At 35.0% G+C, this 288358-nt stretch overlaps 8 protein-coding genes across 11 annotated transcripts; 4 read left to right on the forward strand and 4 right to left on the reverse strand.

Annotated features, from left to right (window-relative positions):
* Nucleotides 1-19078: 19078 nt before the first annotated feature.
* LOC129004182 (deoxynucleoside triphosphate triphosphohydrolase SAMHD1-like) lies at nucleotides 19079-41843 on the reverse strand. Its single transcript, XM_054432643.1, has 11 exons — nucleotides 41697-41843; nucleotides 35342-35383; nucleotides 34518-34686; nucleotides 33442-33628; nucleotides 32626-32805; nucleotides 31799-31921; nucleotides 30622-30761; nucleotides 27295-27351; nucleotides 26235-26436; nucleotides 22612-22829; nucleotides 19079-21794 (listed from the first exon to the last, which is right to left on the reverse strand). The coding sequence occupies exons 1-11, from the start codon at nucleotides 41722-41724 to the stop codon at nucleotides 21671-21673; spliced, it is 1470 nt and encodes a 489-aa protein (XP_054288618.1). The 5' UTR covers nucleotides 41725-41843; the 3' UTR covers nucleotides 19079-21670.
* Nucleotides 41844-42845: 1002 nt separating this feature from the next.
* Nucleotides 42846-50128, forward strand: LOC129002843 (COP9 signalosome complex subunit 7b-like). Its single transcript, XM_054430935.1, has 6 exons — nucleotides 42846-42925; nucleotides 45041-45246; nucleotides 46240-46404; nucleotides 47548-47635; nucleotides 48769-48989; nucleotides 49865-50128. Exons 2-6 carry the CDS (start codon nucleotides 45064-45066, stop codon nucleotides 50039-50041), a joined length of 834 nt encoding a protein of 277 aa, XP_054286910.1. The 5' UTR covers nucleotides 42846-42925; nucleotides 45041-45063; the 3' UTR covers nucleotides 50042-50128.
* A 6823-nt stretch (nucleotides 50129-56951) lies between these two features.
* On the reverse strand, nucleotides 56952-70793 carry LOC129003214 (protein FAM117B-like). The gene is made up of 9 exons (XM_054431501.1): nucleotides 70378-70793; nucleotides 65199-65326; nucleotides 64722-64813; nucleotides 63606-63834; nucleotides 61909-62023; nucleotides 60818-60898; nucleotides 60107-60233; nucleotides 59154-59323; nucleotides 56952-57819 (listed from the first exon to the last, which is right to left on the reverse strand). Exons 1-8 carry the CDS (start codon nucleotides 70601-70603, stop codon nucleotides 59161-59163), a joined length of 1161 nt encoding a protein of 386 aa, XP_054287476.1. The 5' UTR covers nucleotides 70604-70793; the 3' UTR covers nucleotides 56952-57819; nucleotides 59154-59160.
* A 9892-nt stretch (nucleotides 70794-80685) lies between these two features.
* LOC129004359 (tripartite motif-containing protein 3-like) lies at nucleotides 80686-104156 on the reverse strand. Of its 2 annotated transcripts, none has more exons than XM_054432927.1 (11): nucleotides 103722-104156; nucleotides 93922-94033; nucleotides 91148-91407; nucleotides 90179-90346; nucleotides 88670-88885; nucleotides 85822-86062; nucleotides 84962-85160; nucleotides 84486-84651; nucleotides 83285-83617; nucleotides 81936-82086; nucleotides 80686-81331 (listed from the first exon to the last, which is right to left on the reverse strand). In XM_054432927.1, the coding sequence occupies exons 2-11, from the start codon at nucleotides 94010-94012 to the stop codon at nucleotides 81093-81095; spliced, it is 2064 nt and encodes a 687-aa protein (XP_054288902.1). In that variant the 5' UTR covers nucleotides 94013-94033; nucleotides 103722-104156; the 3' UTR covers nucleotides 80686-81092. The 2 variants fall into 2 exon arrangements, with proteins under 2 accessions (XP_054288902.1, XP_054288901.1); XM_054432926.1 differs by having other exon boundaries at nucleotides 84962-85193.
* Nucleotides 104157-113759: 9603 nt separating this feature from the next.
* On the forward strand, nucleotides 113760-115751 carry LOC129003510 (alpha-crystallin A chain-like). The gene is made up of 3 exons (XM_054431806.1): nucleotides 113760-113873; nucleotides 114560-114721; nucleotides 115428-115751. Exons 1-3 carry the CDS (start codon nucleotides 113760-113762, stop codon nucleotides 115749-115751), a joined length of 600 nt encoding a protein of 199 aa, XP_054287781.1.
* Nucleotides 115752-131277: 15526 nt separating this feature from the next.
* On the reverse strand, nucleotides 131278-141542 carry LOC129004122 (soluble lamin-associated protein of 75 kDa-like). The gene is made up of 7 exons (XM_054432557.1): nucleotides 141454-141542; nucleotides 139591-139679; nucleotides 138544-138632; nucleotides 137089-137257; nucleotides 135943-136122; nucleotides 134483-134609; nucleotides 131278-131377 (listed from the first exon to the last, which is right to left on the reverse strand). The coding sequence occupies exons 1-7, from the start codon at nucleotides 141468-141470 to the stop codon at nucleotides 131350-131352; spliced, it is 699 nt and encodes a 232-aa protein (XP_054288532.1). The 5' UTR covers nucleotides 141471-141542; the 3' UTR covers nucleotides 131278-131349.
* A 1959-nt stretch (nucleotides 141543-143501) lies between these two features.
* Nucleotides 143502-193127, forward strand: LOC129003165 (bumetanide-sensitive sodium-(potassium)-chloride cotransporter-like). 3 transcript variants are annotated; one of them, XM_054431426.1, is made up of 21 exons: nucleotides 143502-143636; nucleotides 150136-150372; nucleotides 163681-163773; nucleotides 165208-165283; nucleotides 167861-167956; nucleotides 170696-170949; nucleotides 171330-171444; nucleotides 171813-171952; nucleotides 172398-172619; nucleotides 173208-173315; nucleotides 174420-174543; nucleotides 176306-176427; nucleotides 176906-177041; nucleotides 177851-178062; nucleotides 179493-179740; nucleotides 180290-180450; nucleotides 183486-183749; nucleotides 185989-186103; nucleotides 186964-187115; nucleotides 187588-187705; nucleotides 192957-193127. In XM_054431426.1, exons 1-21 carry the CDS (start codon nucleotides 143520-143522, stop codon nucleotides 193090-193092), a joined length of 3246 nt encoding a protein of 1081 aa, XP_054287401.1. In that variant the 5' UTR covers nucleotides 143502-143519; the 3' UTR covers nucleotides 193093-193127. The 3 variants fall into 3 exon arrangements, with proteins under 3 accessions (XP_054287401.1, XP_054287402.1, XP_054287403.1); XM_054431427.1 differs by lacking the exon at nucleotides 167861-167956 and adding an exon at nucleotides 168445-168540; XM_054431428.1 differs by lacking the exon at nucleotides 167861-167956 and adding an exon at nucleotides 168445-168540 and having other exon boundaries at nucleotides 180290-180438.
* Nucleotides 193128-218648: 25521 nt separating this feature from the next.
* On the forward strand, nucleotides 218649-264391 carry LOC129003511 (RNA-binding protein MEX3B-like). The gene is made up of 3 exons (XM_054431807.1): nucleotides 218649-218653; nucleotides 219672-220138; nucleotides 258029-264391. Exons 1-3 carry the CDS (start codon nucleotides 218649-218651, stop codon nucleotides 259015-259017), a joined length of 1461 nt encoding a protein of 486 aa, XP_054287782.1. The 3' UTR covers nucleotides 259018-264391.
* The last annotated feature ends 23967 nt before the right edge of the window (nucleotides 264392-288358 follow it).

The raw sequence follows: 288358 nt of genomic DNA on the forward strand, positions 1-288358 counted from the left end.
GAAATACATTAAATCAGCTCGAGTGAAAACACAACAATATTGAAAGAAGCTACTGATTCTTTTTTCAAAGTTAATTTTTGGTGATTGTGTTGTGAGTTTGTGTTATTTAATAGTTTTGTGAGTTAAATTATATATCTGTAATAACCTCTAAAATAGTACTAAAAACGGATTGTTACTTTAGGTGTTTGTAGGATATCAGTAGTTTTTGCGGTTTTAAGACCAGTAAAAACACAATAGAAGGCAATTAAAACCGGAAGTACGTTCTTAGTGAACATTCTGCTCCAGAAGGAAATCTTGACATTTTCGTCTGGAGTGTTTTCTGTTCTAATCAGAAATAACAATTATCCAGACACAATAGTCAGTGAATAGAGAGTTAAGTTGTATTGCATCACATCATGGTGAGCATTATCGTTCTACACTTGTGTCATTGTTCTCAATTGTTTTCAGAATAATCGTAACACCTAAACACGTGTCTGGGGAAAGTAGGTCATACAACTGTAGTTAGTAGGATTACAAAAAAACACCAACATAAGAATTATTGGCAACTTAAAAATAAAACCAACGACTTACACTGCACGAAATTATTCGTAAAATAGGTAGGTTATTTCCATGAGGTTTACTTTCACTTCTCTTTGTAAAAGATCTTTGTGGACATCAGAGTTACAGACATTTATTTGTTTACCACAAGTGTACTATTTTACCAGAATGAACATCAATATAAAATAATTTTGAAACATACTTATGCAAACAGTCCTTTTAAAACACCACGTGAAATTTGGCAACGTTGTCAACATTCAGCTTAGATTTTTAGTGCACTCCATTAGTAGTGCATTGTTAAAGATATGTAAGTAGCATTAATTAATTTAATTAATGATTAATTAATTAATTTTAATTTCTAGGGTTTCCACTAAAGAAATCTTTGGACAAGTTAAACATGAACAAGATTGTAGATTAGACAAACGATGTAATACGAGTTCATAAAATATGCTACATTAATATATGAATGTCACAAATATAATTATATAAAATTGTTTTTAAATATATAACATATATTGAAATTAGAAAGAATGTGATTTTAAAATCATATGAATTGTAATAAAAATCAATTGCAATGTCTCTGCTATATTTAATCTAATTAGACCTTAACGATGAATTATCAACCATATATTGGAATGTAGGTCTTTTTTAACAAAACGCATTGCAACATACCTTGAGTCTTAACAGGGTTTTCATCAACATGCAGTGTTCATCAGTCGTCCTGTCAGTTTGATTCACGATATGTGCCTGCTTTTATTTCATCTTTTGTTATTTCTGAGACTTGTTTTCACTCTGTATAACTGCAACACATAGAGATATAGTTTTAGTAATAGATAACTATGTTATAATGTTCAATATAGTTACGTATCAAAAGACCGGTATGGATCATAAACATAAACAAAACAAAACCCCCACCACAGCAAACCTGCAGACGAGGCGAATTTCCATCTGCTTCATTAAATTTACACTAAAATATCTCCTTAAAAACATCACATTAATTCCCCTTTAAATAGCATTAGTTTAACGATTACTTAGGTTTGTTGCAACAGGGAGGGTAAAAAGTTTTTTTGTAAAATGTTAATAGTTTAGTATGAATTAAATTCATTTTCCAAATTGGATCAAAAAATGTTCATAAGCAAGCAAACTACAACAGTTTACCTATTCTCCAGAAGAATAACATGAGAGTTTTAAATTTGCTTTTTTTTAATTTTCTCCGTAACTATTAGACTTATAACAACGCTTCAATATACTCAATATTTTTTGAGCTCTACAAAATTGTTTGGAAAGAAATTGCAAAATTTTATGTTTTAGGCTCAAAAATGGGGAAAAAACCAATTTTTACAACAAAAAAACTCATAAGCCCCTTTTCCCATAGTCCAATCATGCTGGTTTGCGAACTTGTTCGAATTACACGTTTACACGTTTATACAAAAATGTTTTAAAGTCGGATCATTTCTGCTCGAGTTATCATGGCTAACGGACACATATATATGTATACATAAATATATATAAATTGAAACGGGTGGTGTTTTTGGCTTCTAGAGACCTCAAAACGAAAAAATTAAATTGGTCCCGGGTCCAGGTCTTACCATGAGTACTATGGTACAGTAATAGCTTATGACGAAATTCTTATATGGGAAATTTGCTAAAACAAATTATGTTACTGGATCAAAAATAATTTAAACGTTACATTGCTTAAATGAAACTGTCTAAACCATTTTTATGCTAATTAGTATAGAATTCGGGCCAGCAACGTCAAGACCGCATAAAATGCCTTCTGGGCCGTGACAGACAGACAGAAATGAAATAAGACTTGTTTCGTCTTCTTTAATGTATAAAACGTAAAAATACCAAAAATATATCATTCTGAGCAATATACAGACAAAACTAATTTTATTTATATAAACAAGATTGCTTTAGCTTATATTGAGTTAACTGCAAACCAATTATTTAAAATGTTTATCCTTCCCAACAATATTTTTTTATTCACACGATTAATCCGTTCTCCAGGCATTATCGCTGCGGCATTAATGGATGTAGAAGCTTCTAGCTTATCAGTGGTGCCACTCTACGGTGTCATCGATAAAATATCCCACTTGCAGTCAGTGATGCACATTATACGCATCACTGCAGAATTCGATCATTGAAGTGTTAAATATTGATGTATGAATGATTGAGGTTATGAAATACGATTATTATGTCACAAATATGACTAATTAAAATTTCAATCGGAATTACAAATACATTTTGATCCAATACATAGCGTTTTGTTCTTTCTAAGCCAATTTCATAACTACTGTGGTTGGCTACAGGAAAGTTACGAAAATCTACCCTAAGTTTTATAATGCAGATTGAAAGGACTGATTGATGGAGTGTCGAATAGGGGTTGCATGTTGTATACGTTATTCACAAGTTTAATATCCCCAAGTATTTTATATTGAAACGCGACAACAATTTTCATAGCCTTAGGCGACCTTAAATTTTAATGTTTTTTGTTTTTGTATGTATTCCAAATTTAAGTTTAAATATTTGCTATGTATGCATTGTGTATTCGCAAGTGATGACTCTGCCAATGGTGTTTCGTGTTTTTAAAGACCCGATTATGAGATTATAATCCCAAAATGTATACATAACTACTAAAAACACAGGGATTGCTTAAATGTCCACTTGCATAGTTCAATTTATGGACAGTAAATATATACGTTTGGAGTCAACAAAAAAATCTATGAACTTGAAGTATACATATATATCTGCAGTCTGTAAATATTTACACCTCCTCTATTGTATTCCGAAACAAATAAGCTTAGAAATTATATGTAGTATTATGTTTAGACACTGTGATTAGCAACTACTTTGTAAAAGAAATTTTCGTATTATATAACAAGAAAATTACATAAACAACATTTCATATGACATGCAGTTTCGTGTTATACAGTACTAAAATTTTTACATTTACACTATTTACAATCTACAGTTTGGTTTCAAAAATGTTGTCTACAGTTCATTTTAAATAATCGCATTTTATCTTTCTAATGCCGAATTCGCCATGGGCAAAGAAACTAGTATCTTCATAAGCCCCAGTATAGTGTACAGTTTAACATTTTTCTTGTTCTTCGATAATTTTAATAATACTTTCAAACTATAACGTTTCACGATGGACTAACTGCTTTGCGAGTAAACCCATGACTGCAACCGAAAACATATTTTTCCAAACGAATCACAAAAATAAACATTTGCCGAATTGTGATTGAACCAACCAAAACAGTTTTCGACTGACAAAAAGCCTCCGTTGACAAATGTGATGTTGGTGCAGGTGGTGATTCTTCTTGAATATTAACTTGTCGTGATCTTTTTATAAACTTATTGGTTCAAAAGAAAACACAGTATTTGAACGATAAAAATATTCCGTAGATAGCGAGGCCCTTCCTTGAATATTTTAATATAGTGTGTTAAATAAAATTGAAGTCTAATAGTAGGGTGCATTTAATTATTTCACAAATTGTGCACTGTTTTTTCTTCATAGTTTTACTGAAAAAACTTGTTTTTTTAGCCTCGATTTTCATTTTTACTAACTACAAAGGTTAAAGTTCCTTAAGATTTAATTTTGAAAAAAAAGCGTTTAGAAAGTCTTTCAAATATTTACGTTTAACTAGTACTTTAAAAAACAAGGCTATTTTCCATAAAACAAACTTTCTACTGAAAAAATTATTTACTAATCTAAAAAAACTAATCCATACCCGTTTTACAAATCTCAACTTGTAAGCTTAAGGTTTTAGTGGGTTGTTTTATCAGATAAAAACAAATTTCAACGGATTAAATAGGGGTATAACTTAGTAATACAATCAGTTTTCGTAACCGATTATTAATTTTAACTCATACATAGCGTGTTAAATATGTTTACAAAATTAAATTAAAATGTCCCCAGTATTCGACTAAGAGTGACTTGAATTTTGGGACAAAAACCAAAACGTTTAACGTGATGAAACCCAAGGACCCAAGTAGTTGAACGTGAGCTCCAAACTAGCCTACCCCCAAGCATCGCATGATCTAGACGTGACTTCAGTGTAATGTAATACATTTTCATTAGTGTTGATTTGATTCATTAACCTTTCTTTTTAAGTGACCCCAAAATCTATATATGGTGCATAATACTGTGAACCTATTCTTTTTTCTATTACAAAATTATTAGTTTCAAGTCGCAACTTACCTCATGTGTCAATATTGTCTAATTAACCAGTATTGCTGAATTTCCATGTTGTTTCTCAATGTCTAACTCTTGAGAAACTTGTTAAGGAGTTTTAAGAAACAAGACATTCCGATGTGAAGATGAGCTCCATTTTCGCAGCAAGGAACACCTGTAAATGACTTATACTGCAACGGTTCAGGCAGCAATCAGGTGAAATAAAGCTTTTCGCTACACTACTGTGAATAACCAGTTTTGTTACATGTTGATCACCTGCAAAATTTCATCATTACATTGTTCACTATGCAAAAAGAATGTTTACTACGCAAAAGTAATGTTGGATTTTGCCGACATAAACAAGCATTTTGTTATTGTTTCATAAACTGTTTCAATTTGCAACAACTAAATCTGTACAATCAATGTGAATGTATTTATTTTACTTTATTTAATTTACAATCTGTTGAAGTTGAGCAAAGAGCAAATGATATAAATAATAATAAAACATTAACTTGATTGACCACTGTCAACACTAGCTAACAAAGAGAATTATAGCCGAATCTGAATGGGAGTCCAATATCGTATGTCACTTCAGTCTGTAAATGGTGTTGTGATTGTCCAATAAATTAAGTGCAAGATGATATGAATGATTTTCCAATTTTATAATGTATTTTTCACTAGATTTTGTATTTTCTTCTTTGACTGTTCGAATTTTAAGATCGTTATGAAGTGTTCTGTTGGTAACGAGTTTGGAATATGAGACCTAACCTAAAAATTTCATTATTTTTAAAAATGTTGTTTGTTAACTGTAATGTAAACATCCAAAACTCGAGTCGATAAATTATTTCAACATGTGGCCTCAAATATATGTAATTACTCATTTTCTACTCTTGTTATGAAACTATTTTGTTAGTTATTGCAATTCATGGGCCAATCCGTAATTTTTATAAACATACGGGATCAGAAACGTAGCTTTCATGATATATAACATCACCATAAGACACGTGTAAAAATATAATTTAACACAATACATGTGGTAAGAATCGTCTTGGTCATATCTTACGCAACTGCAAACTACACAAGTCCAATCTAGAAGAGTGGTTGTATTAGATTACAGGCTATGATTGTGTCTCTAGATGACTTTACCTTTATTGTCTATAAACAATTATCTCTAATTTTACATTTCCTATCAGGTTTTATATTTTGTTCTTTGTTACAGCATTGCTTACTTTGCGTTAATACTGCAAGTTAAATAACCTAAAGTATTTAACCTACGACCGTTTTTTAACTAGCCTTTCAAATACAATTCATAGAATTGAAATATTCACTTTTACAGTATTGTTTGTTTCTTTACAGTACAAGTTTGGACCAATGAGGTTCAAGGATTGAGAGAGAATAAGTAAAATTTCAATGCTTTGAACATCAACGTATCAGCTGTTAATGCCAATTTTATTTATTATACAATGATTGGTTGGGACAATGAGTCGTTGCATCACAATCGGCAATGAGAGGTTAAACGAAAACATAACCTCTCTAGAACTTGGACGTTATGGGTAGTGATTGTTAAAAATTGAAAACAGTAGTAGGTAAAGTATTGGCCTTTAAGACACTCATGGAAGTTTTAAAGGCACTCGCCAAGGCTCGTACCTTAAATTTTTACTTGTGTGTTGCGTAAACTACTTATATCATATTTAGATGTTTGTTTTCCATCCGGTTAAAGTGTGTGTACGCTTTCTCTTTGTTATAACACCAGAATTATGGGAGTAGGGGGTTTCCACTGAAGGTGGAAATTTATTGTGTTAATAATGATACATGTAAAAAATTATTTACAGGTATATAATAAAAATAACAAGTAAATGCATGACATTTTAAAGCTGACATTTGCATGCTTAACATATAGTTTAATTGTAAGCAAAATTTTTAAAATTCAAATACTGCACTGATGTTAAAAATTTAAATCTATTGTTGGGCATATATCCTAATTTAATCATAATCACAAAATTCATACAAGGGACAAAATTACTACGTAAATTTTGTGGATTGTACTAGGATAGGCACTGTAACATGACGATTGCAATGCATGTTTTTCATGTTAAAAGCAAATAAAGACATTTCATTTCAGGATTGAGTTAGCGGTAACGAGCATAATTTGAATAGTGGACTATATTTATGATGTTGAATAAATTGAACAGTAAAATTACAGATATGAAACATACCTCAAACGAAAAATTACAACGCTCTCCGATCAAGGTACTTAATCTATGGTTTATCAAGAGGACTTCAGTTTAAAAATTGCTTTCTCATAGTAAAATTCGCTGGTCAGAGATTTATTGGTAGGAGAGCATAATTTTAATGTTTGGATTTATTCCATATGAATTGTTTCTCACAATTAAATCTTCCACATTTAATTAATCAATGATTACGAAATGTTTTCAATGAAAACGCAAAACACTATACAGGCCCAGTTAAGGAAAATCGTCCTTAAATAAACTGAACTTTATTTTAATTTAAAATTACAGATTACTCGGTCTTTAACCAAACTTATTAATTAGCACCTTTTGATTGACTGGTCGAACTTAAAATGTGAAATTAATTTGCCTTTCAAAGTTAATTTTCTTTTGGAGTGATTACGAGTTCTTATAAACTACTAGTAAAGTTTAGTAACAGACAAGTATAAAGAAGTTAGAATGAAACTTTGATAAACCTTAAGGTACGGTACCTCAAATCAGGTGTTAGTTTTAAGCTTCGTCTTGTTTTGAAGTTTGTGATAAGTTTGGACAACTTTTTGGAACACTCTGTGCCCCTCATTTAAGATTCACTTTGAACTAACTATTCAAGAATTTATTAAAGAGATTCGTATTTTATACATTACTTGTCTTTCTTCTATTTTTCTCAATCTAAACTATTGTATTATCTAGCATTTAAATCAAGCTTATAAAATTCGTATGATATTGTCCTTTCTTACTGATGAATATATTATTTTATACTAACATACTTTTATAAGGTACTTTTATAAATCTTCACCAAAAAATAACATTTAATGCAAAGGCCTACATTTTGAAACTTCAAGATAAGTGTTATTTTTCCTACAGTTACCTAACAATGTACATGTCCTCTCACTGATTTGAGAAAGCAAAGTGACCAATTCGCTCATCAGTGAGACAATGTTAACAATGTGTTGGAAAGATCACTCCAGATTTGCAACGTGAATGCAATTTTTCTTTACCAATTTATTTGTTTTATGGTAACTGTAGAAAAAAATATAATGTGCAACTCGAGTGCAAAGTGCAATCTAACTATTTAACATTAATTAATCAATTTATTTGACGTTGTTTTGTCATATAAATTAATTGATTACAGTGAATATTTTCAAGTTTAAATTAACTAACTTATGGCAAGTGTATAGGGATGGGGTATATAACTGAAATGGGGAGCACTGTTGACAATGTTAACACGCAGCTTCTGTTGAGGCGTGTGTCGCTTTTGTTCCGCGGTTGAAGGCGTCACTTCTTCACGTCACTTTTGTTCCGGGAGTCATCTGGTAGATTTCGGGACCGACCGAAACATTGCTTTTGTTCCGCGGACATCTCTCTTGTTCCGCGAGAGAGGGGGCTGCACTCTCCCTCCCCCAAATCCTCTGTTTCGCTCTCCTTCTATTTTTTTCTTTCATAGGTTAGGTTAAGTTAAATTATTGATATTTTTCAAATGAGAAAATGATATTTTAACGAGTTTTAAAGCCCGCATGAAAGAAAGAATTAGGATGAAGACGAAAGAGATGATTTGGGGAAGGGAGACTACCCCTTTCTCGCGAAACAAGAGAGATGTCCGAGGAACAAAAGCGATGTTTCAGTCGTCTAAAGCTGCTGACCCCTGGAACAAAAGTGATGTGAAGAAATTAGCCTTCAACCGCGGAACAAAAGTGATACAGCCCTTATTGAGTAGGCCTATCCATAGATTAAAGATTAAACCGACTATTTAGTAGATAGTGGGTCTACCATCCTTAATCCATGGTAATCGTAGGTATCGTAGTCGTTCGCTCTCTATCTTCACCTATTTATTAACCGTGAATATTGTCATACCCTAGTCTAAAGTAAAAATTAACTATATTATTGCAAGTATAGGAGGATATGGTGTATAAAAAGCCTCAGTGAAAAAATCCTTTTTTGCAAATTTATCATGTAATTGTTTAACTTGAGAGATCTGAATCATTTGTCTTTTTAGTAAAATTAGTAAATCTAGGTTAGATTTTTAAATTTTCACTGTTTTAATACTGCTATATTTGAATGAATGATAATGAATGCAACAGAAGTGAACTAATTAAAAACGGCACGGAGAAAAACGGAAAAACGTCGAAGCGAGAAGGATCCAATTAATGTCTTTAAACAGCTCTCCCTATTGTTTATTACACAACAAAGATTGTGACTTAGGTAAGTATTAAAAAATATTTGTTTACAACTGACTACTCGGAAATTTAATCGATATAAATCAAATCAATTACGTCACGATAACAATAGCAGTTTGAGTAAAACTATTTTACAAAATATATTTAAGTTTATTGATCGCCTATTGAATTGTAAAGGTCTGTAAAAAATACGGAAAGTAAATAAAACCCTAACTTATCCCTAGGCGTTTATTCGCCTATTGGGTCTGATGATGATTAGAGTGTCCAATCGAAATCGATCACCACTTACCACCTTTTTTGTATATTTACCGTCTTGTGAGTAACAGTATAAGCGTAAATATATGTTTTAAGTGTTATAAGACGTTTCTTTTATTTACTTTCCGTAAATTTAATAACACGTACAATGCTGATAAAGAAGTTATTTTGTAAAAAATAATACAGCTTCAATAATAATAATTTGTAATATTACATTCTTTTATAGTGTTATTAAATATGCGATTACTACTATGGATTTTTACTCAATACTGTGAAGAAATTAATATACAAAGCTTTACAATGATTAAATTATTAGCAAATAAATTCAGTTTTTAATGGTAGGCCTAATTGAAAAATTAAAAATCCATAGAATGTAAATATGAATTTCCAAAATTAAAATCATCTAAATTTTAGTTAGCTGAAGATAGGTTGTCAATGGTCAAGATTTGAACTAGGCCCATATTGATTAACTTAGTATTTCAGGAGGAACATTGAACAACTGATAGTTTAAAGTTTTGTTTGAATTTCAATTATTTTACATAGTAAGTACTGTATGTAGAATTTGCTTACTGGTATTTTTACTTGCATTGCACCAAAGGGATTATGTTCTAACCTTTTTCGCGTTTGTATCAATAGTACTCATATTAAAAATGGATAGCATTACGTAAAAATATATTCAACCTTACCTCCTGTTTTATAAGCCGTATGACGTGACAACAAATTCTACTAAATGTTCATAATTTTGTATTGATTTTCTATTTTTTAAAGAGCTTTGAAAAGTAACATATTCTTATTCTGAGTCTTAACATGACCATATAAAAAGAAACTCTGGTATTTATATACCGTACATGGTTACATATCAAACAGAAATGTGATGTATAATTTTAGCGAATTTCCCATATAGGGAATAAGCTATTTTATAATGCAAATCTAGTTGTCAAAACTACGATTAATAACGGGTTTGTTATTTTAACGGGACAGGGTGTATACTATTTTATTTAAGTGAAATTCCAGGTTTTTTCCAGGTTTTTTCCTGGTTTTTCAAAGTTTTTCCAGGTTCCCGCGTATTTGTTTGGTTCCACTTAAACTATAATCAATTTAAGACTTGCAGCTTAAGTATACAATATAAACTTACATCAAATTTGTTTCAAAGTCCAGTGAGCTAGTGTTGAAAAAGTAATAATCCTTATTATAGTAATCATTTTCATTATCATCATTACTTAAGGCCACGGAAACATCTTCTCTCTCGATAGCAGCAAAATCCTGAATATTATCTTCATTTTTTATGAACACATTATCAACGGCGGCAAAATCCTGAATATTTCCTGCGGTCGTGTGGTCGCTTCCCACAGTGACGTAAACGTCATCACAGTCTTACGTTATCATAGAAAAATCCTGGACATCTCCCTCGGTATGTATACATTATCGCCGTCTCTCGCGATCGCGGAAACGTAATCACCGTCATCCACGATCGCGGCGAAATCACGAAAATCTTCCGCGGCCGTGTGGACACCATCATTGACTCCCGCGGTCACGTAAACGTCATCGTCATCGACCGCGATCACGGCAAAATAACGAAAATGTTCAGAGGCCGTGTAGACACCATCATTGACTGACGCGGTCACGGGAACGTCATCGTCGTCGTCCACGATCTCGGAAAAATAATGAATATTTCCCGTCGCAGTGTAAACATCATCGTTGATCTCGCGGTCGCGGAAACGTCATCGTCGTCTTTCGCGGTCACGACAAATCACGAAAATCTTCCGCGACAGTGTAGACATCATCAATGCCTCTCGCAGTTATGGAAACGTCATCACCGTCGTCCGCGATCTCGGCAAAATCATAAACATCTGCGGCCGTGTAGACATAATCATCGTCGTCTCTCGCGGTCACGGGAACGTCATCGTCGTTTCCCGCGGTCACGGAAACGTCATCGTCGTCGGCCGCAATCACGGCAAAATCATGAGCATATCACGCGGCCATATAGAAATCATCATCGTCGTCTTTCGTGGTCACGGCAAATCACGAAAATCTTCCGCGGCCGTGTAGACATCATCATTTCCTCTCGCAGATATGGAAACGTCATCGCCGTCGTCCGCGATCTCGGCAAAATCATAAACATCTGCGGCCGTGTAGACATAATCACGTCGTCTCCCGCGGTCACGGAAACGTAATCGTCGTTGTCCGCGATCTCGGCAAAATCATGAATATTTCCCGCGGCAGTGTATATATCATCATCGTCTCCCGCGGTCACGGAAACGTCATCGTCGTCTCCCGCGGTCACGGAAACGTCATCGTCGTCTCCCGCGGTCACGAAAACGTCATCGTCGTCTCCCGCGGTCACGGAAACGTCATCGTCGTCTCCCGCTGTCACGGAAACGTCATCGTCGTCTGCCGCGGTCACGTAAACGTCATCGTCGTCTCCCGCGGTCACGAAAACGTCATCGTCGTCTCCCGCGGTCACGGAAACGTCATCGTCGTCTCCCGCGGTCACGGAAACGTCATCGTCGTCTGCCGCGGTCACGGAAACGTCATCGTCGTCGGCCGCTATCGCGGCAAAATCATGAGCATTTCACGCGGCCGTGTAGAAATCATCATCGTCATATTTCGCGGTCACGGCAAATCATGAAAATCTTCCACGGCCGTGTAGACATCATCATTGACTCCAGCGGTTAGGGAAACGTAATCGTCGAAGTACGCGATCGCTGTAAAATCATGAATATTTATCGCAGCCATCTAAACATCATCGTCGTCTCCCGCGGTCACGGAAACGTCATCGTCGTCGCCCGCAGTCGACGCAAGACGCATTTTACGACTACAATCTTCTACCGGGGCTAAAATAAAAATCCCGGAATCGGTCCAAAAATCCCGGCTTTTTCCCGGTTTTTTCCAGGTCCCTTCAAATTCAAGGTTATTTCCCGGTTCTCCCGGTTTTCCCGGTTGGTATACACCCTGCGGGAACAAAATTTCCCTCCAAGTTTTAATTTGGTTTTGTTATGCATTTCCAATAGTTATTTGTGTATAGTGAGCAAAGTGTCACTTTGCTGATTGTAATCGTAGTATCTTTAGGTGTTGGTACTTATTTTCAAGAGTACACGTATAAACAGTAATAATCAGTATAAACAGATAAACAAGTAATTTTGTAACTTTCTTACTTACGAACCGAGAAGAAAACAGTTCATATGCTCGTTTAAACGTCTTTCTATATTTTCAGGAAACAGGTTTAATGAAACATATTTTGCAGTTTCTGCTACATATTTCTTCTGGTGTACACAATATATTCGCAATCACTGAGTTCATTATTCTCAAACATGCTAGGCCCACTTATTCTTTCAAATAGTTACAGGTTCTATCTTATGTTATAGATGGTGTTCAAACCAAGCGTTGAACGAATGAACATAAACTATAAACAAGAAATGACAGGTTAATCGTAGTATAATAGTCAATCAGCTGATCATAGTATTATTATCTTTAAGTGTTGCCAACCTATTTCCAAGCGTACACGGATTATGTGCATTATAAAACCACGCTTTTTTGTGTTGATGTGCGCCAAAGTACAACTGTGTGTACTAAACAGTACAAGGAAGCCAACTTCGTCGGGTATGACTGTAGGAAAAAGTATATTTACAATAGAAATGGTGTTTTAGCCAGTTGCATGATTTTAAAACGTTTTTATTAGGTCGCTTTCTTGTCCGCTACAAATTTTGCAACCGATTTTATACTAACTTTCCGATGAGCTAGGGCCTTGAAACTTGAAACATATCTCACAAATGGAAGACAATGCAATATTATACAATTTAATTTTCATATTTCCCTTGGGCTACGCCCCATGGGCTTGTTTTTATTAAATCGATTTCTTGCAAATTTTGATACTTCCCGATGAGCTAGAGACTTGAAATTTGAAACATAGCTCACAAATGGATGACATTGCAATATTATATCATTTAATTTTCATATTTCCTTTCGGGCTACGCCCCATGGGCTTGTTTTTATTAGCTCGCTTTCCTACAAATTTTGATATCAATTTTAAACGATGTTCCCGATAAGCTAGAGACTTGAAATTTGAAACATAGCCCACAAATGCATGACAATGCAATATTATATCATTTAATTTTCATATTTCCCTTGGGCTACGCCCCATGGGCTTCCAAATTTTTCATGTTTACATTTTGAAACGATGTAAATATATCAACTAATTTAAGTCAGCTGTATATACTTAAATTTGACAGTTCGAAGAGCAGAGGTTAAGAGGTACAGGTTATGCTCCCAAGAGATTCTTTATACAAACAAACATTTCAAAATAAAGATAAACAATCTGATTGCAGGTATCAAGGTGTTTGTAAATAATGTCAATTTATGTTTATTTAGTATTCTATAAAGTAAACAATAAATATTTCGAGTGAACGCATTGCAGAGAAGTACTATATTTCAGAAACATTGCGATTAAATAGATTGATATATTTATAGTTAGTAGGTAGGCCATACATGCAATCTAATACATAATTATATGCAAAGAAACTCAAATAAACCTTAGATTTCCCACATGCCTCTGTCTTAATCTGATATAGATGCTTTAAATAGATTTAACATGCACACACATTAAAACTAAAAAGTATAAAATAATTTATAAATAAAAAACTTTTTAAACAAAACGTTTTTAAACGCCCTAAAAAGTAGAAAATAATTTACAAATAATTTATAAATATGTTGAGAGAGTATAAATACTTGTACGATTTAAAACGAAAAACGTTGGGTGCATGCAATTAATTGATAATAATACATTAGTTCAGTAGGTGAAGGTAATTGTAAACTATCTATTGCATGCACCCCACGTTTTTCGTTTTGAATCGTACAAGTATTTATACACTCTCAACATATTTATAAATTATTTGTAAATTATTTTCTACTTTTTAGGGCGTTTAAAAACGTTTTGTTTAAAAAGTTTTTTATTTATAAATTATTTATTTGCATACCACATGTAGGTAAACTTATCCATCTGTATTGAAAAGAAAACGGTTACGGATATGAAAATAGGTAAGATTAACTTTTCTTTAATAATTTAACTGGTATATTAATAAATCAATAAGAAACTTGATTTTAGCAAAGGACGTTTTATGATATGTTTAAAATTATTACTGAAAATATATATGGTTTAACACTAATATAGCTTAACCTAATCTTTGAAACCACAGATTTTAAATTGTTTAGTCAAAATGTGTTAAGTACATATTTGAAATAAATATTGTAGTTGTGAACATGGGGTGGTTTTCATATTCATAGATGATAATACACCCTTGAAGTCTGAGCCTGACAGAGCATAATCAGTGCTACACATTCATTATCCTTTGCCGAGATTGTGGTTACTTATATAAAAATTTTGTTACTACTTTTTAATACTTTTTGACGAAATGGCGACCATACAAAGTAGGTATTTTAAGCAAAGTATGAATGGAGATGAGTGTAGGATGAGTGGCGCGATCTTGTAGTCTTGTTAGTGACTGAGGTCGACATATATACTAAACATATCTATAAAGTAATTTTAGTAGATGAAAATATAACTAACTGTGAATACCTTCTTTAAAGACGGTAGTTAGTATTTACTAAATTTTACAAGCCCACTTCAGTTATCTATTTAATTATTTATTTTACCTTGCGGTTAAAAGTTACGAAAATAAGGTTTGAACTTTCATTTATTGTGCTCCCAGGGAATTGAACCAGTTACATCCGTTTTTGAACCAACTACTTTACAAAAATACTTTAAAATGTTGTTTGAATAACAAGTAATTTTACACTATTAGTAATGAACAATAGTTTTACTTACATGTATAACATATAGTTAGTTGCTTCACAAACCCTTTAGAGAAGCTACATTACGTACGGTAATATAGGAGCATATTTAGTCACAGGAATAGAGGTATTGGCATTGACCTGTAAAAGTGCCAGGTCATTTAAAACATACAATGTAATTGAAAATTCAGGAAAAACTAGTTTCTATTTTAGTTTGGATATTTTATATTTTTACGTCAAACAACTCCAAAAATGTTTCTTTAATCCTTTTTCTGCTCACATGTTTTTGTTGTTGTTATTTTTGTCACCATGACTTTCGTACTAAATATACACCAATGACGCAAACAATGCACTTGACTTCCATTCATGTAGGAGGGAATTTTAGTGATAATATGGTAGATTGGCAGCCCTGACAAGCCCAGGAGCTTTTACATCCATTAACACTGTATGTGTACTGATAATGCCACAGTGAATGGATTAGTAGAGAAGAGAGGCCCTTAGTATACAGGCTCTCTTTTGGTGGTAAACAGTAAAAAAATAATTACAAATTCATCCTCATTTAGAAACTTTCCATAAATAGCGTAACAGTCGTCCATATTAAGAGGGGGGTGAGTAAAAAGATAAAATAATTTTTTAAAACCCACAGATCTTGTAGTACAATGTAATTTGAAAATTCCTTGCAAGGGCAGATCCAGAAGCAAGCTACATCGTTTTGCAGCTCTGTATCGTTTTGAGCTTTGTCCGACTTTCAGATCGTGGAGATTAAGTACCTATCCACATTGTGTTTGGACTCATCAATTTTGAAATTTCATGTAGAACTCAAATATACCAAGAAAAATTTGTTTTAACTTAAAATAAAAAAAAGTTACAGATCGGCGGGACTGTGACAGTATAGGTAAACTTTTTATCAACGGCCAGCCTGGCGAGCGGGTCTGAAGGGTGAGTCGAGTTCCGAGAAGGTTCCTAATCCGCTGGGTATCATAGCCAAACAGACGGACTACACCTGATATTAAGTTTTACAGTATCATATTAATACTTTAAACTTAATTGGTTTTCAAACAAGAATAATCATTGTTTTATCTTAATTTTAGAAAAAATTATTTTAACCAATTTTCAATGCTTACACCATCAGGTTTATGAACAAGTTTTAAACCTTTAATATGGCTTTGTTTATAATAACTTTACATAAATTATTTGTATTTAATTAAGAACAGTGAAAGGACTAAAGGACAAGGATACAAGTATTACCCAAAACCACCAAAGATGTTTTTAAAAGACTGAAAATAGGTAAACCGTTCTGAATGGTAACTAACGACCACACACTTGATGATTGTTTTGGAAGTTCTTGGTTGAATTTGAGGCAATCAATTTATTTAAAGTCAATACAATTACACGCGCCGAGTCTTATTTTCTCAAGGTAAACAAAAGCCACGGATGAGAATCTAGGGCAAGTAAACCGTTGTTTAATTTTAAATTTCCAGGGAAATCTTTGTAAATAAAAATTGGAATCAAACTGAGCTTGATTACCAAAATCAAACAAACAGATTAAGTTGAAGACAACTATCTATTCAAAAGTTGTCTAAAGGTTGTTCGAAGACACAGGAATGGTAAACAAAATTATAATTATCTAAGAAAAGGAATCCTTAGAGATATACTATGCCAATTGAACTAATTTACTTGTTAATTAGGTTAGTTTAAAACTAATGTCAATGTGAAGAATCTGTTTGGATCTAATATAACACAATAACATCACATTGACCAATCTGAAGTGGCATGAACAAATTGGCGAATTTTTATTAATTTTTTTCAAAAAATCACAACAAAAAAAGTCCAAAAAATAATTGTATCCTCATAATATGCAATTACTACTATTATTACTTGGTAAGGTAGGAGGAATAATAATAACAATACGTCGTAATGTACAGCAGTAATGATTTTGGAAAATTAAATCGAATAAGTTATATTATTTTTTAGCCATCATTAAACATTTAGCAGTTAAGTAAAAATTCAGAAATATTCAATGTAAATGATTGATATGACCTATGGCATAATAAAATTGTGTATGGCAATATAGATATATTGTTGCAAGTCTTTCCTATGTAGATGAATTGAATTATTCTAGAGATAAGAGTAAAGATTGCTGTAAAACAATTGAGTAAGACTCCTATTAAATTAAACAAGTTGTGTTTAACCGAAAAAATTAAAATCGTAAATCTTGACATCTGTTACATTTGCCATAAGAATATTCTATAACAATAGATGAAGTGATTAGCAATATTTGTTTGGAATTTAACACACTCCAAATGAAACTGAAAAATAGTAATTATGAGTTAGAAATAGCTTTTCCTGGTGTTGCAAAATTATTGGTATTTTTATGCATTTCAAACATAGTTTTAGTATCTGATTTTTGTTTGTTTGTTGGTTGTATAAACATATTTGGTTTTGTATCTTTGAGATAAAAACTATGTTAAAGAAAACCTAATAATTTAGAAACCCTGTTTTGTAATACCAACATAAATACACAGGTAAACAAAAAACAAGCTGTTAAACTTGGATTATATTATGACATTTAATGTGATGTAAAAAAGTAGCACACAAATAACGTACTAAACTACAATGCAACAATTAACACAAACAAGAATAAATTAAGTATAAATTTAAAACTAATAACAAACAAAAACAATAAATACATACCATAAAAAATATACCAGAACAAGTTTAAAAACAGAGGTTAGGCACCTTACATTACATTAGAATTGCCTAAATTTTTGTAAACTTATTCAGTATAGGTTAACAAAAACTTTTATTTAACATGGATGGAAATCTAGCACACATGTCACCTTAATTACTAAATAAAATAGTTACGTAAGGCTAGAAATGTCACATATTAACATGTAATATCTGGAATATACGTATTTGGTAGTATGTAGTATATTAATTATCCTTTGTATATTACGCAACGTATTATAACCATGTTGTATATTGTTTAAATATGCAAGAAATAAATCATTTAAAAATAAAAACAATCATAATTCAATTTTAATTCATGACCAAAACAAAACAATCAACTTTAAACAAAATTATTTTAAAATGTCATTTTATACCTTTAAACAACATTAATAAAAACAAAAACATACAATTTAATACAGCAAATATATGAACAAGGTGCCCCCAAACTCCCTACTGACCTTTTAAGGAATGTATCTTTTCTGGACCAAAGACAAACTAAAATATTCCGTATAAATTCCCAAACTAAAACATTGCTCAACCGTCATTTTTTTACATAACTATTTTTTATTTCATAACAGCTATTTGTAGTTAATTGAAATTTGGTACATAGATAGATAACGCAAAGACCTATTTAGGAAAAAATATTATTTATACACTTTCAGTTTCTAAATGGCGGATATTTAAATCTTTTAAACTTAAATAACATTAAAACTACATAGATAAACAAAACTACTGTGGTTATGTTTTATCTTTTAAAATAGTCAATGGTTTTATTTAGAAAATTTTCACGATAGGCCTATCAAATTTAAGAAATCGGTTCATAAATAAGGGGGGGAAATATTGTTTAAGATACTGTGTTTTTAACAATATTTTGTCTCATTGGGAAAATAACAACTAAAAAAGGACAACAACTAAAACAGGCAAACGATTACAGTGATGCTAACCAATGACGGCAGGTACGATTTAATACTCGGTATTTTGAAATTATGAGTTTTCTCCCTTAGATTATGAACCAATTTTCTTTTCTTAGATATGGTACTGTTAGAATCATAATAAAATTGCCTAAATAAAACATTGCAACAGTAGTTTAATTTAAAAATGTAGTATTTATCTTATTTCATAAAAAATTTTTAAATAACCGCCATTTTAAAATAAAAATTTATAAAGATTTTTTTTTTTGTTTTTGTGTTGTCCAAATTTCAAATCAGTACAACCGAGAAAAACAAAACGACAGCTGTACAAAACGAGTGTTTGATATTTTCAACGAGATATTTTAGTTCGTTTTTGGTCTTGGATAATACCTGAAATGGTCAGTAGAAAGTTCAGGGACACCCTGTAGTGAAGGCTAAAATCAAATTACACAATTTTTTGGCAGTATGCTAAGTTTAATAAGGACTTGCAAACAAAAATCTAAATTAATAAACAACTGGAAACAATAACAATATCTAAAAACAAATTCGTTTATCAATTTTATAGTAGAAACCCTATTAAAAATCAAAATTTAAACAAATTAATAAAAGACAAGGAGATACTATGGATGGTATATACCCACATACCAAATTTTGTCAAAATCGGACCACAGGTGTGGTCTGTAGCTCTATACACATCCACACACAGACATCACTTCAAAAACCACTTTTTAAGACCATTCAAAACTCAAACATTTTGTCAAAAACAATACTTTCCCCATATTCTTACTATGTATAGAGGAGAAACTAAAAATAAAAATTTCTAAAACTATCTTTAACAAATATTAAATGTATACAATTTGTCAAACATTCAAAGTTGGTATACAAATTCAGAGTGTATCATGTTCTATACATCATTTTATAATAGGATCCACTTCTTACTTAAGATAATTTTTTTTATTTATTGATTTTGTTGTGACATTGTGAACATATTAAATAAAAATATCCACAGTTTGCAAATGAAAAAAAATCAAGAATAGTCAAATCACTCTTTTATCTTTTATTAAGTAAATGCTTGAGAGCAGGTTACTGGTATTTAAGTACAGTTGATTAAGTATGTTGACAGAATTAAAATAAATTACATTTTTAACATCAGGAAGAACAAAATATATATATGCAATATTATTATTTTATTTGTGACCATTTTACAGTATTTATATTTAAATTTTTAAATGGAAAGGGTTAAAAATATATAATGTAACAGACTTTCCTATATTTTCTCACAAAGGTCGAATGCTATAATCTACCAAGTTTTCTTTTACTAGTCTTGGGTGGGGCAGTTTCTTTATTTAAGTTACATGGGAAGCCGAGCTAGTGCCGTCCTATTTTTCGCCTTGCATTTACTGTCATAACCGTCAGGTAGGCCAGAGTGCCGTTTGACTCCCCAGAGCGTAAGAGTGATTCAGGGGAAGTGGGGTGTAGTGGGCAGGATGTAATGGAGATCGGGTACAGTTTCTTAACTCGGCTACCCTAATATCGATAAAAAATATTGATTCGATTAGTAAACATTTATTCAATTTTTTCATGATCAGGTAGTTTGGTTCGGTTAGATTAGGTTATAACAGTTTCATTTAACCCCTATAACAAATTTTGCTCATCCCCCCTGGTCGATCTTTCCACCCCCATACCGGCACCATGGAACTGGTCACTGCTACTTGGCTGGCACTCGCACTGCCATGCCTCAGGCTGTAAAATGACCCTTGACAAAGTTTTTAGGCAACTGGCACTCGGCCCTGAACTCAAGTTTTAGTTTTCTTTAAATGAGTTACACCGCAACCTGACAATGCTCTTTGTCCTTAATAAGATTATCAGTGCAGGTCATTCTTGTATATAGTAATGGCTCAACTCATTGTTTTATCCAAACAAAATGATTGCAAACCATCTATAACTAGTAACCCAATGCAATGGATAAATACAAATTTAACATTCATGCTACTTGCAAGATATCAAACAGAAACAAAACACTAACATAAACCAAAAATGGTTAAAGCAACAATCACAATATTCAAACATGTACTAGAATATCTATATTTGGTACTCTCAACTAGATATCACACTACTAATTGGTAAAAAAATATCATTACTAATTATGCTAATTAGTTTAATTTATAAATATGTGTCTCACATAGTTAAATGTGTTCAATAAATAATGCTCCTTAAGAGCACACACTAAAAATATACTTTGAGAACTAAAAATACACCAAGGTTGGATTCAATTCTAAATCACATCTTGTCAGATCTTAATACGTATATTAACCTGTAATTACCAAAATATATTTTTGGACTTGCCATATAAAAACAATGATTTTCAATGATTACGAATTCCAAAAGATACTTTTCAACTAATAAATTAAGCTAAAATTATCTTTTTCTAAAAAAAAATCCAAAACCACACATTTTTGGACCTACAAAATTGTTTAAAGTCACAATTTAATCATAAAAAAATAGTAGGTATGATAAATATTTTGTTTGCATTCTAAATAATTAGATCTCCAAGCACATATAAATAAACATCTCTATAGGTAATAAGCACATTTAAAATCAACCTACATTTCTCATTTTATGAGCAGCTAGATCAGTTTTAACTTTATAGGGCCTAAAAATAAAACATTCCGAAAACAGTGTTCGAGTAGTAGGAGTAATTCAATAGGACTAGGAAGTTACAAAACAAGCAATTACTACAAAAATACCACATAAAATAAATAACTACTATCACCATGTATTAACAAATTAAATATATTTCTAAAATATGTTTACTTATTTTTATTAAATAAATAAAATTCTTTGAGGTTGTACCACCTGCATTGGTAACTAAGGTTGTGTGTTGGTGGATAGGCCTACACTTAGTATCATTGTCTTGGCGTCTGCGAGGTCTTCGTCAGTGACGTTTTCTGTCTTACAGAACACTGACAGCACAGCTGTGGGTTCTCTGGTCCTGTACAGCCCAAGACCAAGTATTAAACAAAATATATACAAAATATTTTTAATATATACATAACTGCATGGACCCTCTATAAAATGACAAAAATTGGATGAAGGGAAAAAGGGTCTGCATCTACTATTTACAATAACAGGCTCCAAATAAAGTGAGTTAAACTCAACTCAAAAAATTTGTCTGGGATCGGCTTGCCTTCAAGACGTAAATGGGAACAATGAATGATTTGACACTTCTGAATGCCTAGTCACCCTGGTCGAGAATGAGGTTAGGGACTGACTGCCAACTTCTCAGAAGCAACAATGTTTGACCAGCTTTTCTGTTGAATTACACAAAGGAGATCCATATCATAAAATCATGGGCCAAGATAGAGTCTGTTTAACATTTACTTTCCACTCAAAATGGTTGCTCTGAACACCTTGTGGCTGGATAAGCGAACAAAAAGAGCTGGGACTTTTCATGGGTGGTTCAGAAAGTAAAAAGTAGTGTTCTTTTATAATGCGGCCCTATGTGTATAATGTCTAGATCAGGGGAACAACTGTCTGTCTAGTAGAACAGACTTTTCACCTGTTTGTTGAAAGCAAATTGAGTTAATACGAAAAACATTGGACGACTTGTAAGGAAGGAGTCACCAGCCTGTGCAACAGCTGATTGGTATACTAATCATCTGCTGCTTGGAACTTGACAGCCACTAACATCAACTAGAATCATATTAGTGTCTATTGGAAAAGATAGGATAGTAAAATAGAAAAATCCAGAACTAGCACTAGATCCTCTCAACAATTAGTACATATTAATGGTAATTCTTTATACTTACAGTTGAAATGGGAACGGATCTAACAAATCCCTGATTTTCTGGTAGGCTTCTATTTTAATCGCATTGGAGTCCCTCAGTTTTGTGTAAAAGTGTACTTTGGACACAGGATCATTGTGGCAGTCTAAGTCCAGGTAAAACTCGCCAATTCCAAATTCATAATTAGGACAACTATCTGCTAGTTTCTTGATTAATTCGGCTTTCTTTTCTTTGACACAACTCTAAAAGAACATACAGGAAATAAATTAAATAAAGAGATTTTAACAATAAAGGGTTTTTGTAATACTGACCACTTAAAAAATAAACATATTCTATAGCTTTGATTTGTTTTCTATCACTCTCAAATTCTCAGATTTGGTAAATGAACTTTTAGGTCAACAAATATCAAGAACCATTTTGTTTAGTCAAAAATATGTAATAATTATATTTCCAGTTTACATCAACAAGTCTTAGCAATAGCAAGCCTTACTATTGATGTGTCGTAATCACATGTTGGTGTAGTGTATTAATAGAATAACAAAATTAAACTAGGGTTGCTTTCAGAGAGGTGAAAGCCAGTTGAGCGGAACAAACGTGATTTGATATTTGTATAAGTAACTAAATGTAAAAAAGTCAATAGATGTATTAATGCTTGTTTTATTGATTATAAAATTATAATAATTCAAATTTGTTTTTACTACATCTTGTTATTCAGACACCTCTTCCAGAAGTGCACGATGGTAGTTTTGACCAGGAAAATATTACAGTAGTTGGAATCTGTTATTAACATCCAAAAAGGGCATTAAAGTATAAAAAAGAGAAAGGAAATTTAACATTCAAATTCAACTGTAGCCTACAACAAAAACATTGGTCTTCATTTTTCACCCTTACAAATTGGTTAAAGTATTTAAGTATAAGAAAACAGTAACTATTTAAAAAACGAGTATTAAAGTATAACATCAGGAGGGGAAATTTGACATTTAAATTCAACTGTGCAACATAAACATTGGTCTTCATTTCAACCCTTGCAATCGGTTAAACTCAGCTTTCTTTGCTGAAAATAATTTATTATTGTTAATACCAAGTATTCTTGATTTGATTGTAATGTAACTGGAATGTAGGTCTTCTACCATTATTGGAACGATTTAGAGACGGCATTTTAATACTGGCCTTAATAAAAATATTGACATTGGATACAGAAGATTTTGATGAAAAAGCTGGCTATAAATTTAACATGGGGATGGAATGTCTAGTTGTATTGATAGTCAAAGATAAAACATAGGCCTACGAAAAATGTAGGGCTATTTCAACGCAAGACTCAAATGTAAAACACTTTTAAAAGACTAAAATGAACTGAATTATCAATCATGTATTTCAATGTGTAAAAACTGCAAAAAGACTAATTTATTGAAAAATAAAATAAGATGGCTGAAATGTAGGCCTAAACATAAGTAATTTAAGTAAACATCGCACTCAGCTGATTTAAGTGAAAACAGAATAATAATAAGAAGGGAAGACATGCCTTAAATATACAATGTAGATAATATAATTAGAAATTAGTAGCCTACTTCTGGGGACAGGCCTAGAAAATTATCCGTGGTTAAAAGTGTGTACTTCTATAAGCACAGGTAATTGATTATTTACTTATTATTACGGTTGTAACTGGACGTATGTATGGCAACGTGGCTTGGCAATCAAATAACAGTATTTATACGGGATAGGCTACTGTTATCAACATTTGAAATTACTGAATTGTTACGAAATTACTGTTTCACAAAATGCAGATTCCATTTTCAGCCGAGCCATTAAAATGAGGATTTGCCGAACAATTATTAATATTACAGAATAGCATTTAATGATGTACAACTTTTCACATTTCATAAATTATATTTTAGTTTTGCTATGGGCAAAGGTCCAAATCCAAATGTTCTTTTCTTTTGGTTTTTATGTAGTAATTTGCTAGAATCATATAAAGTCAATGCTAGAATACAGTAGATAATTTGTTAAGACCATATGCAAACATTTTTGAAATCGTTTCCCCGTTTAACCAACTATTCCAAAAGATAAAAATTATATTGTTTGCATTGAAGTTGATCCCAAAGAGCTTCGCTCGCTTCGCTCGCTCCGCTCAATAATTAGCCAAAATAAAAGTTGTTATTAAATTAGAACAGGAGGACTAAGACAAAAATTTAGAAAAAAAATTTAAAGTTTAACAACTTTTTTAAAATAATACAAAGAAATAACAGCTAACTAAATGATCAATCTCTAAAACAGTATGTCAACTTATTTCTGTTGGTTTGCTACTGCAATAGAGTAGAGAGTCGATTATACAGTATATAACAATTGGGGATTGGGGGGTTCGGATATCTAATTTATTCCGATAATCGGTGAATGACAGTAAAAATTAGATACATGATTTAACATTGACTGATAAGATTAAAATATATTTTTACAGGTTTACATGTCTTTTATTGGTTTTGATTCTCTCCTGCAACGTTTCAGATGATCACGCTTTGGAAAACCGACGCTCTACTGTAAATGTTTATAATACCGTTAAAATAACTTTAACAAAAAATAATAGAGAAAGGTTGAAAATAATGCTTTTGGCTATTGGTTGAACGAAATGGGAAACGCTGCAGCAGCTGATCGTAGTCGTAGTATCTTTAAGTTTTGCTAACTTATTTTCAAAATGAGTGCGGCAAAATTAAGTAAATGCAGCAATTAGTTACTTTGTGATCAGTGCAAGGCAGCCCACTTTGTCTGGTAACTGCATTTTAACCCAAAATTAAAATTTTAATTTTAAACAGTATTCATTATAACACTATTACAGGCATTTAATTTGTGTTATATATTAAATGTATAGCTACGCTACATTGTATTTTGTTAGGAGATTGCAGTCTCTTGATTTATTTAACAACAAAACTCAATCAGCACATACAGATTGAGTTGTTGTACTTGATAAATATATTATTCCTACAGTTACCAGACAAAGCGGGCTGCCTTGCACTGATCACAAAGTAACTAATTGCTGCATTTACTTACTTTTGCCGCACTCATTTTGAAAATAAGTTAGCAAAACTTAAAGATACTACGACTACGATCAGCTGGTGCAGCGTTTCCCATTTCGTTCAACGCTTGGATTTGACATAGCCTAAAAACGAGTTGTATACCGTTTGAAAGACTAATTATTTATATGCTTTATAGTAGCTGTAGGAAAAATTAATCTGTAACGAAAATGCAAAGTGCCTGACCTATAAACATTTCTCTCATGTGCAGCAAAGTTCCACTTTGCACACTAGATACACAAATAACTATTTCCTCACTAAGATGGATTATACCATGGTAGCTGATGAAAAAAAAAGAATATCCAGTTTTATCAGTTGCATATGTGTGTAAAGAAAAAAAATAGTCTTATTTATACCAGCTCACTCCATATATGAATCAATTCAACTACTTTTGGTATAATCAGCTGTAGCTTGACTTTTAACTTGGCAATGTGATGTAAAGATCAAGCTATAGTTCGGCCGCTTAGAAAGCGACCTCCTCCAGCATTGGTTTAGCATTAGCGCGCAGGTCGTTTTCTAAGCGGCCGAACTATAGTTGTTAATCTAAGTTCAAAGACACTAACTTGTAAAAATTGGACAGACCTGTCTCTCTTTCACAGTTCCACCTTGAATTTGAATGTTGATTTTCTCAACAAATTTGTAGAGTTTTCTCTGAAAAATCCTTTTAAAAGTTGTTTGAGCTGAACTCAACTTTGGATCTCTGGTGTAGAGAATGTCAAAGAAAAGGTGATCAGTCATTTCACATAAAGACTCTGGCCTTTTGTGCGCATCCTTCAGGAGTATTCTGTAAAAACACAAAGATGATCAACAAAATTTAAATTTTAGGACATTTAGTAATATTTTTACAATCATGTTTGACAAAATTTACTAAACATTACAGTTGTAAAATACCCTTTAAAAAATTATGATAGTTTTAAGCAGGACACAGCAGTAATTAATCATGGGATTTAGTTGTATGATCCTGACTTGAGAAAAAGCTGACGCTCATATACCGTTTGAAATAGGTGGTTGGGTAGACCAATGAATTCTTCGTCAAAGTCTTTTTTTGAACGTTTGGTGGAATTACTTAGCCCACTAATAACAAAGACGGATACCAACTGCAGGTTACCTCTAAGAAAAACATAACAATAACACATCCAAGTACATAACCACTAGAAACACTGAAGCCTATACGAAATAAGCTTTTTGGATTTCATACAACCCAGTTGTAAGAAACCTGTGAAATTACAATTTTATCCAACGCAGTGTGCACAGCCCCGTGTTAAACTAATCTATCTGTTAAGTTTGCTAAAACCGGTTTCTTGAAACGGGTTTCTCCAATGTGCATAAGTCGCCACCAGTGACAGCAGCGTACCAATACTTTGGTGTAGTCGATATCAGATGATCAGTGAGAGTTTTGGGGTAGGTCATTATTCTGTTTGTAATAATGTTGATAGGTTTGTGGGTCTATTATTGGGAGTTAACAATTAACTTTTGTTCAATGTATCTATCATGAATAAATTGTTTTGTAAATAGTTTCTTTAATTAGTTCTTGCAAATATTTTTTTTTTAATTTATATTATGCATTAAATTTCCTAAGAACCTGAATGTTTTAAATCAATGCGGTGGTCCAACAGATGATTATTGTTGGACAGCTACTTACTCTGAATTGTTGATCTTGTAGCCTGCTTCACCAGCTGCAACAAATCCATCGACAGTCCTGAAAATATACCTTAGTTAGTTAGTTAGATATAGATACTTCATTTTTAATAGATATTTAACATAAAATCAGATTTGACAACCAATAGAAAAACCGTGAAACAAATTTGGCCAACTAAGTTCAAGAAACGTAAATATAACCACAAAATGGAAATAGTTGGTTTTAAAATTACCTTAGACTAAGATTTAGTTTATGGCACAGATGAAGACAAATTGTATAATGAAAACTATAAATATACTATCGAGTTTATACATAGAAAAATGCTAAGTACAGTAAGACAAATTTTCATCCCTGTCGAATACACTAAAAATCTGTGTGAAACTTGCCCAAACTCCTAGCAAACTCCAGGAAGGCTTAAAAAACCCCAAGAGTAAAAAAAAAACTCTTTGGACAAATGCTAGATTTATAAATGTGTCAAATTAACCGGGTTGTGCAGATTTTCTACGTCTGATAACTTATTGCCATTCACTTCCGTTAACTAGCAATGGACTTAAATTGGAGTTGACAACCCAGGCATTGGACCACAGAAATCTAATCAAGGACATTATTCATTTAGCCTATTATTATCATTTATTTTATTATCACCTAACAGTTGCATTAATTTTTCCTCACATCCTAATCGGTCACTAACCTAATCTTCCTCTAAGGGTAGGAGCGAGCTGGTCTATTAGAGCATGGGACTTCGGTCCGAAAGATCCTGGGTTCAAATCCCGCCAAATCACCAGATTTTATCTAAGTGATAATTCCGCAACCCCTAGGTCTAGCCTGAAGTAATGTGAAAAACAATCCCGGGCTTGTGCCTAACGTCCTGGGACAACAAAAAAATCTTCACCTAGGGGTAGTGGAGTGGATAGAATAGTAATGAGGGGAACAAAGAACACAGGTGCTAGTGTTGCTCAGCAGTGACTGAAACTTTTTGGAAACTTTAATTTACGTACTTACGTACAAACTAGGGGTCTGCGGGTCAGACTTTTTTGGTTCGGGTCGGGTCGGGTCGGGCCGATAATTTTGGTCCTCGGGTTTCGGGCCAAAATCGGGTCGGGCCAAAAATTATTAATTACCGGATTTTTTTTCTTTTTTTAACTCCTATCTGTGTTTATAATATTACTTGAAAATAACATATGGAAAAAGATTGTATTTATGTATATTATTTCATGTTCATAACTTATTTACAGCTTAGGAGTTGCCTCAACTGCAAGAAAGAAGAAAATAATTTTTTTTATCAAGCCATTCTTTCCCATTTTCATATCTGTTGAAATATCTAAACAGCTATATTACAACAAGTTTGTAATGGAACTTAATATAAATGGATCATAAACAAATCAATTAACCTTATCACAAGTTTAGGGCCTGTGGACTGGCTTCAAGACTGCAAGCAAGAAGAAAATAAAAATTCTCATGTTTCCACCATGCAATGTGAATCATTCATTCCCTGCCTCCTAACCTCTTAAGTACAAAAACCTCACACTTACAATAGCATTATGAGTATATCATCATAAATAAAGAATTATGTATTATTGGCATTAGTAGGCCTACAGCTTTACATAGGAATTATTTTTTATAGGGCCTAAAATAGTAATAGACTAAGCAACATGACAAGTGGAGAACTCATTGAAGAAAAGATATTGTGTAAACTAATTTACTATAAAACTCTAAAACAATAAATAACACACATACATTGTTTATGGTATAGTTATAGTAAAGACTGTAAAAATTGCATATCATGTCATACACAGTTATCGATACACAGTTATAGGCACTGTCACGATTGTGACAGAAATTATATTTTATTTTCATATGTTATAAGGAAATAGAATTGAATGTTAATACAAATCCTGGAAAACTAGAAGAAACCGGTTTTCTTAGTTATAGGTATTGCAAGAGATTAAAATCCTAAAACAACTGATTTTAGCTAATAAATGAAAAGAATTAAAAATGCATAAACTCAAGTCAAACAATATCACAATTATTAGGTACCCGAAAAGGAACTCTTAATATATAGAAAATTATATTAAATTAAGAGAAAAGAAAGTTAAATGCTAATTTGGCAACATAAGCAGACAGCAGGGACATTATAGTGCCCTAATTAGCAACACAACTCAATGTTTTTATACTGTAAGTCAATGTTTTTGAAACTGTAGGGTCTTTTTTTCGGAAGGAAGGGTAGTAGAATGTAAACAAAAAACCATGAATCACTCTCACAGCCGGGGGCCGGGGACACTCAAGGTTACAGACCCTCCCCCACCCCTCCCCTCCCATCTTACACAACCCGAGCCAGGCCCGGGGACAATCAAGGTCATAGACCCTCCCCCTCCCCCGCCACTATTACACCACCCGGTTGTTCCAATTGCTGACAAAATACAAGTAACAAAACAAGGAAGTAGAGACAAAAAGATATATTTTCTTTATTCAAAAATATAAAACTGTTACAGATAATTTCCAAAGAAATTAATTCATGGTAGTTTGTGTCTTGTAAATATTGTATTGGATCTTAGAAATATCTTTTTTAAAACTCAATCTAACTTAAGAAAAAAATAATTTTACTGATGAAAACTTTCATAAAATTATAAAATATTTAGGCCTAACCTCTTTGTAGACTTGTTGATACCTACTTGATACTTAAAAAAAAAAATTGTGACCATAAAATGCCGAACCAGACGATCAGAAGTGTTGTTTTGTTTTGTTACTGAATGACAAAAAGGACAATAGGAAAATAAAAGAACAAGATACAGATCTGTACACTATATCAGATATTTCTTTTGTTTATAATTTATTATGTAAATAAAATACTAAAATATAATTTAAACTAGGTATGGAATAAACAATAAATAATTTAACTGGTACTCTGGATAAATAGTCTTTCTTTTGACTTCGTTTTCTTTGCACTGTTGCGTACGGCTTTTGTTTTGTCAGTTCAGTAGCCGACTGGCTCTGGCTAGTGACAGTAAGGCAATAATTGCTCTGTTGTGTCTTTGTTCTTAAACGTGAGCAAACTTAATATTTAATTATAATTTTAACATTTTAATTCCTCTGTAATAATGTATATAAGAGTGTTTCTTTGAAAATTACTTATTATAACTTTAAAAATAGCCTAATAATTATTTTTTTTGGCCCGACCCGATCTTGGCCCGAACAAATCTCTGACTTGACCCGGTCTCTCGGGCCTTCCGCTGGCCCGACCCGACCCGAAAAAATCGGGGACCCGCAGACCCCTAGTACAAACCCACATACCCCTACAGTTAAGGCTGAAGTGATCCCAATGATACTTACATGAGTTCAACGTTGAGAACTACCCGGTGTTTGTACGCAGTGTGATGGAGGGCCGAGCGTGTTCGGAACATGTCGTATAGGTTCATTATCTCTTTATCTCTGAACGCAATGTGTGTTCTACCATCGCTGGGAAGTGTCACCTACAATCATTATTAACTGATCACTATTGATGGCTAAGAATTATCATGGACATTTAGCTTTTTAACTGACCAGACATCAAACCTACACACCTTTACTTTTATTAAACGTAAAGTCTAGTCTGAAAACTCGGCAGAGGGTGAACTTTTGAATCACACTATCTTTGCTGATCTGTTCTGGGCAATCGCAAAAGCTCAGCTCAAACTACATTTGCTAATTTAGAGCTCCATCCTGTGAGCTTGCAGGATCGTCTTTTTTGTCACATTTCGACAAAATTTGATCATTCCTGCTGGAGTTAGCGTGCTAACGGACATATATTTAATATGAATTTGAACGGCTGTTATTTTGGCCTCCTTGACACATCAAAACAAAAAGTAAATCGGTATCGAGTCCAGGTCTTACCATGAGACCTATAGTAATAGGTTATACCCTATGCATAACCATCAGTAAAATAAAAATCAATATGTTTTGTCTATTTTAAAAGGTTTGAAATGTATCTCACAATTATTTACAACTATAACCTGCAGTTAAAACAAAACAAATCGCAAACAACCAATATTTATTGAAGCATATACAAACGGAACAACAAACTAACCAGAAGTGTAAAGCAATCTTGTATTGGTTGATGTGTAATCGGTTTTTATTGGGTGACCACATTTTTCTACCTCCTTCAGCTGCCTTTGGTGTGAACCACAGCCAGTTTTATTGAAATATGATTCTATAAAAAAAAGGGATTTCCATTCGAAGCTGGCATTTTTTATGCAATCTCGGCCATCTTGTTACGAGGCGCTCGGCATTCTCATTACTAGACGCTTGGCACTCAAGCAATGTCTCTGAGCGAGACGCGACAGCACACAAAGGGTTAAAGGATCGGTTGACAGAAAACTAAAATATAACTACACCAACTTTTTGAGCTTACTAAATTTTTTTTAGAGAACAATGTTTTGATTTAGATGAGCTAGAGATAAAATATTTCCATCCACCGTAACATATTTAATGAGCTAAAACCAATAGACAAATAAATAATAAATTTACTTACAACAGTGCAGAACTCCAGCAGCCTACGGTAGTTGAAGGTGATGCTAAGATTGAGATGAAGTCCGTCTCTCAAAAAGTAGTCCCACTTGTCCACATCGATTCCCGTCTCTCTGTTAGACACTATCTAGCACAAGTCATGGGTCAGATTTCACTTAAGATTCTAGAGACAGCAAAGATAAAGCTGTTAACTAAAAACTGTTGATAAACTAAAACTGACATACAACAACAGTAGAACCCCTCTTGTTTGGATGGGCTTACTGCTTGGTTAAGATTTTGATAGTCTAGATTGCCACACGCGTATGAAGACAGAATAAAATACCCAGAACTCACACTGAGCCATAAAAAATTGTGCGCTTGAATCTGCTAGTCTAAACCAGAATCTAGGTGCGCTGCTATCGCTGGGTAAAGAAAGACTAGGCCAGATGTGGTAGCAGTAGGAGAGAAGACTGACATCACTAAACCATTCCTATCAGCTGACCATAAAAGTGACATGTATAGGCTACTTAAAAATAACAAAGACACCGTTGCTCCTACATTCCAGTATAGCCACTAGCAAATTAAAAACGCCATGTTTTGTTTTTTTGCTCTGACTTTATTAATATGCAGGAATAATTTTTACACAGTTTATTCTACAAAAATACAGTTAATAACATAAACGGCAATCCAAGGGAGAGGGTATAGAGGAGACCCTTAAATTTATGGGAATTGCACTTAACCCACACTTTCACACTTATGTCCAATCTGCTAACCACTAAGTAATACACACAACTTATTTTTTTTATATATATATTCAGAAAATATTTCATATGTTTCAAAATTACAACTCACTTGATACAAAAAGTTGTCCTCAGGTCCAAGAAGAGGAGGATTACCATCTGGGGGACCCCCCATGATCAACTCCTTGATGATTCTTCGTTCAAGCTGTTTGAGGCCATGATCAGAAAATATCCCAACCAGATCATTTGATTCTACCAGTGAATCAAACATCGCCACTGAGGCTTCTTCATGCTGATACAAAAAAAATGTAGTAAATAACAAACCAATCTAATAAAGATACATTATTAAAACTGTTAACCAACCTCTAGGATTATAAAGAAAATGCTAAATGAATTTGATATTAATATGGTACAGGTAAAGAGAAATAATGTTGAACTTTAATAGTCGTCTATGTGAGAATCTGTGTTTGGATCCACAGGTTCAGTTTGTTGATAGACAAAGGTGGAATGACCGTTGAAAACGTAATTTCTTTGTACTCAGAGTATTTCCTTTTGAAAATAAATTTAGCTAAACGGCCAATCAGGTTGTATTTTATATTCTGATAGTCGCCTGTTCCAAATACCAGCTCTTCGGCAAAATATTATTCCATTTTCCAACTAGTTAGTAGTTGGAAAATGGAATAATATTTTGACAACAGAAACAATCAACGATAATATGAGGAAAATTGAAGTTGACCCATACTTGGCTCAGAGTTACTCATCTCCATTCATACTTGGCTTAAAATACCTACTATGTATAGTCGCCATTGCAATGAAAATTATTAAGTAAAAGTACCCAATTTTTAAAATTTTATTTAGTACCAACAACTATTTTTTTTAAGTCTAAAATGATCATTATGAGAACGATTGCGGCACTTTACAAACCTACCTTCCAGGGGTCGCCCCACCGTTGGGTGACTTGTTCCCACGTGTGAGAGAACGGTCCATGGCCCAGGTCATGACACAAGGCAGCCAACTGAACACACAGTGTCAACCTTTGTCTCTCCTCTGCTGTCCTACTCCTGTGCTCTCTCTCCAGCAACTTCTCCACCATCTGACCAGCTAGGTAGCAGGTGCTGCAACATCACATTCATCATCATTGTTTTAGTGTGGCAAATTGCTGTCAAACTACACACTGCTTACACCCAACTGTAATCGTTGTTAATTTTTTAGGATTACATCTGTTTTGGAGGCAATAGGCTACTTTGACTGTCTACAACTCTCTTACACTTCCTTTGCATTGCGATAATTTATTGAAATAAAACACAAAAAGATTTGTATCATTTACATTATATACTTACACACATAAAAGCTTGAACAAAAAGTGTTTTTAGTAGTTTTTCTTCAGAAGAATAACAAGGGGATATTTAATTTAGACTTTTTGGATATTTTTCTGTAACTGATAGGCATACAACAATGCTTTGTACTAAATTGTTTGATTTTATAAGCTCTACAATCTAGTTTGGAAATAAATTTTATGTTTTGGTTGTAAAAATGAGAAAACCAATTTTTACTCTCTGAAACCGTTCATACCACCTAATTACCATGTAGTTCGAGCATGGTGGTTCACGAACTTGTTCAAATAAATTTAGGTACTGTTAACACATTTATACCAAATTTGATCAGATTTGGATGATATTTATTCAAGTTGTTGCCTTAACTAACATATATTTTGAGCGGATGATGTTTTTGGTCCCTGGGGACATCAACACGAAAAAAGTAAATTGGTCCCGGGGCAAGGTCTTACTATGAGACTTACAGTACGGTAATAGCTTACTAAATGGAGAATTTGCTATGTTAAGGAACAACCATTTAATTCATGCTAATAAATTTAAAGCACTACTTTATAGCTTAAGAAATATTAAAAATGCAAAGAAAATCTACTACAATACGATATTGGTGGGGTCCAATGTTAATTTGTTAGTAGAGTTTCATAGGAAGACTTAGCGAGGCAGGGGTACACACCCAAGTGAATGTTCGTAGCGGCAATTACTAGCACCGGGGAACACATAGTTGGCAGGTCCCAGCTGTTTGATGTTGCGTAGACGCTGGAACTGCGGAGTGTCAACCACTCGCACCAGCAGTGGGTGTAGAGTGATGTGACCATGCACACTGTCGTTGAACACTTTGTAACCTACAACACAACATAGTACAGTACATCCTCTTACCTTTGTCTCTTCTCCTCAAGGAAATCCCAATTATTCAATTTTCATACAGAAGAGATTCGATTATTCTACCTAAGCCAATGGCAAAATCGTATAAATGGAAAGGTCAGATAATGCGGAAAATTATGCAAATCATTGTTAAAGTGATGACGATTATAACCAACAACCATTTCTGAATGTTCAATTAATTGCATAGTACGCAAAGTATTTGATTTTATGAACAGTGACCATATTGTACTAGAATGTACTGGCAGACCTTGAAGTGAAAGAAAATAAGAAATGTATTATCGGTAGGTACTTATGTTTAGCCCTTTCCACTTGTATCTTAAAGGCCCACCCTAGGTTTAATCTATTATGCCAGATCATTAAGCCTACCAGTATTTTAACTTCAAATTACACTTAATAAAAAATTAATAAAAAGAAAAAATGTTTCATAATTTTTTTAAGCCGAAATTTGTGTTACGAGTGGGAAACGGCCGATGTCGGCTCACAACCAACAAGAGAGTGGTAAGGGTTAAACTTATGTATATGTGTACATATGTTTATAGGAGATTTATTTTGACAAGTATCATGAATAGATACAAAAGGTAATTGTTTAACAAAATAAAAAGAATGTTAGTTTACCTGTTGCTTCCATAGCACTGGAGCAAACCTCCCGGAGATCTCCTGAAACAAAGTGTAATATTGAGTAACAAATAAATTACTAAATCTAAATTAAATGCAAAAATATAGGAAGGAGGAGATGTTTTGGGTCAAAAGCCAACTGTTTCTTCAGTCGAGATAATTTGTTTAAAGCCCACCTTCAAATCAACAACATCATGATTACCGGACAAGGGCTACAACCAATCAACTACTCTGCTATATTATCTGGCGATGAGCTTAAATTTATGGCGCTACTAATGATGTATAATTTAAAAACAAAGCTAACAACAAAACAAATCAGAAGAAAAACTACTTCCTGTTTACACGAGTCCAATTGGCGAGCAGGTTACTTGCTTCAGGGTCTTGAAATATATTAGTGGCAGTAAAAAAAAAAAATTTGGTTATGAATTTCAACAATCAAAATCAAACAAAAAACAAGTAATTACTAAAATCACAACCAGACAATCTTTAAACAATTTAGATTATGTTAGAGCATTATTACAGTTACAAATTTAAAACTTCTTCAAGTAAAATCTAGAATTATATCACCTTAAATTACCTGAAATTACTCTGTTCTCCTATATGTGATAAGATGTCACTGAGTGATTACAAAGATACCCTGGAAGTGACAGTGTTGAGAAGTCACAACACAGTAATGATGTGTCAGCTTCCTTGTTACCACCATAACAACAACAGGAAGCAATTCTTAGCTTTGTTGTTTATAATAGTAGGTCAAGGTCATTTCGGTAAACCAACTGCAGGAATGTACTTAGCCAGAAAGTATTCCAATGACAAAACATGTAAAAATTAGGTCTAATTCAAAACAAATGATATTTATCAAAATTTATTTCCAGTAATAAGTTTATTTTAAAGGATTATAAATACTGTAGAAGACATTTACTGCATAATATACCTAGGTAAAACACGATCAAATCTCTAGTTAACTGATTAGTAAAGCAGCTTATCTTACGAACCACATTGAAGTTGTTAAAGTAATAGAAAATGTTCACAATAAGCCTACAAACAAAAACTAGAGTTTAGCAAACTTTTACACAACACTCTAATACAGACAGCCATGTTTGTCATCTGAAGTGTAAGAGAAAAAAATTAAAATCTGAACAATCAATTTAATTCAGAAAAATTAATTTATGAAGTTAAACTTAAGTAGAGTAGCAACAACTATGTCGTAACAGTGGTAGAGAACTTTGACTAATTGTACATATGGAAATAGCAAAAATATTTGAACATAGAAGAACCTAAAGACAACCCACAGACTAATTTTACAGTTTTACAAGTTGTTAGAACAAAATGCAATTGCAACTAAAACATGAGAAACAAGCACAAATAAGAGTTGTGGTAAAGCACAATTAAGAGTTGTGGTAAAATGTGTGATTCTGTTTAAGTTTAGGCCTACAATACAAATTATTAAAAATGTCAAAAAGATGGTACAATATTATTTTTTTATATAAACTACAACTAATGAAACAAATGTTGGATCTTTCTACCTGGGTCCATGAGTGAATGTGCCAAATGAGATGTAGGCCTAGTGTTAGTACTGTAGGTCTATATAACAAGCCAAAAACTGATAGGTATTGAGCAAATAGTGTCGTGTGCATGAACCGTGGAATTATGTGGGCGCTGGTGATAATCATGTCACAGGAAATGCATGGGTCTTCTAGACACTATTGATAAAACCTAGTCCTTATATTTTGGTGAAATAGTTTTACTACCGTACCTTGTAAAAGTTAAAATGAGTTTTTTAGGTACTTCTTTATATTATTTCAAAAGTTTTAGAAATAAAACTTGTATTTTAAATTGAAATCAAAATACAAGTAGTATTAAAAAAAGAATAATAACCAAACTGGATTCTATTTCTCCATTTTATCTTTATTTTTTCTAGGCCACTGATCTACTTCTATGTGAAAATTCAGTAAATTTGTAGCAAAACCCTTAATTTTTATTAGAGCAGCAAAACTGATTTAGATTCTTACATCTTTATCTTCTTGTTTATTTTTATAGCGCAAAATGTAAATATATGTCAAGAAGTATTGTAGCCTATGATGTCATTACATGATATTTACATGTATATACTAAAAGAACCAACAAAGTACCTATGTTAATCAATAATGTATTTTGTATCTAGGCCTAACTGAAATTGCATTAGGTATAGCATTATTAAAAACATTTCATAAATAACAGGTTAAACAACAAACATTATCGACTTTCGAGATAATCTACAATCTATAGTTTATATGAACACGTACACAGTCTCTAAAAACTTCAGACACTTAAATGACTTAATTCTTTCCAAATTTACATTATCAAAGCTATTGTTGCAGTCTATTTATAAACAGCACAACTGCAAACTAATTTGCACACTTGCACATACTTACAATGTATTGAAAGTACAAAATGTCTCAAAAGTATTAAAACAAAGTGATAATCTAGAACTGCAAAAAGATGCACAAGCAGTGAGAAGCAAACAAGCTCAAAGTTGTGTGAGGAATGTTGGGATGCAATAATAAGCTGGCAAAGAGCCAAACTTTCACAACTACTGTACTAAGCTTTATTTATTACATGCAGCTTTCCTTGTCAGCAAAACCTGAATACAGGCTTGCTCATTACTGTATATATAATTACTGAATTATTACTGCAATAATTTAGAAGCATTAGAGATTCCACATCTCACAATCAAGTGAGGGTAGAATTACTACATGTAAATGGAGTTGGGGAGTTGTGAAGTAGGCCTACCTATGAATTTGAATTAGATAGATTTTGTAAATTAACACTGATTCCTGTGAATTATTTTTTTTTTGTGTTTTAAGAACAAACTTTTGAATAACTTGGAAAGAATTACAGGTAGAGTCCCCAAATTTGTACCACAGTTTATTTGGTATTCAAAGTAGGCCCTAACCTACTTCTGTGCATGACAAATTGTATAGCTTGATGCATTTAATAAATAGATAAACTATAAAATAAAATGTGAAAGTGGTCATAGATTTGTTTTTTGTTGAACAATTTTACTTCCCATGCACAAAACTTAGAAAATTTGATTAGGTTTAAAGGGGAAAACAGTTGAAATTGGTTAACTGACACAATTATTCAAAATGTAGACCTATAGGCCTAATAAATTATCATTCAATCATTGAGGTGGGACAAATAGAGCGAAGGATGAGTTTAGAATGGGGTGAGATGATCTATATAGGTAGCTTTTTTACTGACTAAAATCAGCTGTTTTATTACCTAGGATAATTCATCTAAGGCCCAATGATCAGGAACAGTATGAATGAAGTGTCAAAAGTTCACAGTTGTTATTTAATATTAGTCATCTTGAACTGTACAATGCTATCTTTAGTACTACATCAAACAAAATGGAATGTCCGTTGAAATTAAAAAATAAATAAATAAATAAAAAAAAAAATAAAAAAAAACAGCTGGGTCTAGTTTTGAGCTATACTAAAATACTACTGACTTTTCTCAGGGTCGATCCCACAACTTTTTTGATTGTTAGGCAAGCACTATAACCACTCAGCTACAAATTTAGCTATTACACTTAGCTACATGTTTTTGTACCCATATAAAAACATGTAGGCCTATAGGCCTACGGTATTCTTAAAGTCTTATACCTAAACAAACATAAATAAAAACACTAGCCGTGGGCCCATCCTACACAAAGGGGGTTTGCCAGTAAATAGGTAGGCCTACTGTATTTTTAATTTAATTTAGAACAGTTTTAATCAAACGCTCTCCACTGTGTTTACGATGCAATAACTTGTTTAAATATAAACCTGTGACCTGTCATAATTCTAACTCCAAACAACCGTTTTTTCTATTTGATAATTTTTTTAATTAGGTAGCCTACCTAATTGTTAATAATAATTTTAAAAGTACTAATATTGTTATTTAGTAGGTAGGTATTATGTTACTGTCTTGTTAATTTTTGCACGTGTTCATCCTTGTAATTTAGGCCTAGTAAGTTATGTTGCACAATTTACCTACGGTACCCTACATCATCTAAGTTGGGTACATATTTTACTCGGCCGTATTTTCCTGCAAAACGGCCAGCAATAGATTTTATAAGTCTCGTGCACTACTTATTGCTGCATTTACCCCCCCCCCCTTCCAACTTAGTCTCCAGGTACATGATAATGATACTGTTGTTTCCGTTTTTAATGTGTCCTCTATCAGGTGACACTATCAGTAATAACCTACTCGTCCGTATATCTCCGCAAAACAACCAGCAATAGCTTTTATAAGGTGCGCACACGACTTAATGCTGAGTTATTGTCAGGTTCACACAAATTGAGTATGGGAAAGTAAGAAATGCAGATCAGCTACTAAGATGCTTTGTGGGGTACAGTTTCTTAACTGGGCTATGCTAATATCAATTGAAACTAACTTATCGCATTGAAAATATTGATTAATAATCGATAAGTTATTTTTAACCCTCCCAGTGTTATTTGACGAAAATTCGACAAGCAGCACACTTTGTGTAGTGTTACTTGTCGATTTTTCGACACGCAGACATCGTTTACGGCGAAGGCTGTATGACTGACTGAATCGGACTGAACTGGATCGAGTTAGGTATCGTTCTTTCTGTAATATTCTAAGCTTTCTTCAGAGGTCTGTCTCAGCGCTGTACGTTCTCTGAGCCGATCGTAATTGTAGCAGACAGCTGACGTGCGTGTATTTGTAAACAGCTAGGTTACCCTGGACCGATGACTGATGTGTTTTATTACGTTTATCATTGTTTTAGTGTTAAAAATCAAAAGTAGTGATATACGTGTTGCATTATAAGAAGATTTAAGTGGTTTTGAAGTGCTGGTTGATGATCCTGAAGAAGTAGGTAGTGATATTGATGTAAATTATCAGCCAGATTCCTAGCTATGGTTAGGCTATGCATTCTTAGCTAAACGCTATGTACTGAAATCTGTTTTTTGCCCATAACTTATTTATTTGCAAATCTACTTCCTTATATTATTATATATTTGTAATCCTCATAAAATTTAGAACAAAGTGGCTATTTTCAAATATTTATAGGCCTATAATTTATACAATTTCATTGAGCGCAAACTTATTTTTTTTTTGAAAATTTTCAAAATTAGGGTGAAGTGGGGTAAGAGTAACCGGGGGGCTAGTGTAACCACGGCTTATCACTCAACTAATAAGATAATTTTATGACCTAAATACTATCATATCTTGTTATTTGGACCTTCCTTTGTTATATTTAGCCTTAAGAATGCATATAAAATATATGCAAGTAATAGTTTTAGAATGTTTAAAAAAGGCTTACATTTCCACTCCATCGGCAAGTGCCGACCTCAAACTTTGACAATTTTTCATACTCACATTTTTAATGTAAATTTGACAGTTTTTGGTTTACAAACTAATTTTTGCATGTAGAATCTGAATATAATTTCAGATCTGTGCTATTTCCTATTGTTTAGATTTTACAAGCGTGGTTACACTTACCCCTGAAATTTTGCAGTCGGGGCAAGTGGCTTTTTGGATTCGGGGCAAGTGTAACCAGGGTGTAACTCATATAATATTCAGTAGGCCTATTTTTTTTTACCTAAAAATTTTTTTTTTGAAAAAATGTTCCTTATGTTTTATATATAATATTGAAGCCCATGATTTTCCAAACAAAATGGTAGGTATATAGAACATTAGAATTAACATTGTTTTAAGCTTCTCAGATCCGTTTTAATAAAACCTTGCAAATGCGCCAAAAATAGGTGGACATTAAGGCCTAAACTACAGACACTTGGAGGGTTCCTATAGGCTACTTATATATTATGAAATTAAACTATCATAACCTAACCTAACCAACCAAACTTGCAGATAGTGAAAAAATCGCATGAAGGTATTACCTACTTATCGAATCAATAGTTTCAATCGATATTAGCATAGCCTAGCCCAGTTAAGAAACTGTACCCACTTTAGGTGCTGTAATCAGTGCAAGAAAGTCAATTTTGTCAAGTAACTGTAGGATAAATTATTGTAAAAAATATATTGTAATAGGCCTAAGTTAGGCTGCCAAAAAAATCATACCTAGGCTATCATTAACTTAGGCTATGTTTTAAGCAACCTTAGCCTAGATAGGCTTATATATGTAGGCCTAATATAAGTTTAGATTGCAGAAGGAATCCTTCTCAAAACGGCTGATCTAGGCTACGAAATTATAGGAGAAAATACAATATTTTAGAACTAGATAACCACCCTACTCTTCTTGTCTTGTGCCTTGACATGGGCACATGGGCATACTTAGGCCTATCTTCAACTAGGCCCTAACTTCACACATCGAAATAGGCAAACATAGAAAACTTGATTTCCTTACCATTACGACAGCCATTATTGATGTTCATTTCTTCACCAGTTTAATAAAATACTAAGGTCACAGTAAAACAGCATAAAATACTAGTTTTAATTAATAACAAAGTCTTGATTTAAATTTGGCATAACCAAACCATACACTCCCATACTAACCGAACCGAACCCCGAACCCGAACCGAGGAGAAGAGAACCAGAACCAGAAGAGAACCTTCATTCTTCAAGTCAACAGAAACAGCAACACTCCACTCAACCAACAGACAGACGACAGACTGAGTTAGTGAGTTGAGTGAGACCGAGACCACAGAAAACATCTGAGACGAGACTGAGACTGAACGACAGAAAGACTGAACTGAACTGAGAAGAGAAAACGAGAAAAGAGAAGGAGACCGAGCAACCGAGCAACCCACTGAGCTATGGCATAGACTAACCAACACAAGTTAAATAATTAATAAATAAATAAATTAATAATTAATTTAAAATTAATAATTAATAATTGTTACTAAGGGAGTATGTTTTATCTATGGCTATGGCTATAAATAGCTCAGTGGAGCGACCGAGCTGAGGCTGAGTCCGGTCCGGTCCTCCTGAATCCCGAGTGGAGTGGAGCTGGACTGGAACTTGAACAATCTGAATCTATTGATACGGTTTGTTGGTTTTGGCATAGATAAAACCACTGAGCTATAATTCTAACTGGAGGTAGCACTGAATGTCAAAGATGCGTGTCGCCAGCCGCCATGTTTGCGTGAGGTGGGTGTCCATAAGAAGCCATATTATTGCTATAACTATTATTATATTTGGCTTAAAATACCTACTTTGTATGGTCACCATTTCAAAGAAAATTATTAAAGTATTAAAAGTATTCAAGTATGACAAAAATACTCACTGCTATACCAACCTAGTTATAAGAAGCCATGTTATTGCTATGGTAAGAAAACTTACTGCTATACCAACCTAACAAAATCAGCGACTCGCTTTTGACAGACTTCTGCCATGGCAGTGCTACCTCCAGTTATAATTTTAGCTCAGTGGATAAAACATACTCCCTTAGTATTTTGGTCACTGAGCTATAACATTTTTGGTTGAGTCGGTTCCGGTCCGGTTTGTTTTGTTGACTGGTTGAGTTTGATTTGAGTGTTGGTTGATTTGATTGATTGTTGAGTTGAGTTGAGTTGTTGAGTCTGGTGAATCTGGTTGAAGTTGAGTTTGAGTAATCAGGAAAATAACTAAACTAAGGTAATAAATAATAAATCGTAGGTTATTAACACAAATTCAGTAAGTTATTAACACAAAATTTCATGTGACTTGGCCCGGGTCCATCTTATTGCATTTTTAATCTTATTAATTTTTGGTCTAAGTTTATATAGCCCTAACCTTAAAGGCAAGTCTAAAGCTAAAGTGTTATTATTTTTACTAATTAATTAACTATAATTCTATAATAATTACTTATCACAAAATTTTTTTAAATAGACCTAACCTAAGTTTACGTAACTATTTAGCCCACATAAGATTAGGCCATTTACTAAGCTGTAAGAGGTCTGCATAGGCCTAGGTCTCGTTTGGAGGTTACAGTACTAAGTATGATTACCCTAACTTATTTAATAAAATCATCCAACGGCTGCACTTCACTTTAGGCCCTACACTCATTCGAACGAAAATATCGATCGATATATCGTTTGGTTAGTTAGGTAAGGTTAACCTAACCTAACTAATCAAACGATATATCGAATGAAGCAATCGAATAGTCGATATTTTCACTCGGTTGTTTGTGAAGGACCTTAAGTAAAGTGCAGCCCATCCAACTTGATTATCGATTGTTACATTCGATAGGAGAAGTTTGGTTTTAGCGAATTTTGGGACATAACCTAATTGAGTTGGATACCTACCAAAGTTTTGCCTAGGCCTGCCACATTTTTACTCCTTCAATAGTCCTATGATGAATGACTTGACTAGCCTATGCCACTGAGCCTCATATTCAAGTTAAAACATGTTACTGTATCTAGGTCTGGTAAAAGTTATAGCATAAGTTAGTCTAGGTTAATTTATTCAATTAAGTGTCCAGAAAATTAATTGCTGCAGCCATTTGCTGATTTTTGTGGATGTCTGTCAAGATTTTTGGAATCCATTTTGTACAAAATTTGTGGTAACTAACCTAACTTAAGCTTTTAGGTGATGATCTTGCACAATAAACTTCGCAAAATATGTTGAAAACTCACAGGTAGAGAGTTGCATTATTGTGAATTTTCGGCCTTTACAGACTTTGGCTTGGACTTTTTCAACAAGCTCAGCAGGCGCTTTGCTGCGTCTTCTACTTAGCTCTCCAACATGATCGTTGGTTCGGCCATTTTTTAACTTTATTTTTACCCTCTGAAGCACTCCACCTTCAGTGATAATGTCGTCCCCATACACTCACAAAGATGCCGATAGATTACTATTGATTTTCAGTTTTTTGTAGTTGAAAACCATATTAATGCACACACATCATAGTTTGCAGCATTTGCAATTAACGCAGACATTTTAAAATGTCACAGTAACTCAACAGGGTACAGCGTGAACCTCTTACTAGTACGACTAGGTGCCAACTGAGTTGTACAACACTCTAAACACCAAGATGGTTGTGCTATCCCCTTGCGGACCCAGATGAAAACGTAATAATTTCTGGATAGCCCTCACAGCAACATTATCAACTCTTGCATGTGCTGCAACATCGTCTTCATCTCTCTTGATCCATAACACTGATATCTTTTGCGATTGCAGCTACACAAAGGTCCTCCACCACGATTGCGAGTTCAGTTGTTAAGGAATCCTTTTATCCCAAATTCCTGCTAATCCAAACAGGGTAGGGTCTCAGTTAGTTTCGAATAGCAACTCTACTGTAATAACAATAATTGATCATGGCTTATAACTTGGAGGAAATTTAGTGCTTACACCGGTATCAACTTTGGGAGGAATAAAATGGATGTCACAATTGTATTTTGTTTACAATTGTGTTATCTTGTCCATTTAGAATGAACAGAAGTTACAAAGAAGTTTCCATGTTGTGTCACATCACCTCAAATAATTGTTTCAAATTATGCAGGAATGTCAATGCCATTTTTTAGTTAAAATAATAAATATAAGATAAAGGTGTTTCTAGCCTGTTGTGTCTTGGACTTCGGTACAAGAGGGACAGGTTCAATTTCCGGCACACACTCAAATCATATTGGATTTGACTCTCTTTCCCAAAAAGCGTTAGTGTGCCTCCTTTATAACTCCTTGAGATATGCCACAGGCATAGACAAAAAAAAAATACATAAAAATAACATGAAAAAAGTTTTTAGAGATTTTTTTATCTTACATGCATTGTTACAGAGTAATTGGACACTTGTGAAACCATGACTTCCGACAAAACTGATAAAAATGCAAGCTCTACATCTAGCAACAATCCTTTGGAGCAGTTTGTGCTGTTGGCAAAAAGTGCAAAAGGGGCTGCTGCAATGGAGCTCATCCGGCAGGTTTTGGCAGCACCAGGAGTCTTTGTTTTTGGGGAATTGTTGGACATGCCGAATATTAAAGAGGTAATTTGTGTAGCCTAATCCTGCAATCTTGTTTGTCTTAAGGTTTTAAAATTTTATTTGGATTGTTGGCAAAACATGAACCAATGCCACTTACTTGTCTTAATGATTAGTCAGTTATTAACACGTTCAGAGCAGCAGGCATTCCAACAGGCGCTCGCCAATGGCGGCGAAGCCCCGTACGCAATTGGCATTCAAATATTTTAATCTGATGAATAACAAAAGAGCAGCGGTGATTGTACTACGTTACCCCGAGATTGGACGAAGTTCCCTAAAACACCCAAAGGTAGCAGCACTGCCTGGATCAGTAGTCAGTGGCTTTGTAATGTGGCTTGAGGAGAGAAAAATCCCCGAAACCGGGACAAAAGCATTGTCAGACGGGTTTTTACAGGAAATTTTAGTACCAACTTACACCAAATAAAGCTCAAATTCTAAGCTACAGGCTAGCAACGATTTTAACGTTCCCCGGCAATGGCTGAGCTCATACTGAACTAATGTAGTGGGGATTGTGCAACTACATCAATTGATGTAGGCTGATATGAGCGCTGGTTTCGCAACTACATCAATTGATGTAGTCAGCACTGAGTGTGTTAAGTGTTCTTTTAATGCTGTTTTGTTGTTTGTGATCAGGATTGTGTTTTTATTTTTTTAAGGGGGGAGTTCTACTGCAACAACTTTCACTTTTAAGCTGTTTTCTGTTGATAGCCCCTCGTCCAGTTGTTTTAGCTGCTGTCTTATTTACTTTGTTAGAGATTCTGAAGAGATGATGGTTTAGTAATACTGAAACTTGCTCCAGATCTAAGCCATTTCATAAGAGAGTCTGAGACCCCTGATCCTTCTTTAAAGGCGATTAAGAGGCTTAAAACAGTTGATAATTAAATTAATCACTTAGGATTGATTCTAATGGCCAATTGATACATACAACCTAATGATATACCTCTTTCAAATTGTGTTATCCATCCTTTTTACAAATAGCTTATTTAACTTTGGTTTCAGCTTGAAAATGGGCCCAACATTAACTACTATCGTACACTGAACCTTTTTGCTTATGGAACTTACCGGCAGTATGTGGAAAACAAGGATCAACTTTTAGATCTTAATGTAGCAGAGAAAAAGAAATTGCAGCATCTTACGATTGTCACCCTTGCTACAAGAATGAAGGTATGCCTTTATAGAATTAACTATTTCAAACAGCCGATAAAGAGTTATTTACCATCTCAAAATATTTTTTTCAAACCCCAGAGTGATTGTAATTTAAATACTAGTATTATGTGAGTGTTCCAAATTTGGAAAATACATTAATTTCTTACTAAACTACCCCTTTTTTACCCTCCCTGTTGCAGCAAACCTAAGTAATCGTTAAACTAATTCAATTCAAATAGAGAATAAATGCATTTTTAAGGAAACATTTTAGTGTATATCCAATGGCATTGATTATAGGAAATGAGAAAGATTCTATAACCACTTACAAATTGAGGCTCTACCCCCGAGTCTTCAGAGGAAAGGTTATGCAAACTATTTTTCTGTTCGACTTTTCGAGGAAAGAATAGGAAAATAACAATGTTTACATGTTTTAATTCATCTTGGCAGCTTTTTGTTTACAATACATTTTTAACCGCTTAAACTTTGCTTAGATTAGAAATGGAAATATTGAGATGACTTCAGTTTTAGTTAACTACTTCAATTTCAGTACGTAGGACGGGCCAACAGCTCGTTAATAGTTTAATATTTAATAGTTTAATACCTGTAACTATTTTGCATTTTTTATGTTTGAACTTTAACTTATTTCGAAGAGTACATTCGTCAGGGTAATTCATTAATTTTGAATAAAAATAACATATTTTTAGTCCTAGCTCCAACTGTCCGGTGCGTCTAACGGCAATTAATTAATCAATTTATTAAAGTCAATTAATGAGTGGAGGAATCCCAATGTCAAATGAGCCCCTAAGACCCATAGTGGTAGCCTACAAGTCACACTACCGTAAGCCAATTTTGAGAAATAGAAGCGTTTAGTAGATATCTTACCATCAATCATAAAATTAATTTAAAGTTTGTTTGTATTCACAACTATTAGTGTATACAACTTTTTATCTCAGATTAGAGGATTTTTTTTTAATGAGGTGGTTCTGTAGGTGTTGAAATTTTTTTAGATATCTTACCATAACAAAAACGGAAAACAAAACTAAAGTGGTCCAATGTTGGCAGTAAAGAACCAATACTATTTAAAACAAAAACCTGAATCTATTTCTTTAAAATTGAAGGATTCAAATGTGGCTTTGACAAATAACCATTCTTATGTTGCAGTGCATCCCTTATTCTGTGCTGCTTCAAGAACTAGACATGAGGAATGTTAGAGACCTTGAAGATCTGATCATTGAAGCTATTTACGCAGGTTAAGAACTTTCCTTTTTTTAAACTTGCACATGTAGTAGCTATTCTATTTTGTACCATGAAGTACCCTAAGTTTGCATTGTAGAAATCCATAGTCCACTGGTAATAATCGTCTTCTAAAATGTTCACAAATATTCGGCCGAAACATAGTATAATGTGACTCTATTTTTTTTCTATAGAGGCATTTTTCTCTCTCTCAAATACTAATTTCTGGTAGATTTTTAGTCTCTTGCTAAATAATAATAAAAAACCAAAACAAGTAGCCAAGTACAACCAAAACAAGCCTGTGTGTTGTGTTGTAGCCAAAACAAGTAAAAAGAAGTAGACACCAGGTCTGCCATTGCCGTTTAAATTGTTTGATTGTTTCTAAAAACAGTAAAACTTTGGATATAGTTTAAAAATTCATAATCAATTTACAAGTATAATTTTAAGTTTTAACTATCACTAAAATGTTAATTAATTATACCCTAACATGCACTTTTTTGCTCTACACCAGTGGAGTTTTTTTACTAGAAGTCAACTTTAGTTCAAACACTTTTAAGGGAAAGATGTCCAAACCCATTAGGGTTTTGTGGGTTGAGTTTGGAATTGAACCCCTAGGCTAGCAACACACCCATTATCCAGTTATACCTAAATTATTGCCTTTTTGTGTGTATGTACGTCTGTGGCATTTTTTTATGTTTTTGTAAGGGAACGACCATCTTAACGTTGCATTTTTAGTTAGATAGTATCAATAATGTATACCCAACTCAGCTACAAATGAAACCTGGGTTTAGAAACAATCTCTCTTGGAATCGAACCAGCGGCCTTCAGGTCAGAAGGCGAGCACTATAATCACTCGGCTACCTAGACAATTTAACTTATTTCCAAAACTAAAAAAAAACTTAATGAAACAGTTGGTTTTAGCCAATAACAAGCAATCCCACACTATTTTACATTCTGTCTTCACTTACATTTTGGTTTAAATTTGCCCAGTTGCGTCCCGATCTCAACTGATATTGTAAAATAATTAGTGAACAGTTTTAACCTCCTCCCCTTTATGTTGACCAAGAGAGATTCTACTGTATACTACATACTCATATTGCATTACAAGATACACGAATAATTGTTTTCTCCATGTTTATGTTTTTGCAGATGTTATCCATGGTAAGCTAGACCAGAAGAATAAACAGTTAGAGGTAGACTATGCGCTGGGCCGCGACACGCAGGCTAACACACTAGGCTGCGTAGTGGCTACACTGCAGGAGTGGTGTGACTCGTGCGAGGCTGTGCTGCGGTGTGTCGAAACACAGATAAACAGAGCCAATACTGACAAGAATCGAGCACTTAAGCATAAAGAAGTAATTGAAACTGAGGTAAGAGATGATAACTAGACATGTTGTCAAATACTCTGTCTAAAACAGGGTTGTCTAGCTGGTGGCCTAGGAACAGGGGTGCAGTGGAGAACATGGTGGGGATGGCCTCTCCATTTTCGTATAACCCTATGACTTCAGCTGCCATCTGTATATCAATTAAAATTTCAATCTCCATGACTGCCTGCATGTATCATATCTGTATTAGACAGATACATAATACCTGTATTATGTAAAGAAATATGAAATATGTTCTTCATAAGGATAACAAGGGAACTTTAAAAGCCACTGGGGCAGAGCCCAACGGACTTTAAAAAATATGTAAGGGCGGTTTGCAAATCTACACACCTAGACGAAAACTTTGGAATATAATATGTGGGGTTAAATCTTGAACAAAAAAGCCTTATTGTTTACAAAGTTTCATGTAGCGTATTAATAATATAGATCTGTCAAGTGGTTGAAGTTATTTTTATTTTGATGATGCCACTTAGTTAACTTAATTAAACCTAAATAAATACACCATAGGAAGGGCGGTTTGCAAATCTACACACCTAGACGAAAACTTTGAAATATAATATGTGGGGTTAAATCTTGAACAAAAAAGCCTTATTGTTTACAAAGTTTCATGTAGCATATTAATAATATAGATCTGTCAAGTGGTTGAAGTTATTTTTATTTTGATGATGCCACTTAGTTAACTTAATTAAACCTAAATAAATACACCATAGGCATTTTTAGGATTTTTGGAACGCACCGTCCATACACTAGTCCTGTTGCTACCTTTAGATTTTAAGCACTTCTCTCTCTCCCCTGAGTCCTCGCCCTATTGCAAAGCATGAGTAAAACAACTAGTATACATAACTGTTATTCTTTCGCAGGTTGTGAACATCAAGAAGACTCTGAAGGCCCAAACTCAAGACTCAGATGAGCCGATGAACACTTGCCGACTGGACTTGGACTCCAGAGAAGCCGCAGCGTCAGGCAGTGACAAAATGAAGAAGGGTATCAAAGCCAAAGGCCTCCGTGGCAGCGGAAAGTTCTGGCAGTCAAAATAGATGTGATTTTCTTTCCCCTAATTATTGTGTGATTGTAAATACTATATATATTTTCCTTTTTTTAAGTTAATATATTGATAAACACAATTTTGGTTTGTATGTAACCTCTTGTGTTTGAGACTGAAATATGTGTATTTACAAGGCCGTTTGTGTTAAAAAATGAAATTTTTATTAAAAAACTCAACCGCGGGAAATACTTTTTATAGGTAGGTTTGTTTAACTTGCCATCGAAATTTGTTATCATTCCTTAAACATTAAAAATTAATTTTCATACCCTCAAAATTGAAAAGATACCCTCACCGCAGTACACCTAAAGATTACACAGATTTCCATATGTCTCATTGGATTTTTATGCGAATATTTCCTTAAACATGTCAGATTCAATTCCTATTTTAGGCTAAAACTGGGAACTTTAACTGGGAAGCTGTTAGCTAGGTTAATAGCATAGGATGAAATAAGTAAATTCGTCAATGAATAGACAAGCGAACTACAACAGTTGACTTCTCCTTAAATAACATGGGAATTAAGATTCACAGTTTTGTGGAATTTTCTCCGTAGGCGTTAGACCCATGACTTTGGATTATTTTAGCTCTACAAATGCTAAATTTATTGTTTTTAAGGTTTCATCCCATAAAACCTTGTTTCCATAGTCCGATCATGGTGGTCTGCGAACTCATTTCAGTAAGTGTAGGTTTACTTTACACATTTGTACTAAATTTCATCAAAATGTGATGATTTTCTTTTTACTCTAATTGTGCAATTGGACACATAGATATGAATATGAACGGATGGTGTTTTGGCCTCTGGGGACATCAAAAACAAAAAATTAAATCAGTCCCGTGTCCATGTAACTTACCATGAGACCTACGCTAATAGCTTATTTCCTATATATGGGAAATTCATTGATAAGCAAAATTATACAGGGTGTCTCACGAGAGGTGTCTCAAATGGATTACGGAAAAACGGCTTAACGTACAAGGATGAAATAAAATTATTTCGACCCCAAGGAATAACGTAAAAATATTTTTAACTTTTTCCCAATACAGGGTGTGCCAAAAACTGAGGGTCACTAGTTCGAATCTCGGAATTTTCAAATGTAAACATATGTCATGTTATACATCATTTTAAAGGTATTTGATAGACAAACATTTTAGCGAAAACAGAAATTAGTTATCTTTTTCCGTTTCAAAATGGCGGCAGTTTTTTTGGAAAAATCTATATTTTTTTAATACTCTGTGTTTCCTATACCAATGCATTTATCCCTTCTCCGGTTACATTTTCTTACTCGTTATGAAATTAGCTTTACTTTGATAAGCTACAAGTAACGGTTTTTCAAAATTATAAAAATTCCAAAAAAAAATATTTTTGAAAATTTGCAAATGCTCATTTTTCAAAAATTTCAAATAGCAACATATGTCAAGTGGCACATCATTTTATAGGTTTTTTAATTCCTAACAACTTTGTAATTTACACTTACTTCGTATCTCTTTTAGTTTTTGCGTAAATAACAAAAAACCTAATTTTCCTATATCAAATGCATGTTATTTGGGTTTGACGTGGTTTAACACTTCATCAAATTGGGCCTTTAGTGTTAAACCCAAATAACATGCATTTGATATACAAAAATTATGTTTTTTGTTATTTACGCAAAAACTAAAAGAGATACGAAATAAGTGTAAATTACAAAGTGTTTAGGAATTAAAAACCCTATAAAATGATGTGCCACTTGACATATGTTGCTATTTGAAATTTTTGAAAAATGAGCATTTGCAAATTTTCAAAAATATTTTTTTTTGGAATTTTTATAATTTCGAAAAACCGTTACTTGTAGCATATCAAAGTAAAGCTAATTTCATAACTAGTAAGAAAATGTAACCGGAGAAGGGATAAATGCATTGGTATAGGAAACACAGAGTATTAAAAATATATAGATTTTTTCCAAAATAACTGCCGCCATTTTGAAACGGAAAAAGATAACTAATTTCTGTTTTCGCTAAAATGTTTGTCTATCAAATACCTTTAAAATGATGTATAACATGACATATGTTTACATTTGAAAATTCCGAGATTCGAACTAGTGACCCTCAGTTTTTGGCACACCCTGTATTGGGAAAAAGTTAAAAATATTTTTACGTTATTCCTTGGGGTCGATTTAGCGGGAAATAATTTTATTTCATCCTTGTACGTTAAGCCGTTTTTCCGTAATCAATTTGAGACACCTCTCGTGAGACACCCTGTAGATGCAAGTTCAAAAAAATATTTTAGTTGATTCAAGAAGAATTTTTTAATCACTTCACTTCAGCTTATTTCTTTTTAATTTTAACCTAAACATAAATAGACTACTGTACTTTGTCACTGCAATACATGTATTGGTATCAACCGCTTTCACAGCAGTTTGTCAATGCTTGGTCTAAGCAACAGCTTAAATACCTACAGTTTTCATTGACAAATTACATTGAGTTTTACTCTTTTTGCAGTTTTAAACCTACAGTGTGTGGAGATCTAGGATTGCTTAAATGAAATCAAACAGTTATTGTTGCATTTTTATTCCGATAGAATAAGGGAGTTACAAAAAATAATAGTTTTTTTCTACCTGTACAATGTCGCAGTGACTTAAATAACAAAGGGTAAACGGCATCGAGACTGCTTCAAGAATTTGTACAACTTTTGATCATAATCACAATCAAACTCGATTGAGCGAAAGTCAACAATATATACACTTGTACTTTTGGTTTTCACATTAAAACTGGTCTGAATAATATATACAATCAGACCTCTGCTACAAAACGGACCGTTGTATGTAAACATACCTAGACGCCAATAGGATCACATATAAAACCAAACATACCGTCTCTATCATCATTACGCTTCCATTCAACGTTCTAAAAAATTATTTATTCAAAAAATAAGAACAGTGATTTAAACAAATTCTTGAGTATAAAGTCCATTTATACCTAATACTGTAAAACAAATACTTAGTACTACATCATACTTCTTATGAATATAGGGTAAAATTTTAACGGGAATGTAAAACAGGAATTAGGTGATACAAGAGGATCATACAAGGATATGACCCTTGCTTAAGGTAATATAATTGAAATTTTAAATCAGAATTGAATTACAAGGCCTGGGCAAGGATATAAAATCCATCCTCAGTTACTATTATACGTCTGAAAACCCCTGCATTTCTTGGTAGCCCACCTTAACCGGGATATCATATTTGTTTCTTGAAAGTGTTGTACTGATCTTAACTTCAGAACGAAAAAACCCAAATAACTCATTATGGTTTGGTTTTAAAATTGTCTTCCAATAGTTAAACAATTGCCTATGGCATTTGTTTTTACAATATTGTTTGATATTGTAGGATTAATATGTTTAAATAAATCAAAGTACTGTATTTGCAATTTACTCTTTCTGTGGCAAATTTTGTACTTGAGGAAATAGAGTAAATAGTAACTGAGGGGAAAACTGATTAGAAACAATAAATATCAACAACACCTCTGGTTAGCTCAAGTAAGGGTTTATCTTCAACAAATACAACAAGTTAATATTATGTAAGGCAAATTGTATAATCAATCAATAGCCGGGCATAGTAAACTCCCACTGATACGCCTTTATATTTAGTTTTTTAAGTTTCTCATTCCAATAAATATACGCAAGATAATTTAACATTCAGGCAGTAAACCTTAAATTAACCAACAAACAAACATGGCAGTAAAAAGCTTTTGATTTTCACTAGGCAGTAATGTTCATAAACTCATTTCATCGCATACAGAAGCTTCCATTGTGTTTTAAAAACTGTATTACATTTTTTATCATAACAAAATGATAAGTAATTTGCATGAATAGTTAGTTACATAAAAGCAATTTTACAAACAAGAAATACCCATACCATGCCTTCAAATTAAACTGACTAAAACACATAGGTAGTAAAAACCTAAGTAGATTCCACATGACTGGCTTTGTAATAATTTAAAATCAAAATGAAGATGGGAGTATTGACATAATCAATTCATTAGCAATTAGCATTCTTGTATGTGACAATGTGAGCTAATTCTGGTTTTAAATCATTGCAAACATGAAATTCTTAAAAATAACAAATTACAAACAACCTTTATCAATGAGAAATACTAAACGACCAAATTAAAACACACAATTTACTATACATTAAAATCAATCAAAACATTCACAAAGTAACTCTTACAAATCTTTGTTTGTAATACCAAATAATTATCTTTTATATACATTATTCGTTCATAATAGAACAATGTAAATAATTCAGAAATCAACTTGTTTAAGAGCAATCTTAGATGTAGATGTAATAAATTAAACAGGGACATTAAAGTCAGTTACCATTGACTATACACCGGGTTTTAGTTCTTTTGGATCCTAACAATTCTTAAAACAATATATATGTCAGTCAAATTTTAAGGGGTGAGACTGTCTTAAGTTTGGTGATAATATTGACAAACTACTCAAAAACTAGTGTAACTTCCTTCAATAGTTTATTTGATGTTTTCTTTACACCAATGTTGAAAACATTTAACAAGTTTAAAACTTCTTATACCCTACCGCATTGTGGTGAATTAGCCAAATAATTTTAACACATTGGAATATTACGTCTTTAGATAATAATTAACAATAGATAAATCTTATAAGAATGAAAGGTATGAAGTAACTCAACTACTCAAACTGGATAAATATTTGTTATAATATAATATTTTAATGATGAACGGAGAGATGAAAATTAATTCTGAGGTTCAATGTAGTGAGAAGTGTTTTGTTGTTTTATTGAAGTATGATAAATAAATGAGGATCAAAATAAAGAAGACCAAAGTAATTCTTGCTGGGCATAAATTTCTCAACAACTGTTTAAAACAAATTGGTATTCAAGAATGTTTGAATATTCTATAATCAACCATGAAATTGAGCAAGGGTGTATAAAATGAGCATAATACAGAACATAACCATGACTAAGGCATAATAGAATTAAGGCATCCACCAACTACTGACAACAGTGCAAACAAGATAGTGATGAGACTGCATCCTGCGTAGTGGTTCTAGTCTCGCACATCAAACGTTTTAGGATAAAATTTAAGAGTATTCTCGATTAAGACTGACTAGTTTGAAATATTCTTTCACCGTTGGTTGGATAAAAGCCATGTTTTCACAGGGAGCATTCTGACTGATTCCTCATTGGAAGAAAAAGTTCTCGGTGTTAGCACTTGGATTTAGAAAATAAATAAATAGTACTTTCGAGAACAGTAAAATTCCTTTACATTAACAGGAAGTCTTTAAGTATCTATCTGAAACAGTGTCAGTTGATTAAAAAATATTTAGATAGTCCTATTTGATTTTTAATAAATTTTGAAAAAATTGTTACAAAATAGTTTGAGAATATTACTTTTTAGGTTTGCATTAGGGTAGGGGAAACAATTTAAATCCACTTTGTCAACAGTATAGCATTGCATGTCTGTCTGTAGTGATTTAGTTATTAGTTTTATCTACACCGGAGGCATTTTGCAAAGAGATCAACTAAAATACTTAAAAACTTACAAACCCTTTAAATTCTAGTGAATATGCTAGACGGTGTGAACCCCTCTTGCAAGGAACTCTGATGCTAGCAACACACACAAACTTTGCCAATCATACATCCGTTCATCTAGAACCACTAGGTCAGAAACAACCATTTTTCCTAGGTACCTGATAAACACTATAGTTAGAGCATGGAGCATAGCTATTACAATACAATACAGCAAGGTAACTTATTTACCCTACGTAGACAGTCTTGAACCGGCCCATCTGCCAGCAGCCATAATGTATGACGTAATAAAGTGATAACAATAAATTGAATGCAAACAGTATCAAGGTGGAATAGTATTTGATGATGTATTATTACATATGAACCGCTAACCTTTTACAAAACTATTATCCCAATATAGAGGAACAAATTTACAAATAACTTATACAAGGAAAAAAATTCTGAGCTTGGATTTGCCGCAGCAGTTTTGACCTAGAAACCCAACTCCCATTCTACATATTTTTCAGCAAAAACCTTTTTAGAAGAGGTGAAACATCGAGTTTAATAAGTTGTGTGCTGCATATAACTATTCCCTTTAGAGTCAGTTGAGATATCTGTTCATTCTAACTCAATGTCACAATGACAAGTGCTTTTAATTCTGCAAAACAAAAAAAAACCATACTGCAAAATTTATAATGGAATCTAGAGGTTTTCAAGGATTTACAACGTATAACAAACAGCTGCTGGCTGAGGTAACAAGTCACTTTCTTACATCTAATTAAAGACACATTATGACTGAACAGTACCATTACATCGACATTTCAAATGTTTAAAATAACATTTTAAATACTCTGTCTGCCTTCCAAAGAAACACTTTACAAACAAGTATAATTCGTCATCTTAAAATCAGACAGTAACAAACATATTTGTACAAAATTCAAAGTGCATTTAATTGTTAGATTGCCATTTTTATGGTCAAATTTTGTTGCAGTACATAGTAAATTTAAATTAGTACATGAATATGGGCATTTTCGCCATTGAAGTGTTGAATAAATAGTTGATCAATGAATAACTGAACCTTTCAAAGGAAAAAAAAACTGTATTACTTATTTTCAGTGGTCATGAAACTTTTAAATTCCTGATGTCCAAAATTTTAAGAAAAGGTGTTTCAACATTTGGGTCTTTTGTTGACAATTTTTTTTTTGGAAAAAGTATTTAGTTCCCAGAGAAGTTAAAATATTGTATATCACATAAAAAATATTTTATCTTCTCTTGAATACAACATTTAAATAATCATAATCCAACGATAACCAGATTTTACAGAATAAACCATGTACTTGCAACAATTCTGCAAAACATACATACTCTAGTTAAACGCACTTTGAAGTTAAGCAACAGTAACAACATTGCTATATAAGTACAGAGCAACTTAGCGAAATTCAGTTCATTCAATTTTTTTCAGCCAGGGATGGGGATCATGGATGTTTACATAAATAAATGTTTGATCTTTGTAATTAGTTAATATAAATTTGAAGGACTAAAGAACAAATCTACAGAAAAATGCTTATCTAACTTGCATACTATTTAGTCGTAAAACAAAACGAAACAAGGCATCACTGTTCAACTGTTCAAATATAATGGTAAAAAGTTAGAGGAAAACTATTGGTTGACAGTTTCAATATTTGCCATGTCTAGACTTCAATCATAATCATCAATTCCACCTCCACAATATGGTTAGAGGAGCTCATGATATCTTGAGATAAACATACAAGAATAAAACAAAAATTAGGCTATATTACTGCCTACGAACATTTTAGAAAGTCATTTGAATAGGTGTTAAATATGTTATTAAAACAAACAGTCTACCTGTAGTTAACTATACCCGTGATAGAAAATTATCTTTTCAGAACTAACCAAAACCCTGTATTTTCTTTTCCAATTATATAATTCTCATTTTAAGATGATGTAACAATAATTCATAGTATCTGATACTATCCGACCATCATTTCATCAAAATCTCTAATTGTTAAAAAAAAAACTCAATCCATGATACCCCCTCTGACTGAAAGGTGCTAATATAATTATACAAAATACAAAACACTATAATAATGGAATAACAATTTAAGCTCGAACAAAGTAGAACTTTAGTTCCACTTCAATTCAACCATTGTTAACTAAAACTATGAAGGTAATTATTATTGTACTGTTAAGTGATGCCGGCTACACAAAACTGGAGTTCTGTATTTTCGTTTTCGCCCTGCAAAATATAATCAGCATCAGAAGAAAGTACACAAGTAATCTTCTCAATGGATTAACTTTCAGTAAATTATATTTTATCTTACCAAGAATCAACTATAGAAAAGCAATCCAAAAATAAAATGACAAGAAATGTTTACTGGCTGTATGGTTTCTATGTTAGAGCAACGAGCATTCAGTGAGAGAATTTAGTCATTCATTAATGGCCAAATAATACAGGGTGATTTGTACTCAGTGTGACAACATTTTTTTGGTGTAAGTACAAAGTAAATGAAGTGTGATGATGCATATCAAATGTTCCAAGTCTAAAAATTAGCTTCCCAAAAAATTATTTTATGTTTTTCAAAAATAACCATGCTTTTAAACTTAATACAGCGATTTCTCAATTACCTGTATATGGATTTGAGTAGATAATGTCATTTTCGTGTTCTACATTAAATTTTGAACAAGAATAATGGAAAATGACGGAGGATCAGTTGTAAAAACTCCATTGTAAATAGATTCAAAGATAAAAATTAAGATGTTTGATAAACATTTTGAAAACAATGGTCTATTGCATTTTTCACACCCTGTATACAAGAAAGTGTCGGACTATGTTAAAAACTGTGCCATTTTATAAGCTTTCCAACCATATGCTACACTATTGAGGTTTATGTCTGCTTATGTAGGTTTTAATGGTTTGAAGACTACAAAGCATGGTGTCTTTAACATTTAAAACATAGAAAGTTGGCATGTATTAAGCAAAAGTTGTATTTTTGTTTTAGCTTGAACAGTAAAAACAGTAAAAAAGTTCCCTGTTTTTTGGTATTCAAACCACAAAAACAAACAAAAAAATATCTAAACCTCAATAGTGTAGCATATGGTTGGAAAGCTTATAAAATGGCGCAGTTTTTAACATATTCCAACATTTTCTTGTATACAGGGTGTGAAAAATGCAATAGACCATTGTTTTTAAAATCTTTGTCAAACATCTTAATTTTTATCTTTGAATCTATTTATAATGGAGTTTTTACAACTGATGCTCCGTCATTTTCCATTACTCTTGTTCAAAATTTAATGTAGAACACAAAAATGGCATTATCTACTCAAATCCATATACAGGTAATTGAGAAATCGCTGTATTAAGTTTAAAAGCATGGTTATTTTTGAAAAACATAAAATATTTTTTTGGGAAGCTAATTTTGAGACTTGGAACATTTGATATGCATCATCACACTTCATTTACTTTGTACTTACACCAAAAAATTTTTGTCACACTGAGTACCAATCACCCTGTATAAATTATCCAAAATGATAATTGAATAGTATTTTGACATCGGCCTATACTGTACTCACAGATGTTTTACAGTTGGGAGGGAGGATCGTGAGAAGTGGTGGCTGACGTGGCCACTGGCCGACTGAGAGGCATGAACGCTGACCCGAGGCTAGGCTTAAACTGACACGCGGTGCTTGGCTTGATGGGACACAGCTCCATCAGGCTCAGATCCAGCATAGGCTTGCGGTTACTGCAAACAAACAGACAATTAGCTGCTACTTGAAGGTTATACTCTTGAATTAGAACAGAAACCGGTATGGATCATGAACATAAACAAATGACATAACTGGCCCGAATCCTATACTAATAACATTAACGTGGTTTTGATAGTTCCATTCAGGTAACTTTAAATAATGTTTACTTTCGGGCCAGTAAGTTAATGATCCATACCGTGTCCGTTCTTGTATTCGTGTTGTGTGTTAAGGATTAAAGAGCACAAGGGCCATAGGTTGTAGGAATTTTTGTCATGAAAGCCGGCTAATCTGAATGGGAAAGAGTTCACTATGGCTCAAGAAATAGAAACTTTACACTACACAAAAGTTGGAATATTTTACCACCATTTTCAACCAAAAAAATATTGAAGTTGTACATAAAGATGTCTCCAGATCCAATTTTCAACCTGACTATTGGACTATCCTATGAAAAATCTATTTTCATATTATAATTTAATTGTGAGCGTGTTTTTCAATAGTGAGAAAGTTTTCCTTCCCTACAATGTTTTTTGTCTTCTAAATAGGTGAACAAACAACTAAAAGAGTGTTCTGAACCACAGAGTTAAGACATCATTTTCATTAGCTAGAAAGAAGGCATATTGATAATATGCAGAACGTGTGCCATACAATTTTTGATACTAACCACAATTAGTTATCCTTTACAAAAATGTCAAAAGTCAAAATTTATTTTATTTGAACATGGATTTCAGCAATAAAAGTATTCTGTCTACCACCAGATATGCTTCATAGGCTATTTTTACCTGACATCTTCTGAGAACTTGAGGCTAACTCGTTCACAGCCATCTGGAGGTTCTCGTGCGAGAAATTTGTTGATTCGAGGAGAAGTTCCCGGTCTACTGTCTTGTTCTGGGGAGGAATCACCACTTCCTACAGACGAAAAATTATCATTTCACACTTAACCTTCATAAATCTACTGAAATTTGATACTTTGTAACTTTACAAATGTTTTGTCCGTAGCATTCCACAACAAAGTAAAGTCACCTAAATTAGTAAGAGATTAAAGATTCTTTACTTTATGGATGGTTCATAACAAAATCAATGACATTGGTAAACACCTTGTAATCGACTATCCTCTATGAGTCGTGTTGCGACCTTATAAAACCAATAAATTGTGATGACCACTCAGGATGGTTTTGTTAACTAACTAAAATATTTTTGTTTTGTTTGGCCGACCAGTAAAAATATGTAGCCTTAGTATATTGTTATTTATTGTTCAATGATTTGTGTAACTAATTATTGTAATTGTTGTAATGTTTAAATGTTATTTGTGCCATTAATGTGTGTTCAATCAGATTTAAAACTAGAGCAATGAAGCTCGGGTTAACCTATGTTATTGTAGCCAATGCATCAATTCTAGAAGAAAAAATTAACAAACATGTCACCTACCTAGTTTCCAAATCAATGTAAAAATCCAAAACAAATTTCATTCAGACTTTAGAAAGTTATATTACCTTGGAAGTCACTTGAAGGACGAGAAGCCAGTTCAAAGTTGCCGACCACTAGAGGTGATCCAGACTCCCGAGAAGGAGGTCCTGTAATGGAAATTACACTTAAATACAAAAGGAACAACCAATTTTGGGAGTGACGCGATAAAATACAAAATCATTATTTAAGCAGATACATGTCACCCACAAAGGTGCTCTCTACCTTAACAACCTACCAGAGCACCAAAAGAGAGAAAACCCAGACTGTTCCAGAAGCACCTGACAATATGGCTTATGGACCGGCCATTCTACTCAGAGGATGAATTCCTAAACAATAAACTACTTTAAAAATAATTTAAAAAACACTAATTGTAATTGCAAATAATTGTAATCATTGTACCTAATGCATGAATGTTCTCTAGGAATATTTCAATCAAGAATTTGTCTATTGTCTAACACGAAAGAGCCTATACCCTTTCTCAGTTGGGGCAAACTACCCTAACCGTAGGGCCAGAACAGAAGAATGGCTGATCTCACAGTAAATCTCATGAGCCACAACCTTGCTGAATGCAACACTTGAAAATAGAAATTTTATGAATAATATGAAAATTAACCAAGATAGGCCTAATGTATTATTAAAAGTATTCACGAGATAAACAATTGTGGGTTTCTCAAATCAGCCAACTTGTGGTGTTGGACTTGGAAGTACTGTATATGCAGTTCATTTTAAAACTTAAAGTTGGCTGTTTAATATTATGTCGAACATAAAATTATTTGTTTTATAATAACTTAGATTACAGTACCTTGATGTTTTCTCAAGTATTTGATCAGACATAATTGAAGATTTTAATAATTCAAGACATTTCCAACTTCAAGTAATGAATTTAGTGAGGCATGACAAATGAGATTTAGAGCGAGTCCAGCCATCATTCCAGTCTACGCTTTGCTCCTGTAACTTGCCTTAACTTAACCTGAAAGATAAAATATAAGCACTCAGCTGGATGAGACAAGAAATCTTGTAAGATGAAAGATAAATTTAAAGACTAACCACTAACCATTGGACTTCAATGGTTTGAAACAACCAGTTGATCATAAATTAAGGTTTTGTGTTACTATACCTGAAGAGTGAGAACTAAAGGCCGGAGTCTGTGTGTTGACTGAGCGAGTGGAGCGGAGTAGATCTGCTAGTGGAGCACGATGACCTTCAGGAGTAGCTTGATGTACAAGCTGCAACTGAAACAAGTTGAGGTCCTTGTTAACAAAGCACACAGGGACTATCATTACTATACTTCTATGTTAAATAAACTTACTTAGACTTAAGACTTCAAAAATATACTAATTCATAATTACCTGTTTAAATTAATTAAGAGGATATGCTCATAGTTATAAAAATAGTATATGTCATCACTAGGGCTTAAAGTGACTCTTTTTGACCCAAACTCAAGTTTCACGATTGAGGTAAAGCTGAGGTCGGATACTAGCGAGGGTCTAAAAGAAACTTTTTAGGGAGTAAAAGAGCTACTTTAGACCTGCAACGCATGTATTAAAAACTGCTGTTTTTGCTACGGTATGACAAAAAAGCTTTTAATCACACTGCAGCAAAACCTGCTATTATCAATACATGCGTAAAGTTGTTTTATTTCCACGCAAGGTCAAGAACAATGTAGTCATTGAAAAAAATCTACTATATAATGCTTGTTCACATAAATAGTTTAGGTTCATAACTTGGAAGTGGAAGTTAAGGGTTTTTTGCATATTTGTATAAACTCACTATGAAATGAAATTGTAACTCCTCTTCCCTTCATACAATCTAAAAAGTACTTTGCAACATAAGCTTCAGGAGGGCAGAAAATTGAATCTAATAAGTTTTCTACAGTTGTATTTTTACGACCACAATTACTCTAATCAGTTAACATTTTTGTTTATACTACTGACTTTTTACAATTGATTTTTGGATACTGAAGCAGTTACCCAACTATAACGAACAGCTGTAACCAATGTTTTATTAACACAATTGCTGCGACCCACCAATGGCAGGCATAGCCCCGGTGCTGCACAGCGTCAAGCAAACCCACTTGGGTTTTAAATATATCAGGCCAGACTAATAGCAAATGCTTCAAATAGAAATTGCGAATGGTGATGTTCTGCTTTACGACACAGAAAACATACTACTATAACCCAGAATGCCAACCGCATGGTAAAAAGCATTAAGTGTTTTGAGAGAGCTTTGCCTGTCAATCGTAGGCAGCGCCACCAACGTTGCTATGCTGAGTGCTTTCTGTGGTTACGAGGAGAGTCGAGACAGTCGAAACACTCACAGATAGCAGCACTGTCTGGAGCTAGCCGGTCCCATTGTATTGCCAATTGGGGGGAGAAAGACGGGACAACAAGTCAATTTCTAAACTTGCCAGAAGAGGATATTACGGTGATATTTACTTCCAGGCTACACCACAATAAAGCACCCAATCCTAGCTAAACGCAGGCATAAATATACTGTAGCGAGCGTGTTAAAAAATTATATAGGCCTAGTTGAATGGGTCAATTGGAGAGAGAGTTCACTTCAGTATAAAATTAGTAATTTACATCAACGCACCCTGATGGGCTTTAATTCAACTATGATTACATTCTAAAACTGGCTAAAAATATTTATTGTTAAAATGTTTTGTTTTGTTTCTCTTTTAAGATATAAACATTTTCATTCATATAGCGGTGTTTTATTTTATGCAGATATCACTATAGAATCTCGTTCTATCTGTAGCCAAATGTTTAACCTTCAGCAAATGCTTCAGCTGATGCTTATGTTTGAAATCCCCACCTTTTCTTCCTCACGCTCCGTGCTCAGAGTGGATGTGGCTCGCAGTACGAGTCGCTCTATCTCCTGGTTGAGCCCTTCTATTGAGCTTCGCATCGGAGCTCTGCTGCGGCCGGGGGGAGAGAACGGTGGAGGCGTGGCTGTCTGAGACCCGTGCTCCGTGGAGCCAATTGGAGCCAGCATCAAACCAAAGGCTGCAGTCCGTTCACGGCTCGACCCCACGCGTTGGAGCCTTAACAGATAAAAAAGATAATCATAAACTTTGAGAGATAGTGGGCCTTTTATATAATATAAACAAATAACACATGATTGTTTTCAACATTGAGATGAAAAGCTTTAATAAATTCAAAATAATAACTGCTGTCTAAAAAGTGTTTTAGTTAGTAATGAGGAAAAGAACATGGATTTAAGACAATTCAATAATAGCATAGAACAACAGGGACGAATTATGTTAATAATACTGATCTATGATGTGAAAAAAACACAAAATTCTTGCCTAAAAATTAAAATACCTTTTCAAAGACACAAAAGATTTTTTTTCTATTTCTATGTTTGGGTACAAAGCACACAGTTTTCTCCTAGTACTATTTAACTGGTAAAAAACTAAGGCTAATTTTACAATGGAAATATTTATCATAGAATTGTGTGGCATTTTCTTATGAAGGACAATATTACTATTTCTAAGAAAATATAAAAACAATTCTTGTATACTTATGACTTATAGTGTGTAACGTAAACCATACACCATTTATAAGATTCCAGTATTGGTCTTGCACTGCATGATTAAAATGCAATGCTAAATGTATCTTAATGGCCTCACATTATGTGTTATGAATGGACGTCAAAATTATATCACCATTGAAAAGTAGCCAACTTGGTAAAACACTTTCACAACAGCAAACCCTGGGAGTGCCAAATTTGCACATCTGTTTTGTTTGGTTCCAATTTAGGTTGTAAGGCTTTGCCAGGTGTACTTGCCTCGTGTTCTACATTATATTGGCAAAAGGGTTACAAATTGCTGTCAAATAAGAAAATCATTTTACTTTTTGGACTAAACTTGGGTTTATTTCATGTTTACACCTAATAAAATTTGTTTGAATTGAAAATTAGTAAAAGTACCTGTGTCTGATGTATTTCTCAAGCTTGTCTTCGTTAGAAGGAGTTTCACAATGGCGATGAGCTTTTCTCGGATCTCCCATAGTTTCTTCAGTCTACAACATTCACTTGTTTTAACATGGAAGTTTTATTCATGGTAAAGAAATATGACGATTAACAGTACATAGCAACTAGATAAAGCATGAATTCATGCTAGAGGTGGATTCATTTTTCTATTGTAGATTAATTGTGGTCTTCTATAGGCCGACAACGCCGACACACCATAGCCTACATTTTGTGCATGTGGTATTTTAAGGAAAATATGAATGATGAGTGAATGATATGATGAGCTGTTGACAGTATTGAACCGGTAACCATTTGATTAGGCCTATGCAAGCAACATCCACTCAACTATCCGGCAATTAGTTAGTGTGATATGATTAAATGCATTTGTTACTGACAGTGACTCCTTAGCTACTCAGTGCTGTTTTGTGTGCCTACCTGAGTTGCTTTGTCGACTTGCAGCAGTCCACTGTACATGTCTCTCGGCCACTGACCCATCAGATAAATAGTGTCCAGGGAAGCAGTTCTTCTGATGGTGCTCAGGTACTCTAGCCTCTTGCTTTTACCTATATCAGTACAACAATAGTCTAATTGTTCTAGAATACAATAGATTATTTGGTTCATTATTAGAGAAAAGCAAAATTAGGGATGAATTGACGATAGTGGCAGATGGCGACCTTTTAGTAGAGAGGTTCAAAGCCTTAACCCTCCAAGTGTCTCTAGTTTTGGTCTTAATGTTCGCCCATTTATTGCGCAATCGCAGGGTTTTATTAAAATGTATCTTAGCAACTTAAAAACAATGTAAAGTATACTGTTTTATATATCATTTTGTTTGGAAAATTATGGCTTCAATGTAACATATAAAACATAACAAAAAAAATTTTCAACAATTTTTGTGGGGTTAACATTTCTCAAAAATTATAAAATAAATGAAAAAAATTTATGTTTGCGCTCAATAAATTGTTATAATTTATAGGTCTACAAATATTTTAAAATAGCCACTTTGTTCAGAATTGTATGAGGATTCCAAAAATATAATAATATAAGGAAGTAGGTTTGCAAATAAATAAGTTATGGGCAAAAAACAGATTTCCGTACATAGCGTTTAGCTAAGAATGCATAGCCTAACCATAGCTAGGAATCTGGCTGATAATTTACACCAATATCACTACCTACTTCTTCAGGATCATCAACCAGCCCTTCAAAATCATTTAAATTTTCTTATAATGCACCACGTATATCACTACTTTTGATTAACCAAGCTGTTTACAAATATGCACGTCAGCTGTCTGCTACAATATTCCGAAACTAAAATGAAAAGCGTATAGAAACAGACATTAGGAGAAAGCTCTGAATCTGCTGAAAAAAACGATACCTAACTCGATCCAGTTCAATCCGATTCAGACAGTCCCAGAGCCGTCGCAGTAAACAGTGTCTGTGAGTCGCAAAAGCGACACATAACACTACAGCGGATGTGTTATGAGTCGCTTTTACGACACATAACACTCGGAGGGTTAATGAGGAAAAAGCTAATAATTTGTAATTTTTTTTATATTTTAAAGAACCTTTCTTGGAATGAAAGGTAGAAAAAAATATGTTTATAAGAGACGGAGAAATAATTAAAATTTTCTTTATTTGGGAGGCGAAGTTAGGACTAACAAGTCCTCTAACACTCCTCTAAAACATAACCTAAAACTATTCATCTTAATAAAAAAAAAATTGAATCTAAATTGACATACTATAAACCTATAAACATGATTAAATGATGAAACGGATTAGGCCTACGGTAACCCTAAATAGAATTATCAACACAATACAAGCCATTAACAATGCATCACACCAGCACCAAAGACTAATGCCTGCTCCTCAAAATAACGGATTTGATCTCTGCCCCAAACCTTACACAGTTTACTCTAGCTTTTATGTGGTCAGGAAGAGAATTTTATATTGGAAACATACCAAGAAAGATTTATAATAAACCGTTGAGTGGTGAATGGGTGTAGATAAAAGATAAAAACCTCTAACAGTGGCACAGGTGAATATGTATTAAAGTAAGCCTATTAAAGTTAAATGAAATTAAATGAACGTTATCAGATAAATATTTTGGAATTGATATGGCACAAGACGGAGGTTGTGGATTCACAAAGTTCGTTTAGCTTCATTTATGAAAGTACGGTAATTTGAAATTGGGTGCAGCATGTTCACACCGTCTTAGGGAAAATATGAATCTAAGTAGCCTAACACAGGAATTTTGTGCTCACTAAAGCCTGCTGGAAACATCAGTAGTCATGTCATTGGTCACCATGTCACGGTTGTTGAAATGAGTCAAAATGAGAGTTTTTACTCACATAATTTTAAAGTTCAGAGGAAGTTACTCTGCAAAATGTTTGATACTGCGAATACCTGTCTAAATTGAAGTGGGAGTGAATCTGTAACTCGTCAGCCCACGGGTGGTGGAGTGGGTTTATACGGGGCCGATTTACCGAATAGACACGGTAGACACGTGCCTAGGGCACGAGGAAATTGGCTTTTTTTGCGGGGCGCCAAGAAATTGGAAAATAAACAAAAAATTGCCGTTGTATTTGCATGATTGTAGTAAACTTCTTATAATCCCTCCCGGCCGTGTAGACATAGTAACTGTCTCCCGCAATTGAGGCAAAATTCTTACTATTTTCCACGGTCGTGTCTAGACATAATTATTGCCTTCCATGTCGCGGCAATATAACATATAATTTCTGATCTTTTCCTGCGGTCATGTGGGCATTATAATTGTTTTGCGCCATCGTGGCATTTTATTGTGTAGAAATCATTATTGTATCTCCCGTGGTCCTGTAGATATCTTAATCATCTCCTATGGTCGTGAAGACATCGTAATTATTGTTTCCTGCGATTGCGGCAAAATTCTTGCTGTTTCTGCGTTCGTGTGGACATTATCATCGCCTTCCGTGATCGTGGCAATATTCTGATCATCCCCCGCGGCTCTGTAGATATCACCAACGTCTTCTGGGACAGCGGAAAATTCTGATAAACCCTCGCGGCCGTGTGTAGACATATTGCCGTCTACCGCGGTCACGGAAACATCACTGTTGTTATTCGTGATGGCAGTAAATTGAAAATTCCAGTTGGATATACAAAATTCATGCATAATTCCCGGTTCAAAAAAACTCAAGCATAATTCACGGATTCCCGGTTTTCCTGGTCGGTGGACACCCTGTATATATATTGCAAAGGGGCGCTACTATTAGTAGTGCCTAGGGCGCTGACAGGGTCAAAAACGGGCCTGGGTTTATGTGTTCTGTGATGTCATTGATGTAAGTTAAGAACAGTAGTGAGCCAAGAACAGATCCTTGAGGAACCCCTCTAGTAGTCTGCTCCCAAGCAGAACATTTGTCACCGACTTTGAACCACTGCTGACATTCAGACAGATAGGACTCAATCCAGTTAGAGCAATAAAACAAGATGGCGAAGATGGTATATGCAGTCGAACGCCTTTAAAAAGTCAAAGCGGGTTAAAATTGTGGCCAATATCATCGTTTTAATCATTTTATCATCAATATTTTCACGTCTCTCAATTTTTCATTGAAAAGGTGCCATAGAAAATATTCCTCAAAGTGTCACACTGAACATTTAACATCCTCATTTCTCTCAACATGATGATGGACTATCAATCCTATACTTTAACTTACTTGTTAGATTCCACGTCTAACCACTGCGAGGTACATAAATACTTCTCTATGGCCCAGCACATGGTAGCCTAGTGAATTAAAACTGTAGCCAATCAAAAATTCAAAGAAGAATAAGCATTTATTTACAAACCACGAGGAGTCGCACACTGTCTTATTGTCCGGTAATTCTAAAACAATAGGAGACGCACATGGTGGAATCGACCAGTACATGACAAAAAGCAGTTACTAGACTGAAATTAGGAGATGAAGGATGGCAAAAAGTATGTCACAGTGTTCCTGGAGTGTGGTGTGTTATACACAGTAAAGGCTGACAATACCGACAATCAATAATTATATAATCTTTACGCCCTGTCATTTAGACAGCTATGCGACCTCTTGCAGGTTAACTTAGTCTGCAGGTTTGATGGGGCGGGGGTATTTGTAAATTTACTGGTTGATTGATAATCAAACGTCTATTTCTGTTGGGACCCAATGCATTTGGTCTCTCATCCTTTTTTTCCTGATTGTGTGAATGTAGCGCTGTAAAATGATAAGTTAGTGGAGGGGGACCTGGACTTTGCGGATGTTGACCTTCGAATACTGGAGTGGAAATCCCATATCCGTAAATGCTGCAGTACTTTGGTGAGTTGAGGATTACTAGTGTTGAGGGGGGAGACCTCTCTGTCGCATAGGGAGACAATTCAATTAGGTACCGGTACCTAATGAAGTTAAATTAACTTTCCAATTTAGATTCAAAGACCCATTGAGTCTAAGACTTTGTCGTGTCATGCCACCAATTTTCTATTTGAGACTTGATGGGTTGTGCAAGAATATTCACAAAAATACAGAATAAAAATCACAAAATCATATTAAATTAGACCAGGCCAATTTAAATCAGCCTTAGCCTTGCACAAATAAAAAAAATTTCCTTGTTTAAAAATAACGTTAGGCCTAGGCTACTTTAAGAACTTTAAGTTAACTAAAAACAAGGGTAGGGGCCTAGGTCTAAAGTTAAAATTGCACTGGGGTTTTCGGGGTTGCTTGGATACAAAACAAGGTTGACATGCAAAAATCTCTGTGATTTGTGATTTCTCTGCTGAGAACACAGTGTCCAGGCTACTACATACATTTTCTCATTGAAGGTTGGTTAAAATTTGCCAACTCAGTACAGTACTGTAACTTACGGTGCCCATAAGCACTGCTTAGGTCTAATTATAAAAATAAGTTGACAAAATGTAAGTTAGGCCTAGGTACAAGACAACTAAACTTTATACACGGAGGATACGCGTCCGGAAACCAGACGTGGAACCGGACGTGGATTAGGCGTAGGGCAGTTTGACGTCACCGGGTTGTGGGGGCCTGGAACGCCATTACCACAACGATACGATGCACACACAGCAGTGTTCGTGGTGTAGTGGATAGAGCGCTCGGCTGATATGCAAGAGGTCCCTGAGTCGAATCCCCATCGGTAATCTTAACTTTTTGTTAAAGATTTTGCTTTGAATTCCATTTCTTCAGCAAGTTTGGTTGGTTAGGTACCGGTATGGTTATGACAGTAACTGCTGGATGCCTAATCCACGTTCGGTTATCGGAATCGTATCCTCAGCGAACTTTATAACCTAGGCCTATGCCTCAGGGATCTGAGCTTGTCTAGAATCTGATAACATGATAGGCCTAGGCCCTGGTCATTTTCATTGGTACATGCAGAATTCAATTAAAAATATCTAAGTAGGGCTTAGTGTGTTTGGTGTCTTTAACTTAGTAGGCTAACTAAATTGAACAGACTAGGCCCTAATTTATATTTAATTTTAAAAATTTGTGAGAAACACATCACTTTGATATTTACAAAATGAAATGTTTATATAATGGTTATGAGTTCCAATACAGCTATTCTATTTGGAAACATATACTAATATTGAAATGTGGCATAAATGCTAAGTGTACAAGCTCACCTCTGTAATTTACGGCCCCGGGGCTTCTAAGTCCAGACAAAGGAGGATCGGGAGAAGTTCTTGATTTCCAAGAAGAAGTAGGAGATAACGTAGGACTATTATTTTGACTTTGTATGAGATTACTGTTCTGTCTAGTTAATGAAGACATCGGCAACGTAGCTTTCATCGGCCCATGTTTAGAAGAAGGGGACGACTTACGCACCCATTGACTACTTTGTCCCGACATCTTGTCATTCACTTCAACTGTGACAGTTTTCAACAAATAACATACTTTCCTGTTTCAATTACATCTTCTAGTAGCAATCGGAAATAACAAATGACCATTTAGAGCTCCCGGTTGAACAAAGGAAAGTTCAAATCGACTAACATACTAAAATCTGACACAAAGGGACCTGAGTTCTTTGTTGACTTGACAATCCCTGACCCTGTCCACCACTCGTAGTACTACACTCACACTCACTACAACGCTAGCAAACAACACACACAAGTCAGTAAAGTAATACACTCACAATCGATTCTATCGAATATTCTGCCCGATGAATGGCCATTTACTTAATGTAATTATTCAACCCTACCAACACATTAGAGTAATCTTTTTATGGTATCTCTTGATATTTGACTAAATGCACCTTACATATTTCGTTTGTTACATGCAATCGTTTTATATGAATCTGCATTTTGATATAATATAGTTTTATAAGGACGTTACCAATACCTATGATTTTTTATATGTGATTTGTAGATTACTAAGGAAGCCTAGGATAATAATAATATTTCGAAATTCATTATAAGTTAGTATTGAAAGGTCGCATTCGATTGTCGAACTGTCAAACTAATAACAGCTGATTCGTGCACGTCATCAATGTCGTCTGCAAGTTTTCCCGCGAAAACAGGAGAATTTGAATTGTTATAGAAAGAAACAGAGGTAGGGTATGCAAATTTGTATCCATCGGTATTATTGTTAGAATTTGTGAGTAGTTTGAGGTTTTTATGAGGTTAATCTTAATTTTAATGAAACAAAAAGTGTTGAATAGCTAATTTTCTTACTTCTACAGATCAGATAACAATGTTTTAAAATTGGGAGGTGTTGAGAGTATATATAATCTTGTAAATAGTCAGATTATTTTATAATATAAAATAATAGTAATATAATAATATAAATATCAATCTCTATTAATTCAATAGGGTTTTCTCTGTTACACCCCTTTTTTAGCTGTCCTAATTAACTGATTTTCACTTTGGAGGTGTCATTTGAAAGCTTAAGATCCATAAAACCTACGTACCTAAAACAAAAGATAACAAAACGTTAAATTCCGTAATGGCTTTGCCCCCCTTTTGTTTAAATTATTTACGGAAAGTAAATAAAAGAGACGTCTTATAACACTTAAAACATATATTTACGCTTATACTGTTACCATTGTACTATGGGTATTAATAGTCAAAGCTGTTACTCACAAGACGGTAAATATACAAAAAATACCCCCGCCGCAGCAAACCTGCAGACTAAGCGAATTTCCATTTGACTGATTGGATTTACACTGAAATGTCTACTTAAAAATATAACATTTATTCCCGATTTAAATAGAATTAGTTTAACAAGTACTTATGTTTGCTGCATCAGGGAGGGTAAAACTGTTTTTTTTTTTTTTTTGTAAAATGTTAATAGTTATTAAGAAATAAAAACATTTTCCAAATTTGATCAAAATATGTTCATAAACAAGCAAACTACAACAGTTTACTTATTCTCCATAAGAATAACATAGAAATTTTAAATTTACAATTTTTTGGAATTTTCTCCGTAACCATTAGGTGCATAATAACGCTTCAATATACTAAATTATTTGTTTTTTTAAGCTCTACAAAATGGTTTGGAAAGAAATTGCTAAATTTTATGTTTTATGGGTCAAAAATGGGAAAAACCTATTTTTACCCCGTAAACCCCCGTTCCCATGATCCGGTCATGCTGGAACGCGAACTCGTTCGAATAAACGTAGGTTTACACGTTTGTACCAAATTTCATCAAAATCGGATCATTTTTGCTCGAGTTATCGTGCTGACGGACACATATATATATACTGTATATAAATATATAAATGTATAAATGCATTATTAAAAACTAAGTACCCTTTTTTTAATTCATTTTATTTAACAACGACTAGTTTCGACGATTATGTCATAGTCATGTTGTTTTTATATCTAACAAATACAATAAACATTTTATCTAAAAAATAAATACAATCATATGATTTCATAGGTTTTGATGACTTTAGATTTCTTCTTTTTTAAATGGTCTTTATAAAGGGTGTCCCAATAAGAACGCCGGATTTGAAATGTTAACAAACCATATATTTTCTCGCTAAATTTACAATATGAAACATGAATCCTAAAGCATAGTATCTCCGATTAGTAATTGAGTATTATGTCTTGTAAGTGCCAACCTGCTGAATACTGACAAGCTCGACATCTCTTGACAACGTTTTTTATCACTTTTTCACACACTTCCTGTTGAATTCCATTAATGGCACGAATCATTTCCTCCTTCAAGTCTTGGATTGTTTGAGGGTTATTGGCGAAAACAAGCGACTTTAAATATCCCCAAAATAGAACTGAGCCAATTTATTCGAACTTATAAACCAATCTTCGGAGAGATGGATCATTTGGTGCATTGTCCCGGCCGTAAATAGTGCGCAGCTTCCGTACTTGTAGTGCACTTTATAACTATGACCACGCGTTGTTCCGTCGTGTAGCGATTCATGACTACAAATGTGACCTAATAATGATAACATCGCTGATAATTTGGAAATTCCTATTGAAATACAGATAAGGATAAGACGCTCCTCAAATCCGGCGTTCTTACTGGGACACCCTTTACTATATATAATAATTTTCTCTGTTAATTTAACTGCAGGATTTTTTCAAATATTGGATTCGATTTGTTGATGTTCATTGTGTTTAGTAAATTTTCTGGGTGTTGTTTATAGTTTTTGTAAATGTAAAAATCTTCTTTAACATGTAATTTTGATTTGTCTTTTTCATATTCAAGTACCCTTTGAAAATGACCTTAGAGCCGAAACTATAGTCAGTAAATATTTTAATAAATAATTTTACTTGGGTACTAAGTTTATTAATGTTTAATCTTTATTTTTATATATATATATATGAATCTGAACGGATGGTGTTTTTGGCCTCTAGGGACCTCAAAACGAAAAAAAAATCGGTCCCGCGTCCAGGTCTTACCATGAGTACTACAGTAATAGCTTATTCCCTATATGGGAAATTCGCTAAAAGATGGTAAGTGGTGATCGATTTCGATTGGAGCGTCGATCACCACTTAAGTTACCATTTTTTTTTTATATTTACCGTCTTGTGAGTAACAGTATAAGCGTAAATATATGTGTTAAGTGTTGTAAAAGACATCTCTTTTATTTACTTTCCGTAAATTTAATAACACGTACAATGCTGATCAAGAAGTTATTCAATTATTTTCAAAGTTCATTTTCAAAGATCCAGTGTTGTTGAATGTTGAGGAACTTATAAGAATTGAAATATCTTTGTAATGTAACAGCTGATCCTTCAGTTGAATATTTACCAAGAGTAATTGTAAACAAGAGACTAAACTTTGTATAAAAACATGTGTTTTTTTTTATTTAAATTACTCTTTAGTGTATAATCTAAAGTCAAAATCGTTTTTGTAATTATTTACAGTTACAGTAGATCTATAGTCTGTAGAACTATTCACATAGTATCTGTTCCAAACAAACATAATCTTGAAAAGGTAAATGGGTAGCCTAACTGTGCTGGATTTGCCTCAGAAATAAGTTTTGGACCTCATCAAAACCTGCACAATTTGGGCCTGGGTCCCCTTGTAAAATATAACATTTATAAGTATAACTGAAGTCCGGTTCACACAAGCAACACATCTGGCTGCTAGGCTGTGACTAGGTTGCTGGCGCGCATACCAGATCTAATTCCGCCAGCATAGATGAAGTCATCTATGCCACCATGCCACGGCAAAATTCTAGTCACAGCCAGGCTAGATGAGTCGCTCGTTTGAACCTGGCCTTATCTATAGAGCCCCTGTTGAGGTTTAAAATGTTCACTATAAAACATTTTCTGGTCATTCTTCTGAAATTTCGGTCTGGGAAATGTTGAGTTTTCTATGTTAACTGTTCTTTTCTTATTTCACAAACTTTAAAATAAATTTATTAACAAAAAAAGGTATATTTATAAGCTATTGCTTGTTCTCTGGTGTTATAACTGAAGAATAAAGGGTAAAATAAAATCCCACCAAAGAGAGGAAACCGTGTAGTCAACATCAAGTGCACTTATATGGACCTTAAAACACATCCAGTTTTGATGATTAATACAGGACTTTACAATAGAATGAAGACTACTTGTAGTGTCCAATGTCAATGGCCTTTGTAGCCATTGGAAATAAGACAGTAAACATGTCTTGATTGTCTTGAATTAGGGGTTTTTTTATGTTATGTTACGGCTCATACATTCTGGATGATGCTAAAAGTAGTAAAAGTTAAATAAGACACAAACATACTCAAGATATATGCACTTTATTGTGATATACAATATAGCGTACAAACACAACATGACAGTTGAAACTATAAAGAGTACGGTATGAAATAAATTGTAAATAAATAGAAAGTAATGACTAGAAAGTACGGTGTCAGGAAACAAGAATATTCGTAAGAAAATGCACAGTTTCCTTAATAAGCTTACAACGTGTAGCAGAGGTTCGATTATTAATTGGTCAAACTGGGCTCAAAAAACCCAAATCATGTTTTAAAAGTCAGAAACCAACTCATTTAAACTTATGAGTTTATTAATCTGGAAAATAATATAAACTGATAATGAAGTAAAATTGTCCAAGTTAGAATACAAGTTCATTACAGCTGAAACGTTTGAATTGTTTATGCCAACAAAATTAGAGTTATTTTTGTTGTTGGATTATTATTTGAAAGGAATTTGTGTTCTAATGAAAGAATGAATACTACTGTAATTACAATTTTAAATCTGTGCAGTGGATGTATTATTATAGAGACTATGTTTTATAGCATACTGCAACTCATCTTGGAAAAAAACGTAACTGTTAAATGAATTACTGTTTTGTTTTTATATTTTGTTAGTTTGGTTGTACAAATTGACAAGAATAATAAAACAAAATTATTATTAATTACCAGAATATAAACAAGATAACACAGTTATTTCAACAGAAAAGAAAACGGAATTTGTGAAAATAGTAACGGATATTTCTTTTTCCTACAGTTACCTAACAATGTACATGTTCTCTCACTGATTTGAGAAAGCAAAGTGCAATTGCCTCACTCAAGAAACCATTCCTCACTCGCCTACGGCTCGTGAGTAAGTATTTATCTCGGGTGAGTCAATTGCTCACTAGTTGCACAAATAACTATATCTTCACATTGCTTTTAGAAACATGTAAAATGTGCTATAGTTATATCAACAAAAATCAAAAGTAACCCCTGCAGTCTATATCAATGTCAGTCACAGAAATTTAAAATATTATCAAAATTAAGTCAACTTAAACTACTTTAACATAGAAACATGGGCTATTTCTAAAAAAAATTAAATGACTTTGTGATCAACATGATATTTTGTAGCAACAAAAATAAGTCACATAATTCAAGATAGTTAATTTATTTTTTCTACGCGATAACAAAACAAATTATCATAGTGACAGTAATGACAGTAAACGTTTGTATTTGAAACAACATTAATAATGTTCATCCTGTAATAAAGCCCACAAGATATATTTTGAGATTGTCGAACAAAAATAAAGCAGCTTTTAAATATTTAAATTTTTTAAGTGATAAGTTTTAAGAGAGCAAGGTGGCTTAAAATTAAATTGATTAACAAAAAACTAGTTACACTTATATAAAAAATTGAGCTAATATTTTGTAAAAACAAAAAATAGTAACTATAGTTAATGAAAATGTTATTATTCTTTACTGTTAACGTCAAAATTTACAAAAAACATATTCCAATATTGAAACATTTCTAGTTTTTAATAACATTTTGATCAATATTTTAAATATGGAAATTGCAATAAGTTGTATCTACAAGGGCTATCCAGAAAGTAGATTACGTTTTTGTCTGTATCCGCTAGGGGCGGGACTAGCGCCCCACTTCACAGTTCGAGGCATTTTCAATTAACACAGACATTTTAAACTGTCACAGTAGCTCAACAGAGTACAGCAGAAACCTCTTACTAGCACGGCTAGATGCCGACTGAGCTGCATAACGAACTAACACCAAGATGGTCGGGCTAGCCCCGCCCTAGCGGATACAGACAAAAACGTAATCTACTTTCTGGATAGACCTCGTATATTTTAAAGGAAAGCCAATTGACTTGTAATTAATTTTTTGAAAAGGAATAGACTTAAGCTATGTCTGAAAATATTAGAGTCCAAGGTTAATAGATACACAATAACAAAACACAAAACATAATACTGATATCTCGTCCTGAAGTAAGACTTCTTCAGAGAGAAGACTGAAGAGAAATCAACCAATTCTCAGTATGTATCAATGCTATGTTTTGTCTTATTTTACTGTGTACCTATTAGCTCCTGGACTCTAATTTTCTCAAGTTAGCTAGCTGAGCTTAACAAATAAAGTTGTATTAATGTGTTTACAAAAATTAGTCTTACCACGAGTTGAGCATATCACTTTAACAAAATCAAATTTGTTAAACAACAGTTTCGGAACAGAACATTGAAGTGTATCATGACTTTGCTATTTTACAGTATTTCTGTGATATGTGATGGTGACTAACAACTAATATGATGGCACCTAATTTCCAGTTCTGTGATTTTACAAATATAATTTTTGCCAACAGTCTTACACACTCTAAACCCTATAAAAGTTATTTTTCCTAACATAGATTTGTAGGCTACAATAAAAGGATTGTTCATTACAATAAAACTCGCTTGTGCAAACTTTGTTTAGACATATTTACAATGCCAGGTGATCTTTAAACGATTTATAAGATGTTATCATTGACTATTGGATACATAGACATCCCATCTATATGGACCAGCTGTTGCCAACCTTTTTTACTAAACAAAATTGTAGTTGTGTGAGCCAATCACAGAACGCGCTAGTGTCTACTATTTTCTACCTTACTTTTGTTGCTGACACAGTTAATGGGTCATAACAGTTGCTATAGCTCATAATAAGTCATTCCCTAAGTTTAACTTAGTAAAAACATTGTGTATTCGACAGAAATTAGTAAATTAGATCAGCACAATCTGTCGGTGGCTCACATCAACTACGACGATTTTGATAAAAAAATCTAGCTACAGATTTTAGATGGGGATGGAATGTCCATAAGATGTTATGTTGGATTTTCATTGACTATACAATTACTAATTTTGATGAACTGTATGTATTTAATACAGGAATTGTTGGTACTTAAGTTTGATCTAAAAATAAACTGTTTGTGTTAAGCTTTCAGTACTCAATAACCAATATCATGTCACACAAAATGGTTTGAAGGCTTTAAATTATACATCACACAATTATCTATACTATTATAAAGAAGAGGTGGTGTCTGTGTGTGTGTTTGTATGAGCTAATCTCAAAAACTACTGGTCGGATCGGGCTGAAATTTGGCATGATGATAGCTCACATTCCCGATTAACATATAGGCATATTTTTATCCCAAAAATCCTTCGGGGCTCCGCCCCAGTGGCTCTGGAGTTTCCCATGTTAACCTTATGAGAAATGGAATTAATGAATCTTAACAGCTGTTTCAATTAAACAAGTTGGTTCTGTTCTATGATGTTCAATAGCATTAAAAGTTACAAGGATTACCAACAGGGTGCAGCACTAGCACTATTATTTCTTTTACATTTATGACAACAGCAAAAGGTGAGTGAGCGTAGCGAACGAACTTCAACCTGGAGGCGAGTGAGCGTAGCGAACGAGCTAACCTGAAGGCAAGTGAGCGTAGCGAACGAGCTAACCTGAAGGAAAGTGAGCGCAGCGAACGAGCTCCAACCTAAAGGTGAGTGAGCGTAGCGAACGAACTTCAAAAAGAACCGAAATTTCTTAAACCATGTCCTCACTCATAACTGCTATAAGCATTTGATACTTATATGCCAACCCCGTACGAAGGACGGGTACTCTGCTAGTATTGATATAACTTGTATTGCCATGTTTAAAAAGTTTGCTTTTAGATTAGAAATATAATTTGAAATTATTTAAACATTACTAATTTTTTCATTTAAAGTTTAAAAAGTATTATTAGCAGTAAAAAGGTTAAGCTTTAAACGTTCTGAGACAACGAGGCATTGCTAATATGTCAAAAGCAGTTTAAAACAGCTGTACAATGTTCACAAAGTTAATATGAGAGAGCATAAAGTATTTATAGTGAGTTTTAGAAATAAATCGAGCGACTATTCAACAGGTGTTAAAGCTTAACAAAATTTAATTCGAAGCGATCAAATGACACAAAAACAGACTAGGTACATGTACTAAGAACTTCTTAAAGGTGTAAATATTAAGGCCCTGATACCTAATCTCACACATCTACACAACAGTGATTGGCTACGTAATTCGGCTACATTCCTCTTTTAAAATGTGCTACAAAACTTGTCCAAGATTATATTCTATAGTTCGGCCGCTTAGAAAGCGACCTCCTCCAGCATTGGTTTAGCATTAGCGCGCAGGTCGTTTTCTAAGCGGCCGAACTATAGTGTTGCTTCTCAGCTGATTTTATGATTGACTTTTTACAAAAAAACATTATTGTCTTAACTTTACAATAGATACTTTGTGCAAGAATTCAGGCGTACTATTTGTGTTGAGTGGTGAAGGTATATACAGAAATAGTGTATTTTAAGCATATACCACAACAATTGTGAATGCAGGAGACAAGTTATTTTATAACGCAAAAAAACTATTTTAAAGCTTAAAAAAACTAGTATTAAAGCTGATAAAGAAACAACACTAATTTGTAGGCTGGAATCAGTGTAGGCAAGGCCACGTAGGCAAGGCCACACTAAAAAACAGGCCGTAATGCTCGTCAAGCATGACGTCACTATAGAAGACGGCAATGACGTAATTTTGCCGTTTGTGATCAGCTGCTTGTTTTAATCTTTCATTGGAAAAAAATAAATAAATACTTATACGTCATAGGCGTCTTCTATCGTGACGTCATGCTTGACGAGCATTACGGCCTGTTTTTTTAGTGTGGCCTTGGTGTAGGCCTATAGCTTTTATCAGCCCAGCTGTTCGATAAAAATAAAAAAAGAGATCATCCATAAAATCAAAATAGAACACAAATATTGGTCGGATTATCTCATAATAATTTTGTCGGTCATAAGCTGTATAGGTAAGTAAAGTAAGAGTTACACCAGCCTTACAATTTATCTTTTTTAAATAAGAATACAGAAAAATTAAAAACAAGGTATGTCAAGCAGAGATTATAGAGTTTTTAAGAGTAAGCTACAGTATTTCAATAATCTAAATGCCCGTTTACTTTCAATAAAATGAATGAAGTAGTGCTCCAAATTCTAGACATGTGACATGTTTTTTGATAACGATAAAAATCTGTAGAATATGTTTGTATAGTTTATTCAATACCTGTTATATTTGAGATAAAGTTGAATGTTTCTATTACTGTACATGCTTTCGTCAACAAAAGTTGATTCCTGTAATTATTATTCAACACTTTCTTATTGATTTCTCTGATTGGTTTAGAAGTTTACAAGATTCAAAGTAAAGTTTTGGACAAAACTGAGACAACTTTTGAATGACTTTGATCAAAGAATTTGATTTGTTTTTAAGACTTGGCTTGGCAGACACTTGTTTTTCAAACCAAAAATATTGAAATGCTTATTGTAGTCACGCATTGGTGGATTAATTGGTTGTTGGCACTGATTAATTTTTTCACTCTTTAGCTTAGTTTACTCTCCGTATGAAATCTTCTGTATTCTCAATTGATTGAAACGAATACAGTAGACTTTTGCTCATCCGGATCGGCCTTGTCCAGACTCCCGCTAGTCCGGATCGGCAATCGTGATTTTTTTAGTGGCACAGTACATTAGAAGTCTTATTATTCAAGCAAAACGGGACCGAGACTACCTCGGATAACCAAAAACTCGGATAACACGGCGGTAAAAATTATTTCCGGTGGAACTGCATTTGCCCAGCTATGAATACTGAGGATCTGGAACAAAATTGAAAAAAAAAAAAAAACGGCTTTATACAGTACTGTTTTTGCTTGACTCTCGATAGTCCGGATTTTTCGTAATCCAGACCGGACTTCCGCCACATTAGTCCAGATGAGCGAGAGTCTACTGTAGTAGAAAACCCATGTTAAGTAAGATAAAATGCACTTTTATTTGACGAAGAAAAGAAAACAAGAAAAAGATTCTACAGAAATAATGCACAAGAATGAAGCTTTTGGGGATTAAAGCCAACGTTGGACTAAAACTAAAATGGCTTAAGTAAATTACTTTATAAATCAGTACAGTACGCTAAACACGAATAAAAATGACGAGAGAACGCAAAAAGCGATAATAAACCATATTGGCACGATGAAAGGGAATATAATCGTTGCTACATTAGTTACAAGACTAAAACGAGTAAAAATCAATTAAGCCTATTCAAACGTTAAAAAAATGAAAAACACTAGATATTTACAAATACAGCACCGTTCACATAACAAGCTAATTGATTCACCAGTATCGATATTTCTTGATACAATCGTTTCCGAGATCTACTACGATGAGGTGTCGATCATTCGTAGTAGCTATACCGCTCGGACGCTTAAGTTTAAAATCATGTGAATCAATTGTTGATAACAGTTTCCCATCACTCAGGCGGAAGACTTGGATGAAGTTGCGCCCTTTCTCTGAACGTGATGCGACTATCATACCTTCAGGGTCTACTGCGACGCCACCATATCTTCCCTTGCCTGGAACAAATTAATGTTGATCAACAACTGAGAGGAAATGAAAACATGAAAACAATCACATAGCAAAAGAGAATCTTACACAATAATACTGTACAGTTTTCTAGGTAGGTCTGAAGTCCCCTTAGTTCTCAATAGCAACCAAGCGATTCTACAACACAATAAATTGGAACTTCTTCTGGCCTCTGCAAATTATTCACAAATAGAAATAAGATTCAATTATGATTTATTTCATACATAAATATAAGTCAATATAGAAAGCGAAAGGTAGTAATGTATTCAAAGCTTTGATTTTTTTACATTGCTTGATAACGCTATCGTTGTTTGTTCTATGTTATGTCCGTGTCGTTGTTTTATGTTTATGTATATTCATATTTTTTTTTTGACGTGTTGCTAGCAAAAATGTTGTGCTTGCAACAAAACTAGGCACAGCACCATAGTTGTTGATGAAATTATGGACATACTGACAAAAAAATAGCCAAATTTGCCATTAGATTTTTTACCCAGTTGCCTATTGTAATGCTTTTCAACATGTACTTAAAAATTAAAGAAGTTTAAAAATAAATTATCACAAATAAACTAAGTGATTATATTTTGTCTACATCACCTTTTCCTTCGGGGTATATTTCCTGCAGGAAATCGCCTTTAGCAGAGAAGATTTGTATTCTGGAGTCGGCTACAACAATTTCTCCGCCAGGACCGACAGTCACGCACGAGATGAGGTTAAAACAACCTTTCTGGCTGCCCTTCTTGCCAACCTGCAATGAGGAAGTATGCTGCTGTAGTTTGTATATCACCATAGTTCAATTATCAAATGTTATATAATGTGCTTAGTTAGTGTTACATTACAACTATTACAACCTCTCGTGTACACTAATCCTTCAGATTGGTTTTCGAATATCAAAATATGAATTGGTATTTGTTTGTACCTACTAACATTAAAATGGAAAAGTTGATTCAGTCAGGGGTTTGGATGTTTGTGACTTGACAACTAAAAAGATAGCTACTTGTCAATAGGAACTTGACTAATTGATTTTAAATTTTGCGACATAATTTTGATTAGTCAGAACAACATAGGTCCATTATCATGTTGGTAATTGCATCAGATTATTGCTTTGCCCTACAGGTCTTTGAGACCATAACTTATTTTCTCATATATCTCTCTCTCTCTCTCTCCCTCTCTCTCCCCCTCTAACATGAGTGCAAATATTTAACTGTTTTATAAAAAAAGAAGGAGGTAATTTGAACAGTCAGGTGGATGAGGTATTAATGGAAAATTGTTCATTGTCAATCGTGAAATTTATTCCTTCCGCAAAGATTCGTGGCGGCTGAGGGATTAGGTCAGGTGGTGTCCCAGCCCCTAAGTTAGCCCTCGCTCGGCTGCTCCGGTTTTGACAATGAGTCACCCACTAGGCTCAAACCTAGAGCAACCGAGCAAGGGCTAATGTAGGGGCTGGGACACCACCCGACCGTCCTAATCCCTCAGCCGCCACGAATCTTTGCGGAAGGTATAAACTTTAAGCTGAGGAATCACTTACAAAAAACTAGCTAACTTGAGTTTGAATGCAGCAAGAAAAGAACACAAGTAGGCAAAGTGTTTTACACAGGCAACCATCAGTGCTCTCAAATAACAAGTACATCTCAATCAAGGGGGAAGTGGAGGTTTAACAGGTGGTTCAGCGAACATTGTGGTGACAAACAAATGTGCTCTTTCCCATGAACTTATCATATTACATCAAGCTATAAACAGCTTTTTCAATGCCAATTCATGTTAATTAATATTTTATCTATGTATACGCTTTTTGGAAAATTGACTTCCCCAACAGATAGCACCCGGGGTTGCAGTTTAGAGTTACGGTTCACTAGAGGGAAAAATTAATGTTCATACAAATTATAAATTTTAAAATAATTTTTTGTTTATTCTCAAATTTCTTCCAGTAACAAAATTTTTCAAACCTGAAACAACAGTTTCCCCTCAGTGTCAAACACAAAGACACAACTGGGTCCGTTGTCGGCGACTAGAATGTGTCCGTAGTTAGTGTCTATCGCGAGATCGATAGGCTCAACAAACGCAGCGTGTGTAAACGTGGCTAGCGTGACGCCGTGCGTGTCGAGGCGTGTGACTGTGCGACTGCGCCAGTTGACAGTAGCTAGCCAGCCGCAGTCCCCGTGTACTGCCACACCGGTGCACGATCTTCCGGCCAGTCCTGAGCTCTCTATGTGACGGATCAGCTGCAACTCTGGCGTCAATACTTTCACACGAGAGTTGCCAGTGTCCACCACATACACCTGCAGACAGAATCACTAAAGTTAATGAATCTGTTTGCCAAATGTTCTAAAACTTAAGAATACAATACAACACAATATTCTTTATTGTGCATTCATCAAGAATTGCAATAGTGTCATGGGTAAATTAAATCTATATATTTAATACGCTGGGCATATTTTTGTCATAATTGTTTTGGAGCGATGGTGCTACCGATCACCATGTTCAAGGTGTCGTTAGAAAGGTCTTAGCATGTAGTTTTGCCATCAAACAAAAAAACTTTGGAATTCCATCAGGGATCTGCCCCAGTGGCCTTCAAAGTTCCCATGTTATTCTTAGGGAGAAAATGTTTGTTTACAGCTGTTGTTGAACAGATGAATACTTTGAAATTGATACTAATATTTGAAACAGCTGGTTATACTAAAATTGGAGACATGTGCTATAAGGATTTATTAGATTAGTTGAAAAAATTGATGTTTCACTGTTTTAAACCAGTTTTTATTCACACAAAATCAAAAACGTTCGACATAATGGAGACTATAAGATGTCGACCAGGACGGCCAATAGGAGGAGGCCGACGAACTTTAACTGGTGGACGCGAACGAAATACAAATAATACTGTTGTCGTTAATAGCCGAATACAGCAAGCACCCTTCCGTGTTGATTTTAAGTGAGCTCTCCAACAGCCGCCTGAAGATTTCACATTCAATTAAGTTGAAAATCAGGAGGGCAGTAAAATCCCCTCACTAACTAAAACTACAATCCCATCTATCTCCAGTTATTAATTTCAAAGGGTTTGTAAATATAGGACATTTAGTGAATTTTGTTGGTAAGTGAACACCATATGGCTATACTTTATGGGAACAGAACAGATGATTTGATTCAACATACCACGCCAGACTGGTTGTCGACCGCCACAGCCACTGGTTGCAGGAACTGATCCTTGTCCGAGCCTCTACTGCCGTAGGACCTGACCGGGTTGTTGTGCTCACTCACTGTCACCTGTAGTGGCGACCCCTTCACTGGTCTGTCCAGCACACTTACTGATATAGAGTACCTGCAACACATTCACAATAGTGAGCGATATATTCTGTGCTCTGTTACTGCTCTAGAGATAGCAATTTGGGTTGGGGCTGAACAGAGAGCCCAGATATCCCATACACGTGTTTTTTTTTTGTTTTTTTTTACTATAGGCTACATAAAAGAGTAAAAACTTTCAAAGTTGGATCCACATAAAAATGTTTAGTTAGACAGGAGTAAAATGTGTAAATAATTACAATAAGGATCAAAATTAATTTCATTATCAAATTACAAGTTGAAAATATTTAGGAACAGCCCATAATATACGAAATACTAATTTAGCCTACCTGCCGTGTGTCGAAGGCCTGAAGCGTATGAAGTATGTCCCGTCCTCCCTGTCTTCCACAGTAGCAGCGGGGGTGTCTGCGGCGGGGCCCTCCGCTCTCACCTCCGCAGTGATGGGGTCCCCTCCGTTGGTGCGAGCGTTACCGTGGTAATCGACTGTGTTCAACACAGCCACTGCCTCCAGGTTGACCACATAAGGCTCTGCAATAAATGTTCCCGTTCGGTCACTATTGACTTTGGGGAAAGTGGAAGAAAGTAATTAAACAAAAAATAAAGAAGTCATAAGATCATATTGTAGTTTATAAACTAATAATATAAGTCAAAAAAATGTAACTATGAAAATACAACAATAAGCATCTAACCAAATATAATTAAGAAAACGCCAAATCAAAGAAAAACAAATTAATAAAATAGTCAAGTTTAACAAAATTGTGGAAATGTCAGTTGAAAATAACAAATCCAACAACAATCAGATTAAGAAACCTTATCCTCAATAATGTATTACCTTACTGTAACTGGTTGGATGTAGTGCTTGTTTGGTAATCAGAAGGCGGCTAATTACGTTAAATCCTTTAAAAATTCAGAACCTTTTTGATGGTTTCAAAGCTTGACTTGATAATTTATACAGATTTAAATGTATATCTCTAAAAAAAAAAACAGCTGATCTTGGTCAGTAACAAAGCCGTCATCGCGCCTTCTAATCAATTCAATAATCATCCTTTTCTCAAATACGTTTGAAAATACCCACCCTAATGTGTTGGCGTTGCATAGATCTTTTAAAAGAAAACTGGCTGGGTAGCTGAGTGGTTGTGCTCGCCTCACAATCAAAAGGTTGCTGGTTCGATCCTGAGAAATGACTCACCTTTAGCGACCAGCGTACACAGGCTGGGGAAGGTGGTGGAGGTGCGTACTCGACCAAGCGTCGCCAGAGCTCCCTGTAGTCGCTTGAGTGAGTCACTCGCAAGGTCGCATGCGAGGAACGCGTTCTCACGAGGCTCAGCCAATGCACTCGCACTGTCCAGCTTCTCACCGAGACTGCTGATGCGACGAGTGATGTAACGCACTTCCACCTGCTGCTGCAGCCCGTCACACTCCTCCCTCACCTGCCGCAGCAATATATTAAAATTTAAATAATACATTTTGATCAAACTAGTCATTCTTTCGTAATATTGCAGCCAGTTTTAAAATCCTATGTATTAATAGGTAAGCATGTTTCTTGAAAACCTTTTTTCTCAGCTTGTGTGAAATGCAGGGAAAATCTACGCATACTGTTAGAAAGATATTTTCCTATTGATGAGCAGAATCCTTTTATAAATTACAATAGGCTAAAAAACAAATACAAAAACTGAATTGAAAAATTAGACGAATAAAAATTAACTGGTTACTTAAAGTGATAGTTTACTTTGAGTGGTTAATGTATTTTACCTAACCCACCATGTTAAACTTCCCTATCCTAAGCGTGATGTATACAACTTCCTTACTTCTCGAGTGATGTAAAGTATCAAAAACTCACTCGGTGATGTAAAGAAACCCATTTAAATAACATTGAGTGCTTAACTTAAAAAATATACCTCTATGGAGCCAACGACATTCAACACTAGAAATCAGCTGTGCGCTTGAATGTTATTGTTATGCTTTAAAGTATTTTCCTAACCTAGCTTTTGTTTGTAAAAGAACGTTTACTGTTAGAAGTTGAGTGAAATGGATAATGAAAAATATTGTACGTAACCCTAAGTATATTGTCGGGTCAGGTAAAATCTTGTACGTTACACGTTACGCAAGAGCGTGTTTACATCACTTAGGTAAATTATGCAACTCGCTTCCGCTCGTTGCACAACATTTACCTGCGTGATGTAAAAACGCTCTTACTACACTTGTAATGTAATTAGCTATTACATCATTTAAGGAAACTGCTCAAAGAAATCCCAGGTCCTTGCAGTTAACAATTTGATTTATTGCGTGATTTATTTATTTATCAGTGTGCCACTATAATTGTTCTTATCTTCATCTTCCTAGGAACAGGCTATAAAAGTATTGAATCTGCTTCCTGGTAACTGGTTTTTAAGAGAGTACTAGCAACTTTTCTAGCCGAAGAAGAAGTCTTAAATATTGAAAAACTCTTGCTGATCTGTGAAAATTTTTTTTAATTACAGCAAAGAATTTCATTAAAATAAACCATTTTTTCCTTTTACTTGGCTTTCTGCCTGTTGTGTTTAGAGGCTCAATAAGTGATTTGAACTCGAATGTTCACTAATCTTATGTTCTTTTAATTTATTTGCTTCTATTAATATTTTCCATAAAAAAAGTTAAACTGAAAATTTAAATTTCCACACTAGTTCGAAGATTTCTAAAATTTCCTTTACCCCTTCATTCTATAATCTGTCTCTGGACAAATAATGAGCCAGTCTAACAGTAAATAGAAGTTCCACAGACAATAACATTGACCAAACATATTTGTGCTTATTCATTTTCCAATTCATATTTTTTTTATTCCCCCACCTTGAAGGTGACTTCGTTCATTTAATTTAATCAGTGAAAGTATTTAACAGTGATAAAAAAGTAAGCTAAAATAAAACAAAAAGCTTCTTGTGTGTTTCATTTCTATTTTAATTAATAACAAAAATTTTAATACCTAGTTAAAAGCCACACTACATGAATAAAATTAGCAGAGGTAAAAAAATTCCAAACAAGCAACAAAAACAAATAAATATTCATAGTATGCCAACAAGTACACTATAAATTAATTAGGTGTATTAATTATTGTCATACTCAATATTGGATACGCAAAATAAAGGGGCAGACAATATCAGATTTACTTGGTTTACAGAAATTGCCTCAACCAAAGTCAAACGAGGCTAAAAATTGATTTGACAAAACCAAGTGTAACAAGCGTTCAGCTTACCCTCCCCTAAAGTTTAGTTTAAAATTGTAAAAGCCTCTTAAAAGTTTTAAATTATGATCTATTTGAGATTTTCTTTTTGACATTGATAAACCTACATGTTAATAATGAATAAACTTTTTAGGATAAAAAGTAACAGAAACAAAAATGTTACAGAATAATTTTTCGAGTAAAAATAATTAATTGGCAGGCTTGTTAACTATCGATCCATTGAAAAACGTGAAAAGCTATTGTGGAAAGCAACTATGTATATGTGGGATTTCGGTGGATGATAATACAAAAGGTGCCTCTGATCATCTGAATTCTAACTCACAACATCTTTTCCACAAGATTCAAGTTGAGTGCTTTGACCACTTCTCCAAGACGCTGTCAACCAGACCTTAAAAATTCAGACAACTCTCTAGAATTAGGTCTACTTACGATTGTTAGAATCTGTGTGAAAGGGATATAATATGTATAAACACCAGAAGATTCGGTATTAAATATTATCATAAATGATGAATGCCAGGGCCTCATTGACAAAAGAAAACTTAAAATAACATTAGTGCAGACTAAATGTTAGCTGAAAATACTACTTCCATGATATTGCCAAGCTTATAATTTGATGACATAGCCTAATAATGAGTTTGGTATCATGAAAGTGGTAAATTTATTTCAACGTATATCGTAGGTGAAATTTTTAAATGTGTATAGTTTTATGCAAATATACTCGTACTAGTTGATAAACCAATAAAATTTAAAATGTTTTGATCGACTTTTCAAATAGAGGCTTCATTAGCTATTTTACTGCTACCCAGTTTTTACATCTCACCTTGTCCTTCTCTGACTGAATGAGCGCCAACTGTTCATCAAGAACCTTTTTCTTGGCATCGCACGCCAGTGTGATTGCGTCACAGAGCTCAGCACGACGTTGGTCCACTGCCGCTGTGATTTCCTGGAACGTTGTGTCCAGACCGGCTAGACACTGTCGCGTCGTCTGCTCCAGTCTTGTGATCTCTCCATTAACTGCGTCCTCTGCTAACGATAACTGCAAAGCAACAAACTCAATCAATGATATGGTGATAAGAGATGGAGAATTAAATGATTTTTCATATTTAAAAGGAATTAATGAATCTTAACAGCTGTTTCAATTAAACAAGTTGGTTCTGTTCTATGATGTTCAATAGCATTAAAGTTACAAGGATTACCAACAGGGTGCAGCACTATTATTTTTTTAATTTATGACAACAGCTAATTTGCAACCAAAAGGTGAGTGAGCGTAGTGAACGAACTTCAACCTGGAGGTGAGTTAGCGTAGCGAACAAGCTAACCTGAAGGCAAGTGAGCACAGCGAACGAGCTCCAACCTAAAGGTGAGTGAGCGTGGCGAACAAACTTCAACCAGGACGTGATTGAGCCATGCGAACCCTGATGCGAACGAGCTCATCTTGAAAATGAAGAAGTTAAACAGGGCAACGCCCGCGGGTACAGCTAGTTTAATATAAAGGCAAATTTACCTTTTTAGCCAAGTGACTCAAATAAAAGTATTTGCCTCAAAAAAGTAGCCAGTGATTCAAAATGTTTCATGTGTGATTCATTCCCAGTCAACACACAAGGTAATTTAACCTTTTAGTACTCTCTCTTATCCGGACTCCCGGGGACCAAGGCCAGCACGGATAACGTTTTTTCTGGTTAAATCGACCCCTAAAACTTGTTAAATATTAGAACTGTCTAATATATAATTTACAAGCCAATAATGATCACCACATCTAAATACGAAAACTAGGCACTCTTTGATAGTTACCGTAAACCCAAATACCAGCTCAACGCTTATGTTTTAAATTTATTTAAGTCACAGTATGAAAGAATCCAACAATACATGTGCACGATACGGGAATCACCTGAAAACTAACCCAAAAATTGTACTTAAATTTGGGAGAGCATTGTATTTAGACATGTAATCACTGGTATCAAATCTTTCTGAAGAGAAAATCTGTTTCAGTCCCTACTTCCTGCTGATCCAGTATAGTTTAACCAATGAGCTGATAACAAATTTTTAAGGCTAAAGAGAAGTCACTAGTACTGCCAAGTTTAGTCTGATTATACCAATGTCCGGTTAAAAGGTGTCCGCATTTGATGGAGTCTACTGTATCATAGTGATTCAGAGGCTACGACAGACACATATAAAAATACAATATTTTGAACAGATGGTGTTTTTGGCCTCAAAGGACCTAAAAACAAAAAGTAAATGGGCCCTGGGTCCAGCTCTTACCATGAGACCTACAGTAATAGCTTATTCCCATTATGGGAAAAGCGGCCTATAACATTAACTACATGTTTACCTTAGAGATGCACTCGTTAGCCTTGTACAGCAGTATCTCGGACATGCGCTTGATGGCTATACTGAAGGGGATGACTGTGTGTTCACACGACGTGGAGGCTGTAGAGTGGCTGCCGTCTGTGCACAGTGAACAGAACACCGTGTCGCACGTCTCACAGAACAACAGCTCCTGTAACAATATACAGGTTAGAGCGCCTCAACAACTGATTGTAAAATACATGTGTACATTCTAGGATGCCAAGCTATAGCCTGTAATCATTTTACACATTCCAAGAGGCTTGGCAATGGGATAGAGGGTTGCGGCATTATCATGTGTAGCCAGAGTCACTGGTGATTTGCAGGATTAGAACCCAAGGCCTCTGAAACTGAAGCCCCATACTCTGCCACTTGACCAACTAGCTCCCCAATATGATATTAATAAACAAAAGATAGGGGGAAATGAGGTTGACAAAATACAAAGCCACTCAAACATCAGATGCACTAAAAATATTTTAAGGATTGAGGTAAGTTCATTGTTATAGCTTATTTTAGTTACCACACGACTCAACAGCCAGAATACCATCAGGTATTAAAATCCATTGTGGCCTAGTAGCCCCAGACTTGGAATATTGACTAATTGGGTTTTATATAGGCCTACCTGTCGCCATGTACAACATGTTTCGGCGAGCTGCCATTTTCAAACACTATAAAGTCCAGGAATAAACATCAAAACTGCTTAGATAGCTTAATTGATCGTTTAAACAAACGGCACATACATTTAACTCCAAAAATAAACACTTTTGCAGGTACGTAACATTGCCGTTACACGATCGGCAACAGGCCCTGAATGAGTCTAGGGTTGGGGTTTGTCCCAATTAACCATTATGTAGACAAAAGTTATTTCGAGATTCAGAAAACAGTTTATTCTCTGATTTAAATCAACCCTCACTCAGTTGTGAACAATTAGTTAACAATAAATTACTAGATTCACCTGATTGAGATGAACCGAACACTTGGGCACCACCTCGCGTCTCTGTCGTGCCATCAGGTCCAGCAGCTGATTGACCAGGAAGGAGGGGGGAAGGGCTGATACTCCGCCACGAGGTATGGTGATGCACTCTCTACATATTGGACACCTGAATGTGCCTGTGTCACGGGTCTGTGAGGCAGCAATGCGGCTGAGACAATGTAGACAGACAGTGTGTGAGCAAGGCAGCAGCTTGGGTGTGTGCTCACCTCCGTCATACATGCCTGTAAACATAATCATTACTACCATTACAACAGCTCAGTGAAAATATCTTGAGCAAAAAATCCAGACAGCTGGTTTGAAAAAGGTCGCTTTACAGTCACGATTCACTTTAGATCCCCACAACAGTTGGTCTATAATGACAGGCAGTTAAGTTAAAAAAAACCTATACTTTGTCACAAGTTAAGTTGGGACAACTATCTGAAAGAGGGATAAAACAGGACAATAGCTGGGCAGGCCTTGCGAGTAAATCCCACTAGGCTAATCATAAATTCCCTGAATACTTCACTTAAAAGTAGAAAAGTATGTTTATTAATAATTTGTAAATTTAATTAATTTCTTTGTCTGAGAAAATCCAAAAACTGTAATCTAACTTGTTATCAAAATAACTCATCACTTAACATCAACTCGCTTTTTAAATAACAAAACATTCATGTAAATAGTATAAAAATTTACAGAAATAAAGATGTTTACCGCAATACTTAGTATCCCTCTATAAAATCCCTTTTATATTGTGTGTACTGTGGGCATTTAATAGAAGTAAACTTAATTCAAATATAATATTTTGCTTATCAGTTAAAGGTAATTCCATAAAATAGTTCGTGATTATAAATGGAAAGGTGAAAACTTACCAATTAATGTGTTTATATGTTACTAATCACAGTATTTTACCTTGAGTTAATATTAGTTTGTTAAAACTTTGAGTTAATTATGGCTACATTCTCCCTAATCGTACATAATTTTATGTTTGAACAGTTTTTACTTGCTTTACATTAGATCTACGTAAGTAAAAGCCTATGTAAAAGCTTGTAGAAGAAATAAAAATGTTTAGTCCAGGAAAATAACAGACTAGCTAACATTTCTGCTATTTTTGAACAGAGTTCATCGGTTCTTGTCAAAGAAGTGTTGGTTCTGAAAATACCTTGGGTGAATGATGTGGCAAACAGCCAAGAAACTTATTGATCTATCTAACCAAACGAGGTGCTGCACTTTCTGTTTGGTGCAGACACAAACCGCCATCAAAAATAAAATAAATTGCTCTAAAAATAACTATGTGCGGCATGAACAAGTTCTCCAATTCTTCATATGTAAGCACAGATTAAAACAGGATCTTTTACTAACTCTGAAATTAGCACAAACGACTATTTTAATTGAATTTTTAGGTGCAAGATTAGCCTACTTTGATTTATTTAGGAACAAGAACTGGAATAAAGTAGCTATGTGCCATTCTCCAATCACCTTCTTGGCACAGATTGTGTACCAGTAGGCCTACATAAAAACAACACCAGTATAATTCAGTTTTAGATAAATCAGATACAATAACATCAAACAAAACAAAAAGAGAAAAATATGTGACAACCCTACTAACACCATAGAGATGAATTAATTTAATTATAACTGGATTCACTACTCTCTGGTTAAGCATTTAATGAAAAGTGTGCCTTCAAGATGGCCAATTTTTGCGGTGTTTTGTTGGTCACACTGTGTCGGGTTGGTTGGACTTGTCAAATAAGCGTCAAGATGGTGTCATCCTGTTGTTGTTAGTTAACAAATATATGTCAATATTGTTAAACAAATACATTGAACTGGCAAGATTAAACTAAGTCAAAATTAAGTATTAAACAATTTATAATGTTTCAAAATTAATTTAAACAAACAGGTTTTAACGTGCAATAATTAGTTGTTGATAATAGAAAAACAGTTGGAATGATTGGAATGAATTTGACAGCTAACCAACCAATCAAACATATGGCCATCATAACAACACGATAAACAGCGAAAATAGTGGTACACTTTTTAAACACAGAGTGGTGACACCAGTTATAATCAATTCATTTATATTACTAACACTGATTATTATTACTGCCTATTATTGGTGGTCCCAAAAACAGCTGTTAGTTATAATTCAACATCACAAATGTCAGTTAAAACAAAGGAGAATGGTAAGGCGATTCAAAACCTTGAAGTGGAGCTCTGTGAAATGTTTTAAAAATTAAATTACTCTTCCCATGCATATACGTGACAAAAATTTGTATGAGTCATCATCATTAAACATTTTATTCCATGAATCAGGAACAAAATGTGTTCAACACCGCATTAAAAAAAAAACAATCATGTCTAAAACTGCACCAAAGGAGGTGTGTAAATGTCCTATATTTTAATCTCCAGGGGCAAACGCAACTTTTAGATAGCCTTAAATATTTTGAAACACAGAGAACACTGACAATGTTTTTGTCAACAAAAGTGCTCTTGCTCATTTAAATGTTGAGAACACAAACGCCAACAGTTCCTATCAAGAAGAAAGACGGAAGGTTTCACTGGCAACCAACTGGACTTTTTAAATTAAAATAAAAAATATAAAAAATGTTAGTTTGTTACGCTTGTCATACATTTACATAGATCAGCCCAGACATTCTTGAAAGCTGTATATTGGGTGAATGTTTACACCGTATATCTAAAGGTCTATCAAAGAAAAACATAAAATAAAAATCACCTAAACGTAACGCTAGCAAACTCACATAAACACGTGCCGCAGGTGAGAAAGCTCTCGTTGAAGTCCTCATAGTTGATGGAGACAGTCTCCACCAGAGTGGAGCTCATACTGACCATCTCTCCCCTCACTCAGCACACCTGCACAGTCATCACATTATTTTAACATTTTACTTGCTGAACTAGATCAAGGCTGATCTAGGTTGTCAATTAGAGACATTGCAAACATTCTAAGAGGTTTTTCAGAGTGTACTTCATTAAAAAATTACAAGAGGAAAGTAAAAGGGAATAAGATTTTGAGGGGAGGACATATGGGGAAACCCATTGTTCAACCAGGTATCCGTTACAGTCATGCCACGTGTGTCAGTGTGCGACGTTGTGTCTATAAGTGTATCACCCCTTTGGCACATGTGAGTGCTCGTGAGAGTTTTCTTGGAAACAACTTTTTACTTAACAACAAAAATTTGTTCGTAGTCCTGAACAAACCACTGATGTCAGAATTTGTATCCTGTTAGAGCGGTGCCTTGGAAACTAGACATTGTGATTCTAGAGACTGCATATGGGGATGCTACCCTAGTTTTCATGTAAAAAAATATAAATATTAATTGAACCCTGTTTAGGATATCCCTTGACTTCAAAAGTTGACAAAATTAGGTTTTTCCCCAAAGATTTAAGAAGGGCTGTGTGAGAACCTTACCACGGGGAAATAATATAGCTCAGTAGGTATATGTAGACTATTATAAAGTCTGGGCTAGATTAATGTAATACGCAGGGGAGCGTAGCTGCATAAATTTGACAACCCGCTGGCCTACACCCTATGTAAAGGCCCTACATCTCACACCCTATGTTCAACAAAACAGCATGAGACCTATTGCGCTTTTCATCGGATCTAGTTTGTCGGATTCCATTTTGTTTTCCAGTCTCAAAAGAGACATACAAGGAAGGTGTTCTACTTTTTTGCAGGATGCAAAACAAAAATCCCTGAAAGATTTAAAAGAATCAGATAATTAGAACCGTTTTAAATAGTAGAAGGATTGTTTGAAAATGTTTGTTGTGGGTGATGCAGAATACTTTACAATGATGAAAAATGTGTGTAGAAAATTAAAAAATAAAGATGTTATGTTGAATTTAAAGTTTTCTCTAACAAATACTAAAAAAAAAATAAGTATTAAGGCTTTTACTAAATATTTGATTTTTTTAGTTTAATACCCTTGTGCCGTATGGATAATCAGGATTTTTTTAACTTAGGAGATATTTTAAAAACATTATATATTTAAACTTTGTTTTCTTTTTATTAGGCTAATTAAATTTAAAAATCAAACATTAAGATTGAAACCTAACTCAGCAGTAGGCTACAATTATCTAAAGCTAATGACTAATTAGTTTCACATCCTGCACTAATTTATTCATTGGCTGCGAGCACAACAATAAGTTAATCTATTTCCATAACATTCAAAAATTTCCTTTTAACTAACATATGTCCACAATTTTATTTACACATAGAATTTATGCTATAAAAATACAACTGCAATGTTACATGACTAAGCAATTAAAAGAGAGCATGTTACAGTAGACATGTGTTCATGTTCAGAACAAAGAGAAATACCAGGAAGTCCATAAAACTACAACTGCACAATCTCTCCTTTTACATAGACCGAGGCAGACCAATGCTTACTGGATAGGCCTATGACAACACTTGCAATCTTCTTCATAATGTACCAACATAGGATATCTAAATTATACAGACGCTAACAAAACAATCCCATTAAAGTTACGCTGGACAAAAATGTGTCATCATTTGATTCATCATGAGTCTCTTAGCTTACCATTTATTAAACGCAGAATTATCAATGATAGCTCAGTCCAGTTTCAAACCATCAAAATACCCCCGCCGTAGCAAACATGCAGACTAAGCAAATTTAAATATGCCTGATTGGATTTACACTAAAATGTCTCCTTAAAAATATCCCATTTATTCCCTATTTTAATTCAATTAGTTTAAGGAATACTTAAGTTTGCTGCAACAGGGAGGGTAAAAGTGTTTTTATTTTGTAAAATAATGGTTTAGTAAGACATAAATGCATTTTCCAAATTTGAACAAAATATGTTCATTAACAAGCAAACTACAACAGTTTACTTAATTCTCCATAAGGATAACATAAGAATTTTAAATTAAAATTTGTTTGGAATTTTCTTTTTAAATATTAGGCAAATAAAACGCTTCAATATACTCAATTATTTGTTTTTCTAAGCTCTACAAAATGGTTTGTAAAGAAATTGCTAAAGTGTATGTTTTTTTTAAGGGAAACCCCAATTTTTACCCCATAAAACCCCCCATAAACACCCCTTTCCATAGTCAGATCATACTGGTTCCCAAACTCGTTTGAATAAATGTAGGTTTACACGTCTATACCAAATTTAATCAAAATCGGACCATTTTTGCCCGAGTTATCGTGCTAACGGACACACACATATATATAAATTTAAATGGATGGTGTTTTTGGCCTCTAGGGACCTAAAAACGAAAAAAGTAAATTGGTCCCGGGTCCAGGTCTTTCCACGAGTACTACGGTAATAGCTTATTCCCTATATGGGAATGGGAAATTCGCTTAAAGCTTCTGACTCTAAGTTTATCATTTGTTTTAAAGAATTGAAAATATGAAAAATGTGACTAAAATTTGTGATTTATAAATTGCATCTATTTTCTAAGATAGGCTAATGATGTTTTCCCAAAGGGATTGACTATACATTACACATTTCAGTATTGTGTGTACAATCTATCTCTGTTCATATCAAATATCAAACCTAGTATTTTAATTCTGTTATCTAGCTGACCTACAAATGCCTAGCCTAGAATAGATAATGGTTATGATCCACATTTCACAGTGTATTGAAAACTACTGTCACTACTAAGTACAGTCTTTATGGCAGAAATATACCAAATTAAATATAAAAAAATGATCTATAAAACCATTAATCTTAATTTACCTTCTCATTGTAATAGAACTGTTTGAAAAAAAAATCACCTTACAGATTTCAAAAACACTGGTAAATATTGTAAAAAAATGTATAGCTAACATGAGCCTAAGTTAAAATACTGTACTACTGAATATATTATTTTTACACAAGCAATGAACAACCTATTTTATTATTTAATCGCTATTAGTTTTGTGCCTACGGAAATCTCCAATCGCATAAATAATTGTAATTTATTAATTATAATTACCAATTAATTATTTATTAATAATAATAACTCACATGTATTTTTGCTAGTTCCATAATTTTTATATGCTTTAAAATGTGACGTATATCAATTTGAACGAAGGATGTTTTTGGCCTCGGGGAACTCAAAACGATAAAGTAAATTGCTCCTGAGTCTAAGTCTGCGAGACCTACGGTAATAGCTTATTCCCTATAAGGAAAATTCTCTGAAAGTTTGATTGTGAATCGTAAACTGTTCATAATGACAAACTATGATGGTCATGCTTTTGGAAGAGCCTGTTAAAAATTAATTTATAAAACATACACAACCTGAGTATTTCAACGTTTTTGTACTGATAAATGCAATTCTCTGAGATACTATTTAATGTTACGATGTTTTAAAGGTATTCAAAGTTTGTCTGTTGTCATGTTTATAATAGAGTAGGGAACACCCATACCTCCAATATTAATCTTTTGTTACATATTGCCACAGGACACTCAGCATTCAGTATTCTAGAACACAAAGGCAGGCAATCCAAGCCGGCCCTTGACTTTGGATTAGTTATGACAGCACCTGCCTCCTATAGCCTTCAGGCCTGGTGTGCAAGCCTCACTGAGGCGTATCTTAATCCACACAAAAAGCTCAATATGGTGGTACACCAGCTGTTCCACACAAAGCAGGTTCAATTTCAAATTATCAAGTCAAACAAGCACAACTAACCACATTTTGATAACTAACCCATTTTCTTCATTGAAACTGTTATGCTAAATTAAGCTTGGTGGGTGTAGAACAGAACAAGACGTTTTCTATAAAACCAGAGGGTTTATTAGCCAGGATCATTAAATTAAAATAAACACAAACAAAGACAGCGTGATTCAATTACATGTCCGGAAAAATTGATTGTAAGGTTTAATTATTCATCTAATGCTTATTCATCCGTTATAGCTAAAAACGTAATATGTTTTAGTGAACATTGAAAGAGATTAGTTTAGATCTGTCTTAGGTGTAAACTATTAGTAAAAAAAATGTCACACCGTAACGATAAAAAAGGCTTTCATGGCTTAATTCATCTCAAATATTCACAATTAATTTAGGCTAATTAATAATGTGTTTTAAGCTAAAGTTAATACGGTAGATGATTGTGTCTTTGTATTTGTTTTATTAATTGTACGTCAAAAGTAATTCTTTAAAACAGTTTCTATTGAGAAGTCCTTAAGAACAAAAACGTCTTTGATTAATCGAGTTTAAAAAGTGCACACAAAAAGTGCCACAAATTTTACGTTCTCAAGTAGGAAGAAGATTTACTGAAGTAGGTCAATGTTTCTTTGAAAAAACCTTACAGAATGTTTTAAACATTAACGGAACCTGAACAAAGGAAATTACAAAGCCGTGCGCCTCTGATTAGCCAATAGCAATGAAAAGTGCCTATTATTGACACACAGGCTAGGCTTGTCCATTCCAGGCACAACAGAAATGGGCAGAGTGCAATACCTGGGCCCTGACCTTCCGTCTCAAGGAATTCCGCTGTTCCACTGGACTTCCCACTGTTATGGTTGGTTGGGCATAATTGTCTTGTTTGAACCACTACACGCAAGACATTTCTGGCTACGAAACACTGGCTTTCTATAAATATAATTAATTTCTTAGGTTTAGAATATTTTATGATAGTTAAGATACGTAAAAACTCATAATAGAACATTTCTAATGAGTTCTTTTTAGCGAATTTCCCATATAGGGAATAATCTATTACCGTAGTACTCGTGGTAAGACCTGGACCCAGGATCGATTTAATTTTTTGTTTTGAGGTCCCTAGAGGCCAAAAACACCATCCATTCAAATGTGTGTGTGTGTGTGTGTGTGCGTCCGTTAGTGAGATAACTCAAGCAAAAATTATCCGATTTTGATGAAATTTGGTACAAACGTGTAAACCTACGTTTATTCGAACGAGTTTGCAAACCAGCATAATTGGACAATGGGAACGGGGGTTTATGGGGTAAAAATGGGGTTTTCCCATTTTTGACCCTAAAAACAAAAAAATTAGCAAATTCTTTTTAAACCGTTTTGTAGAGCTTAAAAAAAATAATTTTGTATATTGAAGCGCTGTTGTATGCCTAACGGCCACAGAGAAAATTCAAAAATAGGGTAATTTAAAATTCCCATGTAATTCTTATGGAGAAAATTACAACTGTTGTAGTTTACTTGTTCAAACAAATTCTTCAAATCAATGCAAAATCTATAAAATAAGGATAAAGGTATGTTTTAACATGAACAGTGGTTCCTTGAACCTGTAGGTTAATGACCTTGAGGCTCTCGTGTTTAGCAGCCACGGTTTGTGCACGTTACATCATGCAGGTAACTGAACCTGACCCATATACAGTTACCAACACTACTGTCAAGGAAACCAAACAAGTGACGGACAGCTACTAAATAAATCATAACTATTCCACCGCCACCATAGTCAGGAAAACTAACAAGGAAACAAGATTTGGACACACTCTAGGTTTATAACATGTGCGGGTTAACAATAGGTTTGGCCCTAAAGCCTGACAATAAGTTTGGTTGTAAATAAACACTAATAGCATGCAAGTTACCATCAACATGCTACAGCTTATTTAATTTTGTTTATTATTATATAATTAGATGCTTAAGAAATTTATATAAATTTTATGATACATAAAAAATACCAAGTTTACAACTTAATCTTTGTAATAATCAAACCCATCTAAATATATAACTTGTTTAAAAAAATGTATTCTGTAAGTAAGACATAACGACAAGTTGACATTTAGTTAACTTAGGTACCCTAAGGATCATGAAAAAAATTAGTTTTTAGAGATATCTACTGTTATCATCACCCTTTAACAACCAATAAACTTGTGTATCCTAAATTTTACTTTTGTACAGGCTAATACTTTTTCTTATGATAAACAATTCTGTCCTGAAATAGTAGGAGCAAGAAATTTAATGAACTAACTGAACTTTCATAGCCTCTATAAACTTGATGATTCTATGAGTTAATATTTTTTTTATGATTATACAGGTGTCCCACGTAAATTGTCTCAAATTGATCACGGGAAAACGGCTTAACGTACAAGGATGGAATAAAACTATTTCCAGCTAAGTCGACCCCGAAGAATAACGTAAAAATTTTGATAACTTTTTTCCAATAGGTGAGCCAAAAACAGAGGGTCACTAGTTCAAATCTCTTGTTCAAAATTTTCAAATAGAAACAAACGTCAAGTGGCACATCATTTTATAGGTTTTTTTAATTCTAAAAAAGGTTCTATTTACACAAAACCTAAAAGAGATACGAAGTAAGTTTAAATTACAAAGTTGTTAAGAATTAAAAAAAACCTATAAAATGATGTGCCACTTGACATATGTTTCTATTTAAAAATTTTGGACAGTGGGCATTTGCAAATTTTCAAAAATCTTTTTGGATAGGTAATAAAAAATCCAAATTTTTTGGAATCTTTATTATTTAAAAAAAACTGTTACTTGTAGCATATCACAGTAAAGCTAATTTCACAACGAGTAAGAAAAGGCAAACGGCTAAGTACATTGGTTTAGGAAACACAGAGTATTAAAAACATATTGATTTTTCCCCAAAAAAAACTGCTGCCATTTTGAAACGGAATAAGATAATTAGGCCTAATTTATATTCTTGCCAAAATGTTTGTCTAATAAATACCTTAAAAATAATTTATAACATGACATATGTTTACATTTGAAAATTCCAAGATTCGAACTAGTGACCCTCAGTTTTAGTTGTCATTTTATATGAACAGCAGTAAATAATTGTCAACTGTCTAAACTTCATCCTCTAAAAACGCCAATTATGTACAAAACTAATTATTCTCACAAATTTCTAGGATAGATTAACTTATCTGGCTATGGGGTAAAATTCTGGGCCGTACATCTACTGTTGTAGGCTATAAAAACACTAGTTAAAGGTCTGGGGGTAAAATTCCGGCTTTCTTGCTAATCAAATTTATCACGCTCAATATATACATTATTTTCTTTGGACTACCAAATCAACTGGGGTATAATTCTACCTGTGAACAAACTTGAATGCGCTCAGGTTACTACGTCATAGTAACCTCAGCTATGTTCGGGGGTAAAATTCCAGGGGAATAAAATGTCGGCGACCCGTACATTTTAGGTCTTTAAAATGCCATGTGTACGAAGTGTAAAGATTTACCATCCAACCTAACCTGTTGTGGTCAGTAGGCCTATAACCTCGTAGAAAAGTAATCATGATTCTGTTTGTACTACCTAACACTTATTATTAAACCATATCTGATTTAAAAGCTATGCATAGTGCTGAAACCCATTGTTTGCAGTTGTGCAAGATCAAATTGAATTACATTATAATAATAGACTAACATAAATTTGTTGGATAAAAAATGTACCGGTAGTTATATCTTACATACAAAACGCTTCTCATAGGTAGGCCTACATCATTATACATAATAGATTTTTGTGAGATGAATAACTGGGATGCACAAAATCGTGCAAACAGTGGCTTTAATAGCATCCGACGATGGCATCCTTGACTCTAAATACCCCCATTTGATTTAATACCCCGCTAACCTCCCAGATACCAGCATCCAAGTATAATCGTAAGCCGTATTTAAGTAGGTAGACTTTTAAATACATGCTAACACTAATAAGATTTGCTATTAAGTAACAAATTTAACTGTGATTGATTTTCACATTACGATAATTTTGTTTTCCTTTTTGATCCATATTACCCTACTTCTCTTTTAATATCTTCAAACACATTTAAATTACAAATTGACAACTGATCTTGTTTGGGCTAAAATAATATAGGCTATAGGATTAAGAAATGAAACTGTTTTATAATCTAACCTAACATAACTAACCAAACTTGCTGTAGGCCTACCATTTCAAAATTCCGTTTGATAACAGAAAAGGCAAGTGGAGAATATCAAACAGAATTTTTTTAATGTAACAGCAAATTTTGGTTACTTAGTTATGTTTGGTTAGTTTAGAACGGTGTCATTCCAATATAATTTTGATAGCCTAGACCTACAGAAAAAAATTTATTTATCGTTGTTGGCAGCTGATAGGCCTATGTTTCAATTTGGTTAAGTCGATAGGCCTACTAATCTGATCAAAAAATAAATATCAAAAAAAATCATCGATAATATGGAATGTTTCCTTCAACAGGAAAGTAGGCCTACCAAAAATTGATTAAGGCCTAGGCTCTAACTTAGGCTACACAGTGAACACACATCAGCAAACCAGAAAAAACATGGGCTGCACTTTACTTGACGTCCTACACTCATTCGAATGAAAATATCGATCGATATATCGATTAATCGATTGCTTCATTCGATATATCGTTTGGTTAGTTAGGTAAGGTTAACCTAACCTTTAACTAACCAAACGATATATCGAATGAAACAATCGAATGAAATATCGAATCGAAAAAACTATCGAATGAGTGTAGGACGTCAAGTAAAGTGGCAATGGTCTTGAATTTGAATTAAACATTTTCAGCCTAGCTTCCCTATCTTAAGCCGCGTTTACACCAGAGTTTAAGGAACAGCTATGTTTACAACAAATGTTCTTAACAAACCAAAAAACACTAACTTACTTTCTTAGAAGAAACATTTTGATGTAAGAACAGTTTTTTAGTGTTCAAGTTAATTAATACTTAACAGAAATGTTTTTTTCCCACAATAAGTCTGTAAAGATCAAAGGGTGTTTCAAACATGAGGAAATATTTGTTTGGAACACATGTTTCGGTACCGTACTTAAGTAAGTTAGTAGGCCTAGTATAATGCGCTCTACCTCAGCTCGGATTTCTCGATACGAAGTTGCCGAACGCCGATGTCCCTATACCATTGCATTGAACAGCGCCTTGAAGAGCGCTTGCAAGCCTTTCTAGTCTGCGTGATTACATAGTCATCAATACTTGATTTAATCACAAATTTTATCATTTCCCTCAATACACATTTTGGAAACTTTGATTCTCATTAAAAAAAACTACACCAATATCGATCTTCACTTACACATTCCAGTCAGTACGTAACAATTCTCATCTTAAATTGCCATCTCATTCAACTAAGTTACATTTTTCAAGAGATACTTCCATTACAATGGCATTAAACTTTTTAACCTCCCTCCCTTCAGCTGGAGTCGGACTTGAACAGCTTTAAAAAGCAAATAAAAAAAATAAGTCTTGGCCAAGGGTTACTACACAGTGTTCGAGATTGTGTCGCTTATGGGTTTAACTTAGTTGGTTTAGTTTAGTTTTTTTGAAAGAAGTATAATAAGTTATTAGTAATAGGCTAGTTTTATTGAAGCACCATTGTTTATTGTTTATTTTTAATTTAGTCTAAGCTATTAATTGAAATGACCAATGCAAATTTTGTATATGTTATTTTGGTTCAATAAATGAGTTATGAGTTATGATAAGAGTCATAAGGACGGTACCTATTTAACTTAAGGTAATTAACCAAGTGACTCGAGACTACAAAAATTAAAATTAGAGATTAAATCAAAGTTACATGACCAAAGATAGACATAGGCTAGAATAACTGCGCTTTAGGCTATCTTAATCCGTGCAGTAACTTAGTAAGAATTAAGGATGCTTACCTGTTAGTAGGCCTAGAATAATCCTTTTAGCCTAACCAAAGCTTCATGAACAGTTTATATTATACAAACGAAATAAATGGCTAACTTTAACTTGTCACAGTAACTCAAAACAAACCGAATCCATAATCCTTTGTTGCTTACTGCGTTTGTTTACTTGCTGAACTTCATACACAAAGGCAAGCAAGGGGTAAAATTGCGAAAACACCAAAGATCTATTCACATCGAAAATACCTACACGTGGTTCTAATGCAAATCAAATGGTATCTTAAAATGACTAGCATTAGTTGAAATTCTCTTTATAGATGCATTAAGCAAATTTAAACTAATAAACATTAAAGACAATCACTCGTAAATTACTATTCTTGAGATAAGAAAAATAAATCAACAATCTTCTCTTGCTTTTGCTGTAATCGTGATCAGCTGTAATGGTCAGCTGCGTAACACAACACAACATTCAATTCAACATTGATCTTTACCAGACATCCAGTCCAGACATTCTTCTTCAGTGTGACCAACCTATCCACGTCAAAGTAGTTTTTTAAATGCCATACTAGGACTGTTTGCATTATAATTTAAGACAATGTTTATTTCTTTGACATAAAAGATTACAAAGCCAAAACACAGATCAGTGATAAATACAACAAAGAAAATCTATTCTATATATAATTCATCTATTCTATATATAATTCAGTTTTAAAAATCTTTGTACAACTAAATCTAGAGTTCTACTGGACCGATTTTATTAATTAATGGGTCGTTGGAAAGCTTAAGTCGTGTAGATTTGCAAATAATTATGAAAGTTTGTTTTTGTTATTATTTATGGTGATAAATTTAAGAAAACGTGTTTTCCATAAGAAATACATTGAAAACGGCGTTTTTCACAATTTTTATTTCGGCGCGACTTTTAGCTGCCATTTTTTAATATTTCCAAGAAGTGCATGGTATCAATTTGTAGGAAATTTTATTCTCTTTCAGAATATCACCTTCCACTTTGGTAAACTCACTAAAATTTATGTTTTTTTTAATGTGAAATAAATCTGACAATTTATAGGGAATATTTTAGTACTGTAGAAGCATTAAGCTGGGTGGGAGGCCCCCCGGGCGGGGGGGGGAGGTAATGGAATTTCTCTTATAGTCTGCTAGCAGGTTTGCTGCGGTGGGGGTATTATCTAAATATATAAAAGGCAAAGCCCTCACTGACACACTCACTCACTCACTCATCACTAATTCTCCCACTTCCCATTTACCTAGGAGGCTGAAATTTGGTACACTGATTCTTTAGGCATTAAATAGGAAAACTAAGCTATTTTTATTCTGATCGGACTCTCGGGCTCCGCCCCAGTGGCTCTGGAGTTTCCCATGTTAACCTTATGAGTACTCATATTTAAATGGAATTAATGAATATTAACAGCTGTTTCAATTAAACAAGTTGGTTCTTTTCTATGATGTGCAATAGCATTTAAGTTACAAGGATTACCAACAGGGTGCAGCACTATTTTTTAAATTTATTTACTACAGCTAATTTGCAACCAAAAGGTGAGTGAGCGTAGCGAACGAACTTCAACCTGAAGGCGAGTTAGCGTAGCAAACGAGCTAACCTGAAGGCAAGTGAGCGCAGCGAACGAGCTCCAACCAATAGGTGAGTGAGCGTAGCGAACGAACTTCAACCAGGACGTAATTGAGCCATGCGAACGAGCTCACTTATGAAGTAAAACGGGGCAAAGCCCGTGGGTACAGCTAGTTCTATATACACTGGGAACGCCCATCTCAATTGATAATGATAATAATCATTATAGAAAATATTTTACTTAATATTTAATCTGCCTTAGATAGCACCATTACTTCATTGTCCAATGACAAATTAATGACATCTGGGTCTGGAAACGATCTCGCTTTGGATTCGAACCATCGACCTTCAGATTTGAAGGCGAGCACTATAACCGCTCGGCTATACCCAGACAATTACGGTATAATGTTGCATAGTTTTAAAAATTTAAATACGTGCCACTGGCATAGTGTAAATTTTTAAGGGCAGGTTATATTTGGCAGAATTCCAAGAAAAACGTCATTAGTTTTTTCAGATTTCCCGACAGAAAATCTATAGTAGTTTTCTCGGATTCCTAGTCCCCAAGATAGGGGTCTGCCGGTCTGCGGGTACTCTATATATTTGGGTGTGGTCGGACCAACGGTTGGTACGAGAGATCCGTACGAGCAGAAAATGAGTCCAAGTTTAGATCAAGTCGAGCCGAACCGAGCGCAATTTTCGAAACCGCGGAGAGCGTTTACGAAGATGTGCGTTAAAAATTGCCGATTTTTACCGTGATCGTGGAGGACGATGATGTCCCGTGACCGGGTACCCCCCCTTGACAAGGTCCTAGAACCGCCTCTGTACAACAGTTGGCTTATTATAAGATTAACACAGGATAAAAACAGTAAAATTTATAGTTTTTTGAATTTTGTCGTACCTATTAGACATAGTACAATTATAGGGGATCGAGCTGGTCTACTCGTAGAGCGCGGGACTTCGGTCCCTGAGGTTCCGGGTTCAAATCTCGCCAAATCGAAAATCGATTTATCCTATTGATAATGCCGTAACCCCAAAATCTTTCCTAATAATGTAAAAAAACAATCCCCAAGACAACAATACCCCCTCCGCAGCAAACCTGCCGACTAAGCGAATTTCCATTCGTCTGAATTGATTTTCAATTAAATCTATTTATATAACATTAGGTTTATCGAGTATCTAGGTTTGCTGCTACGAGGAAACTAATAAAGTATATATACATATATACAAATTTGAACGAATGGTGTTTTTGGCCTCTGGGGACACCAAAATTGTAAAAATTGGTAATTGAAAAAGTAAATAGGTCCCGGGCCTAGGTCTTACCATGAGACCTACGGTAATAGCTACTTCTCTATAGGGAAATTCGCTAACATACCAAGAAAAAAACAACCTGCGCAGAAACGAAAAGATCACTTGGTTCGCGCCGGTAGGTGTGGCGTACCATTCAAACCTGCGCGGCTCGAAACGGCCCAGGGTTCTTTTGTTTCTGGTATTACTATAGTCCCTTAGTATTATATCTATTATTTTAGGGTTAGTTTCTCATTATTTTGTGTCTCACTGTTTTGTTATTCCATCGATAAAAGGAGTATAGACATATCTACATATCTAGTATGTCTACTTCTTTTAATCTATGGTTATACAGAGTAGCTAGTGGAATAGCTATTGTTTATGATTAGATACTATTTGGTTAAACGAGGTTTTAAATTAACGAAATAACATGAAACAAATCGTAAACAAAACACGACATCTACAGAAAACCGGACAGAACCAACAATAAAATTGGCTTCAGCTGTTCCATAAGGATGGGAAATCTACTAATGGACTATGTTAGCGAATTTCCCATATAGGGAATAAGCTATTACCGTAGTACTCATGGTAAGACCTGGACCCGAGACCGATTTAATTTTTCATTTTGAGGTCCCTAGAGGCCAAAAACACCATCCGTTCAAATTCATATATATATATATATATATATATATTTATATATATATTTATATATATATTTATATATATATTTATATATATATTTATATATATATGTGTCCGTTAGCGCGATAACTCGAGCAAAAATGATCCGATTTTGATGAAATTTGGTACAAACGTGAACCTACGTTTATTCGAACGAGTTCGCGATCCAGCATAATCGGACCATGGGAACGGGGGTTTATGGGGGGTTTTATGGGGTAAAAATGGGTTTTTCCCATTTTTGAACCTAAAAACAAAAAGTTTTGCGATTTCTTTCTAAACCGTTTTGTAGAGCTTAAAAAAAGAAATAATTTAGTATATTGAAGCGCTGTTGTATGCCTAACGGTCACGGAGAAAATTCAAAAATAGTGTAATTAAAAATTCCCATGTTATTCTTATGGAGACAATGAAAATTGTTGTAGTTTACTTGTTTATGGGTATATATTGATAAAATTCGGCAAATTTATTTATTTCATCCTATACTATTGACGTATGGTCAAAAAACACTTTTTACCTTCCCCGTAGCAGCAAACCTAAGCACTCGTTAAATCTAATGTTATTTAAATAGGGAATAATATGTCTTATTTATGGAAATATTTTAGTAAAAATGTAATCAGACGAGTTGAAATTCGCTTAGTCTGCAGGTTTGCTGCGGCGGGGGTATTTTTACTATGGTAGTACACACGTTTGTATGGATTTAATCAAAATGAGATGATATTTTCTCGAGTTATCGTGCTAACGGACACATTTAATATATTAAATGTGATTGTATATAGTAAATATTAATTGGTGTTTATGACCTCTGCCTCTGGGGGTTTTTCAAAACGAAAAAGTAAAGTGGTCTCGAGTTTACCATGAGTTTACTACTACCATAATTACTACTACTCGAGTTTACCATGAGTACTACGGTAATAGCTCTTTCCCTATATGGGAAATTCTCTAAAAGCAGCAAAGTGCGTTCTGAATGAATTCATAGACTTCGTATTTACTATAATCGAAATTCTCCGACTTATTAATTTTTTCAATTACACGGATCCTGCAATTTCGCAGACACTAACATACGTACACAACAACACCGCTGCTTGTAGTAGCCTGTCCGCAGGTGCCCGGTTGTACAAGCACAAGCTGTTTACAAACGCCTTTACAATTATAGCCTACATTATTAACGATTAGATAGCTCGAATACTTTTTATCCATAGTAGTACATTTAACTGTTCGTCACAAAGGACTAGCAAACCCAGAATCTAGACTCTACTAGACAGACAACACAGGTAGAACTGGATCACCATCGCCCCACGTGTATTCTTCATTAAATGAAATCACCATGTTTGACATTTGGATTGCGATAAACGTATGACAATGGATTTTTAAATATAGAGCGAGATAACAGTAATTTTGGGGATGGGTTAAGAGAGTGGTATTAATGAGTTACCTGTTTCTTCTGTTCGAGTTATGGATCTAATTGCTTTTTAGGGAACTATTAGTTATTGTATCCTTTAAAGTATTTCTCAATCAGCCGTATCCCTAATATTGTTTTTAGCGTATGTCCAATATGATTCCGTCTCCCCAGCGCCGAGTCTCCCGAGCGCCGCGTCTCCCCAGCGCCGAGCGGGCTATCTGGCATAATCTGACAGTTTTGACAGCCGAGGAATTCACAAAAGCAACGAACTGCGGTAAAGGTGTGTGCCTAATTGAGCATTGTAGACAATCAGTGCTGGAATTACGTTAATTTCATATACATTTCATTGCAGACATGATACGTTTCGAATTCTAAATTAACATTTAATGAATATTTTGTAATTCATTACCGACTCTCGTACTTTCGATATGCTCGCACTTAACTAACCTAACCTTTACTTGCTTCACAGATCAAACTTCTCGTCACTTCTGCACTACTGAGAAGAGAACCTTTGGTAATTTATGGCCTCGGCGCTGGGGTACTCATTTGCCCTCGGCGCTGGGATACTCGGCGCTCGGGCTCGGGATACGCTACGCATTCGACTAGGGCTACTTGTCGGCTTTTAGCACCGGTACAAAAACAGTCAAAACATCGCCCTTCTGCGAAAGGACTCCCCTCCCTCGTCAGTTCTTGGAATCTTTGTAGCCCCAATCTGGGGCAAGGGAGGTTTCTTTTGTCAGTGTTTCCTCGAAAATCACTTTGATGTTGTTCAGTTCGCATGTAGCTACCCCGTCTTGAATAGGTATCGTTTTGTTTACAAAAACATTTCTTCAAAGGCCATTTTAAAATATTTACTTCCTCCATCCAGCCAAAATGTATTTTGGCACAGCATCATAGTATATTACTACAGCATCATAGTATATTACTACATACTATATACTATATACTACATACTATATTACTACTAGTATATTAGTACGTTACTAGTCCTGAAAATAGGTGTTTAACGGTACGGGATTACCATACGAGTCCGGTAAACACATTTTTGACGAGTGACGTACGATATTTTATGTCATACTACTAAATCTGTACAAATCCATCAAATATATTACCACCGACTGAAGGACTAACAATTACTAGGCACAACCTATAAGAGAGGTTATTGTTTTTGTTTATAATCACTCATTGCCAAACAAATACAGTATAATCAGCTGTTTGGTGTCCGGCAAAACTCATTACAGTACAGTAGTACGTAATGAAACCCCATTGATTGCTGGTAGCAAACAGCTGTTTTCTGGACTAAATCCTTGTGTGGGAAGTTCGTCTAAATAGTGTAGTATGGCGTAATAGTATATTACGTTACTAGTCCTGAAAATAAGTGTTTACCGGACGAGTGTGGTCGTTCCCGTGCGAGACGAAGTCGAGTACGGGATTACCATACGAGTCCGGTACACACATTTTGGACGAGTTACGTACGATAGTTTACGCCATACTACTTAATTCGTACGAATCCTTATATTTCAACCAACTAAAGGACTAAACATCACCAGTCATAACCTCTAAGAGAGGTTATGTTTTTGTTTATAACCAATCATTGCCACGCAAATACAGTATAATCAGCTGATTGGGTGTCCGGTAAAACTCATTGCAGAACAGTATTACGCAATGAAACCCCATTTGAATAAGCTGGCGGCAAACAGCTGTTTTCTGGACTAAATTCTTGCGTGGGAAGTTCGTCAAAATAATGTAGTGTGGCGTAAACATATTTTTCTCACTATCAAAGATGTAAACAACTTGCTACAAATAAACAACTTTCATATTCAATTTCTAATCTCTGTAAGTTTCCTACATAAACCCATTACAAACTGAAACACTTTAAATCAACAATGGAAAACTATAACCGAAGATGATTCATGATTCAGTTGACACTGGATGGTGAAATCTAGCCCATCGATGTACAATAACTCTACAGTTATTATTACATCGATGATCTAGCCTACTGCCTGGATGGCACGAGAAAATAGAGAGATATTATGACAGTTTGGCCTGTGTGGGAGTGAGAGGGAACGATTGTTGCCAGATTGGTCGGAGTAAATTATCGTCCAGGCAGTCCAAAATTATCGTATTTGGGCAAAATTATCGTACACATAAAATATTTAAGATTATGATATAAAAGTGCAATTCAGAGGATGAAATTAATAAAATTTAACTCTCTTTGACTCTGCAGCGGAGGCAGTGTCGCCTGCCACTCTGGTTTTACCACTGAAGACTGCGATAGAATGCTATAAGCTAGAAATAAGTTACAACTGGATGTAAGCACTGACTGGCGCGTTATCTCGGCTAGAAAATTGACATGTATTTTTGTTATGTTAGTACCAACTAGAGGAATGAACCAGAACATAGATCATGAGTTTATTACTAGATCATGAGTTTATTACTAAATGACAATTCCACAATCCCCTGTTACCCTATTTCCAATGTATTAAGAAAGAACAATACAGAGTATACACTACCCCTAGTAAAAATGGCTGACAACCTCTCAATTCGATGTGTATATAGCCTTCTTGACTAGTTTATTGGAATATACAGCTTTATATCATCAGACATGATTTGCGAGTTAAGAAAAATCTGTCTGTTAATATAAAAGTGGCTCCGTCAACAACTTCTCATGGAGATCTAAACCTCGTCATCCTGTAAAAAATCAAGATTGTTGCTGCTCTATGTACATGAAACCAAATCAATTTTCATTCTGAATATAGGCTAGTCACGTATTCCAGGAATCGAAACCTGACCGCAAAATGGAAATCCTCCCACCCCTAGAACCTCCTCGCCCCCCACACATACCTAGACTTGACTGGAAAATGGACTAACCGGTAAATGGACTGACCGCAAAATGGAAGACACCGTAGGCTGCAGGGCTATACCCTCTACACAGCTGATTCGGACAGATCAAACATCGAAACGATATTGCCGTTTTCTTTACCAGAAAATAATCTTATTTTATGACAAAAATCGTACGCATTGTCAAAAATATCGAACAATTAAAAAAAAAATTATGGGAAAGGAGCAAAAATATCGCACAAATACGATAATTATCGTACCGGGCAACAGAAACGCACAGAACGAGGGACGTTCGAAGATTGACACAATTGCGTTCTGTAGTGAGAGCTAGTCAGTCCATTGTTGTGAGTTGAGATTTTACAAGAGTTGGCGGTTTTCGTTCAGTTAGCTACTGATTGTCATTGTTGTTCCTGATATTCTAAAGGTAAGTGTATTTTATTAGAAACATTTTTGTAAATTGTAACTTTACACAGTTGATAGCAACGGTAAATTGCTAAAATATGATAAAATAATTAAATAGTTTCAATCTTTGAGTGTTAATGATGCAAGAAAAAAAATGGTATCATATGTTATGGTTGGTTCGTTGTGGTTTATATACTAGTGTTCAATCTTATAAAATTTAAAAACTTTTGCAAAACTTATGACAGCTAGCCTGACCATACTACTGGACCGAATTAGGGTTGTACCAAATGATGTAAGGTTATCGGTCCTATGCAGGTTTTATTTGTATTTTTAAAATATTTATGTTAATTGAATAAAAAATGAAAATTCAACTTTTCTTATGGGGATTTAACATGGGGCCAAATTTTTTAACTGTCTGAAGTCCTTAGTTACTCACTCAGCCACCATTTTGTTTTTTTTCAGTTATTATTTTTTCTAAAGAATGGTTAGCATGCGTAATGGAAACTTTGCACAAACATTTATTACAACTAGATAAAGCTACCAAAAAATTATGATGATTTTTCAAATTCATAAAACAAAATGGTGGCCATTTATAATGTTGTTTCCTAAATAACTCAAAAACCGTTAATTTTACAAAGATCTTACAAAAATAACTTTATTAAGGCAACTTTATTACAAATCTATTGACACCTTATTTTTTAAAGATTGGAAGAGTGTTAACTGAAATATGGCAACGTTAGTGATACGTGACCGCTTTCAGCATGCGCTGCAACTAACCTCCAGCGGTCACGTATCACTAAAGTTGCCATATCTCAGTTAACACTCTTCCAATCTTTAAAAAATAAGGTGTCAAATGATTTTTAATAAAACTGCCTTAAAAAATACTTTACTTAGTTAAATTAGTAGTTTAACAAGTACTTAGGTTTGTTGCAACAGGGAGGGTAAGAAAGTGTTTTTTGTTGTTGTAAAATGTTAATAGTTTAGTAAGAAATTCATGTATTTTCCAAATTCGATCAAAATAATAAACAAGCTAACTACAACAACAGTTGATTTATTTTCCTAACAATAACATGGGAATTTTAAATTTACAATTTTTGGAATTTTCTCCGTAACTATTAGGTGCACAATAACGCTTCAATATACTAAATTATTTGTTTTTTTTAAGCTCTATAAAATGGTTTGGAAATAAATTGCGAAATTTTGTCTTTTTAGGGTCAAAAATGGGAAAACCAATTTTTACCCCATAAAACCCTCCATAAACCCCCGTTTCCATAGTCCGATCATGCTGGTTCGCTAACACGTTTGAATAAATGTAGGTTTTTCACTTTTATACCAAATTTCATCAAAATCGGATCATTTTTGCTCGAGTTATCGTGCTAACGGAACACACATAGGCCTATTTATATATAACCAATGAGGGCTACCTACTTTATATGTTACTTAGTAAATTAAAATACCTAAGTACCCTAAAAACATTTTATTTTATATTACTTACACGTGTTTCGGACATTAATGCCATGATCACAGTAAAGTACTTAACCTATTAATTTATTTTATTTACAAACATTATTAGATATTTCTTGTTTAAAGAACAGGTGATAATTTTTATGTTAAGGGAAAGACAATTTACTTAACTTGACTCAAATTCAAAATCAAAACGTCATATTCAATAAAATTATTAATATTAAAGAAAAACACCTCCATCCCTCAAAACGAAAAAGTAAATCGGTCTCGGGTCCAGGTCTTACCATGAGTAATACGGTAATAGCTTATTCCCTATATGGGAAATTCACTAAAAGTGTAAGATGTACTATTACAAAAATATGAAACAAGTATCATCACCTTTTTTAGGTATACCGAAAACAAAATGTCCCTCATGCCCATCATGCGTTCTACCAGCTCAATTTTCAAGAATTTGAAACCCCTCAGCAGAATATCTTCTCAGGGTTTGCTTCAATTACCATACACACGCTCATACCAGGTAACGAATTAATTCATTTTCAAACACTACAAAACATATGCAAGTAGATTCGGAAGTAACTTAAGCCTTTATAAAATTTAATATTTATCAAATATGCTTTTTAAAGCAATCTTTATCTTCATCTTTGATGTTCCTAACGATCATATGGTGGTTTGCAAACTCATCCAAGTTTATCCCGCCCTACACCTTCAAGTCAAATTTAATCAAAATCGGACAAAAATTACATTAGTTATCCCGCTGAAACGAACTGAAATGAAATGTCATTTTAGCTTGGGATCTATTTTACTCTACTTTTCTAGAAAATTTCACCAATGCATTTTTTTCCACAAACAAACAACGCTATTGACTTTGAATGAGCAAGTAGATGTTTCACCCTATACATAAAAGCTGAAACCAATTTTAAAGTGTGTTTCATGCTATTAATGTTTGAGTTTACTATGAGTAAATTCCTCTCTAATTTTAGGTTGGATTTACACTTTTTGCCTTACTCGTTAGTTTAATACCAGAGAGCATGCAATGGTTTACAAATAGATTTATTTTATCATAACTGTAACAAGAAACAAGTATTTAACAACAAAGCGCCCAAAAACGTATCTGCAATCATCAGATCATCCAGGGATCAATCCATAAGGATGATAAAATCTACAAAAGGGAGTATGTTTAATCTATAACGTCAACTTTTGCAGATGTCGCTGGTTCCGTTTCTAATGCGAGATTTTATCCGCCAACTTGAACACCCGAGACACTACGACCACTACTTCGGGATGCCTCTTACACCCTCCATGTTGGAAGAGCCCTTGAAACTGGAGCATGACGCATCCATTGTCAATGATGAGAAAAATTTCAAGGTAGGCCTAACTAGGATGTAAATAGTTTTAGAGATTCTTATATTTTAAAAATTCAATTTTACCAAAGAAGAGTGATTTATTGAATTACAATAAATTTGAGTTGTAAAAAGGTTTGGTAGAAGTTTATCCTCTTATATTTAATGGTCTACAAAAAAGTGAAATACTCAAGCACTCTATGTTGAATACCTCAGTAACAAATATTTTACTAAATCTTTTTGCTTTTTAAAGCCAAGTTGGATGATGACAAATATATTTAAATGTTTAAAAAGTTTTGACTAAAAATGCTTTATTATTCTTTTTCAACACAAAATAATTTTTTTAGAGTTGGATCGGCCCGGTTTGTGAACTCTTTCAAATAGAAGCGGCTTAACATGTTTGTTCAAAATTTTCAATAAATCTGAGCATTTTCTCATCCAACTTAAAATTTTAAAAAGCATTTTTGTAAGAGGTTGGGAGTCTCTTTTATTTTTCATTTGCCCGTATACATAAGCCTCTGAGGCCTGTGCGTAAAACGTATACAGCAAAACAAGGGGTGAGCCGGTACAGAACAAGAGTGAAATGTACTGATAAAAGTTAGTGTCAGATACCAGGATCCGAACCCATGACATTGCTGTCTTTTGGGCCCTAAGTCCGTAGCGCTAACTCACTATCTACCATTTAGACCGTCTACATTGATTGGTGTATCCTAACAATATTTACTGTCCAGGTCAGTTTGCACGTGCGCCATTACAAGCCTGAAGATTTGTCAGTGAAGGTCGTCGACAACTTTGCTATTGTCGAGGGACAGCACGAGGAGCGTCGAGACCACCACGGATTCATCTCTCGACAGTTCACTCGTCGTGTCCACCTGCCGGAGGATATCGACGCCAGTGCACTGCAGACTACGTTGTCTTCTGACGGGATTCTGCAGCTTCACGCTCCTAAGAAACTCCATGAGAAGAACGGCAGGAATATTCCGATCACACATACCAACGCTCCAGCCATCAAAGCAGCCGAACCTCAACCACAGCAGGAAGAGGAGAAGAAGTAAGACTAGAGGTCTAACCTCAATATTTTGTAAGACTGATAGAAATTAACTTACCGGTACTGTTTACTGCAGGAAACAGATCATGTTTGTTTCATATGTTATTGTAAATTTGTTCTGTAATGTTTTATCTTTTGCAAGTTAGTAATGTTTGTGTGTGAGCTATTTATAGTAAAAGATGTTGTCTTTGCTTCAGATAGCTATAAGTCTGTTTCCTGAATGAGTAATTTTTATTGTTAGTAAATAAACTCAAGTTTTCAATAATAGTTGTTTGTTCTCTTTTTTCTACCCATTTCATTAACTAACATTTAACAAAAGTAAGAGAAACTTTAGCTTCAGTAACAAACCTTACAACAAAGGGAAACTTATTTTAGTTAAGAAAAAGTTATTGAGACTTATTGTTGAGTACAAGAATTATTAACAAAGTAAGTAAACAAATTTTACCATACTCATACTGCTATAGTCCTTGTTAGTTAAGTCAATGAGGGAATTTTTAAATGAAAAAATTTGTAATTTTTTTGTTGCTTCAATGGTAAACCCCTTAATAGCAAAAACCTCTGAATTTACCCCCTAAATTCGTTATTACCTATTGTTGTAAGGGAGCAGGTGGCTAAGCTCTGAGGGTGAGAAGAGGTAATATGAAATGGGGGGGCTTGTGCCCTGACCTTTGGGGGGGGGGCACCTCAGCATGAATGTATATTGAATTTAAATTCAACTTTGTTAATTTTGTTTCAGACTCTACAAACACTTTTTTCTTACTACAACATCTCTAGGTATTGAATGATCTTCATTACACTGTAAAACCGAAGCTATTTTTGAGTACAATAAACTCTGTAGAAAAGTAATGTTATTAAGTTTATTATTTTAAAATTACAGCAGTTACAAGACTGTTTAACAATACAAATAAGTACAGCTGAGTATTTTTAACATAAGGTATATGGAAAGTTCCCTTTAAAAGGAATTACGACCTTAAAGAGCAATTTATGAAATAATGGATAGTTTTGCGCAAGGTTTCTTGTCATGACGGACATTTTAAGTACATATATGGTTTATAAGGGGTGTGACTTTTAGTTTTCTCAAAAGTTACTTTGGGATTTATACAGGGTGAATCTCGTAAGGTGTCCAGTATTGATTTTAGACAAACCGTTGGTCCTACGATGATGAAGTAAAATTATTTCCCACTAAACCAACCCCAAGGAATAACGTAAAAATATTTTTAACGATTTTTAAATACAGGGTGTACCAGAAACTGAGGGTCACTAGTCCGAATCTACGAAATATCAAATACAAACGTATATCATGTTATACATCAAATTAAAGCTCTTTTCAATCCAAACCATTTGGCAGAATCGGATTTTGATTATATTGATTCATTTCAAAATGGCGGCTGTTTTTGTGAAAAAATTAATATTTTTTTGAATACCCTGTATTTTTCTTAAAAATGCAGATATCTTGATTCTGATTCAAATATCGCATTCCTTATGAGCTAAGCTTTATTTTGATATGCAACACATCAATATTATCTCTAAAACAAAAAGTTTCAAAAATATCAGTTTTTGAAAATATGTACATAGCCAAAACTCAAAAATTTCAAATAGCACCATTAGTCAAATAGCATATCATTTTAAAGGTTTTGGAATTCTAAGAAACTTTCAAATTTAAACCTTATGCGTATCTATTTTGGTTTTTGAGTTATCAACAAAAAACATGTTTTCCCACATTAAAACTCATGTTATTTGTGCGTCAGCCAGACGGCTATAAGTGTGGTCCAGCCTTTACCACCATGTTTAACAAATAACATGCGTTTTAATGTGGGGAAACATGTTTTTTGTTGATAACTCGAAAACCAAAATAGATACGCATAAGGTTAAAATTTGAAAGTTTCTTAGAATCGCAATACCTTTAAAATGATATGCTATTTGACTAATGGTGCTATTTGAAATTTTTGAGTTTTGGCTATGTACATATTTTCAAAAACTGATATTTTTGAAACTTTTTGTTTTAGAGATAATATTGATGTGTTGCATATCAAAATAAAGCTTAGCTCATAAGGAATGCGATATTTGAATCAGAATCAAGATATCTGCATTTTTAAGAAAAATACAGGGTATTCAAAAAAATATTAATTTTTTCACAAAAACAGCCGCCATTTTGAAATGAATCAATATAATCAAAATCCGATTCTGCCAAATGGTTTGGATTGAAAAGAGCTTTAATTTGATGTATAGCATGATATACGTTTGTATTTGATATTTCGTAGATTCGGACTAGTGACCCTCAGTTTCTGGTACACCCTGTATTTAAAAATCGTTAAAAATATTTTTAAGTTATTCCTTGGGGTTGGTTTAGTGGGAAATAATTTTACTTCATCATCGTAGGACCAACGGTTTGTCTGAAATCAATACTGGACACCTTACGAGATTCACCCTGTATATGGATATATTTTATTTTAGAAAATAATATAAATGAATTACACTGTAGTACATATAATGCCAAAAAAGTGCAATATCAGAGTACATAAATCCGTTTCATCAATGACTAAAATCAATTGCTCTCGGATTCATCTTTATGGGCTCTAATAGCAATGTTATTCTATTCCATCATGATTGTAGTTGTTTTTCAGGCAATTTTCTTTACTTTACTACTTCAAACTACCATTTACTCTTTCCTTCTTAACTACTGCCCTGAATTTTAAAGTAATATAATCAACGTTCTTCAAGTCATTTTACACTGAACATCTTTTAAGATACAAGTTTGCTTTTGTGCATCCAAATCAGAAAGTTTTTATCAGGTACCTACCTAAATTACCAATAAATTGGGCTAATAGAATAATTTTTGCTCTTAATTGCACAGTTCTAGGTAACGATAACCATTTGAGTAAACTCAAATTAGTCATTGACATTTAGGTTAACTCTTAGGCAATTAATGTTAAATCTATGGGAAGTGAAAAGACAATAATTACTTTGATTGTTTCACCTGGTGAAATTCGACAGCTTGAATATGATTGATCAATTTATTTTGCATTTTCTTATGATACAATATAATAGACAACCCTAAAATGTTTCATGCTAAAATTTGTATTCGATTATCTATCTATCAATCCGACTATCTATATTGTATCGACTAGCCACTGTACCCATGCTTTGCATTGGGAAGAGGATAAAACAATTATTAACACACTAGTCTAAAATGGGAAAAGAAAGATTGATACCGTAACAATAAACCTCTTCCCTCTTTCTCTCTCTATACAATTTGTGTACAGTATTTAAACAATTAATTGTACTGTTGCAAGTATTATTTAGGCTTACGTTAGTATTAGGAAAATACTTCAATACTTCAATCACTGATTGACACAGGTTTTTCATATCAAATGCGCTCTTTGCGTTTAGTATGTAAAGTAAAAATCCTCATATTTGTGAAAAGTCAGGTTCTGTAATCTCGTTAAGACTCTACTTTCGGAATTTCCATGTACAAAAAACTGGCTGGGATCCCGAGATTTAGGATGCTGGGGTTGAGACCCCTAGGTGAAGCCCTAGTAGAGTTTCAAAACAAAAATAGGTCTATGTCCACCTGTAGTATATCAGCTCCAATCTTGCAAAAATTCAGTTCAATTTGTCCATTAGATTTCAGGTGATGGACTATCAGACTAATTCACTAAAAATTCTTTGGTACTTTTTTATTTACAATATTAGGTTTAATATGGTACATGCAAACTTTGTAGACTTTTTTGTGTTAAGTCTTACCCCCACATATGTACATTTCTAGGTGTGGTAATATGAAAATTGACTTCAGATTTTTAATTCCAAACATAAAACTTGAGTAAACACCAAACATGATTTTTACATTTCTGATATAAAGTTCAGAAAGCTTATACTTGTATAATCCCCAATAGTCAATGCTAAAACCATAGACAAAGCTATTTTTATTACCAATTGATATGGTGATGAAACCTTTTACATTTCTCGCCATCAATGTTTTTTAAATTAAAAACTACCGTAAAACTATAACAACTGGTATTTTTCAGACGTACAGTAACTCCAAAATGAAAGCAATGACATCAACGGAGGGTTCAGATAAAATCAAAGATGAATTTTTAAAGTACATTGAGTTGTACATGAGTATGGCAGCCACTAAGCCCAACTCCTGGTGGAAGGACATCTCTATAGTTATGTATGGGGTTGTTGTCCTTATTTTCTGTTCGGTCACAGGTTGGACTTTGTTTTTTCTCAAATACGACGACTTGTCTATTAACACTGATGCTCTCTTGTATGGAGTATTATTTAGCCACTGTCTGTACGTCTACTCGATCTATTTGAAGAATAGATTCATTCTTTCAAATCTGATTGAAACCATGCAAGATCGCTTCTCACCTCTATCAAACCAACTCAACCTTCAGCAGTACAACTATGTTTGGGACAACGCCGATCGCATTTCTTTTATAGTTACAAGATTTGCTAATTATTTTGTCGCTGCTATGTACATCCCTTATATTTACAATGCTGGAATATTTTCTTCTCAAAGGAAGCTCCTTTATCCTTCTTGGATACCATATTCCGTGGAAACAGATCTTTATTACTACCTGACTGTATTGATGCAAGTATCTGCCCTAGTTTACAACCACCTTGTGCATCTACCGGGGCTCGGTGTGTGTCTAGGGGGAGCACATTTTATAGGTGCGTCCTTTGACGTGTTGGGACTTGCCTTCTCCGACATTTGTGATTTTAAAGAAACTCCAGATTGTGTTGCCAACAGCAGAAATCAAGACTCAATATTTTTTCTGAAACAGAGAGTAGCAGAGAGAAAGCTAAAGTGGATTGTAGAAACTCATGTAGAGATTACAAGGTAAGAAAAGTTAAATAATCATACAGTTTAATGTATTACTAGTGGTCGTCCAGTGGTCGAAAACTCTACCAAAAATATGTAATGTACAGGCTTCTCTATTTTCATAAATAAATAAAAAATGTGATTGGAATTTCTTCCATTTGTTTTGATTTTCTGTTTAGATTTTGTTGTTATTTTGTCACCGGCATGGCAACCCTTAAGGTCCATGTATTTTTTTTTTATTTCAAATTTATTTGTTGTACCTACTTTTGAGCCTATTTTAATTTACTAAGGGATTCTGCACACCTACAGCAAATTATCTTTCTAACAGTGTGCGTAGATTTTCCTGGCGATGCACATGAGCTGAGAAAAAATGTTTTAAAGAAACATGCTTGCCTATTAAAATGTATAGATTACCAAGTTGAAAGCAGTAAAAATATGATATTTGTTGATACATTTTTAAGACAAATCAATTTTAAGAGATAAAAATACAAAGGACGGGTTTTATAGGTATATTTTTAAAGATGATGCATAGGTGAAGAATATGTGGTGGATTGCCCAAAACCTTAAAACATTATATTTCAAAAGGGTTTTAAATTCAAATAAACGACTTCTTGGTGGGTTTTAAATCCTTAAATTAATATAAAACAACTACCAAATACAGGAAAGAAGTCTCAATCAAAATTCCTTTTGAAATGTACCTATAGTATAAAACTTTATTTTAAGTAATTAATTGTTAAATATAATTTTACAGATTTGTCAAGTTCTACAAAACTGTATTTGAGACTACTTTGATTGAAGTGGTCCTTACCTATATATTTGTCATCTGTTTTGCTGCATTTCAAGCTGTTCTGGTAATGTATTAACTGTTACCCCCATACAATATGCGTTTTGGTCGCCCATCGATGAGTAATTAGATTGCCAACAATCATATCACAGGTCAAAAAGTATTTTTTCCCCCAGCAATCAGTCAGAAGATAAATAATGTTGCAATCAAATCAGAATTTGATGATCAGTTTCAGAAGAATGGAAAGAAGATAGTATATTTTTGAACTTCTTTTAACACACATATATGTTGAAAAGCATTACAATAGACAACATTTTTAAAGCTAGCAACATGTCAAAATAAATATATGAATATACATAAACATAAAACAACGACACGGACATAGCATAGAACAAACAACGACACGGACATAACATAGAACAAACAACGACACGGACATAACATAGAACAAACAACGATAGCGCTACCAAGCAATGATGGTATATATGTTTAGTTGCCATTAGCTGTATGGGCTTTTAATTAACAGCTGTGTCGAAGGGATTATGTCGGCCTTAGTCACTAACAAGACTACAAGAGCGCGCCACTCATCCTACACTCATCTCCATTCATACTTGGCTTAAAATACCTACTTTGTATGGTCGCCATTTCATTAAAAGTAAAGTAAAGTAAAGCGTGAATTTACAGAACAATAACAACAGTATAACATTTAATATGAAGATGAAATATCATGACACCGTTTAACTGTCCTGAGGTGTACAAACAATTGCTACAGGGATTCTACTGTCTACTGTATCAGGTGTTCCTCATGTGTTAACTATCTTGTGTTCACATTAGGCTGCAGAGAGACAAGACTACCAGAAGATGGGACAAAACATCTTCTTGATAGCAGTCATCGTCTTTCATCTCTTCACTTTCTGTTACCCGGGTCAGCACATCTACAACAAGGTCTAGTGCTGATACAGTTGTTTTATTTTATAACTTGACTATGAAAACAATCAGTTCATGGTGGAGCAGGGTTGCCATCCTTCCCGATTCTGTCGGGATAGTCTCAACTTTAAACCCTTTTGCCCGTGTTGATCCTAGTGGGAGAGGGGGTCCGCTCCAATTTTTCTCTAACCAAAGATGGCAACCCTGTGGTGGAGCTTATTGCAAAAGTGCCAGATACGGAACTTACAAGTTACAACTATTTTTTAATACACTCTAAATAGTGCTCTGAAATCCAAACATGATATTTATTGTTGCAATTAACCCCTGGAAAATAAAGAAAATTCCCAATTTTTGGGTTGAACATTGTTTATAATTAATTATTGTTTTTAGCTGCTAAAACTGGCTGTTACTGATAAATGAATATAAACCTTGATTGTCTCCTGAATATTTTACAGATTGAAACAAAACCATAATGCTAAACCTAACGAGTCGGTGGCTCAGTTGGTATGATGGTTTCAGTTAACCCTGGGTTCACCAAACAATGTGCTGTTGGAAGTTGTTTTATTGTATAAATAATTTAATTGATCAAGTTAATTGTTTGGTAAAATCTTACACTTTTTATATTTTCTTGGGGTTTTAAGGCAGCCCAAAAGACACACGACTGGATGGATTCTACATAATTATAGTCACTGATGATGAGTTTGTGTTTTATCAGAGTGAGCAGTTCCGGAACAGCCTGTACTGTAGTCACTGGGAAGACCAGAGTGTTTCGTTCCAGAAGTCGATGATCATCATGATGACTGCGACCATTCGCCCAATCACCATCAGCTTCAGAGGCATTGTTACCTCATCGATGACGTCATTTCAACACGTAACTTATTTTTCTCTAATAGGTTTCAAATTGCATTTTTCTAATGGATGGTTTGTCGAATTAATGAGGTTTATGCCCTGGATTAACACACCAATACATTCATAGTCCTGACATGTAGGTACCTTCATAAAAGCGCAATGGCCTCGGACTAAAAATTAAGGTTCTCTTACTACAGGTTGGAAACACTTCAGTAAATGATGCTTATATTTTATTCAAAACTTTAATGATGTAATCATATGATGTAAAAATCAGCTGTTGTTGTCAAAATTACTTAATAATTTCCAAGTTTCATGACAGTTTACACCTTGAATACTAAAAAAATACCGTATGGGTCATAAACATAAACAAATGACTTGGCCCGAATGTAAACAAAACCCTTATACTAATAGCATTAATTAACATATGGTTTTGTTTACTTTCGGGCCAAAAACGTCATTTTGTTAATGTTAATGATCCATACCGTATTTTGATATCAAAAGACTATATCGATCTGATCATAAATTTTATAGTAATTTAATTTGTTATTTTATTTTACTATATCCAAAAGAATAAATAAATAAATACTGTTTATAATCATTAATTTCCTAAATAAAAGGCCATAGAATGTTATCCAATCTTTCTTGCACATTAGTATTAAGCTGACGACTTGGTTTAGCTGTAAGATAAGTAGCTCTGTAAAAATATGATAATGTAAACATGAATGCATATTCAGTATAGTAAATTTTGTTTCAGACTCTACGCACAGCTTTTTCTTACGTGAACATCCTAATGGTATTGAAGAATCACTGAACTTCAAATCTATTGTAGATTATTGTGTACTGTGTGTAGCCAATTTATCATTCTGTGTGCTGAACTATTAATTTTACATCTAACTTTCGTTATGCTTTCATTCACGATTTGGCTTTCTTAGTAAATTGTTATCGTCTATTTCAATCCAGATCTTAAACATGGTTTAATTTAACCCTCTAATCATCTGCAATAGTGAAACGAGTTACAAGTATTATTTATGGTATTTTATAAAATAACATAAATGCATTATGGCCAAAGAAGAGTGAAATTGGAGAAAATAAATACAGTGGGGGATCTAGAACAGCCACAAGGGGGGGGGGCGAAACGGGGGTATGGGGGGTTCCGGAGTACTCCCTGAAAAATGTGTGCAAACTAAGTCTCCTAAATGGCAGTTTTATACAATATCTTTGTCCAAAGTTAGTGTGACAGATTATTTTACACAATGTGTATGCACTACTGTATTACATGCAGTAAAAATTATATATATGTATGTATGCCCAAGGGGGGGGGGCGGTCGCCCCCCCTCTGGGTCCACCACTGGATAAATCCACTTTGTTTTTTTGTTACTTTTTTGGCAAATTTAGAAGAAACCTACTCATAACCATATAATAAACTCCAAATTTAAATTGTTCCAAAAGTTTTCAGTCATTAACCCCTTGACATCTATATGTCTGAAATATTTTGACAAGGTTGATAATTTTGGTGGGCACTCAAATATTCATTAGTGCTTTCTATATTGATTATCTCTTTTTGGAATTTCTCAAAATCCACTAAGCAATATAACAAACTGCCTCCTGTCCAAGCTAAGAATGGATATGTCTTTGGATGTTCCGATCAGATTCACCTTCACTAAGTTCATCCTGGAAGAGATGTTTTGATGGAATCTTATTCAACATGGTGACCTGAAGAGGGTAGTTCCAGGGTAAAAATTGGCGCCTTATGTGGAGGTCACAGGGTGCAGAATGGTGTCGACTATATCCCTACAAAAGCTTGCCTAACAATGTTTCAGGCTGAGTCCACTTTTGTGGTCTTATAATATTGTATGGTCACCATTTCAATGAAAAGTATGAAAGTATTGGCTTGCAGTATCGTGCTAGATGGTTTACATAACCTGTGATGAGCTACTGTCGGGACCACGTAAGTTTGCAGTTGAGGGAGGAGCCTATTTGCCATATGATTTTGAATGAACCAATGAGAACCGTGCGGTGTTGCCAAATCTAATAATACCAGCTGATTTGAAATATTGCTTAGTATATTTTAAAGTGTTGTCAACGGGCGATGTGGCAACGTCGCACTAGCCTTGTCTTGTGATTGGCTACCACCAACTGCAAGCTTACGTGGTCCCGACAAAAAACTGCTTGAAAACAGTCATATTTACAAAGTCATATAGATAATGGATGGATCAATATATTGAAGTGATCAAAGTATGTTGTTTCCAAAGTAAAACATCAGATTTTATTTGTTCTTGTAGGTGGACAAGATACTAGCCACACTCTTAATTATTTTGAAATTAATGATATCTATAGATTTATTATGCTATCAGTAACTACTAACAATAGTTAGAAGTAAGGTACATGCCACAAAGATAAATAAATTGTAGATACCCGGTGTATAAAAAATTATTAGAAATAATAAAATGTGTTAGATACTATCGGAAATCCAGCTAACTTGATGTGCTTCGTCTGGAGGTAGTTGGGTCAGGACTAGAATTTAACGGTATAGCCTGACCTAACAATACCATTGAAGTAATTTTAACGATCCATGCTGAGGGAATGGTGGCAGGGCGTTTTTGTGGATCAGACTTGTTATCCTTATCTTGTCAAACTCAAAACTGTGGTTATTATAAAACTTAACTAGGGGTGTGCTATACCCTGTCTTAGTGTCTTAGATTAAGTTGAGACTACCTGATTAAAATAGGACAATGGCCGGGCCAGCCCTGCGAATAAATGTTTTCAGTTACACCTTACCGAATACACCAATCAAAAGTGGAAATAATTTAAAAACTGAAATACTTAAATTTATATTATCACTACAATTAAACAATTGGTTTCCTACTTTGTTTGTACCATGTATGTATACTTTTACAATACCCACACTAATTCGGGCAATGGTTTTATTTCTCAGCTAACGAATCAATGAATATAGTAATAATTGATTTTCTGATTATTATTCATTACGTTTCTACTTTTAAATTGTGTATTTAATGAGGGCGTACTAAAGGTAAGGGCTGGCCCAGCCATTCCTGTTCTATTCCTCTGACAATCTGCTTGCCTCAACTAAACAGCAGGGTTATATTTTGTCTATGGTTATATGGAGATTCTGAGACAGGGATTCAAGTATCAGACATATGAGCATTACAGACAGTACTGAAGACATTAAACCAGTGTGATATTTGGTATTAGCTTTGACTATTCCAATAATCAATGGTATTAGCCTTTGGTAGGGTGGGTCACTTCCCTCTTTCCATTTTCAGCGGTAATGGGGGCAGTTTTAGCGGTGGTGGGGGGCAGTTACCCTCACTGGGGCTAATAAAGTTAGTCTAAACAGTTGCTAAATTTTCATAGAGAGATTTAAGGAGAAATTAAAAATAACAAAAGCCCAATTAAAGATCCGTAAGACCCTAGAATACTCACAGGAGTATCACCTAAAGGAGAATATAGTAGCCCCCTGGTGTGGATTTTGAAAATTTTCAAAATCCAAATCTCAACTGAGCTGTTCTTCTATAAAGAGATCTAGAGGAGGGAGGTGGTATCGGATGATTGGGAAAGCTTGAAAGAATTGTTAATAAAGACTTCATTAAAGGGAGACACTTCGCTATGCACTTAACCAATAATCTAATTGCATACCATGTCTATAACCCATTATCGAACACAATAACCATAATATTGGTCAATCACTTAGAATTGGGTAATAACATTTTTTACAACTTTGGTTATATTGCCAGCAAGTAAGGTTAATAAATGACAATTTTTTGGTCTGGGATTGTGTTTTACCAGTTTTACTTTAAACGTTTACAACAGGTATACTTTTTGGCATTTTAAAATACGATTTGTTAACATATACTGTCTAGAGTTAGGTATTTTAGTATAAAATCTTAGTTTGTTCAGGTTAAATTCTGTTAGTAGAATTTAGATGTTTATCATCCATACACTTATAATGGTGTTGATTTTTGTATATCAAAAATTGACATTCAGTACCTATACAAATAATAGTTTTATCATTACTAGGTGGCGTTCGCAGAGGCATCCACAAAATTGAGCGGAGTCATCAAGGGTTCATATTATATTGTTTTTGTCATACTGCAGTAAAAACAGTAGTTTTTAATGCATGTTTTGCAGGTCTAAAGTAGCATTTTTATTCTTTAGGGAGTAAAAATCATTTTTAGCCTCTATGGAGTAAAAATCAGCTGTTGTCAACTCAGTTGTAAATTTCTATTGTAAACGATTGCATATATCGAAAATATGTATCAATTCGTGCCTCGTAATCATTTTAACCTACAGTCTACAGTCTCTTCCCATAGCATTTTAGCATTGCAGATACATTAATCCATTCCCACACTCAACACTGCTCACCTTAACTACTTCCTTCACCACTTCCTACATCACGTACCTCAAGTTAGTGTCGTCATTTGATTATATTTATGATCCATACCGTTTCTGTTCTAATATCTGTGGAATAATGCTATCAACTTTTTCGTTATCTACTGCATTCAAAAGTCATACTGCAGCAGATCATATGTCTTTGTTTGTATCAAATACTGCTTCCATAAGGATTACATTGAAACTTTGAGACCCAGTGGGGCGGATTCCTGAGAGACTTTTTTAACGCCATATACATGTTGGCACTCACCGATATGGTCTTTATCACCATGCAAAATTTGAAAACGATTGATTCAGCCGTCTAGGAGGAGTTTGCGTATTACAAAATGCATAAGAGTCGACGTATAAGAGCTTCGCTCAAAAATTAGCTGACAAAATTTCAAATGTTCTTATTAGTTGCAGGCAATTTATGTTATAAAGCAAAATGTGTTTAACTTAAGTTCTGATTATTTGTGTAAATACTATGCCAATCCATCATAACTATTGAAAAACATGCTATAACTTACTTCTTGCCTTAAATTTTGGCTTCAGTATTTTAATTACATTTTTCAAATACTTCCTAAAACTGCAAACTTATATCAATTAAGTACTTTTAACAGGTTAAACGTTAGGGACATAAAGATCATGTTAACTGTATAATTAAAGTTTTACCTTTGTGAAGTGCAAGCTCTAACTGGTACTTATTAATTAATTCTCTACTTTGTACCAATATAAGGTAGTATGAATTTTGGTAGCACAAGGACAAATTTTGTTTTGTTATACTAGTTTTAAAGCTATAGAATTATTCATTTATTTAATTTGTCCTCAATAGATTCTTCGTTTATGGTGTTTTTTATTTCCCTTCAATTAATTTCCAAAACAGAGTCAATCCTTTGAAAATCTAAAATTTAAAAAAATTAACAAAGAAAAACAACAATGAAACCAAACTAAATTTAAACTAAAATACACATAAGATTTGTTTCTTTGAGGTCACCTCTGACCTGGGGCAAAGTCCTAAATCAAACTATACCATTTGTTTTCTTGTATATTGGTCACCTTGGTATAAAGTAACCCGATAGGCTGCATGTGAAAATGTCGTAAACAAACACACGTCTGCATTTATAGTATCCGTTACAATTGTATGGATATGCAGACAAATTTTTTTTCAATTTTATAATTTTCTTACTGGGGTAATGGTTTAGGGCATTGCCCTTACTGTACACTTCAAGAAAACTAAAACTTCCTGCTTATTTTTCTTCCCCAAAGACTCATTTTCTCTACATAAGTATTTATTTATGAAATTAAATTTATTGTGCTACCTAACACACAAAATAATCAATTTTTCAGACAAAGCTACATGATGAAAGCAGTTGCACCAGCAAAAGGTTCAGAAGGTGGCAAAGATGAATTTCTGAAATACATCGAGTTGTACTTCAGTATGGCAGCTATAAAACCCAACTCTTTGTGGAAGGACATCGCTATCGTAGTATTTGGCTTTTTCGTCTTGATTTTCTGTTCGGTCACAGGCTGGATTTTGTTCTTTCTCAAGTACGATGACTTGTCAGTCAACACTGACGCTTTGTTGTACGGAGTGATAATAAGTCACTCACTCTACTTCTACTTGATCTATTTAAAGAACAGATCTACTATTTGTAATCTGATTGAAACCATGCAAGATCGCTTCTCACCTCTGTCAAACCAACTCAACCTTCAGCAGTACAAGTACGTGTGGGACAAAGCCGATCGCATTTCTTTCACAGTTACAAAATTTGCTAATTATTTTGTCGGTTCGATCTACGTATTTTATGTTTATAACGCTGCAGTATTTTCATCTCAGAGGAAGCTCCTTTATCCTATTTGGTTACCGTATTCCATGGACACAGATATTTCCTACTACTTGACTGTATTTTTGCAATTGTCTTACTTTGCTTACAACCACTTGATACATCTACCAGGGCTTGGTATGTGTATCGGAGGAGCCCATTTTATAGGTGCGTCCTTCGACGTGTTGGGGCTTGCTTTTTCCGACACATGTGATTTTAAAGAATCTACGGATACAGTGGTTAGCAACACAAATCAAGACACAACTATTTTGAAACAATCAGCTGCTGAGAGAAAGCTGAAGTGGATAATAGAAACACATATTGAAGTGTTAAGGTTAGAACATTTATTTACTGTACTGTCATTTAGATGGTCTAAAGAAGTAAAGGTTTAGAAATCTCTCTTAAATATATATCTAAGGGATCAGTGTACTGAATGGATTAACTAAGGATCCTGGATTAATAAAATGTAAAAATCTTTCCTTATAGATCGGTCGTCCTTACTGATTAGGTAAAGAAAATGTTTAGATTATTGATTTTCACCAATGTACACAGATAGAGTTTTATATTTATTTGTTGTTTACTCGTTTTCTCAAAAACAGACACGTTTCAATCCAACTCATTCTCTTATCATTCAGAATGACAACAATTTTAGTTTTTGATTATAAAGGTGAAATGATAACATTTGGTAAAACCTAAAACTCAGTGTTTTATAATTTATTTTTTCTTTTGAATTTGTGATTTTGCTGGTCTTGAAGTTGCTGGTCTTAATCCAAAATCACCATAACCTAGAAGTGCAAACATTTTGATAAGTATACAATATATACTTATCATACATTTTATAGAGATTACATATTTAGTGTACAACTCCTCTTCTAACTTAGTAGGAATTATAAATTTACAGATTTGTCAAGGACTACAAAACTGTCTTTGAGACAACTCTGATAGAAGTGGTACTCTCCTATGTGGCTGTCATCTGTTTTGCTTCGTTTCAAGCTGTTCTGGTAAAGTATTATTTGCTACAGTAGTTATTAGCATAGTAGGGTAGGTACCGCAACAAAAAACTTTCATACGATTTTTAATTGCAACTGGCCCTTGCTGCTCCGCAGCGTTAAACTCAGAAAAGAAAAACCAAATTTAACTCCCATAAGAAATACATGGGGAGCAAATTTTGTTTACGCATAAGCCGAGTGGGACTGTAGATAAATATATGCCAACGCTTGATGTGAAATCTGTACGTGCACCTTCAATGAGACCCCAATAATGAAAATCGGTCAAGTACAAGATCCAAACAAAGTCGGAAAAGAAAAGATACTAAATTTTGATACTATACAGTCAATATTTTTATTCTAAACTGACATTCTCAAATTATCATAACATAAAACAACAGCTGTTTTTGTACTACAATGACAGAAAGCTTCTATGTATTAGATCACGATATTTATGTGTTTTAGGGAAAGAAATCTCTCCCCTCCACTTGACCTTTAAAATAATAGCTCAACAGCTGATTAAGCAACATACATTAAATCACAGACAAAAAGAAATTTAAACCGACAGCTGTGCTGGGGTTAGCATAGGTTCTCGCGTCCACCTTTGGGAGCGCTGTGCAGTTATAGCGTACACGCTACGTAGCTACACGGCACTCCCAACGGTGGTTGCCAGAACCTACGCTAATCTCAGCACGGCTGATGGTATATATATATTTAATTATTTTTGTATACAATTAAATACAAAAAAAGCGGTGGGGAATCTTCAACTCAAACTGCCTAATTGTGAACAAAATATAGAAATAGAAATAATTTTTTTTTTTTTAAATGTATTCATTAATTTTTTTATCAACACTGTATCGGATCTAAATCTGGTTCTGAGGTGTGTGAACAAAAATTAGACGAATTCTACTGAATGAAGTGACTTATACTTTCTTTGTGTGTTGACAAGGCTTTAGAGAGACGAGACTACCAGAAGATGGCTCAAAACATCTTTATGGTGGCAGTGATTGTCTTTCACCTCTTCACCTTCTGTTACCCTGGTCAGCACGTCTACAACAAGGTAGTCATGTAAACTACAGTAGATAATTTGTTTATAAATGAATTCAACGAATAATAAGTTAGTTGAGAAGCTTATCACATCCCCTTACAATGTTTGGTAAATAATATTACAAACTGTGTGACACTATTCCCTTTGTTTGATAAAAGTAATTTACCCTTGTGAGTAAAGTAATTGTTTGTGTTATGTCAGAGTGAGCAGTTCCGGAACAGCCTGTACTGTAGTCACTGGGAAGATCAGAGTGTTTCGTTCCAGAAGTCGATGATCATCATGATGACTGCGACCATTCGCCCAATCACCATCAGCTTCAGAGGCATTGTTACCTCATCGATGATGTCATTCCAACACGTAAATATTTTTGTCAATTAAGCTTTAAGGCATTTTTCTAACAGCATAGAAAGAATATTCTGATAAATGTTAACCTTGAAAATTGTATTCTTTGTATAGTCAAAAATATTTTTTGGAGAATCACTGAGTAAACTGGGATGTTTAGTTTAGTATTCTTTTTTGAAATAGAAAAGAAAACAAATGGTAACATTTCACATACATTGAAAGTTATAAAAAAGCTATAAATCAATAAATTCAAGCATAACTAGATGAAATCCTCGGAAGACTGTATGTGACTAGGATGTAACATACTTGACAAAACAAGAAAACAAATTTTAGAGCACTTGGTTTTCTAACTTTGTCAGAGTGATTGGCAACTGTGTCTCATGAATGGTCAAAGCATCTTGGTTCCTATTTGTTTGGTGTAAAAGCTATTAGGAGTTTACCTATCTGCCTCAAAGTTGGTGAGATGAACGCATCTAAAATAATCACCTCTATTGCAGCACACTTGCAAACCAAGTAAAACTCCATTTGTATAATTTTGTAATTTAATTAGACAGATTCATAACATAATACTTTTTGATTTAAGAGCAGAAATAAGATAATGTAATATGCGTCAGCTCGTCTGGTGTCCATTAAGAAGTTAGAGTACAAAAGTGGCATGATCGCTCGAATAAGTGTGAGAAGTCCCAAAGGAGACTATTTTCAAAGAGATGTTAAAACAAATTTGAAATTTATCAATAAATTATGCTTTTCCTGATCAAGGTCGGTTACTCCTTTGAACAGACCTCGTATAACCACATGTCATAAAGACATATGGTCAACTAATCTTGATTTGATTTGAATCCATTATTCACTTTCTATGAGAATTACTTGTTGGTAATGATTTGTATAAAATATCAAAAGCAAGTCGACACTCTAAAGGTTCTAAGTGTTAATTGTTTTTTTCAGGCTCTACGGACAGCTTTTTCATACGTCAACATCTTAATGGTATTGAAGGATCTTAATTAAACTGTGATTTACCAAAGCTATTGTAGAGTAAAATGTGTAGTAGAAGATTGAAACCATTATTAGTTTGGTTTACATATTTAAACATAAAAGTTAAATTTATTCCATTTTTAAGCAATGGCGGGAATTCCCGTCATCAGCACTCGTGTTAATGTTTGGTGTGTATGCTTTAAATTTACAACAGCTTTTAAAATTGTGTATTTAAATTAAATTTACACAATGATTTGGTTTTCAGTAAACATTATTTTTATCCCAATTCTTAAGCCTGGTTTACATGGGTAGAGTTGTGGGTAGAGTAGAGTTTCTAGTAGAGTAACTCTACTCGTGTAAGAGTGCCTAGAGCCTGGTTTACACGGGTAGAGTTGTTGGTAGTGTAGAGTTTATAAAGGAGCTACTTTCTTGTCCACTCTACCGATTTTAAGCAAGCGACTGTTCACACATAGTAGAGTATTGATGATAGAGTTTGTGAACTGTGTGTTCCTCCTTCATTCCCAAAATGAGTGATCAAAACCAGTTACAAGACAGAGTTGCTCTACTAGAAACTCTACTTTACTGCCGCGGATCACATTTACACAAGTATAGTGTGCAGGAGAGTGACAATTTTGCTAGTGGTGGGGGAAGTAGAGTAGAACTACTATGCCACATGTTGCTAGTAACTCTACTCTACCACCTACTATCTACTATACTAGCTACTAGGCGCTAGTGGGTGTTTACACGGGTAGAGTTACTCTACTAGAAACTCTACTCTACCCACAACTCTACCTGTGTAAAACCACCTTTTAAGCCTGGTTTACACGGGTAGAGTTGTGGGTAGAGTAGAGTTTCTAGTATAGTAACTCTACCCGTGTAAACACCCACTGGCGCCTAGTAGCTAGTATAGTAGATAGTAGGTGGTAGAGTAGAGTTACTAGCAACATGTGGCATAGTAGCTCTACTCTACTTCCCCCACCACTAGCAAAATTGTCACTCTCCTGCACACTATACTTGTGTAAATGAGATCCGCGGCAGTAGAGTAAAGTTTCTGGTAGAGTGACACTGTCTTGTAACTGGTTTATAACACTCATTTTGGGAATGGAGGTGGAACAAACAGTTCACAAACTATCATCAACACTCTACTATGTGTGAACAGTCGCTTGCTTAAAATCGGTAGAGTGGACAAGAAAGTAGCTCTACTATAAACTCTACACTACCAACAACTCTACCCGTGTAAACCAGGCTTAACGGTTTTATTTATCCTATTCTAGTAGTAAAGTACAATTCAAAATTATTTTTAATATCAGACAAAATAAAAAATTGCAGAATGGTCAACTAAGTTCGATGTAGGAGCAAGTAAATCCAATTCAAATCAAATCCTCCCAGATTCGTCTTTATGGGCTCTAAATAGCAGTGTTTAAATATTCTATCACAATGAGCTGTTTTTCTGACAAGTGTTCATTACTTTACCAATTGAAATTACCATTTACTCTTTTATTCTTGTCCATTACCCTTAATAATAAAGTATTATAGTCAATGATCGTCAAATCATTAAACACTACAGTATAGACTTCTTTCATGATAAAAGTTTATTTTTGTGCATTGTATGAATCATCAAGTTCGTTATAAGGTAACTTGTAATAACTGTGTAAATAACTAATTTGATTTTTTATTTTTTATTGTAATCACCTATTACAATTAATTGTTGGAATTGTCTGACAAACTAAACTCTGTTTGATTCTACTTTAAATAAACTAATCCTGCAGCTATGATTATAAGCTTATAATTACTCGTCTTTCCAATGATTCCTTTTAAGACAGAACCAAATCAGTGTTTTGTTTCCTTCGTCACAGTTTCCTTTTATTAGCCAAAACTTCCTCCTTAGGGACTCATTGACATCTAGAAATTTCTTCAGGACTGCAATCAAAACATAAAACACTGTTTCACATTATATAGCTAATAATTTTTACATTTGAGTACCGTTACTTAATAAATAATTGACAAAGAGAGCTGGTTGCTCAACAAACCCCACTGTTAGTGGTATTTTAACGATGGCACATAAAAATTGTGTAACCTGTTTAAAGATTGTTTACAAAATACTAAGACGCAAGAAAACGTTTCAAAAATTATTTCCATAACAAACAAACCTTCTATTTTATACTATGTGTATTTTTTTCTTAAATCCCTAATACAAATTTGTATCAACGATTCCAAGTGTTCTGTGAGAATTGATGGACACAACAACTGCGAGCCCTTTGAAATAAGCTCAGGAGTCATGCAAGGAGACGTAATATTGCCTATTATATTTATGTCACCATCAAAGAAGCTCTACAGAAGGTAGCAGAACCTGAAGTAGGTGTTGACAAATGGACCCGAGTTTATATATTAGCCTTAGCAGATGATTTTGTTGTAATCGGAAAAAATCAGAGGGTCTTAATTCTTCTACTAAAATGTGTTTACTATTTTTTTCGCGTTGCAAGATACCATGATAATGGAGTTGAACTCACAACAATTGAGGAAGATGCATCTGACAAGACCAACACTTTTAAATATATAGGGGTAAAATATCAAATCAAAATACTGATGGATACAAAGTTGAATAGTTTCAGCAATCAATATTTTTACACATGTAATAAATTGCTTTAATCTAAATCCTTTTCCAACAAAACAAAACCCAAGTTATACAAAAGAATAATGCCCAGTTTTCCTATATGAATCAGAAACTTTAGTAAGCTCAATATGGATTGTACACTTACGGGATTTGAACCCGTATGGCGCACATGTAGAAAAACCTCAACACTACACTCGTCAATGTAACACCTTAGTCAACTGAGCTACCACGCCACCATCGGCCGAACGAGATGCCAGTACAAGCACATGACGAAACTAGTGCTCCTAGGTTAGATTCAACGTACTATTTGGAAGCCAGTGAGGCAGCAGTACCACTACCTTGCGTCAAAAATGCAGTGATAAGCTACACACGTGAGTTGGTGTTAATGGGTTAAAATATTCTAACCCAAAGTACAACTACTTGTAAGCCTTTGCTTGTCTTCTGGTATTATTACCAAAGATTAAGGCACGTGTAAAACAAGTCCTCAAAAATCAGGATGAAAAGTTTTAATGTCAACAACACCTTCTAAGTGTACTGGACATCAAAAACACATTAAAATATGCACGTCAAATTTAAGTATGAGAAGTTTACTTGCAGTATCCAAAGTTAAGGACTTTGTACACATGATTTACGATTTACCTTTCCACATAGATTTAGAGATGGGTTGACTGAACCCCAGGTCCATGTTTGGATAGTTGCTGACAAAGTCTTCTAGCATGGACAAGCCAAACCCTCTTCGTCTATGTGAAGGTGATATGAATGCGGTGTCTAATGTTGGCATTCCTTCCTCAAAGATAGAGCTCGTCTCGTTTCTCGGCCCTGCAGTAATAAATTATTATACACAATACTATATATAATGACTGGCTGTGAAGCTGAGTGCTAATAGTGCTTGCCTAAGAATGAAAAGATTGCCGGATTGATCCTTTTTGATGGTTCGAAACTGTACCCAGCTGTCCCCTATGATTGGGCATTAAATAAATGATCCTGGCTAATCAGCTGATGATAGCTAGTAACAAAGCTACACATATCATCTCACACCATTCTACACTCATCCTTCACTCTTATTTGGGTTAAAATACGCTTCTAGGCTTCTCCATTTTAATTATTGATAACTGATTGAGATACTCTAGAATCATAGCCTAGCCACCTCTAATACAAGGCCTTGGCTGAAAAAAAGTGGCAATGCCGCAGTTCCCTATTTTGAAACAGCTGTTGCACTAATTTATAATGGAGCGAACAATGTTTATGTTTACAAGTTTGTTATTCCTTTTATTTCCGTAAATTTGAGAGACAGTGAACCTACATTTAGTTTAAATATATTCTCTGAATACAAAAAGTTGTCTGGTGTTTTCATTTTATTTAGAAAGAAGTCAGTCCTCTCATTTGTAATGAAAATTTGACTTTTTTGATTAGGTACCTGTGATGAAAATAAATACACAAAATACCAATAACAGCGTTTAAATGTTTGTCTTTTGCTACCAAAAGTTCTTGTAGCTGCAATAGGTATGGTGGTGCATGAAGATAATATCATTGTATGTGTTAAAAGAGTGACTACATTTTTACTTTAGGGATTTCGGTCCATTATGCATTTAGCCTTCACTCATTATTAGGTTGAAATATGCCCAGATAAATAGTAATGTACTACAACAAACTTTTCCAATCAACAGTTTCACAACAGCGTGTTTTCACATTCAATATGAATACTAAAAATTTCTTCAGTGTACGTGTGATTTTTATTCAAAAATATAATCTTTGGAAACCCCACTGGAAGATTATGTTGATTACCGTTAGATTTAACAGTGTAGAAGCCAACAGCTTTGCGGTCGCACCACAGCAGCTTCACGATGTCTCCAGGGTCTGGTAGGGCGTAAGGGACTTCTCCTCTGGTGGTGTCAGGCCGATAAATCAGCTGAGACAAGACATAGTGGACAGCTGAGTGGTTAGTGCCAGCTATCTGTAATAACACATATACAATTAAGTTTAAAATCGAAAGAGAAACATACACTTTAATTATAAAAGATTCAGGGTTATTACAAATTATGTTGATATCAAGCTACAAAAATCTAGTTTTATTTGTTATACTTAATAAACAAAATGGTTACAAATCATGAAAACTCAAAAAGTTTTGTCACAGGTACACAGAACTAACTAATAAATGTGCGATATAGGAACCACTTGCGATACAACAGGTGTCAATACTAGTCAAGCTCTTGCTTTACTTCGATAAGAGTGTCTTGATCCGTTGTTTTTATAGCATTGGCAATCTGTTGTGAATCTCCCAGGTATGCTATTTTTTGTTGTCCTAGGACGCTAGGCACGACGTAATTGTTTTTCACATTGCTTCAGGCTAGACCTAGGGGTTGCGGCATTATCACATGGATAAAATCCATTGGTGATTTGGCGGGATTTCGAACCAGGGACCTCTGGAACCGAAGTCCCGCGCTCTAACCACTAGACCAGCTCGCTCCACCCGGAATGCTATCTAGTAATGGTGGTGTGTTCACCTTATCTTCGATGTATCACAAGAAAAAATTACAGGGGGATGTCCAGAGATCTTAGATGCCAATTCAGGAGTGTGTCATCATTATCATTATCATGTTAAGTTTAACCCAAATATCCAAGTGGTAATGTGGAGGTGCGCCATTCGATTGCAGAATGAAATTTGCAGAATCTTGTTCTAACTGCGGAAGATACTATTTTGTCACCATGTCCAAGACATATTCCATTTGTCGTTTTTTCAATTGAAGAAAAAAGGTTTCTTTGAGCCCCATATTCATATTCTGAAATTACGTCTGTTCACATTACTAGGAGAATCTTTGATCTTTATTAAACCTGGTTCTAAAGCGTCGTTGCAAAGGATTAATGTGAAAATCCAACACACAACAAATTTTCTTGTTATCAAATTCAGACATTATACAAACACTTACAACAATTGACTTGACAAACAGCTGATATGCACCCAAACCAATGTAAATGAAACTTAATGAGATTTTCTTTCCAACCAACTAAAATAGTCTTAAATCAAATTAACCCAGTAATACTTAATTGTAATCAAAGTCAGGAACATAATTTGTAAAAAACCCTGTTGAAATTTTTAGGAGTATTTGTTCTCAGATTTAATTATTGTTTGGTTGACAATATGTAAATTGACAAATACAATTTTCCTTGTTCAATATTTTTCTTAACACAATAATAATGAGGTGAGCTTTTGATCTAATTGTCCATGCAGATTTCCCTTACCTTTATCCAGTGATCTCCCAATGGAATGTTGACATCTGTTAAAAACTCTTCAGTTTCTTGAACTGTGTCTTCATTTAGAATTCCTAAAGCTGAAAACAACCAAGAGTTTCAGCTATTAGCTTTTTTTATTCAAATTTTTATATTTAGAGTAATGTAAAAAAACCAAGATTTTAAAAACACTTTGGACTGTTATGTTTAAATATTTATTTATGTAAACACCTTACAAACACTTTTTTTTAGTTTTGGCACAATATTTGTTTTTAAAAATAAAGACTTTTAGGTAAAAACTAAAAACTAATGAAGCAGTACATTCAAAATTGTTTAGGGATATTACATTATCTCAATCTAATAATTCTAAAACAGCTATTGACATTTCTCAATTTTCATTTCCTTAAATTTCACTTAAAACCATTTTAAATGTAGTAATGTTTTAAACATAGAAACGTTTATATTTTTCACTTCTTTGAAAACCCTTTTCTAATAAATTCTATCATAATTCAATTTACTTGATATTTAAATATTATGTTATTTTGTGCATCATGGCTGTTAAACAAAGACAAATCTGTATACTTGAATCATAATGGATACCTCTATAATATTCAGGAACCAAAAACCACATACCTGCTCTCAGTAGCATTGCAAGATAGACTGCCAGTATTGCGCTTTATTACAAAACATTTTCCTATGCTTATTAAATCTTTAATTAAATCAGGTTGGCCAACATCATGGCTCAAGGTTAGTTCATGTTAATCAAACCTGACAGTATCCCAGCACAGAGTAAAAGAGTTGAATAAAATTTAAAACCTTACTCGTTTAATCAAACTAACATTAAAGTTGTTATTTTTGCTTGAGAAATGTGGTAATTATTTTTACCAATACTGTAGTAGTAGATATTGCAGCTTGAACGAAAATCTATTTGAAAGAATAAAACTTTGTAATTACAGAAACATAGAAATGCGCTGGGTTTGCAGGCGTGCTGCGACTAAGGGTTTTTAATTGTTTGGAAAAATTAAATTTTGCAAAGTAAACTAGTGTAACAAACCTCACTTAGTTGGCATGAGGAACAGATAAGTGCTTGCAGCTCGGGTGCAATCTGCAATGGCGAGTGTGAAATTTGTACATCAGCATTGCAACACCTGGAAAAAATTACATACTACGTTAAACATAATGCCAGTAACCGGATCAATAAAATTGTTATTTCAAAAATTAAAAGAATCCGAAGAAAAGGTTTCTTTGGTTTCAACGCAAAAAAAGACCTCTCCAATTCAAATTAAAGCTGCTTCGTCTGGTTTGTGGATTATAGATAAGCCCGGTAATACTGTAATAAGTATATTTCACTTTTTTCTTCGACGAGCATGGAAAACACTATCGAGCCCCAAAATGGAACTTTCGTGATGAGTATTAAATAATACTTTTGATCACGATGAAAAAAACTACTTCATTGAACTTAAAAAAGTTATCTGATATTTCGTAATCCATACGTTTTTCTAATCTAAACACAATACAGTTGTACAATTAATTTTAGTGTACAATTCAGCTGATTGAACATCAACAAACTACCAAAACAAAGAAATAAATCAAAATGGTTTGTTAACATGTTTAACAAAAATTTTTGTTGATGTCAGGCAAAGTATTGTTTGTGTAGCGAAAGTAATATTTATGTCAGGAAAAGTCAGCTGATCAATATTTGTTTTTGGTGTATGGAAATTGATGATTTTCAAAGATCTCAGCTGTATGGAAATGTTCTATTTTCGAATACAGAGTGATGAAAAGAGTAATTATTCATTTTATGACTCATATGAGCAATAACATTATGATTAATCTGAGACCTGGAAAAAGTATCATTCCATACAATGATATTTTTTTATAAAATTACTACACTACTGAGGCATATTAAGGCATTATAAAACATAATCTCTTTGATTCTCGTTCTTTGTTCTTTATGACGTATTATGTAAGAGCCAGAGGTTAAATTACGATAATGCGAACGTAATCATCTGATCACATAACAAAACACAGACAGACAATGATATGAGGACCATTGCAACAGCATGACTCAACTAAAAAGCTTTTAAATTAAATATCAGGAATAAAAAGTGATTGTGAAATATATTGTAGAGTAGTCTTGACTAGTAAATTTGATTAATTTTTGTCAAACAAATCCACTATTTAGAAACATTTTCTTTCAACAATAGAAACATAATCGGTATCAGCAAACTGCCAAATACTTTCTCCTATAGCTAGTCAACTCATCAACCCTTACAATAAAAAAAATAAAATAAAATAAAAAAAAAATACTTAAAGAATAACTTTTTTTAGGTTCATGGGAGCCCAAAATGAATATTTTCCTCCGAAAGTCAAACTAAAATTTTTTCTAAATAATTTCTTAAATAGGACTACTTACTACATATATTGGGAGAAAGTAAAAAAAATACAACTTTGAGCAGCGCATAAATTGTATAAAGCTACCATACTAGATCAAATCTGATAGGTGACAGTCAGTACTGCACAATATAGGACGCAATTAATAGTATTGTAGCTCTTTAATTCGTCAAACTAAAAAATACTTAAACTTAAATATACAAAGACAAATAATTAACTATTTATTGTCATACTCATTCTTTTTGTATCATTTTAGCGATATTAGCTGATAGTTGTTGATGAATTCAAAATAAAAACCAAAAATTCATTATACATGTGAGGTAGGCCTGACCCAAAACCTGTACAGTACTAATTTAACTAAGCCTTAGAAATGTGTAACCTTTAAATGTCGATCATCATTAGAAATCATTTCTACTAGCAATACAACATACAATACCTACATTATTATTCTAAAAATTGATTCCTTTTCCACTAACTTCTGTACTATTTAGGTTGTCAAATAAATAATGATAGCATGTCTGCACTTACGATGATGACAGGTTCATGATGTGAGCTCCTCACTAAAGTGAGGTCTCCTAATCAATGTTATCAGTATCCATGTAGTTGTTGAAGGTTATCACCTCTACAATTATCTCAACATGTCAGTGGCTAAATTACTTCGTTTGTTTACATGCTTCACACTTCAGCTCAAAATAGTATATTTCGTTACTAGACTGTGGCTGTTACCGGTTACTGGGTTTCACCTTGTAATTGAATTCTATGTACCGGTAACAGCCATATCGGATCAGTCATGAACGGTACTTTTCATCATACAGTAGGCTACCACCTTTTTATTTCATATTTTAAGATTTTTTTTTAAGTTACAAAATTTGAGGTTATACTAATGTTATCAATATTTACATTTTCTGTTTACAAACATAAGATCAGATTCTGCTATTGAATAAACAAAGTTAAATTTCTTATATTCATCTTCATATATATATATAATAGTTGGCGTGAAGTGTCAGTTAGCTGTGACAGTTCATTTGCTCTTGTTAATATAGATTCAGATTTGAATCATACCCATTTATATTTGAATGTTTGTAAGACTCCTTAACATCACTCAAGTTTTGCCATTAAAGTTTACACCTAGTAACAGTTACACCCATCTGACAAATGGTTAGTTTCTCTCACAGCTGAGAGTATTTGAAACAGTAGTTTAGGGCAATGGTATGATGAAAACCCATTGTCAGATTATTTGAAGTTTGAAGTACAGTAGATTTCTCATCCTTATGGAACAGCTGAAGACAATTTTATTGTTAGTTCTGTACGGTTTTCTGCAGATGTCGTGTTTTGTTTACAATTTGTTTCCCGTTATTACAGCCATTTAAAACCTCGTTTAACCAAATAATACGATCTAATCATAAACAATAACTTGTCCCCTAGTTATATAACCAAACAGTAAAGCACAAATCAAGAAATTAACCCTAAAATAATAGAAACAAAAATTTCGTCGACACTAGCGCCCATGTGTCACGTACATGAACTAGACACGAAAAACGTGCTTCAAAATTTACAATGGGATGAGAAGTCTATATCATGTAATATGTATGCAGTTGTAAAATACAGAGATAACAAGTCATCCTTGATAACAAAAGAGTCATTTTTAAAACCCCTGGAATTTATTTTACCCCTTATCACATACTATTGGAAACCTCGATAAGAAGTCAACCTTGATAACAAGTCTTATTTATTAATCCCCATGAGAGTATTTTTATTAAGGTTCTTCTGAGTGTGTTTTAAGTTTGTTTCACTGACTTATTGGTTGGTTCTTAATGCAGGATAATTTATTGAAAGCCTAGTGAATCAAGGACAGCTGGGTCCAGTTTTGAGCAATCGAAAAAAATTTTTTGAAAATATATATTAAAGTGTTTTGCTTTAAAAAAAATGAAAATATTTTTTTTGACTCCTCTAAGGAACTGACAACCTTTTGATCACTATGCACTCACCTTAACCCCAATAACTTTGTTTTAAGAATCACATCATTTGACAATTACATAACCATCATTTTGTCTGATTTGCTATAATACTCCATTATGTCATAACTTATTAGAAAAAGAAAACAAAATCAATACGGTGAAACTTTATATGTGATACTTTTGAAGAAGACCAGCGAGTGTAATGGCATAAAAAAACTAAAACAATCATATAAGTTTTGGATTCAATCTACATTTATGTGCTAAAAGCATAACCTTAGACTATAGGATAAATATTTACTTTACAGTCTGTGGCATGACATTTCTCACATAGGTTGCATTAAAATATGTTAAATTATTACCAACCGAAGGAGTAAATTGTGTCTACTCAATATTTGAATGCCATAAAATACCTCATAAATACACTAAAACTTGTTTTATACTTAAACACTTAATGTACGCGTTAACCACATGTTATTCATGTATATATAATATCCATATTTGAACATCGGGGAAATTTTATCACCAAGATGTACCTCAGGGTATTATCACGTGTGGAGGTTGGTAGCACTGGTTGTAAAGCTGTCTGCTGGCGGTGGCGGGTAAGTTTGACATTGTTAACGGGAGACGTCGGCCACGATGAGTGTAGGATCCAGAGACAAGGAGACGTCGTTGACGATGGAGGGACAAGAGGAAACGGACACGGAAATGCAAGATCTTCTGTCTCACTCTGATAAACTCTCCAGCAGATTTAAGGTGAAAAACTAGTCCACTAATGAAATCACAAAAATGCAAAAGAAATAGCAAATTTGTACTTAGTTTGCATATACAATTGATTGGCCATTCTTAGGTAAAACTAGACATATAAAAAACATAAAAATACGTTCGGTGCTCACGGCCAAACAAAATGTTTTGCAGATCTGATTTTCGATACGCTGAACATCTGATACCTAGTTGTTTGAATAGAAAAATTAATTGCAATTTCATATCATTTCTTTGTTAATCAAGCTCAACCACTTGTAACCCTTTTGATTCTTTACTTTGACATAAGTGCTTTCAGGAACAGTACTTTATCTTTCTACAAATTCTACAAATTAGTACTTAAACATATTTTAGTAAATGTCAAAACAGTGTCAGGATAAGCTACCTCCTACTCCTACAAAGTATTGACTGTTGACTTAACGTACGTTTTTCCCGGCTATCAAAAGACAAGTACAGTGTAATTTGAAACACGCAGAATCTCAGTTTTCCCGTTCTGGATGGTACATAGTCATTTTATTTCATTTACAGTTACAAACTATCGTACATACGATCCTTAAATGCGTTATTTAAGTCAAAAGGTTCTTAATCTCCTTTGATTTTGTATTTTCTCGCAAAATGTGGGATGAAATAATATTCCCACGAATATTAGGACAGAGAGCAGCATGGATCATAAACATAAACCAATGACGTTACTGGCCCGAATAAAATACTAATAACGTTAATAATCATACTAATATTATACAAATTTGAACCAAGCCGCTACAATAATCTGTGGTACACAATCAGAACTGTCGAAGAAGAATTGTTTACAGTTTTATGCTTATGTTTTTGATTTATAAAAATTTGGTTATTTACTCTATTGTTTTAAGTTCAGTGGTAGAACATTATTATGGCTATGGTAGATGTGTTAAACTATACTGTAGCATACCATAAATTAAAAGAACCAAATTTTCTCAAACCGTGTCCTCTCCCATTGCAAACGCAAAGCACGAGTATAACTGCAATAAGCATATATTGGAGATACATCAGCTGTTTTTTGTTTTACTTTTGTTTACTTTTCATCGAGTTAACCTTTAGTTTCTACCATTGCCTTTATAGACAAAACATTTTTTGTATAATAAGTGACACCAAGAACCATAGTTTGGACGGAGCCTTAAATGTTCCAACTGGGAAAAAACGTAGAGTATTGTCCTTGTGACATGGACTTTGGTAAAATTGATTTACATCAAGAAAAAGAGCTTCGTCCAGCAGTTTGCATTGGGCAATATGGTGAAGAATCGCCATATTATCTTCTCTGTGTTCCTCCCCGTGGTAAGGCACGGGTAGAACAACTAGTTTAGGTAATGTTAAAGTTTATTTAGGGACCAATGACAGCATTTATGTTTATGTTTGTGATCTATACTGCTTTCTTTTCTAATATTCGTGGTTTTAACGTAGAATGAGTACTCAACAAATGTAGGATCTTTCAACGACGAAGTCACTAACTGAATTCATTAGTATAGGACCTTTGACTATTAATACAACTAGACATTCCATCTCCATGTTAAAGTTGTCGCCAGATTTTTAATAAATTTGTGATGTGAGGCTACCTACAGATTTCACTGATTTAAATTACTACTGCCGATTACATTATGGTTTTTACAAAGTCAAACTGATGGAATGACTTATAGGACCGAAAGAAACATGTGTTTAATAACTAAGTTAAAACGCACAAATACTGACCACTAAAAATTCAAAGGTATTTTATATATTTTACACCTCAAATTGTTCAATTCATAGTCTAGATATTGTCGTGAAAAGTGAGTTTTAATCACTATTGAATTATACAATCACAATTATTCATGACTCATCTTCTGACGACACCGCCATTATTGTCGTTTAGCCAGACATTTGTTTAATCTTTTCGTGTTGGTGTATTCATGTGTATATGTTTATGGTGACTTCCCAGCCCCAACGATAAACGGGCGTATTTTTGGCTTCAAAAACGAAAAAGTTGAGTGATTCCGGGCCCAGCTCTTTTATCGATGATAGGACGATATAAGGTAAACAAGCAGTTTTTTACAGAACATGCTATCAAATGAAAAGGTTGTTTTGTTAACAAGCATTATACAGTGTGTTCGAAAAGTCTCGGGACGGTTTATTATATTTTTAACCATTACATAAAACAGTATAAATTGGTACACCTATACTCATTAAAAATCACTTCTTTAGGAACTGTTGTTTTTTTATCTCGTAAGGAGGAAGTCGTAAAGGGGTCCTTTTTTAATAATGAAGACCTTTAATTTGATGACCGTATCAACCTCTGCTTTCATTTAAGAATGACTTACTTACTCCACACTGGCCGTTCCCCTTTATGAGAAAAAAAATGTAAGTTAATTGAAAAATGGATTTGTATTGTAAGATTGGTATACCAATTTATAGGCCTACATTGTATAAATATATAATGGTTACAAATATATTAAACAGTACGGGACTTTTCTAATATACTGTACTTTGTAACAAATTCATGGAGCTAGGTTAGATAAACTATTCCTGTATTTTTGACTAACACAAGACTTTGTAATTGTCATTCCCGGTTCTTTTTTTGACGAAAGAAAACCATACTGTAATAGGCTACTCTGGTAAAATATAAATTGAATGTTTCATATCATTACTGTACTTCCATGCTGAGATGCTTCAATAATTTTAATAACTTTATCGTTGTTGATGTTGAGTAATTAATATAACTTGCATGGTGCATAATACAAACAACCGAATGAAAATATCGCTTGTTCGATTTTTTTCATTCGATATATCGTTTGGTTAGATAGGTTAGGTTAACCTTACCTAACTAACCAAACGATATATCGATTGATATTTTCGTTCGGTTGTTTGTGCCAACAGATACGGAAGTCTATTAATTCGTGGTCCCACAAGGCTTTTAGATGTCACTATCTCGCTAATATGATCTTTTAGCGTTTCAACCTCAAAATCTTTCAATTAAAATACATTAAAAGCTACTTGAAGATATTCGACAAAACGTAACAGCTGTCTGTCATACTCAAGTGATAAGCATTTTAACATCATCTTAATGGGCCTAACAAATCACCGAGTTGTTTTATATTTCTAACCTACACACCTATACGTCATTTGAGACATTGAAATAAAACCTATGACAGATAATTAATCCAGTATTCAATATATTGGATGGATAAAATAATGTAGACACTATTTTCCAATATTATGATATTTTAAAGTCAGCATTACGTAGTACTATTATAGAAAACACCATTACTGTACTATAAAATCAAATAACTGGTAAAATAAGTTGCCATCAATAAAAAACGGAATATCATGGATACGATACTAGGAGGAGAATAAAAATTATTGTGTGGCAAAAAATATGAAATGTATGTATAAGTGAACAGCTGATTGTTATGCATATAAGTATCCCCGCCGCAGCAAACCTGCATACTAAGCGAATTTCCATTTGCCTGATTTGATTTTTAATTAAATCTATTCAAATAACATTAGGTTTAACGAGTACCTAGGATTGCTGCCTACAGGGAGGGTAGTAAAGTGTGTTTTTTAGTTATATATTAATAGCTTAGTATAAAATAAATAGATTTGCCAGGTTTGATCCAAATATATCCATAAACAAGCAAACTACAACAGTTTACTTATTCTCCAGAAGAATAACATGGACATTTTTTATTTACAATTTTCTCCGTAACCAATAACCCTACAAAAACCCCTCAATATACTAAATTATTTTTTTAGCTCTTCAAAATCGTTTAGAGAAAATTTGGGAAATTTTATGATTTAACGAGAAAACCCAATTTTTACCCTATAAATCCCCCCATAAACCCCCCATAAAACCCCGTTCCCATGGTCCTATCATGGTGGTTCGCGAAACGTAGGTTTACATGTTTGTACCAAATTTCATCGAAATCGGATCATTGTTGCTCGAATTATCGTGCTAACGGACATAGTATTTATATATGCATTTGAACAGGTGGTGTTTTGGGCTTCTAGGTACATCAGAATGAAAAAGTAAATCGGTCCCGGGTCCAAGTCTTACCATGAGACCTACGGTAATAGCTTATTCCCTAAATTCGCTAAAACAACTAATTGGTGTTTTAACGACTTTGTTGTTATTATTCGTGTTTATAAAACAGCCGAACCTTATCTGTACAATTCATTGACCAATTATGTGACAAAATCCAAATATTGCCAATCAAATTAATGGTTATTATTTTAAACTATTGTATATTTTTAACCAACTATTATTTGCGTCAAAATGCATTTTAATGTCTGAAACAGCTGCATAACGAAAGTCTAAAATACCAAACTATATATCCAACTAATCAGACTAAAAAATTAAGGTTACAAAGCAATACTAAAATCATGTACAACTAAACATTTTCATAAGCGTGTAAAAAATTAGAAAATAACCAAACATGGATTGAAAAGGGTATTGTCTTGTGTGTATGATTAGTAACAGTTTAAGAGCATACAATGTTTCCTTGCCATTACCACTAATTTTAAACCCAGTAACCAAACTGCTGGATTTAATCCAAAACCCACGCTCAATTTATTTTTATTGGTTCTGATCATCCGATTAACTACTGAATAAAGTCTAGAAATATTTCCCGGGGCTAAAAAAATCATAACAAATTATTATTTCAATCTGATACAGTTTGAATTATTTTTAAAATCGTATAATTTGTAGTTCCAAGTTTAAAAAAATATGAAATTCAGAATTGAGAAAGTGTAGTAGTTTATTTGAAATATATTTAGTTGAAACAGTTTTCGGTTGTTTGTTTGGGCATTATCACATTAAATTAAATTTCCGTTTAATAAATTGTGTTTCTAATGAAGTAATCTTTTGTAGTTGTCACAATGTAATAAAAACTATAATATCATAGAAACAGAATAGACATAAATATTATTTGTGGTTCTGATGAAAAATGGCTTTTCAATTCGATTAGATTGAACCCGACAAGCCCCGTGCTTCGACATTTTCCTCTCGTCCAAAAATGTGACAATTTGCCCACTAGTTGCATAATAACATAACCTTCTTCTTTAACCACCGAGAATTGTGTGGGGCCTACTACTCATCTTGCCTCATTTCCATAAATTACTATTTAGCTCCAAGTTTTTAATTATATTTCTTATTCTCTATAAAATATCCTACACTCATCTCCATTCAAAATGCCTAAATTCGTATGGTAACCTTTTCAGAATCTATAGTATTAAAGAATTTGTTGGAATTTTGTGTGCAGCAAGTCAATCATCTGAACTGTTTCAAGTTTACATTTTTTTACATCAAAACAGATGGGCATAATACAATTTTGTATACATCCATACGAAAATGGGGTTATCTGTGGTTGGTGATGTTTCAGTGAAAAGTAAAATATTTTAATGCTATTTATATAAAATGTAAAGAAGAGATTTTGTGTTTTCATAGCATGTTTCATTAGTTTTTTTTTAATTTTACTACGATCCCTCGAAGAGGCACACAATGAAAATAATAGGGCTATGATGAGAAATAATAGTTTTGACCCTTATCAACTATATATCAAATATATCACGGTTTTTGAAGTCACGAAGGGACGCAGGCTCTTGGTAAACTATTAAAAGTATTATTCTACAACTCTTACTCTTTTCCTACCACTGTTCAATTCAACAACTCATACATCACATACATAGAATATACACCCCTGTTTCATCAATTCGTTTCCCCTATCCCTCCTACCATATCTATTCATTTTACTTTCCTCATTAATGCGTGTTTTTATACTTTTTACAAATTATCTCCACGTCTTTTTCCAAGCATGTCATGCAATCTCACTTGATTTTTTCCCAAATCACTCGTGTTCTCCATTCTACTCCAAACTCAAAGATACAAAAATCTCCACACCGTGGCTTTTCCCCATGTCTTTTCCATCAACCCTTTCAAAAGATCCCACAATATTTAATTATTTAACCCCATCACTCTTTTCTCATATTCTACTTAAGACTAAAGAATCTCAAAATATCTTCAGCGTGACCTCTTCAAAATTTTCCCCAAATAGAAATAAGCTAATTAATGAACAAGTGAATTTTGACTCCAGTTGTACTCTTCCATGTCTTTTTCACCGACCCTTTCAAAACATTTCGCAACACCTAATTCTTTTCTCCCATCACTCTTTTCTCACATTATACTTCAAACTAAAGAATCTCAACATCTCTTCGGCGTGACTTCTTCTCAAAATCTTTTTCATCAACCCTTTCAAGAACTTCCACAACATCTACTTTTTCCACATATCACGCTTCTCTTACATTCTAAGCCCTACTCTTTACCTCACCTCCACGTCTTTTTCATCACCATTTCAAAACCTTTTTTCTCATTCTTTCTACCCAGTATAGTGTCCAGTATTTTACTCCTCTATTACAAAACTTCCCTTTTTCACCCTTCCATCTCTTCCATCCCTGACTCTCTAGCAGTCCTCTGAATCTCCTCTGTCCTCAGGTGGCGAGGGTGTCCATCAGCGAGTTGGCACCCTCCAGAGACAGAGGGGAAGTGACCCGCCTGACGCCCACCATGGAACACAACAGCTACGTCTACGACACCCGCAACTCCCGTAGCTTCGCCCAGATGACCCGGGAGGCGCTGCCGAGGGCGGAGCACTACCGGGACATCATCCAGGGGAAGCACGCTTGTCGGCCGACCTTGGAGGAACTCCACGAGGCCAGGTTCCTGGAGAAGGTAAGGTCTGGGATTGGATTATTGCATTATTTTAGCTGAAATAGCTATGGCCAGTGTAATTGCTTGCCTAACCAGTTCAATGATGAGAAAACTCGTTAGTAAGTAGTTGGATTGCTCTGCAGTCAACCGAGGTTCCCTTAATCGTTGGGCATGGAAGAACTCCTTGTAATAAGTTCGTAACAAGGTAGAGCGTGAGGCTGTGTTGATCTTGTATGAGTTTAGCTGGAGAAGATGAGGGTTTGGAGTAAAGGTATACCAGAAGATCGGTGGTTCAAAAGTGTAGCCTTTTGATTGTTCGAAACCTGACCCAGGTGCCCTCAAAATTTGATCATTAGTTTAGTAATAAATGGTCCTGATTAAGAAATAGGTGATTGTAGTTGACATTAAAGCTTTACATCACAACGATCTTAAAACCTCTCTTTATTTACTTACATAAATAATAAATACTTTCTTTCATATCGAATATTGGGTTTAAATAGTCCTTTAAATATTTTGTGGAGGTAGTTAGGACATCGATTTTTCGCAGGCTCGTAATCCCTTACAACTAAATTAGACATTTAGTTGAAAACTTTTAGGCAACAGTAACTCATAGACTATGAAATAAACACTACTAGCTGTACCTGCGGGCTTTGCCCCGTTTTACTTCATAGGTGAGCTCGTTCGCATGGCTAAATCACGTCCTGGTTGAAGTTCGTTCGCTATGCTCACTCACCTTCAGGTTGGAGCTCGTTCGCTGCGCTCACTTGCCTTCAGGTTAGCTCGTTGGCTATGCTAACTCGCCTCCAGGTTGAAGTTCATTCGCTACGCTCATTCACCTTTTGGTTGCAAATTAGCTGTTGTCATAAAAAAAAATAATACTGCTGCACCCTGTTTGTAATCCTTGTAACTTTAATGCTATTGAACATCATAGAACAGAACCAACTTGTTTAATTGAAACAGCTGTCAAGATTCATTAATTCCATTTAAATATGAGTACTCATAAGGTTAACATGAGAAACTCCAGAGCCACTGGGGCGGAGCCCGAGAGTCTGATCAGAATAAAAACAACTTAGTTTTCCTATTTAATGCCTAAAGAATCAGTGTACCAAATTTCAGCCTCCTAGGTAAATGGGAAGTGGGAGAATTAGTGATGAGTGAGTCAGTCGAGTCAGTGAGGGCTTTGCCTTTTAGGGTGTTTTTTTAAAAACTTGCATCTTTATTTATGTAAAAACCGCAATAGATAGAAATATGCAGTTTGCGGGAATCATCTATTGAAGTAGGGGGCCCAATTGTTTTGAATTCAACGTTACATTCACATTCCCCCCCTTTCCCCCCTGCCCCCAACTTATTTTTTTTAAATAGCAAGGTACCCCTTGTGACATATCGAATGAAAGAGCATGAAAAAAGAAAATGTTTGATGAAAAAAAATTAAAAATCGGTTTATAAATTTGCGAGATATTTCCCCCCCCTTCCCCGGAACTTGATTATTTTTTTAATAGCAAAGTACCCCTTGTGACATGTCAAATAAAAGAGCATGAAAAAAGAAAATTTTTGGTGGAAAAAAATTTAAAATCGGCTCATGAATTTGTGAGATAATCCCCCCCTTTTTCCCCTACCCATAACTTGTTTTTTAATAGCAAGGTACCCGCCCTTGTGACATATCAAATGAAAAATAAATTTCACCAAAAATTTTCTTTTTTCATGCTCTTTCATTTGATATGTCACAAGGGGTACTTTGCTTTAAAAAAAAATCAAGTTCCGTGGAAGGGGGGGGGGGGAAATATCTTGCAAATTTATGAACCGATTTTTAATTTTTTTTTCATCAAACATTTTCTTTTTTTATGCTCTTTCATTTGATATGTCACAAGCGGTACCTTGCTATTTAAAAAAAATAAGTTGGGGGCAGGGGGGGAAAGGGGGGGAATGTGAATGTAACGTTGAATTCAAAACAATTGGGCCCCCTACTTCAATAGATGATTCCCGCAAACTGCATATTTCTATCTATTGCGGTTTTTACATAAATAAAGATGCAAGTTTTTAAAAAAACACCCTGTATATAGATAACATTGGCTGAAACTTAGAATATGGAAAATAGGCTACCCAAATAGACAAACAAAATGTTTTGGGTGTGGTTATGGCTGCTAAGAACTATACAAAATAGTAGATTATTACTTGTGGATGAAGCAATTTTAATGTATGTGATAAGGGGTAATTGTATGTAATTATTTATTTATGGTTTCAACCACTGTAAATAGAGTACGTTGCAGCCGGTTGAGCTCTATGCCCAGAAGTAGCAGTTTGGCCCTACCCAATCTAAAACATTATAATACAGTGTAAATCTAACTTTAGGAGGATTCTAAAACACCCATCCTCGGAATTGCTGTCTTGGTTAATAAAGCTAATTGTAAAAGGTTTTCTACCACAAGGAAATACGATAAAAAATAGGACTGTTGAACAGGTTGAATGTTGGATAAACAACGATTGCAAGTCAGGAAAGTGCAATATTTTAACACCACTTAACTAGAACAGCACCATAGATAAAAGGAGTATAGAACCTAGATATTATATTAACGCATATACTGTAGGCATATACAACTGTAACATATATACAAAATGTTCATACCGTAATATATTTCAATTGGGCACTTAAATTTCCACTAGACCATACATGCAATCAAAATTAAAATGGTAACAGCTAAAATTCAAACAATGGAAAGAACATGTGTATAAGCCTAGGTGTTATTGCTAGTTTTTTTTTATGTTTTGTATTGGCTACTTGGCAGTGATATACTTTATTTTCTCCTCATCTAATATTATGCAGTTAAACGAGAAGGATCCGTACTGTTTTTTTGTCGGACGTTTTGTTAAACAGTTACAACGGCTCCGATTCGCACAAACTGACTTACAAAACGCCTTTTATACTTTTTAGTAGCCATTTTATAAACAAGTCAGTTTATTACCAATAAAACAAACTTATAAACATGCTATTTTCATTGTTGGGATTGACAGCTGTTTCAAGACAAACAGGAAATCAGCATGTATACTTTTGCACCATTCCTTTTTGAAAAACGATATTACAATTTTTTTATAGCAAGGATCAAGAAAATTCACGAAATCCGTTTTGAATCTCGTACTGTCGGGAGCGGTCGTCTGAGCATTTAACGGACCGCGACGTTATCACTACTCTGTTTGTATTGTTATCGTTTGGTGACTTCGGAAGTGAAATCAGCAATCGTGTTTGTTTTGATTAAACAAGTTATCTCTAAGAAGCGGATCTTTTCTCGCAGTTCATAGTATTGTTAGTTTAGCTACGATTGTGGAGTGAGAATCCAGTGTAACGTTCAAAAGCACTGATCATTTCCAGAACAATTTTCTCCAATGTCGTTATGTTATCCTAAAGTTGTACTGTACTAAATCCATCTCTATTTATCATTGTGTGTCTGCACACATAGCAAACACCTACTAAACATGTTTGTAGTCCCGTTTCGATGCCATATTGCCTTCAAAGTTATGAGGTGGAGCATTTCTGCCTTTGAAAATAATACTGATTGGTCTCCATGACAAGAAAAATATAGGTATTTTTGCATGTTCTTTGGTTGCTTTCCTCAAAATCCGTTTTACACACTCATTTAGGGTTTACTCGGTGAAGTAACTAGTTTTGTGTGAATTTTAAGTTTATTTGGTCTAATTTTGAATTACGAAAAGACAGACTGAAACCTTTTTTTGTAGATACAATACTTATAGTACTTATATTACTCAGAGTATACTTAAAGGTCTGGCGTTTTTAGTAGTTTTGTCTTTCTTTCTTTCATTGATATTATGACAACGCCTTTGTACAAACCTGACATTGTAACATAGTTTTCTCGAGATAAGAAGTTGAAATTATGTAAAACTAAATAAACTTGTAGTGTGATAAGATTGCTTTCGGTGTCGGAAAGTGTTTTGCCTAGGATTATCTTCTTATGTTGTCCCACATAATGAAGACATGTGTGAAATAACAAGGAAACATGTTATAAAATATTTTACCGGTGTGTTTTTTACTTTATTTATAGACTTGTGTGGCAATAATGTGCTTCAATTTTTTTTTATTTAGCCATTGTTGTAGTGAGGATTGTCCTTACTTTCATTGTTGTAAAGGTTCACATATTTTTGATCAGGTGTTACATGTTGCCTTCTCATCAAAATCATACATCCACTCTTTGTAACCATTGATGTGTGTAGGCCTACTAACTACTAGCTTTTGTTTCAATATCCGTGAATCAGTTCGTTACGTGAGAATTAATAGTCTAGGCCAATTAACCATTTGGCAACTCATGGAATAGTTATATATAGTTGCAAGAAAGGTGTATTCTAGTCTACGGTGTACTACTTAGCCGTAATCTACGATTTTGTGATTTGGATTATACAAATACTGATCTTGAACAAATATCAGAACTTAAACTTCCCAAAATATTTTTGTTTGAACTTGCCACTTTCTACAAGAAAACCCAATAAAAATATTAAATTGTCACATTTTCTGAAAGGGGTGGCAGCCAACCCTTCAGGTAAATACAAAATTTTCCATAAACTAGTTACCCTAACCAAAAATCAGTTCGGTCTGAAAATGTACTATACACCAAAATAATTTTTGCAAACTATTTTTTATTTGAGTATGTTTTCTGCAGTCAAAAATGTAGACGAGGTAATAAAATTTTTAATTTTAGTTTAGGCTAACTTATAACTGCATCGTGTACATTTTTAAAGCAAATATTTTAAAAATAGTTCTATTATTAGGGATGATTGCGTATGCGGAATCACTGTGTCGCGAAGGTCCAGTCCGCATAGTGAGTGGACCAGATTGAAGCGTTTTGCATTCAGGATGGGTCCAGGCTATTGGCCAATGAGACAATTGGCCTTGCTCAACCAGTCCCACATTGGGCTGCTAGACAGAGTGACTCGAAAACAAAAATATCTCCCTCAGCACACTCTTGGACTGCCAAGATTCTCCTAATTAATTTGTCTCCAAAATCCATCGGGAAAAATGTGTCCCTCAATCCATCCTTACACTATCAAAACCCATCCACTAACTAATTTGTCTCCAAAATCCATCGTGAAATATTTTCCCTCGACCCATCCTTACACTATCCCATCCACCCCCCATGACCCATCCTCTAATTTATTTGTCCCCAAAATCCAACGTGAAAAATATCTCCCTTAACCCATCCTTACACTATCAAAACTCATCCACTAAATAATTTGTCTCCACAATCCAACGTGAAAAATGTCTCCATTAACCAATCCTTACACTATCAAGACCCATCCACTAATTAATTTGTCTCCAAAATCCATCGTGAGAAATGTCTCCACCAACCCATCCTTACACTATCAAAATTCATCCACTAATTAATTTGTCTCCAAAATCCATCGTGAAAAATATCTCCCTCAACCCATCCTCACACCATCAAAACTCATCCATTAATAATTGGTCTCCAAAATACAGTGAGAAAAATATCTCCATGAACATTTCCTTACACTATTAAAACTCATCCACAATTTAATTTGTCTCCAAAATCCAAAATGAAAAATGTCTCCATCAACCAATCCTTACACTATCAAAATTTATCCAATGATTAATTTGTCTCCAAAATCCATCGTGAAAAATGTCTTCCCCAACCCATCCTTACACTACCAAGACTCATTTACTAATTAATTTGTCTGCAAAATCCATTGTGAAAATATCTCCCTCGGCCTATCCTTACACTATCAAGATTCATTTACTAATTAATTTGTCCCCAAAATCCATTGTGAAAATATCTCCCTCAACCTATCCTTACACTATCAAGATTCATTTACTAATTAATTTGTCCCCAAAATCCATTGTGAAAATATCTCCCTCAACCTATCCTTACACTATCAAGATTCATTTACTAATTAATTTGTCCCCAAAATCCATTGTGAAAATATCTCCCTCAACCTATCCTTACACTATCAAGACTCATTTACTAATTAATTTGTCCCCAAAATCCATTGTGAAAATATCTCCCTCAACCTATCCTTACACTATCAAGACTCATTTACTAATTAATTTGTCCCCAAAATCCATTGTGAAAATATCTCCCTCGACCTATCCTTACAATACCAGCAAACTCAGCTGATCAAAATCCATCCACTATCTCCACTTGTCTCCAAAATCCATCGATGAAACAAAAATGTCCCCCTAAAACCATCCTTAAGGGCCACCAATCCAATTGTCTTCGGAATGCATCGGGAAAACAAACAATATCGTTTTACTATGTCTATTTTGGATTATTTTTGTGGTGTCTATTTTAATTTCGTCCTGGGGGGAATTGGAACTGAATACGTCAAGACAAAATGTCGTACATAAGTTATGGCATAAGTTATTTAGCCTATAATATTTTTGTGGATGAATAAACGGTCAATGTTGAATTACGTTAAGCATATTATATTACTGTATGTACAAATCACATATTCAAATATTTTTTGTCACTGAGCTCGGGAGCCAAAACACATCACCTATTAGACAACTATCGGAATACTGGATATTATTTAAAAATATATAGATCTACCATCTAGTAGAGAAAAAAACGTGCAATTCATTAATCAACACAATTAAGAATTGTTAAAACTAGATTACGATATCCCTGTAACTTTCGTTGGGGGTTGATTTAAAATACCGAATAATGATAAAACATTGGAATCGGCGATGAATGTTGAGTCAATTCTAGTTTTTTAGAAGAACATTTTACAAGTAATAAAATCGATAAAGATATATTTAAAAATGTTATATAAATCTTTAGATTTATTAATTTATACATTTATACATTTCAATTAATTCAGTTTGTATAAAGTTAGTCAAACACCAACTCTTTAGTAGAGAAGCTAAAGAAATATATCTTTACATTTACAAATAACTTTCTTTGTAGTTCACAAAATGTTAGCACCATAATTTTTATTGAAGAAGAATTGACTAGTTCATTGAGTTACTTCAAGATCAAGTGCTTTTAATTGAGCTGCCACTAAATTCGGAGGAAAACAACGTATAAGTTTAAAAGAACTACTATTGCAAACAAGATATAACTCATTCATAGCTTAGCCATTTTAAAATAGATCATATGACCTAAGATACCACGGTTTCGGTTATCTTTTGTCTAATGGGGCTTTAAGTGGTCTGGTTGTATTTCTCTAAGTGCAAACAACACTGCTTTAGTGTAAATGCACTTAAAAATACACTGTGATAATGAAATTTACATGACACCTGTCCCTCTATCTGATACATGATAAGAATGAGATCCTTGTTAAAATATGACACGGGAAGTTATCTTATCTAAATGTTTATTTAATTTATATAATTGCAACAAAATCTTTATCTTGAGACAATTGTTCCAATGTCAGTTGTAAGTTAACGTAATTTTACGGTGTTTTAGTACAAACTTGCAACAAGTATGATACAATCTGCAAATAGTTGGCGAAAGAGCAAAACTCATAAAGTATGTTTGTATATGCTTTATATCAAAAGTATTGTAATGTTAATGAAACAAAATTTGAGTTTTTCTTGACTGTTTTTTTTTTTTTTTTTTTTTTACTTAGTGTTGTAATTTTTCACTCATGTACAGAAATAACGAGTTTTTATTGAAATTCAATTTTCTTTACCAGTATTTCATGCAATAAAAATATTGATACAGATGTATAAAATATGAAAAGGTACTTCATTTTACAATAAATTACTCTTTTCAGTTTGGTTGGGAAACAAACTGACATTTGTTTAACAAAGGAAATATTATTTTACAACACACACTGATGCTCAATTGAACGAGGCTATTTTCCATCCCAAAACTGTCTTCAACCCTTAATAATAAACCATAATGTGGTTTAAAGTCAATGCTAGATGAATTACATAGGATTGCGATATTGACCTCACAGTAAAAAAAATTAGTGAAGCCTGTCACTAAATTAGGAACAAATAATAAAACAGATTTAGTAAGAATTTAAGAAAGTAGTACGGTATTTATTAATTATTGAAGTTATTGAATTATTTAAATCATATTCAATATCTGTCAAAAAAGTTAAATTCGTTTAGGTTTGCAATAAGTGTAATTAGTAATACAGCATCAATGGAGTGATGTAAAATGGTATACCACGCCTACATCGAATCAATAATTAGGTATGGAATAGTACTTTGGGGCTGTCAGCCCTAAACTAAAATTCTTTTTAACGCTCGACAATCAATAGTGAGGACTATGGCTCGAGTTAAAAGAAGAAAAAGCTGCAGATCTTTATTTAAAGATATTGGTATCTTAACACTAAATCTTTACATAATTGAGATTGTTAAACTAATCATTAATGATATTACAATTTTTGATGACTGTAAATTCAACCATACCTTTCCAACACGACATCAGAACAAATTGAAATTTCCTCGGCATAGGCTTTCATTCTATGAAAACTCTCCAAAATACATGGCAGTAAAAGTTTATAATAAATTGTACAGCATAATTCCAACAACAATAATTAATTCTAAACAATAATTCCAAGAACTTAGCCCTTACATCTTTACACAAACTTCTCCTACAAAAACCATACTACACTGTAGAAGAGTTTTTTAATGATACTTTGTAAAATGATAGGCTGAATGATAAGGTCTTTCCTGGTTATTTATGAGATATTTTACTTCTGTCAACTTTATTAGTTTTAGTTTATATTGTGACGACACTCCAATCTTTTGTACCTTGTGCATTATAAGATGTGATGAGTTAAAACAAGAAAAAAATCTAAGACAGCCTTTTAGCAATCAAGTATAACTAAGGCCTAATAAATATTTAAGTAGGATTTTCTTAAATATTTTATCTCGTTGACAATTTTTACGCCTTTTATAAAACTGGCTAAGCCCTGACTTTGTCAATGCTTGTCTCGATACTAGAATTTTTATGAAGTTTCCCAATAAACTGCTACGATAGTTTCTTGGTTCAATTGGTCAAACTTGCATGAAACACCTAAAATTTACCATGTAACAAACAAACTATATCATATATGGAGGAAATAAATTAAATGATTGAAAGAATGATCGGCGACGGAAGAACGAGCATAAGCGCGGGTTGTAAACATGATAGAATGATTGGATGATGGGATAACTAGGCTTAAATATAGCGGCGGGCTTTTGACAACTATTGAATGGACACGCAGCATTAAGATCTTTAAACAGCTGTTAAAATGGTTCAAAATAGCCTACCTTGGTGAGAAATACGTCACTGGGACCTAAACAACAAATTTGTACCATTTTGCGACCAAGTCAGGGCCGAGGGTTGAAAAAACAATTGTGGCCTGTGTGATGAGCACGGTTATCAATACCATGTAGTTGAAGGAACACAATTATATCTAAATACAAATCGCCCCAACATAAAATGATCCAACGCGAATTTAATTGCATTAAACAAACAAACCAAAGAGGTAAACAGTACCTTTTCAAAGTGAAATTTTCTTTTCCTAAAAGACGCCCGACAAAGTGGGTTTCCTTGCACTGATAGATAGAAAGCCATACTACAGTAATCATTCTACTTACTTATGTATTATAATCTGTGCAAGGAAGCCCACTTTGTCGGGTGACTGTAGGAAAATAATTATTTGTATTGGTTCTTTCAACCATTTGTTTTATTTCTTCCATGCATTATTTTTTTTACAAACCAACATAGGCTATACTGGTAGTTTTTTAAACCCCTTTATTACTGTATTAAAATGATTTTACAACTAATAAGTAGATTTTCTATTTCAATAACACTATTAGTATTACTGCAGCTAAATAATACCGGCGCCCAGATGAGCGTTGCTCTCTGTTATAGGCCAGCGTTTAAGCATCAAATCAATTGCCATCTCATTAATATTAATTGAGTAGGAAATTGTATTTACACACTGTTATAGGATGCTTTACAACAATATATTTTCTTTTCGGTAAGCAAAAGTTGGTTCCGAATTTCAGAGCGTTCTTTGTAAATACAATTAGTCTAATAGTATAGTTGTCAATACGAAATAGAGAACTCCGCTAGTAAAAGTTGTACTGCATGGATTCTAAAATATTAAGAGACTATTAGGCAATTTTAAGCGTTTATACGTTTTAGTTTTCTCCAACCACGCGGGTGGCTTCGATATAGGCTATACGACTGGATTTAACACAATTTAAGATAGTTGACAATAACACTATTTTTATCCACTCGTTTGTCCAGCGATAATGTAAGACAATATTTAAACACTAATCTCATTCTGCTTCTACGATATGACAACGGGATGGAAATAGTATATTTTCATCACTAGGGCGTAAAGTGAATATGTCAGACTCGAGCTCAGACCAAGCCGAAGCCAAGGATGGAAAATGGGCGAGTGTTGAAAAGACACATTTTGCCCGTGTAATGGAACTGCATTTTTCGCCTACTATTGTTCAATCATGACGAAAATATATGTCATGTAAAGATCACATCAAAAAACGACTTCCAACTTTTTTTCAATTTTGCTAATGCAAAAAATCTAGGGTCTAGGTCTTACATGAGACCTACGGTAATAGCTACTTCCGTAGTCCTATATGGAAAATTTGCTAATACCCGATGCTTGAAACTGAACAGTTTGTAATATAAATAGTCTGTATGTAGATACTTACACGTAACCTAAGACATAATTTTTACCAGTAAACAAAGACGCGAAAGGGGTGTTTATTGCGCTTCAGTTAAAACGTTTAGCTTATTGACCGTTTAGTTGCGTAACTAAGCTGGTAGGTGGTCATCCCACGGTTGGTCGCACACATACATGTGTACGAGCAAATAACTGTGGTGACAGTTAATGTGCTGATAACCGAGCAAATATCCATGGCTTGTGATGGAACAAGATCTAAACTAATCTCTTAAATGCACTGTAATTACCAGCTAGGGTATTACAAGTGATTTGTCGGTTAAAGTATTCCATTTTAAGTTCAAACCACACAAGGTAGTAATAGTTAAGTACTAAAGTGCATTTTTGTATGCATGCAACTTTTGCCCACACATACAAAAGTGTTAAGTATTAATATTAGTAAAATATTGAATAATTGAATATGTCATTGCAAAATGTGTACCGGACAAGAAAGCGAGATAATAAAACGTTTTAAAAATGAATTGTAATTTAAACTTTAACAACAATAAACTGTAGACATAAAGCTTGGTTAATGAATTTTGACTTGTTACTAAATTGAAAACTAATAAAGAAAACGAATCTATCTATATCTTCTATAATATTAAAACGAAACAGTGTTTTTTATTTCACGATTCTGAATCAACCACTCGACGGATTTTCATGATAATTGTGTTGAAAGAAATATCATTTTGAGAACTAGGGAATGTCGAAGCCATAATTTTAGTTTAGGGTCCCAGTTTTTTTAGAAATTAAGTTTTAATTTTTAGGCATGTCTCTTGATTGTCCAAAATGCCTAAGATACCTGATAACCTACCTAACAGTGGGCTTGTGGTCGATGAGGACGCGGTCGCAGTCATGTTGTTTTATCAGTGATTGGCAAAGGAAGCATCCCAGATTGGCCTCATCCTCGCATTATCCACTCGGCGATTGGACTTAAGTCAGATGGATGGTGGGTGACGATTGTCCACTCAAGGGCGATCATCTGATCCTTCCTTTGTCTATAGTACCCGCCAAATTTTACAACACCCGCCAAAATCAACTCCTATTCGTAATCGGTTGAATTTGGTGGTTCACGGTTTTATAGATTCGATGATGATTAAATTATTTTTACGTAAAGTATTTCTTTACGCTCGCAAGGGTTCTAAAAATGTTATTCGTTTTGTATAATTACTGTTTTACATTTTCATCTTGACGACTACAGTAGTAATTTTGTCTACAGTTGTCATATATAACTGGGGTTTCGCTCACTAAAAGTAGTATTTTCCCCTAAAAATACGAGCGTGCATATCTACAATTTTAAACTTATAAATAGAAAAATATTTATTTTAACGTGTAAAAGCCTGCCTGTATCTCCATAAAAAAATATTCATCGGCGGACGTTAATCCACACAAGGGAGTATCGCATCCACAGATCATGCCTATAAAATATCCACAATTCGTGACCTCCTAGTAGTAAGTAGACCTGTATTACAGGACGACGCCACCGTACCAGTCCTTTACTTAAGACGACACAATTGTTTACGTATTTAAGCTGACTGCGAATTCAGATCTACAATTTGAGTAATGATAAGTGATAACCAGCAGTGTAGCTTTGGTACTAAGATCGGGATGTTCCCATAGCCAGGACCATCTATCAAGTCAAATAATCAAGGAATGCTGGGTCAAATTTCAAACAATCTAAAAACTGAAGTTCCACATGTCCTGATTAACTCTTTGATTCGTCTGCGGATTAGGCTGAACTGGAACGGACTGAATCACAATTGGATTGAAACCGTGTGTTCCAAAACAGTTCATATCGTAGTGTAGTGGTATGACGGAAGTGTAGGAAGATTATGGTCATTGCCACAACTAGTCGCGTACCCACTCAGACGAGCGTCTATCCCACACCCTTACACCATATCCGGAAAAGTACAAAAGTTGCAAAAACAGTTGTACACAAATTAATTTACAATACAGAACAAAAAGGTTTGTTCTTAATGAATAAAAGCATCTACGTTTAGGTAGTCTAAATAGTATCAAAAATTAAATTTTAGTAAGCGTTAAGGTCATTTACCAAATAATAATATAGGCATATGGTACATCAAAATGAAGCTTAGATAGTGTATGCTAAAATTATTAATAAGTTCATTCACAATGTTTTACACTGATACTGAAGTGCTATAAGAGATAACATTTGCACTCCACAAAAACTGTGCAGTTTATTTATACAAAAACCAAAACAATGGTCATTCACTACAACTATATTTCCGATTATACTCAAGATAAGATTATAGCTTTATACTTTAGGCAAAAAGAAAACAGGTCAGATTTAACTTATATACTAATTCAACCAAGAAAGGTGAAGAACCAACAAACAAGTAGTTAATAATTTCAGACCTGCTTGTACAAACGAGGTCAAGAAAAGAGTATTTAAGTTTAGAATTTTAGTTTCCATTGTAAAACTAAAGCCATATTGATTTTTTTCTTTTGACGATTATCATGAACTGTCTAGTTTTTACAATAAATCATTTAATTTCATTCATTATTATGTTAATGATGTTCCTCAAAATGACAAATAATACATAACGTTTTCACATAGAACAAATAAAGTTAATTAATCTAACATAACAAAAATCTCTTAGGCCTACCACAATTAGTATTGTAAATAAATAGATTAATATTCGTTATTTTATGCTACAGGCAAAAAGAAGACAGAGCAATTACAGTATTATCGGCAAAGCTGACCAGAAAAAAGGAAAGGTTATCAAATTTGGATGGATTGAAGGAGTTTATGTAAGTATCAACTTGAGTTTCGTTTCCAACTGTTATGGAACAAAAAGTTTACGAAGTCTCAATGAAGATTACAAAAGGAAAACATATCAAGCCTTGTTTGTCTTTAAACTAGTCTTGGACTCAGGAATTTTGCCTATAACAAATCCCATAGGTGTTTTTACAGTAGGAACTTTGTGCCAAAATGTTTTGTTTCAAACACAATGCAAGGCACATTATAGTTTTCTCCAGAAATTGTCTTACAAGGTATTTTTAATAGGCACCTGCCTCTACTATTGAGTGAATGTTTACTTATACTTTAATTTATCAACAACTAATCCTAAAAATCGTCTTAACCATAAAGTTTACCTTCTTAATAATAATTTAGACCATACACAGAGTTATCTTTAAATGCTTGTGTTAAGCATATTTTTTCTCATTGTCCCTTACAGTACATAGATCCATAGATACTGAAATGGTTTTAACGTTATTCAATTGGGTTCACAAGTCACATAAAATTAAGTATTTTACTTAAAAGTACCACTAAGGTTTTTGTATTATTTTGATCATTACAATCACCATGTACTATAGTGAAATGTATAATTAAATTTAAAAGTTCAACTAGGTCAATATATAATAAGTTATTTTAATCCACAAGGGCTTTCAGAAACTATGTTTCCATCTTCAGGCTGTGTTTAAACTGATACATAAAGTAAATGTTTACAATAATAAAATAATTTAAAGTAAAGTTAAAACAGATGATGAAGAGGATATTGGAAAAATATATGAAAAAATAATCTTTTGAAATTTGGATATATTACAGTGTTTTTCTTGTTGTTATTATTTTAAGTAATTCCGTGTTCATAATTGGGCCGTCTTCTTTTATTTTAATGAACTTTTAAATTTAATTATACATTTCACTATTCATTGCCAATATCTCCAATATAAGTTACCATATACTATGTTATTTGATTTTTTTTATCCAAACCGTAGGTGTAATATATCTACTTTTACTACTGCGCCCACTCAAACCCAATTCAATTTTTGTCCTCACCACTTCAAAATTCTCTGTCCTGCACTATGTCAAATTCTTCTCCAAATCTCCTCTTGTATTTAACGATACTTGACATATTATAAAACTAGAATTATTTATGGAGAAACGTTTAGTTGTGAATATAGAACAATAGAATATGACAGTAAAATTCCCTAAAGCCGGGTTTTCCTAGGCACGAAAGTGGAGAGCGGAGAGAGGAACACGGAGAGTGGACTCCACTTGTCTTAGGTAATTTAATGTTACTGTTTTTCTAGAAGCGGAGTGGAACACCACGTTAATCTCTTTTCCGCTATCCGCGTTCCTCTCTCCGCTCTCCGCTTCCGCGCCTAGGAAAACCCAGCTTAATATAAAAAATATGTCAGTTTCAAAGTTCCTGAGAAGGTCATATTAAAATACATTTTCAGATGAGATGCCTCCTAAACATCTGGGGAGTTATGCTGTTCCTTCGGTTGTCTTGGGTAATAGGGCAAGCAGGAGTAGGTAAGTTTATTTGCAAAAATCATAACTATAATTTCCTTAAAGTTTTATTAATGCATAACTTATTTCATTAGACAAGCAATTATTAGGCACATGTTCTAAAACGTTAATAGTACAGTAGTCAGTGTCTTTGTATTTCACTTTTCAATAACTTATAAAACTTTCAATAGAACTTAGAATTTTTGTTTTACATCAAAGGACTGTAAAATGTGATCAGGCAAGGCAGGTATATCTACTTATGCAAGTCTGTGGTTAACCACAATGTAAGGAGCTTTGATCATGTGACAGCCTCCTGTATCATCGTGGGAAACCTGATTAAAGCTCAGTCGACAAGTTATTGTTGATTACATGGAAAATATAAATGGATAAATTATGTCATATGAGTGTTTAACTAAAAATATTTCATATTTTGAATACAAACTAGTTAGATACTCCTATTTTGTCATTAACATTTTGATGGATAACGTAACAAGGTAGCTTTGAAGCAAAACCTAGTGATGTAGCAGTTGTTAGTAACAGTTACTTGTACCAGTCTCACTTCCACTTGAGTCACCTCCATTTACAGAAAACTCCATAGTGTTTACCTTCCTTGTATTTGTAACAGTTGTCAGTTACTTGTACCAGTCTCACTTGAGGCTACATTCTTTTGCAGACATGCCCAATGTGTTTACTTACCCTTTACCCTGTATTTGTAACAGTTACTTTTACCAGTCTCACTTGAGCCACCTTCTTTGGAGACATGCTTATTGTGTGTACCTACCCTGTATTTGTAACAGTTACTTTGTACCAGTCTCACTTGAGCTACATTCTTTTGCAGACATGCCCATTGTGTTACTTACACTGTATTTGTAACAGTTACTTTGTACCAGTCTCACTTGAGATACATTCTTTTGCAGACATGCCCATTGTGTTACTTACACTGTATTTGTAACAGTTACTTTTACCAGTCTCACTTGAGCTACATTCTTTTGCAGACATGCCCATTGTGTTTACTTACACTGTATTTGTAACAGTTACTTTTACCAGTCTTACTTGAGCCTCATTCTTTTACAGACATGCTCAATGTTTTTACTAACCCTGTATATTTGTTACAGTTACTTTTCCCAGTTTCACTTGAGCCACATTCTTTTACAGACATGCTCATTGTGTTTACTTACACTGTATTTGTAACAGCTAATTTGTACCAGTCTCACTTGAGCCACCTACTTTTGCAGACATGCCCATTGTGTTTACTTACCCTGTATTTGTAACAGTTACTTTTTCCAGTCTCACTTGCTCCACCTTATTTTGCAGACATGTCCATTGTGTTCACCTACCCTGTATTTGTAACAGTTACTTGTACCAGTCTCACTTGAGCCACCTACTTTTGCAGACATGCCCATTGTGTTTACTTACACTGTATTTGTAACAGTTACTTTGCACAAGTCTCACTTGCTCCACCTTATTTTGCAGACATGTCCATTGTGTTCACCTACCCTGTATTTGTAACAGTTACTTGTACCAGTCTCACTTGAGCCACCTACTTTTGCAGACATGCCCATTGTGTTTACTTACCCTGTATTTGTAACAGTTACTTTTTCCAGTCTCACTTGCTCCACCTTATTTTGCAGACATGTCCATTGTGTTCACCTACCCTGTATTTGTAACAGTTACTTGTACCAGTCTCACTTGAGCCACCTACTTTTGCAGACATGCCCATTGTGTTTACTTACCCTGTATTTGTAACAGTTACTTTTTCCAGTCTCACTTGCTCCACCTTATTTTGCAGACATGTCCATTGTGTTCACCTACCCTGTATTTGTAACAGTTACTTTGTACCAGTCTCACTTGAGCCACCTACTTTTGCAGACATGCCCATTGTGTTTACTTACCCTGTATTTGTAACAGTTACTTTGCACAAGTCTCACTTGAGCTACATTCTTTTGCAGACATAACCATTGCGTTCACATACCCTGTGTTTGTAACAGTTACTTTTACCAGTCTCGCTTGAGCCACCTTCTTTTGCAGACATGCTCAATGTTTTTACTTACCCTGTATTTGTAACAGTTACTTTCCCAGTTTCACTTGAGCCACATTCTTTTGCAGACATGCTCATTCGGCTCATTGTGTGTAACTACCCTATAACAGTTACTTGTTCCAGTCTCACTTGGGCTACATTCTTTTGCAGACATAACCATTGTGTTCACCTACCCCATATTTTTAACAGTTTCTGTTTAACTTGCGGTGTAGGGGTGAATTTTTCAAAGTGGGAATGCTCGCCATTGTGAACTGACTAACAGTTCATGGTATCACTGGGAATCCAAGAACATAACTATTCTCACCCCTCTACACCACTGGTTTTCACTTGAAACTATTATCCTGTTTTTAATACCATATACAGTGAGTTTTCTTTTGTGATTTTCCAGCTTTGGCTGTTTGTATACTATTTTTGTTTGCGTTTTAGGCACTTCCTCAACTGAGGATGGGTGTAGATTCCAGATTCCGAAACTTGTAAATTGTGTAATACTACTAACAGTGATATCCACAGAGATCCCTTCAATAACTTGTTCGTACCAGTTTCTTGAGTGAAGGTGGTTCTAGGGTGGGGAGTAGCTGTCATATGTTTGGCCAACATAGTCACTCTGTTCACCACATTGTCAATGTCAGCTGTCAGCACCAACGGGCTGATTGAAGGAGGTACCCTAAACAACCAAGAGCCTGCACAGCTTTTTTTGCTTTTATCAATGAGTTTCATGGCTGTGAATTTTGCACTAAGTTATTTTAATTTTTTTTGCATACATGTTTTCAGTGTGAAGAGTAAACCATAGGTTTATTTTTGAGTGTGACAGCTTTACTATTATCAACACACACACTACACAGTGTTATTTGCATTACTCGCTTTTTCCACATTTTATTTTCACTATCGCAGTTTTTACGCTTTTTTGCTAGTATTTTGGATACAATTTCCATCTCTAAAATATACCATAAACCTTAAAATGACTGAACATTGGCTAAGCTATTAAGCTTTTAACATTTGATGTTACTATTGACAATATGTTTGCGTTTTCACACTCCTGGCGCTCAATTGACCAGCGATTGCGATTGCCCTAACTGCAGGGTCAGTTACAAAGCACAATGATTGCAATGATTGCAGGGGCTGTGACGCATGTGCATGGATGTTTCAGTTCAGGGTGTCTCGGTGATCTTGTTTGCCAATACTGTAACTCTCGTCACGGCAATTTCCATGTCTGCCGTAAGCACTAACGGAGAGATAGAAGCAGGTCGGTAACTCTACACTAAGACATACAATGGCCTCTAGTGGCTTTTCTCTAAATCTAACTCATGGTGGAGGGGTTTTACATGGTAAGGAGTTAATAATTTGATAAAATAACTACCAATGCTGTACTATATTTGATAAATACTGTCATTTTTCTGATGTAGGATCGCATAGAAAGATTATTTAAACTCAATAATTAGTGTTTAAAAATCAACGTGTGGATAATTTTTTTCTGGGCTTTTGTTTCATAGCAAAATTCCCTTATATAAGCTTTTACCGTATGTCTCATGGTCTTGACCCGTTAGATTTACTATTTCATTTTGAGTCCCCAGAGGCCAAAAATACCATCCCTTCAAATTCATAGTTTCCGTTGACATGATAACTCGAGCAAAAATTATCTGATTTTGATTCAATTTGGTAATAAACGTGTAAACCAACATCTATTCAAACTAGTTTGCGAACTATCATGATCGGACAATGGTAACAGGAGTTTATGATGGAGGTTTCTATCTACAATTAATTTAATTCATAAAAATTGGTTTTTATAACTTATTTTAACCATACAAATTTTGTAATTTATTTCTTAACCATTTTGTAGAGCTTAAAAAAACAAATAATTTATTCTTTTATAAGTGGTTGTAGTTTGCTCTTTTATGAACATATTTTTATCAAATTTTGAAAATTTATATATTATGGTGATTACAAATCAAATAGACAAACTGTATATTGAATTAAATACAAACTGTCTATTTTCAGTAAAAACACTTTGTTAATTATTATCTTCCCTATAGCAGCACACCTATACTCATTACAATTTTATTTTAAATGGGAAATACAAATGACATATTTAAATGGTTATTTGTGCAACTAGTGAGAAAAGTGAGCAATTGACTCACTCGAGAGAAATCCTTACTCACGAGCCGTAGGCGAGTGAGGAATGGTTTCTCGAGTGAGGCAATTGTACTTTGAACTCGAGTTGCACATTATACTTTTCCTACAGTTACCGTAAAACAAATAAATTGGTGAAGAAACATAACCTATTTTTACACAGAAGTGAACTTTTAATATAACATTTAACGTTAAGTGGCAAATACAACAGTACAACAGCTGACCAGCTGATTTACAGCCAGTGCTGCCAACGTATTTCGCGCGCATACGACGTTGCCTGCATGTTACACGCTCACTATTTCGTGCCTTCACGTTGCAAATCTGGAGTGAGACAAAGTAATTAGAGTGAGACAATGTTAACATTGTCTCACTGATGAGCGAATTGGCCACTTTGCTTTCTCAAATGAGTGAGAGAACATGTACATTGTTAGGTAACTGTAGGAAAAAGATATTTTATTGAAAATTCAATCAGGCATATGGAAATTCGTTTGGTAGGCAGGTTGGCTGCAACGGGGATATTTTATAGTCTAATAACAACATAATTAAATAAATGCTATTTAAACAAGTACAAGCATATAGGTTGCAATATTTTAACTGCCGAGTATGAAAATTCTCTGCATAGTGGCGCTAAACAAACATAGCTGTTGTTCCTGCTTAAATGTAGGTATTGCATTTAATTCTTCTTAAATATATTATTTTGGGACAGAGTATAGTTTTGGAGGCAGTTTTGAAGAAAAACTTTGTTTAGAAAATGCTTTTAGTTTGTAGTTTATTCTGAGAAGTAAAACACCTTTAAAGATACATTCTCCTCAACTTAGTTATGTTTATGTTGTAAGAGCATATTATTTTATACGTCCAAGTCTAAAATTTGTAAAATAATAATTGTTACCGTATATCATATTACAATTGCCTCAACAAAAAAAATGTTGTATAGTGTAAAACAGCTTACCGAAGTCCAAGACGCTAACCACTAGGCAAGCAATATCCTATTAAGTTATCCTATAGCATCATAAAAAATTCTTTATTGTGTGTTATTTCTATATCTTGAAGAAATTATTTTATATACTGAAAGAAAAATTGGACTTTTAGGAATGAAAATTAGAGCTGAATCTATATTGGAGATGCTTTTTTACAAAAGGGTACCGGTACATATATGATAACTCTTTCAAACTACATCAGTTAATACTTTCATGACAAAAATGTTTTGTACATGTTAGACCACTCTATACCTCAAAGAACAGTAATATTCAACAATAAATTTGCTCCTACAGGTGGTATCTACTACATGATCTCTCGTTCGCTGGGTCCAGAGTTTGGAGGGGCCATTGGTCTTATGTTTACACTCGCCAACTCCGTAGCTGTCTCCATGTACATCGTAGGCTTCTGCGAGTCTGTGCAGGACGTCATGAGGATGTTCGGCACGTCAATCATCGACAACGGGACTAACGACGTACGACTCGTCGGGTCAGTCACTCTAGTCGGTATACTAATCCTGGCATTTGTTGGAATGGACTGGGTCACTAGGGTAAGTATGATGACCTCTAATAGAATTTCACAGGACTAGGTCCGATAGTCTAAAAGGTTGAAAACGGCCAACACTGTAAACATGTATACAGGGGCGTACCTAGGATAGAATTTGGGGGAGACAACTGAATGGTAGGGGTTCTAAACAAAATATACCATTTCTAAGTCTAGGGGGTGGGCCCCCCCCTAGGTACGCCCCTACATGTATTTCATCGCTGATCGACATGATGCTGATCCAGATCAAAAAACTATAGGGAACGGGGTACAATTATTTTGAACAGGAATGGCTTTGACCTAAAAAAATCAACGGTTAGTTCCATAAATTCAATCCGAGGTAGTAAATTAGTACTGTAAATTATCTTAATTAATGTTTTTTCACAGACTCAAATGTGTCTTCTGGTGGTACTACTCTTCTCACAGATAGACTTTGTCATTGGAACTATCCTTGGACCTAAAAATGACCTTGAAGTGGCCAAAGGATTTGTTGGTTACAACTGTAAGTACTCTACTGTAATTAGTTGTAAAAGCAATTCAGTGATTAAGTATTTCGTCTGTTACTGTATCCATATGAGTATATACTGGTACCATGGAGTAGCATTTATTATGAGGCAATCTTTGGCAGTGTCAGGAAATTTAAAGTGAATGATTGTATGAATACAAGTTTTGTTTTTATAATGAAGCCATTTAAGAAGATTAAGAATGCAAAATAAATATTCCCTACTACTTTTATCAGGCACAATTGATTATCTTTATTCCATATTCAGTGCTCTACAATGTTACAATCTGTTAGCTCAGAAAACTTACACTGTCTAAAGTGTTTAAATTTACATTTTAATTGCCTAAACGAGGGGTTTTCTGTTTCAGTAGAATTGTTCAAGGAAAACCTTGGCCCTGACTACAGAACATTTGAGGGGGTGGAACATGACTTCTTTTCAGTATTTGCTGTATTCTTCCCTGCAGTGACAGGAATCGTAGCAGGGGCGAATCTGTCTGGGGATCTAAAGGTACAGTAGACTCCCTCTTATCCGGACACCTTTTAACCAGACATCGTTTTAACCGGACTACACTCGGCGGAAATGACATCTCTTTAAGCGGACAATTTTTATCAGCACATTGGTTAACCGGACAAGATCGGCAGGTAGTGGGCAGTTATTCTATGTTCAATCAAATACAATGTTTGTTTAATGCTCTTGAGTTTAAATATTTTACTTTTAATCAGTGATTTTACACTGTCAATAGCCAAACTGTTTTGCAAAGTTGTATGGACAGACATTACATCAGCTGATGTCAAATCACTACCATCTACTACTGTTGTTCAAAGGTTTATTGCGGACATTTTCCATCACGATGGTAAAAAAAAACATCATCTACTACATCTACCACTACTGTTAGCACACTACTGTAGGCATCTACTACTGTTGTGACCTTATAGGAGACTTGTTTATACAGGACCCAAGTTCAGCAATTCCCAAGGGCACGTTGCTGGCAATAGCCTCAACGTTTCTGTCGTACATCAGCTATGCCTTCATGATGGGAGGCTGCATGTTACGGGACGCTTCCGGGAACGTGACGCTGGTAACAGAGTTTGAAGGGCTGAAAGATCACGAGCTGTTTGAGCAAATTGGTAGCTGCAACGGAACTTGCAGATACGGAATGCAGAATGACAATCAGGTAATATATTGTTTCTAGTTAAAATATTTATTATGTCTCAAGTAGTACCATAGATACATTCAACATTTATTTTGGTAGGAATTTCAACGTGCATTTCAATGGTAATATTCATAATAGCTGAGTGACCAGTTACAGATTTAATAGAGGTTTTGGAAAAGTATATATAGAGGTCAGACTTTTTTGTTAATTGTAGCGTACCTTACTGTTATCTAATTAACCCAAGTTTACAGCTATTTTAATCCCTAGGGCCAAAAAGAATCAGGCAGAGTAGAGGACATAATCCATAAAAGGTAAACAATGTACAAAATTTACGTACTATGAGCTATTTAGCTCAATAATTGGTGCAGTATGGCAAATAGTAGAGTTCATCACAAAAACCAAAGTGTATTTTCAACCCTCACACTTTTCTCAACCTTGTCGACGCTTTAGTCGTTAAACTGTTCGAGCCGTCAAAAAGAGTTATTTCAGACCCAATTTAAGATATACAGTATTTATATGTTGTTGTGTAAAATTTATGATTTTTAAGATTTCAGGTTTTACTATAAGACCCTCATATTTTTGACCTTACCAACCGTCACTTTTATGCAGGCTATGGAGTTAGCCTCGCTGTGGGGTCCTCTCATCTACGGAGGTTGTTTCGCTGCCACTCTCTCCTCTGCCATCGCAAGTCTGGTCGGAGCTCCTAGAGTGCTACAGGTGATTGGCGTTATTTACGTACTTACTTACGCCCCCAAAACTGTCTTCAGCGCTGTCTTGAGCATCCCCTCCAGCCCTAATTCCGTTTATGTCAGAGTGTTCAAGTATCCCTGGACTATTGGCTCTCTTACAGTCGACTGCCTCATCTGCCAATAGATTCTTTGGAGTTTCTTGTTCTGCAAAAATGTTACAGTAAATTATGCCCAGTAAGACTCTTAACATCTCAGCATGTTAAAAACATAAAACTATATTTTATTCTTCAAATAGACTTTTCATGCCATTTAAAATTATGAAGTCTGTTTTTATGATTGTTTCATGTTGAACAACACTTGATTGTCGGTGTTGGCTAGAGTGAATATTTCCAACTGTTTTGTAAATTTTACAGTTTGCTCTTTAATTTATAGTAATTTATATTTTCATAAATTAAATCCTAAGAATATTTGCCTTGGTTCAAAATGGAACCATTCAAATTTGAATTGAAAAGGACATTCCATCTACAAATCAGCTGAATTCAGCTAGCTTTTGGCTTTTTTGCACAAAAAAGAACTTCTGCTAGAGTGTGTGTTCTTCTGAAGTTATATTTTCCTGGTTCAGTTTTTTTATACTACACTAATAGTATCTAGTTGATAGGGACATAAAATGTGCTATAATTTGCAGCAAGTTGCTCTTCCATGATTAATTTCTATACAGAAGAAAATTGTATTTTACAGCAGAGCATACAGCGTCTGTGACTCAATTGAATGATTTCTTATTGTAAAACTGACATTTAACATAAAATGAAAATTCTAGTATGGTACTGTTTAGTACATCTAGAGTCAAAATCAAAACCATCATATCACATAAAAGAGTTTTGCTGAATGACAGAAATGTGAAGCTAAGTAGCTCAATAAACAAGTGGTAAAATTATTGTTTCCAAACAAAAATACTGTGTACTGTGTGGACAAAATAGGGGTTGATCAACAACATCAACACAGTTTTGTCACAGAAGTGAAATCAGTTTACGCAAAGTAAAGTTTTAAAACTGTTCAGCCGATTAAACAGTTTATCCTTGAATTTTGTTTCTTGTTTAAAGCTTCTGTATTCTAACAAAAATGTATTTTACAGGCCCTAGCAAAAGACAAACTGTATCCAAATATAGAGTTCTTTGCTAAAGGCTACGGAGCGAACAATGACCCAGCCCGAGGCTATATTCTTGTCTCCGGCATCGCTTTCGGCTGCATTCTCATTGGTTGGTATTTCTATTATATCTAAACTTAACACTAAAATCATCTTTGAACAAAGTTCCAGCCAGGAATATAATGTTTCAAATACAGCTCAGTACTGAATAGATTTATAAGTTTTACTGCTCTGGGTTTTTATAAAGTCTGTTTCTACGAGGGTCGTCTCAAAAGTAAGTTACACATTTGTTTGAAATCACAGCGTCGAGTGCTAGAAAGCTGGGAGTCGCGGGGAATTTTCGTCTGGATGTAGTGGCAACACTGTAAACGTCGCGGCCGCCTACGGCACTCGCCCCTCCAGTATCGCTTTGGCAATAATGGAGACACCACTTGTTCCCACCGCCGATTGTGAAATCCGTGCAGTAATTAGATTTTTGACTGCAAAGAATAAAAATGCAAGTGAAATTCATCGAGAATTGTGCAGTGTTTATGGTGAAAATGTGATGTCTAGGCCAATGGTTTCCCGCTGGCGTCAATCGTTTATTGATGGACGAAAATCGTTACACGATGAACAACGAAGTGGACGCCCGTCCACTTCCCGCGCTTTGACTGTTGTTGAAGATGTCCGCAAGGTCATTGACACCAACCGGCGCTTGACATTGGATGAAATCATTACACAGCTTCCTCCAAATGTTGAAATTAGTCGTGCGTCGCTTCACAGAATCATTTGGGATGATCTCAGTTTGTCAAAAGTCTGTGCAAGATGGGTGCCACGCCTTCTTTCAGAAAGGCATAAGGAGCAAAGGGTTGATGCTGAACACAAACACAAGACCTTCTGGAATCCTTCCGATGGGATGTTTTCGGCCATCCACCTTACTCTCCTGACTTGGCGCCGAGTGAATTTCATCTCTTCCCGGAGTTGAAGCGGCATTTAGGCGGGAAGCGCTTTGAAAACGAAGACAAACTGAAACGGGAGGTGGAACAATGGCTAACCAAAATGGCGGCAGAGTGGTATGATGCTGGACTAAAAAAACTGTTGCCACGTTATCAAAAATGCCTTTAAAAAGATGGCGATTGCGTAGAAAAATAGTCAATGTATGTATCTTTAAAATTTACCCTTTTCAAATCAAATTTGGCTTTTTTTATTTATTTTGGAAATAGGTGTAACTTACTTTTGAGACGACCCTCGTAAGAGTTACGATGCAGTGCAGTTTAAGATTATCATAATAATATTAATTGTCTTTCACTCTGAAGTTCTAGGATGTACATTGTGATTATTTCCATAATCTTTGAGTCAACTCTTTTAAAGTCATTGGAAATTAAGACTGTTTTTTTGTTTTAAAATAACGCCTGTAACACCTTGCAATTGCTTGAATTCAAGCAACAGGTACACTAGTCCAATCTTAGTAATTGTACTTCCAGTATTTTTGAGTATGCCATGACCAATGGAAAATATGCTTATTCTACTAATTTACCGAAGCACTGAGTCGTAATAAAAAATGAGAATAGTATAAGAAAAGTATTTGATGGTATCAAATTTTCCTCCATTATTGAACCAATTTCTTGTGCTACTCAAGATAAATATCCCAAAAACCAAGATAATAATTTTAAAATATACAGTGTTAGAAAATATTAAATAAAGCGGCAACACACACACTTAGCGTGATCTCAATAAAAAAATATAATATTTCTTAGGTCAAGTTTTGCAATTTGTTCGCCTTAATAGCTTGTTGAACAAATGACTAATGTTCTTAACTGGAATTTTTGATGAAATATCATTTAATACTAAAATCTGTAAATTGTAGCTTGGTTTAAATTTATTACTGTTTACAGCCCAGCTGAATGCTATTGCTCCCCTTCTCTCAAATTTCTTCTTGGCTGCTTATGCTCTCATCAACTTTTCTGTGTTCCATGCCTCAATCTCAAAGTGCCCTGGATGGCGGCCTGCTTTTAAGGTAGGCAGTCTTTTACATACTTTATTTCTTTTACAAGTGTTTGAATGCTTTGCTAATTGTGCAAAATCCTTTTATGATCAACTCTGTGTTAAGTTTGACATGACAAATGCAAATCTGTGTTTGTTACTTTGGTTGAATAAAGGAGTTATTGAGTTATTAAGTCAAAACCAACATTGTACTGCAATCCCAGAAAAAAAAACTCGTACACCACAACAATTAAAATACTGCGTTTGTGTAAATCAACTCGATTGATGAGCGCCAGCATGTAGAGTTTTGTGATCATTTTCAATTTAACAACCTAGTACCTGGGGACCGAGCCATGGCTCGGTCTAGTTTATTTTGATTGTCAAAGCAATATAAAGGAAACTCATGTTTTATTTTTAACTAATTTTGGCTTTTATTATTTAAGTTTCAGTGGATTTCAATGTGTTTTCAATAATTTGTCAATGTTTTATGATTTTTTCTGCAATGTTGGTAGTACTACAACGCCTGGGTGAGTCTGGTGGGAACACTGCTATGCATCGCTGTCATGTTCCTCATCTCCTGGTGGACTGCCCTAGTTACGTTCTTTGTCGTCATTACTCTTTATCTTTACGTCTCCTACAGGAAGCCTGGCAAGTATTTAGTAGTCAATGTTAAGAGTCATGATACATAGTCGCATGAAAGCTTTTAATATGATCAGCATTTCAAAAAGAAGCTTTTTAAGTTTAAAATATGTTTTAAGTAAAGTAATTTCAAAATTTTAAAAAAATAGGACGTAGGACTGTATAGCTTATTTAACATTTAATCTCTTTATAAACAAAAAATTATTTTTAAATTTATGATTTTGTCTTAAAGACCAACTGTGCAGGGCCGATTTACTGAATAGCCACGTTAAGCACGTGCCTAGGGCGCAAGGCAATTGGCTTTTCAGGGGGGGCTTATTTTTGTGCAAATTATTGCCCATGTCATCATTGTGGCTCAAATACAACTGGCTATAAGACCAATGAATACAAAACTCATAAGAAGGGCAATGCCTTTGTAAAAAATTCAGTCTGGGAAATATTTGAATTTTGGATAGTTCCTGCGGCGTCCTCTAGGTAGACTATTGCGAGCACGTGGCCAAGTAAGTTGACTGAGTGAGAGAGAGAGTGAGACAAAGAATCGGCTTAGAGAGAGAGAGAGATAGTAGGGTGTTTAACGCCCGAGGGATCGTAGAGGTGGCCGCGCAGCGCTCATTTCGGCGGCAAAATTTCGCTTACTATTCTCCATAAGCATTTAGCTTCTTTTGTATTCATTGCTCACACTATATTATAAAGTTTGACAAGGATACTGTTCGATCTGATTTTCCAAAGTGTGAATATAGGTTTTGCACAAATCATCACCACTCTTCCCATTCAACCAAACACTAACACTAACATACAACTAAAACTGTGTCTTACAGAAGTCAACTGGGGCTCTTCCACTCAAGCTCAGGCTTACAACTTTGCGCTCAAATCAACCCTCGACCTCAACAAGGTGCAGGAGCACGTCAAGAACTACCGTCCTCAGTTACTGGTGATGTCAGGACTGCCTGGCGCTCGACCTCCTCTCATAGACTTCGCTCATCTTGTCACCAAAGGAAACTCTCTACTCATGTGCGGACACATTGTCAAGGTGTGAGGATGGTTTCGTTAATTAGCATATCCACTGTTGATTTTCAAACATGAGGAACAAAAGTAGAAGAGTATCACTTTGCAGTAATTAAAAGTGACAAGTTATTTAATTTATTTGTTAATTTTGATTGGACCTGACTATACTCCGTTGAAAAAATTTAGAAGGTTTGAACAAACGGAATTACACTCCACCTCACACTAACTTTGGAAAAACAGCTGATGGCTTATCAGCTGATTTATAGATTATGCTAAAAAAGTAGTAGAGGAACCCAAGAGACCTTCCCCTTAAACCGCCTATATTTTGTCAAGGAACTATAGCAGGGTAGATCGGTGAAGATGTAATTGATGAGTGGTAAATTTTCTGACAGAGTCCTGGGTTTCAATTGAAATTATTGAATTCAGGATAATTTATGACTTGATACATAGACTTCAGTATTTCTTCGTCATCAACTTTATTAATCAGCTTCATTTTATTGACCCTTCTATTATTACTATTTTATAAAATAAACTTTCTATCCCATTGTATTATCTGTAGCTTTTCATATGTTTGGGGATAAATTTTACAGTAGGTACTCTGATCTTTGTTTATAATACCATTGACTTTTAATACAACAACGTATTAATATCCAATATTATCCAATCTTCTGTATCCAATAGTCAATGATAATACAAAGGGCACAGGCAGAGTTCAAAAATTGATCATTCTATTTGTTCTTGTTAAAATTTAACGTAATTAAATGACCTGTTAATACTGATGACCTGTTAACCCACTCGTGAGTTACCAGACAAAAACATTCCCCCATATATCTTCAGCTGATCCATAAGGGCGATAGTGAATTAAATCTGCAGTTGTATTTTATGCTGAGCTGACTCATTTTTATTAGATCTAGTTTCTTTCCTATTCAAGTTGATACTGAATGTATACTTTAAACGTTTAAACATGTTGCTCTAAAACCTTAATACTTAATACTTTTCAATGAAACGGTGACCATACAAAGTAGGTATTTTAAGCCAAACATGAATGGAGATGAGTGTAGGATGAGTGGTGCGATCTTGTAGTCTTGTTAGTGACTAATTCCGAATTATTTCTTTAGACAAAGATGTTAATTAATAGCCCATACAGCAGTTTATAGTGGAATCCGAACCACATTTTTGCCTTGGTGTATACGAATTGGTATAATTTTCAGGATAGTACTGCGGATAGACTCAAGTGGACATTAATCCACACCAGGGAGTATCCCATCCACAGTGCATGCCTATGAATATCCACAATTCGTAACCTCCTAGTAGTTGGATTAAGTACCTATACTACTTACCAATAAGCCAACTTTTCAACCTGATGTTGAACCAAAGTACTCCAATAATCGTTTACATTTAGTCAACTATCATCAAAACAGCTGGTCAATAACAGACATTATTTATACCAAACAGGGGACTCACTCACAGCGAGTGTACGAAGCCCTGAGCCAGAAAGCGTACCGTTGGTTGGAGCAGCATCGGATCAAAGCGTTCGTCAGCATCGCAGAGGAGGGAACTGGCAATTTCGAGACGGCAGCTCAGTCGCTGATGCAGATAGCAGGACTCGGCAAGCTGAGACCCAACACTGTGCTGATAGGGTACAAGAGTGACTGGCAGACATGTCCCAGAGATCATCTCATCCAGTACTTCGGCATCATACAGTGAGTAGCAATAAACTATATCGGAGCCATACTGAATAGTTCCTTGCTTAAAGTGAAAGAAATGTGTCTTATGGGTTAAACATATGTTTTTTTTTTTTATTGTCTAAGGGAAAAGTTAGTTTTTAACCCTTAGGGAACAATTTTACAGTGCAACAATCTATGCTAAACACAGCTGTTTCTACAAATTAAATAATTTTTTAGTATGAACACTAAAAAATAATAATCATCAAAGTTAGGAAGCTAAGTTAAATGGTGGGAAAATGTTCTACTTCCGGAATTATCATATTCAGCAAAGAAGTTAGTTTTAGATTTTTGTACTTTCAGGCAACTTCCTAAAATTATTTGTGATTCTTGTTATTAATCCATCTAATATTTTGTAATCTCTACATCTATATCTATAAATGATAAATACATTGAAATAATTATACTTTTGGCTCATACAATTCTATTCATGTATCTTATATGAATTAAGACTATTTCAAGATTAAACGATGTTACATTTTTTGATTGGTCTCAGAAAGGTTTAAAGGTATTATGTATGCTTTTTAGCTCTGCACTGGACACCTATTTGGCCGTAGCCATCCTCAGAATGCCCAATGGACTAGACTACTCTGCTCTGCTTCAGGACAAGGATGTTGTCATGATCTCTTCTCTGGACGAGAAAGATGCTGAGGACAAAATGAGGAGGAACCAATCTGGTGCGGAACTAGGTAAAGGTGGCGGGAGCTTGGGAGCATGGCATTTGCTTGGGAAGCTTGAGGAAGTAGCAACGGTTGCTTGAGAATGTAGTGCAAGGCCAGTGTTGCCAGATTGGCCGGCGTAAATTATCGTACAAGCAGTCCAAAATTATCATATTTGGGGCAAAATTATCGTACACACAATTTTCTTTTATATTATAATGTAAAACAAGCAAGTCGATGATGGAATGGTCGAAATTTTACTCTATTTGTCTCTGCCGCCCACTTTTTTTGCTCTACCAGCCTACCACTGAGCTAGAAAAATATAAATTCTACCGGAGGCAGCACACTATCACACACACACGGAATCTGCATCTCTGCTAGAAAAAAATTGAAACGCTGTAAAATGATGGTATTTTGGTTCTCAACTGGAAAAATCAACCAGCTCATTGCTTTATTTTATTCCCCTACTGCCAATGTACTGAGTACAATAATTGTAGGTACAACGGGCTAACTTCTCTCAAAATTCTCCTATAAACACTTAAGTTGGTAGCCATTGGGCCCTCTCTAACACAGCTGATGCCTTTGCAAGGTTGCCAGATCGAACTGCAACGAAGTGATGTTACCGTTTTTCCATATATTAAAAGTGGGAAACGTGTTTAAATGAGTAATAATCAATATGAAATAGTTTATTTTCCAGCCCCCAAAAAATAATCGTACATTATGACAAAAAATCGCACACAATGTCAAAATTATCGTACAATTTTTCAAAATTATTTTTTGTGGGGAAGGAGCAAAAGAATCGTACAAATACAATAATTATTGTACACCTGGCAACACTGTGCAGGGCTTGAGAATGTAGTGCAGGGCTTGAGAATGTAGTGGGGAGCTTGAGATGGTGGAAGGATGCTTGAGTATGTGGCGAGGAGCTTGAAGATAGCATAAGCTTGAGAAAGTAGCAAAAATGTATCTTGAGAATGTAATCAGAATCTCATAAGGTAGCAAAGGTATTTTGAGAATGTAATGAGAAACTCAAGAAGGTAGTGAAGGTAGTTTCAGAATGTTTGTGAGGGTTTGAGAAAGGTGGCAGGTAAATTTTGGGTAGAATGTGAGAAGTTGGGAAGATAGTAGTGGCAAAGGCAGCTTGAGAATGTAGTGGGGAGCTTGAGAAGGTTGCAGGGAGCTTAGAAAGGCAGAGGGCTAGATTTTGAAAGGTGAAGGCAAGCTTAAGAATATGGTGGGATGCTTGGGAAAGAGCAAGGCCCCACTAGAAAAACAGGCCATGCTGCAGCACGGGCAGCGCAACACTACGTCACAGTAGTGGATAGTTGTACTAAACTCTTACTATTAAAATCTTACAAACAGCCCGCATGTTTATTTTCCTAAAACATATGGGAATGGCGATGGCAATGATTTTATCAATGAAATCTATCCACTAGTGTGACGTCATGGATCCTGCAGCATGGCCTGTTTTTTTAGTGGGGCCTTGGAAAGAGGTGGAAAAGCTTGGTTGATAACAGGGTTAAAATTTTACTCATCATTAAGTTTTGAAATGTGCATGTATAGCCTACTTTTAAGGAGCATGAGGCATAGGGTAGGGTGCCTGGTATCATCAGTGTATAAAAATAGGCAAGGAGCTACAGGTAAGAGATTTTCAGTAAAGGGGTAAAGGGGGGTAGTATATGATAGAAAATTAAAATATTACTGAGCGTTTTAATGTTGTAAAAGGTCAGTAAAAGGAACCTCCAACATGAACAAGGGACCAGTTATTGTAAAATATTTTTTTTTGCCCAGAGTGTAGTTGTATTATTAATTTATTTCAATATTTTTAGAAGTTAGAACTTCTTGCTGTGTTTTAGTGACTCAGTGAACCATACATTAGGTATATTTACATCCTAACTCTTCTATAGTCCTGGTTACAAATATAAAGTTTATGGATAGGAAATATGTCTAAATTTAATATTTTCACTCGAACATACATCAACGAACTTTTCAAAATTAAAACTATTTTCATAATTAATTTTGATAGTTCTAAGATTACAATAAATCATAATTTATGGCCAAGACATACCTCGTCAGATGATCCTTTACATATAGAGTAACATGTAGTAAAACTTGCTACATATGTTTCAACGGTTATCAGAACTCCGCCATCGTCAGGCTAGAAAAAGTATTCAGCACTTCTAGATATGTTGCAAAAATAAGTTAAACACAGTTTACACAAAAGACAAACCTTTACAGCTATGTGCATGTAGTCCACATGTATGACTGGAAGCATCCAAATGTAGAAAATTTTACTACAGGCTACCCAATATGTCAAGAGATTTTTGACAACGTATCTCTTTGCAATTATTTGTCAGTTATTTTTTGTTTAACTTCAGCATGAATAATTCTTATTGTTTACCATCCATTATGAGCTATTTTCAGTTTTGGCATAGGCAAAAGAATTAAATATAGACTGACAGGAGTGCTGCGGTTAGCATATATTCTGGCGTCCACCGCCAGGAGTGCCATGTAGTTTTGCTGCACAGCTGCAGCGTCAAGCGCTAGCGAGCGTTGCCATGAAAAGTTGGTAGTTGAAGCCAGGGTTGCCAACTTCTAGAGAATTCCCCAGAATCCGGGGACTAGGAGTTTGTTCCGTTATTTTTCCGTGTTTTAAAAATTTACAGGATTTTTAAAAAATTTGACTTTTTTGTTAAAATGATGGGATTTCAGAATTTTGTACTTTACCGATAATGAAAAGTGGGTCTGATACGTTGGTAGCATTTCGTTTGCAAGGGTGGTAGTGATGGTAGCAGACGGTGAGTACGACGGCAGCGAATCGGTGAACACTGAACATGCTCTAGCGGTACATCGCGGAACCTTCTTTTGTCAGTCATATTTAATTCTTTTGTCCATGGTTTTGGCTTGGAGGACTCTTATACTTGTTACTTTTACTTATATTTTGCTTTAACTATGCATCTCGATGAGTTGGCGGCAAAGTAAACACATTTAACATAAATCTAATGTGATAGCTTTGGAAGGCTACGATTTAAATTACCTAACTAAATTTTGAAACTGTGTAACAGAGGAGTTGGGCGACGTAGAAATAGTGGCAGACCAAGATCAAGGCGAGCCGGTCGAAGAAGTTTCTGTAGAGGTTATGCAGGAGACCCAGGAGATCATGGAGGCCCCCGCCAAGCAAGACTCCGCCAAGGGGAAGGACGGCTCAGAGATGTACGTCAGTGCTGAGGGCGAGCCACTACCCAACAACATCATGCGGCAACTCACACACTTCCGACGGAAACAGGAGAAAGGCTTCGTCGATGTCTGGTGGCTCTATGACGATGGAGGTTGGTGAATATACCGGCCATTTATTATTAAACAGCAATTAATTAATTATTTTAAACAAATTTTTTTTGTCTATGTAGTTCCAACATAACGTTTCAAAGTGTTGCCAAGAAAAGTATTCATTATCATACTGATGTCAATGTTTTATCACTGATTGTAACTATGGCCATTGGTTATATGGATGTAAGGCCTTATGCAAAAGGGTGTGGATAAGAAGTACTATTATGAGTACCAGACATTGATGCTCCTTCTATGCATGACGCCAACTCTTTTTACACTTCTTCTTCATAAGTATTAAACTGATTTTAAAGTTTAATGTGTCTAAAAGAGTATCCCAAGTTTGAATATATCCTAAATATTTTTAAAATTCTGAATTTGTTACCCCTGAGAGCATGGATTGCCTTAACCCTTTGATTCACAGTGGTATTATCAGGATACCACTTGTAAAATAATTTTTACTGCATTGATGCATACTGGTATTGTGGAAATACCATACCAGGGGCCTAGTCAGTGCTGTAACCTAGCGTATTTTGGAGGAATTAGTAGCTTCTAGATAAATTTAGTATTAAAGTTGAAGTTTCAAAGCGTCGTTGCATGCTACAGGCTACAGGCTGTTATGCAGAGGTTTTGACTGTCTTGTATACCCTTCTATTACATATAACAAAGTAAGATATATGTTTTTATGTTGAATTAGACACTATGTAATTGTTATATTGCGTCAAAAACACTGTTTTTGTTCAAACTGAAAGTTTATTTTGCCAAATATAGGTGGTATACCTACAATACCACTATGCTACTAACACTAGACATATTTTGTTGTTGCCTTACTAAGCTAAAATATAATTTCAAGCATATTTTGTGATAATTTTCACTATTTTTTCAGGTAAATGAATCATATAAATTTTACTTACTATATTTTAAATATTTATTTATTATTCTCCGATATCCAAAAGACATGACTGAAGACATCTTACTAACAGAAATTCTAAATGACGGTTGCTAAGATGAAATAGGTTTATCAGATAATTGACCAGATGACAGTAACTTAGTCTCTCTTCGGCAAATATACTCATCTTCATTGATGAAAATACATAATTTATTTTTATCATTATAAATCACCTATTGCGTTTGGAATCATAACTCAGGTGAAGCAATTCCGCATCTCCTACACGAATGGCTTACACTCAAAATCGACGAAAGGCAAAGGAAAGGCTAAATTAAATTTGATCAAACATAAATTTAAAATGTCAGTAGAAAAGAGGCTCAAGGAGAACGTTCACATGCCCATAATATCAACATGGACGAGATGCAACTTATGCAGCACAAAAAAGAAAAAGATTCGCTCATACTGGGAATGTAACGAGCGCAAAGTGTGCTTATGCTAGACAGACAAAAAATAGTTTTTATGAGTTTCACAACTGAACTAAGATAAAGATGAATCTTGAATCTTAAAATTGGAGAATACGATGTTGTACAATGATTCTCTGGAAACTTGTTATTTAATAACAGACCTTCAAATGTATTCAGTATTGTCATACAAATGTATTTACGAGTACAGTACCTACTAATATCTTGAGCTAATTCACTATTTTTCACATAGATTAGATAAGTAATCTTTTTATTACAATACATGAACAGGTAAATAATTGTTTCTCATCTGTAACATATTGGTAGGTTTTACGTTTCAAGGAAGGTTTTTAATATTTTATATGCACATTAGACTACGCACTGATACACAGTGGTATGTATAGAATACCACCTCGTTTTTTATTAATAAAAATTATAAAAACAAAATTAAATTTTTTAAATTATTTTTCCTGAGCTCTGACACGGTTAAGGTTACCAAAAAACATCAATTCAGTAAAAATTGAAATAAAAAAAATTTACTGTGCATCAAAGGGTTAAAATGTTGAAGGCTAATGCTCTGATTAAGCCACTGTAGCCTTAATTACTGTGCCATATATTGAATCAGAATCAGAATTTATTTGTGTAATGTCCTGTGGAGATGTAGTATAAGTGTATGAGTTTAGTCAATGGTAAATACTGCAGTATTTAGTTAATATTATGGTACAACAATTAATCAACAATACCTATACCGTACCTGTTCAAAATTTAAATAATTTTGTATATACCAGTATCTTTATTTAACCACAAAATCATATTGGCACCCAACCACCTTTGTCTCTTTTAGTATGTTTTCTACACATATACACAAACAGTAACAGTGTTATGTCTGCACAGGTCTGACTCTTCTCATTCCCCACATCTTGCTGACCAGATCACAGTTTGCAGATTGCAAGCTAAGGATCTTCTCTCTGGCTAACCGCAAGAATCAGCTTGACCGTGATCAGCGCAAGTGAGTCAAATTGTGTGTTTTGAATCTTGAATCACTATAATCATTGACTAAATGTATATACTAGTCAATACTATAATGAAGGTTTGAAAATGAGTAAAGCAGCAGAGTAGACGGTGAAAGATAATTTTATGTATTTTCATTGTTGTCGCAAAGGTCTAAGTAAAAAGTTAATTTGATGAATTAAAATACCTATATGGATTAGAACTCCAGCACTGTTTTAACTACTGTGACACAAAGTTAATCATTGAAAAGCTATTTTTAATATATTTTTTTATTGTAACAAAATCTGTAAAAAGTGTACGTAATTAATTAATGATGGATATAGTATTAGTTATAGTTTAAGATTAAGACGCATTCATGTACACATTGTTGTATGTCTGAATAAAGATTTATTTGACTTTGACTTTGATGTCTTATTGGCTGGGATGACAGTTTGTTGAAGTACCTCTAGAGCAATATGGAACTATGATTACTGTATAAGACACATCACTCCCTAAGCACACTTTTTTGTAACCAATAAGATGTGTTAATGAAAATAATAAGCAAGGGAGCATGGGATTTGAAATTTATCTCAGTGCTGTACTTTAATTGAATGTCGATTTTGTCGATAAAACATCTCCAATATGGGTGATATCACATCAGACTTGTTTTCAAAGCTTTTTTTACCGAGGATCGCAATAATATGTAATAAATTAAAATAAAATCAAGGGTATTAAAATATGATACTTATTACCAAGTATCGCTTGTTAATGAGGTTCCACTGTATTTATTTTGTTATCTATGTAAATGCTTGTACTGATAATTGTAATTTCTTATAACACTTGGCAAGGGTGGTTTGTAGTTTATGTTTCTGTTTTCAGTCTGGCGGCTCTTCTGTCTAAGTTTCGCATTGACTACAGCGACCTCATAGTCATTCCGGACATCACCAAGAAGGCCAGGGAAGAGACGAAACAGGAGTTCGACAAAATTATTGAAAACTTTTTGCCTCATGATGAAAACATACCTGAGGAGGGTAAGCATGGTAGAAAAACTTACTTTCCATTTTTCTTTTGTCCTAGAACACTAGGCACGAGCACAGGATTGTTTTTCACATACTTCAGGCTAGACCTTTAGGGTTGCGGCAATATCACATAGATAAAATCCATTGGTGATTTGGTGGGATATAGGGATTTGAACCCGGGACAAAAAGTCTTATCTATGAAAAAAAGTGAGAGCTAGGAATGCAACTAAAAGTTCTGTCAAAATGTAGTTTTTTTTCTTCAATTGGATCAACTTTCACTTTTTTGAGTTAACAACAAAAAACAAACACAAACATGAATCTCAAATTTTTGTATGGTACAGATGATTAATAGTGTAATTACAAAAACTATGAATCTTTCAACTGTTTTTGATATTACAATGATTACAATGATTTACAATGACCAAAATTCATGCAACATTTTTGAAAGTTATAAAAACTTAACTTGATCAAAATGCAATTTCAGAAGAGAAAAATTACATAATGGAGTCGGAGCTTTTGGTCCTCGCAGAGAAAACCAACAGACACATGAGGCTGAGGGAGCTATTGCAGGAATACTCAAAGGACTCTACTTTTGTAGTTATGTGAGTATCTTAAACTTTTAGTAGAGTAGTAGAGCCTTTCCAAAACAAAAATTGTTGTACCGGAAACCTCGACTGATCCAGACACCTTTCTGACCAGAAATTAATATCTTGGGTATGATAGTGATGTTAACAGCCACGTTTACTTAAACAGCTGATGCGCTAATTCATAATGGAGCTAATGCACAATGTTTATGTTTACATGTTTGTTATTATTACTGTTATTACCATGGCAACAGGCCTGGGGGGGCCTTGTATTAGAGGGCCATGCCACAGTAGGCTACATATTTTATCCGAAAACACCAAATGGCGACACTGTGTACAACCAATGATATTTTATTACAGCATAATAACTATTATATTTGTATTTAGTTTTGACAGAGAAACAATCTACACAAATATTGGTTCTGATACACTGTATTATTGGTTTTTAAATACAGAAGTTGACCCATTCTCCCATAATAACCATATCCATAATTTATATCAATTATTTAAGATGGGGACGCCACTATGTGCGTATTTTAACCCAAATATGAGTGAAGGATGAGTGGATGAGTGGCGCGATCTTGTAGTCTTGTTAGTGACTAAGGCCGACATGTTCCTTAGACACAGCTGTTAATTAATAGCCCATACAGCTAATGGCAACTAAGAGACCTACAGTTTATAGTGGAATCTGAACCACATTTTGCCTTGGTATTAACGAATTGGTCTAGTTATCAGGCTAGTACTGCGGATGGTCGTAGTACTCACTAGTACGGACGTTAATCCACATCAGGGAGTATCGCATCCACAGTGCATGCCTATAAATATCCACAATTCGTGAGCTCCTAGTAGCTGGATTACAGGACGACAACGCCGTCCATATATAACTAACTGGGTGTAACCATTTTTCTTACTTTTTATATTTTTCTAAATCGAACTAAGTCTTATAAATCACTCCATAGAGTGTGCTACAGTCAAAATTTTATTTTATCTCTTTGTTCTTGACATTATGATAGTTGATGGGGCATAAATTGCCATAGTTAACAATAAGCTGTCCTTTCACTTTTGCTTGGTTAAAAAGTTTGAAAATGGTTTTACGTGTAATCAACAAAAATTACTAATTGACATCAGGACACCCTATCAACTACGCTCAATCAAACTAGGTTTGTTTTAATTGTTAAAATGGCAACATTGTGGGAATGGGATTTATTGATTCGGCACCCTAAAATAGTACCACTTAAGAAACCTTTATTTTAATCTACAGTTTTCCTCTAAAGCCTGTTCAATTCTTTTATTTTGGTTTGGAGATGTTTTATTGTACTGTATTCCACTATTCCATTACAACTCTAAGATAAGATTCCATTTGCAGTTGTGTGTAGCTACTTTGATTCTTATCTTTAATATAATTCCATACTCCATTTAATATGTCTTACTAAACACACAAGATTACTTTAAGATACATAGTTATATGGAATTTCTTGTACATATATTTTTACCTTGTAACCCTATTAAACACAAGAATCCTTTAATTACTCCACCTTCTTAGTTTTAGTACTTAAAGCATTTTTATCTATTGTATAACTATCTTTAGTATACAAGAGTTCAACCCCTCTAGTTAATCGCTCGTTTCTGCATTATTAAGGGAAATCCTAAAAGTTAAAAGAAATTTAGAGGCAATTATTTTATTGTTCAGTCACCATAACACCAAAAGGGACACATATTCATATTCATATTCAAACATCTTTATTCGTAAATCATGTACATTGGTGGTACAGTGAATAGTGTCAGAGTACTTAAAATAAAAATACTATTTCTATTTATGGGAGGTACAGTATTTCAATCATAGGAGTACAGTATTTCAATACAAATACTAATGATAACAAGTGGGATGGTAAAGTTAATGGGATGAATGTGTTAAATGTGAAGCTAAATCACTTCCAAGTTTCCATTTATCATAATTAATTATTTGTATTAGGGACTTACTGTATTACTGCTTATGTTACGGATATTAAATTACTTACTTTACAGAAATTGGAATGTTATAGAGGTTAAAACTTGGAAAAACTTTTTTTTTACAAAAAACAGTTTACATTGTTTTCCAACAGCCAAATGTATTTTTTTTAATGTTGTAAAAATTAACAGTGAGTTATATCATAGACAAAAAGAATTAAATATAGACTGTCAGCCATAATGCGGTTATCATGGTTGCCATAGGTTCTGGCGGACACCTAGTTCTAGCGCCGTGTAGTTACGTAGCGTGTACGCCGTAACTACATGGCGCTCCCAGTGGTGTGCGCCAGAACCTATGGTTACCGCAGCACAGCTGACTGTCTATATTTAATTATTTTTGTCTATGGTTACCTATATTGACTTGAAGGTTGTAGTATAACATCAGTAACCAAATTCTGTTGCTAAATATCATCTTCATTTAAAATCATTTTTGTTAAAATACGGTTATAAAGAAGTTTGGTTTGATGGGCAATGAACTAGGTATCTATTCTCATACTCTTACCCTACCTACGAGTAAAATAAATAATATGTTCACACCAAAATGTAGAAAACGATATTAAATTTACTACAAACTTCAAACAAGTGGAAATATTGTAATATGGTGATTTTGCTTAAAATTTTATTATTTTAGAAGAAAATAAATTAATCTGTCAACGCAATATTTGTAATATGATGGTAGTCAGTGAATTCATTTGGAGTCAAACAGATAATCATACTCAGTGAGGTACAAAGGACAGATAACAATGATGGTTTGAATGTGATGAGGGAATTACGGCTTGTTAATGTTGGCTTACATTCTCCATTTAATAACCCCACTATGTGGTTTACCTTTCTCTTTCCTGTTTATTTATCAAAATATCTGATAATGAGCCATTTTAACTGAGTGCAAATGTTTAAAGCTAGTTTTCCAAGTTGTATATACTGTATGTTTTTGAGTTGTATACATTACATAGCCAACTTCTCTCATTACTATCCTACTAATATTATAAGTGAGAAAGTTTGGATGTATGGATGTGTGGATGGATGGATGGATGTTTGTGACAAGTAAACGTGAAAAATAATAAATTGAAATTTGGTATGATGATAGCTCACATTTCCGATTAACACATAAACATATTCTTATCTCAAAAATCCTTTCGGGCTCCACCCCAGTGGCTCTGGGGTTTCCCATGTTAACCAAGTTGGTTCTGTGATATTAAATAGCATTTAAAAGTTATAAGGCTTACCAACAGGGTGTAGCACAATTAATTGTTTTGCATTTATGACAACAGCTAATTTGAACTTTACTTTTTTCTATGGTTTAGGTGCAGTGGTAAGAACATTATGGCTATGGTAGATGTGGTATACTATAGCATGCCGTAAATTAAAAGAACCAAATTTTCTCAAACCATTTGTCCCCTACCATTGCAAACGCAAAGCACGAGTAAAAGTGCAATAAGCATTTTAGCGAATTTCCCATATAGGGAATAAGCTATTACCGTAGTACTCATGGTAAGACCTGGACCCGGGACCGATTTTTTTTTTCGTTTTGAGGTCCCTAGAGGCCAAAAACACCATCCGTTCAAACTCATATATATATATATATATGTGTGTCCGTTAGCGCGATAACTAGAGCAAAAATGATCCGATTTTGATGAAATTTGGTACAAACGTGTAAACCTACGTTTATTCGAACGAGTTCGCGAACCAGCATGATCGGACCATGGGAACAGGGGTTTATGGGGGCTTTTATGGGGTAAAAATGGGGTTTTCCTATTTTTGACCCAAAAAACATAAAATTTTGAAATTTCTTTCCAAACTATTTTGTAGAGCTTAAAAAAACAAATAATTTAGTATATTGAAGCGTTATAATGCGCCTAATGGTTACGGATAAAATTCAAAAAAATTGTTAATTTAAAATTCCCATGTTATTCTTATGGAGAATAAGTAAACCGTTGTAGTGTGCTTGTTTATGAACATATTTTGATCAAATTTGGAAAATGTTTTTATTTCTTACTAACTATTAACATTTTACATAAAAAAACACTTTTACCCTCCCTGTTGCAGCAAACCTAAGTACGTGTTAAACTGATTCTATTTAAATAGGGAATAAATGTGATATTTTTAAGGAGACATTTTAGTCTAAATCCAATCAGGCAAATGGAAATTCGCTTAGTCTGCAGGTTTGCTGCGGCGGGGGTATTATACTTATAGGCCAATCCCGTACAAAGGACAGGTACTCTTCTAGTAACCTATAATTATCGTTTGTCATCATTTATACTTGTAGAATAAGTTCCTTAACAAAAAAATAGATATTTGTGCTAAAAAATGTATGATGAAAACCACTCGGGACAAATGAATCCATAACGATATCTTAAATATTTAAGTGATTTCCGATAAATGATGGCAGTTCGTTCAATGCTCGAGAATCAGTGATTCATTCCTAGGACATTGACAAATTGACAAAACGGAAATCTTTCAGCGGTCCCATTCTCTGACATTGCCCTCAAGATTAATGAGAGGGTGTACATTTTGAGTTACGGATGTAAGGGAAATTTTTGGTTTAATTTTAGGGAAAAAATCCTAGAAAACGTAAATAACGTAATGCAATGATAATGAAGTTTTCGTGTGAATTTAGCTATATGGCTATGCCGTAATCTACATTGTCTTACTAGTTTATGTCTATCCTGCTCAATGGATGCCATGTGAATTTAGCTATATGGCTATACCGTAATCTACATTACTATATTGTCTGTGGTATTATTTTTATTCACATGAGCTTTACGTTTTTCAACATGTTGTTGGTTGCACCTATAACTACATGCAAAATAAACATAAAGAAAAATAAAATAAAATAAAAGTTATTGGTGTGAGGGTTAAGACACACCATATAACTCAAGAAAGCTGTTACACCTTTTTTCTTTCTCCCGCTATACCATAGTACTATGGAGAAAGTATTGTTTTTGTCAACATTTTTTAGTTAGAGTTTTGAAAAAAGTTATTTGAAAGTGATGTCTGTGTGTGTATGTGTACAGAGCTACAGGCCACACCTGTAGTCCGATTTCGATAAAATTTGGTTAGGTACCAATCCATAGTAACTCCAGGTGTTTTTTACCTACATAACACCAGGTGTCCAGGTGTTTAAGGTTTTTTGTTTTTTTGAAATTTTGATTTTTTTATACACAGTTGGTATATTGCCTTCAGATACTGGAAGAGAGGTATGTTTGTTGATGGATCTTCATGCTTACATGTTGGTGTATACTCATTGTTGTTGTATGTTCAGGACACTGCCCATGCCTCGTAAAGGCACCGTGTCCGCTCCTTTGTACATGGCCTGGCTGGAGCTCCTCACTAAGGACATGCCTCCCTACCTCATACTACGAGGCAATCAGACCTCCGTACTCACTTACTACTCATAACATTCTGTATTAGTGTAAAGTTATAATATATTTATTTCCTGTTTCTGTTTTCTCATCCTTTTCCCCATTTCAACCAAATGATTTTATTTTATGAATTATCACACAATTTCCATTGTCGTAATCATTATTACATTGAGACAGGGACGCAATGCTGAATTTATAATAGGAGATTTACATTTGATTTGTTTACACTTTGATTGAGTTGATAATTCTAAACTATGTTACATTTGATTCTCATTCAAACAAAAGAGCAGCTTATAAAACTAAATGGTGCACTCCAGTTGTAATAATCAATTGTGTTTGCTAAATTACGACAAATTTTACAAAAATATGAGTGAAGAATGTACAATAGTGTGCTGTATTAGGGTACCATAGTGAGGTTTTTTTTTATCAACTTGTATCTTTGACTGTGTTAGGGTACCATAGTGAGTCTTTTTTATCGGCTTGTATCTTAGACTGTGTTAGGGTACTATAGTGTGACTTTTTTATTGACTTGTACCTTTGACTGTGTAAGGGTACCATAGTGAGGCTTTTTTATCGACTTGTACCTTTGACTGGGTTAGGGTACCATAGTGAGACATTTTTATCGACTTGTATCTTTGACTGGGTTAGGGTACCATAGTGAGTCTTTTTTACCGACTTGTATCTTTGACTGTGTTAGGGTACCATAGTGAGACATTTTTATCGACTTGTATCTTTGACTGTGTTAGGGTACCATAGTGAGTCTTTTTTATCGACTTGTATCTTTGACTGTGTTAGGGTACCATAGTGAGACTTTTTCATCGACTTGTATCTTTGACTGTGTTAGGGTACCATAGTGAGGCTTTTTTATTGACTTGTACCATAGTGAGACATTTTTATCGACTTGTATCTTTGACTGTGTTAGGGTACCATAGTGAGTCTTTTTTATCGACTTGTATCTTTGACTGTGTTAGGGTAGTGAGACTTTTTTATCGACTTGTATCTTTGACTGTGTTAGGGTACCATAGAGAGGCTTTTTTATTGACTTGTACCATAGTGAGACATTTTTAACGACTTGTATCTTTGACTGTGTTAGGGTACCATAGTGAGTCTTTTTTATCGACTTGTATCTTTGACTGTGTTAGGGTACCATAGTGAGACTTTTTCATCGACTTGTATCTTTGACTGTGTTAGGGTACCATAGTGAGGCTTTTTCATCGACTTGTATCTTTGACTGAGTTAGGGTACCATAGTGAGACTTGTTTATCGACTTGTATCTTTGACTGTGTTAGGGTACCATAATGAGGCTTTTTTATTTACTTGTATCTTTGACTGTGTTAGGGTACCATAATGAGGCTTTTTTATTGAATTGTATCTTTGACTGTGTTAGGGTACCATAATGAGGCTTTTTTATCGACTTGTATCTTTGACTGTGTTAGGGTACCATAGAGAGGCTTTTTATCGACTTGTATCTTTGACTGTGTTAGGGTACCATAGTGAGTCTTTTTTATCGGCTTGTATCTTTGACTGTGTTAGGGTACCATAGTGAGTCTTTTTTATCGGCTTGTATCTTTGACTGTGTTAGGTTACCATAGTGAGTCTTTTTTATCGGCTTGTATCTTTGACTGTGTAGGGTACCATAGTGAGACTTTTTTATCGACTTGTATCTTTGATTGTGTTAGGATACCTTAGTGAGACTTTTTTATCGACTTGTATCTTTGACTGTGTTAGGGTATCATACTGAGGATTTTTTATCAACTTCTTTGGTATCTTTGGTCATTTATTGTCTAATGAACAAGGCAAGCTCTTACAGCTCCAAACTATAAAAAGCTATTGACTTTTCTCAGGACTGTATTGAATTGACAAACTACTAACTACTGATTACTATATGAGCATTATTATTTCATAATTGATTATTGATGTATTTTAAGATAAGATCCTTAATTAAACAAATCAGTTTAACAATGCTTAACCTGATCTATATGATCAAGTTGACATTAATAAATCATGATATTTTTTTACAAAGGAATTATTGCAAATCTTTATACTCAACACCTTATAGTCCAGTTACCATTAGTTCAATAGCAACCAAAGTGGTTTTTCAAACCTTTCAAACGTATTTAAAAATCTATCAAACTGGTATTTTGACAGATTTTTTTTTTTAAACTCAATGTCAAAGGATCTATTTTATATCTTATTAGTGATATTTTTTTTACGTCTTATGATTTGTCATGTCAAAAACTTACCGAGCAATCAAAATGTTGTATTTTAAAACAACTAAAAATTATCAAAAGTATATAAATAATCAATTTATTCTTTACTGTTTTCCATCAAAGCATTTATAGTTTATTTAACAGAATTTTCATCAGTCCATGAATTGTATAAACGATTACAAAACTTATTAGTGCTGTTAAAATTTGTTAAAATAGTTAACTGAGCAATTACACAAAACTTTCATTTCTTTTAAGTACTTTTCCTAAGACAATCAAATCTTTGCATTTTCAATCATGACAAGTACAAATAATTATTTCCAATGAAATATTTCTATATGTGAAATCAAGGCAAGATAAAGTAGATAAGTACGATTAAGCCAATACGGTTAAATTATCTATAAATTTTGTTTCTGTGTGCTTTCAAATACAAACTTAAAGACCTTTTAACACAACCTGATGGTTCAAATCACCAAAGCCTATAACAATGTAGGTAAACCTTTCCAGTTGTGTTTACATTGAAATGACGACGCCTGCATGAGAACGCCGCAACCTGCAAAGCAGATGAGTGTGGAACTTGTGTAATGTTATTGTTAGGCTCTTCCAACGAAACTGGCGCTTTATTGTTTTACAAGTCAACATTTTAGAACTTTACTAACTTGCTACTTTGTTCGTGCTGATGAACTGTATGGTAATTGTTTGTGTAATTTTGTATGTACATTTTTTTATTAATTTCTAAGACAGATTTTCAAAATTATTCTAAAACATATTGATTTTTCTGATTACTGGTCGAAATTAATCAAAACTGAGTCAATGTTTCGAATTATATTTAATTTACAAAATGACGTTGGGGGTTCCCGTTGAGACTTTAAAATCCGTTATAAATACATTATTGATTAGGCCTAAAAATCAATTTAGAATATTTCTATTATTTAAACCCATTCATCATGTTTACATTGGTTATTTTACAAGATATTATAAACGAGAATTTAAATTATATCACACCATGGGTAAAACCAAAAGTTTACTTTACTCAAAGATTTCCATATTAGCAGTTGATGTTTAATGGCACTTTCATATTTTCAACTGACAAATAATCCAAATACCGTCGCAGAAAATATCATGTTTAGTTAGATTAATGATTTTTTTCGGAATAGGTTCATGACGAAATAAAATTTACACTTGGTTGGACTCGGACTACGTAACTAAATAACTACTTATGTAAATGCTTGCCAAAAATGGAAGAAATGTAGGGGTAACGTACCCTCCTATCACCTACAGTATGACACTAGTCTCTTTTTTATTCTGTGCTAAAATACAAACTAGATCGTTACAGTCTATGTTTATACTCCAACATTTTGTTTTGTCAATGTCTTTATTTCCAGTGTCTATTCTATCGAGAAATGAGAAATAGTATTCAAGGTTGGAGGTTCATTGTCCTTGTAGTCTAACAGTTCTAACTCGCTTTACTTATCCAACCCTGTCTTCATCTGGAAGAGAGGGGTGACTCCTACAAGTGCAACCATTCTGCCGCTCTACAGCTCTTTTTTGGACTACAAGGACAATTAACCTCCAACCTTGAATACTATTCTACATACCTAAAATGTATGTAGGTAGGTAAACTGCTCTCCCCTGGCTGATGCGCCAGCGAAGCAGTGGTGCGAGGTTTTTGCATTGACTATACTCTTTCTTACCTAACCTAATCCCCTAATCCCTTCGTGCTGCGTGTTGCATACATTTGATTTATATTCACCGAACCATTGAGATTCAGACTAGAGTTAAATTGTGTAATAAATGTAAGTTATAATTTGAGGTAACATAAATACATTACAGCAACCCATCCAGTTATCAAAACACCATGTCACAAATTATCCTTAGTTAGTAAATCTCATAAAAGATTAAACACCGCTTGTTGTACCCATCGAAGTATATAATATACTTCGGTGGTACTGTACCACTACCAAATAACATAAAAATGTATTTTGCGTTATCATTTTTTTTTCTTTTGAGTTCAAAGCTGAATATCCAATCCAGACATTGGTATTTCTAACCTAACCTAACCTAGCCTAACCTAACCTAACCTAACCTAACCCTAACCCTCAGACCTAGTAGTTGACCTAAGAAAACATTACTTGCACCATCACATAAAAACTGCTACAGTATAGTAGTGATTCACAATTTTTTTGTTTCACATTTCGTTTACCTCCTCCCTTTAAAATTATATCGTTTCTATTATATCGTGGAATAATATCCAAGATCAATTCTTGCATCCGAAAAATTCCATCTGACAATTCCTACCCATCCATCCTCGTCTTCACCTGTATCCTAACCACCTACTACAAGTGTACCATGTAGCCTACCTTCCACTTCCCAAAAAGTAAAAGACTCTGACCGCAAGTTTTTACTTATACATTCCGACTAGTCTGGGTACTATAAAGATATGTATTTATGTGATATACATTAGGAAGGCCCACTTTCTTTACAGCTGTCCCGGCATCTGGTGAAGTCTTGGACTCAGCAGCTGTTTCCGCACCTGCCCACCTCTACCTTGGACTAACAGCTGCTCTACAGACAACTGTCTTGGGCAAATTACGTGTTTCTTATGGCCTTTGGTTTTGTTTGTGTTGTGGGATGGGGGTGCTTAAAGTCATGAGGGTCAGTCAGTGAACTTGGTGTCAATGGAAGAGTTTGAAAATGGTTAGAATTTTGAATGCAGCTGCACAAGTTTTGTCTGAGCATGACCATTGATTATATCACAGTCTTGGTATAAAATTTCACCCAAAGGTTGGAATGATTTTTAAGTTGATATATTTTAATTTTGATTGTTTTTGAGTACGCAAAACTGTTCTCTTTCCCAAGACCAAGAAACGTTTTTTTTTTATTGGAGGTAAAATAAACCCTGAATTGAAATAATCATATTTTGGTTTTAAGTACCAATCAACGAAACATTGTACAGTAATACACCGGTTACTACAACACTGTTTTCGTTACCAAGCAACGGCAACAATCCACAATACCTTGGATTGTTGCCTGTGTTCGCTGGGTTGTATCCTATGGTAGTAATGAATATGAATATAGTTAGTTATTCTAATGTAAATAAATAGACAAAACATAAATCATACAATACTGAACTTTTAATTCTGTTGCGATGCAACTCCATCAATGAATAAAACGTAGTTATCGCTGTACTAGAAATTATTTGAATTTAATTATGTTAATGGTTAAATTATTTCAACTAAATAGATCGATAAAATTATCATTGATATTTTTAAGCATTTTATCTTATCTTAAATTCAGACTTATCAGTAGATAGTTGAAATACATTAAAGTTATCCGTATATCATTCAAGTAAATATTTCGGAGTGTACAAATCCACTAATCATCAATTAAATTTACAAGTTTATAGTTTTGTTAAGTAGATACAAAAATTCTAACCGCGTTCTTGGTTAATTGACTTAATCTGTGTTTGACTAATTAATTAATTGTTGAATATAGCTATGAATACAGAGTAAAGTGTGAGCTTTAAAAAGTGTGTGCTATAAACTAAATAAATGTTAAAAACATTGCACTTAATTTTTTTTATTATTTGTTCTTGGTAATTTGAGTGTTGAGTTTATCTATAGGATGGATTTGTTTTTTATGAAACAACGACAACATTTTATGGTGGGAAAATATTGAATATTTCATTAAATGTTCAGTTTATCGTTATGGTAGTTTATCGTTATTTATGTTTTGAAGAAAAAACAATTAAATCAATGTAAAACGTGGAAGGGGTCACAAACTTGCTGAAAACAATAATAGACCTTTGGTTAGGTTATGTATCGGGATCAAATGAACGTTGTAAGCACAAATAAGTAAAAATCAACGCATTTCTTAACATTTTTTATTTTATCGACTTTACTAGCGTTTCAAACAGGTGAAAAATGGAATGTCAGCTGATATGATCGCTTCTACGCAGTTGTACTAGGTGCCCGCATGTTGTATGTACACTAATATTGTTGACCGCCGATGGCTAAGTGTCTGTGGCAGGCGTCAAGAAGTCTTCAGTGGCAGGTGCTGCTGACCCACCTGCCCCCCCCCCCCCCCCCCCCACGTCTTGACACCTGCCCCCCTTGACCACGTGCCTCCCCCGTCTGTAATCCGACTAACTCTATTGATACAAGCGGCGTTCGACTTTTTATACCGTTAATAAAATGTGTTTCGCTCCCCTTGCGGCTTCGTGGTCGAGTGAGCAAATCATGGTGAAAAAGTATTCTAAAATCTTTCGTTGTACAGAAAGTATGCAAATAGAAAAATTGTAATTTTTCGTCCCTTTTTTGTAGCAAGTGTATAGTGTATGTTTTACAGATTTTTGTTAGTAGTTTGGTAGGGTTGGTTGCAGTGGGGAATAACCATCGGGGGGTCTGGAGGGTTGAAATCCCCCCCCACCCAAAAAGGGGAGTCTGCTCCTCCTGTGGAATTTAAAGCCTAAAAACGTATTTTTATACGTATTTGAGCTCTAAAATATGCTCAAGCTAATAGTATTTATGTTAGCTAATCAAATATAAAATACTTCGGGGGGATATATCCCCCCCTGGTACCGCCACTGGTTGGTTGTTTTTGGTTCCAGTTGCTCCAGCTCTTCCTGAGATTTAAGAGTAAACGTAATTTTTCTATGTTTTATAGCTCTGAATAGTTATGTGTGTATTATATAGAGAGTTTTTTTTAGTAACCCTTCCTGTAGGTCTAAGTGGAAGCATAGATTAAATACACTTCCTTATAAACGTATTGTCCTTCTTTTAAATATAATGTTTTATTATTCGGTACAAGTAAAAGTGTGCTTCTATGTTCACTATTGTTGTTTCATATTTTTAACTTTTTTAATTTGATACAAAAATAACCTAAATGTACAACGGACATAGTAAAGTATTGTTTGAACTCTGTAGTATAACCAAAGATAAAACCACGATGATAAGAGCATCAATTTTGTTTCATACATTTTTTTTAAATTTCTATTATGCTTGAGGGTGACACTTAAAAGGGCTATTGCTATTTAGAAACATTCAATTTCTATCGACTTTCTTTCAAGGTCATGAACTCGTGTAGCAGGCTTTATATCAGGGTTAGAAGTCTCTGACTTGAAGTATCCTAACCCAATTTGGAATACTAATGAAACTACGAAGCAAGAAGTGAGCCCGTACAATAATGTATTATTTACTATAAACTATAGTCAACGTTGGTTTTTCGTATCGGCGTCAATGAGGGAACCCACAACATTGCTGGATGTCTGTCCCGCTTCCGATTGGCCTACATAGCCCATCCTTCCCAACCTATGATTCTATTTTGTTTGCAATTTAAAGTGTTTACTTGATATTACCACTAAAATACGATTTTACAAAAAAAAGAATATTCAAGTTGTGAATGTATTTTTTGTTTAGTTTCCTACTTGCATTCACACAACACACACGAATAATCTTTGACATTGCTACTACAATAATTACCAATGACTTAGATACCGCAAGAGGACTTATCCTAGTCGATTTGCTTATTTGGTTTCATTTCACGTTATAACGTGTGGTGTAAAGTTTTCACTTATTGTTACATTTACAACGTGCTTTAGTACTTCGTTATAATACACTGATCATTGCTGAATTAACAGCTGACAACGTTATAGGCCCAATTTATAACGTTGTCAGCTGTTAACATTTAACAATTATAACAGCTGTTTATAACTTATAAACATGATAATTTTGTCAGGGAGTTAATCTCAAACAGTTAACAGAAACGTTAATTTTCGTGTTTTACGACTAAAATCATAACAACTCAATAAAGTAAGAATTTAATGTTTCTTGTTTAATGTTTATACAAACAAAGTACACGTGTGTATTGATATGCTCACAACCATAAAATACAGACAGAGTATATAACAAATCTCTCTCTTTATCATATTCTTCTACTGTACCAAACCCAACAATAGATCATCAGCATGCACCTCGTCATAATCTTGTAAATGTCCTTCATGTTGACAGTTCAAAAATCTGTGAACATCGTCGTTTAGAGTTCCTGTTGTGATTTCACTCATAACAAAACATTTCCACTGACTGATACATACAATAACGATGTTTACACTATTGCATAATCACTTAAAACATACTCAATGCACTTCATGCAACTACTATTTTCACTAGCACTTAGATAATAAGTGCAATTTTTCATTTAGCAGTTCTGTTTACGATTACGATCACAAAAACACAATATAATTATCGCCATCCCTAATTAGGAAAGGTAATTGTAAACCCCAACGCTGTAACAGGTGGAGGAAACAGGTCATCCAGCCTCAATTAATTGAGGGAACGTGCGGACGTAAGTGCATGTAATTCCTACAGCTGCCACCAGGCTGAGCCACCGATGGCGCAGCTACATAGCAGGTGCTATGCTGGCCTTGTTTGTTTTATCATGGAAGGAGGGCATCTCTTATCTAACATTTCAAGGTCTCTATTGTGTTGGTAAATGGTTCCTAGACCCTTGATGAGGGAGTTTAGAAATCTACTATATATAGGGAAGGTTTTGTCTGTATCTGTTTGAACGCAAAAACTCCTGAACACATAGGTGTGCCTTCGTTACACCCCATGGACGTCCAAAGATTCTAGGTCTTTGGAACGTATGTTTATTATCCTCCAAGGCAACAAAAGAACGCAATGTTTAAATTAGGTTTTTACCATATAGGCTCGATTTTAGGTATAAAGGTTAAGGGTATGCCTATATTAAAGGTAAAGATCATCAACACGACCAAATTCATGTCCTAATCAATTCCAAATCTAGCGTAGGTTTAATTACGGGCATGGAGCTTAATGATTTTTCTGTCCCCTTGGCAACGAAAACCGCAATGTTTACATTTCGGTAAATCTATCCACAAACTTAGTACAATAAGGGTCTGTAACATCCCTTTTTCAGACGTCCTACTTCATAGATTTTTACGATTGCAGTGTTATTTCAAAGCTTATGATCTAGCGCACCTGTTAATAGTAATTAAAATACGCCGCTGCAGCAAACCTGCAGACTAAACGAATTCCCATTTTCCTGATTTGATTTTCAAATAAATCTATTCCAATAACATTAGGTTTAACAAGTATCTATATTTGCTGCTACGGGGATGGTAAAAAGTTTGTTTTAGTAAAACATTAATCGCTGAGTATAAATTAAATAGATTTCCTTAATGTGGTCAAAATATATCCATAAACAAGCAAACTAAAACAGTTTACTTATTCTCCATAAGATAACAAGACTACAAGATCGCGCCACTCATCCTTCACTCATATTTGGGTTAAAATACGCACATAGTGGCGTCCCCATAATTGAATTGAATTGAATTGAATTGAATAACATGGATTTTTTTATTTACAATTTTCTCCACAACCAATAATTATACAGAAACACTTCAATATACTAACTATTTGTTTTTTAAGCTCTTCAAAATAGTTAAGAGAGAAATTGGGAATTTTATGTTTTGGGGTCAAAAATTAGAAAATCCTATTTTTACCCCGTAAAACCCTGTTCCCATAATACCCATACACGATTCAAAACTTTGAATATTGTGCAATAGTATACCGACATACCGTGTATTGGGGCCCTACTGTGTATTTTACCTAGACACCTTAGATTTGCCTTTGGACAAAATTCAACTAACATAGTATTTTCCTTTAATATTTTTTTGATAATTTACCTACAGCTTTGAAATTAAAATTCATTGGGACTATAAAAACATGGGGTTTCTCCACAGCATTGTATTACAACGGCTCTGCATAAGAAGAAACATTGGTAGAGATAAAAAATAACTATTTTCAACATTGGTAACGTTAAAAAACGTTATTTCAAATAGCAATTCAAATAGCAAAAGCAGTACAGCAGCTGTTCTACACGGGCAAGAATATAACCATTATCTACCAGCAGCTTGCAGTCTTGGGATTCAAGGACAAAATTGTGTCTTTTGTCCCCAAACCCTAGGAACGCTGGGGGAGGGAGGGGGAGTTTCAAAAATGATTTACAAGAACCCTCCGCTGCGAGCACTGACCTTGTTTTCTTGGATGACACCCTTGTGCCCTTTCCCGTACCCCCCCCCCCCCCCCAGGCCAAGACGAAGCAGAACATCGCTGGCTTCTAAGAAGTTATTAGCCAGGGTTTAACAGCCCTTGGTATTAGAGAAGTATTCATCCCCACAGATATGCAAGAACGAAGAACGCATAAGTAACCAAACACCAAATTGTTCATGGAATTCTTAAATTGGTTTGCGTTTTTTGACGAATATAACCATGTTCGTTTCAAGAATGCCTATATTGCAGTCAATACTATGTGTTCTGTGACATTTAGTTAATGTTAAAAAAATCAAGGATAGATTGATAATTTTTTTAGTTAAAATAATTATAGAAGTATAAATTTACACTGTAATCGGATTTGGTCCATTGATTTGGGATTTTCTTTATTCTAAGCGAAATCTAAGTAAGCAGATAATTTTTGTGTTTTAGTAATTGTAAAAATAAAAACTTACACTTAAACAGATTCGATATTTATGAAGGGAGTTTCCTCAATTGAAGAAAAACCACAAATTTCATTTAGGCAGCCGACAACCGGCGAACCAGCTTTGAATAATAAAAAGAATAGTTTTTATCTAAGTTATTATTCACATCTAAACTAGTTAAATTGGCATGATTCTTAACACTGAAAAGCACGTTGATTTCTGAATGCCGTCAGTCAATTTGTGACAAATGACTATTAATACAACATAACATTAACATAACAAACATAACATAATATTAACATAATATTAATACATAGTAACATGAAGTAGAAATTATGAATATATAAAAGAATGATTATTGTTCCTCGTCGTTCTGTAAAAAAAGATAAAAAAATCCTACCTAAAGGAAACAAATTAAATACGAACAAAGCAAACATACACATTGTTTTGCTTTCTTTTCTTTTTGCCATTGAACTGATCAAAACAATCCTAAAAAGTTCATTCTGAAACGTCGAATTTAACAGTAAGATAAAATACATTATAGCAATTCGACGATAACTAACTGTGTATGAAAAAGTCAATAGGTTTTGGAAAATGACGAAATCTTTGCATAATAAACAGACGGACAACTCATTTTTACTTTCTCCCCCTATTCATAGAATATAAAGAAAGTATTATTTTCGTCAAAATATTCGAGTTTAGTTTTGAGTGAATATATCCGTTTTGGATCCTCCTGAACCCAAAAAGGTTTCGAAGTGATGTCTGTGTTTGAATGTGCACAGAGCTACAGACCACGCCTGTCGTGCGATTTTGATGAAATTTGGTACGCAGGTACTAATCCATTATATCTCTAAAAGTTTTTTTTATTTTTCAAAAATCTTTATTTTTAATGGTGTTTTTCCCATAAAACCCCATAAAATAACGTAAACATTGGATTTTCTCGAAAACTGCCCGAACGATTTTAATAAAAATTTATTAGGTTATAGTCCTTGAAATTCTTAACAAAATGGTACTAACTACATTTTCGTAAAGATTACGGTTCCAAAGTTGGTAACTTATGTTATTTTCCCATAAAACCCCTTAAAAACGCAAAATTGGATTTTATAAAAAGGCCAGTTTTGATTAAAATTAGTATGTTATGGTCCTTAAAATTTTGAACAAAATGGTACAGATCCCTTTCCTTTAAAAAGTACGATTCAAAAGTTGTTGTAACTTTTGTTATTTCCCATAAAAACCTTATAAAGTAACAAACTATCGGATTTTAGGGAAAAATCCGGTTTTGATTCAAATTAATGTGTTATGGTCCTTATAATTCAAAACAAAAATAGTTCAACACCCCCCCCCCCCCCATTGCTGTATCAATTACGGTTCAAAAGTTATTGCAACTTTTGTGATTTACACCCATTTATACCTATAGAATATCACAGTTACTCCCACCGCTTACAACCGCTTATAAAGGTTGTTTACAAGCTTATGGGAGAAAGTATGTGTCAGTTTAATGATGCCGCTTATTACAATCGTGTACATTTCTTTAACACGTTAAATATATTGTACACGTACATATTTAAACCGTAAATTAAAACTGAGTCTAGTTATTTATCATAACATTGTTTACCTGGTTCATCTACTTAAAACTCAACAATTTTGTCGAAAAGAGCAAGCTAAAGTCAAGATATCTTTGTCGTGGATTAAATTTTCACGCTTGCTGCTCTAATCCTTTAATCCACATCTCAGAAATCTACTTCTGCAGGCTTTTGTTATGCCCTCTTTTGGTTAGGGTTTTTAAACCCTTGTCTTTATTTCACCGATAGAAGAAAGGACTCTTTATCAGTGGAGTATTTTCAGCTGTTCACAGTACGATTCAAAGAAAAGAATAAACGGTACTGAAATTTGTCCTGTTCAAAAGTATGTTGTTAGACCACCATCATTTTCCTTAGAAATGGCCGTTGAAGTTTATTGAATGTTAAAAAGAATGTAAAAAATATAAACTGAAAGCCTTTTTCAACAATTATAACAAATAAAGAAAACAAATTATTATCTCCAATCCAAGAGGTTTTTTTTTTATTATGACTTCACTCAGCAACAAAACTATGTTTCAAAAAATCAAATAATTCATTGAAACTCGTCATCTGTGTTGATCCCACATCTTCAAGCTCTTAAGTTATTTAAATAACTATTTACTTCGAATTATTAATTTTCATATTGGCTAGTGGATTGAGCTCACTATCTAGAAAAATCTCTTGGGATACCTTCATTTAATTTTATAGATGGTGTACCTACAGGAGGAGTTGGGTTCTGAACCACTGGGTTGCAGCGTGATCGAAAAGCTTTAATCCCTTCCCCTTGGTGATTGGCAAGATTTGAACCATAATTCCAGTACTGAGAAGACACGTGCAACATTGATAAGGTATTTAAATCATTAAATTTTGGTTATAGTTACCAAGGAAAAGACCTAATATTAATCGTTACACAATATTATGGGCAGACGTAGTTCATCTCAATATTTGACGCACACGACATTTTAATAACTGAAGGACCTTAGGGGAGCGGGAAAGGTATAAAACAGGGTCCAGGTTAAAATGAACTTATGTTCAACGAACAGAAGAATGCTTTTAACAAAATGTAAATAGAGAATGAAACACACCGAGATCTTTCTGCTCAGAGGTAAACTTTCCTCACAAATATTGTAAATTTAAAATTTTCAACCCTTGAGATTACAACTCATTATAAAGCACCGACGTTAATCTATGTTATAAGAGGTTTAATTTTTAATCATTCATTCAAAGGTTTTATCCATCAAAAATACGTCAGTTTTATTTCTAAGCTATAACTCTTTATGTCACCTATAAAAACAGAACACTAGGTCGATATTTAAAATGGAATGTTCCTGTAGATAAAATCTAGCGTAGGCTAGTATGGAAAAAATCAGTCAATTAAGTTTAGTGAGTTAAGCCAAGGAAAGCTACAGTTTTTATAATGTAACTACTTGATTTAAGAGATTATAATACAGACTGTTCTAGAGGAAGCTCAAGGACAAACTCTACCCAAGGAGAAATCGCACAGTATTTTTTTTAAATTTACTACCCTTACAGTACGTATTTCAGGAACACTTACGCTGCCCATTATGGGCCTTAAATATTAGTTTCAAAAAATCTATGTTATTAAAAGAATTTGATGGATTTTTGTGTGCAGCAAATCGACCCCTAAATACATATTTTTGTACACATATTGGGTATCAATTTAAAGCTCTCATCCCCTATATGTGCCTTTTGCGGGGTTGGATGATATCTCGTTAAAGCCCTTCGTCCTATAGGTTTTTAAAATTTCAGTGTCTGTGCTGAAATCTGTTGTCAATCATCTGAACCGTTTCAAGTTTACATTTGTTTATATCAAAACAGATGGGCATAATACAATTTTGTTTACATCCATACTAAATGGGGTTATCTGTAGTTGGTGATGTTTCAGTGAATTCAGGTAAAATATTGTAATGCTATTTGTATTGTAAAAAAGACAATTGCTTATGTTGGATTTTGTGTTGTGATAGGAATTTGTGTTTTCATAGTATGTTTCATTAGTATTTGTAATTTTACTAAGATGCATCGACAAGATCGCGCACGCAATGCAAATAATATGGTACGCAATGCAAATAATATGGTACGCAATGCAAATAATATGGCACGCAATGCAAATAATATGGCACGCAATGCAAATAATATGGTACGCAATGCAAATAATATGGTACGCAATGCAAATAAAATGGTACGCAATGCAAATAATATGGTACGCAATGCAAATAATAGGGATAAGATGAGAAATGATCGTTTTTACCCATCAACCATATATCAAATATAGAACGGATTTTGAAGTCACGAAGTGACGCAGGCTGCTTGTAACCAATTAACTGAAAATGCTCATAATTCCCCACAATTATTCTAATACATTGGTGGTTTAAAACTTTTATCCAGCCCTCGTGGGAAGGTCAAAGTCTACCTTGAAGCTGTCACTGAATTTTTTGCACACGTTTATTTTTATGTTTCATCACAATTAAAAACCAAATAAAATATAAAATTTTGTTAATCTTCGTGGATAATAAAGTTTGTACTTCTCGTGTTTATTAAACCGATACTCGCGGTAAAGGATGCGTGTAGCCGGGACAGTCCTGTGAGATCGATACCGATCCTTTGACACACACGGAATGAAACAATAGTGGTCCCAGCACGGAGCCCTGGGGGTACAGCTCGGCCAAAACTTCTGTGCGCGTGGACGGGTCGCTACTAGCCGAACTAAAACATACGGGCACCGGCTATTGGCAGTGCTGGGGGTAGTGGTGAGTGAGTAGCAAGACACAAATGTGTTCACAAAAGTACCCCCGCCAACCCCCTCGCCTAGACTGCCTAGACTCAACCAGATCTGGTCGCGCGCACAGAAACTTTGGCCGACCTGTACCCCGCACCTGCCATGGCCCAGGGGTTCCCACGGTTACCTTCCACTTTCAATACGTTTTGGGTGAGAAAATGCGTTGAAACTGGATACTACACGCAGGAAATCGGGTATCAGCTGGTACGGAATAAAATTCAAAGCACAGATGACGGTTCAAAATTTATAGGTGGAAGAGAATGTTTCATAGATGTCCTAGTGATGAAATTGAGTGAATTTGTTAGAGCAAAGCAGACGTTAAAGATACTACAGTAGACTACTTTGTGGTGTAGGAAATAAGTTTTTAGATTGTTCTAATATTTGTGTCGATGTATGACTGGAGGTTGGACATAAATGTTTGTTTAATCACGAAATCAGGTGTTTTTTCCATTCAATCAGCCCATTTTTACTTTTTTGGGCGACAATGTGACAAAACTTTAATAATTTTACGTTTACGCTGGAAATCGTTGTGATTCAGAGCACGGTTCAAGTGTGCATTGGGAGTTATAATATTTTTTATTTTTTTAGGAAAATATATTTTAGCTAGGATAGTATGTACCTACTTTACGGCACAGAAAATTGGTTATCGGCTATATAATTTTATTTTTAATTATATTTTGCGATCCGAAAGAGACGTGTGTTCTTCCATGTGCCAGTGTAGGGAATTAGTTGTCTTGTATGGAAACTGAAATCGAAGTTGGCGAAGAAAGATGTATAGGTGTATGCTAGTATGCTATGGCATCAAATGTCTTAACTGTTTGGTTATGTTAAGCCAAATAAGTGTTTAGAAGTATGAATGTTTAAAGTATTAGTTATTTTGTGTTTCCACGTACATACCCGAATTTAATATGTTTTGGACAAGAAAATGCGTCGAAACTGTAGGCATATACTTCTCTCTACTTGATAAATTAAATATAATATCAATTGGTGCTGATTTTATTTCAGAGTAGTATATTTGACGCTATAAAATCTACAGTTGCAAGAGGACGTTCAAACAAACATAGAAAGTCCTCTGTATTTTTTACAGCATGAAATCAGTTATCAGTTTTTATCTGATTCTAATTTATAGAACACTTGATTATTCAAAATGTTTATAGAATTTTAGGGAGGTAATAACCAACGAGAAATTATTTTGTAGCAGGAAATAGTTTATCAGCTGTATTGATTCTGGTCCAAGGCACACTCCAAGATTAAAAATTCATTTGCAAGGGGGAAGTTCCAATATCCAAAGCCTTCGTACGTTTTGTCACAGAAAATCAGCTTCTGTTATAAAAAATATTGTAATTATAAAAATATCTAAGAGTTCAAATGAGGATAAGCAAGGGAAACTATTATACAATAGTCTAATAAATTTCAACAATTGATCAAACATCAATGTTTATCTCTAAAGAGCATAGCATTTTCTTTCTGGAGTGAATATAGGTTTATTCTACGATGTCTTTATATAGCTTTCAGTAGCCTGTTTTTAGTATAAAATATTAAGAACTAAAACCTAAAATCAGTATTCAAAGTTGATTGTAAGACTTTGTAATGCAACAGTAAAGTAGGGGGAAATCAGAAAATTTCGTTAAAATATAACTCAATGACTTATTTATTCAACCAAAATAAGAAATAGAAAATTTGCATTAGTTATGTTATGACGACTATATAAAACACAGTTTCTCCATCATCATAAGGCAACCTAACTAATTGAAAACACAGAACAAATTACCAAATTAACGACGCAGAGGTTATAAAATATATTAAGAGGTTCATAAAATTACTTCAGCCACTTGTTTATTAATGAACGCCCCCTATAAACAAAATCCTAATTGTCATATGCTAATACAACCATAGTTAAAGAGGTCTGGGGGTTTTGACTTTTGAGATTCGAAGGGGATGTTTATAAATAAGGGTTGCAACTGACGTGGTGCCTGTTATAGACGGGAACCGCCGTCAAGCACACACACACACACGCACACCACTGCTCATTAACATGTAAATGATACCAACCTCAGTCGGGCACGATTTGTTCTATTACAATTTTATTGCGTGCCACTTAATCCCGTCGCCATGTTTATTGCCAATGTTTTATGTATTTGTTTAATGAATCACTTTCAAATTACTGTGGCGTGATGAAAAGTGTGCCACGGAGTGAGATTTGGATGAGGAAAATTTAGGAAATCAAGGCAACTATGTAAGTTTTCCTTTATTTTGTATCTTGCACCAATTAAAAGTGACATTCACATATAGCTACGTTTTTCAATCTATTTGGATAAATTATTTTTGTTAGCGCAAATGTTGAAAATAAGTAACTAAATATAACTGTAACAAACTACTAAATAAAACAGTTTTAAATTCAGAATAGCTTATTCAGAATTTCTTACTGTCGATGCATTTGCATTTCTTGACTTTTCTTGTCGAGGAACGAACCAAACCCTGTTCTTGTAAACAATTAAACTTTTGTTGGATAAGATTAATTTTTGCCTGTTGCCCAATAACAAATGCAATCTTGGTCTGCTAAGGACCTCACTTGGAATCGCACCAGTCAGCGAACTTCAGATTTTAAGGTAGCCACTACAACCACTCATCTACAATTTTGAGAGCTGAAAAAACATTACTGAAATAGTTATTTGTGTAACTAGTGTGCAAAGTCCCTTTGCGCTCGTGTTACACATTATATTTGTTCCTACAGTTTTACTTTATAGCATAGAAATTATTAGTCTCTAAACACTACAGTCCAAGCGTTGATCGAAATGGTAAACGCTGCACCAGCTGATCGTAGTATAGTCATAGTATCGTTAGGTGTTGCCAACTTATTTTCAAGCGTACAGTACACGTATTACGTGCCTAATAAAAGCACGCTGTTTTGTGTTGTTTCGTTGGAATACTGGAGTGTGGCTAAAGTAAAATGAGTGCGGCGAAAGTAAGTAAATCAGCAATTAGATACTTTTCGTGCCCGCTTTGTCGATATATTGGAAATGTTTTAAGTGAAATTTTGGGATGATTTCCATACTGGTTATCAGAAGCTAAAAACCAACTTCGATTGGATACTATTAGACCTACATACCTTAACTTACCCCGTGGCCACTAAAACCTTAAAAGGTTCTTGGCCTCGTAAAAATTTGCCTTCATTCCCTCTTTCACCTGCCTCTACTATAATCAGACCCCAGTCTTGATGTCTTTCGTTCAAACCATTCTTTCAATATAACAATTGTCGTATCGACAAACCGACATTCAAATATAAAGAGAATAGAGAACATAATTATCGACGTGTAAACTTCTATAACGTGTTACTAACGATAGTTTGCCGAAATACATATTTCCCAAACATGAGTTCAAATCTTCATAACATGTATTTATATATTCACACACATTGAATTTACGATCAAACCTAATTAAATTAAAATAATAAATTGATAAATACTTCACTCTTCAAAATTACACTCATCCTGAAAACGCAAATCCCTTACGGTAGGAAACAACTTCATCTAGCTTGATCATAAAAATGTACCAAAGATCAAATTAGCAAGATCAAGTTTGAAAACAACTTAAAACGTAAACATTTCAGTGTCAGTTTGCAGCTAAAGGACCAGCTGTTAGTTAAGACTAAATAAATGAAACAAACTCAAAATGTTATCGCCGGCTGCCAGACTTTTTCAAAATTAAAATTAAACATTTCTGAAAAACAGAATCCCAAAATTAAAATGATAGCTCTGACATTCCTCTCTTTCAACAAAACAATAATGAAAATCCGTAAATTTGTTCATTCAGTATCTGCAAATCAAAAAACTCTCCCACTTGTTAATATTTTTTTAACAATAATGATTTTTTTAAATACTGGGTGATTGATATAAGTGTGCCAGCCGTTTTATTCGAAAACTATAAGAGATATCAAAAAAAGTTAAATGGTAAGTGCCTTGGATTTTTTATTTCAAAAACTGTAGTCAAGTCGAAAAAATTATTTTAGCCGCCATTTTTCTAATATGGCCGCCAACTTTGATTTTTCTTATGGAACACCCTGTATTTTATGATGTATTCTGGTAGAAAATGTAATTTTAAGACGATTTTATTCTTGTGATTTTTTTCATAAACCTAACCGTTTCATAGATAATAATGGTTAAAGTTTTGAAATTTCTGCTTGAGAAAGAATTTCGATAAAGGCCTAAGCAAGCATGCCAGCTGTTTTATTCGAAATACATTCAAAATTTCACAACTTAAAACCATTATTATCTTTGAAACGGTTAGGTTTATGAAAAAGATTACAAGAATAAAATCGTCTTAAAATTACACGAGGTGTTAGCCCGTCCTACGTACGGGAATTCAGTAGTCAGTTAAAACCGTGTACAATTCAGATCAGCTAGTTTAAACATATAAAGACAAAGTTTCTTGCAGTTTTAATGTGAAAAATCATCTTGTAAACAATTGTTGTGTGACCAAATATGTTTTTATTCCATCATAGGCCTATACGATATGCATTTTAAATCCGATAATTTTACAATAAAACAGCAATTCTAAATTTTTTACGATGTGAAAAGCGTTGAGGTGAGATTTGCAGCCGATTCGCACAGACGCACACTGATTATAAGTAGCCTACAGTAGAGAGAGTAATAGTCAATTGAGAAGTGAATAGACCTAGTCAACGATACCACCTTCCATAGCATACCTGCCTCTTCCATAATTATTATCACCACAATACAACTACAACTACTATACACAATTTCCAGTAGGTCTGAATAGAAACGACCTAAAATAAAACGATAATATCCAATAAAATTCACAGTACACATAATTTAACTTTGGTGTTCTAACATCAAAACTAATCGTCACACCTATCCTTTATATCAATTTATTTCACTGCATTAATCTAATATATAAAATTCTCGTGTCACAGTGTTTGTCTGCAAACTCCTCCGGAACGACTTCACCGATCGTTATGAAATTTGGTGTGTAAATTCTGTAGGTATGCGAATCGGACGTAAACTATTTCCCGTTTCGAAATTCTTAAAAGGGCTCCGCCCCAGTGGCTCTAGAGTTTCCCATGTTAACCTTATGAGAAATGGAATTAATGAATCTTAACAGCTGTTTCAATTAAACAAGTTGGTTCTGTTCTATGATGTTCAATAGCATTAAAGTTACAAGGATTACCAACAGGGTGCAGCACTATTATTTCTTTTACATTTATGACAACAAACCAAAAGGTGAGTGAGCGTAGCGAACGAACTTCAACCTGGAGGCGAGTTAGCGTAGCGAACGAGCTAACCTGAAGGCAAGTGAGCGCAGCGAACGAGCTCCAACCTAAAGGTGAGTGAGCGTAGCGAACGAGCTCCAACCCAAAGGTGAGTGAGCGTAGCGAACGAACTTCAACCTGGAGGCGAGTTAGCGTAGCGAACGAGCTAACCTAAAGGCAAGTGAGCGCAGCGAACGAGCTCCAACCTAAAGGTGAGTGAGCGTAGCGAACGAGCTCCAACCCAAAGGTGAGTGAGCGTAGCGAACGAACTTCAACCAGGACGTGATTGAGCGATGCGAACGAGATCATCTTGAAAATTAAACGTAACGGTACTTTCTTTCCATCGGTCCGTCTTAGGGGAAACCTATAACTTAGGTGATACGAAGTTCGCCGGGTCAGCTAGTTGCTAAATAAATAAGTGTAAACAAAGAATAGCTTATTCCCTATATGGGAAATTCGCTAAAAGTAAAAACAATAACAGTTTGTTTTGAAACAGCTGTTTGGTTCAACTAACATTCATTTGAAAAAAAGAACTGGTCACATGTAGCAGGAATATAAAAAAGTAAACACGCTAGTAAAGCTAATGACGTAATTGTCAATGTTTATTATCCATACCGTTATCAGTTTTATCCTTGATAATTACCCACCCTCATTGAATAAGTGTACATCGTAATTTCCCATATATTCATATTTTAAATAAAAGTGATATTTTCACGTTTGGGGGCGCTGATATAGGCACCCCCAAACGTAACCACAACTGAACACGATTTCATGAAGGGATGGTTTTTCTAATTGCAGTATCCTAGATCAATGTTGACGTTGTGTTCAATCTATGTCATCCATCTGTTTATCTTTGTACAAAACCCGGCTGAGGTTGTGGTGGTAATTTAAAATCGTGATTCCTGATTATTCTTGATCTTCTTTTTATGACATCAATATATCCGGGCCTAATCCAAACAAAGTTAAAGCAGACAAACATTAATGAAAAAAAGCTACCATGAAGAATTAAAACATGTAAACATTGTTATTTTTCTATTCTTTCCTTGAAAAGTGGAGTAGTAAAATAATTTGCATTTATCCTTTTTATTAAGACTCGTGTACAGAGCCTCGATTTGCACTAACTCGATTTGTACTGTGGTTTAATTAATTTTGGTCTAAACTATTTTAAGCTGTGGTCTAATTATCTCTACTAATCTTACTTATTTCCTATAATCAATGACGAAATAAGAGTAAATAAAATAACCTCATAGTTCCATAGTTTATATTTAACCAGCTGTTAGTTAAAACAAATTATGTTGCTCTAAAACAAATCAAAGATTACAAAGATTGCTTTAAAAAAAATAATTTGAACATCCTAGTACTTTACTATGTATAATTTAATTAATATGTCATCCTGTTACAGAAGAATTGAACGTATCAATGATTAGCATTACACATAGTATAAATAAGTCAACCCTAAGTATGTCTTTACATTTTTATCCAAATGCTGAATTTGTGACACAAAAGCTGAATGTTTACAGCTGTTATGTTAAGCAAATTATTTTATGCCAAAAGCTAGTTTAGAATCTTAGCGTCGGCTGCTAGACTTTAAAAAAATTGAAACTTAATTTCTAAAAAACTGGGACCCTAAACTAAATTTATGGCTTCGACATTCCCTAGTTCTCAAAATTATCTTTCTTTCAACACAAAAATCATGAAAATCCGTCGAGTAGTTGATTCGGAATCGTGAAATAAAAAAACACTGTTTCGTTTTAATATTATAGATTTTCTACCAGAATACATCATTAAATACAGGGTGTTCCATAAGAAAAATCAAAGTTGGCGGCCATATTAGAAAAATGGCGGCTAAAATAATTTTTTCGACTTGACTAAAATTTTTTAAATAAAAAATCCAAGGCACTTACTATTTAACTTTTTTTGATATCTCTTATAGTTTTCGAATAAAACAGCTGGCACACTTATATCAATCACCCTGTATATTTTTTCTATAGAAGAAGATAACTAGACTCTCTAGAACACGTACATGGACGAGAGTCTTATATTATATCCCTCACATTACATCCAACATAGGATCACGTCAAAAAACAATCTTAAGGGTTTAGCTGTTCAGGCACTTCTCTCCTTACCAATTGAGAAGGGAGAACTATAACAATTCCACATCCTCTACTTCAGTGTGATCCAACCATGATCTTTTCGCGCACCTTTGAAAAGGTTCTTTAAATCGGCAGTGGTTTTTTCTACAATAAAACCGGGGATACCCTTCCTAGGTAGAGGGTGCATCCGGTACATCAGCTGATCAGCTGATCCGGAAGTCTGGAGCACCAGACGATCAGTCGAATCCGAGACTGTTGAATATTTACTCCGGGATCAAGAAGTGGTGAGAACTGGCCGGGGTTTCGCAACCGTCGTTTACAAGAGACAAAAGCTCAAGGAACAAAAGCTCGTGGGAAAGATTGAGGGCTGTAGGGTTGCGGTGGGTAGGGGAGCGAGTCTGACTGGAGGGACCTTGGGGTAAACTTCCGTATGAATCTGGTTCATCAATGAGGTCAGCAAGGTCCTTGGGATTCCTGGATATCCTGGGATAAGGTTGACAGAAGTCAGAAATCTTTTGATGGTTCGAAACTGGACCCAGCCTTTGGCTAAAAATGCTAGTTCAGCGCAGAGGAGATATTATGCAATAGGTCTTGCCATTATGTATCATGTAGTCAAAGCTACACAAGGCATCTCACTTCATTCTGTACACATTCTATTTATTTACTCACTTCGGCTTAAACACGTTCAGTTGCGTTCCATCTTAATTGGTAATGCCAAAGCATGGATAAATTGTGTTACTGATTTATGGAAATATGTTATCGAAACGATTTTTTGCGTGGTCTCTTGAGTTCACTAGATACTTACCTTTTAAATTTTAAAAGTATAGTGGAACAAAATTTGTGAAAAAAATAATGGATTTGATGATAGCTTGTTGTTTACACAACTGTTTTGGTTGTTGAGTTTACTTGTTTCCTTGCCACATTTGCTTGTGGGTTTACTAAAAATCTGCACTCTTTCGCAGACACCACTGGAACTGGACTAGAAACTACTAACTAGACGGTGGCGCGCCTCCCGCCAACCCCCTCAACCACCACAACCCCCACAGACAACCCAACCACCACTCGGGGGTTTATAGCTTAAAATATATTACACATTTGTTTGACCATTTTTTAGACTTAATTATGGCATGTAGTCTATTATGGTAAGTTGCCTATCGTCAGAATGTTTATCTGGTGCTCAGACGTCGAGGCAGTAACATAGGCATGTGTCAGTTAACTAAATATATTGTTTACGCGAGAAGACTTAATCACTGGTGGCTGATGGAAATTGTTGATTTCAACCACTTATGTAGCTAAAAATAAATACATGATCCTAGATCGAAAATTATTTTACACGAAATAACGTACAATTCGCAGGATAATGATAAGAGTAATTACTTCAAAATGGTCTGTTCAAGATAAATTTCCCTGTATAAAGACTTCCTCTGTCAATAATGGTTGAATGGAGAAAACAGGATTTGGTATACATTAATATGGTTATGTTATTCTTCATTGACTGTATACACATGAAATGAACTCTATGGCTAAATTTAAGATTGTAAAGGATGGTACGAATGGTACGATGGCAATTTATGTTGTGTAGAATTCCTAGTCCAAAAAAACATTGGGATTTTGTCAAAGTCATATAGAATACAACTAATTGCAAAATCAGCTGTTACATTTTCGTCATGTCTACACAGTATTCGTGTAGTTCTGGTAATACAAGGGAACGTTACGGTTTGTCTGACATCCCCTCCCCCTGATACAGACAGTAGTTGACAACAAATAGCGTGTACAGACAGACAGACATTTGATTACATGACACACACCATTAACTACGCACCTGCTAGGAACACCATAGCGGCCGGCACCTGCCTGTACCAGTACCGGTGTACCACCGTTGGTACCACTATGTGATCGTTGGTACCACCATCCACTATGTGATCGTTGGTACCACCGTGGGAGACGCTGGGGAAAAAGAGTAGATTGGCTGTCAAAGTATCTAATAATGCAAAATTATATGTGTAACATATGTACAACTAGCAAAAGTTAGATCCTAGTTTTGAAACTGGTGAAATGTGTTACCGCAGTTTAAAATGGTTCTACCATTGACTATACACAGAATAGACTTCCCATGTAATGTACAAATTTTGAAGCCAAGAAAATAAATTACGTTCAGAACCATCTTACCAGAGGATACTAGTGTGTTGGGTTAAATATGTTTCTTTAAAACCTTTTTCCTCAGCTCGTGTGCATCACAGCAAATATCTACGCATACTGTTAGAAAGATATTTCCCCGTAGATGTGCAGACCAACGATATACCAGACTCCGTTTATAAATTAAATTATGTTAAAAAAAAGTAGCACAACAAATGGATATAGAATTAAAAAAAAATAACATGTGCCTTGACGAAATCAAATAACAACGAAATATAAACAGAAAATCAAAACTAATGGAAGAATTTCCAATCACATGTGTTATTAGGGTGGGGTGAAGTCTGTACATTACATATTTTTGGTCGAGTTTTCGGCCACTTGACCACTTCTAGTTAATTTAAATCAATGTAGTATCATAGCAAACAGCTGATTGATTCATCACATGACACAGAATATTGTCATTAGTTGGTGACCACCTCAAAAGATTGCACCACGTGTTTTTGGCTTCAAATTTTTACATTACAGTACTTGGGAAGACTATTCTGTGTATAGTTAATGGTAGAACTATTTTTTGTGTGTTGCTGTAGTATTGGAAATGGTATAACTTGTGTTACAACTGCTTTGTAACTGATATAAATCATATGTAGTACTGTATTGTATTCGCACTGAATTGGTAGGTACTGTATTCTGATGCTGCAGCATTGGGACAAGTGGTCATCGTTTTACCATAGTACTGTATTTACTTGAACTAGTAAAGATTGTGTTACTTAAGAATTGAAACTGGTAGGCCTAGATATTATGTATGCAGTACTGAAACTAGTGATCTGCACTGGTAAATCTGAACGAAATTTCTTTACCAAAAAGAACAACCTCTTCTCAACCACTTATGTAATTTTTACCATATGATTTAATCGAAATCGAGTAGCCTCAACCACCCACAGCGATGTCATATTGTACAGAGCGGGTTTCAAATCCAGTCCTGCTATTAATATTCGACAAGTAATACAGCCTTGAGGACCGTCGAAAGTCGCATTACAATGGCGTAATGTACAACTTGGCCAACTTTACCACAGAAACAGAGGCTCTACCGCGCTGTATGGATTTCGAATGTAAAATGTGAGCATTGTGAGAGCTTAACAAATGTGTTGATATCGTTAGCATATACAGTCAAGCATATAACAGCCAAAGTGTTATGATTTACTCTTTGGCCTTGAAAATGATCTCAATTGTCTTGACACAAAGTTGTAAATATTTGGCTTCTGCAGAAGTGTATGATTGTCATGAAAAAGTGGACAGACATTAGACATTATACATTGCACAAAGCACTTCTTTCACGTTAAATTTCTTGAAAGAAAGGAAGGCTACCTCAAAATATCAGCAGTTCTTTACCTCTCGCTCTCATCACTGTACAGATTTCAAAAATAATTATTTTATTAATAAATTATTTTTAGTGAGGAACTTACAGCGAACATAATGATAATGTCCAGAAGAAGGTTATTTGATTCGAGTGTGCCATTCTTGAAATGGGGTTTAATGTTTCATTTTTTTTAGTTTGATACATAGGTTTGCAACTAGGTTTCAAATATTGTATGGTCAACGCCAACTCTGCTAAGTATTGCTACGAAATACATTATATTATTATAATATAATAATACTGCCAAGTACAATGTTATTTATACGAAATGAAAATAACCTTTTCGTTTGCCTGTTTAGAAAGATGAATGAATTACTCATAATAGTTCGTGTAAATGTTGTAGGCCTAAGTAACGTATGCTGTGTGTTTACTGTTATAGTGTTAGGCCTAAAGTGTTATGACAATCCCGCTTTGTATACAAATTCCAAGGCCAATGCACGATATCAACGCTATCAGAAGGAAGCGGCACGTCGCCGGGCAACTATTTACAAGTGAATTAAAACTTGCCCTGGACACTTTTACTAGCTGCTACTCGTGGTGTTTACAGTTTTCAACAATGTGTACAAATTACAGATCAGCTGTCTGCCGGCCGGTGTAGCCCACCACGTGGTGGATTCTTTGTCTGCGCTGTTTGAAGTAATTTTAGAACTCCCCCCACCCCTGTGGTGTCGACCAATGGGGGCGCTTGGCGGGCACCTCCCCTCCCGGCCGGTACACGCGGTGCTGCCGACGCTCAGTCGCTCGAGCCGGCACCCCCAGTACAGACGTATAGCTCTCGTCGTCTTATTTTTGTAGTGTTAAGTTTTTACGGACATCAGCTCGGACAGTGCTTCAGTGAGATGCCGGGGAGTATGTTTTGCGAGATGGACCGTGGTTCGGGAGGTTTCGAAGAGCAGCGGGCTCTACAGTTGGCGTTCGAACTTTCCATGTTGAGTACTGGAGGATTCAGTGATTCTTCGTCGCCTCCTGCTACATCGGTTGAACAAGACGCCCCTGTACTTCCTACACCCTTCATCGTGCCCGAGGAGTCGCGCAACAAGAAGTCGCAGAACATGACCGAGTGTGTGCCCGTGCCTAGCTCCGAGCACGTTGCCGAGATCGTGGGAAGACAAGGTAAATACAACACATAGCCTAAAGTTATAGATCTGTAGGGGAACTGTTTTGATAAGTTTTGCTCTCTGAAAATACACCAACTTACAGAAATCAACAACTCGTTTATATTACTGTAAAGTAGACTTGCACCACTCAAAATGTAAAAATCAACATTGTGTCACTCTACTCTAACCCTTAACTTATCAACTACTTGCTAGTCATATGTTAAACAAGGCAAGGAACTAACGTAAGGTCGTACAAGTATTGGGATGTTCAGCAGTTTGAGTATTATTCAGTGTAGAGTAGAGATTGTGTTTTGTAGATGCGCGGGAGGGTAGAAGTCAAGGGCGGGGTTGTCTTGTAGATCGATGATTTCATATCAACTCTCAAACCTCGGCTCCACCTAACACTAATTATTGTACAAATCGGTTCTTCGTTCTTCCCTACTTTTATTGCATTTTTTGAGAGATAAGATAAACGTGTTTGAATTCTTTTGAAACGTGTGTCTTAGTTCTTTAGATGTAACTTAGAACTCTTTCAAGGTTAAACTACTGATAACATTTTGGTTACTTGATTCCTTTTGGTCTGGTTAAGTTATAATGTTTGGAGTATTAACAGTAACAAGTAGACCTATTGACTGTCGTTAAACCCGTATGCAGTGATTATAGGCTATAGTTCATTAATGTCACCTTTGATAAAGATAATAGTCAATGATATCACACTTGGTAGGCCTAGGTACTTGATATAGACTACCTGACACCAAAAACACTATTAAAACATACACATTTGACTGTATGACCACCTTTGTCATAATTACAGTATGTAGTTAGGTGTTCAGTATTTGTTTTAAAATCGTAGTTCGTTTAGGTTATGAACACTTCTAGTACGTTTATCTCTAAATAATTTATGGCGTAACATTTTAGCCTAGACCACACACAAACATTTAAACGTTAACATTTAACACGGTGAGAACATCATTATCGATCACAGATAACGTTGGAGTTCAGGACTGGTGTCCAAATTGTAGGTTAGGTTTCGAGTGTTCTTTGTCAGTATCCCGCCAAGCCGGGACCTTGAATGGGCTGCCCGAGCCTACTACATGCTTTATGACTCATTCCACCAATTTAATGAATTCCTCTCCGGTCTAGTCTGCTTCATCCTGTTTTACTTCTGTCTCGTCCTATTGTACTCGGTTATTACACTGTTATCACCACCAAACACGTAGTAAGGCCAACATTTAGGTTAGACGTTTGCATCGTGTGATAAGTTCTAGGTCCTTACTTGTTATACAGTGTTTTATTTAACGTAAATTGGTGGTTGGTAAGGTCTGTGAAGACAATTTTGAATGTTTCAAATATATAGCCTAATGTAGATGTAATTTTTTATTGGTTGATACATTCACCTAGGTATCTTGTATTATTCGCGTGTTCATCTATTAACGTAAGAAAAATGTCAACTCCCTGCAAAGTGTAGGCTAGGATAAGATCTTATTAATAGTTATAAGTATTTCGGCGAGGTTTTAGTAAATTAGTTTTAAATGCATAATGTTTAAAATGTATCACAGTAAGACAAATCGTTTGATATTTGAAAGATGTTAACACATCTTTACTAACCAAAAATAACATTACAACCTACAACCCCTTGTAGAGAACCCTTATCAGTATGCAAGTAGGGCTTTCAGGATATTCATTATAACCAACCATGTCCTTACTAAGATCATTATTAGTTTTGTACTTGTATACCTAAGTCAAAATAAGTTTCTCTAAAACTAGTTGGCTGATTAAATGTAACCGTATATTCAGCGAAGGGGGGAAAGTTGTTAAACATATCTTTACAACATTAACTAAAAATAACATTTACAACTCCTTGTAGAACCCTTATCAGTATGCAAGTAGGCCTGTCAGGATAGGTATTAATTATAACCAACCATGTCCTTACTAAGATCATTATTAGTTTTGTATTTGTATACAGTAGGACCTTGATAACAAGACTCTCATGGGGATTGTAAAATACTTGATATCAAGGTTGACTTCTTATCGAGGTTTAATATGTGATTAAGGGTAAAACAATTTTGAGGGGATTTGAAAATGACACTTGTTATCAAGGGTGACTTGTTATCGAGGGTCTTCTTATCAAGGTTCCACTGTATGTTAAAATAAGTTTTACTAAGCCTAGATGACTGATTTGATGTTATAGGCCTATTTAGCGTTTAGCGTAGGGGGAGGGGTTAAGTAAAGTAAACATTAGTGATGTAAATTTTGAGGATATAACAATTAGGAATGTCATGTTACATTTAAACGTAATTCCCCAGGGTTTCATCTACATTTTGCAACACCACCCTTCACAGCCTAACCCAAGGTCCATCCCCGTGTCCATCACGTTATCTCCACTATCTCAACCGCCACTGGTCAGACCCAGGTGTGACGTCAGGTGGTACCTAGCGCCACATGTCCCTCGCCAGATGATGGGGCCGTTTTTTGCCGGGTTGCGGGTTTCCGGGCGCACCAGCTGCCGTCCCGGCTTTGTCCCGTATCCGCTCTTTGTCCCAGACTGGTTTTGGGTTTTGGTTTCGCTGCTGACAATCGATATCCTGGTACGGAAGAGATCGGGTCCTTTCAACGAGCAAATAGGCCGAGGATTTGATACAAGTGTCGTAGAGACATCTTTGCCTCACCTGTTTAGGATTGGGAGGGGTGACAAGTAAACTGTCTGTGTCAAATTAGGTACTTAAGCCTAGGTATTATACCGGCCACACTTATTTCCAAAACAAAATATTCCTAACCTAAACTAACATTTACTCTAACCAACCGTTTTATCAACTCAAGTTAAGTGTGTTCGGTATAATTCCAAAGTATCTACAATTAACTGTACATTGTGTAGGTTGTAGGTAATCATTTTAACGTAATGATTTTCTTGGATCACTTGTTTAGGATTGGGAGGGGTGACAAGTAAACTGTCTATGTCAAATTAGGTACTTAGGCCTAGGTATTATACCGGCCATGGCTCGACTTCCAAAACAAAATACTATTCCTAACATAACCTAAACTAACATTTACTCTAACCAACCGTTTTATCAACTCAAGTTAAGTGTGGTTGGTATAATTCCAAAGTATCTACAATTAACTGTATATTGTGTAGGTTGTATGTAATCATTTTAACGTAATTATTTTCTTTGATCATGAATCATTGTCTTTAACGGAAATTACTACCGGTATTTACATGTTTTGCAGCCTACAGCTAATGGTGACATTTACACATACGCCCAATTGTATCATGTCTTGAATTCGAATACAGTGCATAGGCATAGGGTACACAAATGTTTATGTTATTCACATAGTACATAGATAGATTAGAACAATCATGAGAGGGCGGAGGCCGCCTCTAGTGCATAGGCATAGGGAACACAAATGTTTATGTTATTCACATAGAACATAGATAGATTAGAACAATCATGAGAGGGTGGAGGCCTCCTCTTTCACTACCTTGGACAAAATTTTAGTAGAGATAGCCTTACAAAAGATTCACTGAATTACTAAATCAACCTCAGAGTGAAGACTGGTCTAGAATTCCATCCTATATTCCTGCTACTTGGCGTGCAGCTGTGTTCGTACAAAAACCCGTGACGTGGGATATTTATTGATAACATCTGCCACTTAGTTCGTGTTGCGTAGGGCGAGTTCTGTGGAAGACTCAAGTTCGAAATTCACTAACTAACAAATGTATTGGTTTATTTTTTTCGTTTGACGTGCCATTTCAAATTTTTAAAATTTGAACGAAGATGCTTTCCATAGACTTTTGAAAGGCTACATGCTGTAATGTTATTTATCTGAGTGCTTTATTAGTTGACCAACTTAACCACTTAACACCTTAATTCCCGAAACATTGTTTTCTCCTGGAATAAAAAGAGGGGTTTCCCTTAAGACATAAAAAAATCATGTTAAGTGTCGTGATAATAAATATGGGTGTGATCTAATTAACCGACGATTTTGTCCATAATGGAAAGTCTATTGACAACTAATGACAATTAATTGTTGGAGTGATTTCAATATTGTATCCGTTTTAGAACTAAGTAAAAATTAGCCTCGCCAGTTTAGACCTGCGCAGGAAGCTCGATGACAACGATCCTAGCGGCGAGCTCGGAAACTCTTATCTTATCTGGTTCCAGGTGCATTCCAGACAGAATGCAAATATAACCTAAGCTCCTCCAAGTAACAAAGAACCCTCTGATCGAGCGTTAATACTCGTAGAAAATTGTAATGTTAATCTCAGTCTGAATTGAATTGGTTTTACTAGTGTCGTCAGAATCGAATGTCATTTCATGTATTTATACTGTCAAACTATGGAACATGCTGTATTTTTTACTATCGTTGTATACTTGTATCTCTTGGTTATTGTAGGCCTGTTACGTGTTACTTATCAATTCATCAACCATGCGTATGTGCATTAAATTAGATTTTAATTTCTTCAAGTGTTAAGTCAAAAGTTAAATATTTCTTGTAACTTAATCATGAACCTAGTCTACTATTTACATTCACGAGTTCCAGGTTCACAAATTGCTCTTATCACTAATGCATCTACAGTGTTACCACATGTACAGCCTAAAATCGTAACTCGAAATTGTATAGCTTAAAAATCATACGGAATTTGCAATTAGGCTACTAATTTCCAGCACATTATTTTTATATAGTCAATACTGCCTCCACTCTACAACTAAATAAAGTACGAATTATCTTCTTTTCTAGCTTAAATATAAATGATGACATTTTGTGTCAAACAATTCGTGATTCATAAGGGTAAACATTCACACACTAACAACCAACCGTCATCCCCATCCTCTGCTTAGGGCCCTTTCACACGAGGCCACTGGTGGCGGACACCGGTGTCCGCCACCAGTTACCGGCCGGGAAACTGCAGTGGATGGTACAGGCAACTTACAAGCCACTCTACTACAGCCACTGTACTGGTAGAAATGCTATACATGCTGTCGAACAATGAACATCTCCTTCTTCTCGCGTTGATAATAAAGAAAATAAGGCAAAGACACAGGCGTACTATACCGAATAGCCGGTTACTTTTCAATTTCGCAAATTAGATCATCAGTATCCACTTTGTTTTCTATTATTTTGTTTATTCTCTTCTTCTGTTGTTTTCCTTTGTCTTTTTCTTTTTCAGCAACGTCCTCTTTATTTTTCTTCTGATCACTCATTTTCACAAACAAACAATTCAACACGAAAACACTCAACAACTACAACCATAGTGCGTTTGTCTTTGCAGTCTGCACGTGAACTGATTCAAAATAGCTGCGTGCTTATCCACTGGTGGCGGCCACTGGTTGCTACGTGTGAAAGCTCCCATATAATTCAATGCCCCGCGACGAGTTGCCGCCACTGCAGTTGCCGGCGGTGGCCGACTAGCAGTTGCGCGAGAAGACACTGCTCGGCCACTGTGTAGTGGCGGGCAACTACAGTGGCTGTGTGTGAAAGGTCCCATTTAAAATAATGTTAAAGCTGTGGCGGCCAACCAGTGGCGGCCACCGGTGGCGGCCACCGGTGGCGGCCACCAGTGGCCTCGTGTGAAAGGGCCCTAGTTGACGATCATCCAAATCTCTGTTCTACGCTAAACACTCCAGTTATCCTCAAACCCAGTCACCTGCCTGTGATACAGTATGTTCCATTGACAGTACCCCCCCCCCCCCCCAGCAGCATGGACCGTGAGACTATACTGAGGTCAAGGCCAGCTCTCGGTCTGTACTTCACATCCACTTGTTGTGATTGACTGCGGTAACAAAGAGACTGGGGCAAGTGCATTCATTACTGCAATTTCAAACGCGGATCTTTTTAGGTTATAAACATATGGGTCTATACACAGGCTCCGGATTTGCCATCCCCATAAGTGCGTTTTGTTTTGACTTGAGTGCGTGATTTTTACTATTTTTACCATTAATATGATCATTACGGGACGGTATTCACAAGACATAATATTCTAATTTTATTGGGTTGTCAAAATATTTTATTGGTTTCAATTTTATCCATTAATACAAGAAGATACTATTCATCGCTTGCTGTCACTGTAAACGCTCTTGAAGTGTTATTGTCTCCTTTTGCAGTAAACGATGATGGCCTATAAAATAACAGAGGACTGCTGTGTTTCGTAGTCTGTCGTTTATTTATAATTTAAAACCAATACATTTGACTTTGACATATTTTACCTCACTGTATGAACTTGTAACCGTGCCAGCAATTAATTTTACTCATGTGAAGTTTCAATACTACACGCCCATTGCATTGTTCGATGCTAGATCGTATAATTATTTGACAATTGGCACAAATAGGCTCTCCTACTATGGATACTGTAGCCTACTGTAGATGGACAGCCTACTGTGTAATGCTCAAAAATGCAATGCATTCATGTTGATAACAGTGATAACACAAACCGTATGATAGCCTATGGTACAAAGCGTTGCTCCAAGTGTGAGCTGTGCTATACAGATTACCTCGTGTCTCAGGTTTACTCGTAGACTCCTAGTTACGCGAAAGTGACTTGTTTAAATGGCTCGGCGAGTTCCCTTTCGTCGTGAACGGCGAGCGTTGAACCAGACTGCTCAGCAGCCTCCATTGTCAAGGTCAAGTCTAGCGACCGGCAACACCGGACTGTTCCAGTGGACATTCCAAGACTTGCTTGCAGTCTGCAATGGAAATGTCGTGGAACAATGTCAAGTTTGATTTGGTGTTTCGAATTATCGTAATCGAGTTATCTTCAATTGGTAGGGTCGGTTTAGATGACCAATTTTAGGTGCAGTCAATTTTTAGGTGTAGTAAATTTTAAATAAGTAATATTAATTTTGAAGTGGGGCTTGAGTAACATTTTGTGAAAGTGGGGTAGGGTATGTAAGTGGGTGGAAGTACTTAACTGCATTAAATAGTCACAGTTGAGTTGGTTAACTTTTAATACACGATTTAACACAATTAATTGATCGATTTCAGCCTAAGTTTAGAAGTGTCCTTTTGCTAAGATTACTAGTTATATTCTCTTATGATGGTAAAAATTTCCCTAGATGATTGTCAAACCGTATTCAATGGCTTTTAACTTAGTAAATTATCTTGCAACTTACTGTAGAAGCGCAAGTTGCTCAAGAGGGCTATTCAGTTTTTGTAAACATTGATGATAAATGTGTGTACAATAATACCCTACCTGTAGTACAGTCTCAATCGTTCTCATGGAAGTTTGTCCCATCTGATAACAGGTATGGTTTCGATCTTCATCTTCTAAATCACCGAAACCTCAACGTGGTGATGAATGCGTTCAAAAGAGACCTGCCCAGATCTAAATCGCGACGCATCGTCTTTAACAAACTGGCGGTTTGGTTAGGTTAGGTCTAGTTTGTAGTTGAGATAGCGCTAGGTAAAAGGACCGACTACAAATCTAACAAATGTCCGAGGAGCCCATTAAAAGGACCCTTAAGGGCTGCAAAAACAGAACCTATTGTATGCCTTTGGGCCCTTTTGACAGGTCGAGATACCTTTGAAGAACTACTCGAGTCCGACTGATAATGGTCTATTGATTTGTTCCGACAAGGCCCAAACTTTCCCACTTTTTGCACCCGAGTGTTATTCTGGGTCTGATTTATTGCCTACACTGTTATTCCTCGGAATTCGAAGCTTCTTGTCTCTGGTGAATTTTACCAGATTGTCCACACTTCAAGGACTGCTAAGGGACTACTATTTGCTTGTGGATCTAACTACAGTATTTTATTTTGATGTATGACCTACTCAATCAATTATCAATTTATTAGTTAGAATGTTTCACCCCGACTCCCACTCCAGGATTACTCAGTTGATCAATATGCACTGACTTCCCCTTCTGGGATTTGCCAAATCCTCTTCGCGTGCTCAACCCTTGTGATATAACGGTCACGTGACCCACCCTCGTGACGTAACAGCCCGGCGGGGACCTTGCGCCCCGGGACCTAAATATACCCGTCGGCTCGGCAACGGTCCAAACCCTCCATTGTACAGCCACTGGCCGCTTCCTCGTCTGGCCAGCGCCAACTCAAATGTCGCGGAGGCTGTTAAATGTTTCGATCTGTTTCTTTAACGGCACGCATCGCGCCAGTGTTGTCTTTTACGTTTTGTCAGCTGGATTTGCATAGCTTATCTTCTATGTTTACTGGATGTTACCAATGGTATTCCGAATGTAATAGCATTGACTTATTGGATACACAAGTTATAGTTAACTGCACTTTAAGATACTCGAGTTTTCATAAATAGATGTACAAGTCGCCGACATGCCAGGGTGCCTATTTTAAGGCAAAAGTGAGTTATGGAAGGAGTATTTGATCGGTGTGTCCTTGTTCAGATTAAAACCAGATTCACTCAACGCATTTGACCACCTATTAAAGTCAATAAACTGAATACTCTGTAGAGAGTTTACTCTCTTTAATCTGTGATTTTACGAGGTAAATACATACCTAAATTCTCAGTAAAGATAGCGTTAGCCTAGGGAAAGAGGTGACTAGGATTTATGATAATCAATCGACTATTGCATTCCATCTCGCAAACATTTTATTAAATTTCTATACAATTATTCAGTCGTCCTCCACGACACCCCAGACACTAGGCCTGGAACTGTGTACGTGAGTATACTGCCAGAGACAGTACGGCTCACTGCTGGACGTTTACCGCAGCGCTCGTATTGACCTGTTTACGTTAGTGACGTAACACTTCACCACCCCTTTACCCTCTTGCCGTAGTGTCCGGTGAAGTGCAATTCATTAGGGACTTTCCTGACGCAGTCATTTACGCCACCTTGAAGTTCATAGAGTAAGATTAACAGGATTACTTTCGATAATTGTGTCAACCATTTGGTTTGTCTGTTTGGGCGTTGTATGGACGAGATGCATTGTTTTTTCATCATATTTTTCTTATAGGCTACACCCCAGTACTATCGTGGTGTTCAAACTAAAATCTTAGCAACGTTAGTGCTTATTGATCAAATCATAGTTAAAGAATGTATTCCAGACATTGTCCTGTTTCGAAGGCAGACTCCAGACGTCGTTTGGGTTTTACGAGCGGGCTGGGGCGGTCTAAAGAAGAAATTAACAACCGTTGGGCCTCAAATTGCGAGTCCGACCTCCTTAGCGCTCCCTGGTGGTGCAAATTGGAAATATGTTGGTTTATCGCTTTTGCTTTGATGTTTTGACTTTACAGCCAGTTTTCGCCCGTTTATGGACCTCTTCCGTTTTGTTTTTGAATTTATTAAGTTTTTGTGTCGTTCGTATGACATTTTCGCCTGTTTGTACGGTTCAACGGAGCCGCTGATTAGAGTTTTTATGACAGGTCAACATTTTAAAGACTTCGTTACGATTGTTTTATGTGTTTTGTAGGTATTTGAAGGTTAGACGAAAACATCAAGTTTTGCAAGTGGTTACGTTGATCCTCAATTTGCAATAAATAAGGTGATAATAATGGATGATCATTTCTACTCTTCCGTGTTAGCGTTTTGAGTAAAATTAGAACACAAGACAATCGAGGTTGTACCCACTTATGAACTTTCTCTCTGAAGAAAGTCCAAAATTAGCTCCAGATTGAGAGGGAATCAATCTGAAATTCTCCGGTGAAGAAGGCCCGGGCCCGCAAACACCGCTTATTAAGTGGTCAAGGACGAATTCTTGGGGCGGATGGAATTTAATTTGGCCTCCGAGGGCGGAAGGGATGGGGGAGGGGGGGGGGGTGATAAGATGTTCAGAGACCTTGACTTATTTATACGCTCATATTGTACTGTGCCTTGCGTTGGGCCGCGTTCAAATTTGAATACCATTTGTCTCAGCTGGATTTATTGAGGTTGAGATATAAATATGCACTGAGGAGGTCTGTTTTTGTGTTCTTACGGAGATCTTGCCGTGTTTGTCTTGTAATGTTTGTGTTTGTGCCAGCATTGTGCGTATGTCGTTATTGCTCAGAGGTTTTTGACTGCAATGACTGAGATAACATATTAAGCAATCGTACGTTAAATAAGTCACTAAAATGTACGGTAATGGATGTAAACACGTTGTGAATATGATGATGAAATACCTTACCTGGTTTTGAGAGTCTTTTTTGGGCAGTTTTTAAGTATGAAGATACTACAGTAGGTTTGCACGGCATTACAGTATTTTTTAGGAATATTAGAAAACAAAAACAGCTGTTTGAAGGACAAGTAGTTAAGGTCAGTCATGTGGCTTGATACTTTTAGAGATCGTGTCGTTATCAAACAATTAAATATACATAAAGCTGGGTTGAGTAGCTGAGTTGTAATAGTGCTTACTTATCAGTTAGAGTTAGAAGGTCGCTGGTTCGATCCTGAGAAAATCTGGACCCATCCGTCGATTATTGGGTATTTAATAAATTGTCTTGGCTAATAAAACAGCTTATTTTCGTCACAATTCTACAACTACAATGATCATTTATCTCCTTTTACACTCAACTTGCATTCATTTTCACCCATTCATATTGCGACGTTGTATCAATGAGTTAAATTGAAACTTGCTGATCCCAATAGCTCCGTCAACGGTTTGTTCAAAACACCCTTTGCTTTTGTATTTCATTTGTACATTTCAGCAATATGTGTATGATAGTTATAATTAGTGATGTGGGCCGGGTAAATACCCAGTGGGTAGGTAAATATAAATTGGGTTTTTACCCGGGAATTTACCCCAGGCCCGGGTAAATACCCAAAAACTGGGTATTTATAATTTTTATTAAAGTTAGAGAAGATTGAGATGTTTTTTGCAATTATTACCCTGTAAGGATAGTAAAATGATGATAAAATGTGTTAAACAAAATTTTATATGGTAACTACTAGCATTTTACTTCTTGGTATAATCGCCATAAATACCCAGGTCTGAGCATAAAGCATAATCGGCATAAATACCCTGGTTGCATGGTTGCACTGGTGCTGACTACTTATGGTTTTTCTACTTATGAATTTCTATGATAGATAGATGAATTTATTTTATTGAAAGTGAAGAAAAATAATTTTTAAAGTAATAATTATTATTTAGAAAGACAGGAAAATTTAACCTAGTAGTGACCTATGGGTAAATAACTTAAGAAAATAAGGGTACACTTCCATATCTGTTGGCACAAACAACCAAATGAGTAATAATGATTATTCAATTGTTTAAGTCGATATATCTATCGATATTTTCATTCGGTTGTTTGTGCCAACAGATATGGAAGTGTACCCGAAATAATTAAAATTCAATCTGTAGGATGGCAGGGTTTAATGATATTTTTGCTCTAGATCTTTTGTTAGTATCAATGGTATCAAAATAAAAAAAAATAATTTCATAAACTTGTGATACAAAACGTTTGAATCTATAGCACAATAAATCTTTCAAAATTATATTAAGTTGGACCAAAAAACAGGAGATACATTTTTTTAGTAGGTTTATCCAAATATATTATTGTTTCCAACCAAGCGGTAACACAGAAAAGTTTATTTACTTTTAGTATTCTGCCATTCTGCCTATGTCAATCAAGCCTTAGGTGTGTCTAGTCTTCCAAGCCATTTAATACAATAAAAATTTTAACCATCATAATTTAATAACATTTGGATATTTATAAATTAAAATAATTTTTTTCATGTTATTTAGGCCTAATTGAAAAAAAAATCATGAAAAAATTTAATTTATTGAAAAAATGTATGAAATGATAAAAATTGAAATAGCCACAGCCTTTTTTAATATAGGCTAGTATTTTATAGTAAGTTAAATTTAACTGATGTTACTCGATATAAGACACGAAACCCTATGCTTTTTGGAAACTTTATGTATTTTTTTTTTTTAAGTGCTTCAGTAAATCATTAAATAAAAGGTACTAGCAAAGCTTCAAGTTGCTGTAAAAGGTGTTTTAGACTATCCTAATTTATCATGTTATGATAACAATAACATATTTAGGGGTAAATATAAATGAATTTCAATCGATTTCATAAATACCCAAAATACCCGGGTATTTATGGATTTTGGGTATTTACCCGGGAAAATACCCAGGGTATTTACCCCGAGTTTTAAATACCCGGGTATTTTACATCACTAGTTATAATACATATAAACATCGATGCTGAACATTTTCCCAAGCTGAAAAAGCTTTAAAATTTACGTACCATCCTTGAGAACCGTAAGTCTGGCTACTACAGCGATGCAAACAATGTTATCCAATAGCATCCTTGTCATACTTTGTACTAAAAGTCCCGCTTCGGAAGAGCGTACAGTATAGTATAAAGCGTTTACAAAACGATAACCTAAATTCTCTTCACTTGGCCAGACGATTCTCGCTCCGTCCAGTCTGTTCTCCAAGGATAACCCTCAGGTTGGGCAAGGACCAACAATACAACGTCCTGTCTGTCGCCTGTTCAGAATACATTACCGGTGAAACCCACCAACACTTGTACAGCGTGCCATAACTGTTACAACACGTTATTGCTGTTATCACCCGTGTCGTGCCACACAAGTAACTGATGTGTTAAGTGATGACACTGTAACTGTTACAAAAAGGTAACTGTTACAAATGGTATCTGTTACAAAAAGTAACTGTTACCCGAAAATTTAAGGTGCGATTTTCATCATTATTGAATATAATTTTTTTTTGTTCCAGCCTAGTTTTAAATCTATTAGTATAGAGCATAATTATACAGTAACAATGTAAAATTATTGATTTAGTTAAATATTGTTCCGTTACAGCTCATAACATCTAGTTAAATTATTCTACTCCTTGATGCTCACATAACTGATATATTTTGACTACTGACCGCCTCTGATTGAGTAGTAGAGCGAGTACGTAGATTGATAGTCTACGATTTGTCAGCCTAAAAGATTCTGTTTACCAAAGTAAACCCATTGACTGGCGAGAGGTTTGTTTGTATGCCAGAAGCAATACACCTTGCTTTCCTAACGTAATTGAGGTTATGACTAGGTTGAACAGTTTAAAAGCTCAGCTAAAAGTAGGTGCGAAGAAAATTAGTAAAAGTATGTCAAATTAGATATACATCAGATTACTAACTTAACCAAACCTATGGTTATTTCACAATTTTAAAAGTGGTGGCCCTCTTCTGAAAAAACCCCAGATCTGTACACAATTTCAAAATCGTTTTGGGTATAAATGTAATGCTCCTTGAACAAAGTAACTTATCAAAAGGTTTTGTTGGTAGTTTCGACTTTCTCTGAACTTCGGTAACATTTGCAACAATTACAATGCATTGTCACAAACTTTGGGATTTCTGCAGTTCCCAATGAATTGCGTCCGTTAAAAACATCTGTGCGGGAGACAGACGAGAGGAAGTGTACGCACACACACAGCTGCACATGCGCGTGTGAGCGTCGCCGCGTTGCCTAGCAACCCCCTCGCTGCACCTAGAGGAGCGCAGATATTGTATTGGCGAAACACTCTTGATAACTCCCTTCCTGATGGAATTAAAATAACGCCTTTTCTCTGTTTACTGACTTCGGACGTCGAAATTGAATGGGACGACGTTTCTTGTCCAGAAATGGATTTTGTGTGTTTTTGTTTGCGTTATGATTTTTGTTTTCAAATTTTGTTTGGTTGAAGTAGATTGGTAGATGCTGTAATTTAGCTTGGTTTTCAAAACAGAAACAACATTTCTAAACTGGTCTTCCTAGAATCTCCACCTCCACCAATGTTTGACTTCTATAAGAAAAAAAAATATTGCATACACCAAATATTATGGCCATTCGCCTTTGGTACAGTACCATGTTGTGTCATTGGTACATCATTTGTAATACAGTAGAATCTTGATAACAAGAGTCATTTTCAAATCACCTTGAAATTATTTTACCCCCAACCACATGTTAATGTTACTGCAAACATAGATGAGAAGTAAACCTTGATTAGCCTTCTTTCACACTAGCGCGGTGCGGCACCGTCCCGCACCGTCGATGCGGGGCGACCCGCAAGGCCCTTTCACACTAGCTGCCCGGATCCGGGCGTTTCCAGGCTGAAACTTCGTGAATTTTGGATGCATTTCATTCAAATAAATAAAAGTAAGGTGGTTATGCTACTTGTTGTATCCGAAAATAAAAAAAATTGCCCCCTTGCTAAATAACCTAATTGGATCGATGCCGTGTGTGTAAAAATGTCAATTCCTTGTGTTTTTAAAAGTTATGGTGACAGCTGTGGGATGAATCTCGCACTTCAAACATGGTCTCAAATATGTAATAACTCACTTTCCACTCTTGTTATGAAATATACTACAACATCTGGGACCATTTTGTTTTTTATTTCAGTGCACTATAGGAGATAAAGTAATTCTGTAGTTGATATGTATAGTTGATATATAGTTGATATTTTCATGCACATATTTGTAGGTGGTTTTAGCTTAAACAACAATTCATTTCCTTCCATATATTTAGAAGAACATGTAAGTGCTCGTTAAACCAAATGTTTTTATATTAAATAAATCAGACATGTTTAATAAAATCGTTTGTAAAAATTTAAACATGCAAATGAAAGATGGTTTGCTGCAGTGGGGGTCTCGTCCTACACGCTGACCTTCAAACTAAAACAAAATATAAAGCTTGACCAAACTAATAAGCTCTATATAAATTTCAACCTCAATACCAAGAACAACAAAATTGCCTATTAACAAGAGTAGCCTACAACAAAATCAACCACACTCAACCACTGATAGGCTTAGACAGTCAAAACTACTGATTTAAGTGCGGGCAAAACCAGCCCGTCCCGCGCAAGTGTGAAAGCGTACATAAGAACCCATGATCTAAAAACTATTCATGCGGTTTCGACCCGCATTGGAAGTTTAGGTTCGTGCGGGTGATTTTTCAACCCGGACGGAGGTTTAGGTCTGTCCGGGTCAACCCGCACTGGTGTGAAAGCTCCCATATGATTCAATAGTCTAGACAGCTTCGTCCGGTGCGGGACGGTCCCGCACCGCGCTGGTGTGAAAGAAGGCTTACACGTCTTATTTTAAATCCCTATAAGATTCTTGTTATCAAGGTTCTAATGTAGAACGATCGTGTGTTGTAAATAGTTTTGCCACCAGCATCAATATGTTAAACAGGAAGTCGTCTCATACAAACAGTGTAATGTATGCATACTCTTTGTCAACTAAAAACTTTTATGTCACTAAAAACTGTCGCAGTATCAAAGGGTATCAACAATAGCATAGTTTTCCTTTGACTTATGTTAACACTTACACATTACAGTCGTTTCTCCACGCACATAATCTACACAGTGTATCAATTCATTCTTTGTAGGGTCAGAGAGGCTTCCGTCGTCTTATCACTGCCTCGCCTACTCCTCCGCTTATCACTGGAGACATAGTTGCGCGTGCGTGTGTGTGTGTGTGTGTGTGAGCACGCGTACGCAAGCAACCGTCGGTCCTTTCTCATGTGAAACTGCGTAAATTTTTATCTCCAATTCCTAGTAAGCTTGGCAATAAATCTCTAAAAATTGTCGTTTCCGGTTTTGCTTTATTCCATTGTTGCAGTTTCCGGTTGCGTTTTTTTATCACAAGGATTGACTGAAGCTTGTGGGAATTTTTTTCATGATATCCGGTATATAGATGACTCACTATTTTGCTCACTATGTTTATAATGTGGTTTTGGATTTCCCAAATGGGTAGGGGTACGTGGAAGTGGAAGCAACGTATCGTGGGAAATCAGAATTTTTAATAAGTAAACATATTTTGGACTGGAATTTTTTTGTCACTTACCATTGTGAACTAGACTTGATTTAGGTGTCACCATTGACTATACACATAATAACCCATGTAATGTAAAAATGTATAGCCAAAAAACTTGGTTGAATCTGTAGAGATGGTTACCAACTAATGACAATAGACTGTGTTAAGTGATAAATCAATCAGCTGTTTGCTATGATACTGCATTGGTTTTAATTAATATTCAACCCAATACACTAGTTAACTCTGGTGAGATGGTGCTGAACTTCATCTATTTTCTTGGCTTCAAATTTGTAGGCCTATATCATATGGGAAGTCTATTCTGTGCATAGTCAATGGTGTCACTAAATTGAGAGGGGGGGGGGTCAAGCACATCAAATGTACATGCTTGCTGCGTACTTTTATCACAGTAATTTACTACTACTAAATACTACACATAAAAAATAGCCAACACTTAAGTTTAGATACGACCTATTGCCTACTGCAGAGCCAACAGAATTGTCAGCGCGCAGTAGTAGTGTGTACACTAGTGAGATTGGCTGAATTGCCTCCTCCGCCAATCCATCAACTACTCATTCATTCAGCCCACTACACTACAACCACTTTGTGGAGCGTTTAGTATTACCACAGACTATAGAATATTCTAACGTTGTTAACTCTAATCTGTGGGTAATAATGTATACAGGGAGGCTGAAAAGTAACTTGCACCCTCCCCCCCTTAACTTTTCAACCGTTTGAGATATTTGAAATCTGTTTGCGGCACAACCTTCTTAGGTATGAGGGGCTACAATAATTATGGTAAATTTTGAAAATTTTGGCCTTCAGTGGGGGTAGTAGGGGTTAGCTCTAAATTTTCAAAAGACAAGTGTAGTCGAGTTTGGTATTATGTTACAGGTCTTGACGAAAAATAAAAATTGACATACTGAAAACCAAAATCGGCCCACTAATAACAAAATGGCGCCCACAAACGTTTCAAATCCAAATAACCATGAGGGTAGCTAAAAATTAACTTGCACCCCCTTTAACTTTTTAACTATTTGAGATATTTACATCGATTTGCGGCAACTTGTTTGGATATGAAGGGCTACAATAATTAAGTATGGTAAGTTTTGAAAATTTTGCCCTTAGGGATTTTTAAGAAGGTTGCCGCAAACAGATTTCAAATATCTCAAATGGTTGAAAAGTTAAGGGGGGGTGCAAGTTACTTTTCAGCCACCCTGTAGAATAGAAATACCCCTCTTTCTGTGCTATGTACGATATAGCTGATCTTAACCTTAAAAGCACAAATAATATCTGATGATAATATCTGATAGTGTATCAATAAGTAATTTTTAGCCAATTACTATTAATAATTTTCAATTTCAATGTTAATAAGTACTCGACTAATCGATCGACAATATCCATCACAACCAATCGCAAATCGCGATTCGATAACCGGTATCGTAGCTGCAATAATCGCATTGTCACGTAGTGTGTGTGTGTGACAGAGACAGCAAGTGCCATAATCAGCTGTTTGTTTACCAATTGTCAATCACTCGGCCAGCTGTTAGTATCTAATTGAGCGACTTACGGCTCAGAGGTTATCGTGTTAATTGATTCAAGCTATTAATCTTGGCAGCGCTGCGGGTTGCGTTTTGTTTACGTTAGGAGCGCTAGTGTTCTGGTTCAAACCGTTAACATTCATGTAGTTTCTTTCCATTTTATTTTTAAAGTTTTGTTTATTTAGTGTGTTTAGTGTGCATGTATGCTAAGAAGTACTTATCCTATTGTTAAATTTAGTGTTTGACATCATGTTTGGTGACAGTTTCCTGTAGTGATTTGATCAAATAAAGGTACTCTCTCTTATTTTCTATACAATATATATTTGAGTGAGCTAATTCTGATAATGGTTTCTATAGACGACATTCCTCCCTAGATAAGTTCTGGGGTAGGCGTTACAGGACAAAACTTTGATTAATTACCTCCAGCTGATCCATAATGACGTCACATCAACTAAGTGCCATGGATAAAACGCAATCCCTAAGTATATTTTTCATCCTTTTGGATCAGCTGAAAACAGTTTTATTGTTAGTTACGTCAGGTGCACAGTAGATAGTTTTTTTTTTACAATTGTTTTTCGTTATTTTTGTCATTTAAAACCTTCTTTCGTTTAACCAAAGTAGATTAGCACGTATATAACGATTGTGGGTTATATTTATTGAATGCATTGTTTTATAAATGGTGAAGAATCGGTTTGCCAGAAACAATGATGGAATAAAACAAAGTAGAGTAGTTTGTATATTAGATTGATGCATATAGTTTTCAGTGATATTTTGCTAGCATGGTGCATATAGTTTTCATTGACATTTTGCTAGCATGGTGCATATAGTTTTCAATGACTTTTGCTAGCTTTATGCATTAAGTTTTCAAATGATGACATTTTGCTAGCTTTGTGCATATGGTTTTCAATGAGATTTTGCTAGCATGGTGAATATAGTTTTCAATGACATTTCGCTAGCATGGTGCATATAGTTTTCATTGACATTTTGTTAGCTTTGTGAATATAGTTTTCAATCGATGACATTTTGCTAGCATTTTGCACATAGTTTTCAATGTCATTTTGCTAGGATGCTGCATATAGCGTTCAGTAACCTTTTGTGTTGAATCGCACAGGCTATCTTGTATGATACATTCAATATGTTTAACATAGTTTTCTTCGATTATCGTACTGAGCAATGTTTGCTATGTTGAATAGCATAACTTGTATTTTAAATTCAATTTGCTATAAGTTTTCCTCGATTATCTTTGTACTGAGCAATGTATATGTAGACCAACCAATTTATCATGTAGGCCTAACTTGTTTAGTATCTAAGTTCCCATAAACACATCCATGTGTCCCAACCACGTCCCGTCTGTTAGTACAGTATACACAATACCCCACGGTGCTGACGCCACTACGTCAGCAGTCAGCAGTCCAGATGAGATGTCCCAGCTCTGTAGCCCTGTCTCAGCACGTAGTCTACATCAGCATACTTCCAGGAAGTGTTATCACGTAGATATCATGTGGGCAGATTCTGTTCTGCAGACGCACCCTTGCACGCAGGAATGCGTGGTTTATTCCAGCACAAGATTATTTAGGTCGAGGAATCGTGATATGCTCGTTGTATATGCAATCTGTCTCAATAACTCTTTTATATCTGGTTATGTAGACTGAACATTCTCTGTTGTTCATCTGCATAGTTTTTGGCTATGTCGAGTTCTTGGTAAAAACATGACGTAGTGCACGCAGAATATCCAGTTGTACCAAAAATAAAATATCATGACAAAACATTTTACGTTTTAGCGAATTTCCCAATAGGGAAGTAGCTATTACCGTAGGTCTCATGGTAAGACTTAGGCCCGGGACCGATTTACTTTTTCATTTTGATGTCCCCAGAGGACAAATGAATGAACCAAACCATTCGTTCAAATTTTTATCTATGTATATATATATGTGTGTGTGTCCGTGAACACGATAACTTGAGTAATTTTTATCCGATTTTGATGAAATTTGGTTTGAAGGTGTAAGGCGGGATAAACTTGAATGAGTTCGCGATCCAGCATGATCGGACCATGGGAACAGGGTTTTATGGGGTAAAAATAGGTTTTTCTCACTTTTGACCCTCAAAACACAAAATTTCCCAATTTTTCTCTAAACCTTCTTAAAGAGCTTAAAAAAACAAACAATTCAGTATATCAAAGTGTTTTTGTACGGTTATTGGTTACGGAGAAAACTAAAAAAATTGTAAATTTAAAATTCCCATGTTATTCTTATGGAGAGTATTGTAAAATGTTGTAGTTTGCTTGTTTATGGATATCTTTTGATAAAACTTGGCAAATATATTCATTTTATACTAAGCAATAATTATTTTACTTAAAACACACACTTTATTAGTTTCCTTGTAGCAGCAAACCTAGGTACTCGTTAAACCTATTTTTGTTTAAATAGATCGATTGAAAATCAATTCAAACAAATGGAAATTCGCTTAGACAGCAGGTTTGCTGTGGCGGGGGTATTTTTTTTTAACATTTACTTTTCAAAACTTTTTAGATTGTATTTTAATCCTAATGATGAAGATAAAGAACCTGAATTTCCTTCAGACGCACTCACATAGTTACATGCATGTCTCTTGGTTGTTGTGGTTGGCTGGTTGATGGTTGCCAAGTTGTGGTTGTTGGCTGGTTGATGGTTGCCAAGTTGTGGTTGTTGTCTGGTTGATGGTTGCCTCTGCCGCAGCGGCAACATCGATCCAGGGGCTAATGAGAGAGGGGGAGTTCGATTTTTGGTCCGGGCTTCCCCGTACAACGCTGCAGTATTCCAGACAGCCCTAGCATGCCTTACCAATACAGTTGCTGGCATTCCATGCAAGTGAAAACATTGAACAATTTTGTGAAACAATGGCTTAAGACTAATCTGTTTTGAAACACGTAAAACAGTATAAATTCTTTTCAGCCTACGAAATATTTTGAACAACAAACAACGTACAAAAACGTATCTTTGCACGTTATGATTCAGCATGATGGTGCACGGGAACTTAACACACTTATAGCTAATATTCAAGTATTCCAGGAAGAAGGATGACCAAAATCCGAAAAAACCTATTGCGAGTTTTAGTTTGGTATCTGATATTGCATTAATTTATTATCTCATCAGCCAATTTATATTATGAATCTGTCTGCTAAATGTATAAATTTTTACTTGGTCCATAAATTTTAACTATGTGTAAACAAAATATTTGTTCCTTATTCACAAGAGCGATATGCGTTCTTCTAATTCAGCTGTGTATCATAAATTAGGATACTTGACAATGCAGCAGTAAACACATATATCCGGTTTGCTCAATCAAAACCCATTAATTGAATAACAGTGACAGCATGAACATAGGTCTTATCGTAAATACTTAATTTATTGATGCATTTTTATTTCTTTCAAGGAATTTTTACGATGACGGAATGAATGTTATCTAATTCTTCGCAACGCGATAAGGGCTCTGAATCGTTATCAACGAGGATATCCCAACTGATAACGGCCGCAGTCAAAATATCGTTGATGCGTGCGGGGGGGGGGTTGTGAGAGAGGGGTGGGTAGACATCTACGTGATGGACGCACTATGCGTGTATTGATTCGCAACCCTCTACTGCGTATTTGTCACGTTCATATTTTGCACTATATTTGATAGTTTTCCGTGTATTCACTGTCATTTCACCGACCGTAAAGCTAAGTTTACACTAGCATGTAGCAGTGGCGCCACTTTTACTGGCTTCAAAGTGGCGCCAAAAATGGACCGTGTAAACCCCTAATGACGCGCCATTTTTAGTGGAGAGGCGCAGTGGCGAGCCAACTGGAGTGACGCCACAAATATATGTTTTGACAAATATTAGTGGCGCCAGTAGCGACTGACGCGCCATCTGTACTGACGGGTTACTTCCGGTGACCCGTGTAAACCACAGTGCCAGTGCTAGTAACGGACGTCTAGCTCCATTTTTATTTGTTTACCTAGCTTGATCTCTGTATAAACGTGTGTTTTTCGGTGTTAATTAGTATAATCTTTGTTTAATTTTATACAGTGAAATTTTTGTGGTTTAATCCGACTCACAATGTCACGTGCTTCCTCCAATAACTCTTCACTAACCACATCAATCACTGTTCCTAACACATTCCGAACACTCTCAATGTAATCGGACATTTTGAAGGTAATCAGACAACAGCTACAAAATAAAACCAACCATTTCTGTGCAAAAAACTCGATTGTCTCCATGAAAATGGCGCCATTAACAGTGGCATGGCTTGAACACTCCCTTTTGTGTGTAAACCGCTAGTGTCATGACACTAAAACTGGCGCGATTTAGTGGCGCCACTGCTACATGCTAGTGTAAACTTAGCTTAACCTATTATTTATTCCCAATTTGAATGAATGTTTTAATAGTAGTAGTAGTAGTAGTTGAAGGCTCGTACCTTAAATTTTCTACTCGTGTCGTTAACACTATTTACGCGAGTTGCGTACACTACTTTACCTACGACAGTGTTTTGATTACCAAAAATCACTGCCCATAACTTCTAAGAGAGGTTATGTTATCGTTTATAACCTCTAATTGCCACCAACAGTGATGCAACAAAACATTGTACCGCTCAACAATTACATTGCCTGAACAGCTGATTTGTTGAGGTTCGAATAATTACAATTTCACTTCTCTCTCAATCCTTGAACCTCATTGGTCCGTTACCCTTGTTGTTATGAGTAACACTATGGTTTTATGAAAGTAAACAATGCTGTTATGAGAAACTTTTCAATTCTAAGAACTGTACTGGAACGTGTACTTAACAAAAAGGATTAAATTGTTCAATCCTCATACCCTTGTGGTGAAGCTTCACGAAATGTTTAACCTTGTGCTCGGGACAAGTAGGTCAAAAACTACGGTAAATCAAATAAACGTTAAAACTATTTCCTATAATATTTCAAAGTTCCAAGGTTATACTTCTTCCACTCCTTTGAATGCATGTACACAATATTTTCCTCACAGCGCCTTCATTCGCGACTGCAATACCCGCAGTACAAGTAAGTAGTAGTGATAACAGTGATACAAAACTACCCCTGATGCGTATGCAGCGGGACGCTCCCCTGTAGTGCGTGTATCGATTTGACCGGGGTTGAACCCAGCGTACACGTGGAGACAGCGAGTGGGGGTGGGGTGGTCGATACGCAGTCTGCGCAGAGATCATCCCTTTCCGCACTAATTGTAATTAATTAAACATACCCATGGTCCATTTGCACCGCAGGGTTGTTTTTACTCAACAATATTTACAGATTTAATTGTTACAGTTTTTACCGGTGTGATTAAATAATTTCATCCCCTATTGGGTCTGATGATTGGAGTGTCCAATCGAAATCGGTCACCACTTAACATCTGTTATGTATATTTACCGTCTTAAATACGTGTATATATATGTTTTAAGGGTTATTAGACGTATATTTCATTTACTTCCCCTATTTTCGTTATTATTTGAACTCGGTCAAACGATAACACATTTAGATAAATACCCCTGCTGCAGCAAACCTGCCGACTAAGCGAATTTCCATATATAAACATTTGAACGAATGGCGTTTTTGGCCTCTGGAGACATCAGAATGAAAAAGTAAATCGGTCCCGGGCCTAGGTCTTACCATGAGACCTTCGGTAATAGCTACTTCCCTATAGGCAAATGCGCTAAAATGAATAAATACACCTCGTACACACCTTGATAGAATAATGTGTAGATGTTTAGATTACACATACATATTTGTAGAAACAAATCTTTGTCGGATGATGTGATTAAATAATCCTGATTAATTTTCCGTCCCAGTTTTCTTTCTCCTGAACCAAACGAATGTTGAGTACGTACCTCGATGAAAAGGATTAAATCCACCCTTTAAAAAACCTTGTACGTCTTTGAAACGTCTCAAAAGTGGGTCGCGAAATGAAGGGACATAAAAGAGCATCGTTAAAGAAAGTAGGTTAAGCACCAGAACACATCGCTGGTACAATATTGGAGCAGTATTTGTATCGCGAATGATATGGTTGTAAATTTATTCATAATTAGATTTTCTTTCGTTACGATTGCCTAAGCGTTTCCCACACAAGTTTGTCGACTTCTAAGTCCAAGGTTGGGAACCTCTCTTGGTACAATGAACTTGTGTGTGGATGTGGAAATCGGGAAGTACCAAAAAACGCGAGACATTACAGCACAGTGTAAAATTGTTCTTAAGCTAAAAAGTTCGATTTTAACGTGAAAATAATTATTCATCCAAACCATCTGGTTAAGATCACCAGTTTAGTCCAGTTTTCAATATTAATATTTTATCTGGCTAGTACCAGTTTTACGAAGATTTACCTAAATAAAATGCACAAATTATTTCAAGATTTTTACTTAACACGACCGTCTAGGCTATAAAATATGGCTTTTAAGTTCCTGAAACTCCATCAAAAACGTGATACGTCTGATGCCCGTCCTTTTGTAAATTGCAGTTAAAAAATATTGTTTATAAAATTGATATTGCACAGACATCTATTCATAGACCTATTTCTTTTAAGATTCGTAATGTTACAGTTTTAGCCTAGGACCTTTATGATATGCAGGATATGCTTAAATTACTAACTTAAACATCATGAGCTGCTAAATTACCGTACACGACTGGTATGTCTATAACGTCTCCTGTAGACATGTAAGGTGTCCTAAGGACCTTGGATCTCCTAGACGTCCTTAGGCCCCTATTACACGAGGTAGCCTGGCGACGTCGCCAGCGACCAAACTGGCTACTCAGCTTGTCATGGGGCATTGATTCTTATGGATGTTATTACACGAGGGTAGCCAGCGACGCAGCCACACTTTGGCCACCGACTGGCTACCGAGCCCCGTCGCCACTGTGGTAGCCACTGGCTACCCATATTGGCGACGCTGCGTTGTAGCATATGGAGCTTATTACACTAGGTCGCCAGTATCACGTCGCCACTCGGTTAGTTCATATCACGGGGGTACTTGCACACTGTTGTGTTGCGTTCTGTTGTGTTGTGAGTGTGTGAATTGTTCACTTCAGTTGATAAAATGTCTATATCATCCTTTATGAATCGAAGAAACTGGATTGTGACATACGAAAATAATTGAAACATTTTTTATTGTCCGCACAGAGCTCATCAAAAAGGGTGTAATATAACCCTTTTGATTCTCTTGCACTAAGCATTGGATGAACGTACATTTTTCTCTTCCTTTGCCTCCTTTTCTTCAGAAGTAACAGAAGGAGAAGATACTTATAATCACTCATTATTCACTGTAAACACCGCTCATAACAAGTACAAGTGCAAGACAAGCACTCACAACAACGGCGCCACGGCGGTAAAATTCTGGCTACTCAACTGGCTACTCAACTGGTTATAGGTTTGGTGGCCAGTGCGTCGCCAGCTACTGCCGCTGGCGACGTCGCCAGGCTACCTCGTGTAATAGGGGCCTTAGGTCTGGCTCAGCAGCCGTCGCAGGACGCACAGGTAAAGGTTCATGAACCAACGAGGTTACTGCCAAGGCTGCGCTCTACTGTTTCCTATTTGTTTGGTTTGCTCACTATCCTGGGTTCTGATTGATCTCGAGAATTGTAGTGGATTGAAATGGTTTTTTGTTTGCTTTTATATCGCCTGTTATAAAATCACAGCATGGATAAAACATACTCCAAGATTTCTCATCCTTATGGAACAGCTGAAGTTAATTTTATTGTCTGTTCTGGTGCAACTGTAGAGGTCGTGGTTTGTTTACAATTTGTTTATTGTTATTTAAGTAATTTAAAACGCCGTTTGGCCCAACAAAACGATCTAATCGTAAATAATAATTCGTCTCCTACTACAACCAAACAATAAAACTCTAATTATCAAATTAACTTAACAATAATAGAAACAACATTTCATTGACAAGCGATCAGTATGACCGGACATGAACTATAGACACGAAAAACGAGCAAAAATTATACAATGGGATGAGAAGTCTTCTTGTGTAGGTTAGTGATGGTATTCATTATAAGATAAGTATAAAGTCAGTTCTTTGAGGTATACACAATTTTAATTCTGTTTGCATTAATTAGGTGTAAATTACCATCACATAGCAATGTTTTGGTCTCAATACTGATCGCTATAGGGTCAATGAAATATCTAAAATGGAGCACCTTTTCCTACAAATTACGTAAATCGCGAATAAAAAATGCCCCGTACCGCGAAAACATTTTTCAAAAACACTTCTTTCCAATAAATAGTTTACCAAGACGTTATCCCAAGTAAATCAATTTGCACTGATAGGCCATTGAACCGTCCCCCCCCGCACTTTGGTGATTGTATAAATGATTTTGATGTACTCCATTTCCTACTTCAAGTTGTGCAGCCCCCTCTGCCAATCGATTAAGCTAGTAACCGGCAACCAGGCCACGCTGCGCCGGCAAAACTAGGTTAGTTACCCCGGGATTTGGACAAAATAGGACAAACTTTTGTTGCTGAATATTTGTTCAAAATCTGTTATATTCCGGGGTAACAAACTCTATTGAACTAGTTCTTCGATAGTTGAGTCCGAAGCTAAATTCTCGAGAATCTACTGGTATTGCACGATTTCGTAATGTTCGAAAATGTGATCGAGGTAACAGAAAAGCTGCAAATTGTTAAGTGATTTTTAATGGATTTCTGTAGTAATTAATCCAGGTAATAATGTCGAAAAACTGCAGCTTGCACTACCGTACGCTTTTTGCATTTGACGATTCTTCCGTGTGGTACCTTGAAGAATCCAATACTGTAATATTCTTGGTGTACGGTATCACTTTGCAGTATTGTCCTACAATCAAAGCAAGGAACTCAGACAAATTTGATGTTAACGTTTATTCATGCTAATTTTAACAAATCAAAACTACGAATAAGTTGCTGTAATTCCATTTAATCACAACAGTCGTTGTCTCCAGTGGCTACGGGCTATTCTGGGGAGGGCTATCGAATCGAGACCATCTCTTGTAATCGAAATCGACTACCGTTCTCGTCGACTTGAGTCTTGTTTACCCGCTGGGCATCTTTTTGCCTCATGTAATGATGCCATTATTGCTAGGATTATTTTACAATCTTATGTTCATCGTATAATATGGTCACGTGACCACGGGTTCATGTTGGACGTGTCTATTTTGCTCTGTAATGTCTTTTCGATTTTCCTAAAATACTTAAACCATTTGAGTAAACTTTCATTTTTGTGATTAGTCAATAGTATCCTGCGTCTACTGTTGTGGTTGCCTGGACATTATTCGGCGTGAGTTTAAATGTGAAAAGTTTTATAAAATCCTAACCTTGTTTTATTCAATTAACATTAGGCCAATATTTTGTGAACCTACACCGGCTAATCCACCCAACTTCCACCTCATCGTTTGCTAAACGAAGCGCCACTGTACAGAGGCCATACGCCACCTACACGGGATACGCGCAACCACCCCTATCCTCGAGATCATCACAACGCTACCTATGAGCGATTTCTCCAAGCTCGCTACGCCCGCAACTCTTGTGATACTTCCCGCTTGATAGTCGAGTACTGCGTGATTGCGTTTCAACCATTGAAGATACTCTCCAGAGAAACCCAGTTGATGAAGAACTATAAATGGATTCAAATTAATTAATTATTATTTAAAAATATTATTGGTGTTGAAAGGAAAGAAAACTATTTTACACAGAAAACTCTTTCTTTTTAAAGTACTATTGTCTCACCACTATGTCTTTTAAAGTGGTTGAAAGTTCTGGGAGGCAGTATGTAATTTTAGGTCAGTATAAATTTCGCTATAATGCAAAACTAACTGATGGGACATTGTCTTGGAGATGTTGTACCAAAGATTGCAACAGTTGGGTTAAAACGGATAGTGATAAAACCCAAATAAAATCATCTAAAATAATTCACAAACATAAAGCCCAATGTCCTAGCCCAAGACCTACATCCAGCACACCTAAATCTACACCTAAATCTCATGCTTCGCAACCTGCCATCACCGAGTCACCACAGTCCCCTGTTAATATATCACCACCAACACCTCCAGCCGTCACACCTTCACCCAGTACCCCCACCATACCAGACAGTACAGAACTGCAGGCAGAAAACGTTACATTAAAATTGGAAATAAACAAGCTCAAAGCCGAAATGTCAACCATATTGGACCATGCAATTAAAAACGACCAACGCTTACTTCAGTTTACTGACGAAGTATTCGACACCCCTAAATCACCGTCACCATTTGTCCAAATTAATCAAGGAACTCAAACTGATAGTTCTTATTTTAAAGAAAATATAAACCTACGAGAAGAACTAGACTCTGCAAAGACAACAATAGCTAAGCTTGAGGACGAAATAAATTTTCTAAATAATCCATGTAAAAAATGCCAAATCTTTGATGAAGAAACTAAAAGTATGATAAGTTCAATACGTTTATTGGAGGAAGAGAAAAGCACACTGTTAAATGACAGGCTAAGAGCTGACAGTAGTGCAGAAGTAGAAATTAAAAGCTACAAGAAAACTATTGAGCTTCTTGAACTTGACCGGGCAAAACTAGAACGTGAAGTAGCTGCATTAAAAGAGAATCATACAGTACAATGTTGTAATTGTTTTCCACCTCTTCAAAACAAAAATAAATCTGTAAAAGAGAATTCCTGGCTAACTCCCAAAAATTCACAAAATAAAAATAAATCTCATAAAACAGCTTTGGTGAGTTGTGAGAACAGGTTTGAATGTCTTCAAGAAGAGAAAGAGACCCCTGAAAATCTCAATGACAATCATATAGCTAACGAAAATTTACCTAAAATCAATAAAACTAAAAATACATTCACGAGAAAACAACACAAACCTACAGGAAAACATCGAGTCCATGAAAGAAATACAGGAAAAAATTTAGGAAGAGAAAATAACCTAGTTATCATAGCAGATAGTCATGGTAAAGACCTGAGCCACCTCGTTCAGCAAAGAACATCAGTCAGTGTGCAGTCATTTGTCCGACCTGGTGCGAATTTCTACGCAGCAACTCACGATGTTGACTTAATTGCAAAGAAATTAACGAAAAAAGACCACCTCTTGCTAGTAGCTGGTACTAACAGTGTTGAGAGGACTGGCTCTGGGCGATTAACAGAAGACATCTTTACAATTGTAAATCAACTGAATCACACCACCAATGTAATTATCGCTACTCTACCCATGAGACATGATAGGCCGGAACTGGACTTGAAAGTATCTCTCATAAACGCCGAAATTGAAAGATTCGTCATTAGTTCTCCTTCATTAAAACTTCTTCCTCTTCATGAACTGCCTCGACATCTTTATACTCGCCATGGTCTTCATTTTAACAGAAAGGGCAAGGAACAAATCTCTCGAGACATTTCTAAATTAATAGCTTCAGAAACCAGCCAAACCAAAGTTATTCACAATAAACCTACCTGCCTCAGTACACCGCACCAACATCCACAATTCACCGAGCAAGGGATTTCTGTCGTTGAGGCAAACATGTGGGACGTAATAGAGGAACATAAGACCGACACATCTGTAGGATTCGCACATACGGTATCTAAAGACTTCCACATGTCCGCTGGAGTGGCTGTGGTCTTCAGGAAAAAATTCAACCGACCTGTGGCATCTGACTACGTAGACACAAAGTTGACCTGTCAGAATACACATGACGGAGCCACGGTATACAGCCTCGTTACAAAGGATGTGTACTGGGGGAAACCTACAGAGGAAGACTATGACTCTGCATTTGAACAGCTGGCGAAAGACTTCAAATCGAGGGGGCTGAAAACACTATTTTGCTCTGCAATGGGGTGCGTCAGAGATCTGGTGAGGCCCCAGCACTTTATAAAGAAGATATCTCAGTTTCAAAAGGCAACTGGTGCGTCTGTGAAGATCATAACGTACAACCAGAAGGCACAAAGAACACTTTGGATGGGACTCTCTCATGACAGTTTCGTGGACACGTTGAGGAGGCTGATCATCTCACAGGAGCAGATCCAGCCAACAGGAGAAAACATCTTGCACTCCGCTGCAAGACCTCCATGTCCAACAACATCTTCAGCGTCTGAGTCGCCATCACCATCGAGTGTCTTGTGTTGTGATGAAAGCCAGTCTGGTGTAAGTGCGGGTGCTCAACTAGATCCTCCCTCCTCCCCTCAGCCACTACCCGAATCACCTCTAAGCGTCTCCACACCTATTCCATCCCCCGCTTTAAACTACAACCAAGCTCTTCTGGATCCGAAATCGTAAATTTAAATTTTATATGTAATGGAAACAATTTCAATCCCCAAGGTATTAATAAACAAATACAGCCCTGTACAGTTGATGACAAACAAGTAAAGACCTTTAACCAACAATTAGTCTCCACGTCTTCCCAACGGTCACTTGCTAAGCATAGTCAATCAAAATTTTCTATATTTCACCAAAATGTACAGCACTTACCATCTAGACTAGAAATTTTAAAAATCCATCTTTTCGAAATTGAACCTCAAATCGTAGCACTTTCAGAACACAAAATGACGGAATCTGAAATTAAATTACTAAACTTTAATGGTTATAAATTATGTTCCTATTATGCAAGAAATGATTCAATGGGAGGTGGAGTTATGATTCTTTCTCAAGAAAATGTCAAATGTAAAAGGCTGTTAGTTCCCTCAATAGAAAACCTATTAGAAGAAAAGATTTTTGAATGTTGTCTAGTTGAGATTAGTGTAAATAATTTTTCTTTTGTTTTAGGTTGTATCTACAGGTCACCCATACCTAGTTTATTTGATAATTTTTTATGTAAATTTGATGTCTTTTGTAACATATTGTGTGATAGATATAAACGTGTAATCATCACTGGGGATCTAAATATTAATGTTTTAAAGAAAGATAGAATGTATTATGATTTTGTTAATGTTTTGAATATGTATGATCTAGTGTATAAAGTAGATTTTCCAACAAGAGTTACTGCAGAATCACAAACTGCAATTGACAATGTTTTAACAAATATTCCAGATGAAATCTGCCAAATATCAGGTATCATAACCCATATATCAGACCATGATGCACAGTTATTTGATCTATATGGCTTGACAAACAAAGAACCTATTTCAAAAAGATTAGTGCGCAAATTTACAACAAATAATATTGCTACATTTTTTGAAAGTTTAAAACGGGAGTCTTTTCTGCAGGTTTATCAATCACCAGTAGAGGCAAAGTATGATGTTTTTCTAGAAATATATTTGTACAATTTTGACAACTGTTTCCCTAAAATAATGGATAAGATAAAAAAAGATAAAAGTAATCAATGGATAACCGATGAGATCGTTCATAAGAAAAATGAAATTATTAAATTGGAAAAAAGCTTTAGGTTAAGTAAAAATGAAAATACTAAGGTACGAGTTAAAGATTTAAAGAAGGATCTGAAAAGATGTATTTTTAACGAAAAAAGTAACTTTTTTGATAGTAAAATTATGAATTCAAAAAATAGAACAAAAACCACCTGGAACATAATTAGAACAGAAGTTAAGAAAGAATCAATTTGTACTTCGAATAAATCTATTATACAATCTGGAAAAATATTAACAGATCCAATTGAAGTTGCTAATGCTTTTAACCAATTTTTTGTCTCTGTAGTTGAAGATTCAGTTTTGCCTAAGATTCCTCAAAGTACAGAATCTACACAACTAAATAAAAATTCCGATAAACCGCGTTTTAAATTTCATCCAGTGACGGAACAAGACGTAAAGAAAATAATTATTTCTTTTGAAAATAAATTTTCAACAGGATATGACGAAATTTCCATTGATATCATAAAAAAAACTCTTCCTAGTATTTTAAAACCACTTGTACATTTAATAAATTCCTCTTTAATATCAAGTATTTTTCCAAATAAACTAAAGATTGCAAGGGTTATACCAATTTTTAAGAAAGGTGACTTAAATGACCCATCGTGTTATCGTCCGGTATCGCTTCTCCCAATTTTTTCTAAAATATACGAGAAAGTAGTTTACTCTCAATTAGTAGATTATTTAACCATAAACAATTTGTTGGATAAAGAGCAGCACGGTTTCCAAAAAGGAAAATCCACCATATCAGCTGGGATAGAATTCATTCAGTCAATAATAGATTCAGTAGATAAAGGGCAAAAAGTGGTTGGTATATTTCTTGACTTGACTAGGGCTTTTGACAGTGTGTCACACAAAAAACTCTTAATTGCATTGCAAAATTTAGGAATTACTGGCAAAGAGTCTAAATGGTTTGAATCATATTTGGGAAATCGGGAGCAATTTGTAGAAATTGAGCACACTATTAACTTCAACAATTCAAAAAATCACTATAACTATATCCGGAAGTTTAACTCTAAAAATTTAAAAATTAAACACGGAGTACCACAGGGGTCAATTTTAGGACCTTTATTGTTTCTTTGTTACATAAAAGGGCTACCTGACTTACTACCCGTAAACAGTAACGTATGTTTATATGCCGATGACTCTAATATCACTGTGACAGGGAATTCCAAGGAGAGTATTGAAATTGCATCATTTATTAGTCTCTCAATTATTAAAAATTTCCTTGATGGTAAAAACCTTCTTCTTAATTCAAGTAAATCCACTTTCATATCTTTTTGTACGAAACAAGCGAGGGTCAAACTAAAACCAGAAATCTATTTAGATGACAATCAATTAGACCAAGTAGAAGTTACAAAATTTCTGGGACTCTTCATTGATGCTAATCTGAGCTGGGACGATCATACAAAACATGTTGTTAACAAAATGTCAACAGGTTTGTCTGCCTTGAGACAAATGGCTAAATTTTGTAAATTAGAAACATTAAAAACAGTTTATTATTCTTTAATTCATTCTCACCTGTCCTACGGAATAAGCATTTACGGAGCAACAACGCAGAAAAATTTAGATAAAATCTTGCGGAAACAAAAAAATGCGTTAAGAATTATGTTTAAGTTGAAAAGGGGTAAATCTGTTAAACATTTATTTACTTCCACAAAAATCCTAACGGTTTATGCTCTCTACATTTTAGAGACTGTAATGTATGTGAAACAACTTGAAAATCTAAATTTTGTAAACAACGTTCACCCGTACAACACCAGATTAAATAGACCGGTAGAACCACATAATTTAGAATTTTTCAAAAAGAAAACGAAATATATGGGAACAAAATTTTTGTTTCATTTACCAAGGTCATTTCTTGGTGAACAAAACTTAAGTAAATGCAAGAATGACTTAAAGGAATATTTGGTAAAATTAGCCCCATACTCTTTAACCAATTTTTTCGAAAACCACAGAGTTTAGAGTAATTGATGAGTAACAAATCAAATCAATAATTGATAAGAAAATGAACCTTCCATACACATTAGGTAATTTACTTTTAATTTAGACGAAATTAGTGTAACTGTTTTTATATATAGGATTATTGTCATTACTATTTCTTTTTGTAAACATTGACACTATTTGTTGTACCTTTGTGCAAATTTATGAATAAAGAATGTTTGAATTGAATTGAATTGAATTGAATAATGTTCAATAGTGTTAATTAATTATCATGATTAGTTACGCTGTAACATAATTGGTTCATTGAGCCGGCCTTTCAAATGTTTTCTAGGTACCAAACTAAATTTTCATCCAAAACCAACCTTGAACACATTTGCAAAGGAGGAATCTACGATTCAATCGTATTCTAAAAATCTACTACGGCAGGAAATTACGAAACTTAGCGGAACCTCGGTCCCAAATTTTCGGCCCAATTACTCAGCCTTGGTTAAGGGACAAAGCGCCGACACCGGTTCACAGGTATCCCAGTCCAGACACTCGAGCCGGTGTGTTCACAAGTAGTCGCTGGTGGCGCGACTAGTGGTGTGGAAGCGAACCTGTTTGGGCTATATGGGTAACTGAGTGCCTGCCACTCATTGATCACGGACGGGCCTGCCACTGCATGCAATCACTCTGCAGTCTGCCCTACTATCTTGGGTCTGTGGTTGTTTACCTTTTCAACTAACTACCCTACTGTTCGACAGTTGCAAATTGAGTAGGATTTGTACAGAAAACGCGTATAAAACCTTTATAAACTGTTGTACTATATTAAAAAATAAACAGAGATTGATCAGTCAATAAATGTTTATCTAAGTAGGGAAACAAACACAAGTCGGTACCTATTTTTCTAAATAACCAAAGTTTTCTAGGTTATTCGTAATTATTGCATAGATATAGTGATTCTCGAAATCTTTTGGCACGTTTCTCACTGTCCATACTTGGCTGTGCAACACTCTTTAGTTCATGTCTCCCTAAACAACATGATTATGTAAAATGCATTAGGTTCTTAAGGGATTATTTAGGTTATTTCCCATAACTATTAGTACAAAACGACGTTTAGGGATTTAGAATCACGATCTTAGGTGAAAAAAAACGTAAACAGAAATCAAAAGCTGCAAATCACAAAAGAAAAATTAACTTAACTCATTATTACATATCATGCACTGTGTAAAGTACACAATGTCGTCTAGATGCTGAGATTCTGTTACTCAACACTCCGAAGAGTCAGCTGTTCCTAGACGCCATGTTTCCCGTCTTGCAGCTGTCTTCTAACCTTGAACCTCTGATGTGCCTGATGCTCCAAATCTATTTTTGGACATTTTTCAAGGCCAGTGCGTAGGGTCGGGGTTCCCAGAAAAACGGCCACCCCTCCCCCCTCCCCTACCGCTCACATATTCGTCTTCCTTTTAAATTTGAGCCCCTCTTGGCCTATTTTCACTCCCCAAATGCACGTGTTTTGTAAACAAGCTTCGTTCGTGCGAGTTGTTGTCGAAATGGTTTACGGTGGCGTTTAAGTTTTTGCTTTGCATGTGAACTCGTACATCGAGTAATTGCGTATGTAATCCAGCTCTTAAAATTACTTCAAGCTGGAATTGAATGCTTAATTAGTCGGTGCACTTGTAATACCAAGACTTTTGCGATGTCATTTTTCTGCATATTAGCTTTAGGTAATTTGCAACTGCCTGACATGAATTTTGTGTTTGTTTCGACGACTCCAGTTCACTATTAGGAGTACTACTACTACTAGTTATTTTCTTAGTATTATAAACGCATTAATTGACAAAATTGACTCAGTAACACCAGGTCTTTTCATCAAGATGTTACCCAGACTCCTATCTGCGTGGTCCAGGAATCTCTAGCCGAAGTTGGCCGCAAGTGCATGGAAGGTCGTCGGTATTTGCCTGACAGTTTGGCCTAAAGCCAGCCACAGGCCGATCACTTTTACTCTCGCATTGTACTGTCTCTAGATACAGTTTTAGTCCGGCCGTTGTTGTTTCGCGCCAATAATGTTGTAATCGTCTGCAGAGTTTCATTATTTTATAAACCTATATTGTTTAACAACTTTATGTTACAACGATTCCATAATAGTGTTGGAAAATCTCTTGACTCAAAAAACGTGCATTGTTGTGTACATTTCTAATATCCAGACTAATATTGTATAAATTTAGAGAGATACTGATCAAATTCTGAAATTGTTTTGAAATTTTCAACTGGTAAACTACTGGACTTTGTGGAACAATACAACAGAACTGGGCAAGATATGAAAGCAACACCTTTACTGAAAGCCTGTTGTGCTCTACCATATGAGGATTATTATCTTAACAAAGAAGAAGAAGGAAACCTCCAGTAGAATGGGCCTACTAGATTGCGTTGATCGATTCGTCACCTGGGACCTAATTATTGTGGAGGCTTTGGCAAGGCCTCTCGATCTGTCCAAACAAAGAATAATGTCTCTGTAGTCCACCAACGTGAGTCTCAATCCCTAGTTAATGTTTCAGATTCTTTACAAAATGTATTTTGCTATTAATTGATAAATAAGCCCACAACTTGGTGTGTTATTTGAAAAACACATTACCACGTACAGTAGACAAAAGTAGTTAACTATCGACAATTTTTTGTTGGACATTTTGTTTAGTGTGATTTTCAACAAAAAGCAATACGTCTAAGTCGGTAATGCAGTATAAAGATTTTGGTTCTCGCATTTATTTTTGCATCTAGATTTGACTATACCTATCAACCGCTTTGCTTGTGTATTCGTCTATGCTTCGAATTTACGCATTTTTTTCGACATTTTGTTTAGTGTGATTTGCAACAAAATTGATACAAAATAAACCCCTCTTACTACCATTCAACATCAGGAAACCACGACACTTGTCCCACATAAATTATTCAAATTCGCCCCGTTGAGGCCGTGTAGACGCTGGACCCTGTTAGGTATTGTTCCAGTTTTGGATCTTATCTCGTGTGACGTAACCCTCCCTCATGTTTTATAGAAGAGCCGCCCAAAAACGCGGAATGTTGCTCCGAGGACACGCGGGCTTTTGTTGAGCGTTTCGCGGGCTTTTGGTATCGATTACGTCCCTTTATGGGATTGGCAGTTAGAAATCTTGAGTTAAATTTACGTTTGCCTTATATTTGTTGAAATATTTTATCATGAGTCTCTGTATGTTCGCGAAATAGATGGGGTTAGTTCTACTCCTTAGTTAGTTAATTTTCGTCCTATGGATATAACGTTTAACAAATGTTTTGTTTGGGAATACAAATTTTGTAAGATGACTTGTTTGGGATCGAATTCAACTTGGTATGGTGCAATAGATTTTGTGATACACATCAAAAAAAGTTAATTCTATACGTTTACAAAAATGAACAAGGAGTAAAGGGGTATTGATACGGTAAGCTAAACATGATTAAATCCTCAAACCAGAAAGGCACATAGAATTTTGAATGAAGGATACGTTCGTGTATTAAAAACCTCGTAATATTTAATAGCGGTAATACAATTAAGTCAGCAGACGCCTGACCGACGACGGACATCCTTGGAGAAACGATTTATAGATTGTATCTTGTATGTATCTGAGGCTTGTCTTGTACGTAAACACAAATATTTGAATGGACTGTCATTGTTAAATATCCACACCAGATATATTTTTGCACAGTCACTACTAGCGAGTCGGATTACGATCATCGGTTTTACGAATTGCATTCATAATTGACTGTATGTTCTATCGACCATTCAGTGTGACATATAATATAAAATTTCAGCAAAGTATAGTTTCATTGGTCATTAAAATTGTTAGGTAATTGAGCATGGTGTCTTGTGTTCGTCATTATTGTGTCAACATAAATATTTGTAGGTTAAGTTTGTTTGCTGTATTAATCGAACATTAGGCCTACAGGTGGCAATTTTATTGTGTTCGTAACTTCAGTTTAGTACACTTTGATATTGATTGCGACTGAGATCTTTGCAAACGATTGGATAATCCGTTCTTGGCTTATCAGGATACGGTGCCGTGCTTTGTTACTCTATGTAGAGGATGCGTCCGTTACATCACTGTCATACTCTGTAGTCTAGTGAAAGTACCATGACCTTGACAGTGTAGCGCTGCGGTCGAGGAACAATCTGACGCATCCTCACTCTCTGTCTCATCGTTTGTAACTTTTCTTGGGCGTCTTTTGACGTTTGTGAATTATATAGACCTCTGTTAAATTTAATCTGGTGTGTTTGCATTTTCATATGGCTGAGATGTAACTGTAGACATAATGCGGCAACAAGCTTAAATACTAATTGTTGCGGCGAATAGATCGATTGTATAGTTTGGTCGCGTGAGAGAACAGTCCTTGGACGAGGTTAATGTCAATGCCTTCACAATTATAGGTAATCGATCGAGTGTCGTGATCCAGACTGCAACGTCAGTGTAGGTGTTTAGACTGTACACTGTGGTAATTGTTTAGTGTTGTTATTAATTTGGAAATGTAAATATGGCTGACCTATTGACTAGTTTTTTAATGCACGAAAGCATGTGTTAGGAAATAAATAGTCTCAAAGATTCTCTTTAAAATTAAAGAAACCCCACGATTCAAATATCCCTGCTAACTACTACCATTGACTATGTATTAATAGTCAAAGCTACGACCAAGCGTTACACCCCTGACACAACCTGCCTAGAGCGTTGCGTTTCAACCCTACCGGTAAAAAAACGATCCAATTACCGTCCTATCGAACTAATAACGAACTTTTCAACCCCCTGGCGGACCGTTAGAGTACTTGTGTAAATTATTTAACGGAATGTGACAGGGGTGGGTGGGGGAGGGAGAGAGAGCGCATTCTTCCCAGTTTCCTGTGGCTCCAGAGTGAGGAGAACCGGAGAACGCTAGACTACAAAGCGATATATGGCCCAGGTTCAGAGTCCGTCCAAGGTGAAGTCGAAGGCCGGCCGTCGCTTTTGTTTCAATATCCACTTCAACTTCTGCCGTTCCACTTTTTTGCCCTCCCGGGTCCTCGGGCTGAGGATATTTTTTCCAAAATCGACGGACGCCAGAGTTGTGTAAGGCACACTGTTATTATCAGTTCTTTGTTCGGCGCCGCTCGCCCTGATCGTTTGGCGACGCTCTAATTTATTGATATCACCGCTCCGCGCCAGAAAAGCTTTGTGTTTAGCAATAGATTCATTATTGCCTTCTGGTATTGTTAATGTTTTTGAGTATGTAGTAATTATTAGCATTAGAACTGGTGTAGTGTTAGGTATATGGTTATAGACATTCAATTTTTCCGTTTTGCAATACCCGAAGTAGAGAGAAAGTGTTTATTAAAAATTGTTTAAAATAATTAAAAGGTTTTTTACTAACAGCATTGTCGTTATGTTGCAGGATGCAAGATCAAGGCGCTGCGGGCCAAGACGAACACTTACATCAAGACACCGGTGCGAGGAGAGGAGCCAGTCTTTGTGGTCACCGGGAGAAAGGAAGACGTCGCCAAAGCTAAGAGAGAGATACTGTCAGCCGCCGAACACTTCAGCCAGATCAGAGCCTCCAGGAAGAACAATCTGTCAGGATCAGGCTCCCTGTCTCCTCCAGGACCTCCAGCTAACGTTCCCGGTCACGTGACTATCCAGGTCCGAGTACCCTACAGAGTTGTGGGACTCGTGGTCGGACCCAAGGGGGCGACGATCAAGCGTATCCAACACCAGACGCACACCTACATAGTGACGCCCTCCAGAGACAAGGAGCCGGTGTTCGACGTGACAGGCCTGCCAGAGAGTGTGGAGGCGGCCAAGAGAGAGATTGAGGCTCACATCGCAGTCAGGACAGGAGCCGGTAGTATGCCCGACTCTCTGTTCCAAGACACGCTGTTCAACCCCGACAGCAGCACCCTGCTCAACTCCGTGTACAAGTCCGGCTTCTCCAGTCTGTTCGGCTACGGTCTGGACAGTGACACCGTGGTGTTCCCCTCGACACTCAGCGGCAGCTCAGGTTGTAGCTCCGCGTCCTCAAGCTCCTCAGCATCCGGTACCACCGGTCTGGCGGACCTCGGCTCCATCTGGGGCACCAGCCTCGACAGGGACGAGGGTCTCGGAGACTCCCCATCCTTTGACACGGCGACAGCTTCCTCCAGCATCTGGTCGTTCAGCGCCAGGCCTTCGCCCCCGCACTCCGCCTCCCCTACTGACTCTCTGATCGGCAAACACCGCGACTGCCACGTCTGCGGTATCGGCGAGGTAACCGCCGCTCTGGTACCCTGCGGTCACAACCTCTTCTGCTACGACTGCGCCACCCGCCTCACGACGGGCCCGGACTCCACCTGCCCCGTGTGTCACCAGACGGTACTTCAGGCCATTCGCATCCTCAACTCCTCCTAAGCTACCCGCCCGCCGCCAAACAGAGTTTATTGTATATTATGTTATTTTATGTTAACGTTTTCAGTTGTTTTTATTACGTTGAGTCGAGTGTACGAGTTGTTTTCCTATTTTGATCTCTGTTTTAGACCCTGTGTACCGGACGGTCGCCTGACCGGGTCCTGCGAGGCCCTTGGACACTCTCGGTGCTTCAGTCTGTATGAGAGGCTGATATAAGTAATACTGTAATATGTAGAGTATCCGCTCTCTGTGCGAGGGTGGGTGGGGACCGGCACCAGGCTGTGATTTCTAAACTGCCACTTCGGACCTCTGCGGTTCCAAGGTTTTAATAAGAGCAAATGCAATCCTTTTTATACGGACGTTTCATTAAGCATTCCTCGTGTTATAGACTGCTGTTAGTCAGGACATATCCCTCTATAGTTTCGTTTCGTTGTTGTGATATGGTAGCCATAAGTTAAAGGACCTTTTGTATATTTAGATGTGTTCTGCCTAGGCAGGTTTTATACGATAGATTAGTCCCCGGGTGTATCCTGGCTCGTTATTGTAGTCGCGACTTTGTTTTCCGCTTCTCCATGTAGCTGTTTGTTTCGTTATCGTCTGCTTGCGGTTCGGCGGCTCCTGTCAAGTATCGGGGCGTCTCACCCGGGTCTTAGCTCCAAGCGGTTCCCTCGTCATTTGCACAATTGTTGCACAACTCAAATCTCACTGATTCCCAGTCGATCATATCGATTGTCCCACAACGAAGACATTGCCCCAGATTGATGTACAGTACGACACGTGTCCCCGGTGATAGTCAAGTGTCTGTGTCTAGTGTTCAGTATATACAGGGTGAGACGTCCCACCGCCGGCCGCGTAGTTAGGTAGACTCCAATGCCAGAAACTTCGCCCCGGTGCCCCACCCTCCGCCGCGTTTTTGCCTCTTTATATAAACAAAGATCATATTTTTTCCAGTATTTGTTTACTTTTTATATAAAGAAAAATAATTAATTATTGATAATATTATAAATGTTCTATATCTATGTAATATTAGTGTTAAGCCGCCCTTTCCAGGGTCTCGTCATAGTTGAATTTTGTTTTCACTTTAAAGACTATTTCGAATCATTAAAGTTCGATGATCTGTATATTTTTGTTGTATTTCTTATTTTAGGAAAAGTTTTATTATAGTAGACTTAAGCGTTTTACATATTTACTTTCTTATATATTTTGTTTTCTAGTTTTGATAAACGAAAGTTTCTTAGAATTTATTTTTTTATCTCGATAGGCGATAGGTTTAGTTGTGTTGTTGACCTTTTGTTCCGTTTGGCGCGCCCTCTGCGTGTATAGCTCTATCTTTGTTTACGCCACAAATGCACAATTCGAGTGGAGAGTATTAGTAATAAAACTCGATAGTCTTTTTTTCTATTTTATTACGATCCTATTATATATTATACGATACTATATGATATAAGTAGATGTAAATTAAAAATATATAAAATATTTAGAGAAACGACGAAGCTATTTTTTCTGTTAGAACGCTCATGTTGGCCCTGAAAGAGTTGCCCGGAATGTCTGTAGGTTTCCGACTCGAATTCGGTCTTCCTGTTTCTTTTTAAGTTTCAAACTTTTATCGGTACTGTATGATGAAATTCGCTGTTTGGTTGTTCATGTTATTATATCTCGGCACTCAAAGTGTAGCGTAGATGTGCATGGCTTGTCGTTGCGGGAGGCCCCCCACATCCCCCTGTCCTCTCTCTCTCTCTCTCTCCCACCCCTCAGATCACAACCCCCCCCCCTACCCTTCACAACAGTGGGGTGGCCTCCGCGGTGGTTCAGTAGAGATGTAAAGCAATCTTTTCACAATAACGTTGTGTTGACGTTGTGTTTTTGTCGCAATACAGTATCCATTTGTCGGTGTCGCATGTAAAGGATCGGATTGAGGATAGATGCTAGCTTTCGACTGATATAGTTAATGACTCGATTACATTGTTATATATACATTTGTCTAAGAGATAAAAATAGGTTCGGGCCTAATATATTAATATATTTATAAAAGTAACTAAAAATAGAAAAATCCTTTTGTTTGAAACTATAACCCTCGCTCACTGGCGAGGCTGTTTTACAATACTTAAATACATAATTTATTACATTGTACATTAAATATTATTACTTAAGTATTTATATTGTAACAGATTATAACAGTGCCCGACCCCCCGCCCAACCTCTCTCAGCAATAAGGGCCGGGGTGACGGTCACCTCTGCTCACAAATTATATAATATTATTACAAAATATATGAACTGTTCTTTCGCATGTTTTAGTGTCTGTTTATTTGTATTCCGAGCCGTGCGTCTCGAGTCGTGGGCTTCGGTTTGTTCTTCCGGACAAACTAAGACAATCAAATCTCAGTGGGGCTCAACACGAAGGAAGTACTTGAAAGACTTGCCCACCACCGAGACGCTCGGCGCTTCTTTTTGCCTTAAATTTTCAAATTGTCTGTTCGGGTGTTGGTACTGCTGTTGTCAGGCGAGCGATGATCTTGCTGTTGTGATTCGCTACAAAATTAGCTTCAAAGAGAGGAATTTATTGTGCCGAACAATTTGTCATGTGAAATGCTTTGTAGGCCACGTCTATCATGTTTTAATCAACTACTTGAATTAACAATTGTATAACTCCAGCATGACATTTGTTTGTAGAAATTGCGTGAGAGCTTCACTAAATTTAAAAAATCGTCAGACAACAGTAAAGCAACCAGTGTGACTAGTTTCGAATAAAACTTAAAACTTTTGCATTATTCTAGAATAGAAGGGTATTTAGAAGTGAAGTAGCTGTAGGCGTTGCAATCTAGAGAATTGTGACCTTATAAAATCGCTTGGAAGTCATGAATTTCTTTCCGCTTCAGCCTTGGTTGACGTGGAACCCCCAGCTTCATCCGCGGCTGGAAACAGAGTTCTGGATTGAAAACTTCGCCGAACGATGCCGTCTTCCGGCAGCTATTTTCCTAGTTAAATTACTAATTACAAAACTCCACATAACACTCCGGTGTTTGCTTTGACCGCCTGTTAGGTTATTACCCTCTTGTTCACTACCGGTGTTAAACATCATACCCCCGTGTGATCTTTCTATTCGTTATCCAAAGACCAACAAAGGCGATAATTATAATAGTCCTCTCACATTGTTTACGGTTTTTATCTCGGAGCTCGTGGAAGAAAAACAAAAGGCACTGCTAGCCGTGGACCACCGTCTTGGTCTGACACTTCACAGAACAGGACAAAGTACTGAGCCAGAACTGGTGGTTCCAGCCGAACGCTGGCAGGTATAACGCTTTGTATATAGAGCCCTTTTCAAAAAGTAGAAAGGACGCCCTTCCGAGAAGCTCTTTGTCCGGTCCGACCATTCTAACGCCAGCAATAATCCGGAGCTTTGTACCGAGTGTTGAAAACATTACGAACAGATTTTGTAAGGTGCAATACCTCAGCGGGCGCGGTTCAGCAGAATTTACATTATCGTTTGTTGTCATTTAGGAAATGTGTAGTGTTTTTGTTATTTAATGTTGTCGATTTTAAATATCTATTTTATATGAATTGATGTGATGGTTTTCAGCACATATCATCGGTTTGTCGTCTTGTACCGGACGCGGTTGTTAACTTTGGGCAGTGAAATAAGAATTTTGGATCGGCGGCGGTCGTGCCTCCTGTTCAAATTTGTCCTATCAGAAGTGCGCCGCGTGCTAGAGCGCCGTCAGATGGGTTGTAGGCAATACATGCGCGTCAGTGTGTAGCGTACTGCCTGCCTTACACACACGGCGCACAATAATACCACAACGCTTGCGCACTTCTACACTTACTCTTGGTGCTTTACCATACATTTTGAGATATTACACGCTAAGGGAAGCACGGTCCGCCGCCGACAGCATGGATTCACGCACAAGGAATGTCTGTTGAATGTTTTATCTATGTTTCCATTTCATATAGCCTTTAAATCTGTGTTTTACTTTTATACGTGTACTAGCCAACTGATAAAACTACAAGCAATTTATCGAAGAACTGCGTAAATTAAGTTATTTTTGTTACAAAAGACAACCCTGAGCACGACTGATACATGTTCGTGAGTTTGGTTCGGATGTAGTGCCAAAATGCCTCACCTTCACTAAATTGCTCAAACCACAATAAAGGTATTTTTTTGAACGGCGTTTCTGGGCGGTCGAAGGGGCTTTGAAGGTTGGTGTGTTCTTTGCTGTAGTTGGCCCCCGCTTTTTTCTCCTTTACTTTCTTGTCGCTCTTCAAGTACCAAAGAACCTCGGAAGGGTCAACTATAGCAAACAGCTGATGTTTTAACCTGTCACGTTTCTTTCTTAAAGCTGAAAATAATCAAAACACCAATATTTTGTATGTTGTTGATGATTCCAGTTATTCAAATTTTCAGGTGTATTGTAAAATGTTCATTGATGTTCTGTGGGTTTGAAATGGTTAATTTCAAATAGTTGTTATATGTCTTTGGTAAATTTTGCATCGCATTTTAAAAATTGGATCTTATCGATATTGTCAAAGCTTGTTGGAATTTCATTCACTTATAAGCATAACTCTCTAGAAACAAGCATACGTAATTAATGTTGATTTAAATCACCCATCAAACTGATAAATTTCAAACTTTTCCCACAGAACACGTTTGATACAAATTGTACAATCATTTTTAGTAAACAGTTACAAAATGTCAAGGAAATTATTTTTGAAACATCCCCTTATTGCCCAAATAATATAGTATATATATTTATGTATCGTACATTTTCAAATGAGCAAACATATCCCTCGGCTGCAAAAATATTCTAAAGGGCGTTCACTATGAGTTACATAAACAAAAAACTGTAAGATATATTTATATTACGCCATAATTTATTGTTTGTGTAGATATTATTGTTAGAAATTTATTGTTTAGTTGACAATTAGGTGTTAAGTTTTATTTATTTATTTACCCGTTACGCCCGAGTAGGGATATGTTCGCAGCTATTTTGGATACAGACCCCCTTTAGGCGCCTTCCATACCATATGCAATATTTCAAAATAGGTATTTTAGAGTAAAGGGTATTTTATACGTAATGTATTTTGGTACTTTCGTTCTCAAACATGAGGTTTCGTTGGCCGTACCAAAACTGTTAATAATGTTTTCTATATCGCAAATAAATGACATAATATGCAAATGACATTTATATTTGTATGTATAACATGTACTTATATATTTTCTAGTGTCCGTTTTATAGTATGTCTTTTTAGGGTAATATATGTTTTATGAATAGTGTTATACATGTTTTGTTTGTCGATTCTTACAGATAAAAAGTATATAAATATATTGTATGTTTTTTCACTACCATATGTCGAAAATAAGTTATATTAATAATTTTTATCTAGAAAATATTAAAATGTATTTGTATCATACTCTTGTGTTCTCATTTTACCTGTTTTTGGGTGTTTGGATTGTTATAACAATGTACATAAGGGTACGGTAAATTGACAAATTATCAATACTTCTTCAAGTAAAAGACATACTGTGACTTAGATGTTTTCTAACTTTAGTTCTTACGAGAACATGCTATTGATATAATTACTTACAATCTTTGGAAATATAACCTAATTGTTGAATAGCAAATAATTTCTCAGTATAATCAAAAGCTCAGATAGTTGAAAATTCAAACTCAGTAAAACATTTGCTAGGAATACTTTTATCACTATTGCTTTTTTAGGTAAATTACAGTATTTGCTTTAAACACTAATGCTGTTTTGAATGAAGAAAATCACGTTGCAATAAAAATATACAAACTTTGAAGAAGTCATAGCACTGGGACAGTGGAATCTTTGGTAAACACAAATTGGGTTTTATTCATCATAAGATAGAGTGAAGTATTTGTGCTACTTGGAGGAAGACTGCTTTGGAGCTGACTTCATTGCAATGGATAGTAAGTTTTGGCTGTGTATAAATGACTGCCAATGGCAAGAGTTTATAAGGGAATCGTACCTACATGTAACATAATCTATTTTTACTTATATAATAAGCCATGTACAATGACGATAAAAAAATCAATACTGGTGAATACATATGGAATGCAACTCTAAATTAATTAACAAATGAATCATTTCATACAAATCCTCAATTATTTGTATATTGATCTTTTTTAACCAGACAAAAACAAATCTGTACCTAAGATGGCACAATGTGTTAGACTTAGACTTATATACTGTAAAAATATACCCACTTTTTTAAGGTAAAAAATAATCTACTGAACAAATATTTTTGAGAAGAATAATCAGCAATTGTGATAAGAATAACATATTCGTTAAGCAAATGTCCGAATCTTTGTCCATATGTAACTACCTCTGGAGATGGAAATAAATAGTAAATTTTAAACTAGTAAATAAAAATGATATTACCAAAAATGAGTGTTAAAACTATTCTCCAAATTAAAAGTCGAGCAAGCCAATAAGTTACACGCATTCTAAAGAGGTATTTACAACAATAAATGAACAGCTGTTTACAGTTAATCGTCAATACTGTGTGCTATCATTGACTATAGGATAGGCTACACAGAATAGACCCCAAGTAATGTAAAAATGTAAAGCCAAAAACGTGGTGCAATCTGTTGAAATGGTCAACCAACTAATGAAAATATTCTGTATCAAGTGAAAAATCAATCAGCTGTTTGCTATGATACTGCATTGATTTTAATTAAAATTTAACCATTGACTATTAATAGTCATATATTTTACTAATTGTACCCACTAGCATAGATAAAACATACTCCCTTAGTAGATTTCTCATCCTTATGGAACAGCTGAAGACAATTTTATTGTTAGTTCTGTACGGTTTTCTGTAGAGGTCGTGTTTTGTTTACAATTTGTTTCCCGTTATTACAGCCATTTAAAACCTCGTTTAACCAAATAATACGACCTAATTATAAACAATAACCTGTCCCCTAGTTATATAACCAAACAGTAAAGCACAAATCAAGAAATTAACCCTAAAATAATATAAACAAAGTTTCGTCGACACTAGCGCCCATGTGTCACGTACATGAACTAGACACGAAAAACGTGCTTCAAAATTTACAATGGGATGAGAAGTCTACTTGTGTTGGTTAGTCTATGCCACTAGTTAGGCAGTCCTGAACTTCATCTATTTTCTTGGCTTCAAAAGAATGCTTTAATTTGTAGTGCCTTTATACAAAATGTTCTTGTTAAATGGACAAGAAATTGTATTTGTCTGATTTTCCAAAAGAGAATGCTGCAGACGTCAACTTATTCTTTACTCTAACATAGAATAATGAAGTCGAAAGGAGTGTATTTATTTATTCTGTGGATGATGTTCTTGGCTGTTAATAGCAATTTTTTGTACCAAAATTCAAAACCACGAGAGATTATGATGGTAGTTTTTACATGAATGAGTTTTTCATTAATGGTTTTAACATGAACCCAAGTTCATTAAGTCAATCTCAAGGATATCCCGAAATTTCTCAAATGGAAATTTGTTCATGGTTAGTAGCGCATTGCCCTAAAGAAGAGAATCTATAGAAAAATTCCCTTTGGACTCTTTACTATTTCAAGAAATCTGTTATTATATCATTTATGTTACCGTCTTAACCCCTAACGAATTATATTATGACTTAATTTTTTAAGTAATGAGATTTTTGTGAACAGTTAACTTAATATCTGGCCTAAACACGTTTTAGGCCAGATATACATTTACAACATTTAATGGAAATCGTCGAAGACTTAATCGAGATCTTTGTGCAAGCAAGCATCCATACATGCAAGCAAATACTGCTCATACAATAGTATAATAATAGGTATTTTTTCTGTCCCATATCCATAGAAATGTTTGGGCATCATCACTATGAATTGATATTTTCTCCTACGTCTGACCACACTTAGAAAATCCCTGCTATGAAAAAGTGTAATAAATAAACAATTTGACAGTGATATGAAGATGCTACCCTATGCTTCATAATTTAAATTACCTCGAGGCTTATGACGTTTTACCCTTTGTGACATAGGAGAGTGCTCTAGTTGTGTACGTTGATTAGCAAGAAGCTAAGCCAAAGTGGGACACTAATTGTATGACAACTTACAGCACGTGTGGGCATATAGCAATGTCTTAGACTAACACAGTTCAACACTAAACTGTTAGCTTTGACCATATGATTTAAAAAAGAATATCATTGAAAAGTATTAAAGTAAGTAAAGTATAATTACTAAAAAAAGTAGAAATCCCTCTCCATCGTTTGACAGCAATTAGTTTGTAATTAAAAATTTATTTAGGAGTTGAATCACTAACACAAGTTTGTGAGCCAAAAATATAGGGGTTTTCTTGGACACGAACTTTTTTCAATCACCTTAAAAAATGTGATATGTGTACTAGGCCCTAAAATGACTCTTTTCGACCCGAGCACAAGTTTTACGATCGAGGCGAATTCGAGGTCGGAAAATGAGCGATGGTTGAAAATACAATTTGCCCGAGCAATAAATTATATTTTTCATCATATTGCTGCTTTTTGTGAACAAAACTAAAAGTTTTAATTTAAAGATAACCTCTCACTATTTCTACTTATTTCAATGTAATTTGTTAATGGAAACAATCAGTTGTTTAGTGATTCAATCGTTTCGTCTATTTGTGTACATTAGTCTTCAATATGACGAACTACTTATTGACAATGGCAACAATGATTTACAATCGATACATACTTTCGATATAATGAGATTGTTTACAATCAAAATTGACAACTGAGTTGACAACAGCTGATTATACTATCTATGGTCTAAAAACGGATGCTACTTGGACCCGCAACGCAAGCATTTAAACAGGTGTATTTGAATGCAATTAATTGATCCTTCCAAAAGATATAATTTGTTTTACAATAAAATATCATTCTTTTATTCCCCCGGGTAAAAAAGTTAAACTCTCATTGAATTTAAACCAACACAAACACAATTTTCACTTGATAATATTTTGATAACCAAACGATTACTCGTCCTTGTAAATCCCCACGAATATTGAAACATTTAAACATGAAACGTAAACTCCGTTATAGATTTTTTGTTATATGAAAACTAAATGAAAATATGTATATTAATGCGTGTTTATCTTGTTAAAACTAACATTAGGGTTCGTTGGTGTCGTCTAGTAACCCTAAATTAGGAGATAAACATTTCTACTTAATCGCAGGACATGAAAAAAGCTTCAAATTTTAAGCTGCTTAGCTACTACTAAAATTTTGGATTAAAGTGTATGCTAGTAAGCTGGGCATTGCATATTTTCAGAATGTAAATTTTATATTGAGTAATTTTCAAATTTGTAAAGGTAGAATTTAATACTCATTGATATGGAAAAATCTGTCAACTCAAATTTTGAAACGTGGTAACAGTAGTTTACACAGTATTGCTAATTGTTTAGCCATTCTGATGACAATGAATGGCCACCGATAAAGGAAACTGCAATATTTCTGTTTTCCCGGTTTTCACCAGACCTAGCCATATAAATCCCCCCCCCCCCCCAACGCCCCTTGGGTCGTGGCGCTACAATTATTTATGCTCTTATTCTAATACATCGCGCTCCAGAGAAATTTATGTTTGCTTAGAAATGAGATTTTATAGTTTACAGTTCTGCGGCCACTGGAAATTGTTTTTTGTTTGAAGTAAAATTTAAAATAGTTGTACGGTAGTTTCTAAAAGTGATTGATACAACTTCAATTCTCATGGACCTTTCAATTTTATTAATTATACTAACAGTATTATTGTGGACGTATCTCGATCTTTTGGACTTGTTCTCTAGCATAAACATATTACTACATTAGAGTAGCACGATCAGGATAAGTTTATGTAGAATAAAAGATAAACATATAGGCCCAAGTCGACATCAACACACTTATATGTAACTAGAAACGAAACACAATACAAAACTATTTTACACAATACGTCGAGTAGTTTACTTGTGCATCCAAAGTCAACATACTGCTGAACAATAACAACAACAATGCAACAATAACAGCTGATTTGATATGCAACATTCAATGTTTCCATAGCCGCCATTGAACAGTGCACTTCCAAATTTGTTGTTATTGTTAAATAGACGGTAGAAGGTAAATTAAATAAAGTTGGTTAACTAAACTGAATGAATTGTTACGCTGATTAAAACCACCGATTTTTTTATCCAACAAGAATAGTGAATTACGTTACCAGTCCGGAAAATATGTGTTTACCGTACGAGTGTGGTCATTCAATGCGAGACAAAGTAGAGTGTTTAGGAACAAATGTGTTTACGAGTCCGGTAAAATCGTTAAACACATTTTGGGCGAGTGACGTATGATATTTTACGCCATACTACTAATCCTTATATATTACCACCGACTGGACTAACAATCACTAGTAATAACCTCTAACGCTCTAAGAGAGGTTATGTTTTTGTTTATAACCACTCATTGTCAAATACAGTATACTCAGCTGTTTGGTGTCCGGTAAAAATGCATTAAAGTACAGTTACGTAGTGAAACCCCATTTGATTAAACTGGCGGCAAACAGCTGTTATCTGGACTAAATCCTTGCGTGGGAAGTTCGTCAAAATAATGTAGTAGTGTGGCGTAAAACTCATTACAGTACAGTAGTACGCAATGAAACCCCATTTGAATAAGCTGGCGGCAAACAGCTGTTTTCTGGACTAAATCCTTGCGTGGGAAGTTCGTCAAAATAATGTAGTGTGGCGTAAAAATCTTTCCATTTTAATGTGTTGTAAAGTCTGAGGAAGTTTTAGATAGTACCTTTGGTAGTACGTTTCGTCCATATATTTCTCGTTTATAATACCATAGAAGAGTAGAGTGTCTAGTCTACTCTTTTACTGAGGTAAGTTCAACGTCGTGGACTTAATTATATACCAATCACTAAAATGTATGCTAAGTCAACCAATAGTGATGGAAAATGCCCGCAACATCAATATCCCTGTAAACAAAAATAAACATACCAACAATAATGAAATTCAAACATAATTGTACTGTTGAAAGGTTTGCGCTGATTTTAATCACAATAACATATTTCAGTGGTACAACGCAACGCTACCCCCCCTACCTACTACACCTACCCTGTCACAACTCATACAATGCGTCGGCACCACTGTGTCTCGCTAATTATAATTACTGTACTGTACTCTCCACCCTTCTCCCTTTACTTCACACTCTCAAGTAGAGGGTCAAACAACTGGTTAAGCAACCTCTCTACTCAGTCCTTTACAGAATTGTTCATCCAATGCTCCGGGTTTTCTTAGTCATTAAAACTTAATGAGACTCAGAATCATGGATTGGAGTAAGCATTAAGGTTTGGATCGTACAACTAAGTTTACAGTTTAGGAAGTGTTAGTGCTCTGTCACAATAATATGAAAGGGTAGACCGGAATTGCGCCAGTTATGTGGGTGCTAAAGGGGGACAGCCTGGCACGCACCGGGATTGCGCCAACGCTACCCCAGTTAGCCGGGTAATTGGGTTGAAGACGGATTGAAACCTTACCTAACCTAACCTAACTTAACCTGATAATGAAGGGAGAAACTAAAGTTGAACTTGAAGTATTTTCTGAACGTGAAGAAATGCAGCATTGGCGCAATTACGATGCGTTTAAGGGGGGTAGTAGATTTGGCAGTGGCACTTTGCCGGTGTCTACTGGTCCTATTGGCGCAATCCCAGTGGAAATGGGATTTCTTAATTGGATTTATTAGGTAACTTTGATCGATACTTTATATCAATACCCTAAAAGTCAAAGTGTTAAAAGTGATTTCATATTTTGGAAATAAAAATACTGTACTCTCGTAATATCCGCTGATGAGTTGCATGTTCTTTTTTCCACTGAGCCCAAGATTAAATAAAAAATATAATTAAACTTTTCATTTTACACAACGTACTTAAAGTAAAACATAATTAAATCATGAAAACCTGTTAACAAACTGATATACAATGGAATTGACTAAATATATAAATTGATCATCCCTTCATGTAATCTTACTGAACTCGAAATTGCACTTAACGTTTTTGAGATATATCTTTATAAAAAAAAAGATTACATAACGTGTCATTTAACAATTAATGTAATTACATGTTATGTTATGTCATATAACATGCCATTTAGATTGTGTTCGTTTTTAGGTTAGCCTATTTTATTTCACTGAAGTGTTTTATAGAAAGGTCTACAATGAAATCAGCTGATTTAGTGATTTTGCGAGCGGAAATGAGCAATTTTGCTTACTGTTTACAGGTGTGGCAATGTGATCATTACCACGTAGTGGTAGTAAAACGAAATACTGTGATGAAAAGTAACATGGTCAAAATAAATATTAGCGAACCCGTAAAAAGCCAATGGAGCTTACAGTTCGAACAATCGCTTTGAACATTTATCCAATGCGCACAAAAAAAGTAAAATGGATCAAACGTTTAAAAGGACTGGGACAACATTGTATTTGGCAAAGGAAGTTCGGAGTTTAAACCAGGTCCAATGTTGATTTAGAGTTTCGGATGTGCAGGTGTTTGGACAAAAGCGCCCCAGGGATCCCGAGTTCAAAAATTGTTTTGAATGGATCTCAAAGTTGTCGGTTCTGGTTGGTCCTTTCAGATTTTGGGTCTACGTTGAGAAGGAACCAATCGGTTAAGGCTTCCTGAACAATGACTGGTAAATTGTTAAGAATGGGGAGAAGTTAAGGAAACAACATTGAGACAGATGTGCAAAAATTTCGTAAAGCTTAAATACTTACTTGTTTTAGTCAAATATACTGGCACAAAGTCTGAAAAATATTCGGAGGGAAATACATGAAAACGAATCGCCAAAAATTACAATTTCTTAGTTGAATATACAGGGTCAGAAAAATGTTCGACAATATACTTGTGCAAAAAAGGTCATCAATGTTGGTGATAAGTTTTCACCACCAACATGAAGTCCCTAAATGTTCGGCAAGAATACATGTATAAAATTATTCAATAAACAGAAAAAATCATGTCTTGAAAAATAGTGAATTAAAAATGTTATCCGGATAATAATTAAGATAATATCAACATACAATAGGTACTGTACACTATTATGTGGGAAATAGGTGTATATTGAATTAACCAAAAATTGAACCCCTATCACAACAATCCCTGATTTTTCCCACCATTATCTGTCATATCAACCTTCCTTATTTATCCCTAACTTCCATATCCATAACCTTTTTTGTGAGAAGAATAACTTTTTTCTCACAATATTACGTATTCCTTTGGAAATAAAAAGCTTTTAAAATATAACTTCAAATTCTGCGTAAACATTATAAATAACTGGAGAGTCGATGCATTAAGGGTATAAATTATTCCTGGCGGGCTGTCTCGGGGGAAACGGGGAATTTATGGCAGAGCCTCGGGGAACAGAGAAAACAAAAATTCGCAGAAACTCCCTTCTTTGCAATAGACTAGGGTTGGTAATTGGGACGGTAATTGAAAACTTTCAATAGAGGGTCAATTAACAAAAACTTGACTCATTCAGTTTGAAATTAACTAATTTATTATTACTGAGATAGGAAATCGCTCTCCGACAAAATATTGGGTTTAAACCTCTGCATTGAATACATTTTATTTTTTCATAACTTTAATAATTAGTTACCGGTACATGTTACTTCACGTTATTTTTTAAGAAATTAAATAAATATATATATATTTTTAAAAGACGATTCAAGGTGGGGTCATTATGAAGAAATATCATCCAGTTTTCATTTGTTAGGTAGGTATCAGATTTATTTCCCACTACTTAGAAAACTATTCCTGTCTTCTAGCAATCTAGCTTAACCCTTTTAAATTAATTTTAGAAGTATTGAAAATCAATTAACAAACAATCTAAAACTTAAAAACTTAAATACCAAATCTGGTTTTTCATACTAACTAAAGAGGTATATTTTTCTTTGGATTAATTTGTTTTGTAAAAAAAACACGCTTACAAGTTTTTTGTTGTTGTTTGTTAATACTATCTTAGTACACGTACCTTTACGTTTTTATCAATAAATCAATCAATCAATCAATCAATCATTGAGATGGGGACGCTACCTAGGTGCGTATTTTAACCCAAATATGAGTGAAGGATGAGTGTAGAATGGTGTGTGATGACCTGTAATAGCTTTCACAACTTACAAACAAGGAAGATTGAAGCAAAAAAAAACATTATACAGTACTTATGTTTTTAAAATTATTTCAATGTAGGAATAAAACTCCTTTGTAATAACTAACAAACTGAACAAACTAGATTTATCGAGCATTGAGCAAGCTAAAAAGTTCCCGCCTTGACACTTATCCTAAAAACACTTGAAGTAAAGTTTCATCCCTCTTAAAAAGTGGCCCCCACAGAAGTCAAATGCCACAAAGTGGTGGGACCTACTGCGCTATTTTTGGGGGACCTTTCTCTAAGATTTACACCCTACTTGATGACACAATCGACAGCTATCTTCGCAGACGTGCCCGGGAATAAATTAGCGCAGTTTATGATTTTGTTGAGTCAACAGTTAAAAGTTGACTCACTCCCCCGTGGGCACGTTCCTGAGAGGCTAGGAGGGATGCGTGGCTGACCATAGGGGAAGACGATGGGTGGTATGGAGTAGGTATCGGCAAAAAATGTGTGAGGAGCAAGGAGAAATAAGAGACAAAGAAATTACAGTAATGATCAATGTTTTTTAAGCTAATGACTAACCTGTAATAGTCAAGACATTGCGTTTCTTTGAGTATGCAAGAAAATTAAAGAGAATTCAAAGATTTTAAATTTTAAATATATTTTATTGGGCGGGCATTAATTGCGCCAACTGACCTGAGTACAGCGATGCCTGAGTCAGGTAGTCGGCTATTCCTAAATTGCGCCAACTACTCCAGGGAGCCACCAGATAAGTTCATCAACTGCGACAAGTGGTAGCCTTCTTTGACTGTATAATTGAGTATGTTAGGTTAGGTTAAGAAGTTAGGTTAGGTTAGGTAGCTTAGGCTAGGATATGTTAGGATGACACGTAAACAAGGGCATTCCTTCTGCCGGCAACTCACTCCTACCTGGCTTGGACTTGGCGCAACTAAGGAACTTTTTTAGTTTTTTGGGACCCTTTGAGGGATTTTTGGTACAATTAATACACGACCATTTGATTTGAGTTCAAGATGATTTAAAAAATCCAATGACGTCACCCCTGATATTAGTTTACATCATGAGGAAGGAGCTAGAATTTATAAAAAATTTAGTTGATAAAGAAGGCCCAAAAACACTTATGGTGTTTTTAGGCAGAAAAATAATGTCTGCCAAAAGTAAAAACTAAATTACGGGCAAATATTGTCTGCCAAAAATATAAATAAAATTAAGGGTTTCCTTAACATTTAAAATTTGTGTTACAACCTGTATGGCATTAACTTTTCTTTAGGGAAACAGATTAAACAGGAAGTTCTATTTATGATTTTCTTATGTTAGGTTATGTCTATGTGTCTAGAAAGTCAATAACAACTACATGTACATTCATTCATATGTATTGGTTTTCTCGCGTTAAATTATTTCTCGACAACACTACTTAGGAATGAATAAATCTCATAACAAACACACATTATGCAAAAAATAGAATTTTCCCCATGTACAATAAAGTAAAACCCAATTTGACTCTAAGCATAGAATAGACCTATGTAATGTAAATTTGAGGCCAAGAAAATACAGTAGATGAAGTTCAAGCCCATCTCACCAGAGGGTAGTGTATTGAGTTGAATATTAATTCAAACCAATGCAGTATCATAGCAAACAGCTGATTGATTTATAACTTAACACAGAATATTGTCATTAGTTGGTAGACCATCTCAACAGATTGCACCACGTTTTTTACATTTCGTAAATGACAAACAAAACACCAATTTTTGAGAAATCCACGAACGCATTCAACAAAACTTAACCCCAGTGTATCAGGAATCCAACATATATCTAATGTAGTTGCTGAAAATTTCAATCTCCAAAGACAGAGGCAGAAATGAAATGGGTTCGCAGTTGAATCTAACGACTGCAGAGTAGCAGCTGTTGTAATCTTGGGGGGTGAAAGTGGTCGTTACTTACGCAAGCAACGGCTCGGAGGGTGAGAACTGGAACTTTTTGGCCGTTAACCCCCCCCCCCCCATGGTCTAGACGTCGCAAGTAGTTGCGAGAGCAAGCAACTGCACTGGTTGCACAGACCACGGTGACCTTAGACCATTAATCTTGAGAAAAATAGTTGTACAAATGGGTAGTTAGGACAAACTTTAATCCCAAGTGGCAATTTTTTGCACACGAAATACATGTTGCTTAATTCGTGCGTTTTACAGAAGCTCAACAATTACTAGGTGGATGAACAGAGTTGTATTCATCAAGGTAAATCGGTTTTGAACCGACACAAGTCAGTTAAGATGTCTTAAATATCCAAAGACCATTATATTGAAAAAAAGTCTATGCTAAAAGAAAAGCGGATGTGGAAATGCAAAGACATGATTGGGCTGTCAGACATTTTTCTGTAGGTTCAAAATGGGCAATTGACTATTTTTCCAAATACACTATATTACAAACTACATAGGCTACTTATTAGCAATTCATGAATAAAAAAATAAATAAAAAAACCTAAATAAAAAGTAAATAAGGGTAGACTTCCGTATCTGTTGACACAAACAACCGAATGAAGATATCGATTATTCGATTGTTTCATTCGATATATCGTTTGGTTAGTTAGGTTAGGTTAACCTTACCTTACTAACCAATTGATATATCGAACAATCGATATATCGATCGATATGTTCATTCGGTTGTTAGTGCCAACAGATACGGAAGTCTACCCGTAAAGAAATCCCAAATATCAACACAAAATTACGGGATTCATATTTAATTTGAAAATACATTTCTAACACTATATTACTAAAGAATACAACATAGTATTAAACCATTGTTAATAGATCTTTTAAGTTTTGTTTTGGCGCTAAGCAGAAGCTAACTTCGTACGAAACTTTTCCACTTAGCTACTCTGCGGCGTAACGAGTGGAAACTCTTTAAGAAAGTTCCGCACTGTAACTGGAAAATGTTTCCAAAATAATGTGTTTCACCGGGAGTAAAATATGCTGGGGTATTTCTCTATAGCCACAAAAAATCTGCATAATATGTATTAATAATATTCTTTTTCCTACAGTTACCTAACAATGTACATGTGGTCTCACTGATTAGAGAAAGCAAAGTGGCCAATTCGCTCATCAGTGAGACAATGTTAACATTGTCTCACTCTAATTACTTTGTCTCACTCCAGATTTGCAACGTGAAGGCACGAAATAGTGAGCGCGTAACATGCAGGCAACGTCGTATGCGCGCGAAATACGTTGGCAGCACTGGCTGTAAATCAGCTGGTCAGCTGTTGTAATTGTTGTATTTGTTACTTCACATTAAATGTCATCTTAAAAGTTCACTTCTGTGTAAAAATATGTTACGTTTTTTACCAATTTATTTGTTTAATGGTAACTGTAGGAAAAATATAATGTGCAACTCGAGTGCAAATTGCAATTGCCTCACTCGAGAAACCATACGGCTCGTGAGTAAGTATTTCTCTCGAGTGAGGCAATTGTACTTTGAACTCGAGTTGCACATTATACTTTTCCTACAGTTACCATAAAACAAATAAATTTGTGAAGAAATATAACCTATTTTTACATAGAAGTGAACTTTTAATATAATATTTAATGTGACGTGACAAATACAACAGTACAACAGCTGACCAGCTGATTTACAGCCAGTGCTGCCAACGTATTTCGCGCGCATACGACGTTGCCTGCATGTTACGCGCTCACTATTTCGTGCCTTCACGTTGCAAATCTGGAGTGAGACAAAGTAATTAGAGTGAGACAATGTTAACATTGTCTCACTGATGAGCGAATTGGCCACTTTGCTTCCTCAAATAAGTGAGAGAACATATACATTGTTAGGTAACTGTAGGAAAATAACTATTCTCTGGTCTTGAAATCAACACTGCAAAATACACTGTAAATTAATAGTTAACAGTGTATTGGCTCATTGGAAATATTGTTACTAACATAGACTTAATAATAAACAACATGAACCACAATTGTGTATCTACTGTTGTTGAGTTGGAAACTAACTATAGTTATTGTTTACGTAAAAGTGTGTAGTCCCAAAATCCTACCAGACACAATCATTTCAAACACATGTTTTGTTCTATCATATTGCATGTTTCTTGAAAACCTTTTTACTCAGCTCGTGTGCAACGCAGGGAAAATCTACTCACTGTTTGAAAGATATTTTCCTGTAGATGTGCAGAATCCTTTATTAATTAAAATAGCCTCAAAAATAAGCACAAAACATAATTAAAAATTTAAAAAATGGAGTGACGAAATAACATCAACATATAAACATAAAATCAAAACAAATGAAGCCCCAATCACATGTTTTTTTTTACAGCGTGGGGTGAAAATATAAAAGTCTGTACGTAATTATTTTGGTCAAGTTTTCGACCACTGGACGACCTCTAGCGTAAATAAATTGAAATTCCAACCAAGTATGTATAAAACTCTGTTAAATTGAATATTCCTAACTTTTTATCAAGCTAATTTATTTTAGCAGCTTCTACTAGGAAGAAAATCAATATGTAAAATCCCATGGTGACAGCAGGATCTTGTCAAAGCAGAATACACCTCTATTGACGTTTATGTCGTAATTCTAATTCCGAGAAGGAGTCGTGTTCATCATACAAGTTGTTGATTTATTTCAAATTACCTTACATCCTTTGACGTTGGGTTTTGAGAGTTTAGGGGGGTGAGTGTGAAGGGGGGGGGGCTAGGGTGTGAACTATTGTATGCAAACCCTCTCCTAGAAGCTACTTTGTGCATAACAAAGTACCAAAGTGTAGAGCAAATGCCAATGTTTTGACAAGCTCAACTGCAAATTTCAAAGGGGAATTTATACAAAATTGTAACACGTGTTCTATATTCTAAGATAACTTGGAGTGTTTAAAAATTTATTAGTAAACTCGGAACATTTCGTAATCCTTCCTAGATACACTAACGGTTTAAGTACAACTTTATAGATATGTTTTACTTAATCGTTGAACGTAAATGCAAATGAATTCTAAAGCTCTTATTACCCGTTAAAAGAGGTTGTTCTTGCTAGAGTAAATGTTTAACCAAGCTCTAAATAAACGTTTCCATTACAATTTGTTGTTTTCAGTTCAAGTTTTAATATTCATTCTACAATAACTGAAGATTATTTTGTTTAACTGTCCGTTTCAAAAGCTGGGGTTTAGAACATTAACAACTATAGTTTACTTTCGAAAATTAGTGAAGTTTTATACGAAGGTTTCTTTAAGATGACTAGCCAAAACTTTTTACAGGAAACAAACCGGTAGTTTTTTTTTCATTTGCAGTGTAGCCGTGTGTAGTTTCGTTCGTAATTCGTAAATGCTGCGAATAACTATTTTCTCTAGAAACTCTTTTGTGTTTGAAAAAACTTGCAAATAATTTGCTTCCCATTAACCACACACTTGCGTGTATTTAGTGTACTCACTAGGTACAGGGTGTTCAAAAAAAGGTGGGACATAACTAACGTAGTGATTCCTTGGGTCAAAATAAAGAGAAAATCAAGAATAACATTTTTCCAAAATCACTTCGTTAACCAGATAACCGCCATTTTATAAATAGCTGAAATATTACGGATTTTTAGTTGAAAATGAGGTAGATTTAGGTTAAGATGTTCCGGTTTGCCTATTACGATTTTTAGTTGAAAAAAGGGGCAAACCAGACCATCTTAGCCTTATTCTATGATTGTATAGGATGGAATAGTCAATGGTCTCTAAGCTAATAGAAAGTAGCAATCTATAGGTATTTGCAAATTTTCCAAATACAATATTTTATATTTTTACACAACCATTTACCAATTCCTATTTATTTACTGGCTTCTCTTGTGCACCTAGTGTAAAGCTATCTTAAAATACAATAGATATCTTTGTACGTAAGTTATGAAATTTTGTTCTTTTTGATCAATAATTAAAATAAGTACGACAAATATTGTCTGGGAAGTATTGTATTAAACATAACACAATCATGAGGCCAGACACAGTAGAACATACAAATGTATTGTATGTCAGTTCCACTGAGGGGGACTAACCCCCCTACCTGCCCCCCTGGTTACCATAGCAACCCCCTTGCATCCCCGGATCAGCATCGTAGCAATACTCATTCACCTCACCCCTAATACTCTGTCTGGGCTTTTGTTTTCATTTGATATAATTTCGTGTGATCGTGGTCGTTAATTTAGATTTCACAAATTAGCTACAGTGGATACTCTTGTATATCTGGATGCATCTTAAATTACTTCGTTTTCGCTGTTAAATGCATAATTTTTGCAATGACTAGAGATAAACTGCTACGAGCGTGCATTTACTGTCAAATATTTCAGGTGTGAATACATGCTCGCTGATGTTTACTAAATGTATTCTCTATCTAAATATATAAAAGGTAAAGCCCTCACTGACTGACTGACTGACTCACTCACTCACTCACTCACTCACTCATCACTAATTCTCCCTTTTCCCATTTACCTAGGAGGCTGAAATTTGGTACACCGACTCTTTGGGCATTAAATAGGAAAACTAAGTAGTTTTTATTCTGATCGGACTCTCGGGCTCCGCCCCAGTGGCTCAGGAGTTTCCCATGTTAACATTATGAGTACTCATATTTAAATGGAATAATTAATGAATCTTAACAGCTGTTACAATTAAACAAGTTGGTTCTGTTCTATGATGCGCAATAGCATTAAAGTTACAAGGATTATCAACAGGGTGCAGCACAATTTTTTTTTAATTTATGACAACAGCTAATTTGCAACCAAATGGTGAGTGAGCGTAGCGAACGAACTTCAACCTGGAGGCGAGTTAGCGTAGCGAACGAGCTAACCTGAAGGCAAGTGAGCGCAGCGAACGAGCTCCAACCTAAAGACGAGTGAGCGTAGCGAACGAACTTCAACCAAGACGTGATGAGCCATGCGAACGAGCTCACTTATGAAGTAAAACGGGGCAAAGCCCGCGGGTACAGCTAGTCCATATATAAAGCCCAAAGTACATGAACTTTTGAGAAAACTACAATCCACACCCTCATAAACCATATATTTAAAATGTTCGTCATGACGAGAAACCTCGAGCAAAACTATTATAAATTGCCCTTTAAGGTCGTAATTCCTTTCTAAAGGGAACATTCCATGTACCTAATGTTAAAAATACCTCAGCTGTACTTATTTGTATTGTGTTATTCTTTCAATTTATTCCCTTATTAAAATCAGGTGTGATTATTTGTTTGTATTACTGTATTCTGTTTTGTTTATTTCAGCTTCTTATTAACCAATCAATAGTTTTAACAATTTCAGTATCCGATAGTCAATATAGTTTTTATTAATGTGCAATTCATAATAAAAAAAAGTATGGTAATATAACAATACTGAAATAGTTTTTATGTGCAATAGATTTACTGATAAATTATTTGGCTAAAAATTAGCTTTATCATAACCATTACGATTATTACGAAGGTATACGAAAACATGTAATACGAATATATTTTAGACTGACTTGTATTTGCAAAAAATAGTTTTGGTAATACCATTATGTACACAATTGCAACACACGAAAACGGTGCAATATTATCATCTAGACAGTGTCGATATAGCACCACAGCTAAGTAATTTTATCGAAAAATCCAAACATTATATGTTACACTATAGAATAGGATGTTTGAACTGTTCTGAATTTAAAATACTGCGTATAACTACGTATTCTCTGTCCGTACAGAAAAATAGACTTCAAAAATGATGTTAAATTAAACCTTAGTTCTAAGAAATTTCCTGACTGTGCCATGCATGCAAACCAGTGTTACGGCAATAAAGCATTCTTATTCTTAAGGCCTGGTTCCACAGGATGCGGAATCTCCGCCGTGCGGTGCGATTTTTTCCGCTGCGGAATTAAAACGACACTGGTTTAATGGAGTTCCCATGTATGCGGTTCCACTGACTTGCGATTCCGCATCCCGAAATTTCCGTTCCGCATGGCGGAGAAATCATACTGGTCTGAGAGCAGTAGCAGTGCGGATTCCGCCAGCGGAGAAGAGCCATCAAATATTGTGACCGTGCAGTTTCATTATGTCTTGTGCTGTAAAAAGAGTTATAGATGAACGATTATAAAGTAACATCTATAATCGCAACACCGATTTTCAACAAACTTACTGTTAAAATAAATTATTATAATACATTTAATATAAACTATCGAAATGGTAGACCTGACGAACAATTATCCTGAGATGTTTGGGTATCAAGTGTTAAACGGGATCTCGTGATTGAAACCCCTTAGGTTTTGTTAAATAAATAGCAAAAATAGGCCCCTTCACTGTCTCGATTCTTAAATATGTCACTTGACTGTGACATCACTGTGACTTGACGCTAACAAAGATAAAAGATCGACAACATCATCATCAATGTCATCATATAGCATCAAAGCCAAAAGGGCTTTCTTCTTTCTATCCATACTCGTCGCTAGTTCGGTCAGAACTGAATCTCCGCAACGTTATTTTCGCAGTCTGTAGAACCACCCCTCTAGATTTTTCGCTGCGTAATTTTCCGCTGCGAAAAATTACGCACCACATGGCGGAGATTCCGGGGTCGCCGGATTTCTACCCCCGGATATTTACCCCCATGAAAAAACGCCTACGTCATTTTGACGTCACGAGGGGCGGGGCTTATACATGGTCGAGAAACAGCCCGCGACTGGAAATCTACCCCCGGACATCTACCCCCAGACATCTACCCCCGGACATCTACCCCCGGAAATCTACCCCCAATGGTCAGCTCTGCCACGTATCGGCCAATATTCATTGTTGTAATTGATTTTATTAATTGTTTTATGTAAATCAACGTCTCTTCGGTTAATCATTACCCTCTAATATCTAGTATTAAGCATGTGATATGTCATTGCCTTGTTTAACATTATCTATCTTCCTAATAAAATAAGTTGTAACAGCCCTTTTTCACCCGAACTACTTCACTGATTGAGGTCTAATTTTAAATCTTAAGATTCAGCTCAACGCAAAATGGTATTTAAAACCATATGTTGATAAAGGGCTTCAAAAGTGTGACCCTTAAGCATTTGATTCATTTCCAGACAGTGATTTAAATGGTTGACAAACTTTCACATACAGTAACAGCTAACAGCGCATGCATGAGCGCGGATCGGAAGTGTTTATCACAAAAGATTGACCAATACGATTTTAATACTATTTAAAGGTTCTTCCAAAAGAAGAGAAACCGGTTAACATTGTAATAATAACTGTTATGACGTACGGTATGGGAAATATTTTATTCATTGAATGATCAACCATATTTTGTAACTAACGCAATAGTCATTATTGCTTTTACACTTATTACTCATCAAAAAAGTTAAAGAGCTAAATGCTCAAAATTTGTATTACTTCAATCTATTTATCGCAGTTATAAAATGAATTAGCATAAGCCTTGAAAGTAACCGTCAGTGTCGACGGGTTTAACCTAATTCTGTTCTGTATACTACCTTAAAATGCCTCATTTTAACATTTTACTAACAGGAAACCTGCTTATTCACTTCCTATTTGGTATTCTTATGAATGAATCTTTTGAACACTTATTTATGGACATAAGTTGACAAGTTTTGTTTTAAGGCAGAATTTTCCAATAAGACTTTATACATGCTCTGAATATGCGAATGTGCTGCAATGGGGGTATTTAGGCGTGTATATATATATATATATATATATATATATTAAAAGATGTTAGGCTATGCTTAAAAAATTGAATGTGGCCATTATTTTGAATTTGAATAATTGTCTTATTTTAGGTATTTAAGAGAACATACTTTAAAATCCTTTCTTAGTACGCATCTAAAATCTTAGAAACTAAATTTTTTTACTACTAGGTGATATGAAAAATTTACCATTATACACCTGACTTTTTATTGATCCTCTTTCTCAATTTAACAGTTTACAACTGAATTGTCTTATTTTAGGTATTTAAGAGAAAATACTTTAAATCCTTTCTTAGTACGCATTTAAATCTTAGAAACTATTTTTTTTACTAGATGATATGAAACATTTACCATTATACACCTGACTTTTATTGATCCTCTTTCTCAATTTAACAGTTTACAACTGAGTTTTGTTTTACTAAACAATTATTCCTACTAGGCCTACATTGAATAAACCGGAAGGTCACCACAGTTTATTCACTTTATCCTTTAAGAAATGTGTGTAAAAACAATGGTTCAGTACGATGTAACACTTGACCATGTGAAAAGTGCGCAATATTATATTATTTTCATAACTTTTTCATCTCCTGTTTACAGTTGCAGACGATCATTCATGTTTTCACAACCTGACTTAAAAATTGATCTGATGAGTACTCCTCACATTTCACTTTTAAACTGTTACTGTATAGTGTAAAAGTTGGTCAACCATTGGAAGCACCTTCTAGGAATAAATCAAAGGCTTAGGGGTCAACATTTTGAAGCCATAATCGAAATATCCTTTTAATTACCATTTTGTGCTGCGCTAGATCTTAAGCTTTTAAAAGACACCTCAATCGTAAAAATCAGTGAAGTAGGTCGGGTTGAAAAGGACTGTTACAACTTATTGAATTATAAATATGGATAATGTTAAAACAGACATCGACATATCGCATGTTTACTACTGGATATAAGAAGGTAAAGCAATTTATAAAATCAATTATACAACACAATGAATATTGGCCGATACGCGGAAGAGCTGACCAATGGGGGTAGATGTCCGGGGGTAGATGTCTGGGGGTAGATGTCCGGGGGTAGATGTCCGGGGGTAGATTTCCAGTCGCGGGCTGTTCCTCGAACGTGTATAAGCCCCGCCCCTCGTGACGTCAAAATGACGTAGGCGTTTTTTCATGGGGGTAAATATCCGGGGGTAGAAATCCGCTACCCCAGATTCCGCATCCTGTGATTCCTGTGGAACCATAGCTTTATTCTTAGCCTATTCGGGGCTTGTTGAATCGAAAACTTATATTAGGAAAAAAGAGAAATTTGACAATACAATCGTAATATTAATATTTTAGTTTTTTTTTAACGTAGTCAAGATTGACGTGTCGTGATGTATTTGTGGAAACAGTGTAAACCCTCATCTTGTTATTATCATAGTAAAACATCGATAAATACAACACAATTCTTGATATATGTTTCACCGTACCGTGTAAGAGTGAACCTATATTTTACCAAACTTAAAAAGTTACGATTCCCGTAATGTGTTTTCGTTGAAAACGTCAGCTATTTCAATAACAATATGACAGATCTCAGCTGTTTTTGATCACAAGATGAATGTGTTTGTTTACTCCGCAAGCCGCGGAAGTCTCGTGACGTCACTATCTCTCTCTCTCTCTCTCTCTCTCTCTCTCTCTCTCTCTCTCTCTCTCTCTCTCTCTCTCAGTGGTGGGGGGGGAGGGGGGGTTGATCATCCACTCAGGGTGAAGCCCTCTCTTGCCAAAATCACCCTCGGGCTTTGGCTCCAGCAGTTTCAACCCTTTGGTGAATACACATAACGACTGTAATGAGTGAAATATTAAATGTGTGGTTCACTGTCCTGCTAGAAAATTATTCACAAAATATTCTTGAAATAGTTATCTCTGGTGTGGTACTGCTACTGTCCTGCCAGAGACAATTCAATCATACAGGGTACATCAAAAGTCAAGACCCCCCAATCTAATATCTTTCTAAGTAGAACAGAGATATCGTTCAAACTTAGGAGGAATTTTCAATTCATTATTTTGAAAATTTTGAGTGTACCCCAAAAATGGGGGTGGGGCACAACTCAAATTTTTTAAATGTAAACCCCCTTTAAGTGCCACCTATTTTGAAGAGTTTACAAAAACTCAAAGAATCGTTAAAACCAGAGCCGCTATCTCTTTTCTATCCAAAATGGTAGCCACACACATAAAAAATGGTACATAATGGCATAAAATAGTAGGTACATATGTACCTTTTGTGTAGATATGTTTGATGTGTGTAGACTTCAATACATTTGACGGGCTACCATTTGAGATAGAGAGGAGGTAGCGAAGTCTGGTTTTCACCATACATTAAGTTTTAGTAAACAATTCAAAATGAGGCGTCAATTGACGGGGGATTACTTTTAAAAGGGTTTAGTTGGCCCCCAAATCCCCTATTTTTGGGGGATACTCAAAATGCTATAAATCATAAAAAGAAACTTCCTAAGATTGAACGACCACCAAAAGGATATATCTGTATATCCACTTAGAAAAATATTATAGGGGGGTTTTGTCTTTTGATTCACCTTTTATGTTTCTTATTTAGCAGTACCTAGCTGCCTAGGCTTATAGTGCTGTATTATTCTAGCGGAAAATGTTTTCATTCATTTCAATGGACAACACCTTTCTACAATAAAAATATGCATAATTTACATTGTTTTAAGTTTGTATAAAGATACAGACAATGCAATTAATGTGTTCGTGTTTTTATGTACTTTATGTGTAATGACGACCTTCATATGAAGTGACCACCATTTGACATCCTTGACGCCTTCGCCAGAAGATGACTTTGTAGAAAGTCGAAACTAGTTGCGACACTAGCAACAATAGGATTACCACGAAGCAGGTATTTACACCATTTTAATGCAATTAAGACTAAGAATTACCATCGAACAAAGTTAATAATATTTTGTTACAGGCAAAACAACAAGAGACAATAACACACATTTATTTGTTTAATTTGTTGTCTTATAATTGTGTAATGAACTATGATGACTTTGCCCCCACCAAATTAGTCTTCAGTGCAGTAGCTACTTCTGGTCCTAAGAGTCGTGGTTAACAGTCTTTAATGTTTCTCACTGCATCGATGGTTATTTTTAGTTCGCGAAGTTGTTTTCCCACAGTATACACTTCCTCAAAAGCTCCATCCTCAATTTGGTCAAAACTGGACACTAGGAACTCCACATATCCAGGGTTTGTTCCATCTCTAGGATCACAACAATTGGGAAATGGCTTGCAGGCATCACCAGGTTTTTCAAACTCGTGAATCTTGGGCTTAGGCCCTTCGTTTTTATCCACTTTGGGTGTTGCTCCAACGTAAAGGCATGGATCGTCGTATATAGCAGCTGGGCAAGGATCATTTGGTGGTTCTGCTATGCTTTCGTTTTCATTTGCAACCTCTGTCGGTGTGTTTGGGTTTTTAATTATTTTGACCGGTTTGGGTTTTTGCTTGATAACTATTGGTTTCCCCTTTCCCTCTCCTATTACATAAACCCTATCTTTGGCTTCATGTTCAGTACCAAGAATTGTTTCGTCATCGTCTACACCACTTTGAAACTCCCCACTTACCCACTTTCCAGGACCAGTGCTTTCTGGGAGACCTTCTGTATAGTCTACTTTAAAAGGTTTTTGATCATTCGAAGGTTGGTAGTCAGGTGCGGGACTAGACATAGTTTGTCCTGGTACCAAAGCCTTTTGTACTCCAACCTGAGTCGTTGGTGGTAGTTGTGGCCCCGGTTGCGGCACCCCTGTTGCTGGGTGCACCGGGATAGTTTGTCCTGGTACCAAAGCCTCTTGTACTCCAACCTGAGTCGTTGGTGTTAGTTGTGGCCAGGGCTGCGACTCCCCTGTTGATGTGCGCACCGGCACATGGATTTGAAAGGGGTGTCCTATAACTGCCGGCAACCTAGAGAGGTCTGTTGGTTTACCACCCACACTTTGTGAAGGTGGCCCTATAGGTATACATATTGTGTAGCATTCATAAGATTGGTATCCAGCTATAGACATACCCTGAGGTTCAGATAGCTGCTGTGGAGAAGGCAAAGTTGAAATGCCAGTATTCTGTTCTGTCAATGGTTGCATCATCATAGTCGTCATCTTGGATTAATTGGAGTTACTTTTCTTGCACTAGAACTTAAAATTTTGAATCGTGATAGTCTTGCATTTGAATATTAATGTTTTTCTTTATGAAAAACAATAAACATATGATTGAAATAATTAATTGTCTCTGGCAGGACAGTGGCACCACAAATACTTTATGTTCTGACTCTGCAATCTAAACTATATCATTGACTACAATTATTATATCTAATACCCCCGCCGCAGCAAACCTGCAGACTTAGCGAATTTCCATTTGCCTGATTGGATTTAAACTAAAATGTCTCCTTAAAAATATCACATGTATTCCCTATTTAAACAGAATTAGTTTAATGAGTACTTAGGTTTGCTGCAACAGGGAGGGTAAACAAGTTTTTTTATGTAGAATATTTATAAAGGTACTGTGGTTTAGCAAGAAATTATTGTATTTTCCAACTTTTATCAAAATATGTTCATAAACAAGCAAACTACAACAGTTGACTTATTCTCCATAAGAATAACATGGGAATTTTAAAATTACAATTTTTTTGAATTTTCTCCGTAACAATTAGGCGCATAATAATGCTTCAATATACTAAATTATTTGTTTTTTTGAGCTCTACAAAATGGTCTAAAAAGAAATTGGGAAATTTTGTGTTTTTAGGGTAAAAAATGGGAAAAACCTATTTTTACCCCATAAAACCCCCCATAAACCCCCGTGCCCATAGTCCGATCATGCTGGTTCGCGAACTCATTCAAGTTTATCCCGCCTTACACCTTCAAACCAAATTTTATCAAAATCGGACAAAAATTACTCAAGTTATCGTGCGGATGGACACACACACACACACACACACACATATATATATATATATATATATATATGTATATATATATATATACAAATAAAAATACAAATAACAATACAAATAAATATAATAAATTGTTATAAAAATTTGAACGAATGGTGTTTTTGGCCTCTGGGGACATCAAAATGAAAAAGTAAATCGGTCCCGGGCTTAGGTCTTACCATGAGACCTACGGTAATAGCTACTTCCCTATAGGGAAATTCGCTAAAAACTAAGAGAAATTTATGCTTTTATTTATTTTTAGTAATTGTATGTTAGTACTTATATGTTTTTCACTTTAAATCATTTACATGGTTTTAACTGATTGCTTTTATGAGAATAATTTCACATAGTTTGTCACTGTGTATCAAGTTGCAGTTTTGTGATTTCAAAATATTAAACGTGTGCTGTAGATGTGTACTAGATGAGATGACAAGCAATTCTAACCTATGAGGCTCCAACATTACTGATTTCAGCTGCGCATGTGTGGGTAAAACAAATTTCCAACTTAAAGGAATTAACTATTGTGCTATCAAACTTCTATTGTGGATGGGTAAATTATAGTTTTAGTTCAATTTATGTGTCACCT

Source organism: Macrosteles quadrilineatus, unplaced genomic scaffold (assembly GCF_028750875.1).
Source record: "Macrosteles quadrilineatus isolate MER2022 unplaced genomic scaffold, UCM_ALF_1.0 Scaffold_9__3_contigs__length_116548681, whole genome shotgun sequence".
NCBI lineage: Eukaryota > Metazoa > Arthropoda > Insecta > Hemiptera > Cicadellidae > Macrosteles > Macrosteles quadrilineatus.

Excerpts from the sequence above, each read along its gene's own strand:
- LOC129003214 (XM_054431501.1), bottom strand. The coding sequence starts at position 70,603 with ATGTCGGGACAAAGTAGTCAATGGGTGCGTAAGTCGTCCCCTTCTTCT. Across the intron at positions 65,327-70,377 it reads CGGGGCCGTAAATTACAGAG|GTAAAAGCAAGAGGCTAGAG; the intron begins GTGAGCTTGTAC and ends GTACTGATATAG. Across the intron at positions 60,899-61,908 it reads CTTTAGTTCTCACTCTTCAG|GACCTCCTTCTCGGGAGTCT; the intron begins GTATAGTAACAC and ends TTTCCATTACAG.
- LOC129004122 (XM_054432557.1), bottom strand. Across the intron at positions 136,123-137,088 it reads CTACACTGTTAAATCTAACG|GGCCGAGAAACGAGACGAGC; the intron begins GTAATCAACATA and ends TTATTACTGCAG. Across the intron at positions 134,610-135,942 it reads CTCTAAATCTATGTGGAAAG|TCCTGAAGAAATTTCTAGAT; the intron begins GTAAATCGTAAA and ends TTTTGATTGCAG.
- LOC129003511 (XM_054431807.1), top strand. Across the intron at positions 220,139-258,028 it reads CGAGATCGTGGGAAGACAAG|GATGCAAGATCAAGGCGCTG; the intron begins GTAAATACAACA and ends GTTATGTTGCAG.
- LOC129004182 (XM_054432643.1), bottom strand. The coding sequence starts at position 41,724 with ATGAACATCAATAATGGCTGTCGTAATG. Across the intron at positions 34,687-35,341 it reads CAGTGCTATGGAAGCAACAG|GTTACAAAGTGTTCAACGAC; the intron begins GTAAACTAACAT and ends GTTGTGTTGTAG. Across the intron at positions 27,352-30,621 it reads GTTCTCAACGTTGAACTCAT|GACTGTCGATGGATTTGTTG; the intron begins GTAAGTATCATT and ends GTATATTTTCAG.
- LOC129003510 (XM_054431806.1), top strand. The coding sequence starts at position 113,760 with ATGTCCCTCATGCCCATCATGCGTTCTACCAGCTCAATTTTCAAGAAT. Across the intron at positions 113,874-114,559 it reads CATACACACGCTCATACCAG|ATGTCGCTGGTTCCGTTTCT; the intron begins GTAACGAATTAA and ends CAACTTTTGCAG. Across the intron at positions 114,722-115,427 it reads ATGATGAGAAAAATTTCAAG|GTCAGTTTGCACGTGCGCCA; the intron begins GTAGGCCTAACT and ends TTTACTGTCCAG.
- LOC129003165 (XM_054431426.1), top strand. The coding sequence starts at position 143,520 with ATGAGTGTAGGATCCAGAGACAAGGAGACGTCGTTGACGATGGAGGGA. Across the intron at positions 172,620-173,207 it reads GAATGCAGAATGACAATCAG|GCTATGGAGTTAGCCTCGCT; the intron begins GTAATATATTGT and ends ACTTTTATGCAG. Across the intron at positions 180,451-183,485 it reads CCAATCTGGTGCGGAACTAG|AGGAGTTGGGCGACGTAGAA; the intron begins GTAAAGGTGGCG and ends ACTGTGTAACAG.
- LOC129002843 (XM_054430935.1), top strand. The coding sequence starts at position 45,064 with ATGACTTCCGACAAAACTGATAAAAATGCAAGCTCTACATCTAGCAAC. Across the intron at positions 46,405-47,547 it reads CCCTTGCTACAAGAATGAAG|TGCATCCCTTATTCTGTGCT; the intron begins GTATGCCTTTAT and ends CTTATGTTGCAG. Across the intron at positions 47,636-48,768 it reads CATTGAAGCTATTTACGCAG|ATGTTATCCATGGTAAGCTA; the intron begins GTTAAGAACTTT and ends ATGTTTTTGCAG.
- LOC129004359 (XM_054432926.1), bottom strand. The coding sequence starts at position 94,012 with ATGGTCAGTATGAGCTCCACTCTGGTGGAGACTGTCTCCATCAACTAT. Across the intron at positions 91,408-93,921 it reads CACCTGCGGCACGTGTTTAT|GCATGTATGACGGAGGTGAG; the intron begins GTGAGTTTGCTA and ends TTATGTTTACAG. Across the intron at positions 90,347-91,147 it reads GTTCGGTTCATCTCAATCAG|GAGCTGTTGTTCTGTGAGAC; the intron begins GTGAATCTAGTA and ends ATATTGTTACAG.